The sequence below is a fragment of the Podarcis vaucheri genome (genome assembly GCF_965113315.1).
Source record: "Podarcis vaucheri genome assembly, chromosome: 3".
Classification (NCBI taxonomy): Eukaryota; Metazoa; Chordata; class Lepidosauria; order Squamata; family Lacertidae; genus Podarcis; species Podarcis vaucheri.
This window is the reverse complement of record NC_138761.1, coordinates 45,041,936-45,285,728: the sequence shown is the minus strand read 5'-3', so window position 1 is coordinate 45,285,728 and position 243,793 is coordinate 45,041,936. Positions and strand designations below refer to the sequence as shown.

At 42.1% G+C, this 243,793-nt stretch overlaps 8 protein-coding genes and 4 long non-coding RNA genes across 22 annotated transcripts in view; 8 read left to right on the top strand and 4 right to left on the bottom strand.

Moving 5' to 3' along the window:
* Window positions 1-8,313: 8,313 nt before the first annotated feature.
* SPMIP3 (sperm microtubule inner protein 3) lies at window positions 8,314-19,539 on the top strand. 3 transcript variants are annotated; one of them, XM_082215125.1, is made up of 6 exons: window positions 8,314-8,462; window positions 13,732-13,802; window positions 13,969-14,038; window positions 15,286-15,378; window positions 17,661-17,836; window positions 19,309-19,539. In XM_082215125.1, exons 3-6 carry the CDS (start codon window positions 13,977-13,979, stop codon window positions 19,416-19,418), a joined length of 441 nt encoding a protein of 146 aa, XP_082071251.1. In that variant the 5' UTR covers window positions 8,314-8,462; window positions 13,732-13,802; window positions 13,969-13,976; the 3' UTR covers window positions 19,419-19,539. The 3 variants fall into 3 exon arrangements, with proteins under 3 accessions (XP_082071251.1, XP_082071252.1, XP_082071250.1); XM_082215126.1 differs by lacking the exon at window positions 8,314-8,462 and adding an exon at window positions 9,538-9,613; XM_082215124.1 differs by lacking the exon at window positions 8,314-8,462 and adding an exon at window positions 9,620-9,715.
* A 3,563-nt stretch (window positions 19,540-23,102) lies between these two features.
* On the bottom strand, window positions 23,103-60,071 carry ADSS2 (adenylosuccinate synthase 2). Of its 2 annotated transcripts, XM_082215096.1 has the most exons (13): window positions 59,750-60,071; window positions 42,771-42,873; window positions 39,959-40,027; window positions 38,738-38,788; window positions 36,452-36,518; window positions 33,598-33,705; window positions 33,301-33,382; window positions 29,372-29,498; window positions 28,910-29,064; window positions 27,868-27,992; window positions 26,329-26,426; window positions 24,724-24,873; window positions 23,103-23,699 (listed from the first exon to the last, which is right to left on the bottom strand). In XM_082215096.1, the coding sequence occupies exons 1-13, from the start codon at window positions 59,921-59,923 to the stop codon at window positions 23,647-23,649; spliced, it is 1,362 nt and encodes a 453-aa protein (XP_082071222.1). In that variant the 5' UTR covers window positions 59,924-60,071; the 3' UTR covers window positions 23,103-23,646. The 2 variants fall into 2 exon arrangements, with proteins under 2 accessions (XP_082071222.1, XP_082071223.1); XM_082215097.1 differs by lacking the exon at window positions 33,598-33,705.
* CATSPERE (catsper channel auxiliary subunit epsilon) lies at window positions 58,913-113,896 on the top strand. Of its 6 annotated transcripts, XM_082215004.1 has the most exons (22): window positions 60,240-60,490; window positions 62,891-62,939; window positions 63,354-63,427; window positions 66,029-66,101; window positions 67,981-68,063; window positions 68,319-68,361; window positions 69,796-69,873; window positions 70,470-70,585; window positions 72,397-72,886; window positions 74,517-75,006; window positions 80,681-81,120; window positions 82,163-82,221; window positions 90,733-90,808; window positions 93,733-93,785; window positions 95,372-95,416; window positions 98,604-98,640; window positions 105,272-105,351; window positions 105,649-105,748; window positions 108,124-108,222; window positions 108,975-109,135; window positions 110,592-110,645; window positions 113,305-113,896. In XM_082215004.1, the coding sequence occupies exons 1-22, from the start codon at window positions 60,408-60,410 to the stop codon at window positions 113,489-113,491; spliced, it is 2,970 nt and encodes a 989-aa protein (XP_082071130.1). In that variant the 5' UTR covers window positions 60,240-60,407; the 3' UTR covers window positions 113,492-113,896. The 6 variants fall into 6 exon arrangements, 4 of the variants coding, with proteins under 4 accessions (XP_082071129.1, XP_082071127.1, XP_082071128.1 ...); XR_014217438.1 differs by lacking the exons at window positions 60,240-60,490; window positions 93,733-93,785; window positions 105,272-105,351; ... (2 more) ...; window positions 110,592-110,645; window positions 113,305-113,896 and adding an exon at window positions 58,914-59,581 and having other exon boundaries at window positions 105,649-105,734; XR_014217439.1 differs by lacking the exons at window positions 60,240-60,490; window positions 93,733-93,785; window positions 105,649-105,748; ... (2 more) ...; window positions 110,592-110,645; window positions 113,305-113,896 and adding an exon at window positions 58,914-59,581.
* A 2,900-nt stretch (window positions 113,897-116,796) lies between these two features.
* DESI2 (desumoylating isopeptidase 2) lies at window positions 116,797-131,061 on the top strand. The gene is made up of 5 exons (XM_082215121.1): window positions 116,797-117,569; window positions 124,947-125,019; window positions 125,506-125,599; window positions 126,256-126,397; window positions 127,543-131,061. The coding sequence occupies exons 1-5, from the start codon at window positions 117,531-117,533 to the stop codon at window positions 127,774-127,776; spliced, it is 582 nt and encodes a 193-aa protein (XP_082071247.1). The 5' UTR covers window positions 116,797-117,530; the 3' UTR covers window positions 127,777-131,061.
* Window positions 123,679-127,291, bottom strand: LOC309528005. Its single transcript, XR_014217456.1, has 3 exons — window positions 127,228-127,291; window positions 125,469-125,575; window positions 123,679-124,125 (listed from the first exon to the last, which is right to left on the bottom strand). It is a non-coding gene; the product is annotated as an uncharacterized lncRNA (long non-coding RNA).
* Window positions 129,133-138,351, bottom strand: LOC309528004. Its single transcript, XR_014217455.1, has 3 exons — window positions 138,245-138,351; window positions 133,296-133,378; window positions 129,133-129,233 (listed from the first exon to the last, which is right to left on the bottom strand). It is a non-coding gene; the product is annotated as an uncharacterized lncRNA (long non-coding RNA).
* On the top strand, window positions 133,378-134,939 carry LOC309528003. Its single transcript, XR_014217454.1, has 2 exons — window positions 133,378-134,079; window positions 134,156-134,939. It is a non-coding gene; the product is annotated as an uncharacterized lncRNA (long non-coding RNA).
* Window positions 138,352-138,358: 7 nt separating the features above from the next.
* Window positions 138,359-143,230, top strand: COX20 (cytochrome c oxidase assembly factor COX20). The gene is made up of 4 exons (XM_082215128.1): window positions 138,359-138,537; window positions 140,477-140,591; window positions 141,289-141,352; window positions 142,421-143,230. Exons 1-4 carry the CDS (start codon window positions 138,502-138,504, stop codon window positions 142,554-142,556), a joined length of 351 nt encoding a protein of 116 aa, XP_082071254.1. The 5' UTR covers window positions 138,359-138,501; the 3' UTR covers window positions 142,557-143,230.
* Window positions 143,231-146,819: 3,589 nt separating this feature from the next.
* On the bottom strand, window positions 146,820-159,139 carry HNRNPU (heterogeneous nuclear ribonucleoprotein U). The gene is made up of 14 exons (XM_082215015.1): window positions 158,293-159,139; window positions 157,432-157,543; window positions 157,265-157,338; window positions 155,371-155,510; window positions 154,004-154,103; window positions 153,155-153,267; window positions 152,665-152,928; window positions 152,390-152,509; window positions 151,625-151,753; window positions 151,124-151,292; window positions 150,427-150,672; window positions 149,655-149,860; window positions 148,160-148,231; window positions 146,820-147,646 (listed from the first exon to the last, which is right to left on the bottom strand). The coding sequence occupies exons 1-14, from the start codon at window positions 158,993-158,995 to the stop codon at window positions 147,593-147,595; spliced, it is 2,502 nt and encodes an 833-aa protein (XP_082071141.1). The 5' UTR covers window positions 158,996-159,139; the 3' UTR covers window positions 146,820-147,592.
* A 4,705-nt stretch (window positions 159,140-163,844) lies between these two features.
* LOC309528010 lies at window positions 163,845-165,307 on the top strand. The gene is made up of 3 exons (XR_014217464.1): window positions 163,845-164,186; window positions 164,451-164,672; window positions 164,755-165,307. It is a non-coding gene; the product is annotated as an uncharacterized lncRNA (long non-coding RNA).
* Window positions 165,308-170,049: 4,742 nt separating this feature from the next.
* On the top strand, window positions 170,050-188,844 carry DRC8 (dynein regulatory complex subunit 8). The gene is made up of 7 exons (XM_082218491.1): window positions 170,050-170,170; window positions 176,012-176,096; window positions 178,072-178,144; window positions 180,570-180,649; window positions 181,295-181,337; window positions 181,427-181,493; window positions 182,110-188,844. Exons 1-7 carry the CDS (start codon window positions 170,137-170,139, stop codon window positions 182,223-182,225), a joined length of 498 nt encoding a protein of 165 aa, XP_082074617.1. The 5' UTR covers window positions 170,050-170,136; the 3' UTR covers window positions 182,226-188,844.
* Window positions 188,845-200,469: 11,625 nt separating this feature from the next.
* The window catches only part of KIF26B (kinesin family member 26B), a 271,678-nt gene continuing 228,354 nt past the window's right edge, over window positions 200,470-243,793 (top strand). For 2 of the 3 annotated variants that reach the window (XM_082214955.1, XM_082214954.1), the window contains exons 1-2: window positions 200,470-200,865; window positions 201,796-202,197. In XM_082214955.1, coding sequence (XP_082071081.1) covers window positions 200,803-200,865; window positions 201,796-202,197 — 465 coding nt within the window. In that variant the 5' untranslated portion in view covers window positions 200,470-200,802. Of the gene's footprint in view, window positions 200,866-201,795; window positions 202,198-220,103; window positions 220,206-243,793 lie in introns of those variants that run through there. The other variant, XM_082214957.1, reaches the window with a different exon arrangement.

Here is a 243,793-nt window from a genome sequence, read left to right as displayed (position 1 = left end):
TCTTTAATTAGGAGACCTACCACACAGGGTTATTGGGGGGATAACATGGTAGAAGCCCCATGTGAGCAACCCCTGAAGGAAGCATGGGATGCAAATGTTATTAATTAAAAGCCCAACTTCACTCACAAATCTGCCTCTTGCCAATTTGCAATGTGTGAACACACTCCGATTCATGTCCATGCAAAAATTTGTCGCTCAGATTCAGAGGCAAGCTTGTCTCCCTTTTGCTTCTATTGTATGACACAGAAAAACAACCACTCATTTACATCTTTTGTCTTTGCCAAGCTTTACAGATTTATCTTAAGCTTCTCGATCATGACTCTCCATGACGGGAAGTAACACTTTGACAGTTGATGTGATCGGCTGTCAGATCAGAACTGAACACACTGTGCTGCCTCTTGGGCCAATGAGAACTGAATGAAATGCTTCTGTCTGCCTACGTTCAAATGCCAACATGGCTTAGATCTGGAAACCTACCAGAAAAAACATGGAACAAAAGTTCTCTATGACAGTAGTACTCCATGCTCCAAACTATGTTTTGATGTTTATTGGCAAACAGAGCCAAACCAAACAATAACTACACTGTTTTCAGTCTTCTGAAGCAACTTCATTTATTTGCATTTGCTCCAGCCAGGGTGGAGCTGGACAAATTAGACAGAGTTGGGTTTGATTCATTGAACTTAGCAATGTCAAGATTTGTGGGTTGTTGTTTTTTTAAGCAATGAAAAAGCATAAAAGCATCTACTTTAAAAAGTACTTTAAAAACAATTGACTACAGCCCTCTAGCGCTACCAAAACAAGACTGCGTTCCATCTTTGAAGCAACGACACCATCTGGTGGTCAAACAAATGCATATTTTCTTTTCGTTGGCATGTTAAAGTAGCCAAACATTTATTCTGTGCCCCTTCAGCACTGCTTTCCAAGTTATTTCCAGCAAACACGGAGGTTCCTCAGTCAATGTTATCAGGTCTCTTCACGGAGAAGATCCGTAATGGACGTGGACACGCTTCCCTGAAAGATAATGTGAAACAGGAAGTTTCCCCATACAGTTTTCACCCGTGGTGGAAACTTGGGTGTGGCTTGCAGTGGGACAAGGCCCAACAAGCCTGGAAAGAAACTCCTTTGAACCAACTGGACAATTTAGAATGCTTCCCAGAATCCTCTGCCATATACATAAGTTCCAGGACAGAGACAAAGACATTCCTTGAATGGCAAGCTGGCACAGAAAGGGTCCTCTTTTAAAGTATAAAAACATTACCTTTCCTCCACAACGACCCTGTTTTCCGATATAGAACCTTACTAGTCTCATTTCTATAACATTTATTTATGTGTAAAAATTTATGTCACCCAATGTAATAAAAAATATATCTAAGTGGCTTACGTAAAAACTAGTTCAAAACAGAACAAGATAAAACTGGGCAGTACACAGAAACAGAGAATTAAAAATTAAGAATCAGAGTCAGTGCTTTTTTTCCTGAAAAAATGTTTAGGGGTACTCTCATTTTGACTCAAGAAAATCACCATTTTATAGTTCAAATGAGGAAAAATAAATACAGTAAATAGACAAAAGTACAAAGATTCACAAAATGTTTAGGGGTTTGCGTACCCCTACGTCCCTACAGGGTGAAAAAGCACTGGTCAGAGTCCGGGAAAGGTTAGGTGAGCATGGAAGTCTTTAAGAGGTGCTTAAATGCTTTTATTGTTTGTGCCTCAGGAATTACCCAAGGGTGGACATTTCAGTGAGGAGTTGCTATCACTGAGAAGGTCCACTTCCATATGTCACCAAGTGACCACCTGCTGGCTTGGTCTGTACTGGTACAGGTAGCCTGCTCCCAAGTTGTTTGGGACTTTCAATGTCATCAACAAAACTGAACTAGCAGATCTATCAACACTGCAGCAATATAGGTATAAACCTGGATGTCCCACAAAGCACCCTAGCAACTGCTTTCTGCACTAGCTGCAGCTTCTGAACCAGGCGGAAGGGTAGGCCCACATATAGCACATTACAGTAGCCTAATTCTCAGGTCACCAGTTCATAGGCTACTGTAGGAAGGCTGTTCCTGTCCAGGAATGGTTCCCTCCCTAACAAAAATTGGTAATGGGCATTCCTAGCCACTAGTGACAGTGATGGATGTAAGAACACCACCAAAAGAAACTCCTTCAGAGGGAGCGCAACCACATCCTGGGCGGGTGCCCAAGCCAGTTCAGAAATCTTGGAGCCACGCATCCCTAGAGTCACCCTCTTGTCAGAATACAGTCAATTTATCAGGTCTCATCCAGCCCATGACTGCATCCTGACACCGCTTTAGGTTTAGGGCATTCATGGCCTCCCCTGGTTCAGCTGTTACAGAGAAATAGAGATGAACATGCTAAATGACTTGAGCCTGACATGCTCCAAAGCTCACTTCCTCCCTTACATTCTATCACAATCTCTGAGTTTAACCAAAGAAGGAGCAATTCACAGAATATATGCCATTGTGGTTGTGGGGAGCTCACTACGGAGCTTGCAGGCTGAGTGGGTGTTGACAAACGGCATTTCTTACTAACCTTCACTTGTGTTCAATCCCAGTTACCAGTACCTAAAACATTCAGCAATCACCAAACTGGATAGCAAGCACTACCACCACTCTAACTGGATACTTAATAAATCATTAAAAAACAACAGCAACCATCCTAGCTGTCCTCTGGCAAATCCCAAAAGCAATCAGGCTTCCAGAAGTAGATACACAAGCAAGTACCTAAGTATGGATGGATAGGCATAGACTATGGTATAAAACTCTGAGGCACAGTAAAACAGGAAAGCTTCAATTTTAGGAACTCAGCTTTCATGCCAATTTCTCCTAATAAAACACATTTTTGTATGCAGTTTTGCCTTAACATTTTGCAACCGATTTCCCCTGATTTGATGCATTTTTGTATTTTATTTTCACCAATATTTTCATTTTTATGCACACTATGACTTAACACGTGCAGTTTTGTAAACATTGTTTGGTTGGAGAGATCCACTTACCTTTAATGGTAAGGTGACATTGCAGCCTGACCATAGCCACATTCATGATCTGGCTGGGGAGCATTGCAGGCCAACCTGCAGATTGGCCAATAGCAGCCAGGCGTGGATGTGGGGATTTCCCAGGGGGCAGTCCTGGCCAGCCAATGGGCATGCTCAGGTCCACCTCGGGGGGAGGGGGATAAATTGTGGCCTGCCCAGGACACCTCTTCAGTTTTTCATCTTGGAGAGTTGCATTGCAAAATTCAGGTAAGTGCACATTTCAAAGGATGACTATGTTTTGATTCTCATATTGTTTTAAAAGAAGATGAAGAAGAACAAGAACAAGAAAAAGAAGAAGAAGAGGAAGAATTTAGTATTTATACCCCGCCCATCTGGCTGGGTTTCCCCAGCCACTCTGGGTGGCTCCCAAAAGAATATTAAAAACACACTAAAACATTAAACATTTAAAACTTCCCTAAACAGGGTTGCCTTCATATGTCTTCTAAAAGTCAGATAGTTTTTTATTTCCCTGACATCTGATGGGAGGGCGTTCCACAGGGCAGATGCCACTACCGAAAAGGCCCTCTGCCTGGTTCCCTGTAACCTCACTTCTCACAGTGAGGGAACTGCAAGAAGGCCCTCTGAGGAGGACCTCAGTGAACGATGGGGGTGGAGATGTTCCTTCAGGTATACTGGGCCGAGGCCATTTAGGGCTTTAAAGTAAGGTTACTAGACATCCCTGTTTCCCAGGGATAGTCCCCTGATTTACAAATCAGTCCCCTGACAAAATCCAGCTATTTAGTAGGAAGTTGAAAAGTGTCCCCGGATTCATTGAAAAAAATCTGGCAACCTTACTTTAAAGGTCAACACCAACACTTTAAATTGTGCTCGGAAACGTACTGGGAGCCAATGTAGGTCTTTCAGGACCAGTGTTATATGGTCCTGGCAGCCAACTCCAGTCACCAGTCTAGCTGCTGCATTCATGATTAGTTGTAGCTTCCAGGTCACCTTGAAAGGGAGCCCCACATAGAGTGCATTGCAGTAGTCCAAGCGGGAGATAGCCAGAGCATGCACCACTCTGGCGAAACAGTCTATGGGCAGGTAAGGTCTCACCCTGTGTACCAGATGGAGCTGGTAGACAGCTGTATAGATTTGATAGATTTGCCTTCAAATGTGTCAAAAAGTAAGCAGAGCACTCCTGTCAGCAGGTTTCATCTGGACAGTCCACCATTCAGCACCATGTTTCCTTACCAAATCAAGAAAAGCTTTGGGCATTATCGAATATTTGTTTCCTTCTGATTCTCTGTATTTTATTTTGTTTGTGGTAATAGGAAGGGATTACTCTAGAAGAAGAAGAGGAGGAGTTTGGATTTGATATCCTGCCTTTCACTCCCTTTAAGGAGTCTCAAAGTGGCTAACATTCTCCTTTCCCTTCCTCCCCTACAACAAACACTCTGTGAGGTGAGTGGGGCTGAGAGACTTCAGAGAAGTGTGACTAGCCCAAGGTCACCCAGCAGCTGCATGTGGAGGAGCAGAGACGCGAACCCGGTTCACCAGATTACGAGTCTACCGCTCCTAACCACTACACCACACTGGCTCTAGCATGGCCAGGGATTATGGGAGTTGTAATTCAACAACTCTTGGAGGTTGAGGCATTTAGAGCCACTTCTTTGTGTACTCTCCTATTTTGACTTCAGGTTTTGTTACATTTTGATCCAAGCCTTCATCTAAACAGCTCAAAATGGCATATCATGTTATTCTCCCTTGGCTGCTCACAAAAGCCCTGTGCAGTAAGGTGAAGCTGAAAGAGACTGACAGGCCCAAGGCCACCTAGTAGGTAGGGCTGGGCGATTTGACTCACTGTTCATTTAAAGGTGACCTGCCCTAATCCAGACTTTCTGAAACAATGCACAAACTGAAACACAGTCATCCTTTGACACCTGCACTTCTCTAAGTTTTGCAGTGCAGTTCTCCAGCCAACAGATGTGCACAAAAAGCTTACACTGGGGCAAAGTGTGTATAAAAATACATATATTATTGAAAACAGCATACAAAATTCATTATATTACAGGAAATGTCATGCCAAAATACTTATATCAGGCAAAATTGCATTAAAATGTGCAAAATTAGAGAAATTTGTGCTAAACACTAATGAATTTTGATGAGGACTTTTTAAAAAAAAGATCCTCAAACTGATGTGGAAATGAAGGCAAACTGAACTGAAGAGAAATGAGAAACTGAGAGAGAGAAACCAAAATCAATTTGCCCACCCTTACCCAGCAGTCCAATGTTTTATCCACTATGCTATACAATTTTTATTTCTATGCAGGCAGGTCTGGCTGCAATACTTAAATTTGACCAAAAGAGGCCACTGTCCTCTCTCCCACCATTCTGGTTTTTAGGCACTACTGCTCTGATTAAACATCTCTCTCTCTTGCTCTCTCTTTGTACAGTGGTACCTCAGTTTTCGAATGTCTCCATTGACGAACATTTTGATTTTCGAACGCCGTAAACTCAGAAGTAAATGCTTCGGTTTTCAAAAACGCCTCGGAAGTCGAACATGCCACACGGCTTCCACTGAGTGCAAGATCCTGAGGCCTAGCTGTTGGCAATTGAGTTTTCAGTTTTCAAACATTTCAGAACTCAGATGGTCTTCCGGAATGGATTACATTCGAAAACCGAAGTACCACTGTATCTTTAAAACTGTTTAAATGCCAACAAACCTTAATGAAGTAACTTATTTGTGTGATCTTTTGTACATGCCCTAGACATCCTGCCCCCGATCCTTGAAGTCTCACCTGGATCTTTCAGTCTCTGAAGGCTTCCAGATATCTTTGCATGCAATCCTTTTTATTTTCAGGTTCACTTAAGAGGGTGACCAAGGATAACCAAGTACCTGCTTATGGAACCAGGGGAGCAGATGTTCCAAAATAATTTTTGCAGTTTTGAAACCTGCTTTTTACAGAGTGTACTAACCCTTTGCCTCCTCCAGATTTGGGTATATCTAGCCTTTCAAATGAGGCATTTGGATGTTTTGTTATAAATCGTTCATTAAAGTCCCACACATTCCAACAAATTGTAACAGTTGCCCTGCCAGTTTCCCTTTCCAAAGCACCTCCCCGCACCCCAGCACACTAACCCATACCACAACTGCAATTCAGTAACAAATTCCAGTTTCATATAGAGAAAAGTCATTGCTAAATAAATAGCTAATTCATCTTTGTCACAAATGTGTAGGTCACCATGTGTACAGATTAGCCTATGAAGCTAATTCAAGTCAGCACCGGAATACCTAATTATCGCTACCAAAACATTATTGCCAGAACTGTGTAAACCCTAATTTCATGTTTAAGGAGTCTTTGTATAGAAAGATGCTAGTAAGAGTATTTTAAACTTGAGTGGGTGGTTTTAACTGATCTGAAAATAGATGAGATAGATGTAGGTGGAATTACTATTAAGAAGGTGACATAATAATGCATACAGTACAGTGGTACCTTGGGTTAAGAACTTAATTCGTTCTGGAGGTCCGTTCTTAACCTGAAACTGTTCTTAACCTGAGATACCACTTTAGCTAATGGGGCCTCCTGCTGCTGCCACGCGATTTCTGTTCTCATCCTGAAGCAAAGTTATTAACCTGAGGTACTATTTCTGGGTTAGCGGAGTCTGTAACCTGAAGCATCTGTAACCTGAAGCGTCTGTAACCCGAGGTACCACTGTACTAGAATTTCCTGTTATTAGTAATTTGATTATGTAATAATTCAGTATGTACACAATTCTGCTAAGACCCACTCTGTTGATATATTCAGTTCATAGTTTGTGAGCACTGCTCTTTGTGGATGGATTAAGAAAACCAATATTCAATACTTATCGAGGGGGGGAAACAGCCGTCCCATTCACACACTTACCCAGAGTGCAGCAGCCATATCCCAAGGCTATAATTGTATATTACTTATAAAATCATAGAATCATAAAATTGTAGAGTTGGAAGGGACTCTGAGGGTCATCTAGTCCAGCCCCCTGCAATGCAGGAATCTCAGCTAAAGCATCCATGACAGGTAGCCATCCAACCTCTGTTTAAAAACCTCCAAGGAAGGAGAGTCCACATGATGAGCATTTTACCAGGACAAGGGGTGACAGCTCAACCAAATCAAAAACAAAAAACACCCCACCATGTGATTTGAAATATTGCCACATATTCCTGAGCCAGTGTGGTGTAGTGGTTAGGGTGTTGGGTTGGGACCTAAGAGACCAGAGTTCAAATCCCCACTCAGCCATGAAGCTGGCTAGGTGACCTTGAGACAGTCACAATCTCTCAGCATGCCCTCCCTCACAGGGTTGTTGTGAGGATAAAATGTGGAGGGAGGAAAACCATGTATGCCACCTTGAGCTCCTTGAAGAAAAGGCAGGATACAAATGTAATAATAAATACAGCGGTACCTCGGGTTACATATGCTTCAGGTTACATACCCTTCAGGTTACAGACTCCGCTAAGCCAGAAATAGTACCTCAGGTTAAGAACTTTGCTTCAGGATGAGAACAGAAATCGTGCTCCGGCGGCCCGGCGGCAGCAGGAGGCCCCATTAGCTAAAGTGGTGCTTCAGGTTAAGAACAGTTTAAGGTTAAGAACAGACCTCCGGAACGAATTAAGTACTTAACCCGAGGTACCACTGTAAATACAAATAAACAGCAGTATAGGATGAGTTCAAAGGGAAGGCCAGGAAACTCCAAAAGCAAGCCTGACCAGCACAGTGTAACAGTTGTGTCTTCATAAAGCTGGTCAATTTTCATCACTACAAAAATGCAACATATTCAGGTCAAATGAAATAGACATGTATCTAGAACTCCCAGTACAGGATTTGTTTTCATCTTAATTCGTGTTCATAATCACGGCTAATGCACTGCTACTAGATTCTGATTTATGCTGTAAGCCGTTTAAAGTTCTGTCGCATCAATTTGGCAGCAAGCTATGTTATGTATAGGTGAAAGCAACTGTGAAAAATGGGCCTACAATGTTTTATCCTTGAAATCTAACCTTTAGGTTTTATCATTGTTGAGTGCCCCTAATGTACTGTGTAAGCTTCAGCGTGTAATTTAACGGGTGAATGGGATTTGCCCATCGCTGAAATTGGTGAAATTCCACCAATGCGTTTGAGACTGCATCACTGCTAGTCATCTGTGAATCGCTCTTTTACAGCTTTGCCCTAAAATTTGTTGTGCCAGCAAAAATGTGCTTAGAAGAACAAGGCAAACCAACTGTTGTGTCAGCACATCACTGGCCATAATATTGTGGTGCTATTGGCAGATGTTCAAGTATAATCGTTGGTGGATAGACACACACACACACAAACACAAATAGTTAGCATTGGCATCTAAATGTGAGCTGTTGCTTCACCATCCATCAAATGAAAACTTTTGATTCCATCTATTTTGGGCCCTCTCAATGAAACATGGCACTGAGGGAATCCTTTGACAGGTACAGTATGTGGGTGAGTCAAGCAAAAGTAGAGTACATCTGTCCTCACTTGGTTAAAATCCTGAAAGGCTTGCTAGCAGTAGGTGGGATAAAGAGGGCCAGAGAAAGCACTGCAAGGAGGGTTCTGAAGCCTTTTCCTGACTCTACATTTTGGTATTCGCCCAAGCCAGAAATGAGCTATGGCTCGCAAGCTTGCTTTGGAGAGCAAGTAGTTTTGATGGAATTGCAAAACAGCACTTGTGCTATTTCAATTAGAGTGAACTAAGGGGGAAAATGTGTGTGTACATAGCTCATTCATGCAGTAGCAAACCACGGTTTAGTTTATGCCTGAACTAAACCAGAGTAGGTAAATGGTGGCGGTGGTCTTTTCAAAGCTATGAAATCTCAATTTAATTGTTTTCATACGTGGCCTGCAGTTGGCACTTTCAGCCCCAGGCTACACATGAAAAAAAAAAAAGCTTCTCTACACACTGGTTTTTAAATTTTGCTGATTTTGCCTGTATTTTGCTGATTTTGCCTGTATATTATCGATACAGTGGTACCTCAGGTTAAGTACTTAATTTGTTCCAGAGGTCTGTACTTAACCTGAAACTGTTCTTAACCATTAGCTAAAGCACCACTTTAGCTAATGGGGCCTCCTGCTGCTGCCGCACCGCAGGAGCACGATTTCTGTTCTCATCCTGAAGCAAAGTTCTTAACCTGAAGCACTATTTCTGGGTTAGCGGAGTCTGTAACCTGAAGCGTATGTAACCTGAGGTACCACTGTAGTTTTTTTCTTTATTTTTGTGTGCATGAAACCGTTGACAATTATTCTCATTTAGTCCTAACCCTTTAAGCCAGTGGTGAGAAGCTCATGGCCCTCCAGATGGGCTCCATCTCCCATCAGCCCAAGCCTGCACGGCCAATGATGATGGGGATTTTCCTACCCTTACGATATACTATTCACTATGTCATACTGATCCCAGCTCTAGCTGTTCCTAACGTGAAGGTTTCAGAATAAATTGCTGCTGTGCGTGACTCTGGATTCTTCCCAGCACTTCCCAACTGATTGTATCTACTGCATCACAATAGCACTTGCATCACAATGCTACACAGACCTTGAGTTCATGGCCTCAGGCAAGGATGCAATTTTCTTTCATCACCCTGCAGAGGTGGGTGGCTTACACCAGCGTTTGGATTCGCATCTTTCCGCTTCAAGCGTGTTCTAGTGAGCCACAGTTAAAAATTCATTTCCAAAACTATAGGGCAGAGAGGTAAGAGAGTCTATCCATACACAACCTTGTAGAATGAGGAAACATCACTTGTGTCCTGCAACTAGACATATTATTAAATTGTATGAACTTTAGTGCTTAAGAAAATTAAAGCGATGCCAGGCTCTCAAGTCAGTCTGGAAACAGCATTTTCTGATCTGGAGATCCTTTAGTTGCTGATGTGCTGGATTCTGCACTTCCTCAGTGGTCATATAAATGTGCTCAGCTTATTCAAGGGCATTTTTTTCCCTTTTCATGCATCTCATGATTAAGCCCTGGCTTTGAAAACAAGGTGTCAGGGCTGAGCCCCAGTACAAATTTAATACAGATTGCCTTCATGAAAAATTTAATCCCCTCCCACAAACTAAGTTGGAGAAGCTACGTCTGTATTTGTTCTTTCCAGCGGTTGCACACTAGAAACGAATGCTGCATCAGCAAGGACTGTTATTCTGGGACAAATGGTTTTGTATCGCAGAGCCAACCTGAATTAGTTGGTTTCTGACATCCTCTTAAATTGCTTCTCTCCACACTGTAAACTCTGCCAAGAAGTGCACCAGTGGCGCAATTTCCTTCATCTTTCATAAGTGAAACGACACAACGTTCCTGTTCTTCTGCCACAAGAGACTTGTCCGAGTGGAACAAAATTCTACCCTGCACTCCCCCTCCTGTGAACCTTTAAAATCAGTGTGGGGAGAAGTGCAGCTGCACTAGAACTCTGCACTAGATACAACTTGATGTGATCAACTCCCCCCTCGCTGTATTTTATTCAAGTTGGCACCTGTGCTTGCACGTAAGCCAAGGTCTGTTTCTGCTCTGGAAAGGTAGGGATGGTCACATGGGGGTGCTTGTGGGGCTGCTCTGGCTATACATGATGTTAGATCCCCAGAATGCAGCCTCAATATCACCAGAGATATTTTGTCCCATGCATATTTTTTTTATTGCAACAGCTTGAAATTGGAACCTTCTTTTCAAGCCAAAACTTTTTAAAATTATAGTAACAAGATACAATGATTTCAAGGTATCATTGAAGACTATGGGCACACTGGTAGTCATTACTGATATCCCAAATCAGCACTGGAAAAGGAAGCAAAAGGAAATGCAGACCATTACAAATGGATTGTTTGGTGAGCAGAGCATTAATCCAAGGTTCTGCTGATGCACACGGCAAAATCCAGAGATCTATCAAATGCTGCTTTTGAATTCAAGCAAGCTGACTACTATGTGCAATATTTTGCCTGTGCCCTTACAAAATAGCTCACTCCAATGACCATGAGTCATAATTGAGTCTGGCAGATAAGTGTGGTAAAAATAACTTCATTATGGAACTAATCCAAAAAATTAAAAAAAAAATCCAAAGAAGCAGAAGACTCTGGCTGTGATAGTGAACAGAACTTTATTTAGATCAAAAGGTTAATTGGGGGGCTTATAAGAAAAGATGGCAAGCCAATGGCACAGTTCTGTGACCGCATATAATCCATTCCACCTCTATAGCAATATATCATGGGTTGAATATCTAGCGAGAGAAATGTGATTTCTGTGAAACCTGCCCTATTTTTTAAAAAATTGAAAGCAGTGCTGTCCTTACATGAGCAGAATAGACTACTGCTTCCACCTCCCAGAGGATTGGGAGACCTTCAGAGAAGGGTGCTTTCTTGGGGTTGGGGGGTTCGCAGAGGGTTGAAAGGGGAGGTGAACACTGGGTTACATTAATATAGACATAAACAAACATTTCCTTGTGGCTTACAAGAACATATTGAAAACAATGTAATAATTAAAAACCAACAATAAGGCAGCAAAAATCCCACTCATTACACTCACAAACACACAGAGAGAGAGAGAGGGAGGGAGGGATGGCACAAATTATTTCTCATAAGTTTGCAGACAATGCTCCTAAGAGTTATATATACTCCTAAATGATGGAATGCACTAGTTTTTAAAAAGGAGTATGTTGACCAAGCACGTGGACATCATTTCAAGATTTTATGAAGTGCACCAAGAGCTTTTGGGTAAAACCTGCAAAGGTTCCAACCCATCATTTGTGTATAAATACCCATATATGACTTTTATGCTCTCTTAATTTGTATAGCATGACATTTACACAATTGTTATCGGTGCATAGAGGTGTCACACTGAAAATGACACTTGAGTAGAGAGCATGTAAATCAACAAGTTCTTCTAGAATTTACAGGAAAGGGGTAAAAGCTAAATCAGAAAATGTTGACGTGTGGCATGAAGGGGAAATGAAAGCTCTCATGGCATCGCTGACAATTATGAAGGCAACTGTTGAGCATAACTGGCTGTCAGGAACATGAAAATGTTGGTAAATATAACAGCAGATCTCAACAGCTCACACTGTGTGTGTGTTTGATTGGAGTTGTCACTTTTAAACACCATCCTGCTACATGTTCCAAGGATGACTGAAATAACAAAACTTGAAAATATTTTGTAGACTATGGGTTGGATTCAGACCTGCTGTTCCACAAATGGAAGGGCTCCTTCTGTTCGTGGAAGTATGTTGGATCCAGTGGAGGTTTCTACTCCATGGGTGGGAAGAGAAGCCCATTTTTGCCAATACCGTACTATGCCGCTGCCCCATTGTCACTTCCCATTCTGTCTTAGGGCCACCAACCTTCCAATGCTGGTTTTTGGGAGGCATGGGGAGGGAGAACCAACAAAATAACTTCCTCCCTCTTCCATGCATCCAGTTTGGGATGTTCCACTCCGACCAATGACTGTACTCCACACAACAAAGTGCATATTAAGAACCAAAATGTCACATTATTTAGTTTTCAACTGGGACTGTGTTTGTGAAAGACGGAACAGCAATATTGTGTCATCTGTTATTTAGAGCCAACATAGGAAGAGCTTTTATTTACTTAGGACAGAGACCTAGAATTTTCTACAGCTTGGCCTCTGATTCATCCTAGACACAGAGGTTTAAACATTTGCCTGTCTGGAGGCTGCCGTGGTGTGGCCAGAACATAATTTGCTAGTGCAGTTGACAGACAGCATAATCTATAATATTTTCCAAATGCTAGTGAGTCAACATTTGTACAAGCCAGCCATGACTCATTCTTCCAAGTGAAAGCTTGTTACTGATACGTTAAGATATAAAGTAAATGGTTCTAGTAATTCATCCAATTCCAAGGTCTGTAAACTCCAGATCTTTTTAGAAACATATAAGGCAGCTGGTCATATCTTAAAATAATGGCTGGGATCCAAAAAATCTGTCCTTGAGACAGATCAGGAGATTTCCCCCTCTTGTACTAAGATACAGCACCTAGAATAGAATGACAGTGGCATGTTTCAAATGTTCCTACAGGAAGCGGTCAGGGCTTGGATACTGGCAGAAATGTCAAAACCAGCCAAATGCGTACCAATGAAACAGACGGCAATTTGAAACTTGGGCGAAACGTAGTCTCTTTCTACTTGTTTTATAAAGAATAGGTACAACTTAGAGATGAATGTTTATCAAAAATTATCTTCAGTCTTCACACGTGGGTACAAAACATGTGAAGGGGCTTCTGAGAAAATACCAGACTAGCTTCATCCTCTAAATAAGGAATAGTCAATGTGTTGCCTAGCAGATGCTGTTGGACTACAGCTCCCACCATTCCAGTTCATTGGCCATGTGAGCTGGGGATGATGGGAGTTGTAGACTTGTAACATATTGAAGTCACGTGCTGGCTATCCTTGCCCCACAGGCATGCAACAGCTGATATGTCATTGACACCAGACTGAAGGGACCCTATGGATTTTATGGGTACAGGCTCCCCTCATGTCAATCATGTGCCACTCAGAGGGCATGGACAAAATATGTGTTACTGTCTAGGGGGCAGAGCTAGTTGCACGAGTGTTATTCAAAGCCCCTTTATGAGGTCAGTGCCCCCCCCCCCAGTGCTAAGCAATTGAAATGGGTAAAGCTATTCTGTACTTTTTAAAACTGGTGGTGAACTGGTGAAGTGTGATGCCAATTGATCATATATTGCATTTATGCTTATTTATGCATTTATTTCTAGGTTTATGAAATAAGAACACCACCTAACCTACCTCCACAAAAGAACTTTCTGTAAAAGTACCGTTTTAGAAGGTGAGTTTCTGGAAAAGATGTTGATTTTCACTCAGAATATTAATTTACCTAACCCAAATAGTTCTTCCAACAGATTTCCAAGTATACTTGTAACTGTGACTTTACATTTTGAATAAATACTGAATTAGTAACAAGAGACCTTAACGTTCTCTACTCTTTTTTCCAGGGGTTGTAATGGCAGGTACAGCAATAAGACTGCGACAATTTGTAGATACATCACCACAAATGCCTCCAGGGTAAAGTATCAAAAACAAAGCCCAGTTCCTTCAGAAACAGGTGCAGGATTTCACAAAACATTGCACTAACCAAGCAAGTTCAAGCCTGTCTGACAAATCCTTATTATAAAGGCTCAAGAACAGTATTTGAGAACATCTAAACTTTAAAATTTGCATTTCATGTACTTTGATAATCTCTACTATCACCTGGCAATCTGGAGAAAGTTTTAATAAAAAAACCCCAGGCCTAATTAATTAATGTAAAAAAAATTGAAAGCTCCAGAAGACAACAAATGCAAATTGAGTGACACACTTAAACAGTTCACTAATCATTATTTGTAGAGAATCAGAATCAGAATCAGAACTTTATTAGCAAAGCCAACAGGCCACAGCTATACAAGAATTAGAAATAAAATAAAATAAACATAAAGAGGGGATAAAAACAAACAAAAGGAGGTCCGTCAGGTGAACACGTCTGTCACTCAGATGGTGGCCCTTAATTTCACAGCTCTCTCGATGTACCTTGCGACCTTCTCTGTTGTCTGACTGTCCGTATCAGATAAGAGAAAGAACAGTATAATGTCTTGTGGACGGCCGGGGTTGGGGAGAATGAGTGGAGTAATAATCTCATTCCTTAGGTCTTTATAAAGGGGGCAGGATAGAAGGACGTGGGACACTGTTTCCGTGTTACCATCTCTGCATGGGCAGAGTCGTTTTTCAAATGGAGTCTTTTGGTAACGACCTTCGAGTACGGCAGAGGGAAGAACATCCCATCTAGCCAATGTAAAGGCGCGTCTGTATTTTGGGATGGTTAATTTAGACATGAAGCTGGGAAGTCAAAGTGGGCAGGGGGAGAGTAAGTATACCATGGACACATTTTCTTTAGAATAGTCAGGTTGTTTTGCCGTTCAATGTCTTTCAGGCGCTGGCCTATTAGGCTCTTTGCTTTACTAAGGCCCATTGATAATAAGGATTGCGAATGCAGACCGCATGTAAGGAGTTTTTGATGCACAGTTTTAAACCACATGCTTTTATGAGGGTCTTGCATTACTAGAGACAGTAGACCGGGTGGATTTAGATTAAGGCGAAGCCAATAGTTGAGTGTTCTTTGCCAGCTCTGAGTTTCTACAGATGGGAGGCAGGCCTCGAGGCGTAAAGCTGCGTTTGGGACACTGCGTTTGTAGAGATTTATAGAAATTCGGGCAGCAAATCTCAGCACAGAATTTGAATACTGAATCCCAATAATGATTTTCCCTTGCTTTTTCTAGGTATATTCTACATCAGGGAAAGGATGTCGTTGGTTACTATCCAGGGCAAACAGCAAGGGTTCATTATGAATATCCTCCTGAAAGTGAGAGAAGGTATGAAATGTATTTTGAACAGCTGCTCACCCCTTAGGAGGTGTTCTAATTAATTAAGGTATGAGAAGTTGGCAGCAATTGCACACCGAGACAGTTCTGCATATGGCCCTTTACTGCCTTAACATTAGAAATTTATTGTGACAGGTAGGACACACAAAAGCTTTTTCCCGGGCCTGTCTTGCACTCTTCCCATTTATCAAACGCTGAAAAGGTCAACACTGATAGAGCCTTTGTTACTCCCACCATTCGGCTCTCAGGTGACTGGAACGCCTTATTAAAATACTCAGGAATCCCATTATTACCTGGGGGTGCCATGCATGCGCACACCATAGAATGGCGATGTGGATGGAAATAGCTTGCTAGCACAACCCCTAGATCAACATGATACAAGCAACAGTCCAACATTTAGAGGGACCATGTTGGCTGCCTGGTTATTATTTCAATGTCATTGTTCTGTATGGGACAATGACAATAAAGATATCATAGAATCATAGAGTTGGAAGAGACCACAAGGGCCATCGAGTCCAACCCCCTGCCAAGCAGGAAACACCATCAGAGCACTCCTGACATATGGTTGTCAAGCCTCTGCTTAAAGACCTCCAAAGTAGGAGACTCCACCACACTCCTTGGCAGCAAATTCCACTGTCAAACAGCTCTTACTGTCAGGAAGTTCTTCCTAATGTTTAGGTGGAATCTTCTTTCTTGTAGTTTGCATCCATTGCTCCGTGTCCGCTTCTCTGGAGCAGCAGAAAACAACCTTTCTCCCTCCTCTATGTGACATCCTTTTATATATTTGAACATGGCTATCATATCACCCCTTAACCTCCTCTTCTCCAGGCTAAACATGCCCAGCTCCCTTAGTCGTTCCTCATAAGGCATCGTTTCCAGGCCTTTGACCATTTTGGTTGCCCTCCTCTGGACACGTTCCAGTTTGTCAGTGTCCTTCTTGAACTGTGGTGCCCAGAACTGGACACAGTACTCCAGGTGAGGTCTGACCAGAGCAGAATACAGTGGCATATCGTATCGTACGTAGAATATCTTATTATTATTATTATTTATTGACCAGTGACAATCTTTTCAGCAGTGGTTTTCCCACTCGCTGAAAGCCCTCCCCAGTGAAGTGCACCTGCTTCCATCATCATACACTTTCAGGAAGAATTCGAAAACAGTCTCTCTTTATCCAGGCATTAGGTGGCTGAAGAATACCGTTCCTGGCAATTGCTGGATGGAATAATGTTTTCAACTATGGCTGCTTTTAGAATGTTTTCTAACCCGTACTAGAATGTTTTGTTTCTAAATTGTGTATCTGTTTGTGGCCCTGGACTCCTTTGGGAGGGAGGTTAGGTTATAAATTTAATAACATAATAATAATGCCTTTGCTTTTTACACAAAGAGAAAGTGTGTTTGAAATAAGTACTCGGAAATCCTAAACTGTTAATTTGGCATAAACAGAGTCACTTCACACATCTGAATGTAAATTCCTCAAAAGTGCTCACAGAAAACTTGGAATTAGTTAGCATCACCTGAATGTGGATTTGACACTTCTGGTGTTGAGGAACAGACACTGACCCACAAAAGAAATTTAATGCACACACATACAAACTACCAGAGTGCTAAAGAAGGGGAGGTGAAAGTTTGGGGATGTTTAAAATGGATTGTAAAGCTTGGTCTATTTGACTCATCTAGCCAATTTGTCACCCTATCTTAAAAAGAAAAATGAATCCCCGAAGAGAGGAAATGTGGACTAGTGGTTAAAGCATAGGGTTTCCCCCTCCCAACCAGATCAATCCTGGTTTGAATGTGCATTAGCCCTACATTACTCTCCATTACTGTTAATACTTTGAGTATAAATGCGGGCCTTTTGTACTCTCATGTAATTCTTGATACATAAGTAAAGGTTTCTCATGAGGATACTTAATTTAAAAAAAACAAACCTCCAGCTAGTATTGAAAGCTATTTATTATATGTTACAGTAAGCTTCCACAACAGAATAAAATCAATGCATTTTACTCTGCTGCAAGTGCAAAGTGCACAGCCTCATTTGCACTACCTCAAGAACCCGATATTCAGTTGGCACAAACAATAGCTTATTATGAGTCTGGCTGTAAGCTGCCATGCTGCTAATGCCTATTAGACTATAGCTGGATTATAACTGAATGGTCCATTTCAATAGGATATTAGAATAAGTATTTAGATATTTGGCTACTCTTACAGGCAGCTCATGTTTTACCAAGCCGGGTGTCAACACAAGATTACTGAATTGTTTTATCTTTTTCATAAAGCCTTTATAGAAAAATGCAGACAGTCCCAGTAAAACGTGAAACTGTACTTCAGCATGACTATGACTATTTAGTTCTGAAGCAATATATTCACTACCAGAGGACCAAGAAGAAAGTCAGTGACTGGTGTACAACAACAACATACAGAGAAGCATTCACATTACCATTTTACAAATCAGGTGGGTAAATTCTTAGCCAGATAACATACACAACCTACGTTTAGGTTAGGAAAGCTCTTCAATCTTATAAAAAAATAGCTTTATGTATTGATTTGCACATTCACTTTCATATACTTTTTTTTTTGCAAAAAAAAGGCCAACAGAAGCTTTTGACCTTACACAGAAGCAAAGCACAGTAGTATCTTCCTTTTTAAGAAATAAATGTGGAAGGTAGCCATTAGGCTGGCTTTTAAAAAAATCCTTCACTGTTAAACATGTTTATATAAATGTTGATGTGCATTACATGCCTTCATCACAGCTTGGAAGGGAGCTAATCGTACTGTTCCCCACCTAGAGCGGAAGAGAGTAAATGCAAGAATATAGCGAGAGGTTAGCCCAACAGTTTTCATGAAAATCAACAATTGCATTAAACATTAATAAGCATTTAACCAGCGATTTGCAGGGCTTGATTTCTTAAAATGAAAAAACAACAACAGTTTTGATATTTTAAAAATACATACGCAATTGAAATTAGTGCAAAAAAGAAGACGAACTTCAATCCTGCAAGCTCTGCGTATCAGGTAAAGCTATTAGCTCATGGATTAGCAGTCTACTATGAGATAATCCCAACGCTGGTATTTTGGCAGAAAGCCCTTCTGCCCAACAATTGCCTACAGATTAAAATATCCTTCTTCGCCCTTTCCAGAAGGTTAAACTTCTCTGAAGTATGTGATGTTTGTCATCCTCTGAGAATATAAAGGTCTGAATTCAAAGAACTGTAATGCTTCTGTGAACCCATGGGAGTTTTGGACTTGCTTCTCACAAGAAGCAGGGCCTTAAACTACAGGGTAAATCTCTTCAAACAAAGGACCAAGTCTAATATGGCACCAGGGCTGGGGGTGGGTGCCACACAAAGGGGGAAAGTCAAACCAAAGTTCTTTTTTAGCGGTCCGCATGAGCTCTGCAGAGGTGTTCCAAGAAATCATGTGGCTTTATAGTTGAACTGGTGGGCAACTAAATTCATTTTCTGCAACAGTGCTTGATACAACTGTTACTGTTTCAATGTCTCTAGGTGAAGATCAGCAATGGTTTAATAGTCCAAGCTTTGTAGTTCTTCTTCCACCATTGGGCTGAGATTAAATAATGATTTATCAGTTCAGAATAACCAATCAAGTGGATGTGGAGGAGGAAGAACTAACACACAGTTCAGATGGGTCAAAAGCTAGAATGAGAAATAAAAATGCAACAGCCATAGCAGGGCACCTGGTTTTTTGGTTTTTCTGTTTTTAACGTGATCTACAGAGCCTTCAGAAAAAGCCACATTGCTGAGGAATAGTTACATGAAGCGTCTGGTATATGCTTTTTTATGTGACTGGGGTGTGCGGGATGGAAGTGTTAGAAGCTGCCAGTCAATTATCCACAGGTTTTGAATTCATGAATTCCTTCTGAATTCAAGCAGCAAGGCCAATAATGATTTTATGTTTAAATTATAGACACTGCTGAGGATTATCATCCAAAATCTGATGCTGAATCACAGTCTGTTTGGAAAAGTTTTTCAGCAAAGAAGAAAGACAAAGCTAAACCTTCATTTATGGGAGTTTGATAAATCCTTTCAGCCAAGCTGTGTGTTTTTCTAAAACACATGCACACACCGAAAAACAAGATGGAATAACCTTTCAAGACTGCCGCCCACAAAAGTACTAAAGACGTCTTCTTATACTATATGGAGTGTTGCAATTTTAAATGTGTTCTGAACTGCTTTGAACACTTCTGAAACTTGATTTTAGAGATGGAAAAGCTTGGTGGTAATAGGTATCAAAAGGGGGGGACGACATATTTTTGGGGGGGCAGCCTTTCAGTGCTGCAACTGCAAAGCACAGGCAGAAGTTAATCAGTGTTACAAAAGGCCTCTTCTCTTCTCTCCTCCACCCACCCCCCGGCAAAAAAATTGACCATGGCTTCTTTGTCCCAGAAAGGCAGGAGTAAAAAGCAATGGGAGGTGCACTTAGATCTTACTTAGATCACTTCTGTCCCCTATGCATATTTCCAGAGAACTTACTAGGAATATATTCACTTCTGAGTGCCCCTGCCCCTGCCCCGCAATAGTGCACAATGCAGGGCAAAATAAATCATACTAGGACTTAAATGGGGGAAAGGAATAGGATTCCATCCCCTCTTCCACCCCATTAGAGCAATACCGCTCTTCTTTCACCTTGCTCTGGAGATGTGGAAGCAACCAGGATGGTCAAGCTAGAGAGACCAGAAGCTTGAATGAGATTACTGTTTTGTATAACTCTGCAAACTGCTTCCTCTTTACCCATACTAGAATGTTTAACACTGGAAATACATGAGATGCAGGGTATCATATATAGACCTATCCCAATTTTTGCAATACAGGAACACCCACAGGTCACTGGAAGAAGCAACTGTTCAAAGCTGTAAGGAAAAGTTGAGGGATTGATACGTTGTTTTAGGGCTGCTGCCTCCCTTCCTCCATGTGTAACTCGGGATAACACTTTAATGAATGATGGAGTGTTGTCTACGAAAGATCGTGCTATAATATGTCTTGTCGTTTAAGGTGTATAAGACTTTGCTGCTGCAAAAACACCAAACAATTCCTACCCCCTGGGAATTTTAAAAGATTAGTTCGCAGACATGACAGTTATTTGTGATTTCAAAGGGGTTCTATCAGAGCATGCTGAATATTTTTCCTGTGTGCACAAGCATGTGTGTTGCTAAGGGGTGTGTGGAAAGAATCACTTTATTTTTTAGTTAACACAGAACTATGCACCAGTGCATAGGTAGTTAGAAAAACATACCTAGCAAACTGGAAATAGCAAATTGAGCAGATTTATTATGTGTTATCCCTGCTACCAGAACAGGTAATTGTGAATAAAATGTTAAAAGGCAGAGACAAAAGAAAGCAGGCAAGAGAGGGGGGGGGATGTGTATTCTATGGGCTGGATCCTAAATTAGTTTTCTGTAAATAGGAGGCCTCCCATTGGTGGAAGGAGACTGTTTTTGCAGATTCCTTCCTTCCCCTCTTCTGGAGCGCCCCCTCCCAAACACTCCAGAGCAGACTTTCAAAGGAGCTGCAGGGGAAGGCAAAATCAGTGAAATTCACTTCTCATCCCTCACTTTTGCCAGCAGAATCAATGCCGTGTAAATTTTGAAAATTCAGAACATATCACTGCTAATCCAGTAAGAAGGCCAGTTTTAAAGATAGAGCCCAAAATTTGAGAGAAATATTTGGATAGGGAGAATTTTAAAAGTATCCATAGCCAAAGCCTTCTCCAGAATCTAAACACAATAATGCTATTCCTGGCTTCAATGACGGGTTCTTCTAAAAAGTTTCCGTACTCCAAAAATAATCTTGGCATTAACAAAAAATAGCTGTCTGCAAGAAAACAAAACAAAACAGAAAACAGCAGCATACTGTTCTGATAAAGGGAAGTCAATCCACACATCAAAAAGAGAGAAAGGCTAATGTTGTTTTATTCTGGTGGAAAAGCATCTTGCTAGATGTAGTTGGAGTCAAAAGGATTAAAGGGAAAGTGAACACTTACTATCTCTGGAGAAGCAATTTGAAAAAGAAGGTTGGGGGTCCAAGGAGCTGAAGTGAGGAGGGAAGACAAGAAGACCTGTTGTGTGAGTGGACTGCTACTTACGCAGCTCTCGATCCATCCCACTCTTTTTTCTTAACAGAAAATGCTTATTTTGGATTACCTACCCCTGGATTTCTGCATAAAGGTCTTCTTAACCAATTGTACACACCTGCAAAGTGGTGTATAGCACAATGTACCTCACAAGCAACAGTGGATGTGAAGACCATGCTTATGTACAAACATACTCAGCAAGTGCATCAAAAATATTCAGTTTTTTAAAAGCTATCATGGCACCATGGTTTGTTTACCTGCTATATGGAAGCCCAAGCTTCCAATCATATTTGTCCTGATTATGATTCAGCGTACACATTCAAACTCATTCAATAGTTAATGAGATTCTCCTTAGGCTATTTGACTTTTACTGTCCCACAAGCTTAGTGAAGCTACACTAAAGCCTGTCATCAGTTTCCTTTCCCTTTAGTGATCTGGTTGCATTGTATTTTTGTTGTCTGTATGATTTCAAAACAAAATTCCTTTAAAGGCGGGGGGCGGGTGTTGTAATTAGTGCTAGTGTGTCAGCACCAACTAGCAACTGTTATCTCATACAAAATGCCAGTTAATAAAAACGTAAATGCAGCTCACATATTTAGTAGAGTTATACACCAGATCTGGCTGAATTCTGAATTGGATTGGACCAATTCAGGCTGATTTGCGCCCTATCCAGATCAGGCTGAAGCAGCTACAAATCCCTACAGAGAGGGCTGGGTTGTCCCAAACAGATTTGTATTGATCTGTTGCTGAACTGTTGCTCGAAACAGTCTCAGAAAAACAGATAAGACTGTGAGAAAACACAGTTACAGCCATTTTGGTTTCACAATTCAAGTCAATGGGATTTCCAGAGATTTGTAATTTCCGCATTGCTATCTGGATTTCTAAATTTGCCCCCACAAATCAGATGAGGGGAGTCCCTAAAAATTTAGTTCTGTGTACTGTTTCGGCTTACCTCTCTTACAGTAACTCTTAAAATATCAATGAAAAGAAGAAAGCTATGGAAGAATTTCAGCATAAAAGTTAGAAAGCCACCATTGTTCACCTTATAAAGCTGATGAATGATGCTGAGAATGTTACGGCATATAATAGGGATTGAAAATACTTACGCATCTATAACACCGATAACTGTGGGATAAAATGACTGACATAGCAGGCATGCAATGGAATCAAAAGAAAAGGCTTCTGCAAAAACAAAACAAAAGCCACAAAACACAAAGCAACAAACATGATTTGTACATCTTGTTATCTTAGGGTATTTGCCAAGATGATTTTTAAAAAATCTATTTACAGTAAAGTATTGGCTTCAGTATTTATTTACCTAGGTAGCCCAATGTGTCCCTAACAGGACTGCCAGTAGCTCCTGTGTCTACATTCAAGGACCCGACTATGCATCCAGTTTCCGATAATCCTCTAAATATTTGAAATTTGATGGATTTGACACTAGGCTAATGAACTGATGGATCACTGGGCAGAAGGAAGAAAAGCTGAAACGCAGAAGTATCATAACAGCTAAAAATGTATTAATGAACTCCTTTCAGTAGTGAGTATAATAGACCTACAATATGTTTTCTGTATCTTACTTTATAATTTAAGTTGTTGCACTGTTTACATATTAAACATCCCTTCCAAACTATCATTTCATAATAGTTTTAATAAAAACCTGTAACAAAAAAGAGTTTTCTTCATCATTATAAAATCATCCCTCTCTTTAATCACACATTACTACAGCAGCCATACAGGTAACAACAGCTTTAGGAGTACAAATGAGGATGTAAAACTCTGTGCAAAACTGCATTAATTATTTTAAGCATCTAAAATTTCAGGAAGTAACACCACCAAAAGCAGAGACAATAAAGACATATGGTCATGAAAGTAATATACAACCTTTGATTTAGAAAGGTAGTGTTGGGACAAACATCTGAAGGAGAAAAAAATCTGGTGGCACCTTGACAAATGGTGGCAATAGTGACAAATGCCCTGGAATTTGTGAAGTGATACTGATAGTTGCCAAAGTCTTTTACAGCAGTAACAATTATTTGTCCAGACCATCTTTAGCTCTTAAATACAATGTCCAACTTCCAAAAATCATTGCTGCTTAGGTTAAGAATAATAGATATAAGAATTGACAGTCTCTTTGTGGAGTGTGCTTTCTTTTCTTCCATTTATCTAGTATCTTTAGAAGAGCTGAATCATCGACTCCCTGGATTTTCCTACTCCAATCCATTTAACTGCAGAAAGAAAAATATATTTTGCATGACACTCTGAAGGAACAGATGACTTAGGATACTAGTGCAAATCCTACACCTGTCTACTCAAAAGAGTCTTACTCCCAAGGTAAGTGCATACAGAACTGTATTCTACAGATACTTTCAAAGACTTACCAAAATAATTGTTTCTCAATAGTCATGCAGCTACTTAAAGCTAACTGTATGATATCTTGCTCTTTAATGTTATTTACCTGATGTCAGTAGTTCTGTTCCCCTAAGGCCAAAGCTTTTCAAGCAATTTTGAAAAGCATTACAGAATTGGTTACTGATTTCACTCAAATCAGTAATTGGCATTCCCCCCCCCAAGATATAATGCACAAAATCTCGGTATATTTCACTAAAACATTCCCTTTTTAATATTATTTCTATTTTTTCAGTTTTAACAATGACATCTAACCAGAATGCAGAATACAAAATATCAGAAATATCACAAGTAAAAACTTAGCAAAGCTAGGAGCGTAATCTAACACATACAACTAGAAAATACTACTTTGATTAGAGGAACAACAGCAATTACAGAATTTTATTCTCTAGTTCCTCAAGGTGATTCGAAAGGCTCTTCCAAATCTATTTAAATTAATGTCTCAAGTTAAAACAATTTCATTTTCAGGACACAAGACCATGAAGTGATCTGGAAACAAGTGAACAGGTTTACAATGAAACAGAAATGTTATCCATGCTAGTCCCTAGCTTGAAAGCCAAGACTTCAGATTCCTTGATTTATCTCTTTCACTGAGTGTGACTCTCAGGAATGACTAGTTCTAGAAATAGCTACCTACACAAATTATGAATTACTGTGAAGCAGTATACAGACCCTCAGAGCAACTTTACCAATTATGATGTTTCGCGTTACAGACCCAAGTCTACAAACCGGCAGTTACAAACATAGTGATGAGTAATACTCTCAATGACAAAGCATTTCCTTAGAAGTACTTCTGCTTCTAATAGATCCCTGAAAACATTTTTTTTAAACTGCTTTGCTTACCAGGAATTCCTAGTTCCATTTCTATAAATCGAACATAGTTTTGTGCATTTACAGGCAGTTCATCAAAAGTCCTTGCATTTGATATGTCTGTGTTCCATCCTGGGAGGGTCTCATACTGAACCTCTACTTTATTTAAGACTTCTTGGTTTGCTTTATTAAAAAAAAAAAAAAAGCAGCAGTGTAACAGATAGTCTTACTGTTGACAATAATATCAGACTTGCTTAATCATTCAGATAAGCAAATTTTACAACCTCAAGTCACCCAAAGGAATAAAAGATGAAGAAACAAAAGAATGGCTGTGCAAAACAGCTCAGTAACCAACTTAACAGCCATCCCAAAATCCTTTGCATAGGTGAAATATAGGGAAAGGAAGTTAACTACTGTGAGGGAAATGACAGATTCCCTATAAAGCAGGGATGACGAACCTTTTGGGTCCAGAGGCCAGATCTTAAATCTCCTCCACCACGCATGACAGGTTGGTGAACCTGTCAAAGTTGGTCCATGGGAAGGAAAAGTCCCATGGAGTTCAGTAGGGCTGAACTCCTCACGCAAAATTTCAATCCTGCTTTATCCAGGTATCAGCTGTACAAGTAGGCAATGCAGCTGTATCTCTGTCTTAACACCCGATACCACATAAGATGTCAGGTGTAGGTCCGGTGGGTTTGTGGGGTTTTTTTTGGTTTTTTTTGTTTTTTTGGAAAATAGCCTCAGGAGCCAAATAAAGAGGTTTGGCAGTCAAAATCTAAGCTTGGAGGTCAGATGTTCCCCACTCTGCTATGGGGGAATTAAGGGCAACTAACTATAGAGTGCTCTTCCCAAAGAGCCTCCCTTAGTACTTATATTAACATATTTTAGGAACTAGGCAAAGTATTCTCCTGGACATTTAATTGCTAATACCTCAGGTGCTCTTGTTAGAGCATTTCTTTCATTAGTTAATTTTATGGTTATCATGCTCATTTTGTTTGGGGTCAGTGGAGTTTTGGGGGTTCATCTAACAAGTTCCATCAGTGGAAGCCTTGCACCATGATTTCAGCTTGTCCAACATGGTTTCTCCTCCGCACTCCCCAAAATTGGCTCGGGGTGTGTGTGTCAGAACATCCCACAGAAGAGGGTAGGGGGAAGAGAGAAAGAGGATTATTCTATTTGGCAATTTGCCATGCTTGCACAGACAGAACGACTGAAAGAGTGCAATGTTGAATTCCACTCTGACTATTCTGAGGAGTAATGTATGATCAGTTGGTACAGCATGAGACACTTGATCTCAGTTTCATGGGTTCCAGCCCCACATTGGGCAAAGGACTCCTGCACTGCAGGGGTTTGGACTAGATAACCTTCAGGGTCCCTTCCAACTCTAGAATTTTATGATTCTGTTATTTTAAGTATTATTTACTGTGTTTTAATATTTCACGTAATTTGTACGAATCAAATTTTACATACTGCAATTTGCCTTGTGGCTTTTATATCAGCTGATGAATAAATTACAACAGAAGCAACAATAAAAAACAACAGTAGTGAACCTACACTATAGTGAGGGAATACATCTAGCATTAAATATACCACTGGAAAAGTTATAGTATGGACACGCACATGATCATACGCACTCACCTGGAAAATGAGGTATGATTTTATCATTTATTCTGTAAGCAACACCAACTTTAATTTCTGGAAATACATCCAAAATATCCAATTTGGTAAGAGCCAATCTGTTTTAAAATAAAATATTGATGTATTAGTTAGGTATAGACAAATATAAACTATAATCTTAGGAAGTAAATTTGTTTATTTTTAAAGAAAGATATAAATCACTAGGGCTTACATGGTTGCCTAGTCTTTGATGCCACGCTTACCCATGTATATGTGACAGCCTACCTTTACATCTTGCTTTAATCTGCAGCAAGTGCACTGTAATAGAGTATAATACTTTGTAGAAACAATACGAAGTAATGGGAATGAAACTAACACCCTTTAAGTAAAGAACAGTGTTTTGAAGACTCACTGTGGAAGACAAAATGGTTTTTAAAGTCACAGTACTGATGTAAGACTTGCCAGCTGCCATGCTAATAACTATGATACTCCTTCTGGAAGAAAGTTATCTGATGTTAAATGTTCGTAGTCTCTCTTTGGCTTTTATTCTGGAATTCCAGGGTTTTCCCAGGTTACTTTTTTTTACTCTATAATTTTAAAGCAAGATGTAAAGGTAGGCTGTCACATATACATATGCAGAATTCATCATGCAGAATTCATATGCAGAATTCATCATGCGAAAGGCTGGGCTGGATGAATCCCAAGCCGGAATTAAGATTGCCGGAAGAAATATCAACAACCTCAGATATGCAGATGACACAACCTTGATGGCAGAAAGTGAAGAGGAATTAAAGAACCTTTTATTGAGGGTGAAAGAGGAGAGCGCAAAATATGGTCTGAAGCTCAACATCAAAAAAACGAAGATCATGGCCACCGGGCCCATCACCTCCTGGCAAATAGAAGGGGAAGAAATGGAGGCAGTGAGAGATTTTACTTTCTTGGGCTCCATGATCAGTGCAGATGGTGACAGCAGTCACGAAATTAAAAGACGCCTGCTCCTTGGGAGAAAGGCGATGGCAAACCTAGACAACATCTTAAAAAGCAGAGACATCACCTTGCCAACAAAGGTCCGTATAGTAAAAGCCATGGTTTTCCCAGTAGTGATGTATGGAAGTGAGAGCTGGACCATAAAGAAGGCTGATCGCCGAAGAATTGATGCTATTGAATTATGGTGCTGGAGGAGACTCTTGAGAGTCCCATGGACTGCAAGAAGATCAAACCTCTCCATTCTGAAGGAAATCAGCCCTGAGTGCTCACTGGAAGGACAGATCGTGAAGCTGAGGCTCCAATACTTTGGCCACCTCATGAGAAGAGAAGACTCCCTGGAAAAGACCCTGATGTTGGGAAAGATGGAGGGCACAAGGAGAAGGGGACGACAGAGAATGAGATGGTTGGATGGTGTTCTTGAAGCTACTAGCATGAGTTTGATCAAACTGCGGGAGGCAGTGGAGGACAGAAGTGCCTGGCGTGCTCTGGTCCATGGGGTCACGAAGAGTCGGACACGACTAAACGACTAAACAACAACAACACAGTGCACTTGCTACACTACAAACTACTCACGCAGTAAATCCATTGATCATGTGAGCGTATCTAAGCAACACAAGATCTAGCCAGCCACATCTTCTTTTCCGACCTGTGGTCACACCAACCTCTTTCCCACGTGTCTGCAGTAATTCTCCAATTTTCTAAGAAACAGAATATAGTCATGTTATACACTGGAGTAATATTGTTCATTTCTATGTAAACACAATTTACTGACAACAGAAAACAAAATATACTTTACATTTCCAACCCCACATAGTGCACAAAACTTTTAACAAGGATGAAGATACAAGTACAGGAGCCACCTTTAATGCCAGGTATCACTGTGAAAATACCATTGAGCAGGCCATTTTCTCAACACTCCATGTTGATTCCATTGTATAATGCCTACCTGCTACCTCAAAGGAGTGTTGTAGCTCAGTTATTGTTTGTGAAGCTCTGAAATCCTTGGCAATCTTAAATTGCTAGTCCTGTTAATTCAGCTTGGAATCAAAAAGGCAAACTGGTTCACGTGCATCGTCACTAGTAATAAAGATTCTGCAACTGGAACTTAGTTAACAATTCTGCTGCTGATTCATGAGCAAGAACAGAATTCAGCTTGCTCTCCGACAGAAATATAGGCTCTGCAGGACTGAGGAATAAGCAGTAGTTAAAAACTTTTTAAAAGCACATATAAACACCCAGGCAGCAGATCTGTGGACTGAGAAACTTACATTTCAGACAGAAAGCAGCAGCACTTTAAAGTATGTGGTATACAGAATCTGATGCCTGGGAGAGTACAGCCATGCATACCTTAAATCATTGGTCTTCAACTGATGGGTCAGGAGCCACTACAGGGTCACAACCTGTTCTGAGGTGGGTTGTAACAAAAGCACTACCACCATACAAACATATGGTTAAAAAAAAAAGGATATGGGTCCCCAAATGCATATTGGATTAAAGGTGGGTCCCAGGTGTTGGGAAAGGGTTGGAAGACCACTGTGTTAAATAATATTTCTGAGAACTGTACATTCATTTACTTTGTTCCAATAACTCACATTAATGTTAATGCTATACTTACATTGTCTTGTTCTGTGGGAAAGGCACCAATTCCAACTCTAGTTGTGTATGCTTTCACAACTCCATATACTTCACCAACGTTCTGTGGTGGCATACCCAAGCCAGTGCAAACACCTCCCACGGTACAATTTGATGAGGTCACGAAAGGATAAGTTCCTGTTTCAGAAGGGCAAGGAAGAGAAGATAGGAATGAACTAACAGTAGCACAATTATATAAAATATTGCATCTTTCTACTGAAAGGTAACTGAATAGCAAGTAAGACTGGTTGTTATTTAAAATGACAACACATCCTTAAAAATAGTGGTATAGTTCCAATCCCAAGATGTACAGTGAACATTCAATGTATAAGAACGACTATAATGCAACCAGTCTTAAACAGCTATATTCTGCACAGTCCTTCAAATACACATGTAACAAGTACCTCACACATTGTGACTATGATAAAAAAGACTTTATACATACCAAAATCAATGTCCAGTAGTGCTGCATTTGCACCCTCTACTAAAATTTTCTTTGGTGGGCCGTGTAAAGCTTCATACATAAAGTATACACCATCTCTCACCATTGGTTTGAGCCTTTCAGTGTAACCCTAAGACAAACATGTCCTAGAGATTAGAATGTAGTAAACTACAATCTTCAAAACACACTGTAGACACTGTACCAAACAGGCAGGCAAATAATTATTCTAGTCTTGTAATAAAATAAAAGTGCCATTTGCTATTTGTTAGCCATGTCAACTATAGGCTATTCTTTGTGTCAAGGAGAATGTGCATAAGAACAAAGCATTTATATGTCATTCATTAGTTCTTTCTCAAGTTAAAATTATTAAGAGTCCTGCTGGATCAGACCAAGAGTCTAACAACTAATCCACTATGTTGTTTCTAACACTTGCCAAATATCTGCAGAAAGCTCACAAAGAGAGCAGGAAGAAAAAGTCTTCCCCTCTTTGTCCCCCCTGCAAGCACTATTTAGGGATACACTATTTGTGAATTTTGAGTGTCCATTTAGCTACCACAGCTAATAGCATTGGTAGACCTATGCTCCACAAAATTTGTCTACCACTGTCACTGCCACATCTTGCGACAGCATAATCCTCAATTGAGCTATGCACTGCATGAAGAACTACCTTTTCATGTTGTGTGTGAATGTGAGTCAGTAGAGCAAGGTGGATGCTCCAGAGGAAGACACCTGATAAAGGCAGAAGTTGCATGACCTTGGATAGTTCCAAGCAACACTGTTACAAATCCATTTCAGTCAGTGTACCTCTCATGCAGTAAGAGGAAGAGTAGAAATGAATGTGCTAGTCACTTCACTGTGTTGGTCACTACTATTACCCCCCACACGCTGGAGTGCAGACATCTGCAGTGGGGCACCTGCTGAACCTAGTAGGCCCCTTGCGAACTTGAGAGCCCTGCAGAAGCAGAATTCTAAATCTCACAGGGAGGCTGCATAAGTATGGCAGCCTCCCTACTGCAATGATTGGAGAATAGCAAAGGAAGGCGAAGGCATGATGGGGCAACAAAGGTAACAGGTAGCACACCTGCCCCGTTTTTGCTCATGTGATTCTACCTCTGTCAGGGAAACTAACAATTGAATATGATTACAGTATGCCTTTTGTCCATTTCCCTTGGGCCAGACTATCCCTCCTAAGTTCTGCCTACTTTTTGAAGAGCAGAAAGCTTTACAGGTCTAGTCCTCTGGCATGAAGTTTAGCACTCCATTACATCTCAATCAGCTTCTGCCTTATGAATTGTCTGCATTGCTGAACAGGCATAGGTTACTGTGACGTTCAGGGTTGGGGGTCATGTCAAGGTTCACTGGGTGACCCTGAGTTCCAATACTATAAGAGAGAGAAAATGTGTTTTGATCCATATATTTTCACAATACCAGGAATGACTGTATGCAAAAAAGGCTTTAACCAATGATTTTCTGATGTAGGGCACAAACCTTTACCAAGCTATACACTAGCTCTCAGAAGAATTGTCACATCAGTGTAGAATATGAGCTTCTAAAAGATAAAAAGACCACAGGATTCCTTTTCTACATGAAATGTAAGATTCAGCAAACAGGTTTAATTCAGTAAATAACTGACCACTGTGATAAAGCTACTGGGTCATTTGTTTCTGACTTATGATAACCCAAATGCAGGCAATTTGCTAGTTAAAGCATTAAGTTAACTGACTGCTGCTTGTGTGTCAGAAGCAGTGTTCCTTTATCTTTTTATCAGAAGAAACATACAAAGATAAATCCATCTGTGTGTGTGTGTGTGTGTGTGTGTGTGTGTATATATATATATATATATATATATATATGCAGGTTTTGGTGTCTTCGGGTGTCTTCCCGTGTAAGAGTCGGGGTGTCTGTGCGACGTTTCGACGAGGTCTCACTCGTCATCTTCAGGCTGGTGCTTTCGGCTTCTTGTTACTGGAACAGAGCAGAGTCTGGTGTTTGAGTTCCTATAAATACTGTTGAGGGGTGTGGTGTATAGCCTCCAACGTTCTGGGCAGAGAGGAAGTTCCTAGATTAGTGTGCCTTTTCTTCTTTTGTTCCTTAATTACTTGAGGGATATCTTGGGTGATTTCATGAGTGATATTCTGAATACCACTGGGTGGGTCATTAAGTGTAGATTAGTTGCTAAAGCTTTCGTGTCTTGACCTCTTGAGCTTGTGAAGAGTTTTTCTGAGAAGATGGCTGTGCTGCATTTAGTTGTGCTCTGGCTTGGCTTCGTGTATAGGGGCGAGCTATGGTTTTGTGCCTTGTGCCAGCCAGATCTGTGTAGGGATTGCAGGGGGGTGCAGCATCCGGAGGTGCCACTATAGTTTGGCTACTGGATGGAGTCTGTAATATGTCTGTGGAGAGGGTCTGGGTTTGGGTCTGGTGTGGTTGATTGGTGACGGCGTTCTGTGTGCCTCTGGTTCTGGTGTCGGTTTTTGTGGGGAGGGCTAATTTCCAGATGTCTGGCAGGCGGGACGTGTCGTCACGCTTGTTCATGTTGTGAGGGTGTTTCTCTATCTCGATGGCTTCCATGATTATTCTCTTGTGGTGATGTTCCATGTTAAAGAGCAATTTGGAATCTGCAAAATTAATTTCGTGTCCTGTTTCTTTCATGTGTTGGAAAAGAGAGGAAGTTTTTTCTTCTTTTTTGACGGCATTCTTGTGTTCTGCGATACGTGCATTTATTCGTCTGTTTGTTTGTCCAATGTACGTGGCTGGGCAGACTTTGCAGGGTATTTCATAGACCCCTTGGTTTTCCAGCTGGATTTTGTCTTTTGGGTTTCTGAGGATATTGGCTATTTTTTGGTTGGTGCAGAAGGCTGTTTTGATATTGTGTTTATGGAGGATTTTGCTGATTTTGTAACAGGGTTACGAAGCTAATCCAAAAAGAAACACCCCCCAAAAACCAAGACACAGAAGAAAACAATGGCATGGCCCTCCTTCCTTATATCAAGGGCACTACAGACAAAATCAGCAAAATCCTCCATAAACACAATATCAAAACAGCCTTCTGCACCAACCAAAAAATAGCCAATATCCTCAGAAACCCAAAAGACAAAATCCAGCTGGAAAACCAAGGGGTCTATGAAATACCCTGCAAAGTCTGCCCAGCCACGTACATTGGACAAACAAACAGACGAATAAATGCACGTATCGCAGAACACAAGAATGCCGTCAAAAAAGAAGAAAAAACTTCCTCTCTTTTCCAACACATGAAAGAAACAGGACACGAAATTAATTTTGCAGATTCCAAATTGCTCTTTAACATGGAACATCACCACAAGAGAATAATCATGGAAGCCATCGAGATAGAGAAACACCCTCACAACATGAACAAGCGTGACGACACGTCCCGCCTGCCAGACATCTGGAAATGCTCGCCCCTATACACGAAGCCAAGCCAGAGCACAACTAAATGCAGCACAGCCATCTTCTCAGAAAAACTCTTCACAAGCTCAAGAGGTCAAGACACGAAAGCTTTAGCAACTAATCTACACTTAATGACCCACCCAGTGATATTCAGAATATCACTCATGAAATCACCCAAGATATCCCTCAAGTAATTAAGGAACAAAAGAAGAAAAGGCACACTAATCTAGGAACTTCCTCTCTGCCCAGAACGTTGGAGGCTATACACCACACCCCTCAACAGTATTTATAGGAACTCAAACACCAGACTCTGCTCTGTTCCAGTAACAAGAAGCCGAAAGCACCAGCCTGAAGATGACGAGTGAGACCTCGTCGAAACGTCGCACAGACACCCCGACTCTTACACGGGAAGACACCCGAAGACACCAAAACCTGCATTCCTGTACCCGTGAAAATCTACGAAAGCAAATATATATATATATATATATATATATAGGCAAATAATTCACAACTCCTCTATAGTTTACCTTCAGTCTTTTCAATTCTCCTTCGATGTCTATCTCTAAGGTAGGGTAAACAGACTTGTACTGGTTGGCCAACACTTTGAATCTAAAAAGCAAAATAAGTACAAATAAATTATGCTTGCAACAGTTTTTTTTAAAAAAAACCTTGATAAAGATTTTAACTTAACACATGTGAAAACAAAAACAGACTCACAAATGAGAGATCCAGTAAGGGATTTTTTAGAATATGAAAATCAGAATATACAAGCCCTAGTAATAAATTTATTTGAAATATTTACATTACTCTAGAGAAGTGGTTACCTTTCTGAAAATTCATTGAAGTCAGAAACTAGATCACACATTCTGAGCCCACTTCGAGCTGCTTTAGAAGAATACACTGGACCAATTCCCTTTTTTGTAGTTCCCAAGCTTTAAAACACAAAAATAAAAAACATACACATACTACACAATCTGTGACTATCAATTCAACTAGGTTGTTGTTAAGTTTCTAAAAATAAAATTACTCTGGAAGTATGTTGTACATACTTGGTAGTTTAAAATTATCATTCACTGAGGTCAAACATTTCCCCCAGTGGGCACCCAGGAGAAGAGAAGATTAAGAAGAAACAGAATGCTGGCAGGTAGTGCAAAACATCCTCAGAAGTGTTACTTGTAATACTGATATACAAAATACTTAAAAAGCTACAGTCTAAACATTATTTAGTATTTACCTTAAAGGATGAACGAACATATTATCACTTTGTTTATATGTATTTCATATGCATTTCTTCTGTGCAAATCTCAATGAATTTTCTTAACAGAGACTGTAGTGGTGTGAATCTTAGCATGCTAAGAGTGAAGAGCTTACTTAAAAGTAAAGCAACATACAGGGTATATCTCAAACGTGGTGGAACACTGCTGAGAACTGAGACTAAACAAAAACAACACTATCATTCAATGTGGTCAGAATAGTTTATGCTTTTAGACCACAGTTATATGGAGTAAGGAGCTCATTATTTCCTGTTATATGACCTGCACTATACTTTTCTTCTCAGCATGGCTACTGCACATGATAAACCATTTGCCTATCTCCACCCAAAGGCTATAAAACTGCTCTGTGCCAATCTTCCATTAAAAACCCCATAGAATTGAGGAAACCTATTCCTGGTCAAATTATGAATCAAGGATTGTGGATGCCTAACTGTAAAGTCTGTCTTAGAACTGTGTTGCCTGAACCAAGGCTAATTAGTCCTTCTGTCATAGCAAGAGGTCTTAAGACAACTCCAACAATTGGTTTAACAAACTACAAGTTGTCCCACAGATGATCAAACAAACCATGGAATGTTTCCCAAATTTTTGTTTTGTTTTCCAGCTGCTTTTGCCACAAGCCTTTAGCAGTCTGGTGAAAATCTGGGGTGGAATGAGCAAATACACCATTGTTAAGAAGGATTCTGGGTTCATATGTAATAGCAAGCCATAATTTAAATCAAGGTTCATAAGCCATCAATAAACCATGATTACAGATCATGATTTGATGGCAGTGAACAAACCATAGCTAAGCTATTGGGGAGGTTCACACAACACTAAGTTAAGGTTTAATCAACAATGGTTAGGTATTGTTTGCAAAACAAGCCAATGGCATCAATCAAGATGTAGGACAGGTTGAGATTTGCAATGTTAAGAGTAAACAAATCACAGATGAAAAAGGGAGTGGAGAAGAATGTAAACACAGCCTGTTATGAGTCTCATACAATGACCCAGTCAGATTTTGTTTTGTCTATATCACATTCTGTGATACTAGCAAAACTTCAGATATGCAAATTTACAATACAGACAGGCCAAGTTCTGGAAAATGGAAAATGTTAACTGCACAACCAACTTTTTCACAAAAGGAGAAAAATTTCCTTAAAAGAGCCACTATCATTAATGCAGCAGATCCATTCCCTGTCAAAGTAGGGCAACAACCTAGACTTCTAGAGTTCATTCGTTATACTATTCCTAAGTATCAACAACCACAGAACTCTTGAGTCAGGTTTGTATTATTTTGATTTATTTTAAGAAGACATGATTAATAGTTCAGTACTTCCCCACTCCATGCATATTTGCAAAAGGAAATATGTCAAGTTTGATTCTTGCCTTTTTAAAAACAATCAGCTGTGCAATTTAAAAAATACTAACTGCATGGATGGAAATGAAATCAACATCTTTATGTTGTACTAGTGCCTAGGAATATATCAAGAAGAGAGGGGTACCCTTAGATCTACAGATTTAGCACCGTCACCATGATTGAGGAAGGATACATAATCCAACGAAATAACATGCAAATAAACAAGTCCCACCCCAGGACAGGCTGACAGGATCCTGACCAAGAATATTTCCTCTTTTGCCCATGACCAATCTAATTCTGAATGTACAAAGGAATTAAATGTGCTAAAACCCAGATATGACTTTTCAAATTTCACAGAGGGTGTGAAGGTTTCCCAATCATTCAATATCATACCACTATCATTTCAATGGATCAGTGTGGGGTAGAAAAATAAAAAGCACACACACTAGTATTTCCTAGTTCTGACCTTAATTCATTCATCATAACCTTATCACATGACATCACCATTACGCACATTAGGTAAGAGAGCTTAAGAGCCTTGAATCTCTGGAAGACACCCAAAATATTCTGTACTCATTATGCTGTAACATGATCCCAGAGATTCAGATACATTTCCCATTCCTGCTGAAGAACAAGATTCACATCAGTGATAAAGAGCAACAGTTTTACGGGTATGCTACTTGGAATTTAATATATGCTCTGCAAAAAATATATCCAAGTGAACTGCAAAGGTATTGAGGCTTACAATTTAAGAACAAAACTGTTGTGCAAAAACTTAAGTGTATTCTAAAGTTGAAGAGAATTTTGTTGCGCCCTTGAGGTTGAAAATAAACTAACTAATTTTGAATCCTTGAATCACATGTCTTAAAGTACATACAAATAAGTGGGAATGTACAGGTGTCCCAGATTTCCTTGCAAAAACATTAAGAAAGAATCTTATTGCAATGCACCCTTAACAGCACACTCTATTGAATAGATTCTGGAAGTGTACTGGCTGAAAGGCCCTCCCTGTCACTCAAAATTTCTTCCAGTATTTACAATTAAGACATTTGACAACACATCACATACTTCTTTCCTGCTTGCTCTTGTCTTTGTTGTTCCTGGATGCCATCAGCAGCTTGATGGAAGTCAAATACTAGGAATTTGAAGGGTACAAAATGAACTCTGTTGTATTAATACCTGCATTAAGTACCAAACTAAAGTAAGCTATTATTTCTCATTAATGTATGCCAAAGTATTTTGGAAATCATCATTTGCTCTAGATATATAAACTTTAAGTAACAAGCACCTGGAGAAAATACAGCTGTTTAGTAAAATAATATTTTAGAAAAAGCACTTGAATTTGTGAAGACAAAAGTCAAGGCAAACAAAAGTATGCAAACAAAGCACTACAGTATGCTACAACTCAAGAGATGCCAGTCAAACCTTTTCTGTTCAAAAACATTTGCATTTCTCCAGGGCTACTGACATTCCAAGCATCTTAAAATTCTCTTATATTGCAGAAGTTATAGAGGCTGAATAGAATACATAGAATGCATCTTGTTATCCCAATAACTGGGGGGTTTGCACTAATCATCAGGGACGTGGGTGGCGCTGTGGGTAGAACCTCAGTGCCTAGGACTTGCCGATCGTATGGTCGGCGGTTCGAATCCCCACGGCAGGGTGAGCTCCCGTCTTTCGGTCCCAGCTCCTGCCCACCTAGCAGTTCGAAAGCACCCCTAAGTCCAAGTAGATAAATAGGTACCGCTTTATAGCGGGAAGGTAAACGGCGTTTCCGTGTACTGCGCTGGTGCTGGCTTGCCAGAGCAGCTTCGCCACGCTGGCCACGTGACCCGGAAGTGTCTCCAGACAGCGCTGGCCCCCAGCCTCTTAAGTGAGATGGGCGCACAACCCTAGAGTCGGACACGACTGGCCCCTACGGGCAGGGGTACCTTTACCTTTACACTAATCAGCAACGATATTCTAAGACTGACAAAGGCAACAAAGAAATACAGGGTGGACTTGCTTTGTCAATGGTCGCATGTGTTGAAAGGGGCCATAAACACACAATTATCTGAAGTGGAAACACATTTTGGACATTAAAGTGAAAAGGCTGGTTTTAACATACCCTGCTTCTTATCAATATTAGGTAACTTTATTACACTGCTTAACAATCTTTGTTTAAATTGGTTAATCTCTGTGATACAACAGCAGTTGCTAGTGTTTTAAGGCAAGGAGGGGGGGAATTGTTCCTGAGAAACTACTTAAGAACCATGCTATTCATTGGTGTTTTGCAGCAAAGGAGGGGACAATCCAAGGGCAGCACAATGTTTTCTTGTCTCCTGATCAGCTTAGCTGGATAGATTGGGGAAATGTCCGCCATCTTCATCTGTTATGAGTTTGCTAGACCTTTGATGCTTGCAGTAGAAATCATTTTAATGGCAGAAGAGAAAGCCAAGGTACTTCCTCCCTTGCATTTCTTGTTTGATGGGACACCAAAAAGGTAGACGAATAAAGACACGCTTTAGGCTAGATGTTGCTCATGTTGCCATTTGGTCACCACTGGTATAAATTGCATTAGTATGCAGTATAGAAGACATAAAGGTAAAGGTAAAGGGACCCCTGACCATTAGGTCCAGTCGAGGACAACTCTGGGGTTGCGGCGCTCATCTTGCTTTATTGGCCGAGGGAGTCGGCGTACAGCTTCCGGGTCATGTGGCCAGCATGACTAAGCCGCTTTCTGGCGAACCAGAGCAGCACACGGAAACGCCGTTTACATTCCTGCTGGAGCGGTACCTATTTATCTACTTGCACTTTGGTGTGCTTTCAAACTGCACATTTATTTATACATAAGGCAATAAATAAGATGATCCTCCAACCATTCATCTTGACAAATTCTTGAAATAAACATTCATTTGTGGAAGAACACATTTACTATAAAACAATTACCAGTTTAGATAAAAAACACCTCTTGTTTAAGAGTTTGATTTCCACTTTGATAGCCAATGCAGTATTTGATACCAGAAAGCTAGCTTTAGAACCCTGTCTACTATGTTGGGAGGCTGTTCTCTTTCAATAGCTGCTGTTGAATAATGTAGGGGGGGTCTACATTTGAATTGGGCACAACAAAAGGCCTTCCTGCTCCTCTTCCTCAAACAAACCAACGGGCCCTTTCTGCAGCCTCTCGTTTTGCAAAGGATTCTGGGCTGCACCATACAACCTGTAGCTGCTCCACCGCTGCATGGAACATTCCCCCACAGCCCTTTGTATTCTAACCTATATTACTGCTAGATATTTACAAATGAAAAACAAATCAGAGCTAGAGATTAAAAAATACTTTGAATCATTTAATATATTTCAATATTTTTTACTTACCAATATGAGCTCTGTCAGATATAATTAATCTTTTTTCCCAACCTTTCAATCCTTTGAAAAGCAACAAAAGAAATATTATGGGGGGAAACACATTTAGAAATCAGTTACTTTTAATGGCCAACAACAAAATTCAATGCATTTTTAAAGAGAAGAAAATTCCACTGCCTTTGGTGGTACTTACTCCCAAGTAAGTGTGCAAAGGATTACAGCCTAATGTGATCAGTTGAATGAAGAGACAGTTTAGAAAATATCACAAAACTAACTCAATGTATCTTAGAAAAACCAAACAAATTTCAGTCATTGCTATTTGCCTCAAACATACAATATCTTGAAAATGGATCTATATAAAACACTGGCTTATGAACATTCTAACTCGCAATAGAAACACTAGATATTTATTTAATATTACTACTCCCATTTAAATTCTATTTCATCATGTGGCTTTAAAAAAAAGTGGTGCATTTAGATAATCTGAACACTAATCCAACATTCTTGGCCACTGAAAATTTTAAAATTATATACAGCGTGTATTTGTATTTTATTTTTTTATTTTTTAAATAGTATTTATTGCTTTTACAACAATTTAAACACTACCAAAAAAAACCAAAGAAAAAACAATACATTACAATACAAAGATACTACCTTACACTAAAACATTAAACTAACAAGACAAAACAAAAACAATTTTAAAACACATCAACAAAGAAAAGAAAAGAAAATTCAATGTTTTATCTTTCTTTCACATATTTCCATGACCTCCTCACACCTCCCTTTTTGTATGCCACTTCTATTAATTATTTCAGCAATTCCTTTCCATCTTCCCCTGTTTCCTATCCTATAATTATCTTAACACATTTCAACCTTATTTTTCTTTTAATACTCTATTAATCTATTTGTACTTAATTCCTTATAACCTTTCTACTAAAGCCATATATATCTCTTCATTCCAACATTCTTCTAGCATTCCTTAATTTGTATTTTAAAGTGTTGTATGTCATATACCACTTACTTTAAGTGCTAAATAGAAATAAATGGGGGGGGGGATTCTGAACAAAAGAAATAAATCTTTGAGAATTGGTTATTTTTCCCCTCAATGCACCAAGTGGATACCATCAGGCAACTCAGGAGCAGAAACACATTGGTAATTACCAAGTTCTGCTATATACCAATGCGAGAGAATCCTCGCCATCTCCTTACGATACCTTAGAAAGCTGTTCTTACCTTTTCCTTTTTTAACATTTTTCTCTGCTTCTTCAAACAATCCTGGTAAGTGAATTACCACACCATTTCCTGGGGAAAACACGACAAGGGAGTGATCAATGAGGAACACAAGAAGGTTAAAAGTCTCAAAAACCCCAGTTTTGACTTTGCAAAAAGGAAAAGCATTTACCGTATTTTTCACCCTATAGGACGCACCTAGTTTGGGGGGGGGAATAAAGGAAAAAAATTATCCCCCCCCAGCCGCGGGAACTCCCCCAGGGCTCCCTAGGCTGCAGATAGCTTCCCGAAGCGCGGGGCGCTCTGCTTCAGTGCACCCCGCGCTCCGGGCAAGCAGGCTGCTATCCGCAGCCTAGGGAGCCCTGCGGGAACTCCCGTGGGCTCCCCAGGCTTACGGATAGCTTCCTGAAGCCTGGAGAGAGAGAGGGGTCGGTGCGCACCGACCCCTCTCGCTCTCCAAGCTTCAGCGAAAGCCTGCATTCGCCCCATAGGACGCACACACATTTCCCATTCATTTTTGGAGGGGGGAAAGTGCATCCTATAGGGTGAAAAATACGGTAAATACTAAAATATATCTTATATTACTTACTTTTCAGTTAAAGTCTAGGGCATTGGTAGGCAAACTAAGTCCCGGGAGCTGGATCCGGCCCAATCGCCTTCTAAATCTGGCCCGCGCACGGTCCAGGAATCAGCGTGTTTTTACATGAGTAGAATTTGTCCTTTTATTTAAAATGCATCTCTGAGTTATTTGTGGGGCATAGGAATTCATTCATTTATTTTATTTTTACAAAATATAGTCCGGCCCCCCACAAGGTCTGAGGGACAGTGGACTGGCCCCCTGCTGAAAAAGTTTGCTGACCCCTGGTCTAGGGCTTCAATCCAATGGTGACTTTGTACAGTGGTACCTCAGGTTACAGACGTTTTGGGTTACAGATGCTTTGGGTTACAAACTCCGCTAACCAAGAAGTGGTTGCTCCAGGTTAAGAACTTTGCCCCAGGATAAGAGCGGAAATCACGTGCCAGCAGTGCAGCGGCAACAGGAGACCCCATTAGCAAAAGCACGCCTCAGGTTAAGAATCGTTTCAGGTTAAGAACAGACCTCTGGAATGAATTAAGTTCTTAACCCGAGGTAATCACATGTATAAGGCACTGAAAGCACCCAATATTTGGGTAGTAGGGCGGGGATGTGGGAAAAGGAGCACAGAGGGCTGGTGTAGATTAGAGTCATGTGCGCCACCCTATACAAGTATTAGTGCTTTCCACTAAAGGTAAAAAGGACCCCTGGATGGTTAAGTTCAGTCAAATGCAACTATGGGGTGCAGCGCTCATCTCACTTTTCAGGCCAAGGAAGCTGGTGTTTGTTCACAGACAGCTTTCCGGGTCATGTGACCAGCATGACTAAACTGCTTCTGGCACAATGGGACACCATGATGAGTGCCAGAGCACATGGAAACACCATTTACCTTCCCGCTGCAACGGTACCTATTTATCTACTTGCACTGATGTGCTTTCAGACTGTTAGGTTGGCAGAAGCTGTGACAGAGCAACGAGAGCTCACCACCATTGTGCAGATTCAAACCGTCGGTGTTATAGAGCCCCAAAGGCATTTCCTAAACTGGGAGTTTATCTTTTGGAAATATGATCCTGCTATAAAAACTGGAAGTCCTCTCAAAATATAAATTAATCTGGGAATAATATTCATTTTGAGAGCATTCACCCTCCCCAAAGAGTAAGGTTCAATGACTCCCATCTATTAATATCTGAATAAACCTCTTTTATTAATTTATTTACATTAAGTGTAACTAACTGTGTTATATCTTTTGGCATTAGGATGCCTAGATATTTAATAGTGTATGGTTCTTGATAATAGAGTGCACTGCAAAACAGCTACATTTAATGTTTCCATCTTTACCTAAGTAGACAGGCATATATTGTCATGACCTAATTTGGCTCAAAGCTCCCAGTAGAGGCAAGGCTGAAGACGTGGTACTTACTTGCATAGGAGCCAACTACTAGGGGACAAGGTTCCTTCGCCCCCCCCCCTAAAATATTTGAGAGGGCTGCCATCCAAAGTTGACAGCCTTGCCCTCCTCCCAGTATTTTATTCAAGTTGGCACCCCTGCTTACTTGGAAGGGCAGGGTCACATCCAGAAGAGTTTAGTCTGATAATCTAGTCCAGGGATAGTCAACCTTTTTATAGCATCTTTCTTGACGGCAAAATTTCCTTACTGCCCACCAGTGCTCAATGGAAGGAGGATTCAGCCTGTGCCGTAGAACCCCTACCGCCCACCTAGAATCCTGAAATGCCCACTATTGGGCGGTAGGGACCAGGTTGACAACCCCTGATATAGAGGTTAACAACTGGACAAAAAAAATGGATTTTACGCATTCTAATGGTAGCCAAGAGGCTGATATTGAAGAACTGGAAGAATAAAGACATGATCTCCTTTAATCAGTGGATTGATAATATGATAAGACTTGCAACCTATGAACGGACTGCTTACAGACTCTGCTTGGATAAATACCAGAATATTTGGAACAAATTTATACAAAATGTAGTAGGCTATTAATATTAATATTTACATTAGTATTAAGATAATAATATCAAATTTATAAAAGAATGTATGGGTTAGGGTATTTTTATATATATTCATATGTGTTTTTTCCCCTTTACACAGTTGTGTGTTTTGTTTTTTCCTCTTTATGTATCACTTACTGCTTTATATTTGAAAAAAATTCTATAAAATAACAATTACCAAAAAAAAAAAGACTTCAAACTGTAGAGGTACAGTATATTCTGAAAAATACTACTTACCAATAAAAGCCGTAACTTTTGGATTGATGATACCACTGGGTAAGAGGTGGAAATCATATTCCACAGAATCTACTACGACAGTATGCCCAGCATTGTTGCCTCCCTGCAGGTAAGATAGGATGTATTATTCTTCATTTTTTCTTAAAATAGTTACTAAAAGCTCACATTAGAACTAACAAACCTTTCATACATGTTGTGCCTGTCTGTTACTTGGAAGAAAAACAAATCAAGCTACTTTTTGCTTAACTTGGTAACATAAACAACAAATCTCAAACCTGTTACTAACAGTCTTGAATGTAACAGTCTTGAATGTATGACAGTTGATTGGTCACTGATTTAAACTTGCTTCTAATATGTATTTTCATTTACAAACACGCCCACAGCTTTTCAATCAAATTCACAATGCAAAAACTGTTTCTAAAGAAATAAATGCAAAAACTAAGATTCACTGTGTGTCATGTGAAGTCAGTTGTTTTGACCAATGAAAGACCTCATTACTCCTAAAGCATTCATATTTTAATAAACTGTCGTAGTTGAAACACTGGTTCAGAACCAGTGTGTTATGCTAACTATAATTTTAATATATTTATACCTCATAAAATTTATACACTGCTTGATTGTAAAAAAAAACCCCAAAAACTCAAAGCACCAAGAAAATTAAAATGAATCCACTTGAATTGACAAAACTGCCACAAAGAAAATTCACAACTTACTTTTGTAGTGTGATGTTTGATTTTGGAAGATATTCCTTGTAAAAAATATGAGAACCCACGCCTTGGATCCATGTTTTGTGGCACGGCAGCACTGGCAAATGCTAGGTTTCTTATTTTTTTGTTCAGTCAACCAAGAGACAAATGTCACATTTTCAGGAATATCCATTTTACTGGCTCCAACCTGTGTGTGCATGCATGTGCCAAAGAAAGTGCACGCTGGTTTTCATATTCTGCTTTCTCCTTTCCTCTCTCTTACTCCAGCCTCTCTTCCCCAACTCCTGTGTCACCCAACTTCCAGCCCCTCCTGCTTCCTGCCAGCATTTCTACTTTCCTTTTGCAGTCTCCCATCCGGATAGTTATCCTTTCTCCCACTTTTCTGTTCATTTGCTCAAGTGTTGTTCTGAGGTTTAAAAACCATACAGAGATGGAAGACGAAATGAAGAACAACACTTTCCCTACTTCCTCTTCCACTGTTTTGTTGATCTGAGGCACACTTGGTGCTTAAGTAGGAAAGTGTGTCACTCTTCACCACTTCTTTCAGCATTATGTATTTTTCAAAGAAAAAGCACACGCACTATCGCCACCTCATGAAGGAGGGGGCTGCAGAGATTTTACAGATGGTAGCTGAAGTCTTCAAAGGAGTCATTACTGAATTGGTAATTCCAGTAAAAAGCAACCAAGCGTTACCATTTTGTAACCTATTCTAATGCATAGGTAAACCAGTACAAGGATGATTATTTTAACACAGAAATACTAATAATTTGTAGCAAATAATTGGACAACCCTATGTGTGTTTCCTAAGTCCTGGTGCTTTCAATGGGGTTTATTCACAGGTAAGTGAGCACAGAACAATAGTCACAAGCATTCCTGTTTAGAAGGAAATAGTCACAAGCATTCTTGTTTAGAAGGAAATTCATTGTGTTCAATGGAATGCTAGAGCACATAGTCCTCTTTTGTTAATTAGATAATACAGTACAATCCTAAACTCACTCAGAGTTTAGGATTGTACTCTATTATCTAATTAACAAAAGAGGACAATGCTTTTTTAAAAAATTAGGCCAGTTTAACTGTGCTGTGTAAGAAACACACAGAATGTTCAGTGACTTTCGTGGTTGAATAGCTAGTAAAATATGCAAACACAGCATTCCAGTTATGTGAGCATACTGGGCATATTTTTTCTGACAAGATTTACCTTGCAGTAGTCCACAGTGCCAATATTTATAGAGGTCTAGCATGCCATTTCTGCCATGTCTTAAATGTTCAAGAGATTCATAAAGCATTTCATTGGCAGACTAAACCATTAATTCGTTTGCCTTGCCTATCTTATCTTTTTCATACATCTAGAAATTTAGAATCACCTTTTTAATCACCTCATGAGAATTAGAAATGGGTTCTATACATGAGTTCAGAAAAGAAGGATGGTGTTCTCTACAAACTTTTATAATCCCATCCTATGTTACTTCATATTCTTAAACAAAGTCAAAAGAATAGTACATAAATTTCAATGAGTTGTATCCATTGAAGTTGTCACACTCATGCAAGGGTTTCTGTTCGTGCAGTAATACTTCCACTGGCATATGGGGCATATGGATGAGGGGAGGGGGGAGCGCACCACACCAGGTACCATTTGGGGAAAGGGTGCCATCGCAACCGCACTCCCAGGGTGCGCACCACACGGAGGTCCGTTCTTAACCTGAAACTGTTCTTAACCTGAAGCACCACTTTAGCTAATGGGGCCTTCCGCTGCCACCGCATGATTTTTGTTCTCATCCTGAAGCAAAGTTCTTAACCCGAGGTACTATTTCTGGCTTAGCGGAGTCTGTAACCTGAAGTGTATGTAACCCGAGGTACCACTGTATAGTGAAATCTGACTTCTAATAAGTTCTGTTACCTTTAAAACAATTTAGGTTTTATTTGATCTGGAAGAACTCTGAAGTTTAAGAAATGTATACAGAGCAAAGCCTTCTGCAAAACATATGATTCAAAATTAGAAAACTGTATTTGGCCTGAGTGCGTTGGTATGTTATCTCTGCAACCATGTTATCTCTGCAACCATAAGGACTAAATGATAAGAACAGCATCCAAAGCTCATCATGCAGCTCTCTTGCCTATGCTGTTCTTGTAAGACATGATGCCGTCTTGTCCCAAAATGGCAACTAGACACTCCATTTTGGCAACTGTAACCTTGGTTTAAGGAGCTATTTGGTGCCCAGCTTATATATCTGAGTTTCTAATGCTGGACATAGAAATGATCTCAAATTTCAAACAGCAGAGTAAAGAGGTACATCTGCAGCATACAATGAAAACCATATTGTAAACAGCCCTGCGACCCTTGGCTGAAGGGCAGCATAGAAATCTAATTAATAATAATAATGATAACAACAACAACAACAACAACCGTAAATGAAAGTAACAACCAGACTTCTGTGGGGAGGGAATTCCACAAGCATCCCTTTCTTAAGGAAATTAGAGATCAGGAAACCCTTATATCAGTGCCTATAAATCAATATCAATGTTATTTTCAGGCATCTCAGAAAGACTAACTTTGGATTCCAAGTTTAAATAACATTGATCTGAAGAGGTAATGCTATCATTTGATCCCATAGTATCTTTTAAAATTGAAAACATTTTATACAAATAAGAAATGTTCTATTTGTTACATTCAAGAATAAGAAATGTTTCTCAAGTCTCTCTAGAGCTGCTCATCCAAAAGAGCTACAAAGCTCATGTCCTTACTTGAACTTCTTTCCTAGCAGTAACCTAATATGCCAGTTTCTCTTGCTGATGAATAGTTGCGAGCTACTTGAAACTGTGCAGGCATTTCATACATTCAACTTCTGGGGTAGAGGGGTGGGGAATCAGTCTCCAGTATTACTCTCCCTTTAGTAAAGTGGGTCTCCGGCATCGAACCACACTGGGCACATGCAGCAAGAAGAAAGCCAGAATGGGTTCCTGGGAAACAAGGATCTCTTAAAAAATCTTGCATTTGGGGAAGGGAATCTGCCTGCCTTCCCCACTCCAAATACTAGCTTAAATAAGAGTTGGCCTGTGTGCACTTGCTTCTGTCACAGCAGTGTTTCGCAGATACTGTGTTGTGCTGCCCCGAAAGTACTTGTTAGAAAAAGAGGTATAAATTACAGAAACAAATTCATTCAGAAATTACTTTCTCTGAGCAGTTGCATGGGGCCAAAATCCCTGCCTCAACTACCATGTGCGAGCAAATGGAAGCAGAACCTCTCTACTCCTCTAAAGTGGTTGTTTGGAATATGGATTTCCCTCAAGAATTTTGCAAGCCAACATGCTTGTACTTCCTATTAATAGTTATTTGTTTAATGAATTTTTATCCTGCCCTTCCTTCTTGGGGCTCAGAGTAGCATTAAAATAAGCTAGTGCATGCTGCTGAAATCATGGAATTTTTATTCCTTCTCCCAGAGGCGGATTTAGGGCAGTGTGACCAATTCCGCCACACTGGCCACCGAGCATAGTGGCCGCTGCAGAGCATTGCAACTACAACATAGTGAATTGAGCAGAACAGAAGGTGAGATGCATGGGGTGCCAAATTTTGGCCTTACAGAGGGCGCCACTAAAATTTGAAAGATCAAAGTTCGTCCCTGCTCCTCCGTTCCAACTGCTGCCATGTCAGGGAGGGAACAACTCTGAGTCTGTCTTGTTGTCACATGTGAATGTGGGTTTCCCCAAGCAAACAAGACTGTGGGTACTTTCCTCCCTGACACAGGTGCCTGAAATTTCAGCAATGGGCAGAAGCACACTGATTCTTCACATTAAATCATAGCTTATTTTAACTATGGTTTAATGTGGCATGCAAACTGGGCTAATGAGCTACACTTAGATAAAACACTACTTTCAGTTTTAATTTAACAATGCATTGTTAAATTAAAGAGAATGAAATCTCCACTTAGACTGCACAATTGACATCCACCTGTACAATGACACTTCTTTCTTCTTCTCCTCCATGCAGTTCCACATGTGCCCCCAAAATCCGCTAACACTCCAAGCAGATTTTGGGGGTGCACACAGTAGAGGAGAAGAAGGGGAAAGACAAGTCCGCCACCAATGTCACCCACCAACCGCTGCTCAAACTATGCTACCAGACAAATAATTATGATAGCCATATGGAAAACAATCACACAGCATCAAAACTAGCAGACTCTTAGGCAACATTCTAAAATCCTTTCAGTCCCCAGGTCTCTACATTCCCATATAAGCAGACTAATATAGTAAGTAGTTAGAAGAGGAGTAGAAATGACAGGCTGCATAACATGTATCAAATCTAGAGGAGCACTATAACTATTCTAGTATGAGCTGCACCGCAACTTCAACTATGCATATCTATAAATCACATTAGCTACGCTTACTATGGATATACTGTGTATCAAGTGTCCTGAGGGCTACAGCTGAAAGGACACATGTGAAATCTTAGCCAAGCCTGTGGATTGCAACTACACTCTTAGTAAATTTCTGCTGAAAAGGTTAACAGTATTTTCCATGAAATGGAACAGGATTAGACTTCAGAACAAGCTTGAAATCCAGATTTTCCCAAGCAGCCAAATTCTAAATCCTATCACAGAATGATTAGTAATTTATTTATTTATTTTACTTGTAGTGCTTATGCCATGACCTCTTAAGGCACCATAACATTAAAAAATAATTAAAACACTATGAAATAGATAAGAGTTACTAAGATTGGTCAAATATGTAAATATGTTTCCCCATCTCTTCCATGTTCCAACTTCCACTCACTTCTGAAACCTGCTGAGTCAACTAGATGTTACATCCCTCAAAGCTGCCGCTTCTTCACTGGGTTGCTGCTAACGCCCCTCATAGCCTCTGTTGGCAGATGAAGGAGGCACCAGAGGAAGCAAAAGTCTAGATAGGGTTCAATATATTCCCTATCACAAGTATCCCATCACACCATTTGCAGAAAACAGTGAAGTTTTATACACAAAATAGACTGCAGTTGTGGAATGAATAATATTTTTTAAAAAAGAATTGCCAATTGCTCAGATCATATGTCAGACATGAATGCAATCCCTGACCACAAGCTGATAATCCTAAAGTATCTTAACTGCTATGCATGTTGACTAGTTGAGTAAACATATGTCAAAGGAAAAATGAGATAATATTTTAACAAATTAACACTTTACAGCAAGAAAGCCTGTTGATTACTGGCATGGTACATTACAAAGATTAATTTACCACTACACTGTTGTTTGCAATTATATATGATCAAATAATCTGACAGCTAGAAAGACAGGCTTATTTTAAAACTGCAGATGTAATCACTGGGACTCTTAAAAGAAAAAATCTACACAATAGAAGCCCTTAGGATACCTAGAAGTAAGCTACCTAAGCAAATAAGTTTGTTTGTTTGTTTACACAAAAGTGTTTAGAATTAAAATCATTTCTATTTTTAAACAAAAGATAGTGATATCCTATCCAGCTGAGCAGTGGAAAGTCTGATCCCTCCAAATCTGTGATATTTGTATCAGTTTTGAAAGAACCCTGAGCCACATAGCTCATACTAGGAGAATATGATTAGCAAATGGATTAATGCAAGCTTTTGGTTCTGTTTCATGCCCAAAGAACTACATAATGCTACCAGTGATGACGGGTGGAAATAATTCCATTGAGCTTTTCCCTTTTCCTAAGTTCATTAGCAAAAATGAATGGATCTTAATTGCACATAAAAATTAGGCAAGCCTGGCAGTTGTGAAATTGTTACTTTTGTTTATTAGATACAAGGAAAATAAGCATGATAAATTAGATCACGCTAGGGCATCAGACCATTTCCCATTGAAAAATGAAAATTACTTTTCACAAGTTTGATAATTTTTCTATGCAAATTAAGGTAATTTCCCCAAAAAAGCAACACCAATGGAAACTATAGTTGAGGCTCACAATTTAACAATCTGAGAAAGTTAAAATGGTGCATGAAGATGGCAACTGATTCCACTTAAGAACATATAACCACATTGGCTCAGTGCAGCAGAAAACCATGCACCAGTTCTGCACACTGTTGGAGGTATGCTTCAAATCAAATTAACATCCTTTAATAAAAAAAAGAATTTATTTTAAAATAGAAACCTGTTTCCTATGCTCATTTGCTAATTTGAAAGCAACTGGACTTCAAAGCCAGTTCCTTTGATGATGTCACAGCTTAACAAAAGTTTCAAGGTATCACTTAATCACTCACTCATCATGGATCACTGCTGCTTATCAAACCAAGCCATTATCTAACAATGTGAACTCAGCAAAGAGATTGCTATCAGTTATACAGAGGTAATTGCTTAAAAAAACCAATCTATCATTACTCTTACAGCAGATTTATACCAAGGATGTCAATCTTTTTTGGAGATTTGTAAAATACTGTAGATTAAAAATTCTCTAAATAAAAAAATGAGGAAGTTATAAGCAAATGGTGCACTACTTTACCAATGAAAACTATGACCAGCATTCAGCATACTTTGAACTACCAAACCATCTATGCTATTGTTTTTGTGAGCAATAAAAGGCATTAAAAACATGCAAGATCCTTGGACTTCCGGGTTAGCGCCTCTGGTAATGGCTGAATTCCTCTGATCGGGAGGAATTTGCTTCGTGGAAATTAGGGTCTGGCTGCCACGGCGAAGGCGGAGACCCACAAAAAATCACAGGCGGGAGAAGCCTGTGAACGTGGGATTCGGCACCTTTTGCGCCTCCCCTACTCGCGGGGAAACCCGATTTCGGGGATCTGGAGCGACGTGGGGTGAGTGGTGCGGTGCTTTGAATTGACTGCCTCTTTCACGGAGTGAAGCCGCATTGCTGTTGCCGGAGAGTGCTGACTTTTTCCTGTGGACACTTTGATCTTAAAACAACTACCCGTGAGTAGAATGGAAAATTGGATTTTTAAATGTCTTAATTTGGCACCGAAACGTGGAGGTTTCAAACAGGAAGTCCGCCTTCCCCTTTTGTAAACAGACTGAAGCAAAGAGGCTGCAAGCTGAAGTCTTGGAAAGCTTTTCATAAAGGATTAAACTTCCATCGGCTAAAATCATCAAACCCCCCCCCCTTGGAAGCAGGAGAAGAGGGGGGAAATTTTAGACCGCGTAAGCCTGCAGGAGAGAGTGAAGAAAGTCAAATTACCACCGCTCTGAACCTGGAAACGGGCTGCTAGTAAGACTGAAGTTTTGGATATGCTCATTGACTGTGAATAGATCGTTTGTTGACAGTAAGTTAAAGAAGAGAAATACATTGTTTCCATTGTCTCCTTCTGCGTTTAAAAAGGAGTAAAAGTAATTGAAAATTGAAACTAACTTTATTGCTTGAACTGTGCTTAAAAGGATTGATACAAATAGAAATTGTTTCCCCCTAGAGGAAGCCTTTGAAATTGTTACATGAGCTGAGCTGGGGGAATTTCCAGCTGCAAGATAAAACTCTGAGAATCTGGGATTGACCTTGGACCGTTAAGAATGTTGACAGAAGAAGCCTTAGTGGTTGCATTATGTAAGATTAATGACTCACTGGAACAGCACCATAAGAAGACGGATGTGATGATTATAAAAATTGATGACTTGGAACAAAAAGTGCCTAATTTGGGACAAAAAGTGAATATTAATACAGAAACTATTCAGGAATCGATACAGGGATCTACTTTGACATGGCAAATTGAGAAGGCGGGGGAGAAAGTTGTTGTTGTGGAACCTAAAGTAGTACAAGTGGAGAGGGAGAGAGCCCCAGCCTCACAGATGCAATTTGAGGACTATAAGTTGATGCCTTTTATGACTGAATTTAGAGAAAGTCAGACTTTGAGGATTGGAGCCCCACTTGGACTGAAGAAGGAAAGTTGGATAGATCCCTTCACGCAGGGATTTATTGACCTTTGGAACCTGGACTTGAGTCAGGAGGAGACTGGAGTTGTGGGGTGAAGGGAGGCTTTGCTTCTGCACATGAATGTGGCATGATGGGAAGTTTTGCTTCTAAGCTTTGTTTCTGCACATGATGCTACACAAACCGTTCTAATACAAGACATTCCCTCATCATCCCAGAATGTTCAGTTCACATTGAGTTCATGAAAACATTATACTCTGACCTGTTCTTAATGCATAGTTGACCACATCTATCGGAATGTAATTGTTTAAGTCTTGCTATATCAATCACTAGTTATAATTTAATTAGGAGGTTTTCATGCCTGTCTAGTTCTGTGCTCCCTTTCCCAGCCTTTAATCTACTGGTGATTAATGTAATATGTAACCTTTGCTTTGTACTTGTGTTAACCAATCAGCAATAAGCACATACGTGGCAATTGCTGTAATATTCAATAAAGGGGACTCCCCGAGACTTGCTCGAGAAAGATGCCTCCCACATGACACTTGCTACTCGTCTGTCGGTTATTTCAACCCAACAGTGGGGACCGCCAGACTTGGAAGAACTTTGAAATACGACTGGATATATCTTTTTAATTTTAGTTTTAACTATGGAGATTTGGCTGACTTGTCAAGAAGGAATAAAACATTGCTAGGTGGGAATTTCCCCGAGATCTACTTTTTAGCATCAAAGGAAGGAAAATAAGAACAAGATCAGGAGAAGACAAAGTAAAGTGCATGAAGAAGACCTGCAGGAGGGATTAAGAGCCTCGGACAGAAGATCACCAGGTTGATGGACTATATGGAATTGATGGAAATGACTGGCAGAATCCGAGACCAGGGAGAAGAGACGGTGGAAGAATATTGGAAAAAGTTTAAAATCTATTGTCAGGGAACTGACATCGGAGCTAGATGCGGAGGGAAGGATCTCAAATGATGCTGGAGAAGGGCGCAGCAGGGAGAGAGGCAGCTCCGCAGACGGGGAAGCCAATCAGCGCAACACCAGGGATATAGAGGGCCTGATGGGGGAATCGGCGAGAGGGCTCCAGGACTCTTCACCGGACACCAGCGGGGAGAGCACGGGTCCTCCGCTACCCACGCCCACCCTGCGCAGAAGACTTCTGCGCAGAGAGAGTAGGAGGAGACAGGGTATCAAACAACTTTTATGTTGGAAAAGATTTAAGAAACGCCCACTGACGGATTCTGCTAGCGACTGAGGCAGCCACGAAGTGAAGGGCTGCCCAGACTGAAAGGTTTAGCAAGGCAACAAAGCCTGGAGAGGCAGCAACTTATGCACGAGCAACCCATACACATTACATCTATATATGGAAATAATGTAAAATTAATGAGTGTTAGAAAAATGTTGGAAGGGAATTATACGGCTTTAGTAGAAATGTTTTAAGGAATTAAGCATAAATAAGTATTATAGTATTAATGGAAAATAAGGTTAAAATATTTGGAGAAATAAATCTTTGGGTCCAGGCAGCGCTTCCTCGGCATAGGCTCTGCTCTCACCCTGACCTGGCCAAAGAAATTGCAGAGTAGCAGCGGTCCTGCTTCCGTGTGAGAAAAAGGGATAAATCAGTCCAGAGACAGTCCGTCCTTATCTCTAGTAGCTTTATTTACAGAGCAATAAATTTCATCAGACACCATCAGAGCATTCCGGCATCTTTGTGCTTTCCAAAAGCACTCTCACAGCAGCCTCTAAGTTGAGCTGCTTCTCTGTCCGTTGCAGAGACAGATCTGAAGAGCATCAGAACGACATCCTGTGACGCACTTCTCTGCATGGAGCTCCTCCCAGCTCCTCCCAGATCCAGATACAGGACACCAGTGAGTTTTAACCCTGTCAGTTCCAAACTCCACAAAATATGTTAAGATAATCATATGACAGAAAATAGAGAAAGATGGAAAGGATTTGCTGAAATAATTAATAGAAATGGAATACAAAAAGGGAGGTGAGAGGAGGTTGATGAAACAAGGGAATGAAAGAGAGGATATTGAGATGGTATGATGTGTGTTTTTTGAATTGTTTTTGCTTTCGTTTTGTTTAATGTGTTAATGTTGTGTTGTGTATTGTTTATATATTGTACTGTATTGTTTTTTCTTTTGCTTTTTCTTCTTTTTTCTTTTTCTTTTCTTTTTTGTAAGGTTTAAAAGTAATAAATATTATTTTTTTAAAAAAAAAATGCAAGATCCTTAACTAAAAGCACACAACCATTAAAAAGAATATTTAAACATGTAGATGAAGTGATAAGAAGCATTACACCTCTGCAGAATTATAAGAAATAAAGAATGCTTACTCATGATTCACTAAGTCTTTGGCACCTGATAATTTTTGTCCACTTCCCTCCCCTCTACATTATATGAACAACATAGGCAAGTGTTTGCATAAATTGTGTCCACCTGATTTTGGTAATTCCCTATCATAACGTAGCCCCCACTGTTTAGAATTTATTGGCCCTTTAGATATGTTTTTCAGGGGATAGGAAGGAAGGAAGGAAGGAAGGAAGGAAGGAAGGAAGGAAGGAAGGAAGGGGAAAGGTGTGTTGCCTCAGGAGGCTCCCACTTGCACAACTTTGGATCCTACACAATATATGGGCCCACTCTTGAAGCAGCAGCAGCAACAACAACACCACCATAGCCACCTAACCTTCACCAGAAGGTCCCAGGGCAGGGTGCAACTATGCAAAATACATTAAAAACAGTTTAACAGAAATTACAGTCACAACTAGAATGGGTCCAGATAGATAGATAGATAGATATACAGAGACAGACAGAAAGTCAAATATCAGGTTAAGCTCATGATGAAAGCTGCATAATGAAGGTGCCACAAACCCCTCTGTGGGTGTCTGCCACAGAGAATGCTTTCTCTCAGGGTACCCCGCAACCTCAGCTTTTGAGGGCAGAAGAACTACCAAGAGGGCCCCAGTGTTCTGAGCTTAACACCAGAGTGTGTCTGTTGAGAAGGTGGCAGCTGTTCAGATATTTGGGGCTTAAGTCATTTAAGGCTTTAGACACTAGTGTGAGCACCCTAAATGACATATAAAAATGAAGAGGCAACCAATGTAGCTGTTTTAAAATAGGAAATATATGTGTTATAAATGGAACCCCAACAAGTGATTTGGCCTTTGCATTTTGGACCAGTTGATGTTTCTTCAAGGGCATGGGGGACAAGATGAAACCCTGCAGGACACCACAGAACAACTCTTTTTGAAACTGTTCCTGGAGGTAAGAGCAGAGCTACTGAAGGACAATGCCCTCAACTCCCATCTGCCTGAGAAGCTCCAGAAGAATACCATGGTCAACAGTATCAAGGCCACTGAGATCAGGAAGAACAAGAAGGGTTGCACTTCCCACATCTCTACTGCAAATGTCATCAACCAGGGTGACCAAGGCAGTTTCAGTGCTATGACTGGGCCTGAAGCCAGACTGGAATGGATCCAAGCAATCACTTTCTCCCAAACATATCTGAAGCTGTGCCACAACACGCTCAAAGAGGGGATATTTGTTACTGGGCGGTAGTTGTCCAACACATCTGACTGCAGGGAGGTCTATTTAAAGACCACTTTTTAATGCACCACTTCAAGGCGGGTACTTTCTCTCCTCCAGGGAAGCATTAATCCTCAGACACACCCAATCAACCCCCTACAGCTAAGTCCAAGAAGCCAAGACAGGCAAAGGTGAAAGGGGCAGGTGGTTAGTTGCATATTTTACAATCAGCTTGCCACATCCTCAGACCACAGTAATTGAAACCAATCCAGTACAGAAGGATCAACCAGTGCTCCATTGGACTTGCTCTGTGGTATCCAACTCTGTCCAAATTACAATTTCCTTCCAATGATGGCTGCAAACAAGCAAAGCATAATATGAAGAGATGCTCAGGGTTAGAGATGTGATGGGGGGGGGGAGAGAGAGAGAGATTTTTTTTAAAACCTACCGCTTCCCTGCAATTTTTCCAGTACTTTCCCCAGGCCTTCACATCTCTACTCAGGGTGTATTATACTTGTTCCTAATGCTAATAAGCCATCATAGTCTAAGGTGCAGTGGTTCTGTAAAGATGAATAAGGGGAAAATATGCTTATGAAGTAATACTGCCGATGACTTGGTAGTATGTGATCTTTGTAAGAAAACGCAGAATGTTGCTCAATGAGAAACTGATGTGTGGTTCTTGTTCCCTACTTCAACAGTTAAGCAGACTTCAAGGTTTAGCCATTAATTGCACTTCAGTAGAAATCACTCACCACAATGATTTTTAGACACACTTTATGACCAGATTCTCAAAAGTACACAATATTTTTACAAGCTACATTTATACATTTTCCTTTAAATGCAAACAAGAAAACAGCGTGCAGCATATGCTGTACTGTATTGTAACACTGGCGATATGTTATCACCTCAGCAAATAATCTAATTTGCTTTCTCCTTATCTGAAAGTTGCTGCATCAAAAGCAGGCATTGGAAAGCACCATTTTAATAGAACAAACTGGGATGAGATTGTGTGTGTTAAAAATCTCACTTCTAAGAATTGTTAAGGTTTCAGATTTCTGTGAATAGGACTATTATTTAAGTCAGAGGTAGGGACTTGTGGCCTTCCAATGTTGTTGCAAAACAGAGTGCTGTGAGAACAGAATACTTGGACTAGATGGGCCTTTGCTCTGATTCAGGCTTTTCTTGTGTTCTTAACGTCCAACATGAAGAAGTGTTTGCCAACCATTTTGACACTTTTTGGTTGTCTTAACAAAAGTGTATTAGCCATTCAATCTTTTCCCTTCTTTCTCAAGTGATCAATTTACTTGAAAATTTTATTTTTCTGGTATTTTTCTTTGCAAAACCATAGGTTATTTCTCAAACCTTATTTATCTTGCAAGTTCACACCAGACAGATAAAAAGCCAGGATCTTAACTGTTTTTGTCCCATAGTAGCTAAAAGTGCAGCTTTTTATAAATGTTAAGACTTGCTGAAATTTTTCAGCTTCTGCCAGTCACCGACAGTTTGCAAAAGATATGTAGGACTATCTTTATGAGGGCTGCCCTTGAAGAAAACTCAGAAACTTCAACGGGTTCAAAATGCAGCAGGCAGATTAATGTCTGTGTTGCCTTCAGAACTCATATAATCCATGTTCTAGAACAGCTGTATTGGGCTACCAGTTTGTTTGTTTTCATGCTAGATTAACACTCCAAATGACTTATACTTCAAATATGTGAAGGACTGTCTCCTTTACAGGCCCCCTTCCCCTTGTGAAGATCTGCAGAGAGGGGCTTCTTGGTAGTTCTTCTTCCCTCAGAAGTTGCGGGTGAGAAAAGGCATGTTCTGTGGCAGCCCTTAAGTGATGGAATTCTCTCCCCCAGAGGTGCATCTGGTTTCTTATACAGCTTTCAGCAAATGTTGAAGATGTACCTCTTTATCCTGGCCTTTAACACCCAAGATGTGTGTTTTCAGTACTGGACCTATTCTGTAACTGGTTCCAAATGTTTATAATTCTGAATTTTAAATTGCTGTAACTCTGCTGGTGAAGGGTAAGTAATACATTTAATAATACTAATGATATTTAACTGAACTGTAGCTTATTAAGTGGACATTTATTCACATATATTTGGGACCCATTAATCCTACCAGCAACACTGGCTTTCACTGTCCTTGGGATCAATGTCAGAAATTATTATGGTGCTTTGTCTCTCCCACCAATCAACACACAAGGAACTCTAGGACTGGTAGTTCTCAAGAATCACACAGAAAGATTGGTGCTTCCCTGTCTCCCCAACTCTTAAGTCCTAGTTAAACTACACAAACATATTATCTTTTAGAGAGGAGCATGGGTCAGCAACTCACTTTTCAAAATGTTGCTTCATCTGCCTTAATGTAGCTTCTTATTGGCTTCAACAGATCTTGTAAGATCTGGTCCACAAGTACATAAACACAGGGAAATAAATATAGTCAGGCAATTTACTGTATATTTACTGTAGTAAATTTACAATTTACTGTAGTCCCATTTCCTCACTTGGAGAGTAAAGGGATTGCAGCCTAAGCTGTCACTCCTTCAGATTTTCAGGCTATAGTAAATTAGGGTGAATGTACATTACTTACATTAATAACCCAGGATAGTCAGGTGATATATTTCCACCTGAAAAGAAGGGACATAGTTCAGTGGTAGAGCCAGAGCTGGCCTCATGCTGGGTGCCCTGGCACCTCTACCAGCAACAGAGAAGCGCCCTTGGGTATAGCGTATGCATGCCAGATATCCTTGGTATCTTCAAAGCTAGGCTGAGGAAGGCTTCTGTCAGAAACCCTGAAAACACCTTACAGTACATGTATTAGCCAGTGTCAACAATACTAAGTTAGATAAATCAGTGGTCAGACTTGGTACAAAGTAGCTTTCTATCTCACCCATCTACCCACCCTACAGCTAGGGATAATGCAATCTAGGAGAATGCATATCTGGGAAAGGGAACAAAATGGACAGCTCTATAATTTTCAAGTAAGACACAGAACTGAGATTTGGGGATCTGTTAGTTCAGGCAGAGAAAGCATTCTTGAGAACTGCCTGTCTCTGGAGATTTTATATGACACTGTATATATGTAATTAAAAGTATAATAATTCAAAATTCTATAAATCTCTGCTGAAATGGAAGGAAATCCAGATAAACACTATGTCCCTGGAACTTCTCACAGCTCAGAAAAGTGAGACAGATCATAACAGTGTATTACTAATTTCAACACAACCAACTATGATATGAACAGGTGCTTACATTTGGAGCAGATAAAAAAGAAAAGTGTGTATAAACTTTTGTAGCTTCTAAATATGGGGTGGTATTCAAAGTGAGTCCTGCTCAGAGTAAACAGCCATGACTAATTTAGGTTCATTAACATCAAGTTGATCTACTTTTAAGCAGGACTTAACTGAATACAACCCATCAGTATTTGTGGCAAATATATGTACAAAGGATTATGCACATACTGTACTTTCTTTTTTACATCTGTATAAGAGAAGTGTCGTGTGCAAAACAGTTGGATCAGATTCTTAAAAACAACAACATGGCAGCCTTAGTTTTTTCTAAGTAGTCTAGGTATGGCAGGTCTTTTAATTTTTTCAACTCCTAAGCACAGAATTCCTACTTCATTGTTTAAGGCTGAGAAAGCACTTCCAACCTGAGCATGTTCTGAAATACACAGACTACAATTTAGAAACAAAGCACCCAAAGAATTGTGTATGAACTTCTATGGATTCAACAGGGCACTTTTCATCACCACCTCTTGAGCTTCCTGCTCTTTCTCCACCCCTCCCCTGCCCTTCTGAAGACTGGAGAATCCTAAGGCTGTGTAAGAGGCTGCATTAGTAAGATGAAAACAACCCATGTTTTGTGTATGCAAAGCAGAGTTTTAGGCATGCACATGGTGCACTTTGGATCCTAGGTTGTCCTGGTTGCAATTCTGATAAGAGACTGCAGGCCCATTACCTGTTCTTTGGATTATCCGTTTCCATCAAAATCACTTAATGAAAAATAATAGACGTTTTGATAAGGATTTTTCAATTGAATTTAGGATCTTAACATTACCTGTATTATTTAAACAGCATTATCTACGCACTTGGAAGAAATTAGCTATACCAGATTGGCCATAAGAAGAGGGAGAAAAAGAGAGAAGCCTGGGTCTAGGATCTCTTTCTTTAGACATCAGGTATCACACAGAGGGGAAGAAAACAGGAGGACGCTTGTTTCTTATTTTGGGCAGGCAACACAACAGGAGCGGAACACCTGAGATGAACCTCTCCTCCCGCCAGTGAACCCATGATGGAGCCTCAAGGAAGACAACAGCCTTCTGGCGAAGGGGGTGGCCAAGGCCTTGCCAGCAGCTCCTTCAGCCGCCTCTTTTCCGCCGCTGCATTTCGTTCGCCTGGGCGAAGAGCTGCCGCTGCTGCACTGCAGGGCTGCCCGAGGAGAAAAAGAAGCGGACGGCGGGAAATGGCCGTAACCGTCAGAGTAGAGAGAGATAAAAGAAACACCGGGGGAGGAGTGGCGGAAGGGAAGGAACAGGTCGCTGCCGTCCTTCTCCACCGCCGTCCGTCACAAAGCAGCGTAGTCGGCCGGGGTGGGGAGGCGGCTCCGCGGCTCCAGGCGCTCGCAAGGAAGCAGCAGCCCAGCTCAGTCGCAACAATGGAGGAAGCGGGAAGAGCCGGCTCTGCGGGAAACGAAGGGGAGAGGCTCGCCCTGACGGCCAGCTGGTTAGACCAGGGCGGCGGGTAAAAAGCGCGGCGCCCGGCCTGAGCGCGGCAGTTACCATAGAAACCGAGGCGGCGGCGGGAAGAGCCGCGGGGGGTCCCCTCTCTCTCTCTCTCTCCGAGGCCCGTCGCCTCCCCGCGCGCGCCTCCGGGAGAGTTCAAGGTGACTCGGCCCGCCCGGCTCCTCACCTGGCACCTGCAGACGATGTCCGCGTCCTGCGCCAGCAAGTCCACCACTTTCCCTTTGCCCTCGTCGCCCCATTGTGCCCCCAGCACCACGGCCACTTTATTGCCGGGGTGCCGAGAGGCGGCCCCACCGTTGGGGATGGTGGCGGCGGCGGGCGTGGAGCCGCTTTCAGACATGGCTCCCGCAGGCGAAGGTTTCCGTATTGCTCTTAAGGCACATGCGAGGAGCAGAGGAGGAAGCGGCGCGCCCGACTCCGCCGGCGACGGCTACCTCATCCCCGCCTTCCCTCACAGTTGCCGCATCCCGCTCCGGCTCCTGCTGCCGCCTACCGGCCTCCCTTTGGCATCCCGCTCCTGCGCGTGTCAGGAGGCCCGCCCCTTCATCTGCATAGTATGTTAAATGCCGGCGCTTCGTGCCCATATATAGAAGGAACTACGCTGCCCATAGTGTCGCGCGGCTAACTTCGCAGTCTCGCCGTGAAATGGCCGCGGGTCGTGCTGGGAAACGCAGTCGCCCCGGATCTCGCCTCAGCTGGCGGGACGGCGCGCTGCTCGCTCGCCCCACTGTGGCCGTCCGCGCTGTTATTTGAAGACGCAGCGCGAGCGCGAGGCGGCGTCGGTTGCTAACGGCGGTTTGGGGGCCGTTCTTTTGGCAGCGCTGATGGCGCGCTTTTTGTTCCCGCTTGTGTGGGCCAAGCCCCTGCTGCTCTGCCTCTGGTTGAAGGGATGCTGGGCAGTGTGGAGGTGCGGGAGAGAAGGATTTCCCGGGGGGCTGAACGGGTTGGGAAGGGGATGTCAGAGAGGCAGGTTTAAGGGTGCGAGAGGGGAAACGAGGAAGTGGGGGTGTCCATGGGTCAGGGTAGCGAGCGGCCCTCATGGTGAGTGCAGGTTGCATCTTGTGAAGAGAAAGGTAACAGATATGAGGCAGAGCACTCCCCTAGCCGGCCACCCAGGGGCCGTTACAGTGGTACTTCGGGTTAAGTACTTAATTCGTTCCGGAGGTCCGTTCTTAACCTGAAACTGTTCTTAACCTGAAGCACCACTTTACCCAATGGGGCCTCCCGCGCCACCGGAGCACGATTTCTGTTCTCATCCTGAAGCAAAGTTCTTAACCTGAGGTAATATTTATGGATTAGTGGAGTCTGTAACCTGAAGCATATGTAACCTGAAGCGTATGTAACCCAAGGTACCACTGTACTTCGGTTTGCTCACTCTTCTCAGTCCGAGAGCCCCATTTGGAATCCATTTGGTTGCATGCCAGTGGTGGGCATAGTGAAAGTGAGCACAGCCAATGCGCCCACTCTCCGACATGGAAGGCGGCTGACAAATTAGGTGAAGGGAAGGTCGTCTGGCAAACACACTCACACTGCAGGGGTCGGAGATCTTTGTTGCTAAGATATAGAATCATAGAATCATAGAGTTGGAAGAGACCACAAGGGCCATCGAGTCCAACCCCCTGCCAAGCAGGAAACACCATCAGAGCACTCCTGACATATGGTTGTCAAGCCTCTGCTTAAAGACCTCCAAAGTAGGAGACTCCACCACACTCCTTGGCAGCAAATTCCACTGTCAAACAGCTCTTACTGTCAGGAAGTTATTCCTAATGTTTAGGTGGAATCTTCTTTCTTGTAGTTTGGATCCATTGCTCCGTGTCCGCTTCTCTGGAGCAGCAGAAAACAACCTTTCTCCCTCCTCTATATGACATCCTTTTATATATTTGAACATGGCTATCATATCACGCCTTAACCTCCTCTTCTCCAGGCTAAACATGCCCAACTCCCTTAGCCGTTCCTCATAAGGCATCGTTTCCAGGCCTTTGACCATTTTGGTTGCCCTCCTCTGGACACGTGTCAGTGTCCTTCTTGAATTGTGGTGCCCAGAACTGGACACAGTACTCCAGGTGAGGTCTGACCAGAGCAGAATACAGTGGCACTATTACTTCCCTTGATCTAGATGCTATACTCCTATTGATGCAGCCCAGAATTGCATTGGCTTTTTTAGCTGCCGCGTCACACTGTTGGCTCATGTCAAGTTTGTGGTCAACCAAGACTCCTAGATCCTTTTCACATGTACTGCTCTCAAGCCAGGTGTCCCCCATCTTGTATTTGTGCCTCTCATTTTTTTTGCCCAAGTGCAATACTTTACATTTCTCCCTGTTAAAATTCATCTTGTTTGTCTTTGCCCAGTTCTCTAATTTGTCAAGGTCATTTTGAAGTGTGATCCTGTCCTCTGGGGTGTTAGCCACCCCTCCCAGTTTGGTGTCATATGCAAATTTGATCAGGATGCCCTTGATATGTTAGGACCTGACTCCTTACTAAGATACATTATTTGTCTATAGTGAATAGGTTTATTAACAGAACCATGTTACCATGTTGGCAGAGATGAACTGAAAGCAGGCAAACCATCTTATCCAGTTCTCTGCCATATTTGTGCTGGTATGGCAGAAGTGAGGACAGAGTGGAATTTTCCCTCCTCCGGCTATTTCTGGTTTTTATTTTTGCAGCCAATTTCCCTCTCGTTATTTCCAGTGGAAGAGAAACTGCATGTACACAGGGCTGGCATATATTTCCCCCATTTCAGATGCATTTCAGGGGACGGAGAATGCTATGGATCCATTCATTGGCAACATGCCATCACCAGACTACCCTCAGCATGCACCCTCTTTGCATCTACAAACACTGGAGCTTGTAGTGTTGGAAGGCAAGGACTAGAATTTTCCATGACAGCAGTGTGGGAACTCTCACAACAGACCTCTCACTTTACCCTCAGAGAAGGATCAGTGGTCTCTGGGATGTCCTCCCAGGACATCCCTGGGACTGCTTTATCCTGTGAGATCAGCAGAGAGACCTTCAAATATTTTCTGCTTCTCTTGGTTTATTCAATTCATACCTGAGCAGGGGAAAGAGGCCAAAAAATCCAACAGATACCAACAGATAAAGCAGACAGCTGGATACAGTAATTCTTTAAGGAAGCAATGAATATCTACCAGTAATTGATCAGACCAGGGTTCCTCAAAGAAGCCAAGATATTTAAATCACAAACTGCATGTATAGTATAGAGGTGTGCGTGTGCTCATTAACATCGAAAAACTATGAAGAGTTTTGCCTTTGTTAATGAGCACCTTGTTTTTTACTGTCTTTTCAGATATGAAACTTCAGTAGGGCATTATATTCTATTTACTGCAAGAACTGGTGTAAGTACTTCATGTTTAAGACTACTGTCCATACATAGGCTAAGATCTAATTTGGCAAGTAGAACTGGGTCAAACCTTGAACCACCTTATTACTGTAACTTTACTCATTCCCACCCCGAAAGTCAAGTGACTTTCGCCTGCCCCAATTTTCTCCCTTACGAGGGGCAGGGAGGTCTGGTGGGGGCAGTGGGAAACCATGACCCATCCCTAGTAACAAGGAACATCCCAGAATTTGGTCATTCCACTGTCATAGCTTTCAAAAATTTACAAAAGTAGGCTGGAGAATTCACTGCTGAATTCCAATTCATGCAGAAATCCAACACAATAATTTGTGCCAGGATTCCCAATATTTGATTAAAGTCATTTTGGCAGCTTTGGGCTTGAGTGATTCCAAGTTATCTTTTCTTTGTCTAGATACATTTAGTGTATGAAGGGCCTTCATTTGTTGAATGGGAATTTTCCGTATTATGTACTATTGATGATAAAAGGTAAGGAATGCAAAAATGTGTAACACAGATGTGGGGCTGTCCTGGGGGAGTGGAATAGTGAATGCCTTGTGTTCTATGTGCTCCATGGGGAGTATGCTCAAACATGAGCCCCAGTTGAAGACAATACATGCTATATTGTCTATATTGCGTCACAGCTGTGTGATAAAGGTTAGACTAGGTCTGTGATGAAGAAAAGTCCTTTTGCAGGAGGTTATTGGTGTTACGGTTCTTCCACAGTGACTTGCAGATGGAAAGAAGGCTTTTTCAGGAGGCTCCAATTAGGCTTTCTCCCAGTTGAGATCAAACACCCTGGGATCTCCATCTCCTGACTGCCAGTGGTGCCACTCAGGAGTGGCCAATGGAAGTCTCTTGGAGAGCCATTGAGGGTTGGAAAGGAACTGAACATAGGTAGTTGCTTCCATTCTCCTAGTGAAAATGGCAAAGATGTTTAGGAAAGAAAATAACAGATGCTGGAGATGTAAGGAAAAGGAAGGAACATTTTATCATATGTGGTGGAAATGCAAATGTATTAAAAAATACTGGGAAATGATATATAATGAATTGAAAAAAATGAACTTTATTAAGCACCCTGAAGCCTTTTTGTTGGGTATCTCAAACCAAGAACTGCCAAAAGAAAAATGGATACTATTTATGTATGCTACAACAGCGGCAAGAATCTTGATTGGACAATATTGGAAGAAATACCATCAAAGGAACAATGGCAAGAAAAATTGATGAACTGTGCAGAATTGGCTAAGCTAACACAAACTACAAGAGGACAAAAAGGACTTCAAAAGAGTCTGGGAACCATTTACAGTCTATTTGCAGAAACAACAAAATGGACTGGATTCACTGGCAGGGTTTGAATAAACGTTCACAACTTTATTTCAGTAACAGATATTTTAGAGAAATGATAAGGGAACTTTTATATAAGAAAAGCAGGATACAATAAATAAAGCTAAATAACTCAGCAGGGGGAGTTGAGGGAAATCCAGAGGAGGGAGGGAGAACAATGGTATATAACATGATGATTGAGATCTGTATCTTTATTTGTTATAAAATTCAATAAATATTCATAAATAAATGGCACCTTAAACCTAGGTTATGGGTCCAACAACGGATAGTTGCCTCCATTCTCGAATGACATACAAGGGCTTAGTTGTTCCCACTGTTTCTTTTCCTGATCCTAAAAAGAATGTGTGGAAAGGGCTCAACTCCCTGATGGTGAGGACATGGCAGGGCATGCAATAGCCACGCATCTTTCGATCCCAGCCAACCCTGCACCGCTTTGTGAAGCTGGGATCTGATCTGAATCATTCACTCTGTGACAGGATTTTGTGTCAGGCCTGCTAATAGGTCAGAGTTAGAAATCTGAGTGGAAAAAATGAGTCAAAAGTACTGGGAACGTCTCTTATAGAATCGGATTTGGCAGATGCAGGTGTTTCCTGTGGTAGGCAGACCAGGTTGATCATTACTGCTCCAGTACTGAGACATGACTGATTGGTGGAATAATCAATATCTTGGTCCCATTCTAAGTGTGGGGTTGTCAATTTTATTTTTAAAGGAAAATATGTCCAGGGTCTCATCGGAGTTATTATATTTATTATTGGTCAAATTAATATTGCCAGTTCCAAACCTTTTAAGGGGTGTTGCAATATCCATCAATTCCCTTTGGCAGTTTAACTGAGGTTCCATCTGCTGGACTTTGCTCTGATTTCCTGTATTGGTTATAGTCTGGGGGCTTCTTGAGTATCTTTTCTGTTTATTCCTCCCCCCCCCCCCGAGCTGCGGTGTGTCATCCATGTAGATAATGATTTTCTTCCTTCATCTAAGAGCATTCTAATTGGGCATATAGAAAGGGAAGCAATAAGCCTCTTCATTCTGAGCTGCATACTGGGTATGATGGAACTTTTGAAGGTTAGCAGCACTGTCCAAGTTTGCTTAGTACCAGGGAGTTTGTCATACTGTTCAGGGTCTACAGAATGTGGATCAATGCATGGTAGATATAGTTTAATGAATGAATAATCATGCTTTTATTTCCCCATCTTCCTTGGCTTAGAGGCAGTGGTGCCTCACTGGTCCCAGCCTCCTGGGGTGCTGGGCAGAGGCTGGGGGGCAGGAGGATGAACTTTGCCTTCGCTTGTCCCTGTCCAGGTCCAGCTCCTGGGCAGGGGCACACAGAGCATGTCAGCCCCCACAATATACAGGTGATGAGCACTCACCCGGTGGTGGGGGTGGCGCCCCCCTCAGTATTGAGGGGGGCTGATCCCCCTGCCCCAAAATATTGAGGGTCTGAAGCCCCTTCTGCCCCCTATACTCAGCACCCCTGTTTAGAGGGATATTTGCAATTTGCAGCATTACTCTGTTACTTTGTAATATTAAAATGCTAGGAATTATCTGAGTGGAGTTTTATCAATGCAAATATGGAAATATGATGCTAAAGCTGTTGATTATAAAATGCATAAAACATAAGAGGACCAAATTACAATTGAATGGATCAATATATTTTTCTATAACTAATGCATATATTTAGGGCTATAATATATTGTCAGTGCTAAGCAACTTCACACTAGACATGTTACTTATTTTTTATTATGCTAGTTCACGTACCCCAGAATTGAATTGTCCAGTTGCTGGAACTCATATGGTTAAACCAAAGATTGGGGGGTCTCTGGTAAGTTGTGAATAGTTTCTGTTTAGTTCCTGAATTACTACTGTGGTACAGTGGTACCTCGGGTTAAGAACTTAATTTGTTCTGGAGGTCCGTTCTTAACCTGAAACTGTTCTTAACCTGAGGTACCACTTTAGCTAATGGGGCCTCCTGCTGCTGCTGCTGCTGCTGCTGCACCGCCAGAGCACGATTTCTGTTCTCATCCTGAAGCAAAGTTCTTAACCCGAGGTACTATTCCTGGGTTAGTGGAGTCTGTAACCTGAAGCGTCTGTAACAGTGATTGAGTTAGCTAGTAGTAGCTCCCTATTCAAAATTAACCTACAGTTTTTCTTGCTCAAGTAGTAGGGTGAAATGAGTGGTGGCGTATATATATGTTATATAATCCACTTTTAATATGTATCTTCAAAAAGTAATTGTGACCGAGAACCAACAATTTACTTCCATCTTATTCAAACATAAGTTGGAACTTAACTTTTGAGCAAGCACGTAAAGAGAGTATATTCTGGATATTGAAAAGGTTTTTTAAAATGTATTTAAATGTTTTCTGCTCATCTTAAACATCTGAGATTTGAATTACAGTAAAAAAGTCAAAAATAAAATAATAGGACAACATAAGAAATGCTCAAGACCATCAAAGGAAACTATCAACTAAAGGGATAACAAGTTCTTAGTTGATGTCTTAGAGATGTACCTCTAGGACTTGATCAAATGTTCTTGGCATATAGCACTTACTTATACCACTCAAGTATTATACTCTTCCATTTGGAACTGACTCAGTCCATTAATTGCTTTGTTATTCAGATAGAAAGATAGATCACTGGTGGTTTTTCATCTTAGAGAGGGGGGAAATTTGATTAAGCTCATACAGCGACTTAATAGCCAGTGTTAGAACACATTATGAGATTTGATGGCAGAACAGATACCAGGCCACATGTTCTGTTATCTTAAGGATATACCATAGTCCTCAACGATCATTCACTGACCCTTCACCTTGCATCTTCTGATGTAGTACAAGCAACTCCCTGTTTGCACAGAGAGCTGTGTTTCAGGTCACTACGTGCATCAGCAGTCACACATAAGCCTGTTCCACCCCCTTCCAGGGCCGAAAATTGTCATTCTCTGTAAAGAGAAAAAGAAATGTAGACAACAAAATAGGACATAAGACAAAAGTAGTATTGGAGGACAGGCAGAAAAGGCAATCGTATCCTTCTTGGGATTGTGTACAAATTTAATTAATAATTGACCAAGTCATACTATAAGTTGACCCAGTGAAATGAGTTGGGAATGGGCCATAGCTCAGCGAATCAAGCATATACTTTGCTTTCAGGTTCAGTCCTCTATATTTCCAGGTCTGGAAAGATTCCTGCCTGAAACCCTGGAGAGCTGCTACCAGTTATAGTAGACGGTGAAGGTAAAAGACCCCTGGATGGTTAAGTCCAGTCAAAGATGACTATGAAGCTCATCTCGCTTCAGGCCAAGGGAGCCAGCATTTGTCTGCAGACAGCTTTCCGGGTCATGTGGCCAGCATGGCTAAACAGCTTCTGGTGCAATGGAGCACCGTGATGGAAGCTAGAGCACACGGAAACGCCATTTACATAAACACCATTTACGTAGACAGTTCTTAGCTACTTAGTTAGTGGTCTGACAAGCGGCTTTGTATGTTTCTATCTTAAGTCCATTGATTTCTGTGGGTCTACTCTGACTATGAGTGACTTAATTACGGTAGATAAAATTTGTAGACAAAACAGAATTGTAACATGCTACAGTATGTGAAATGCAAGATTACTGACACCAGTGGATTTCAAACTCCTTATACTGTAAAGCAAAATTATTTCATTTGCAATAGAATAAAATATCTAACTTCCTTTCCTTTCCCTTTTAGACATTTCAGGATAGGGAACGCTACTTGACTATAAATGCTGATTTAGATTGTTTTTTGTGGTATGTGTATACTTCCTTCACAAGGTAAGATGAAACATACTTTTCAACATGATATATTCAATTGCATACAGTTGCATTTTTTCTTTGAGAACATTTCCTCATTATACACACTAAACATGATAATGTATATGTGTATCAATAATGGAGATGTATTAAGCAGATGTATTAAGTTGAATTAACAACATTCATTTGCTATAAGCATTCCTAAGTTATCTTTGTTTTGACCATTTTTTGAGGTTTTTTTATGCTCACTAAATATTCAGTTTTTTTACTTTGTAGATCATCATTACATAGCGCGCATGTGGTAAGAACTCTGAGATATGTATGTGTCTTATTGCTTTATGTTGTGATTCTAAATACACGCCCCAATCTCAAATATGTTTGCAAAATTGCATAACCATCAGTTCTGTTGTATGCCCAGTACCAGTTAGTGGTTCTTTGCAACCATCAGCAGCACATCCCCACATCTAGCTAGGAGATACTACTACTTCTCAGAAATTTAGAATCAAACTCTTGGGAAACAAGACCCATTTGTTTTAATGCAGGGATGGCTACCCTGCGATTCTCCTGATATTGGTGAACTGCAGCTTTCACCATCTCTGTCCAACATGGTCAATGTTCAGCGATGATGGGAGTTGTAGTTTAGCAATATCTGGAGGGTGAAAGGTTAACCACCTCTGTTTTAAAGGAATTTGTTTTTTAGAAACACGCATTTAGGATTGAACTGGAGTTCAGAATATATGTATAGTGACAATTAATGGATTTATTTATAGATAAATTGGTGATATGAATGCATTAGAAAGATAATGCATTTATCCCAGTAATGTTGATCTAATGAATTATTATCTTTTGGCTCGGTGGCAATTCAGTGCATAATTGTTCAATAGATTCCTAGCACACTTCTGCCATGACTGAGTCATGTAACATTTTGAATCTTAAACTTTGAAGTCCCAATTTTAGGGACTTCCAGCACTGTTTGAAAAACTTTTGCTATTTGCAAAGAGCTTTCAGACAGTCCACTCTGGAGGCTCAAATGTGGCAGGGATGGTCTGTCTGAAAGCCCATTGAAAAGACAGCTGTTTATTCTTCCCACATCACCTGATCAGGGGGGGGGGATGTGTCTTTTTGAATGATTGGCTGCAGACATCCTGCATGCAACTGATCCTTCCAAAAGGGTCTGCTTTGTGTGGCTGTGCATGCCTTTTTCCTCCTGTTTGCAGACAGCCCTTTGCAAACTGCCCCATGCTGCTCCTTCCAGAAAAGGATGAGCCCTTCTTCCATACCCTCTCACCTTTCCACCTATGAAGATTAATTTCCTATCTTTATTAATTTTTTATGCTAAACCTAGCAAATCTATTGGTTAAATTATGGCTCCATACTCAAAATGGCAATATATTGTTTTAATAGAGATTTTCATCACTACATCCTGTTTTCTGTGACTTTACTAAACCATAGAATTACCTGATGTCTTTTTCTTAAAAACATAATGTTATCTCAGTTACTCTTTGCACCTGTTTTCAGCCATGAAATGCACTCTCAGTACTTTTGCACTTGGATATCTTTGTTATAGGAAAATCATATTTCCCTGAATGCTTATAAAACTTTAAAACAGGGACTATTAATTTGCTTTTAAATAGTCAGCTTACATACATGGTTAATATAGTTCTATAACACAAAATGGCTATAATTCACAGGAAGAAACAGTATCGTTCAAATTCATCAAAATTTGCAAAATTTTTCATTTTTTATTTGCCAGACTCTGGTTGTATGGATTTATGACCCAGAAAATGCTGATAGTAAAGAAATGAGCCATACTGCGAAAGGACCACCAGAAGTATGTTATCCTCCCTTCATAAACTAACTTGAAATGGGAAGTAATGAAATATCCATATTCCTATGGAAACAAAGGGCTATATATTCAACTAAATAATTGCACGAGTATATAATTGTATTAATTAAACTTTAAAATACATTGTTTATGTATTGGTTGTATTTTTTCATTTTTTCATAAACTGTCCTGGAAGCTCTGCCAAAGGATGGTATAGAAATATTTTAGATAAATAAATAATCATACCTTCTATTTAAAGCAACTTTTAGTTTAATTTGTTTGCCCAGTTTATTGAAGTATTAAGGTCACAAATTGCTTTCACTAGCAGGCCATTGATTTACATCACTGAAGCTAAAATTTCCTCTGGTCCAAGATAGCTATCCCAGTCACTTCCAACCCAATCAATTGATTGTTGACATGTAGAATTATTATCTGAAAGGAATGTCAATATCATATTTATTTAATATTAATACTTCAGGTTTGAGCCTGGTCCTGGGAAGTACCTATTTCAAAGATAGCATTTTACATATGAAAACAGATAAGACTTTAAATATATATAAGCAAATTTTGAAAATATGCAACTCATTCCATTTTCTAAACAGCATTCTAAGACACTTTCCAGACAGTTCTTGAATTTGGGACAATCACCTTCAATTAAGATGTTTCACCTCACTGAAGACAGTAGAGAATCGGAAGACTCAGAATATTCAGATGGCGGGTATTGCTCATTTACATTTTCCTGAATTTGTCTTTTTAAACAATCGTTTTAATTAAATATTTTCTTGAATTACAAAAGTACATACAGTGTCTCAGTTTTCCGTTCATAGCATTTTTTCAACAGATCAGTTATATTCGATGTGAGGCACTAACATTATAGTTACAGGTAGGCAGCCATGTTGGTCTGCTGTAGTCTAAACAAAATAACAAAATTCCTTCCAATAGCACCTTAGAGATCAACTAAGTTGTTATTGATATGAGCTTTCGTGTGCATGCTTCTCCTGAAAAAGTGTGCATGCACACGAAAGCTCATACCAATAACTAATGTTATAGGCAGTATAAGTTTGGGGAAGTTCACGCCTTCAGATCCCCACTGTGGGTTGCAGTGAGAGCATCATCCTTCCGGAGTTCCACTTTGGGGCGGGGTCAGTTTATGTCTCTTTCCTAGGCACCACCCTTTCTTTCTTTTTTTCTTTTTTTTCTTTTCTTTTCTTTTCTTTTCTTTTCAAATGGGTGGGGGTGAGACACAGAATGAGGGGGGTATATCCTACCCTTTTCACAGGGCTAGCTCTGATGATGGTCTTAATCTTATAAGCCCTTTCAAAAATCTTTTTTAAAGAGGTATATGTAAATATATATATAAATTGCAATTCAAACTCTGACTCCACCAGGCTGGAGGAAGGTAAGAATTTAGCACAACCCCCTAGTCCCCCAAAGAAGGGGAAGCCAAGGTGAGAGAAGTCCATCTTCCACCAGCAAGCAGCTTGGTAGGCAGAACTCACATGCACTGCTGATCCTCCTGGTGTAACAGTAAAAAGGGGTGTGCGCTATGGAGCGGTTTCCTAGGCACCATTTCCAACCCTATTCAGACAGCAGCCATGCCTTCACAGCCAGGTGGACTGCTCTTGAGATGAGCCCAATTAGCAATAAGCACAACACAGGCCAGATATAAACCCTGCATGAGCCACCCACGATTATATGACACCTCTTATGATGTGGGACAAAACAATATGTGAACTGAAACACAGCCACCCTTCAGAATTCACACTTACTGTACAGTTTTTGAAATTTGGTATGCAGATCTCCAATAAAACAGTGTTTACAAAATGCATATGTTAGGAGAAAGTGGACATAAAAATGAATATAGTTATGAAAATGAAATACAAAAATGCATTGTATTAGGATAAATTGCAACAATGTGTGTATTAGTCAAAACTGCACACAAAAATGTGTTTAGTAGGAGAAGTTAAAACTAAAATGCCATGAATTTTCATGATTATTTTGAAAAAGAAAATTCACAAATTGCTGCAGAAATATGGAGAACCTAAGACTGGAAAAATGAGAATCTGAAAGAACTAAAATTGACAATTCTTTCATTCCTAGTTTTGAGCTTGCTGAGACTGTTTTCAGCATTTCTAAAGAGCTCGTTGTTGCGTACAGAACTATTTATTATTATTTTATGAGTGGAGTTTCAGATTCTGCCTGCCATCTGCATTAGTTATGTCATTCGCTCAATACACAGATTTTTGAGCAAATGAGATAGCTCAAGAAATGGAGTCTCCTTCCAAACTCTAGTATAACATCTGTCAATGTTTGCAGCTTGGTGCATATGAATAGTTTCACAATAGCTGTATTCTACATGCATTGATAATACAAATTTTTGAACTGCTGCTTTTCTATCGGTGACATGCACTGCAATCCTATAAGATAACGTGGAATTATGTTACATAGATCCTAATAGAAATTTCCATTTAACATGCTTGGATTTAGGGTAATAAAGTGTAATCATATGATACTTTTTTCTAATTTTAGATACTGGGAGATTGACGTGCCTAGCATTTCAAATTACATCATTGGAGTAGTCATTGGAAAACCAGTTACTTTTCAGGGTTGTTTTGTTGCCCGGACTCCTTTTATCATGGCAAAATCAGAAATTCCTCCAGTCAACGTACATGATGTCTCTATCTCGACTCCAGCTGGTAGTCAGCTCATGATAACTTGGTCTGCATGTCATACAACTAAAGCAGTTGTGGTGACAAATTATGGAGCTTTCCTAACACATGATGAGTTCAGACATACAAAAAGAATCACATTTCCCTCCACTGTATTAGATCCAGCTGTAGCTCAGAAAGTAAATGATGTAGCCATAGTACAAGAACACATTGTATTTTTAATAGACAATTCTGCTTATTTTATAAACAATGACAAGATGTTCAGAGTTGGAAAACAACATAAACTTCCAGAAAGCGGAATTCTTGGGATAAAAGAAAGAATCTGGTGTCTAAGGAACTATCCTGTTCAAGTGAGTTATTCAAAATATTTTATATTTTAGAGGGTTCATGTGGACTTATTTTTTATTCATACCACCACAACTTAAAAAACATTGCAGCCTGTTGCTGCCCAGTGCTTCTGGGATGCGGTAGTTTAGCACTGTAAAGCATATCCTCTTGGTTGACAGGTAGCACACTCAGAAAGCACTGGCTGCAAGGGGAAGGGCTTTCCTTCAGTTCCCAGACTCAGTCTGTTTGGTTAGTAGGTTAGCAGCCACAAAATAGCATTCAACAGCAACTGAACTTAATGAATGTCAAGAAAAGGGGAATAATGTGACCAGGAGCCAAATGGCAGCAGTCCACTGAAGCCATTCAAGTATGACCTTCCTCCTCCTGACCAAGAGCTGAGGCACATAGCTGAGACAGGCCAAACAGCTTTAGGGAAATGACTTGGACAGTTTATGTGCAACGTTTTCCCTGCAGTTTCAAAAGGTTTCCTCTCCTTCAGGATTTTTGAGCAAACTCCTCATTATGGGATTTTTTATATGCCTACCACTTGCCAAGTTTGTACAGCATCACCCTACTACCCTACAAATGGCCATCCTCATCAAGCACACACACCATTCTCACGGTGATGCAAGAAGCATCCAAAATGCAACTTTTCTATAACGTAGAACCAGTTGTAGTCAGGTTCTGCCAAAAAAACAATATCCAGAAGAATTTTTAACAGGTGCAATGTTTAAGGCTAGTAGAATAAAGTGAAAGGAAGATTCTAAACCCCTACCTCAAAGGAGCAAACGGAGATCTGTGATCAGATCAGATTTCCTTACATTTTGGCAAATAGGAAAAATGTACGTGTATAGCCATACATTTCCTAATATGGCAAATAACAGTTGGGGGGGAGGAAATACTATTTATATTGGGACTGACTCTTATCTGCATGCAGCTCCATGCACTCAGTGTTTAAGTGCAAATCTGTTATATCTCAAACTGTTTTTACCGTATTTTTTCGTGTGTTAGAGGAGGTTTTTTGACTCAAAAATTGTGTCCAAAAACTGGGGTCATCCAATACACAGGTAGTGGCATGGTGAGGGAGAAGCAGCGTGCCCGCCAGCCAGCCAGTTGGAGGGACTGCAACTTCCCCCGATGCTGCAGCGAGCGGGAAATTATCTGGGGAGTGTTTCCTGCCCGCAGCTGCATGCAGGCTGTGTGCTGCCAGCCAGCTGGTTGGCGGGAGCGCAACTTCCCCCAATGCGGCTGCGTGCGGGAAACACTTCCTAGATCGTTTCCCGCGTGCAGCGACATCGGGGGAAGTTGTGCTCCCACCAACCGATTTGCCAACGGGAGCGCAACTTCCCCTGATGCCACTGCATGCGGGAAACGAACTAGGGAGTGTTTCCTGCCCGCAGCTGGGGGGGGGGAGAAGCTCAACAACTTTGGGCCATCTCCCCTCATTTGCTTAAAATTGAGTCCCCCAAAATAGGGAGGAGGATCTTGTACATGGGGGCATTTTATAGACGGAAAAATATGGTACTTTTCAGTGAATGTTTTGATATTGTTTATGATAAATTTAAGACGGAGCTTTAAGCAATACCTACAGTGTCTGAATTTTATTATTTATCTCTCCTACCACTTCTCTCTCTATCTCATCCGACACCCAAGGTGCTGGAATCAGATTTAAGTGAAGCAGTCCTATGGACAAAAACAGAAATATTCCTCATGTACCCATCAAGAAATATAACTGATATGTTTGCTCTAGTCATGGAAGTAGATGTCTTAAAGAGTCTGACAGGATTCAAAGACCACGTTACTTTAGCTGTAATAAGTGCTTGCTATGATTCAGTCCCTTCTGAAATTTCAGTCTTACTGGCTTGTACTGGATGCAAAACCTCCACACAATTATATGTGGTAGGATTTAATGAAGACGAGGGCCACTGGTTCTTGAGAGATCTTTCCCTGCCTGCACCTACAAGTGACCCTCTGCAAATGGAAGTTGTGTTTGGAGCATCATCATCTATGCTGCTGTGGTACAGTGACAAGATTATTTATTCTTACAAAGGAAGCAAATTCACCGGATATATTAAAGACGCTGAGACAGGCGCGGAATTATCAGCAACAGCATTAGGAACAGTTATTCATCAAGTTGTTATTGGTTAAGTATAGTATATTTTGATATAAATTACTAATGGAAATTGTTGTTATTTTAGTTGATTTTGGCAATTATAGTATGTAACCTAAGCCATAAATGCATAGTGTTTGAAAGTACAACAGGTGACTCCCCATTTACACAGGAGTTGTGTTCTGAACCCCTGCGCATGTCTGTGAAATTGCGAGTTGCCTGTCAACTCAACAAAGCCCCTCTGACTCGCAGGGAAGAAGTTTTCCCACGTCTGCTGAGCCTGTCGATGAAGACCTGCTGCCCCTCCAGCTCCCAGGAGCCAAAGAGACAGTGGGTCTTGCACAGCTGATGCACAAGGAAACTTCTTTCCCGCACATCAGTTTAGCTGGTCAACCAAGCCCTGCTGCCCTGAAGCACAGCTAGGCTTTCCAGCTAACAGCTGATGCGTGGGAACTGATGAGCTTCAGCAAAGCCCTGCTGCACCTCCAGCTCATGAGGAGACCCTCCCCAAAGCCCAAAGGGGGTGTCAGAGGCTCAGTGGGGCTTTGCTGAAGCTCATCAGTTCTCCCCCCCTCCAATATCTGGGTTTCCAGGTATTCCACGTATGCACAGTCATGTGTGAATTGAACATGTATAAATGGGGGGGGGGGAATCTGTATGTCCCTAGATATGCAGGTGTTTTTATAGTAAAAAACTTCCTAGGAGAATTGCACAGCTATGGCAGTTGAATACATCCTGTTCAATCCTTAGGGGCTAATACTTAGGGCCTTTTTGAGTCTATTGTAAACAAAGTTCTAATGTGTGAGTAGCTATATGAATTAAGCCAATAATGGCTTGGAAAAGCTTAATAAAATCCATTCAATTTACTATACGTATCAGTGGCAGACCACTGGGGCTCTTCCCGTAATGTATTCCTGTTATGTATCAGAGATTATGGCTATTAAAGCTATAAACAAGATTCTGAATACAGTGCAATTGGGGGGCCCTCAGAGGAGGGGAGCTTAAGGCAGTATACCTCCATCTGTTCACCAGTGGTTCACCTGGTGGGTGGAAGCCACAGCTGCCACTAATCTACCTGGCATAATAATAATAATAGTAGGAGTAGGAATAGGAGTAGTAAAATGCTGTGTTGGGGTGGATACTCAACTGCTGCATCCAAACCCTGCTCAAAGCACCCTTGCAACTTGGAGTTAGAGTTCTTCAGCAGATTTCCTGATCTTTATCTCATGTAGAACTGGATTTTCTCCACCACAAGAAGGAGTTTCAAAGCTTTACTGTAGAACAGTCTTAAATACTAGTTAAGGTAAAGGGACCCCTGACCATTAGGTCCAGTCGTGGCCGACTCTCGGGTTGTGGCGCTCATCTTGCTTTATTGACCGAGGGAGCCGGCGTACAGCTTCTGGGTCATGTGGCCAGCATGACTAAGCCGCTTCTGGCGAACCAGAGCAGCGCATGGAAACGCCGTTTACCTTCCCGCCGGAGCGGTATCTATCAGAATCTATCAGAAGAGAGCAACAGAAACAACAGGGAGGGACAGAATGTTCCCAGGAAAGGCAAGGGTTAAGTTCTAGCTCAGATTTGGAGGAGGGGAGATACAAGCCAGCTCTAGCAGGAGGTTGGAAAAAAGAGCAGGAAAGCTAAGGGAAGGGCGCCTTCGCCATTTTGAGGGTGGCTGGTCATGGAGAAGCAGAGCTCAGAAGGTATCTGAAATAAGTGACTCTGAGGAAGAATAGTTAAAGATAAGGACCGTTTAAAAGTTTGTTAATATATAATAAAAATTTATAAAAGAACAAGAAGCGCTTGTGTGGTGATCAGAAGAGGACAACAACCAGTCCTGACACCACCTAGCACTTTATACAGGAGGAGTGATCCTAGCTAACTTAACTTCATATACCAGCTTCTGGACTGTGTACCTCAATTCTTTCCAAAATTCTGCCAGGGTCACTAGTATGTTTTCAGGAGTTTGTATACCTGAAATAAATATAAGGTGTGGTGATGAGTGCCTTGCAAAATTTAGCTACCAGATGTATGTAATGACATTATCCTAAGTAAGGGAATAACAATACCCCAGGTTTCTCTGACAGAGGCTGCAATATAGCTCAGTTACAGGAGACTCACATTTACAGTGGTACCTCGCAAGACGAATGCCTCGCCAGACGAAAAACTCGCAAGACGAAAGGGTTTTTGGTTTTTTGAGTTGCTTCGCAAGACGATTTTCCCTATGGGCTTGCTTCGCAAGACGAAAACGTCTTGCAAGTTTGTTTCCTTTTTCTTAAAACCGTTAATACCCAGGGTGCATTGCTTGAAGAGGTGCAGTTGCGACTTGACTTCGAGGAGCAACTCATAGCACGCGGTGTGGTAGCCTTTTTTGAGGTTTTTGAAGACTTTGGTGATTTTTGAAGCTTTTCCAAAACTTCTTTTGCAGCCATTTGGCAAGTTAAACTTTTAAAACTTTTTTTGGGGGGGTTGGATTTTGGGTTGGGGTGTTTGGAATTCAAGGACTTGGTGTTGGGGAGGGGTTTGCAAGAATCTGGAAGCTTGTGTGTTTTTTTCTGCATTTTTATGATTTTTTGTGACCATTGGGGCACTCTGCTGTTGTTAAAAAAAAAAAGATTTCTGGATTTGGATTTCTGTGTGGTGGGTGGCTGGGGGGGTCAGGGAATTGTTGAGGAGGAGTTTGCAAGAACCTGGAAGCTTGTGTGTTTTCTGGGAGGTTTGGTGCTTTTGAATTTTTTGGATGTGAAGCACTGATTTTTTTTGGGGGGGGGTTGCGAAGGTAGGAGCTGTGCTGCCATGGGGCCCAAGAAGACTGCTGCTGCAGAGGCCGGCGAGAGGAAGAAGGAGAAGGTTACGCTGGAAATGAAGAAGGAGATCATCCGGAAGCACGACGGTGAAATGCGTGTGACAGACCTCGCCAGGGAGTACGGGAGGAATCCATCGATCATTGGGACCATCCTGAAGATGAGGGAGAAGATCCTTGCGACTGATGCAGCAAAGGGAGTCACCAGGATCGTGAAGAACCGCCCAGCTGTTCTGGAGGAGGTGGAGAAGTTGCTGCTCATCTGGTTAGAAGAGAAGCAGCGTGCAGGGGACACAGTGACTGAGGCCGTCATTTGTGAGAAGGCCAAGGCCTTGCACACAGACCTCGTCCAGCAACAGCCAGGAACCTCTGTCGAATTCTTAAGCCTTATCAGAGGGAAACTGGCCACTCTCCAGGCACTCGGCTTAAGATCCTTGTTGACCTCCCCGTCTGCGTCTCCCGGCAGGATACAGGCTAGGTCACTATCGGCGATCCTCCTCAAGCATGAGAAGAACACACCACTCTCCCCTCCTCCCTGCCTCCCCAGGGAGGGGAAAGAGTCAGACAGAAATGTATTTACATCGTTTTATTTCTGTCCTTGCAGCAGTACAGAAAAACACGTCTGCACTCATCAGACTCCAAACAGCAGAGAGAAAAACTCCACCCCTGTACTTCCAGTACAGGTCAGATGACACACTGAGCTAACATCCGGTGCTCAGTACAGTGAATAGACTGTCCCTTTGTTCCCATGGTACAGTCCCAAACATCAACATCCTGTTTTGCATTCCAGACAGCTGCAGCTCGCTCCCGCATTGCTGCTTTTCCGTAACAACCTCAGGCGAGCCAGAAGTCTTCAAGGCAAGCAGAGGCTGGTTTGACCGGTTCAAGATGAGATCTGGAATCCACAGCGTGGTCAGGCATGGAGAGGCTGCCAGTTCTGATGTTCCTGCGGCTGAAGACTTTGCAGCGGAGTTCCTGGAGGTTGTGACAACGGAGGGCTACGTTCCACAGCAGGTCTTCAACTGCGATGAGACCGGGCTGTTTTGGAAGAGGATGCCCAAAAGGACTTTCATCACTCAGGAGGAGGCCAAGTTGCCTGGCCACAAGCCCATGAAGGACCGTCTGACCCTGCTCTTCTGTGCCAACGCAAGCTGCGACCTGAAGATCAAGCCCCTGCTGGTGTACCACTCGGAGAACCCACGGGCCTTCAAGAAACACAAGGTCGACAAGGAGCAGCTGAGTGTCATGTGGCGATCCAACAGTAAGGCTTGGGTCACACGTGTGCTGTTTGTGGACTGGGTCAATCTTGCTTTTGGCCCTGCTGTCAAACAGTACCTGCTGGACAACGACCTGCCACTGAAGGCTTTGCTTCTGATGGACAATGCTCCTGCTCATCCTAAAGGCCTTGAGGAGGACTTGTTGGAGGAGTTCAGCTTCATCAACATCATGTTCCTGCCGCCTAACACCACGCCACTGCTCCAGCCGATGGATCAGCAGCTCATCGCCAATTTCAAAAAACTCTACACCAAGGAGCTTTTCAGGCGATGCTTTGAGGTGACTGATTGCACCAACATCACCCTGCGGGAATTCTGGAAGGACCACTTCGACATCGTCACCTGCTTGAAGATGATCACCAAGGCCTGGGACGGGATCAGCCAGAGAAATTTGAATTGCGCTTGGCGCAGCCTGTGGCCGGACTGTGTGGAACCAAGTGACTCTGATGCACCAGAGTCAACAGTGGTGCAGGACATTGTTTCCTTGGGGAGGACCATGGGCCTGGAGGTCACAGAGGAGGACATCAGCGAGCTGGTGGAGGAGCACGACCATGACCTGACCACCCAGGAGCTGGTCAAACTGCAGGCAGAGGTTGCGCAGGAGCAGGCCTCGCTGGAAGAGGAGGAAGCAACTGAGGAACGGCTGTCCTCCAAAGAACTGAGGGACATTTGCCATAAGTGGAAAGATGTGCAGGCTTTTGCACAGCGGCACCACCCTGACAAGAACCTGACACGTGACCTTGCGAACACTTTTGATACGAGGGTCATGTCGTCTTTCAGGGAGGTGCTGAAAAGGCGGATGAAGCAGCAGACCATGGACAGGTTCTTCAGCAAGAAGCAAAGAGTGGAAGAGGAACCTTCGAGTTGTCCCCCAGAGTCTTAGAAAATGTATGTACAGTACAGTACACTTTGTTGATTTTTAAATGCTTTTCTGTCATGTTTAGAAACTTAAATTATTGTTCCTTCAATTTTTGAAATGCTCTTTACAGTATGTGTGAATTTAAAGAGCACTTAATAAACTCTTTTTTTAACCAAATTTGGCTTTGTTTGGACTTTTTTTGACCATAGGAACGCATTAATTGATTTTCAATGCATTCCTATGGGAAACTGTGCTTAGCAAGATGAAAAAATCGCAAGATGAAAAAACTCGCCGAACGAATAAATTTCGTCTTGCGAGGCACCACTGTATCCCTGAACCCTAGTTTGGCTGCATGCTGGAAGGGTGGCTGCCAGGAAGTAGCATTAATTGGTCATCCTACAGTTGAACAGGATGTTTGCACATTGTTGTTGGATATGAGAGAAGAAAATGTGGCCTTCTGAAAGGAAGAATAATGTGTGTTCCCCATTTTAATTTAAAACAATGTGCCCCAGAAATCACCTTGGAAATGAAAGACACTATACAAATAATTTTAAGAAATAATGAATGTTCGGAATCACAAGCATATATTTTCTATAGATAATTTTTGCCACAATTCAAGGCAAATTTGTACTAAGGACAAATGTTTGTTAAAACAATCAACCATTGTTACTGAAAAGATAAGAATTGTACTTTTATTGATAATAGTAATATAATTAATATACATAAACCGATGTTATATTAAGCTCTATCTATTTTTCTCTCTCCTTTTTATAGGCAGTGCTGGAAACACTGTGATTAAAATGAAAAACAATGACATGTTTTTCTTAAAGTTTAATATGAAAGATGTTCTAAAGCTCAGTGCTTGGGAAACTGAAGCCAGAGACTTTGCCATATATGTGAATGGGCATGGTGACTTCTATTTGCTCATAAACAATGGTACTCATATATATTACAAGGCTTATCCACTGAAAACTGAAGTACTTAGTGCCACAAATCCTTTAGGAGAGGTCTGTCCATATATATCATTTCAGCACAATATGGAAGCAGATACTTACTATCTGGATATGGGAACAAATATGACCTTTTGGGCCCAGATTGTCTTTCTGGAAAATGTGGGATTGTCCACACAAGTTACAATCTACAGGTCACACTTGCTGAAGCAAAATAACTCTGTTCAATATGAAATAGCACGTGGAATTTGTACTAAGAATCAGGTAGGTGAATCTTGCATTTTTCTTCCTGTGTGTTTCTTTCTTGGGTCAGGCTGTCTGGTTCAGACATGTTACTGGCTACAGACACATGTAAGGCTACTAGCATGTTTCTAATTCAGTGGGAATTCCATGGATGAACCAGATTTATGAACTCACACTTCTATGTGAAGCCTATAGATATGGCTGCAATGATTTCCTCAGTTGTGATAGCTCAGAAAGGGGCTATTATAATTCAGTGGTACCTCAGTTTACGAACTTAATCCATTCCAGAAGTCTGTTCTTAAACCAAAACTCTTCTTAAACCGAGGCGTGCTTTTCCTAATGAGGCCTCCCGCCACCGGTAGCCTTCCACCATTCGTATTCCATTCTTAGACCGAGGTAAATTTCTCAAACCAAGATACTATTTCTGGTTTTGCTGAGTTTGTAAACCAAATCGTTCTTAAACTGGACTGTTCTTAAACCGAGGTACCACTGTAATATTTTAAATAACTAACTAAATAAGAACTAATATAATCAAGTTCTATGATTCACTAAATACATACAAAGTTGCACATGAATATTCTAAAAGATGTCATATTCCATATAACCTTCCTTACATTACAGGGATTCAAATGTCTAGGATAAAGTGGATTTTATATTTTATATAATTTGAAGTTTTTTTAACTTTTAGTATCCTGTTTTATCCTGCTCACCTAGCAGTTCGAAAGCACCCTTAAGTGCAAGTAGATAAATAGGTACCGCTTTATAGCGGGAAGGTAAACGGCGTTCCGTGTGCTGCGCTGGTGCAGGCTCACCAGAGCAGCGATGTCACACTGGCCACGTGACCCGGAGGTGTCTGCGGACGGCACCGGCTCCCGGCCTCTAGAGTGAGATGAGCGCACAACCCTAGAGTCTGACAAGACTGGCCCGTACCGGCAGGGGTACCTTTACATTTACCTATCCTGTTTTATTATGATATAATGAGTAATGTTACTTGCCTGCAGCCCTTAAATATATGGTATTTTAAGACTAACTATCCATTATTGTTGTTTATTATATCTTAAAGACTGTAACACTTTATCATACCCGTGATTATTCAACCGAGAGAGAGTATGAAGATGAAATGTAAGTATAATGATAGTTAAAATATGAAAATGCTTTACAATTTATTGGTTACATTTACATTTCAGAAGAGTCAATAGCATAAGCACACCTTATTGGAACTAGCTCAGGGCTGGGGAACTTCTTTTTTTCCAAAGACCACGTTCCATCTTGGGAAGCCTTCTGGGAGCTGTTAATTTGGGGATCCTATCTATTCTTGGTTTTACAAGTGAGGCCATGGGTTTGGTCCAAGTCCCCTTCTGAGATGGACCACCATTTTTCTTTAAGATCTCTCTTTTTTACTATGATGAGAGCTTTGGCATTGTTTAACTACACCTTGCATTTTCAAATCATCAGTCAATACTCTCAAATGAGGTAAATCAAGCGCAATATATTTTTTCATTGTATCTGTTTCAACAATGGATGGTTCAAAATTACACATATCAAAATATCAATATGGGTTACAGACCCAGCCTCCCAGTGAAATTTATTGTTGTGCCAGCCATATAAGTAACAGTTCCCACAAATTCATTTAAAGGTGTTTGGTTAACCACAGTAATATTCACAAGCTATTCTCTGAGTAAAGTACATTCAGCAGCTGAATCCTAAGGTGTCCTTTGCAGCTCAATTCCTAACTAACCCCCCTGTTGTCCACAAGGACTTTAAATATGATGTGGTTGTAATGCTACTATTATAGTCCAATTCTGACAGGGAGCTACTGGAGTTTAGGCCTCCCTTTCATCTGCTCAGAACATGACCATAAGAAGAACCTGCTGGATCAGGCCAACAGCCCATCTAATCCAGCATCCTGTTGTCACAATGGCCAGGCACGTGCCTATGGGAAACCAGTAAGCAGGATTCAAGCATAAGAGCACTCTACCTTCCTGTGGCTTTTCAGCAACTGGTGTTCTGCTGCCTCTGACTGTAGAGGCAAAGCATAGCCATCATGGCCAATAGCCATCAATAGCCCTCTCTTCCATGAGCTCGTTTAATCCTCTTGTAAAGCCATCCAAGCTGGTGGCCATGACTGCTTCCTATGAAAGCAAGTTCCATAAATTAACTATGTGGTGTGTGAAGAAGTACAGTGGTACCTCAGGTTAATTCATTCCGGAGGTCCGTACTTAACCTGAAACCGTTCTTAACCTGAAGCACCACTTTAGCTAATGGGGCCTCCTGCTGCTGCCGCACTGCCGGAGCACAATTTCTGTTCTCATCCTGAAGCAAAGTACTTAACCCAAGGTAATATTTCTGGGTTAGCGGAGTCTGTAACCTGAAGCGTATGTAACCTGAGGTACCACTGTACTTTATTTTATCCCTCCTGAATCTTCCAACATTCAGCTTCAGTGGATGCCCACAAGTTGTAGTGTAATGGAGAGGAAGAAAAACTTTTCCCTATCCACTTTACCGTGCCATGCATCATTTTAAAAACTTCCATCGTGTCACCTCTAACTTGCGTCTTCTCTAAACTAAGAAGTCCCAAACGTTGTAACCTTTCTTCAAAGGGGAGTTGCTCACCAAGAAGCAACCAGAACTGTACACAGTAACATAAATGCTTTCACAATATAGATTCATATAATGCCATTTTGATACTGGCAGCTTTATTTTTAATTCCTTTCCCAATGATCCCTAGCATAGAACCACAATGTTCCAATCCAAACCAAAGATCTTGTGCTGGGGGTTAATGCACAGACATTTTTCTATTCTGAGTTGCAGACTGAAACCAAGAGCCTTGCTGTGGCTCAGTACATAATAGAGGAAGAGCAACAGTTCTCTGAATGGAAAGAAGTAGAGTCCCCCAAGGATTAGTATTGGCACCTGTGCTTTTTAACTTGTTCATAAGTGAACTAAAGTTAGAACTAAGCAGTGAGGTGGTAGGGTGGCTAAGACTGATGATGATACAAAACTGTTCTGAGTCATGAAAACAAAAAGAGCTTGCAGAGAGCTCTGAAAGCATCTCTCCAAACTCAGTGAATTTCACATATATGCTCATGGGGTCTGGAACTGGAGGTGACTGATCAGGAAAGAGGCATTGAGATCATGATAAATAGCTCAATGAAGATGTCAACCCAGTGTGTGCTGGCTGTGAAAACAGCAGATTCTTTACGACAGTGAAGTACTCTAGAAACAATTTATCAGTCTTTTTTTATATAATGGAACTCCATCAAGATGTTTTATCTGACACCCAGCTTTCAATAACAGATGCCAGCCTTGACCTCTAATATCTAATCCACTTCCCCTTCTAGCAAATTTCCCCCACAGTACAGCATATCTATCTATTTATCTATATTCACCAGCAAGCCCATTACAATTTCTCTGTTGCTGTTTATTCTATCTCCCCTGTAATCTTTTATTGTTAACACATCCTGTACTGTTAAAATTGTTGGCTATTTGCAGTATGGTAGCGCTGCAGAGAGCTTGCTGGGGAGACCATGCATTAAAAAGGGACTCAAAAATAACTTAAACAAGGTTTTAATAACAAAAACAAAAACTCCTTATACACTAAATACATCAACAAACCAAACCAGACCCAACCACCAACCCATCCCCCAGGGTAATGGGAGAGCTAGGTGCTGCTCCTTATATACTCTACCCAATTGCTGACACAGTTTAATCAGTACAACTCAGCAGCACCTGCTATGTTTCACAGCTGTAAAGCTGGGTCTCGTTATTTTGCTCTGGCCCTTGCTCTGGCCCCTTAAAGACATACACATGGAGTGGAACAGTGATGAACCTTTACATTTAAAGAAACCATTCAACATTTCCCCTGCGGTTCATCATTGTGGAACAAAAACATAAAGCATATTTTGTACATGTCTTTCATGTGTAACCTTTGGAAGTGCTTTTGTAAAAATGTCTGCAATTTGATTGTCACCTGGAACATATTTAAATACAACCATTTCATCAGCAATTAGTTTCTTTACAAATTCTAAACGTAATCTTAAGACTCTAGTGCGCTGCGTATTGGTCTCTGAACACAGGATAGCAAGGCTGCTCTGGGAATCAAGGTAAACTTTTACTGGTAGTATTACTTGCATCTGTAGGTCTGCAAATACTTGCAGATACCATTCTACATCACAAGTGGCCTCAACGCATGCACATAATTCACTCTCTGTTGTGGAGAGACATATAATGGTTTGTGTCTGGGACTTCCATTCAAATGGACAACCGTTATAACAAAACACCATACCAGACACACCCCTGCAATTATTTTGTTCCACTGCATGAGATGCATCGCAGAAAATTTCAAAACCTTTGTCAATAATTGTTGTAAACTGCAGCCTATAATGTTTGGTATGTTTAAGGTACATTACCACTCTCTTAAGAGCAGAGAAACATTGCGTAGTGGGCTTTTCCACAAATTTTGCCAGAAAGTGAAAAGCATAAGTTATATCTGGTCTTGAGATTCTTTGAATGAAATTTAGCTTGCCTATAGCAGAACGATACAAAGTTTTGTTAGGAAATGGCTTATCTTCACCTGTAAAGGTGAAACCACACACCATAGGTGTTTACTTCCCATTTGCATTTTCTAAACGTAGCATTTCAACTAGATCATCAATTTTTGCAGTTTGATGAACCAGAAAAGATCCATTTTTGCCTTTCTCAATTTGCATGGATAAGTAATTTTTAGCTATGCCTAATTCCACCACATCAAATTTCTTCTGTAACTGTGAAACTACCTGTTCATATTCCTGTTTAGTTTTTGTAGAAATTAACACGTCATCTACATACACACATATTTTTGTTACAGAGTTTGCCCTTTCCTTTATAAACACACAATTGTCTGCCTTTCCTTGTGAAAAACCAATATCTAGCAATTCTTTTGCTAAAGTTTGGTGCCAATTCCTTCCACTTTGGTGCAGACCATAAAGGGATTTATTTAATTTGCATACCAAACCTTCAGCAGCGTCTATGCCTTCAGGGACATGCATAAAAATTTGTTCTTTTAAATCTGCAAACAAATATGCAGTTTTTATATCTAGGTGATAAACAGAATGTCCACGTTGTGATGCATCTTTTAACAAAAGCTTAACTGTTTCATATTTTACACTTGGTGAATAGCACAAATCATAATCTTCGCCTGGAATTTGTTGAAAGCCCCTAGCAACTAATCTAGCCTTGTACCTTACAACTTCATTTTTGTCATTCATTTTAACTCTATAAACCCATTTTGAATCAATAAGTCTCATATCTGGGGTTTGTGGTACAAGAGACCAAGTGTTATGCTCTTTTAAAGAAGCTATTGTTATTTTGCTCTGGCCCCTTAAAGACATACACATGGAGTGGAACAGTGATGAACCTTTACATTTAAAGAAACCATTCAACAAAAATATGTGAATGAATATCCTTACTATCACACTTTTGTTTCCACTCTTCTTCCCACATATCATCATCATTATCCAAATAAGCTCCAACAATTCAACAAATTGGCTTCTGAGCATGGAGCTGTTCCTTCAACACCCCTCCAAATTTCTATTAGCAACCTGTTGCTTTTTTAAGTTGCTGTTTCAGAACTTTCACAGGTCCTTGCAAATCTGCTTTTTCTATTTCATGTCCTCCAACTGGCATTGTAAATGTTCATTACAACTCTCCCTACTCCTCAGACAACCTCATATTTTCAGCAGCTGGTCCCAAATTCTGTGCAATTACTTGGTTTTCTTCTCTTTCAAAATTATCACCATGCATTCACATATTTTTATATTCCTGTTCCTTAGTGGCTAAAGCTAGTGCTGTCTTTGCAACAATCTACCCTTCAGTAAGCTAAGCCCATTAGATCTAGTCCTATCTTCTACAGCAACAGGGAAGTGTTTGTCATATTCTAGGTGACAGCTCTTCCGGTATTTGAAGGGTGCTATCAGGTCCTTCTCAGTTTTCTGTTCTGCATGCTAAATATACCCAGTTCCTTCAACCTTCTCTCATAGGACTTGTTTTCTATACTACCTAACATCTTCATCACCCCATTCTCATTTGTCTATATTATTGCATGCCACCCTAATCTCCAAGCAGTGTAAGATTCCAGGCTTACCCAGGATTCAGTTTCCTTTGCAATGAGGGACACTGGAGACTGTGGTATCTTTATGATATATGGTTTATTTACACATATATACAACATGAGCTCAAGAAGGTGTTGCTTCCCCCATAGCCACAGCCTTGGCAGAAATCAGGCATGGCTCCTTGTCCCAGCTGCCCAGCCTGCAGCCTTGCTTCTAGCTTCTAGCTCACATAACTCAGACCTTTGACTCTGGCTTTTGTCTTTCTAACTACCAGCGAGTTGAAGTAAGGGGGCTCATCTATTTGTCATCTGGCACAGAGCCACTTCCTTTGTTGCCTTAACGGTTCATACTTAAAGGGACACTACCCCACCAGGAAGCTAGCCTGGCTATTTCAGGAATTGAATCTGTGCTGGATCCAGGAATTAGGAAAGGGCTCAGGCATACAGCCTCCCATCTCACCTAGCAAACCATATCACTCTTAAAGTGTTGTGTGCAGAACTGGACACAATACTCTCATGTGAGGTCTAACTAGTATAGAATAAAGAGGAACTACCACTTCTCATTACTGGGACATTGTGATTTGATTGAAGCAGCCTAAAATCACATTAGCCCCCTCACAGCTGGATCACTTTGCTGACTCACATTCAGCTTATGGTTTATTACAATCCCAGGAACTTTGTACTACTGCCAAACCATGTTTCCTGACATCCTTCACCTGAAAATTTTAAAATGTATTGCAAAAATGCAGATATTTGCATATGTCTCTTGAGTTTCATTTTGCTATTTTTGACCCAGCTTTCCATTCTATCAAGGTCATTCTGAGATGTTAGGTAGCAATTCTGATTTTTATGCCATTGGCAAATTTCATGATTCACTCCTCCCTTTCATCTATATAACTACTAAAAATGTTGAAGAAAACCAGGCCCAGACTAGAGCCCTGCAGCAGCACATTCAAAGTCTCTCTCTGGGTTGAGGAGGAATAATTGATGAGCACTTGTCCACACTTAACCAGTTTAGTAAACAAAATAATATGTAGACCTTTGTCAAATTCTTTTCTGAAAGTAAGAGAAATAAAAATCACAGCATTTCCAAAATCCATAATCTAGTAACCTAATTTTTAAAAATGAGTTTATTAGTCTGGCAGGATTTATTCTTGACAGATTCATGTTGGCTTCTATTAATCACTGCAGTTGTTATCAAGATGCTTACAGATTGATTTCTTTATAGTCTTTTCTAGTATCTGCCCATAAATTTGAGTTTGACTATTCTCTTTCCTTTTTGTGAAGATTAGTACATTTGCCTGTATGCATGCACCCTAAAGCAAGAGGCTTGCACTAATGCAAGATTTATTTATTTTTAATAAAACTAAACCCTTTGAACAGCTTGCTTCTTCCGTGACACATCACAGCCTGTTTTTTAAAATTTGTCTCAGTTTGAAACACAATCTGCCACATGGCACGGAGAGCTGATATAAAGTCTGCCTAGTCTCCAAGAACTAGTTTCACATTCTTTGGATCCAAGCCATAGTTTACAATGTGAAAACTCTGGGGAAATTGCATACCAGAATTATGTAACTTATTAAGGCAGAATTTTGTTTTTCCTTGGCACCATACGTAATTTAAAAGTATTTCTCCAGGACACCAATTTAAAACCATTTCTATTTGGGCAAACTGGGCTCTAGCATAAGATCCAAAGCCTAAAACTATTTGCATTTCCAACTTTGGAAATCTAATATTTGAGGAAGCTGTGGGCAATCTTAGACACATCAGGTTACTGATCAGTTTCTCTGGTGTAAAAACAAGCAAAGGAAAAAGGTACTCAATGAATGGTGTTGTCCTCACCACATAAACATAGATTGTATTAAAAAAAAAAAACTTTTGTCCACTTACTTTTGTCTATAATGATTTACCCCAAACATATTGCTCAGACAACGTTCAAGAAATTCCAAATTAATTGTATCTCAGCTAGGGCACACATCTCTAAATAGTTAATGTCCAGATGATGCCACTACGTAAAGATTATAGGGTTCAGTGTCCAACCAAATCCCCCAAATTGTATGCTGCCACCATTCCTGTTAAGAGTCCTTTCCTTCAGGCCCAGGAGACGCCTGCAGCTCTGTGGGATCCCTGTGAGGTTCCAGGGAGCAAGAGCTAAGTCACCATGCTTTGCTGTCTGAAGCCTCCAGCAAAAACAACCATTTGTATGGTAGCTAAGTATGATCAAAGAGATCTAAGGCACTGGTTTACACCAAGGCAGTTTTCCAAATAACCACAGTAAAATGCAGAACATATATGTTTAAGAATAATAAAATAATACCGTGGTAAGAACCCTGTTACTAAATAGGAAGAAAATATTTTAGGAGGTCAATTAAGAAATTAGAAATATAATGGAAAAGACATTAAAAAAACAAAAAATCGGACAGCCTAAGCTAAGATACTTCATCATCACGCTCTGACTTTGCAAAGAGATGTGGCTTGACAAGTCAGTTCAACAACCAAAACTTAGAATACAAGATGGGCATAAACAGGAGGCTAGCAGAGGGGCTAGTTTGGGGCAAGGAATACTACAAGGTAGATTGCTTTTATATATTTTTGCCTGTTATCCCACTTCTCAGCCAATCACAAGGCTACTTAGCTGCAAATTTCCAGAACCTAGGTTGGATGATAGAGCCCTATGACAGCACAGTGGAAAAATGTAACTTTAATTAGTAAATGACAATTTATGTCCTTGGGATACTGGTACAAAATAAGCAGATGCAGTATATCTTGGGCCTGCTAGCTAAGGGTCAGAAACTGCTATCTCTTGCTTGAAGGCCTCACCCATAAGTCTGAAGTTCTTAAATGAACCAAGTTTTACCCACAAAGAGCCAAAATTTGACACACAGATTCCCAAGTTGGGCACAAACCTGGCATGGGATCTAAAAATCTTGATATCCCTCATCCTGTTGCTTAGCACTGGATCCCTTTTGGGATGTTACTATAAAAGCTTGAGGTCATTATTTCAGATAGGAAATCAATATGTAGAAACAACAATTCTCATGGGGTTTTTAGTTCAAAGGTCAAATGAATGATAAATACAAGTGGCTGCACTGACAGCAAACACCATCGCCAGATTTGTGGGGGCCCTTAGCATACCCCCAGCCGTGTCCGTGCACCATGTTGCAGTGGGTAGCCATGCTTCCACTCTCATTTTCATCATCTCTATCCTGTTTTGGCTGCTTTGCCAGTGTATCTTTGCTTGTGGAACAGTTCTACTGACAGAGGGCTCTGTTGGCAGATTGCGGGAGTTCCACTGGGACATCAGTCATGCCAGCAATATATGTTAAATTCTGAAAGTATTGAGGTGCTTCCACCAGACCCTGAATCCCCCAGCCAGAATCTCAAGTATAAGACGGAACTCTTAAAAACTTAAGTTTGTGGATTTGAATTTTGGGAACAGATAATGAAATAAATATCAGTTGTGAAAGCAACACATAAGTATTATATAAAGGATTAATTTTAAGTGTCTTAAATATACCTGTTTTATGGCTGATACTTCCTTGTAGAATTAGTTCAACGGGTATTATGACAATTGAAGTGGAACCTTCCCTCACTGGAAGAACATGTATGACTCCCAACAAGGTAAGTTTTTAGCATGAGATGCTAATCTTTCTTTTTAAAAAAGGATGAAAACAACTGAATACCATAGTACCTTAAGCACTAACAAATACACTGTTGCAAAAACTTTCATTTTTTTAAAAAAAACCTGATAGAGATCTTTAATGTCTGAAGATAAAGTTGGCTTGAAGGACCACGTGGTGTGCAGAAGTGTAAAAAACAACATTAGAGGGGAAATCCTAAGGGGAACCCCCCCAAAAAAAAACCCCCAATAAGGACAGAGCCGCATACTGCTGCTTGAAGTGTGTAGGAGGATTACAGACATTCCCAGTGAGAGGAGGGATGGAATAAAATATTGTGAGGTACAGGATGGCTGATTGAACAGAACACATGTTCATTCCACACAAATATTCTTGTTATTCCCCACCCCCTGGGCAGCCTATCCTGCTTTGCTGCCTAAGTTTAAATGGGAATTGCTGTTCCCCCCCCCACTACTTCTGCCGTCATGATGCCCCAGCTCTTGCCGAACTCGACAGGAGCCAGGGTGGTGTGGCCCCTCTTGAAGCGGCCCTTCCTGAATCCAGAGGTTTTAGAAAGCTACCACAATAATAGCTGATAGAGGTTGCTGACCGCCTGGTCCCCATTTTTCAGTATACAGTTTTGCCATTCATATTGGGCGGAAGGACAGAGGTTAGATTAGATAGAAAAAAACTCCTGGCCACAACCTGGATCGTCAGGAGCAGCTGTACTCTAAGCAGCATTTGGCTGCATACATACTCTATCAAGGGAAATGCCTCAGTCAGTGGCAAGGGCTCCAGCCTCCTTGGATCCTCTATCAACATCAGTTCCATTTTATCCAGGTTCAGTTTTAGTCTTATTCTCCTTATCCAACAGACTGTAGCCTTCAGACACCAACGAGTTCAGGACCAAGGATGCTCTGGTTAATGGATGATAAAGAGAAAGAATGAAGCAGAAAGTTAGGCAATGTCATGATATTAATCATATCAAACTCTTAAATTCCACATTCTCTCTCCCAACAGTTTTGCATAAATATTAAATGACAAACATTACCAAATAAAAAGAGCCTCACAAGACACAGTTCTGTCTCCACTATCTGAGTACATATTGAGAGGTAAAATTAAAACCATCTCAAGTGTTTGCCTTGGATAGTCACCAGCAGTATAATATCTGATAATATCTGATACTTCAACGATATCAGGGACAAAAGCCGCTGAGAAGTCCAATAAAATCAAGATGTTGCTGTGACTTTCAGAGATTGTCCAACAAAACAATCAAAATACTCACTGTTTTCAGGTAGCTGTTTATTGAGCTTATTGAGTTTATCCTGATTTGTTCACACTTTTTGTGGTTGTGACATTATATGACATTGCCATCTAGTGGTTGTTAGCATATACTCACCAGTGCAATTTTTGTTAACTTTCCCCTTTCTGACTTTTGATGGTAAAATAAGTGATGAAAAATTACGCAATATACCAACTACTAAATGGCAGTGTCATATAGCCTCTTCACAAATTATGTGCAAAAAAAATCAAGATGAATGCTCAATAAACTGCCCATCTGGAATTACTGTCAGTCTAAAAATATTGCCGTCATATGATAAAAGGGTTGAGGAGGACTCTCATCAACGAATGTGTTTGTTTGTTTGCTTGTTTGTTTGTTGAAACATTTTTATACAGCCTTTTGCCCAAAGGCTTCAGAATAACATACAGCATAACATACATACATTCATAACATAATGTAACAATCAAAAAATATAAAAGATAAGAAGCATAACTATCAACCGTCCCTTATTTGGTGGGAAAGTCCCTTATCCCAGTGCTGTGTCCTGCTGCTTATTGATGATGTCCCTTAAATTTCCTGGATTTCAAAGGAAGCAGCTTCTCTCCCTCCCTCCCTGCCGGCCAGGGAGGAGGGCGGTTCCAACTGTGTTGCTTGGCTGCGTTGCTCACCCAATAAGGAGTCTAAGAACGACTGGAGGGTGGAGCTTGCATGCCTTGTGCCGATCAAATCGGCCGCGTTGCCTAGGGACTCGCCTTTGCTCAGCGCTTCCCAGCGGAGAGGTGACGGTGGTTTTCCTTACTGCACCCCCTTTGCCGGGTTGCTGCGCTGTGGGAACCACCGCTTGAGGCTTCGTTATAGCCTGCTATTGTAGGTTTAAGATGTTTCAGTTTTCCAGGCTCAGTCTTATATTTAACTTTAACTCAGTGTAGACCCATTGAAATGAATAGCTATAACTAATTTAGGTCCATTAACTGCAATAAAAGTTAGAAAAATTAAAGACAAGCCTAACCCCATATACTTGGAAATGAAGTGATCAGTGAGACTTAATCCAAAGTAATTATACTAAGGGTTGCAGCCAGAGTACCATATTTTATGAATTTGCTTTCTACCAAGAGTTAGTAGTTTCTGGGAGAGTGAACTGCTTGACACCTCCAAATGAGGCACAATTTAGCCAAAGTTGTACATTGATTTCTTTAGGAGATAATAATAATAATAAGTAATAATAAAATTTTATTTATATCCCACCCTCCCCAGCTGAAGCTGGGCTCAGAGCGGCTAACAACATTAAAATGATACAACATTCCAAAATCATTTCATTATAAAATCAATTCAAATCAGATTAATGACAGTAGTTAAGTATGTGATCAGTGGGACTTCTCTAATGTGGAATGCACATTAAAAATGCATTATTTTATTTGTTACATATATTTTAATACTGTACTTCATGCATGTAAATCACAAAAATTGGCTTTCAAATGTCAGCTTTTAAACCTAGATCTGTGCTGTCTCTCTCCCCTCTCCCCCCCCCCCCAGAGTGCCATTACAGTGGTGTGAGTTTGAACAGAAACTATTTTTCCCCACTGATATTTTGGCCATTGTTTGTGATGGCAGAAACTGTCAGCTTACTAGAATGTGCTTCTTTTCAGGTAGCGCACATAAATGTTGGTTGTCCTGTATTTCGAGACCTGGTTATTGAAAAGCAAGTAACAATGCTATTTTTTCCTTCTTCCTCCATGTTCTACATTGCGCAAAAAATAATAATTGTAGATACTATAGTCAAATTGGGTTCTGTAGGGTTTTCTTTGACGTTGACTGTATTGTATAACTGTTCTTATCTTGTTTATTAATTGCGGTTCACTGTGAGTTTTAGCCACCTCAGAAACCCTGTTTGGGGGGCAGATGAGTGAGATAAATTAACCTGTCTGTGAACGCAAGGAACACTTATGTACCAGGACCAACAAGGTCTATCTAACCACAGCATCCTGCTCCCAGAAATCCAAAGTGAGGCATGAAAGCAATAGTATTCCCTCTGAGAAGGCTGTTCAGTGGCACCATGCTTCCAAACTTGGGGGTTCAAGTTAGCTCTCTCAGCAGATAGCTGTTGATTGACTTATCTTTCATAAACTTGTCTTGTCCCTTTAAGAGTCATCTAAGCCAGTCACTGTCACCTCACCACAGCTTGTAGCAGTGAGATCTATTAATTATGCCTGCTGTGAAGTAATACTAACTTTTAGCAAATTCAGATAACTTAAAGTTCCTTCATATTAATCCTAGGCCTTTTGAGCCGGGTTTTCCTGCTGCGGGGACAGTTTTTAAACCCTTCACCTTGCTTATTGGGGTCTGGGAAAGTCACGCAAGGCCTTTGGAAGGCAGTGGGAGGCTCCCAAGATTTTGGACAGCCCTCCAAGATTTCATTGGAGGCTCCCACAGCCTTCCAGAGGTCTCCCACATGCTTCCCAGAGCCCAGTAAGCAGTGCCTGGTGTGGGGGCGTGTCCTGCAGTCAGGGGCAGTGCGATCTGCACCCATGGGTGCGGGGTGAGCCTTTCCAACGCTTGGAGCCTCTCCTCCCCCTCCCCCTCAGCTGTAGGGTGGCTGAGGGGGAGGCAGTAGGCAGACGCAAGTCCCACGCTGCCGTTTGAGGCAGGCTGGAACCTGCAGGTGCCTAAGCCACCACGTCACTCCTAAAAAGTTTTGTGAGCCCAATTTTTTTTACAACAACTCATTTTGTCATACACACACCCTCAGTGATGAAACTTGGGGCGGACCACACACCCCGCACCCCTCTTCCTCCGCCACTGCCAGTAAGATAGGGATAGTCATGTGGTGGCAGTTTCAGGGGTCTTCCTGCCTTTGCATGCAAACCCTTGGAATGTTACCTCTGTGTAAGTTGCAAGCCAACTGTACACTCCTTACTGAAATGCAAGAAACTGCATTTGTACTGATATTCCTCCAGCTTTAGAAGATGCTTCTGTCTATGTAGGCATTCTCTTGAACTCTTGACCAGAGTCCTCTGTTTAAATTGCTGTGTTATTTTAATTTGATTGTTTTATTGTGTATTCTGATTATGGATGTTTATATTTTAATGTTTGTGTAATTTGTTTTATACCTCATAAACCTTTAGAATCCTATTTTGGCATTCAGCTATATATAAATGAAATAATAAGAATATTAATAATATAAAAAATGTAGAAAGACCATAATAAATTCTGTGCTATATTTTCAAACTTATCTTTTAATCATAAATATCTTTATATAATTGTATTTCTCTTTTTTTGTGTCCACAGACCCAAAAATTGTAGCAATCAAACTTTTACATTCAAAATACCCGCGTAAGAAACTTCATATAAAATATGGATGGAAATAAATTGTTTTCGACTGCTATTCCAGTTTATTTAAGTGTTCTGTAGGTGGTAGAGTACAGGCATCAATTTTTTGTTTTTTTAATGCTGTCATACATCAGAGCTGCCAACTCTGATAGTGCTGGTTATCTCTGAGACTGAGATAGTGAATCCAGATACAAAATTCCTCCCTCCAAAAGATCATCCAATCAGGCAGTATTTTAACTTTGCTGGCAAACCCATTTAGTCTGTCCCAAAACACAATAGAGAGCTTGCTACTAAGTCTTTTGCTAAATTTATACTCCACCATATCCTTTTGCTGTATGGAAAGTGTAAATAAGGTAAATATGTTTATTTTATTGGCCCTAAGGTAAAGGTAAAGGGACCCCTGACCATTAGGTCCAGTTGTGGCCGACTCTGGGGTTGCAGTGCTCATCTCGCTTTATTGGCCGAGGGAGCCGGCGTACAACTTCCGGGTCATGTGGCCAGCATGACTAAGCCGCTTCTGGCGAACCAGAGCAGCACATGGAAACACTGTTTACCTTCCTGCTGGAGCGGTACCTATTTATCTATTTGCACTTTGACATGCTTTCGAACTGCTAGGTTGGCAGGAGCAGGGACCAAGCAACGGGAGCTCACCCCATCGCGGGGATTCGAACCACCGACCTTCTGCTCGGCAAGTCCTAGGCTCTGTGGTTTAACCCTCAGTGCCCCACATCCCTTTGGGGGGGCATAAGCTGTAACAAAACTAACACATCAATAGAAAGCAAAACTTTAAATACAGTAACTGAATAGGTATATCATAGGCAGATATGACAAGAACCATGAATCAATATACCTGTATCTGTTGTCAAGACTTATATAATTATTCATTAAAACACTCCACTTTTACTGTACATGTTCCACTGCAAGGGCAAATAAAGCCATCTTTCCAGTTCTTTTCTTTTTACTGTTGAATGTTAAGATTTCAGTTTTGAATTGAGTTGTGTAAAACAAGTTTTGGGAAGAAGCTATTTTATGTGTGTCTTCACTGTAAATAGGACAACTCAAGAAACAGTGGGATAGATCTTCTTGTGAAATATAAAGTCTTGTGAAATATAGAAACATTTCTGCATCAGGCCAAAACCCATGCTGGCCATTTTCTGCCTTGCTAGTTGAAGTAGTCCAGACCCCCCCACGTGTCCCTATTTTCCAGGGACATCCCTGATTTAGAGAAGCCATCCCAGTTTCTGATTTGATCCCAGAATGTCCCATTTTTCCTTAGGATGTCCCTATTTTCATTGGATAAATTTTGGAGGGTATGGACTTATCCAACCCCCGAGCTGTCTGAAGGTAATCCTGTATAGGGAAGTTTTTTTATGTTTAATGTTTTATTATTCTTTTTATATGTTAGAAGCTTCCCAGAGTGTTGGGGCAACCCAAGAAGATGTGTGGGATATAAATAGTAAAATTGTCATTATGGAATGGGACATCCCTATTTTCAACAGAGAAATGTTGGGGGGTATGGTAGTCATTATCAGGGAAAACATTTTACAAGTTTAATGATAAACAATAGAGAAAAAGCACTTTAAAAAACGAATTCTATTTTATTTTATAGGATGCCTGTTCTCAGCCATGTTCCATAGCTTGCTTGCTTGTTTGTTTGTTTGTTTGTTGGATTTTTTATTATTATTCTCCAGTGAAAAAAGGCTCCCAGGGTGGTTTACAAAGAGCAGTCATAAAATACCCTGCTCTTGGGTTTATAATCTAAAGCCATGACACAAAAGGGAAAGGAATTGGGATAAAGGAGTCTGGGGAAGCAAAATCAGAAATAGTAGTCCTTAGTTACAAAGCACTTTATGATGAGCAGCTGAAATTGAGCGGGGGGAACAAGGAGAGAAGGAGCTGGAAGTTGCTGGTTTGTCAGGTAAGCGAAAGTGGCTCCATTTACCTTCTCATCCTCAATCTGCTAAATTTTTACTCCTGATTTTCTCGTTTCACTTCTTCCTTTTGAGGACTGAGCATTCAGGAATTGCAATGGAGTGCATAACTATTTAGTAGTGAAAAATGGGGAGGAAAATGGTGGAGCAGTTGTGACTCTAAAATTTAAAGTGTGAGACGTAATCACACACTATGGGCAATAACTTCTATATTAAGCTGCTGGGAAAGATTATCAGGGGGTTTGGGCTGGGTGTTCATCAGTATGCGGATGGTACCCAGCTTGACCTCTCCTTCAAATCTGAACCTGTGAAGGCAGTTAAGGTCCTGTGTGCGTGTCTGGAAGCGGTTGGAGGATATATGGCGGCTAACGGATTAAGGTTGAATCCTGACAAGATGGACGTACTGTTTTGGGGGACAGGAGGCGGGCAGGTGTGAAGGACTCCCTGGTCCTGAATGGGGTAACTGTACCCCTGAAGGACCAGGTGCGCAGCCTGGGAGTCATTTTGAACTCACAGCTGTCCATGGGGTTGCAGGTCAATTCTGTGTCCATGGCAGCTGTCTACCAGCTCCACCTGATACGCTGGCTGAGACTCTACCTGCCTGCACACTGTCTCACCAGAGAGGTACATGCTCTGCTTATCTTCCGCTTGGACTGCTGCTATGCTTTGAAGGTGACCCGGAAACGACAATCCAGAATGTGGCAGCTAGACTGGTGATTGGGAGTGGCCACCGGGACCATATAGCACCAGTCCTAAAGGATCTTCATTGGCTCCCAGCACTCTTCCGAGCACAATTCCAAGTGTTGGTGCTGATCTTTGAAGCCTTGGCCCAGTATACCTGAAGGAGCATTTCCTTCCCTCGTTGTTCAGCCCAGACACTGAGGTCCTCCTCCAAGGGTCTTCTGCTGGTTCCCTCACTGCAGGAAGCAAGGATACAGAGAACCAGGCAGAGGGCTTTCTCAGCAGTGGCACCCTCCCTGTGGAACACCCTCCCTTCAGATGTCAAGGAAATAAAACACTATCTGACTTTCTGAAGGCAGCCCTGTATCAGGAAGATTTTAATGTTTGATGTTTTATTATGTTCTAAAATATGCTATGGGCCACCCAGAGTGTCTGGGTAAACCCAGACAGATGGGTGGGGGTATAATAATAATAATAATAATAATAATAATAAATTAATTAATAAATAGATAGATAAATAAATAGATAAATAAACATTGTCCTTACCATTGAAAAACTTTATTTTTTCCTCACATTAGGAAATATCGATGGGTCAAAACACAGGGAGAAGACTGGGTAAGAACTACACACTTAATTTTCGGTTATAGCTCCCACTAGTGGAACACTTTCCCTAACCAGGTCCTGCTTTTGGCACGAGGTAAAAACATACCTACAAAGCATTTGAGAGATTATTATGGTTTTGCTATTACAGTCAGACCTTGGAAGTTGAATGGAATCTGTTCCGGAAGTCCGTTTGACTTCCAAAACATTTGGAAACCAAAGTGCAGCTTCTGATTGGCTGCAGGAAGCTCCTGCAGCCAATCAGAAGCCGCGGAAGCCCCGTCAGACATTCGGCTTCCAAAAATAGTTTGCGAACTGGAACAGTCACTTCCAGGTTTGCAGCGTTTGGGAGCCAAAACGTCCGAGTACAAAGGCATTTGAAAACCAAGGTACAGAATCAGAAGCAGACTTCCGGTTCGGCGCCAGCGCTAATGGCTGCTCCCTCTCCGAGCTCCGGAGAGAGGACGGCTCTGCGAGTTCGGGTCTGACCCGCTACGGCAAGCGGGGGACCCCTAAAATCACAGGAACGGAGCCTGTGAACAAGGAGATTCGGTGGGCACCTGAAGCGCCCCCCTTTACCGCAGAAAGAGCCTTTTTAAAGGCTCCGGAACGACAACGGGGCGCGCGGTGCTGAGAATCGCTACCCAGCCCGCAGGGTGAAGCCGCGTCGCCATTAGTGGAGAGCGCCGATTCCCTTCCTGAATAATCTGGACAAAAAAGACCCGTGAGTAAGATTGAACCTCTATTCGTGCCAAAACTACTTGAAATTAGGCTGAAAACGGGAAAGGCGAAAATTAAGGAAGTCTGCCTTCCCCCGACTGCATGACAATTAAAGCAACGAAAGTTACTGAGCTGCATCCGTATGGGATATTGTTTTTAACTGCTTGAATCCGACATTTGGACTTTGACTATCCCCTCTAGCTTGCAGGGCAGAGGGGAGGAATAAGTGACTTTATAAGCTGCATGACCAACCTAAAGGAAAGGGAACTCTCTGCAGCCTTCAACCTGGCACAAACTGCTATTAGAACAAAGGAACACTGAACTGACTTGAGACTCTTGTGAAAGTAACAAAGTGGAAGTCTCATTGCTTATTTGATACAAAGTTTTGGGACTTTGTGGACACAATATATCAGGGAAGGCTGGGACTTTATCTATTGGGAAAGTGTTGCAATATACATATAGAAGCCTCCCGATAAATTTGCTCTTTAAATAGTCTTTGCCTTTGTTTGCGGACATCTTGATTTGCTCCCTCTAGAGGGTAAATTAAAAGTTGCTACGCTTTGGGACAGTGGAATTTTCCTTGAGGAGAAGGCTCTCGTGGGAAACGACCTTGGGATATGAGTGGCCCAGCAGACGAGATAAGCACGAGAGCCAAGACAAGGCAATATCAACAACAGCTACAGCAACACAAGAAAAGAGGCTCGATCTCAGGCATAACTCCTACAGTGACAACAGGACAAGAAAAAGGTACAGCAGTCTCCATGGATGCAGTGTCGCAAGCCCTTCTTAAGATAAACCAGTCTCTGGAGAATCTAACAAAGCAGACGGCAGAAAATACCAAGAAATTGACAGAGAATTCACAGAAATTGACAGATTTAACAACAAGACTTGACCTGAATACAGAATCTATAAACAGGCTTACGCAAGAAAACTCTGCCACACGCCAAATTGCGGAGGAAGCCAGAACTATTGCTGGAGAGACCCAGGAAAAATTAGAACCGATTGCCAGGAAGGTTTATGACCACGACGCAACTCTGGCATTGTGGGAACTACAAAGAAAAGAAAGGAATTTGAAATTACGATCAATTCCAGAGGACGAAGGAGACAATCTTACGGACTTTTTAACGAAAGAGTTTGCTGATTCCTGGGAAGATCTAGAGGAAGACGAATTTAAAATCACAACAGCATTTAGACTGGGCAGAAGACAGAACAGAAAGGCGCCGAGAGACTGTCTGATTACCTTGAGATCGAAGGAGGAAAGAGACAAAATTCTAAGACTGCACTTTGAAAAGGCCTTACAAATTGGGAACTCACCGATACAGATCTTTAAAGACATTCCTAAACATATTTTGGACTTGAGAGCTTCTTATAAGGATTTGGTCTACCTGTTGAAGAAGAACACCATTCTCTTCAGGTGGGAATTTCCACAGGGACTGTCTTTTGACTATAGGGGGAAGAAGGTGAAAATAAAGACGATACAGGATAAAGACAGGTTCCTGCAAAGAAATCAAGAAGACTTACAGAAAGGAACTGTAGACCCAATTGCTGAGCAAAAGAGTGTAATAGACATCCTGAACCTTTCGTTTGGACAGAACCTTCCACCACCAACAGAGGAGGAACAACAACTGGGAGCTGTTGGAGGAATACCAGAAAAATAACAAGATGGCCCTGCAATTCCTTAGCTGGAATTGTAATGGGATGAACAGTCCTTTGAAGAGACGACAAATATTCCATATTTTGTACAGAGAACAACTGGACTTGATTTGCTTACAGGAAACTCATATAACTAGAGCACATAGGAGACTGCTTATGAATAAAAAATTGGGACAAGAATTTATTTCGTCGGACAAAGTGAAAAAAAGAGGAGTTGTGATTTATGTAAAAGAGAAGTGGGCTCCAAAAATGATGTTCAAAGATGAACAAGGAAGATATTTAGCGGTGGAGATTCAGGTACAAGGAGAAAAATTTTTGATAATTGGGATCTATGCGCCAAATGAAGGTAAAGCAGAATTCTTCAAAAAACTCCATGAAACTTTGACGGATTATTTGGAATACAATATGATAATCATGGGAGATATGAATGGTGTAGTTTCTACAAACATGGACAAGACACAAAGACTGACACTTACTAAAGAAGGGAGACTCCCGAAGACTTTCTTCGAAATGACTGAAAATATGGACTTAATAGACATTTGGAGAACAAGGAACCCTCTTGAAAGAGAGGGAACCTTTTTCTCCCATGTAAAGATGACCTGGACCAGAATCGACCAAATATGGGTTACTAGTGGAATGGCTCCGAAGATTAAGAAGGTAGAAATCTGCCCAAAAACCTGTTCCGACCATAACGCCGTGAAGATGGAAATGAAATTTACAACAACTGGTCAGTTTAGATGGAGAATGAATGACACCCTATTTCGAGATAGAGAGATCCACATGAAGGCCCAAAAAACTCTAAAGGACTATTTTGAAATCAATCTAAAGGGCGATGTGGAAAAAAGAGTGATCTGGGACGCAAGTAAAGCTGTGATGCGAGGATTTTTGATTCAACAAAATTCAATAAAGAAGAGAAAACAGAATGAGAAAAAGGAAAAAATTTTGGAAAAGATAAAAGAAGGAGAGAAAAAATTAAGATCAAAACCGAAGTCCCAGGAGATTTTGAGGGAGATTAAGTTGTACCAAACACAATATATGGAATTGATGAACCAAGAGATAGAATGGAAAATAAAGCAAATGAAACAAAAGACATTTGAGTCGGCAGACAAATGTGGTAAACTTCTGGCATGGCAACTTAAGAAAAGACAGAAATTAAATACAGTCACAAGTCTAGAAGTGGATGGAAAAAATATATCTAAACCCAACGAGATAAGAAATTGTTTTGTGAGTTATTTCAAAAAACTTTATTCCCAAGGATTACAAAATGAAGAGGACATAGATAAATTCCTTAATAAATATGGATTACAAAAGATCTCTCATCACAGCAAGGTGGAGCTAAATCAGAGAATAACAGAACAAGAGATAGAGGGTGCCATTCAGGACATGCAACTGGGCAAATCTCCAGGGCCAGACGGACTGACTTCCAGATATTACAAATCTTTAAAGGAATGGCTGATACAACCGTTAAAGGAAGTTTGTAACGAGATTTTAGAGGGAAAAAAGGCACCCGAATCGTGGAAAGAAGCATATATCTCACTCATACCAAAGATAGAGACTGAAAAGACTCAACTGAAGAACTACCGCCCAATTTCGTTATTGAATGTGGATTACAAAATTTTTGCAGACATTTTAGCAAAAAGATTTAAAAGAGTACTGATGGAGAAGATTCATAGAGACCAAGCAGGCTTTCTCCCAAAAAGACACCTCTCAGACAATGTTAGAAACATAATAGACATTCTGGAAAAGTTAGAGGTGAACATAAATACTAAAGCAGTTTTGATATTTGTGGATGCGGAGAAAGCCTTTGACAATATTTCGTGGAGTTTTATGAAAAAGAATCTTCATGGGATGGGGGTAGGACAAGGATTTGAGAATGGTATGGGTGCAATATATTCCGAACAAAAAGCTAAGTTGATTGTAAACAATGTAATAACTGAGGAACTTAAGATAGAAAAAGGAACACGACAGGGGTGCCCAATTTCCCCATTGCTTTTTATTTCGGTACTGGAGGTGTTGCTGAACATGATTAGAGATGACCAGCAAGTTAAAGGTGTAAAGGTCGGAACCAAACACTATAAGTTAAGAGCGTTTGCAGATGACCTTGTATTGACCTTGCAGGAGCCAAACACTAGTACAAAAAGAGTGTTGGAAATAATCCAACAATTTGGGCAGGTGGCCGGATTTAAATTGAATAAACAAAAAACTAAAGTCTTAGGGAAAAACCTAACAGATATGGAAAAGAATAAGTTTCAAGAAGAGACAGGTCTGACGGTGGTTAAGAAGGTGAAATATCTAGGGGTTAATTTAACATCTAAAAACTTGAATCTGTATAAGGACAATTATGAAAAATGTTGGTCAGAAATTAAAAAAGATCTAGAAATATGGTCAAATTTGAGATTGTCAATGTTAGGCCGAATTGCAGTGATTAAGATGAATGTATTGCCTAGAATGTTATTTTTATTTCAAACTTTGCAGATTATTGACAAGATGGACTGTTTCAAGAGGTGGCAGAAAGACATTGCGAAATTTGTCTGGCAGGGCAAAAAGCCCAGAATAAAATATAAAATATTAACAGATGCAAAAGAAAGAGGGGGATTTGCCCTGCCGGACTTAAAATTGTACTATGAAGCAGCAGCATTCTGCTGGCTGAAAGAGTGGATGCTCCTCGAGAATACAGATATCTTGGACTTAGAAGGTTTCAATAATGCATTTGGCTGGCATGCATATTTATGGTATGACAAAATCAAAGTGCATAGTGCCTTTAAAAATCATATTGTAAGGAAAGCGTTGTTTAATGTGTGGATGAGATATAAAGATCTGTTGGAAAACAAAACCCCTAGATGGTTGTCACCCTTAGAGGCTAAGGCCCACAAGAAAGTTAATATGGAGGTCGGATGGCCAAAGTATGGTGAGATCTTAGAACAGGATGGAGAGAAACTGAAATTAAAGAGCCATGAAAAACTAAAACCCAAAGTACAAGATTGGCTCCACTATTATCAAATAATGGAGGTTTTCAAACAAGACAGGAAAATTGGCTTCCAGGTGGAAAAATCAAAACTTGAGACAGAATTGTTAGAACCCAATACCAAGAATTTGTCAAGAATGTATAACTTGCTGTTGAAATGGAATACACAGGACGAAACAGTTAAATCAGTTATGATTAAGTGGGCACAGGACATTGGTCATAATATTATGTCTGCTGACTGGGAAAGGTTGTGGAACACTGGTATTAAATTTACGGCATGTAGTGCTTTAAAGGAAAATGTGATGAAAATGGTCTATAGGTGGTACATGACCCCAGTTAAGCTTGCAAAAATTTACCATTTGCCTGATAACAAATGTTGGAAATGTAAGGAAACTGAAGGTACTTTTTATCATCTTTGGTGGACATGCCCGAAGATTAAGGTTTTCTGGGAGATGATATATAATGAAATGAAAAAGGTATTTAAATATACCTTCCTTAAGAAACCAGAGGCCTTTCTCTTGGGCATTGTCGGCCAATTGGTGCCAAAAAAGGATAGAACCTTTTTCATGTATGCAACAACAGCAGCAAGAATACTGATCGCAAAGTATTGGAAGACACAAGATCTACCCACCTTGGAAGAATGGCAGATGAAAGTGATTGACTATATGACATTGGCGGAAATGACAAGCAGAATTCGTGACCAGGGAAAGGAGACTGCGGAAGAAGATTGGAAGAAATTTAAGATTTATCTTAAGAACTATTATAAACTTGATGAAGCTTAGAATGTCGAGATTTTACAGAGAGAAAGGGTTGCAGTAATATAAAATCAGATTAAGAAAGGACTATGATGAATTAGGATGGGAAAAAACATTTATAAGTTGCTATAAAAATTTGGACATGAGGATGCAGAAAGGGGAGGTATGGGGAAGTCCGAGGAAAGAAGTCTATGAAAGGATATTTTGAAATTATATTTGTTTGTTTGTTTGTCTTTCTTTTATGTTTGTTTGTTATAAAAACTTTTGTAAAACTAATAAAAATTTTATACAAAAAAAAATGAAAACCAAGGTACAACTGTAATGGCGTTTTTCTGTTGAAGGTTTTTCTGCTGTTTTGTGGCATTTGCATAGCTTTTATTGTAATACAATGTACTTCTTTCTGATTCTCTGCCATGCTTTATGCTTTTGTAAGTCACTTGGAGACTCCTTAAGTGCCAAGCAACTAATAAAGTAAATAAATAAATATGTTAAGTATATTATTGATGCAAACAGAAGGCAGGGAGAGATTTATGTTAACCTACCTTTCTCCTAGGTGCAAGAGTACAATTTGGCACTATTTGGTTGCCCAATAGAGGTCCATTACGCACGTCCATTTCGTCCTACTGTTCTCTTGTAAGCAGCTTTTAAACACTATAGACCCATGGAAAATATGTATTTATATATATTTATTCGTTAAGCCCTTTCTTTGAACATCCCAATCGGATGAAAGATAAAAGAGTGATAATGCAGCTATTATCTTCATTACCACAATTCCCCACCAGTTCCATATTTTTAAAAATTGCCTTATTGGCAAGAACTCTGGCCTACAGTAGTGTATACGCTTAGTATGGTTTTTGTTGTTGTTGTTTTTGGTTTGTTTGTTTTTTTGTCCTTTACAGAGACGTGACACTGTATTTCTGTTCTTTCTAGATATGAGCGTGAAAACATGATTGGGACTGTTGAGGCAAATTATATCTTGTGGGAGATGAATGGCAGGAATGACTACCATTATAACACAACAGTAAAACAGGTGAGCAGACATTTGTACACTAACCTTTCAGGTTAATCAAGAATAAGAGACCACCTGCCCAATTTTAGACCTTAAGATCATTTAGATCAATTGGGGGGGGGGATTCTCATGGCACCACACACCCCATAAAATGTCTTGGGGCAATGACTTCAAAATCAGCATTTTCTGCTGTTGCTCCTCAACTGTGAAATGCCCTTCCATCTGCCATTCATGAAACAGCAACCACCAGTTGCTTCAGATAGATGTATTGTGAAGACATATTTTTGCCCAGGCTTTCCCCGACATCTAAGATTGAACCTTTTTTACGTTTGAATCTTACAAATTTCTGCTTTATTCACTTTTGAATGCTTTTATATTGCCGTTTAACTGGTTTGAGGTTGTGTTTTTATTTTAGTAATATGCCATATTTTTTGCTCCATAGGGCGCACCGGACCATAGGGCGCACCTAGTTTTTAGGGGGGAAATAAAGAAAAAAAAATTCAGGTCCGGGAGCGGAGGCAAGGTTGCGCAGCCTAGCCGCCACTCCAGGAGCTTGCGGGCTGGGGGAACGCTCCGAAGGTTTGCGGATAGCTGCCTGAAGCCCGGGGAGCGAGAGGGCACCGGTGCACACCGACCCCTCCCGCTCTCCAGGCTTCATCGAAAGCCTGCATTCACTCCATAGGACGCACACACATTTCCCCTTCATTTTTGGAGGGGGGAAAGTATGTTCTATAGAGCGAAAAATACGGTAACCTCTTTGAAATAGTAAGTGGTATATAAATCCTTTTAATAAATATGAATTTTTGTTTACGATAGGGTTTTTTAATGGATGTTGTTTGAATCAGTCTTTTACACAGCTCTTGACAGTGCTAAAGTAAAGGTAAAGGGACCCCTGACCATTAAGTCCAGTCGTGGCTGACTCTGGGGTTTCAGCGCTTTATTGGCCGAGGGAGCCGGTGTACAGCTTCCGGGTCATGTGGCCAGCATGACTAAGCCACTACTGGCGAACCAGAGCAGCACACGGAAATGCCGTTTACCTTCCCGCCGGAGCGGTACCTATTTATCTACTTGCACTGGCGTGCTTTTGAACTGCTAGGTTGGCAGGAGCAGGGACCGAGCAACGGGAGCTCACCCCGTCGCAGGGATTCAAACAACCGACCTTCTGATCGGCAAGTCCTAGGCTCTGTGGTTTAACCCACAGCGCCACCCGCGTCCCTCTTGACAGTGCTAAATTGATTTAAAAGCAAATTCTTCAAAACTTTAGAAGCAACATGTTTAATAAACAAGGCACAAGTACTGAAATAACTGAATCATAGAATTGCAGAGTTGGAAGGGACCCTGAGGATCATCTAGTCCAACCCCCTGCAATGCAGGAATAGGCAGCTGTTCCATATGGGGATTGAACCTGCAACCTTGGCATTATCAGCACCATGCTCTAACCAACTGAACCTGCCAAATGTATTAAATTCCTTTTTGTGTAGCATGGTGAACTACACACAATTTGTTCAATACCTGGTTTTTAATAACAGAACAGCTGTGTACAGCCCAACAGATATAAACTATAAGCTGCCTGCCCAGAAATTGGTTTGTTCGTTCCAATTAGTATGTGAAAATAGCTGCCACTCACGAGTTATCCTCCTGCTTCCTGACTTCACTTCCCCCTAAAAGTTATCTGTAGTGAGTATAAATGCTAAACTGAGGGCCAAAACGTATGTGCTATTGCATTTAACGTATGTAATATTTACATCTGCTCTGTCCAAATTTGAGAAAACACCAAATATGAGAATTCTAAGGATCTATGAAGTCGGCACACTCTAACGGACCCTTCTAACCTCTAGACCAGACACCTTATCAACACTACATTTTTAAAATTACCATGGGAAGAAATATCAGAATCGTCAGAATTTTTAAAGGCCACAAAGTCCACCACAGATTCCTAGCCTGGGCCAGTGCCTTAATTGTTGCCCAAAGGTTTTGGAGGCAGTGTCCATTGGATCCGGCAGACATAGGTCCAAACAGGCAGTGGAATGCAAGGAATACATCTTTGTGTCCGCGCGCACACACTACCAGAGAAGCAAGTAGATGCAGTGGTGGCTGTCAAGCTCTTGTGAGAGCCTCCATGAGACCATATAAGGCTTCCGAATGCTGGACATGACCTTACCTGAGATCCCAGTAAGGTTGACAAGGTGTCAGGAGGCAAAACAGGATGGACTGAAATCTATGAAGGGTTGTATTTGTGTTACAATGCTTTAAACTTTTATATTTTCCAGTTTCATTAGTATCTATATCAGGCTTAAGAGATTGATAAAATTTAAATATGCTGTACAGCTGAGACTTTGGGTGAGACTGTGCATATGATTTCTGTTTTACTTTGTGCATTTATATTCTTTGAACAGGTACGCTGTTTGAGGAAAGCACAAAATATGTCTTCAATGGTTCCTCAGGATCTAGAAAGCATTACTGCATATACTATAGATCGCTATTGGGGGAGACATGTAAGAAAATGTATATAATAAGGAAATTAATAATATGAATTCTGAAGCTCTCATGGTATTTTGCCTATGAATATTGATCAGGACACACAAATTAATATTCAAGAGGCAATGCAATAATACTTAGGGCACAATCCTGTGGTCACTGGCAGTGCATCTCTAGAGCTATATGATGTTTTGGATCTCCTTCTCCAAAGGCAGCAGGTGGTGCCGTACCTTGAAACAGGAAATCTGACCTTGTAAGGCACCTATCAGCCCTGTAGAAACATATGTAGCCCTTATCTTACAGATATCAGTAGAGGTAAAAAGGGGGCATGAGTCCAGAGCCTTCCCCTTCTTCTTACACACGCCAAACAGAACAAAATATACCCCATGGAAACAATAGGTGGGAAATTGTAATGTTACCCCCACCCTCTCAAAAATGGCCAGAAAGGGAGTTCCACCCTTCTATCCACCCTGTTTGTGTGTCCCAAGCAGAGCTTTAGATATTTTGGATCTTCCATCTTTGGTCTGCCTCCTACCCACCAGCTTTGCTGATGTTCTGGATTGCATGATTTGCCAATACTTTGAAAACTATAGTAGTGTCTTAAGCTGTACCTAATTATTTTTTCCAACCCAACAACTATGGAATCAGCTACTTATTTATTATGGAAACACTTTAGGACATAAAGCAGGTATATTATTTGTACTTACCACATTCCTCACGTATTATGGATGTTTGTCTTATGATAAATTAATTACATTTCCCCACCCAGAATTACGTATCCTGTTTTATGAGTGGTGGTGCTGGACTTCTAGGAACACTAGATAATCAATATGAACTCATGAACCATTCTGGCATCAACTCTATCATTTGGCCTCAGGACTATGCTGGCATTTTCTTGTTCAGATTGAAGATAATGGATCCAAACTACAGGTTAGCTTTAACATAATTAGCAGCTGTATGGTTAAATATCTTCTTTGGTGATCACTCGTTGCCAAGTAAGATTGTCTTCCATAAACACGGTTTTAACAATGAGTCTGTGACTGTGGAGGCCAATTTTGGATCCACACGTCCTTCCACAGTGGGGTCATTGGTTTCTGGGCAGGAGTTGATCACGGTGTGGATTTGCCAAGCGTGCCTTCCTCTTAACACCTTTCCCCTTGCATCCTGAGTTCGAGTGTCTTCAAAGCCCATGACACATTTGGTAAAGGCTGTTCTCCAGTTGGAGCGCTCGCAGGCCAGTGTTTCCCATTTGTTGGTGTTTATACTACATTTTTTTAGATTTGCCTTGAGACAGTCTTTAAACCTCTTTTGTTGAATATAATTATACCTGAATGGAACATGTTTATAAATTTGTAATTAAGTTAATTCCTAAGTGTTTGGGACGATACTCAACTCGTATTCAAAGTAGATCCATTGAAATCAGTGGTCTTAAGTTACTTAAATAGTCCAATAGTTTCAATTAAATAGTTACATAGTTTCAATGGGTCTTCTCTGAGTATATAGAACTAATATTGAGTGTCATATATGGTGTACACTATATAACAGGTCAATAGCAGAGATGACATCTAACTGTTACTTAGGAACACAATAACATAGCAGATTTTCAGTTCAGTGTGCTGAATATCACCCAGAAAACTTTAGTTATTGGATGACAAATACAGTAAAACAATTTAAATAAAATAAGGTACACAGAACTCTGAATCTCACTCATTTTGTGTTATGGGAGGGTCCTGGCATATCGCCTCTGCACATGGGCTAAACTGATGGTATCCAAGGAGGAAGACAAAATCAGTCAATCTGCAAGTATAGTTTGTTATCAGTTCTGCTTTCTTTTACACACAATATTTTCTTAGAGTAAAATAACCTCACACACACCCATGCAGTGTGTGTGTTCATCTAATTTAATCTCTGTACAAACAACAGCAATTACAGCTTCTTATGTACATATGGAAAAGCAGTTACATAACCAATCTCACAAATGAGATTGTACATATGTACATATGGAAAAACAGTTACATAACCAATCTCACAAATGAGGGTGCTGGGGGGTGTGGGCTGTGGTAGCATGCCCTTTTTCTTATACTCATGCAGAGAACACATGCTGATATGGAAGGAGAATCGTCCTGTTCATGTTGGTTAAGGCTATCAAGGACTACTAGTATCAGTAGCCTCGTCTCTGAAGGGCCCAAATGTATCTGTCACCACTCCTCTCACAGTATCATCACTGTCATGAATCTTACACTTGATTTTTCTGAAGCAGTAATCGTCTAAAATTTGACCCTTTTGGGATTCCCCTCTACTTATAAGATGGTTTCCCTCTCATTATAAGACTGTTGTAGTTTACATTTATAAAAAATAATGTTTAGTCTCTCATTTTTTATTCCAGCTTTTGTCCTTATGAAGCTTATTTTGCAGTTCGGACACATGGCATCATTGAAAGGTAGGCATTAGTACCCTTGATTTGTTGGCATGAGATCAAGCATTAGTTCCTTTTCCTGCACAAAAGTTTGGTAAAAATCCTGATACAAAGATTAGTAAAAATCCGTTGAAAAAACTCCAAGTTTTGAAATCTGGGAAGATGTATTTACTTTCTACATTCTTAAAAAGCCTAGAGGCTTGCAGATTTTTTTCTAGTTCAATGGAAGATTGATAATATGAATGTTAACATTCTCTGTGTGTAAAAAATTGACTCAGAAAATTAGATCATAAGCTATGGGAGCTTTATGAAAATGTACAATTTCATCTTCAGGTCCAACCCTAGATGTTTGATGTGGAGATGCTCTCAAAAAGTGATCCCTTATGCATATAAAAGCCACACAGACCATGCTACATTCAATGTATTGATACTACGAAGTAGCTATTAATGACACACTTTTACTACAAATACACTGAAAATTCAAACAAGCAAGCAAATTATGTTCCTCAATATGCCAGCCATGTGTTAAAATACCCACCCTACTAAAAACAACAAAAAGTGACACCTTGAAGACTAAGACATATTGTGGTAAAAGCTTTTGTCAGTTACATAAAGATACATAAAGTGAATCCTCCAATGACAGATGTGTGTTTCTACATAGGGAATGTGGGATGGAGGTGGTGGAGTTGAAAGGCCACAAAATGCAAATGAATTATATTTCTATGCAAAGCTTAATGTAAGTAGGCAATCATTTAAAACAGCAGGAATTAGCAACAATGTCATCTTCTTAGCACTTATACCCAAATTTATCACCACTTACAGCTGTTTTGAATTTGCACTTTCACTTTGCATAGAATCATCACACACTTGCATTTTTGCTTTACTGATTATATATTTTTCTACTCTATCTGCAACCTAAAGATGTGCATCATTAGTTTGATTATGTGGGCTCTTGTGCACAAAAGCCTTCAACACTGTAAATCTAGTAAGTCTTTCAAAAGGTATCAAGAATTTATTTTTTTCCCTTCCCTAAAGCATTCTTTTTTCTCACACACATGCAACTAGAAATATGCTTACTACAGACTCATGAAAAAAATGTGATTTCTTACTTATTTTGCTTCTACGTCTATCTGATCTCTCTATTCCCCAGCTAACTTTCCTTATTTAGCTTACAAAAGAATCCAAAGTAAGTCTGTAACTTCTACCATCATCCTTGGCAAACTTTAATAATAGAGCATTAATTTGGATGGGAGAGGAATTATTTCTAACACCTGCGATAAGGGAATTTATTCCTGTATCCTTACCAGAATTCACCATTTTGAGTGCAAGGTTTTTCTTTTAAAAGAACACAGCAATACTTTGTACAGTATACAAAGCGTATTTGCCATTTTTATCTCTATGGACCTCAGACTGGTTGAAAGGCAGGATATACACATGAATTAACAACAATAGCAATCATTGAGCCAGTTTGTTTGAAAGCAGGGCAAATGTTTCTTGACACCTAGGGCTCCACGTAGCAGGTGCACATAGGTGCTTTGAGATCCCATTGGACATGCAGCCAGATGGTAGAGGCAGTTGTCTTGTTCAGCAGCAGAATGCAGCCTTTGGAGCATAATAAGAGTGACATGGGTTATTTTGAGGTGGAGCTAAACAGGAACACTCAGGTAGCAGAATCCCTGCTTCCATTACTGGCATTTCAATCTCTTCAGTTCCATTCTACGGAGTCTTGTGGGGAGAAGATTACATGTATGTCAATCCAACAGTTGCTGCTGCGGTTTTGATTGGAGTCACTGCTCTGACTTCTGCAGTGGTGGTTGTAGCTATGGTGGCCTTGGAGGGGATGCAGACAGCAGCTTACTCTTATGTCTTTGTGCCAGCTGCATATTTGAGCCAGTGTGGTGTAGTGGTTAAGAGCGGTAGTCACGTAATCTGGGAAACCGGGTTCGTGTCTCCGCTCCTCCACATGCAGCTGCTGGGTGACCTTGGGCCAGTCACACTTCTCTGAAGTCTCTCAGCCTCACTCACCTCACAGAGTGTTTGTTCTGGGGGAGGAAGGGAAAAGGAGAATGTTAGCCGCTTTGAGACTCCTTAAAGGGAGTGAAAGGCGGGATATCAAATCCAAACTCCTCTTCTTCTTCTTCTTCTTCTTCTTCTTCTTCTTCTTCTTCTTCTATTTCCCCCTGGAAGGAAAACGACTAGGAGATAAATTATTGGGATATTTAATAATGGGATATATACCCCTTCTTGCCTATCTCCCTAGTCCCACCCACCCACAGTTGCTAATCTGTGGGATAGATTAGCCATGCTGTGCCAAGTTGGTTTGGTTCACTGGAGCAGTGCCTGGAATGGGTTCCGATTTCCCCCTTGAAGAAGGGTTGAGTATGGCATGCATGGTGAGTGCCACAGCAGTTTAGGTGAGAGGGGCACAAGCTGCTATAACACCCCAGCTCTGTGTATGTGTTCCAATAACATTCTACATGTATTGGAAGCTAAACAAATAATTAGCTTCCATTCATTGGAGCTTGTGACAATAAAGCATTCTATTGTTTTTTTTAATATTTTGTTGGAAGCCACCCAGATGATGATGATGATGATGATGATTATTATTATTATCATCATCATCATCCAGCTGCTCATTGAATGAACACACAAACATTTATGTTCCATTTTGTTTGTATTTTAGCCTAAACATGCTTAAGATTGCCGGTTGGGCTTGTCTGATAGTTGTTTTCTTTTGGGGAGTCCTTGCCTTCAGCTACTATCGGTATGTGAAATTATTTCGGGCACTCCATTTTGTGGACCCAGTGTTGTCATTTAATTCAGAGATGATTTCAGCAGTTTCTTCAGATGAAGCAAAGAAATATGAGTAACCCAGTTACAAATTATTACTTGTACTTATTAAACTGTATATGAACATAAAATACTGTAATGTTTTAAACAAATGCTGTAATGTTTTAAACAAATGCTGTAATGTTTTAAACAAATGTTGTAATGTTTCAAACTAAGTATACTTTTAAACACAATTTTCTAACATTCTCTAAAACCCTCAAAAGCTGATCATCTTATATTTTTCAAAATCCCAATCCCAAATTGGTCCATTCCTTCTGTGCAATAATTTTTTAACAATAAAATATTTATTCAGGAATGGTTCTGAGATGTTAACAATGACCTCTGGATACTCAAGAACTGAATCATTAGCACTGGTTGTTTTTTTTAAATTTTGTTTTATTGAAGATTCTATTGTGCTACAAAATAAACAGACAATGGAAAGAACATATAGTGTCTCCACTTTCAATTTATAGAGTTTTTCACAGTAAGTGAATGCTCAGTAATCCTTAGCACTGTTCATAGTACTATTCATAATGGTGGTAGATAAGTGACAGGCTTGGGTGTTAGGACAAAAGTCTGTGAACAAATATTTATAGCAAGCAATAAACGTGTTCTCAAACTCTCTACCTTCCATTCCAATTTGATATAGCTTAAAATTACAGTGGTACCTCGGGTTAAGTACTTAATTCGTTCTGGAGATCCGTTCTTAACCTGAAACTGTTCTTAACCTGAAGCACCACTTTAGCTAATGGTGCTTCCTGCTGCTGTGCCGCCGGAGCACGATTTCTGTTCTCATCCTGAAGCAAAGTTCTTAACCCGAGGTAATATTTCTGGGTTGGCGGAGTTTGTAACCTGAAGGGTATGTAACCTGAAGTGTATGTAACCCGAGGTACCACTGTACTGAGACCCACCAGTCACAAAATTGTAGCAGAGGGAGGCAGACTTTGGCGTAATCAGCTAACAATTACTGGTATCATTTTCTACTGATACCTAATCCCTCTTTGAAATTTCTCATTTTTTTTGCTTCAGAGATTTTCTTGTGACAAGGAGTTCCATAGCTCAGTTTCATTCATGCTAAGAGCATACATTGGCTGTGAAGGCTGTTGAAATTCAGCCTCTCCATTTTAGCCAGAAATTTGCTAATTTGGAGTAGAGAAAGATTTTGCTTTATATTTCCTCCTCTCATGTTTCCCCAAGTATTTTTATCCCTTGTCATACTTGTGCCTTATTCTTCTCCAAACTGCCTGTTTGCTTCAACCCTCCTCCCTGTTCCTTTAGCATTGACTTCTTCCCTCTATAACAACTTTTCTATTACCACTTTATTGTTGTTATTCTTTAAAAAAAATTAACCCTGTATCTCTCTCTCTCATTTCTTTCAGCATCCTTCCCCTGCCCCCAGATGAGGGACACCACATTTCCCTCCCCCTCTAAACTTCTTTGTCTCCCAGCCACCTTTACCTAGCATATGGGGAGCTGTTGGTATGGGTTTCAGTCCAATCAGAAGTCAATGGCACAATAAGGGGCAGGGGGAAGGAAGAGTCACTGGGCAAGCTGTGACACTGAGGTTCCCCATTGGTCCTTGATACATCATTCAATAAACACTGGATACGGCAAAATGTGGTTTAACATGAGGAAGGACCATTTAGCGTTTGTGTCCCCCCAAGTGTTACTGAACTCCTGACAGCTCCATAGGAAGGTGCCTTATACCAAGTCAGATCATTGGTCCAACCAGCTTAGTACTGTCTACACTGACTGGCAGCTGTTCTGCAGCATTTCAAGCAGGGGCCTCTCCCAGCCATGCCTTGAAATGCTGTGGATTGAACCTGGGACAGCTCATTGGTCTTTCGAACTTGATTTTGAAACTGGACTGTCTTTTCTTTGGCTCCCAAATGCTATGTACAAAACAGGAAAGGAGATAGGGCACCAAAGGGCCGCTCCAAGGTTTACTTATGATTCTTATGGCCCCATCCCTTTATTTGCATATAATGAGCACATATATATAGAAGGAATTATGTTTTCCAAGGTGCTGTGAAATGGCTGTGGGTCATCCTGGGAAATATATTCTCACTTCAACCTGTGGGAGTGAGCAGCCCCACTCAAGTACGGTACAGCAATCAGGTGCTCTGTTTCTGCACCGCCATTGGTTGATACAGAGAGATCACGAGGCAGTGTTGGTTGCTAAATAGTAATTTGGGGACATTAATTGGGCAGCACTGACAAACTGCTGCTGGGCAGTGTGGGAGCAAAGGATGGTACTAGGGGACTAAGCAATTGGGAAGAGGATGTCAGGGGAGTGTTGTGCCAGGGGACAGCAGACCTTTCTCATGGTGATTACAGCTTGTGCCCAGATAAAGAATGAAAAAGTAACAGACAGGAAGCAGAACACGACCATAGCCATATTTCACACCTGAAATGTTAATTGCATCCTTATGCAGATAACACGGATGTGGTGATCACTATCTATTTGTTCATAGGTTTAAAACACTGCTACTGTAATGAATTTATAGTCCTGTTCAAATTATAATCTCATTATGGTGAAACTGACTATGAATTAGGCATAGCAACTGTCAGCCTCGTGTGCTTTCCCTACTTCTGTTCTTTGTAGATGAGAAGAAAGAGCTGCTGCTTTCACTTTGGAAGAAATCACAGTTCTCTCCAGCGTACAAACTTGGAACTGTCGTTTGATAGCCTCACATGTCGTTTGCCAATTCCTTTGCTTAAACCGAGTTTCCCCAGGTTGCACATAACAAGAGTCTGTGATTTGTTCTAAAAAGAACCTCCTTTTGCACATGAAGGAGAGGAGGCCAGCGATTGATGATGTTAAGCGCCGCTTGCGAGGCGAGGGGAAGAGGAATGACCAGAGTGCAAGTGGGTTTGCAGGGTGTGTCTGAAGGGGAGGAAGTGGGGCGGGCCACTTGAACCCCCGCTGACCCGGGAGTAAGACCCACCAGATTCAAGAGTAACTTAATTCTGAGTAAGCACGCTTGGGATTGTACCGTTGGGCTCTTTCGGGCAGTTCCTTCCCTTGTCGCCTTGCTGCTGCTGCTGCTGCCGCCAGCTAGTTGCCCTCCTCTTCTCCCGCTTGCCTCCCTTCCTAGCAGAAGCACTGCAAAGGGGCTTCCAGATAGGATCGGGCGCTGTACACGCCCGCTCCTGGGCCCCCTCTCCTCCTCCTCCTCCTCCTCCCTATTCCAGCGGGCGCACAAGGCCACAAAGAAGCAAAAAGGCTCGAATCCTGCGGGCGCCCTGCTCTGAGCTGGCTGGCTAGCCTCTCATCTTGGGGCAGCAGCTCCCCCGCCACAGAAGGGCTTCTGAGCCCCTCAGTCAGCGGAGGGCGGCGGCGGCGGAAGCGGGGGCTCCTTCACATACGCACCGGGCACCGCACCCGTCTCCCTAGCGGCAGCGAGGGCGCTCAGCCAGCGCTGCCCCCGCCTCGGGTCACACGAGGCGAACTTTCGCGCGGACATTCGGAAGGCCGTTGGTCGAGGAACCCTCGCGCATTCCAGCTGCCAGAAGAAGGCAGAACTGGGGAAAGGGCTCCCGCTTCTTCCCTTTGGCCTGCCGGGAAACATGCCTCCTCCCGCCGCGCTGCATGCTGGGGGTTGTAGTTTGGGCGCCTCACCTCCCCGGCGCTGAAGATGTGGGCAAGCTGGAAGGGCTCCTTCGCGAAAGCCGTAGGCCGAGGGGGGAGGAAGGGGCGCGCGGGCGGCGCAACAGCCGCTCCTCAGGGAAGGTCACTTTCGCGCGTCCCCCGTGGCCCTTAGGGACGGGCGGCGGCGGCAGCAGCAGCCCGGAGACAAACAAGAGAGGCGGAGCTGCGCTGGGCCCCACCCGGGTGCCGGTGGCGGCTCTCGGCTCGCGTCTGCCGAGCGCGGGGCGAGGAGGCTTCGTGGGGACGCGGCCCCGGCTCCCCTCTTTCCCTCAGCGGAGGCGGCCTCATGCTGCCGGCGGCTCCGTCGCGCCCCTCAGCCAGAGGCCGGACAAGGAGGCGGCGGCCGCCCGGGGGGCCTCCCGAGAGCGCCCCGAGGCCGCCGCCCGAGGCCTGAGAGGGACCCCCGCCTGGAGTGGCGCGAGGGGAGAATGGCGAACCAGCTGGTGATCCTCAACGTCTACGACATGGTGAGTGGGCGACGGAGCCGGCCGTCGGGGGCCTGCCTGCGTTTGTCCCCGAAACTCCCCGCCAGGTTCAACTCTCTCACATTTCCCGGGCTCTCTTTCTCATCTTTCGCCCTGGGCTGCTGCTGCTCAGCCTCCATAGCTCCTTCCTTTCCCAAACGCCACAGGAGTATCCTTCTGCGGCTCCGCGGCGCTCACATGTTTCTCTCCCCCCCCCCCCTTCCATACATTGCTGCAACAGCAGGATGGATGCTCCTTTCATTATCCCCTTCTTGCCCTGGAAAGGTACAATAACAATTTGGAAGCGAGGGAATTATTAAGGGCTCCAAAGTTATCGCAACAGGTGTGTGAATTTTCAGTTGCCTCTCCTTGGGTGTTGGATTCGTGCCCATCTCCATCTTTGGTACTTTGAGTTGATCTTTGTAATGCCATGAATACAAAGAAAGAACGATAGTGTTTTAATAAGGATCTATCAGAGTTGACCAGAACACAATCCTCAAGTTTCTTACACTCTTCTGAATTGCCTTGAGGACTAAAGCCTTACACCACCATTTTTGCATGTACAAACAACCTAAGCTGGTTGCGGGGGGGGGGGGCTACTTAAAAGATCAAATGACAAGACCTGGACACAAGTAGAAACATAATATCTTTTCAAACAGGTTAGCACTCGTGTAGTCAGGTGGCCTTAAAGTCTAAATTATAGTACTGTACTGTACTGTACTGGTTTATCATGTGGGGAAAACATTGGAGATATTTAATTCCCTGTTGCTTTTGGCTAAAGTGTTGCAATCTTTTACTTTGCCAGCTCATAAATGACACACACCATTCCTATCTAGTTATCTGAGTTCTTCAGCATTGCACAACAGCTTCTTAAGAATTGCAGAAAGCCAGTGTGAATTGAGTGAATTGACTGTCAGAACAGATGTGAGGAGACCTAGGTTCAAATGCTCACCCAGCCATGAAGGCAGTTGTTCACTATCTCTCTGCCTAAACTACCTCACGTGAGTGTTGTGGAGACAAAAGAGGGATTGCAGAGAAATATGTATACCCCCTTGAGCTTCTTGAAATAATGATGGGATATAAGTGTATTTTTAAAAATAACTTGAAAAAATACAGATAGGACAACTTTGATGTTGTTGTCAAAGTTTTTTTGAATGAGTGAATGTTTTTATTAGCTGCAAATTTCTACAGCTCAAAGAGTAAATTTTCCCTATTGTTTAAGTTCAAATAAATTAGTTTAGCCAGAATGGCATTGGATAATAGGTGCACGGTCTATTGACATGCTATTCACCTGGTCCTAATGTTTTATACTTGGCTAACAAGCAGCTGAAGCATGGGTTGCCCCATCAAGTAAAACAGTAGAAATACTTAACTAACTGACCAATCACATCAGTTCACCCCCCCAAAGTCCTGTTCCTCCCAAGCAAAGTCCTGTGACCCCTAACAAAAACCCTGGCTACACCCATGAGCTGAAGTAAAATAGCTAGAAAACAAGGTAGTTAGTTGAAAGTAGAAGAAAATTGTGGCATCAGAAACTTAAAGGGCTGGAACATTTAAAGTGAGCTGGAACACTGAGAAAGTGCTAAAGTGCACAGAAGGGCACTGCAGCAGAAGCCAGGAGGAGACCAAATGAGACTCAGAAGCTGAACTGAGGGTGCAAGTTGATAAGTAGTGGCTTGGATAGGGAAACAATCCAGAACACAAAGGGCTGGGAGCATTTGTCCCTGCTGTTTGTTTGTTAGCTCTGATATGTAGTTACTTATAAAGTTAGGGCTGGATTCAACTTGTGCTAGCAGGAGGCAGCACAACGAGTCCTGCTGTCACAATGGGGCTTGTACTGATGGAGCAATCTTAATAGCGTAACGTTGAATTCCACCCTTAGTTTTAATGAAAACTGTTCAACTTGTATTACTAAATCCTTAAGCATAGTTGCTGTAGGGGGAAAATCAGTTTGAGGTCTTGCTACTCACCACATGCTTAAGCTCCATGTCACTCCTACCAATATTAGGAAAATGTTGAGCTACTTAAAATTCATAAGGTTAAAGGTCTATTTAGTGGAGGCAACCAGAGAAAAATAAAATGGCCACTTGGTAGTAGTGGCAAAGAGAAGAAGCGGTGGGGTAGGGTGGTTTGTCTGGTTTGCTCTCCGCTTTTCCTTCTCCCAGTGCAGGCTATAACCCAGGCCATTCATGGAGATTAAGACTGCTAGTCATTATGGCTTTTTTTACCTCCAGGGTTGGAGGGAGTGCAACTCTAAATATCAGTTGCTGGGGATCACAAGCAAGGAGTGTCCTTGTGCTCATGTCCTTGCTTGTGGGCTTCCCAAGGACAAAACAAAACGCAGGATCAGATGGGCCTTGGGGTCTGATTTACGTCATGAAAGTTTGCTATCTCTCCAGCTATCCCAGGCGTCACCAACATTTTTGGGCCTAAGGGAACATATGCAAATCTAAGAAACTGTTATGGGCACAACACACACACACACACAAATTCACAGAATAAAAATAGCTAGAACACCTAAACACCCATGCCAAAACAAATAAAACAGACAGGTTTTATTTGCATATTATTTGCACTCATACAAGCAGCCCCTGCAACCAAAAAAGAAGCCCCAAACCTTGATTTTTTAAAAACAAAAAATTGGGACAGGGAGTCTTGGCAGCAGCTGGAGAAGTATCTCAGGGTGCCATGATGCCCATGGGCATCACATTGGTGACTATGGAACTAACATCCTCTTTTGAGGATGAAAGGAAGAAACCCCTGCATTCCTTTTAGAAGTGAAATGTAATTAATAAACAAATACAATTTCCCCTCCCTTTGCTTAATCTCATTTGTAGGAGGCTGAGAAGACTTTGCCCCCTCCTAAAATGTTTGAGGGGGCTGGGGCTACTCAAGTTGATGGGCATTGCCATTCAAATGGTGTGCATGCACTGCGACATATGATTGATTGTATAGAGCATGGCTTAACTGCCCACCCCCCAAATATTCAAGTTTTATTCAAGTTGGCACCCCTGATCCCATTGCTTTTTATCTCTCCCCGCCCCCACTATTTTAGGAGTTTTGTGTATTGCTACCAGAATATTTCCTCTTTACCTTCTTAAACTGCTGCCGAGTTCAGCTTCTCTCTCCTGTTCCATCCCTCTACCTGGTACTGTGTTGTCTTCTGCATGACACACATGGATATACAGTGGTGCCTCGCAAGACGAAATTAATTCGTTCCGCAAGTTTTTTCTTCTTGCGAGTTTTTCGTCTTGCGAAGCATGGTTTCCCATAGGAATGCATTGAAAATCAATCAATGCCTTCCTATGGAAACCGCCTTCAGACCAGGTCCATGGACAGTCTGTCCCCCGACCTCTTCTGAAGGCTGGGGGGGGGGACAAGGGCTTTTCTTCCCACCGCCAGCCTTCAGAAGGCTGTTCTGAAGGCTGGCGGTGGGAAGAAAAGCCCTTCTCCCCACCTCCCGCCCCGCAAGCTCTGGGGACAGGAGGGCTTTGCTGCTGACTGCCAGCATTTTAAAAGTCCCCGCTGCCCCGGGGGCTTTTAAAATGCTGGGGGTCGGCAGCGAAGGCTTCTCTGCCACCCGCCAGCATTTTAAGATCGCCCGGGACAGCGGAGAAGTCTCTGCTGTCCCGGGAAGGCAGGCGGGGGGGAGCAAAGACTTTTGCCCCCCACCGGCCTTCAGAAGAGGTCCAGGACCTCTTCTGAAGGCCGGTGGTGGGCGAAAGTCTTTGCTCCCGACCGCCAGCATTTTAAAAGAGGTCCCCGGAGATTTCCCTATGGGCTTTCTTCTTGCGAAGCAAGCCCATAAGGAAATTCGTCTTGCAGAACGACTCAAAAACGGAAAACTCTTTCGTCTTGCGAGTTTTTCGTTTTGCGAGGCGTTCGTCTTGCGAGGCACCACTGTACCCTTGTTGCACCAGACTTGAAATGCAAGAGGGTGGATAAAAAAAGCCATCTTCCTTCCTGTGGGAGCCTTGCAAATCTATTATATTTACATTCTTCAGAGTGATTGTGACCCAAATGTAGTAGTGGTGTATATATTGGATTCTTGTGCATTCTTCCGGAAGCTGTCTACTTCCCTGAGCATGCTATCAGAGTGAACAAATTCACTGCCATGGTTGCTTCCATGTTACGGAATGCACATTAATTTTTTGTTTGCATGTTCAAAAACAATGGGAATTATTTCCCAGAAGCAAGAAAACCTTGCTGCTCTTGTAATCCGTTTCCTGTTGTCTTTTGCTTAATTCCATCCATTTTTCTTCCTCCTTTCCTGGAGGGCTGTTTGTATGATTATAAAGTGATTTAATTGCCTTCTATAATGCAACTTTTGCCTAGTTCACAAGAAATTAGATGCAATGGACATCTAAGTTCTCTTCGTGTCCCAATCTTTCCAAAGTGGCTATTCTGACTAATTAGTAATCTTGACAATAATCTACAATTAGGTAATAGTGCAGCCTTGTGGGTTAGCCCCAGAAAGGAACTAGCCTAGCTAGATGGTGGACCAAGATGTGTTTTGTGAAATTCATTGTGTGAGGTATAACTTTCAGTGCATGACATTTGGGAGACAAAAGCCAGAAGTGCTCTGATCCCTTGTTGTTGGCAAATTACTATCCACTATTTTTTGTTAACCTGTAAGTAATTAAATGTATATGCAAGCTGAGAATCCTAAAGCTATTACATAAAGACTGCATGAAGAGAATGCTCTGTAAAAGTCCCAATATGTGAAAGTCCCCAGAGTGTAAACTAACACCTAATGTATTCCCTAACTTTGAACAGTGTATCCTGGATCAGCAGAACCTCCCAAGTAAATTACCTTTGGGTACAGCTGTGACATATTGACTGATTATGGGGAGACTTAGAAAGCTAGATTGAGGTTGTATTTCTTTGTAGCAAACAAAAAAAGGCACACGTCTACTAACTTGTTTATTTTTCAGTTTGTAGTATGACTGGTTTGGGAAGGTTTTCAAAGATCACCTAATGCAATCTCTAATATGCTCAAAACATATCAGTTTTTTTCTATCCCTAGTTCAACCTTTTTTAAAATTTATTTTCTATCCAACTCAACAGTGTACCTGGATTTAAACTAATACCACTGATAAAAATCACATATTTTTCAGAAATGAAGAGTAGCTAACCAAGAGGGCACATCCAAAAAACTATTTAAAAGGATATACCCAAGTTATTGAAGCAGGCACTCTGTACCTTTTCCAAGACAAGCAGTGAAGCTTCCTGATCTAGTGGTTGGGGGGACAGTTGCAGTGCAAACAGAACCCACCAAAAATGCAACTGAGAAAATTTCATCTGATTGCCTATTTAGACCTTTTTCAAACATAAAATTGTGGTTTAGCATTATAGGCAGTTTCATGTGAGTGTCAGGTTTGTGCACTTGCTTCTGGCATTGTTGTGAGAAGTTTAGAAGCATCCAGTCCCATATAAATTCTCTGTGGAAAAGAAAATCCTCGTTGGGTGAATTGCCTTGCCTATTTCAATTCCTGTATCCCCTTTCGCCACACATTATATGACTTCTCTTAATGTGGTCTTAATTTCAAGTCTTCCAAAAGAAGCAGTGGGGCCAGACATCTGCCATGATCCCACCCTGGTGACCATTTTTTCTGTAAGCACTTTATTACCACAAATACCGGTAGTTCCCTTTTACAAATTAAGTCCATGGCAGAGGACATAATTTTCTTTGTTTGTAGGATAGTCTGAGGGAACTACTAGACCTAACAGGACTAATGCAAAGGTGGTGGCATTTGCAGAAGGTCTGGACTCTGGGCAAGAGCTGTGGGGTACATTTCTATTCACAATTCCCTGCTGCCCCTGCATTTCCCATGCAGCTGAGTTTCTTCTAGTCTCAATTGTACTTTATATTTGCTGCATGATACTCAGTTTTGCAATCTTCATACATTTAAAGACATATTTTCAGGGACTGTTTTGGTCCATACCTTCAACATGGCTAAGCTTTCGATTCAGGTACAGAAGGTAATTATTTGTAATCACCGTGCCAGGGCAGTGGGGAACTAATCCCCTCTCAGTGAAGTTCTTGTAATTCTTCTAGTAGATTGGCTGCAGATTCAGTGGAACACAAATTCCATGGGTTTTTCAGAACAGATTACAGTTGTACTTATTATTGTTTTATTGTTCAGTATGTGCAGTTTCTGTAACCTTGCAAACAAACACATGCATTATGTCAGTGTTATTTATCAGTCACAGGTATTTTTAAGGAGAGGCTTCTTAACACAGTTTTGACACCTTGCACACCATACAGTACTGCCGAGACAGGATCCCCTCCCTGTTGTCTGTACAATCGCCTGCGTTTTGTGTAGCAGTGTTAATAAAGAGACAAACACTTGAAGACGTAAAGGTTTAATCAAATGACTAAGCATTGCTACTGAGCTGAACCAGAAATGAACTCAATATTTAATGGTCCAGCTCTGCTATTAGCTGATATTTCCAGTGGTACATGAAGCCATCACCTTGCTGAACCTAAGTAGGTCCAGGTCTTATCAGTGCCTTGATGGGAGGCTGCTTGGAAATCACATATTCAGTAACTTGGGTTCTGTGAAGGAAAATGGGATATAAATATACCGTATTTTTCGCCCTATAGGACACACCGTCCCATAAGGCGCACCTAGTTTTTTTGGGGGGAAATAAAGGGAAAAAAATATTTTCCCCCCCAGGCGCGGGGCTGGGGCGGGGGAGGCCCGAGCTTCCCCCGACCCCAGCCCCCAAACAGGCAGCTCTCTGCAAGCCGTGGGAGCCCAGCGCTGGCTCCCGCTGCTTGCGGAGAGGTCCGCGAAGCCTGGACGCGCTGATCCCAGCGCGCGCAGGCTTCGGCATGCAGACAACTCTCCGCAAGCAGCGGGAGCGCTCCCGCTGCTTGCGGAGAGGTCCGCGAAGCCTGGAGAGCGAGAGGGGTCGGTGCGCCCCGACCCCTCTCGCTCTCCAGGCTTCAGCGAAAGCCTGCATTCGCCCCATAAGACGCACACACATTTCCCCTTCATTTTTGGAGGGGAAAAAGTGCGTCCTATAGGGCGAAAAATACGGTAATAAAAATAATAAATAGTTTTCTCCCAAATGCAATCCAGTGCTGCCCTTTTGTACCCTGATGGTTCTTTCAGTTCAGAGCTGTGGTCCTGTTGAGGCTCCCACTCATTAAAGGGCCAGGGGAGGTATTTTTTGCCAATTCAGCCTCACCACTGTAGCCTCATGCAGCATCTTTAATTCTGCTCCAGCTCTCCAGAGGACATATTAAGCGAATAAAAGAGGCTGCAAGAGGAATCTGCAAAAATTCTCTCCCCTCTTTCCATGTACAGGGCTGACCTCGTGAATTAGAAAACCGTAATCACAATCAGTTAAGTTTCCCATTTTCCTTTTTAGTACTGGATGAATGAATACACTTCCTCTCTCGGAATTGGAGTATTCCATTCAGGAATAGAGATATATGGCAGAGGTATGTATCATGCTTTAATCTCACATTGGTGCAAAGAAGCAGCTATTGTACATAGGACATGTAGTTTGGAGGAAAATAGCAGTGTCTCCCTCCCTACATTTCACCATCTTATTTCTGCAACAAATATTCTGACTGTTTATTCATGGTGTAGATCAGTATTGGTGAACCTGTGGCTCTGCAGATGTTGTTGAACTTAAACTTCCATCAGCCTCAGGCAGCATGGCCAATGATCAGATCATGCCTCCCCATGGTTTCTGCATATACTGGCCTCAGCGTAATTGTTATGGGAATTTAAATCAGTGTTCTCCAAATGTAACGTAAACTATTATATAAATGTATAAAGCACTGACATTTGTACATATAAACTACTTTGTAGCAGTACTTCAGTTTTAACCTACAGCTGATCAAAGCATGTCTATAATATCACCAGAAGTGAAAGTCCTACTTACAATGAGTTGTGCATAAAATCCTGATTTTGTATTTCAGAATTTGCTTATGGTGGACATCCATACCCTTTTTCTGGAATATTTGAAATTTCTCCAGGAAATGCATCTGACTTGGGAGAAACATTTAAATTCAAGTAAGAAGTTCTTTCATTTATTGGTGTAACCCAAAATATGTTTGGGTGATTTAGATTCAGACGTCTGTTGACTACAACCTGCTGATTTTGAATAGTATTTTTTGAGCAACCAAATGTATCTACCCACTGCCTCTTAATATGAGATATGGAACTTAATGTAATGATTAGAGTGTTGGACTATGGCCTGGGAGACTGGGATTCAAATCCTCACTTTGGGCCAGTCACCATCTCTCAGCCTAATCTACCTCACAGGGTTGTAGAATGAGGAGCATGTACACCACCTTGAGCTCCATGGAGGGAAAGATGATATTTATAGTAATAAAAAAGTGATATACAGTATAAAGCACTAAATAATTTTAACAGGCCTGTGACTGCATAATAAATGATTAATTATACATTTGTATGTACACAAATCTGGATTTACAGAGAGATCTCTTGGATAAGAGCAAGGAAGTGGTAGTGTAAAAGTAGTGAGGCCTTGGGGCATGAAGTTCAAAAACAACCAGAGGACAAAAGCAGTGAAGTTCTATTTTTAACACGATAATTTTTGGAGGTGTGTGCATGCTGTCAAGAGCAAACAGGGAATAAAAACATATCCAGTCTGATTTGCAACAACTTTCTCTCTCTGCAACTGCCTCCACCCTCTTTTATTTTAGAGAAGCTGTTGTTCTTGGAAGTACTGACTTCATGGAGGAGGATATAGAAAAAATTATAGAAGAACTTGGAAAAGACTTTAAAGGAAATGCCTATCACTTAATGCACAAAAACTGCAATCACTTTTCTTCAGCTTTTTCAGAGGTAAGTATTATTTGTTCAGCCTGGGCCATTACTTTTATAAACACTTTAGTACTTGTAGGCTACATAGGTTACATATGTAATATTAATGTGTTTTCCATCAAGGACTTGCTGGAAATAAAATGGTAGCAGCAACACTTTTCACTGCCACCTCCAGAGACGAAGCTCTGTGGGTTTTTAACCCAGCTGGCCAAGTTATGAAAAAGAGTGACCTTGTAAGAGTAATCAGCCATTCTTTCTCAAAAGCAATTGGAAACCTTAACTTTCCCCCCAGTTGTTTACATTCATATAACTGGAAAGAATGTACAAAACTGCATTTTATAAAGCTATACCTTACATATAGGGACGCGAGTGGCGCTGTGGGTAAAAGCCTCAGCGCCTAGGGCTTGCCGATCGAAAGGTCGGCGGTTCGAATCCCCGCGGCGGGGTGCGCTCCCGCTGCTCGGTCCCAGCGCCTGCCCACCTAGCAGTTCGAAAGCACCCCCGGGGGCAAGTAGATAAATAGGTACCGCTTACCAGCGGGAAGGTAAACGGTGTTCCGTGTGCGGCTCTGGCTCGCCAGAGCAGCGTTGTCACGCTGGCCACGTGACCCGGAAGTGTCTGCGGACAGCGCTGGCCCCCGGCCAATAGATGTGAGATGGGCGCACAAACCCCAGAGTCTGTCAAGACTGGCCCGTTCGGGCAGGGGTACCTTTACCTTTACCTTTTTACCTTACATATAAATGACTCATGCAGAAAACTGATAATTGTAATTTTCATTTGATAATTTGAACTTTTGAAACAGCATTAATGAGTCACTAAATTATTTGTCATACACTTACTCTTTTTCTTACCTGGGAGTTAGCCCCATTGAACTGAAATAGAACTTCTGAAATGGCATGGCTAGGATTGCACGGTTGGGGTAAAAAAGGTCATTCAAAAATATGTTCAGTTTTTGATGCCCAGCATACTGTTATTTTCAGAATGGACTGCGTTGTCTCAGAATTAGATTTAGTATTCGTTTTGCCTGTCTCACAGGTAACATCAGGAAGGGTTCATATTCACTGTACTATAATTGACAGGCATTTCAATTCAGTGATCTGTATTTCAAGTATAGAAACTGACATGTACTTTAAAAAGCACTGGATAACTTGTGGCATTTCATATAGATTCTCTGTGGAAAAGAAATTCCTCGTTGGGTGAATCGCCTTGCCTATTTCAGTTCCTGTATCCCCTTTCTCCAAAGTTGCCTACCAAAAGAATGGCTTACACCTGCAGCTCTTCAGTCAAGTGTAAGCCAAGAGCTTCAGGAAGAACTGGAAGAAGCAGAAGATGCAGCAGCCTCAGCTTCCTTGCCAAAGTCAGCATCAGGGGCAAGAACTGGACATCATGCTAAAATATAGGTTTAGTCCAAAGTTCCATTACACTGAAGCCTTTGGAAGCCTTGTCAGTAACTGACATTATTACAGAACTTCAGAGAGTGGCCATTTTAATGTCTTTGGTATGCAATTGATTCTCCAGCTCAAGATGATGGTGTTCCACTCAGGATTTTATGTGTAGTGGGGAAAATGTTTATGGGGGAAATGGGAAGGACTTATGGTGGAGCTGCTGTCTTGATTTTCATCTAATCAGCAAGCCTGGACTAACTGAGCAGAAGTTAAACTGTTTACAGTATTGTGTGCTGCTGTTTACAAGTCCCACAGGGACACCTGCCATTGAAAGATAAATTTTAATCCGCTCAATTAGGCCTGCATGACTTCATCAGCCTCAGTGGATGAATGAGCAGCTTTGTTTGTTGCTACCTTGGAATTGGGCAGGACAAAATATTTCACTTCCAACTGTTGCTGATAATGAAGCAGGGAATGATGAATACTATGTGTAAACAGGGTACATAATTGTCAATACAAAGAAATCTGTCCTAGTAACCAAGGAGGTTACCTTAGTATGTATCTGAGAATATCTGTTCCTAAAACTGTGACTTCTCTGTCAGTTTTTATCCACTCATGCTGAGTGAATTAATATTTTACTACAAAGCTGAGTGTGTTCTCTCTGGTGTCAGATTTCAACCTCCTTTTTGCCTCATGTTTTTGTCTGACTTAGAGATGCAAAATATCATTCTGAACATCAACAGTTTCCCCCCATTAAGATCAAATAACAGTGCTGTTTCACATTACCTAGAACTATAGGAGGAATACAGATGAATCATGCAATTAGACATTAACATTAGATAACATAACATTTGGTTCATGACTGAACTCACTTTAGCAGTGTGAGTTTTGCAGCTAACTTAACCAAATGTAAGCTGCTACTTAAGAGAAGAGTCTCTTAATAGAAACATGAAGAGAAATGGAAAGTGCTTTGTTTAGTTTTCCATCAGCAACATTCAACAATTACAGGGAATGCAAAGGTTTTCTCCAGCTTCTGTGTTCACAACAGAACCAATGACAGCTATAGGTGAGTTACCCAGATGTTTCTTTTAGTGACATAGTTTTCTTAACTATGTTAGTCTAATAGCAACTATCAAAGACAAATTGCATTCATCAAGATAACAGAGGAATTCATTCTATTTGGTATCTTTCCCCAATGTTAGCATGTCTTCTTCAGGAAGAAGGATACAGTAGAATTAATAGCAAACTGGAATAGGTTTTAGATTTTTATTATACATGCTGCCTTAAGGATCTTGCATTTAACTGGGAAGAGGCCAACTGGAAATTATGTATAAACAAAGGTCTGGTGAAGAATATGTAAATAACTCTTACTTGTGGTATTACATTGCTGGGTTTGTTGAATAAACTCTTCAGAGTAGATGACACAGTCAGCTAAATTGGGAGGTATTTTGTTGCTGCACATATTGGACAACCTGAAGAAAAGAGGGCTAGTTAATTTGTTCATAAATTTACTTTATGTTCTGGCATATTATTTTACAAATACAATCCCACTGAAGGTATAAAAATGCTATTGTTTCCAATTAAAAGGGCATTAGATATTTTTCTAACCACTTCAAGTTTTTACATACACTCATTTGAGGGAGACTTTGTTGTAAACAATACTCAGGTATGCAACATTATCCTGTTAAAAGTCAAACAATAATAATTCTCAAAAATGTGAAATAATGAGCATGTTCCATATTTTAACCAACCTTTTTTAGTAAGAAACTAAATTATCTTTAACAGTGCCATTATGATTGCATTTTAACCATTCTTGTTTTGTCAGTAGCCAGCACAATCTGCTTAAGCTGCTAGATTTTTTTGATGCCACATGTTTAACCCTACACTCTTTGTTCTTTAATTTATACTTTTTGATTAGGATTCTGAGAATTGTACCCTTATGATTGACAATCTACTCACGATTGCCAAATTATATAAAGCATTTCTTAGTAGAATGACAATGGGATAGATGAGAGGATTTCTTTGAACTGCAGGTGAAGTGGAAATGGAATTTTCCATCTTGGATCTGAAGCTGTTAATGAAGCTCAAATGTTAACAAGATGAGCTCTGATCCAGAGCCGTCTGTGTGCTGAAATGCACATAGCATTCCTCTATTTGAAAACCTCCCAACTTATTTCAGTGAAAGGGGCAATTTGGTGAACATATTTATTGACACTTAAGGAATTATCACCTATGTCGAGGCCCTTGTGAGGACTTATGAAGCAGTTGTGCCTACATAGGATTGCTGGATTTTGGTAATTCTGTGGCTTGTCATAGTTGTTTGGACAAACATTAGGAACTAGATTAATCTCCATCAAATTTTTATCAAAAAAAATTGGCCTTGTTCTGCTCATATTCACAGCACTGTATATGATACACACATACTTTCATACACATTGATAGCATGCAAGCAATGCAAAGATATACATGACACAGTAAGTACAGTCATTTTTTAATAAATAATTTGGTGGTTCATTTTGAATACGAGTTCCCTGTTAAGCCATTTAGTAATGATCATAGCCCCATGAACAAACTTACCATTTGAACCTTGAATTTGGTACATCTTACGAAGTGGTGGTAGTCTTATATCTTACCACATGTGCTATGCTCGGTCTCCACTTGATTCTTTAAAACAAACAACCCTGCCAAAGGCTGTTCTCAAAGCAATAGTTCAAGTTACCTTTCACCAGCATTACTACTCAGCAGGGAGTACACTGTCTGCCAGTGGCCAAAGTGTGCATTTAAAAACTATAACACTATTCTCAGCTAAGAGAATACTGGATATCTGTGGGGGTTTTCCAACAAAAACAAACGGGTAGTAGAAATACATTCAGGGTTCTCTGATCTGTCAAATTCCTAATACTTGATTATTTTTCTTTAAGATAGATTACTGTTATTTGGTGTTCTGTCTTACTAAAGCCATTTTTATTAAAATGTCACCCTTTATTCAGGAAGCCAAAAATAAAATGCTACATTTTTTCAGTTTGCAACAGTAAACTGTATAATGGTTTGATTATAACAATGCAGTGGGTTTCCAACATGCAATAGAATTGTAATCACAATTGATAAGAAAAATTTCACTTTTAGACAGTTAGATACTGAATTTTCACTGACACTTTTTGTAACTTAAGATAAGTTTACTGTAATGCATAGTATTTGTATGAAATAGTCAGAGAATTTGACTTTTGTTACTTTGACATGTCAAACTATTATAAACTTGAATCCATCCATTTATTAAAGAGAAGTTTTTTATAGAACAAATCACATGTGTTCTGTTCTTGTCAATTTAAATATTAGATTTCAATTGGTCTTTATATACTATTGCATTATTAAATCTATTTTTATATTTTGGGTTAAAAGTATTAACATGCAAGAGTGAACAAAGTCTTTCCACATGACAATATTCTTTTTAACAGGTTTTTATTAAACAGAAGCAATACATAACTATATAAACTCTATAAGGTCTTTCAAAAACAATTCATATAATAATAATAATAATAAATTTTATTTATATCCCGCCCTCCCCAGCCGAAGCCGGGCTCAGGGCGGCTAACAACACTAAAATAGTGCAACATTATAAAAACATAAGAATTAATTAAAATCAGAATTGATGGCAACCATAAACTAAAGTATTGTAAGGATTGCCAAAGGAGGGAGTCAGGCTGTGCCCTAACCAAAGGCCTGGTGGAACAGCTCTGTCTTGCAGGCCCTGCGGAAAGATGTCAAGTCCTGCAGGGCCCTTGTCTCTTGTGACAGAGCGTTCCACCAGGTTGGAGCCGCAGCCGAAAAAGCCCTGGCTCTAGTTGAGGCCAGCCTAACCTCTCTGAGGCCTGGGACCTTCAAGATGTTTTTATTTGAGGACCGTAAGTTCCTCTGTGGGGCATACCAGGAGAGGCGGTCCCGTAGATACGAGGGTCCTAGGCCGTATAGGGCTTTGAAGGTTAAAACCAGCACCTTAAACCTGATCCTGTACTCCACCGGGAGCCAGTGCAGCTGGTATAGCACCGGATGAATGTGATCTCGCAGCGAGGACCCCGTAAGGAGTCTCGCTGCGGCATTCTGCAACCACTGGAGTTTCTGGGTCAGTCTCAAGGGCAGCCCCACGTAGAGCGAGTTACAATAATCCAGTCTGGAGGTGACCGTCGCATGGATCACAGTGGCTAGGTCAGGGCGAGAGAGGTAAGGGGCCAACTGCTTAGCTTGGCGGAGATGAAAAAATGCCGCCTTTGTTATAGCTGTAATCTGCGCCTCCATAGAGAGGGAGGTATCGAAGATTACACCCAAACTCTTGACGGACGGTGCTGGCACTAATTGCACCCCCGCAAGAGATGGGAGTTGCCCCCTCAATCCCATATCGTCCCGTCCCAGCCAGAGGACCTCTGTCTTTGAAGGAGACAACAGAGCAATGGGAACTGATGGTGGGGTACAAGGATGGCTAATGTACAAAAAAAGAGAAACATAAATGTCAGGGGCTCAGGGACAGAGGCACAGGGGAGAGAGGAGATGGAGAGCGAAGGGGAAGGATCTGAGGGCAGCATAGGGGAGTATGACAGTGACCCGAGAGATTCCATGAGCTTCTCCAGTGAATCAGAAGATTCCCAGAAGGAGGCGCCGATGGTCAGGGCGAGGGGGGTCCCAGGGGGGACACACCAGAAACGGGGGGCCAGCGGGGACTCCCAAAGCAGCAGCTGGAGATCAGGACCAGCTTCCCCACCAGAGCAGAGTGGGGGGGAAGAGTCCCAGGTGTCAGGTCCAGCTAGCCTCCCCGAAGGGGGAAGCAGTGACAGGAGCAGTGAAACGGTCAGGCGGAAGGTTGCCGGCTGGGCGCGCGCGCCAAGTTCAAATGTACAGGCGCGCGGGACAGCAGAAAGCCCGGATCGGGAACCAGGTCCTGAAGCCCGCCGGAGGCAGGGGGAAGACTCAGGGGATTCAGCGTCAGAAGAGTCTAGGAAGGGCGAAACCCCAGCTGACAGGAGGACCCAGAGGAGGAAAGAGCAGAGGAAGAGGTGGAGTAAGGCTAGGGTCTTAAACTGGTGTATCGGGGGAGGAGACTCAGACGGAGCTTCAGCGGTCTAGAGTTTCAGACGTAGAGCTGCACGCTGCTGATGTGAAAGACAAACTGAACTTCAATAAAGACTCTTGTATATAACAACGAAGTGGCGTTGGTCCTTTGTGAGCTGGGACCTAGGGCAGCTCTGACAATAACATTTATCAGAAGGTTCACAAAATTTATTCTTATCTAGATATTAAAGAAAAAAAGGAAAGAACAAGCACCACTTTAGCTAATGGGGCCTTCCGCTGCTGCCGCACTGTCACCGCCTGATTTCTGTTCTCATCCTGAAGCAAAGTTCTTAACCCGAGTCTGTAACCTGAAGCGTACGTAACCCGAGGTACCACTGTACTTTGAGATGGAGGGAGAGACACGACATATTCATGATGGTATTGGGCAACTATTGACTCCCAATTGAAACACAACAGACCCATATGCAACATACCAAAAGGAATCTAGTCCAACATACAACTCCAATATATAGTGGCAGGTCTCTGGCAAAAAGGATGGACCTTTCCCGCTCCTTTCCTGAAAGGTTAAAAGCAAAAAGCAAGTCAGAAGGAACCAAGAGGAAAATGAGAACAAGAGTAGAAATTTGGAGAACAGGATGCAGAATGCAAGAGAAACTGTAGGGGGGTGGGGAGTGAAAGTTATAAGTGACAGTTGGAGAGAGTGAAAGGGAGCGAGATGATTATAAAAGAGCAGAACATGGTAAAATAGAGGGCATAAAAAGATCCTCCAGTTCATACACAGAAAAGGAGGATGGGAATACAAATAAATCAACCCCTGCCTTTAAATAGAGAGGCAGCTATATGATGCATCAGATGCCAGGAAGATGTGATGGTGGGGGGGGGAGTGGCAGATGAAGCCAGATCATCTGAAATGGGTGAGGGTCCTTGCTTCTCAAGTGAACAAGGCCTTGCACATTCCAGTTGCCTTTTGTCATCCTAACGTCTGATCTCAACCACAGAATGGAACTACCAACTTTTGAACCAGATGAAACAGTTACTTGTCTCCTGCAGCAGAGGGTACATGCACAGCACATTTTAGCACCTCTGAACTGGCCTTTCATTTACTGTGAAGTCACTAAAGCAATAGTGATGTCATCAGCTTTCATAGAAACAGAATACAAATAATTCTTGGATAAATAGTTGCATTTCACTGCCAGATATATATTGTCCTGATCCATGGAAATCTATTCAGTTTACAAGACAAAACAGTGTTATGAGGTTAGTAAAAAACATAGATGCCTAATGATTAAAGTTTTGACTTAATCTACAATTAATAAGATTTTCCTGTCCGTAGACTTTGAAAGGAAAACACCAACTTCAAGCAGAAAGGCCTTCTGAAGAATAATGGAATTTATTAATATGAGTGTGCTAGAACTGTCAGAAAAACTACCTCAGCTAAGAGAAAATGTCAAGAAACTGAATGACAGATTCATGGCTTTGCTAAACATCAACCCAAAAATGCAAAAACCAAAAGCAGGGACTAAAGGGTACATCAGCAGTGATAACTACAGGTACTTTAAGCTATTTTTTAGAAAAAACCAACAACTTAAGCAGTACAAGGAATTGAAAAACAGGTTTGAAAATAAAAAAGACAAGAAAGATTGGAGCAAAGGGAAACTTGCTGCTTTGCGGAGACTGTTTAAGAGGCTAAGCACCTGGGGAACCCAACATAAAGAAGAAATAGATGAAGATCAGGAACTGATTCCACTAGATTTATTTGATGTTTCCTGTGACACAACATAGGTTATATGAATTTTCCTTACTCTTCTCCCTCCCCCCCCCACTTCTATGCCTAAAAAAATTAAAAACCCATTGAAAAGAACAAACTATCCAGCTTTTCAATGTTATTAATGTACAGGACCTATTTACTGGGAAAGTGATGATGATCTGGGCTGGCTTTAAAATAAGTTTGAGAGAAATGCTATGAAACACGTGATTAGTGCACAAAAGCGTGGGAGCTTATTTAGTTCAGCAAAGTAACAGGAAGCATGTCCTTTGAAAATACTCTCAAGACTGATCACGTAACAGGTATTTGCATAGAAGTCAGCTTTGCCACCAACACAAAAGGCTGTTTGTGGGGGGAAAGCTCTGCATCCAGCATCTATGCTGCCTGAAGTGTGACCAGTGCTGCTGGTTTGAGTAGCACAATCACTTGGGGGGCTCCATTCACATATTCCTGCCTTCCTGAGAAGCTGTCAGCTTGGATGGCACTGTCATCAGAAGAGGGAGATAGTTCAGAGACTGCAGGAGCAGTCACTCAGCCTCCTGTTACATTTACAGTTTCGTAGTACGTCATTCACCAGCTTCCATTATAGTTAAAACATTCCTACCACATGTAAACCTTCTATTTAGACTCAGTGTTGCCCTGAGGAAGGGCAGCTTTACAAGCATTAGTTGACACTGCCTGTCATTGGCTCTTTCCACCTCCTGTTGGCGTCTCTGACATCCACCCCACCTGTCCCAATGGGTACCAGCCACCACTGACAACGTGTATGCTTGCCACCCAGAATGGCTGGGGCAACCCAGTCAGATGGACGGGGTACAAATATAACAACAACAACAAATGCACATTTTTACCTTTTTAAACTTTAAGTCATTATGTGTCCAAATATTATCCAATGATTACATAATTGTTTGGAACTTTGAAATTATTTAAAACAGAGATTTGAAACATTACAGGTGTCAAAGAATAACTAAGCAGTATTCCTGCAAACAGGAAAAACAAGCTTCCTCTCAGTTCAGTGTAGATAAAAAGACAAGACTTCCACCCAAAGTAGATGAATGTGGGTCCACAGCAGGCTCACCTCTAAAATTATGTCATCAGGATGCACCCTGAGTAAAATGAAGAGACGATCTACATTTTTTTTAAAGCTACAGCATCTTCACAGACAACCACCAGATGGCATATGGAACTAACTTTTCATTCATTGCGGATACAGTATGTACTTGAAATCTGTAAGAAGGAATGTCAGAAATCTTTTCAGTCAAATAACTTAGGCAGTCCCCTGTAAATATGTGCTTGCCCCCTAAATCTCTGGGCAGTGCTGTACCAGCAAAGTGAGGAAGTCACTGTAAACTCCTCTCCTCATTCCCTTGATTTTCTGTCAGCTGTCAGTCACGCTCACGTAAACAAATTTACCTTGCTTTTCCAAATTATTCAAAATAGGAAGTATGATACAATAAAATAACCTCTTTACATTTTCTTGTAAAAAGCCTAATAGTCTGTTTAATATATCTTATATAACTGCTAAGAAAAAAATCATCAATGTATGATGATCAAAGGAAAAATGTATTTATTTTTTGGTTACACTTCTGTGTCTAACATAACTTGTATTTTGATTACTGAAATGAGCCTTAGGATTTGTTTCCTGTGGCGAAAGGCGGGGGGGGGGGGGAATGTAAGCCTAGGGGGAAAAATCCATCGTAATTCTTAAGTAGAACTATTTCCATTCGCAAATACAAAGAATTAAAACTATTTTAACTATTGGGATAATTTTTGTGCATATTGGATTTTGACACTGTAGATTCCTTTTCATCAGTCACTAACCTATGCAGTTTTTAAATACAAAACGCAGCAAGAATCAATTATATCCCTTTGCAGTACGCCCAAGTGACCACAAAGTGCAGGGAAAGAGGCTTTGTGCTGGCCAACAGGCAACGGCTTTTTCCATCTGCCTTCAGCCCTAGGAGCCTTCCTAAATTGAAGGGTAGCTTCTCTCTAGCCAATAGATAACGCTACTCAGCTTATATCCTCTTGGCTTTTTTTACCTCGTACTCCATAGAATTACAACATGGTAGAGTTGGAAGGGATCCTCAAGAGTCATCCAGTCCAACCTTTGCTAGTAAAAAAACAACAACCACCGCCTGCTGTGTTTCTCTGTAGTTGTGGTCTCACAAGGATTCTGTGTGTTTTTCACTTATGTCTGGAGGCAGATGTGGGTAACTGATGTGTTTTATAGAGGCCAGGACAGTGACGGATTTATATAAGCTAAACAAGCTGTAGCTTAGGGCCCCACTCTCTTGGAGGCCCCCAAAAAATTTAAAGGGGAAAAAACTTTGATCAAATACATATTTTGTTATGTACAAATGGCTTTAGATACCTATTAGGTCCATAATACCTAGTAGGTCCATCACCTTACCAACAAAGGTCCGAATAGTTAAAGCTATAGTTTTCCCAGTAGTGATGTATGGAAGTGAGAGCTGGACCATAAAGAAGGCTGATCGCCGAAGAATTGATGCTTTTGAATTATGGTGTTGGAGGAGACGCTTGAGAGTCTGCAAGAAGATCAAACCTCTCCATTCTTAAGGAAATGAGCCCTGAGGACAGATCCTGAAGCTGAGGCTCCAATACTTTGGCCACCTCATAAGAGAAGACTCCCTGGAAAAGACCTTGAAGTTGGGAAAGATGGAGGGCACAAGGAGAAGGGGACGGCAGAGGACGAGATGGTTGGACAGTGTTCTCGAAGCTACCAACATGAGTTTGACCAAACTGCGGGAGGCAGTGGAAGACAGGAGTGCCTGGCGTGCTCTGGTCCATGGGGTCATGAAGAGTCGGACACGACTAAACGACAAAGGTCCAGAATTTACCACATAGCATATATTCAACACAAAAAAGCGACAATTTGCTGTTGACAGCTGGACATATAAAGGGTCCCATTACCTTCAGTAGCTTAGGGCCTCATCAAACCTAAATCCGGCCCTGAGCCTGGACGTATGTCATACTAAGTGTTACTGTGCTATAGGAGATCAGAGGCGCTTTGCTCTGACCTTGGTGGTGGTTCTGCTGCTGCTAAGCCATGGTTTGCTTTAGGGAGTCATCCAAACTTGGGCTCTTCGGGGGTTGTCATTTACAACTGCGAGGGAGGGGAGGCTGAGAGAAATCCCTACGAGGCCTTTACAGCTGGGTCATCCTAGTCCACCCCTCGTCACCACACCACGCCCATGTTTCGCGCTTTCGTTTCGCAACTTTTCGAATTCACATGCCCGCCTTTCCGCAGACGATAATAAAAGTCCATATACCATGAAGATTTCTTCCAGAAGAAGAAGCAGCCGTCGCGGCTTACTTGCGAGAACGCCCTTATTATGAAACACTTGCGGCAGCCTTGCCACCATGAACGTGGCTGGCCCGCCAACCGCCCTCGTTAGTCTTTAATTGCTGCTGGTTTATCCTGAGGCGCTCCCCCCCGCCCCGCCCCGCCCGCCATTAGGCGCCATCAAACACCCTGACGCGACGACGTTCGTGGCGGGAGCAGGACGCGGGAGCGCGCGCGCGAGGCTGCTGGTTGGGAGGTGGGGGAGGCTGAGAGCGAAGGGAAGCGGCGCGCTCCCGCGCAGGCGCGCGCGCTGCTCCGTGACCCATCTCACTGAACAAAGGATTCCTTACTTGAAATCTCCTCTCCAGACCTAAAATGGCGCCGGCCCTCTCTCTCTCTCTCCGAGCACCATAGAGATAGAGGAGGGGCCATACAGGGGAAAGGAGGGGGGGGGAGGAAAAAAACCCGGGCGGAAGGCAGAGACGGATGGGTAGAGCGGCCGCCTTCGTCTGCGCGAGAGGCCTCTCTGCGCAACTCAGGCTTTAGGGCTCTGTGGTTTAGCTGCGGCGGTTGGTCGGCCGGGAGGAGCTTGGCAAGCGGGGTTGTTATGGCGGGCGAGGAAAAGGTCGGGGACGCGGAGAAGGTAAATGAGCTGGGAGCGGAGGCAAGGCGCCGCCGGCGAGCTCCGCGGTGGCTGCTTATGGCCTCCCTAGTGTTCGTTGGCTGTGTGGACGGAGGAAGGGGCTGCGGCTTCTCTAACGGGAGCGGCTTCTGTGCCGTCAGAGCAGCGCGCGAACCGCCCCGACGTGACGAGGCTCGCAGTGTTGCCTCCCCAGCAGCGGACTCCCGGTAGCCGGGTAGCCTTTTTTCTGTTGGCCCTCCCCTTCCAGCAGGTACACGGCCTCTGAGCGTGGAAGCTCTATTCAACCGTCGCGCCTTATCGCCCAGATAGACCGCTCCTTCCCTAGGAAACCGAGCCTCGCTTCAAACCACTTAATGCCCGATATATTTCTGAGTCCACACGGACATAAGTGGACCATAATACTCGTTTTGTTTCCTCAGGTTCCTTTGTCGCAATCCCTGGCATTTCTTTTCTTTTCAAAAATACTAATCATTTAAAATGGTTTATAATCCTGCCTTCATCTTCGAGGAAACCAGAGGGGTATACTGAAGACATGACAACCGTAGCTCCAAAGAAATTTTGATCCATTGTTTTATGCCCTGACCCTGAATGTTTGGGCAGACAAGTGGAGGCTTTTCTAGCTGCAATCCAATGCACACTTACATGGAAGGAAGCCTCATTGCGCTCAGTGGGTTTACTTCTGTGTAGACGTGTATAGGATTGTGCTATAAATGGAACCTTTGCTATTGGAAGAAAATGTTTTCCTTTAGAGCAGATGCATCTATAGACCTGCCAGCTTGCTGCAGCCAGAGTAGAGGAAGGTGGGGGAAAGAATTTTTCCTCCCATTGTAATGGTTCAGACCAATTTTGTGAGGATGTTGGGTGGAGGTGGGCAAAGCAGTCTTTATGGAAGCTTCAGATCCACGACTCTCCCAATACAACCCCAAAATGCCTTGTTTAGACCTGCACTGCTTGTGAGACATCTGCGCTTTCTATTTTCCAGGGGGCCTCAACAGCTTATTGTTGTTTCGCCTGGAAACTTCTCTCCAGCTGTACAACAGCGCTCACAGTTTCCTATTGCCGCCGCCCCCCCAGCGGGCCTTCAACTGGTTGTAGGATTGCAGCATTAACTTCTTCCCCCGCCCCCCCCCCAATGCAGTGGTACCTCTACTTTTGTTCGCCTCCGGTTACATATCCCTTACTAAATGCAGGTAAAATAAAAATGCCAAATTTAGAGCACTCTTGTATTTTTAAAAAAATGGTGATGCAAAGTGGAAATTTGTATAGGATTTTCTTCCACTGCATCATATGGTGCTGAGAATTCAATAGAATCAGCATGCGCTCACTCCTGTCAAAACTCCAGGAAAGATAGGAACCACTGCAATGTGGAGCCTTCCAACTCAGAAGGATGGCTCAGTGTCACTGATCAGTGCGTCAAATCCTGAGAAATTCAGCAGGAACAATATGGTCATGCTGCACTATCCAAACTCAAGTATCCCAAGTTATGGTCTGAAGGTATATGAGGCCACCATGAAGAGAGAGAGGCGGGATATCAATGTAAAAATATATATACAAAAATCAAGCATAGCCGTTTATATACCACTTTGGGAATGATTTTGCCTTCAGGTGGATGGTAGCTCCAAAAGATCAAGGTGATTTGATGCATGCTTTGTCCATTGGTATGAGAATGACAATGAGAATAACAGAATAACTTTTCAACAACTTCACCCCACCCCTTTAAAAAGCTACTGGAGAATAATGTAGCAAGATAAATTAGTTTCAATGGTTGTGTCCTTTTCTTGTCCTTTTGGCCCAGTGGGAAAACTACATGTTTTTTTCTTTTTGCTCTACATCACTATTAAAGGGACAGGAATCATCTACTGTACTAAATGCAGCACTTCAGAAGGTTCTGTACATAACCAATGCATTGTTTAATGTGATATATTTCATTTCTTTCAAGTCTTTTAAGCTACTGGGAATACTTGACGTCAGAAATGTCCCTTGTGCTCGAGAATCAGTGCTCTATGGCTCATTGGGTGGTCTAACTTTGGGTCTTGGACACTTTTTGGCAACTAGTAAGTAAAAGTAAATCTGCAGATATTTCTTTTTATATGTAATTTTTTCTTTGTTTCCATTCTCTCTTTGTTTCCATTCTCTCTTCTGGTAATACTTTGCTCCATGCAGCAATTAATACAGCGCAACAGCTGACATAAAGTGTTGCTTGCTTCCTCTCTAAAAACCCTTCCCAGCAAAGGTGTACATACAGCACAATCAGTCTCCAAAACATTGCATACCAATTGTTCTTTAAAGTTCTTGGGGTATTCATAAGCATACCTCAGCAGCTGAGAATAATTAAGAGGGTTCCTTTCTCTTTTTTTAATAATAGTTTTTATTAGTTTCAATTAAAGGTAAAGGTAAACAATAATAGCCTCATTATAACAATACCGATTTATAAGAGGGTTCCTTTCTTTTGCAGCCAGTAGTTCTAGAATCTAGTCTTTGTCTTGTTCAACAGGCTGCACTTCCTCCTTTATTCACCTTTTGTCAAATTTTATGAGGTTAGTACATATGTCAAATTACCCCAAATTTTCTGTAGTTCATTCTGTTTTATGTGTTGTCTCATTGGTTTGTGCAACCATGGTATCAGAAATAGTGGCTAAATACTTCTAAAATATATTTCCTACGTTGTTTTTCTGTTAGTTCCTTTTCTTCTTGTCCAATTGTTATGTTGTCTACATAACTTACAAACGAACAAACTTCTTTTCTGCCTAGGCAGAGTGAGACGATCCTGTGACTTTGGAGTGGGAGGTTTTATCCTGACAACATTAGGATGTTGGTATGTATGTTTCTGAAATTCTCAGACTTGTGTTGAAGATGTGTGCGGATAGGCTTTCGGTGGATTTTTCCTACAACCCTAGGAGCCAACTCCTAGGAACCTATGTCCCTTTGCGCACCCCCTAAAATAGTTGAGGGAACCAGGTCCCCTAAAGTTGATAGGCATTGCAATTCAAATGATGTGTGCCATGCCTTATGAATAATTATGCAGCATGGGGCTTACCTGAGCCCACCCAATATTTTACTCAAGTTGGCACCCCTGCCTACAACTCAGCACGTAATCACACTAGTGTACCAGGATATTCCTGGAAATATGACTTATTTGCACCTTCTGCACCCTACTCCAGCTGTCCATTGCTTGGGAGGGGTCTTTAAATAATATGGTGGTACAGTATAACAATCCAAATTCACATTCAGTATCTTCACTGATGCAGCTGAGAGATGGCAGACTCCAGTGTTGCATGAGTGGACTTGTTTCTGCAATGGAACATTGCCTTCATCTACTTTCTGCAGACTCTACATATCTCCCCCAAGTGCCTTCTCTCCCAAGCAGATTTTGTGGGCATTGTTATTTTATTAAATTTGTATACTGCCCTTCATCCACAGATCTCAGGGTGGTTCACAACATAAAAAGTTTTTTAAAACCCCCAAATATTAATGAGCAAAAAGACCACCAATAAATCTCCCTCCCATCAGCACTTTTAAAAGGGTATAAGATGTTCATCAGCCAAAGGCCTGGTTGAAGAGGAATTTGTTCGCCTGTTGTCTAAATGTGCATAATGAAGGTGCATATAGTGGATTGAGAGGACATGAGGAAAGTGAAGTCCTATTGTGCAGGCAGAAGCCTGTTCCCTTTGTACAAAGCTTTTCTTAACTTTTCCCTATGTGCACATCTATTCCATATTTTTGTTTGCAGAATACAGTTACTTAAGAAAAAGTTGTGTAAAGCATTTCTCTCTTCTTCAAACTACAGGCTGGTTCAATACTATACCATCTGAATAAATACTGGGAATTCTTATTTAAAATAGGATGGGGATCATTCATTATTTGTTGCCTTTTCTTTATTGAGGGTCTATTGTAGATACAGTAATGCAAAACTAAAGATTCAGCAACGAATGGTTCAAGAAGGGATGAGAAAGAAAATTTTGTATGAAAGCACCCAGTTTGATCCAGAAAAAAAGAAAAGTGAAGAAAGCCGTTCTTGAAACTGCACTTGGTTGTGAACATTTCTAAGCACAATACAAGCCATGGCTCATTTGCCGAGCATTTGGAAACAGTTCGTTGACTGCCCTGAAGCTCCAAATTGTATTTTTCATTTATTCTCACTTTCAAATCAAGGGTGAAGCATATGTAATCTGATTTACTTTCCTTAGGGAAGGGGCACTTGATGTTTAACCCAGGATTCTAGAGCAGCACAAGGCAACCGTGATGCTTGTAACTTCTTCAGAATGTCTTAAACTAGTGTTGAGCTGGAAGCAATTTGAGTTTGCAAGGTTGCTCAATAATGTTACAACTAATCTAAAGTTGCATACAAGCATCTTTTTCCTCAATAAAATATATCACTTGCATCATGTTCTTTCATTAGAATACTGTTTGCGTTAAATTAAGCTAAAGAAGGGAATCATTCTAGGAAAGTACTCATTACCCTCTTTCTACTCCAGAGAAAAAGTTATGCACTGTGTTCTGCACTGAAATCATGTAAAAAAAACAACCTTGTCCTTTTACAAAGCCTTTACCCAATTGTATATATGGTAATTATAATAGCAAGCAATTCTGTTCGGTCTACTGTTTGAGAATAGTGGGTACTGTTTTCCATACCTTTGACCGCTTACCAGTTTTGTATGCTGCTTGTACAATAAAAAAAGCATCCTTAATTACATTTGGCCCCTGTATTTCTGTTTAGCATTGCAAGTGCTCTTTGCAATATTGTGTAGAATTAATCAAAATAAATTTAAGAGCTAGGTGGGCGAGTAGGAATATACTTAAGAGCATTGTTCGATGTTTTTACTGTTAACCATTCTTTGTGCTGTAGAGGTCTACTCTTCGGGGGGGGGGGGGTTGTAAAAAGTTGTTTGCCTCTGTTGCTTTTGAGAATCCCTGCAGCAAAATTATTTGTATGGATTGTCATCTAGGCCTAGCTTCCAAAGCCCATTATGCTTTAAGAGTTTGTAAATGTATCCTGTTTTAGCAGTTCAACAAGTGATCTAGGTAATTACTTGTATAGGTTGAGTTTCATATTCATTAAGTGAACTTTTAAAAAAGAATAAGGTTCAGTAGAAATGATTGTAAATAAATCCAAGCGATCATTTTATATCCCTTGCTACTGTAATGGTGATGTAGTAAGATGTTGTGGTACTTTGCTCCTGAATGAAAATGCAGAACCAGAAAGATATTTGTTCTGATGGGCTTTCCTAGCTGGATGAATGAGTATCTAGTGCTAACTTACTGCCTAAAGTCAGGTTTACAGAACCCTGTGCCATTGCTAATAAGGCTTTCACAAAACAGTTATACAGATAACAGCATGCATAACAACTGAAAGTGAACTTGATATGCTTACAAGTCTAACCAGAGGCGCTGCGTAGACCTAATGCAGAAGAGCGATCTCTACATTAACATAGGATGTTTTAATGCAAGCAAAAAGCACACACTCTTTTCCATGGCACATTTTTGTTTTGTATTTTTATGCTGTGAACTGCCCTGTGATTTTTGGGTGAAGGGTGGTATACAAATTTTATTACCCAATACAATATTCCTGCAAGTGGGAATTATGTTTGGCCCATGGAACCATGAACTAGTCATACTTTGGTTCTCTAACGTAATCCATTCCAGAAATCCGTTCGACTTCTGAAACATTTGAAAACCAAGGGGCAGCTTCAGATTGGCTGCAGGAGCCTCCTGTGCTCAAGCAGAAGCCATGTTGGAAGTTTGGCTTCCGGAAAATGTTCGAAAACCATCAACACTAGCAGGCTTTCAGTGTTTGGGAGCCAAAATGTACGAGTACCAACATGTTCAAGAACCAATGTACAACACTATTATTTTTTATTAATTGCCTTTAAAAAAATTTAGTTACTACAGTGACATAATATTGCTGGACTCTTCAGTCATGGCATATTGGCTTAGTGAGCCTTGGGGGGGGTGGACTTCTAACCGAAGTTACAACTAAGTCATGACTCTAGGAGTGTGGATTTGAAAGCATGGAGGCATTCATTCTGCACATGGTTTGCTTTTACACTATTTTTCCTAGAATTAGACTCATCTGTGCAAGTTACAATCTTTCCATGTTGGTTAACAGTATTATCTGTATAGAGCCGTGCACTAGTTTCTTCTAGCCAGACACTAAAATCTTAGCATCTTAGGAATGGTGAAAGTAAAAATATTACATGGCAAGAGCCATTTAGACCAGCAGAACCCAAGTACAGATGCAAGTCCAAGTCATTACACTGGCTTAGCTGTATTTTAATGAGGCAGAAGACATGCAATACCTTACCTTAGTGACACTTCTACAAAACTAACTTCTGAAACTTTCTGAAAGCCTTAAAGGTTACCACTGCACATTTTATATTCCCTGAAAGCACATTAGTGGCGCACTATATGGATGAAACTAGCAAGGGTTCAGAAACATTAGTCTGGCAATAAGCTACCAATTCTATGACTGTTCCAAAATGCATACTCTAGACTGGTGATTTTACTTCCAGGTAAATGAGATTCGGATTCCACACTTACTCCCAAACAGATCTAGCTGAAAACCCCAATAAATCTTCCCACATAAACTCAAACCCTATATGCACTCCTGAAGTGGGGGGAAACAGAAAGACACTCAAGGCACACACTCCCCACCAGTTTACTCATCAAATTCAACTGGGATTCCAACCCCTTTCCTAGCCAACATTTCTATTCAAGTAAACTGAAACTAGTCTAGTGAGCAAACACATTTCAAGTCTTGGTCTCTAAATGAAGACCTAATCCATTCCTGTTGTGAATGAGCAAGCACCACCAACTCCACCCCTTAGACCTCCTATCACAACCCGTTTCTATGTTAGGTAGCATGTTCCCAAGAGGGGGGTGGCAAGCTGCAGCAAAGATGGGAGAAAGCAGGGAGAAACTCAGAAGAAAAAGCTAGAAACGCCAGGCATCACAGCAGCTTGAAGACTATGATCTAGATAATCCTTCCTAGCAAATTACATTTAGCATCAGTTTACTAAACACTTAACATTTTAAACCTGTTCCTTTCATAAGCTTAGTAAAAGTACTCTAAAAAGTAGAATCCAGTGATAAACCTTGAAAAACAACTACACACTCCTGCAGATGCACCTTTAGCTCACTTGAAGTGGCATATTCACTAGGAACTCCAAATATAATATATACTAAATATAATATACACCAAACTAATCCTGCCAAGTGTAGCTGTAAAAGTAGCTATCTAGCCATGACATAGATAACCACCTATATTCCCTCTAGAAGACGCCCACTAATTTGCCATTTTACATCAAATAGTCATTAGCTCTGGCTATGAGCGGGTGGCACTGTCATCTAAACCAGAGAGCCTAGGGCTTGCCGATCAAAAGATTGGTGGTTCAAAGCCCCCCACAACGGGGTGAGCTCCCGTTGCTCGGTCCCTGCTCCTGCCAACCTAGCAGTTTGAAAGCACGTCATCAAAGTGCAAGTAGATAAATAGGTACCCCTCCAGCGGGAAGGTAAACGGGGGTTCCGTGCGCTGCTCTGGTTTGCCAGAAGCGGCTTAGTCATGCTGGCCACATGACCCAGAAGTTGTACGCCGGCTGCCTCAACCAGTAAAGTGAGATGAGCGCCACAACCCCCAAGTCGTCCGCGACTGGACCTAGCGGTCAGGGGTCCCTTTACCTTTATGGGCTTCAATTGCCACCACCGCTGAGAGTTCTGTTAGCCTAAGCACCAACCCCGCAATATACAAATACTACTGGCTATTCTTTGCAAAACTAAAACATTTGTGTGCTGGTATATTGCCATCCATTTCATGAAATTCAAAAATTCCTTCCAACAAGGGACTACCGGATTCCGGATTCCAGAAGTCTTGTCAAGTGTTTTAAGTTGCTTAAGCAACTGGTTTTCTTTATTATGTGAAAGCATGCATGTGGTGCATATACATCTCACTATAATTGTGTATCCTACCCCTCAAAGTCATTAAAGGGATTTTAGACCAATGTGGTGAGAATCCCAGAACAAGAGTAAAATGATTTTATTTTATTGCAAACAAACGGCTAAAGTTAATTTCTCCACCCACTTTCTTTAGATAAGTAAATCAGCAGGCTAAGGAGACACACCCATCTGAGAACTAACATGATTAAAAATTAGATATAAAATGGGTGAATCACAATTTCATTTACAAAATGGTGGAGTTACTACTACAAGCACACTAAATACACAGTATTTGTGGGGAAAAGGTTACAGACACACAGCTAACTTCATATAGATCCCATTAGACAACTGGATTTACAACAAGTTTGTTTAATAAGAAATGGGCAGAGCCAGCTTTTTTCAGAATCAAAATGCATAACAAATGGAAAAAGTTGATGGTGTGTACCTTCACAAGTTGAGCCTCCACAGACAAAAGCAACCAGGTTTTACATGCACTCCACCTTCACTATTTAATCTTTAGGTTTTGCTTTGCAACCCCACCCTCAACCCTTTGCCAAATTAAAAAACAAAAATACAACCTAGCTTATTGCCAAAAGACCATTCTTATTTCTCTTCCCCCTCTTCCATACCTAGAAACTGCATAGAGAGGATGGAGTGGAAGATGGAGTGTAATGAGCATTATTTACATAGTATTAGTATTCATGGGGCCACAACAAGCCTGGTTGCTAACTTTTCTGTTTTGATGACTCTCGACTGTTTCTTAGAATTTTTTTTAAGGGGGGGGAGAGAAGAGAAAAGAAAATCTTTAATAAGAGGACACCAGATACAAAGCAACATTTTACTTTTGTTGTGGTAAAAAAAAAGTCACATTTTACAGATAAAATGCAGAACCCTGAAATACTGACACATTCTCTTATCGTGCACAATGCTGAGGTTCTCTTAAGATTCACTTTAAAACTGCAATTAAAAATGTACAAAAAAAAATCAAACCCACAAAGCTTCTAAAAAAGGAACCTGCAGGCACTTCCTCTTGTGGAATGTTTAAAAAGTTAGCCTACTAAAGAAAACAGTCGACTTCTTGTGAAGGTTTTGAAGAAATATGGATCAGTTCATTTTATTTGGGAATTCAATAGTATCCTTGGTGATAATGCTGACTCCATGGCTTCTGACCCCAGAATTGCTGCAAAAACAAAGATAAACAGTTAACCATTGTCAAATATCAGCAAATTTTATTTCTACATTCTGTAGGTGTGTATGAAAAACACCTGAAGCATGCAATTGGGAGTGAAGTGTGGACACTTCCTAATACTTTAATCCCACTCCTATTATTGTTTACACATACAGTGGTACCTCGGGTTACAAACGCTTCGGGTTACGTGTTTTCAGGCTGCGGACCGTGATAAACCCGGAAGTACCGGAAAGGGTTACACTTCCAGGTTTTGCCACTCACGCATGATGCGCCATATCGCATCACATGTTTGCGCAGATGCTGTGTTGCAGGTTGTGGGCGTGCCTCCGTCACAGATTATGTCCGCAACCCGAGGTTCCGCTGCATGAAGTACAAATTACAAACAAACTACATCTTGTACTAACGTTACTCTTAAGCTATATATATGCTCATAAAGGTTTACTTGTTAAAACATACACTTAACGTTACTTCATATTTTGCTGCAGATTGAGAAAGTTTACTTACACCCTGCTGCCACTGGTTGTAGCCCTGAGATTGATTTTTGTAGCCACGATTGTTTCCCCTTCCTCTGAAGTTCTGTAACAAAAGTCCAATAAATTGATTTGTAGTTACTTATTAAACATTTTACCATTCAATGGCGAAAAACACATCCAGGCGGCTATCTGCAGTAAACTTCAAAAATGTTTCAGTTAATAAACTTTCAGATAAAACGACTTCAGTTGCTGTTGATCAAATATTCCTAACTATCAAGGCTACATTCTGACAAGAGACATTCATTCCAAATTCTTCTTGCTAGTCAGTATTAACCCATATGCCAGTAAAGTACTGCTCCTGAACACATGCAAGTTGGGGAATAAATGTGATGCTGATTTTGCTATACAGTACGTATGAATTACATGGTCAGTGATCTTATGATCATCATCTGGATGATACGCTACCTAGCAGAGGGGTGGTGCAGAGGCTTGTGAGATTGCTTGTGTGTTTTTTTACTAAAATCTTGAGGTTTAGAGTAATTTTAAACCCAGGAATTTCACACAGGTACAGGCTCAATCCTTTCAAACAAACAAATCATGGTAATGCCACTCAAATATTTTAAATGCTAGTGTTTATGGGGTGGGGTAATTCTGCTTCAACTACTATGCGCCAGAGATTTTTACAGATCAGAGTGGATCAACCAAGAGATTCTAATCTACCTTCTGTCCATTCTGTTATCCAATCACACAGAGGAATATGCTTGATAAGAAAACAGGACTTCATACAAAAAGCACAGCAACACTGTTGCATAAATTATATATGGGATCTCTGCTAAAACCCTATGTTTCCAATACAGTGGTACCTCAAGGTTATGAACAGCCTAGCCAACGAACAGCCTAGTTACGAACACTTCAAAACCGGAAATGAGTGTTCTTATTTGCGTTTTTTTTTGGAGTGTGAACATACTCCATTCGGGGTGCACTTCCGTTTTAAGTGCCACACTTCCGTTGTCCGGCAGCAGAGAAGGGGGTCATCACGGCATTTCCCGCAGCCACAAGGGAGGGAAGCTGCGCCCACTAGCCATATGGTTGGCGGACTCGCAACTCTCCCCCATGTCTGTGGAAATGGATAAAAGCCCCACATCCAAACAATGACTATTATCAGTGCACATAATTTTTTAATTTTAATCATCTACAATACTGGGTTTTTTTAATAGTACAGTACATTGATTATTGCTTTCATTTTATGGATCAATGGTCTTGTTAAGATAGTAAAATTCATGTTAAATTGCTGATTTAGGGGTTTGTTTTCAGAAGTCTGGAAGTACAAATTAAAAACCTAAGTTTCAGTACTACAGGATTGCACGTGTCATATAACTTTGAAAAAACATTGTACATCATATACTTCAGGAACAGTATCATTATATATTAGGATCACACTTTTAAACATGCTTTCTATACTGGTTGCTAAGAGAGCACCAAAAGATTCAGCCAAAAATGCCATCTTCCTGACTACAGCAAATTACCTGGTTATAGTTCCCTCTGTTGGGCATTCCACCTCTGTTATAGTTTCCTCTGTTTGAGTAACCACCTCCTCCGCCACCTCTGGTCGGAAAGACAGGACCACGGGGGTATGGGTAGCCTATTGCTCCACCACTGCCACCACCTCCTCCACCTCCACGTTGGGGCATGTTACCACCTCTCCTGTTGTATCCTCCACGATTTCCAGGGACTGTGGAAAATGTTAGAATATTAATATTGACCCAATGACATACTTTAATTTGACCCAGGGGGCTGGTGAAGAGAAGTACGAGACTATTTAGTAATAGACATTAATTTCAGCCTGTGCACAAGTTAGTTTTTTCTAGTAAAGGAGCTTTGAACTTGGAAGACAAAATTCAAATTCCATGGGGCAAGGCATCTGAAAACTGTTAAGAGAGTCCAAACTGAGGTTGCTTTAAGAACAGTTATGGGGAAAGATAGTGACAGCCCTCTCCCAAACCACCGAAAACTTATTCAGCCCAAGCACTGGTGATTTCATGAGGTTCTGTCCATAAACATACACCTAGCTGCTTCTTTTAAAAAATTAAGCTTCAGGATGCTTAATTACATTGTTTTTTTCCTACTAAATCAAAGCCATGCCTGGGCCCCTCCAGCTGTATTTTTTTCAGAAATGAAGACATTGTCTCAATCCACACTGATCTATTCTCAAAGCTCTGCTCTACTTTGGGGCAAGCAACTAAGACCTCGGGTATAAAATTAAAATATTTAAGAGGCAGTTTTAGGAGCACAGGATACCTCCGCCTCTGAAGTTGCCACGCATGTTAAATCCACCACGTCCTCTCTGTCCACCTCTGTTAAACTGGTTTTTACCACTCTTTTTGTTACTTTTCTTTGAACCAGTGTTCTGTTTTTTCTCTGGAGGAAGGGCCTTCTTGCTTTCTTCTTTGTACTGTTCCAGAAGCTTCTGGGCTTCTTCTTTTTGCAACTCTACGTAGATTATTTCATCAAAACATTCTGACACCTCTGGCAGAGTAAAATTTCCTACAAGATAGAGAGTCCTGAATATTCAGTATTTATTTCTGAAGCCATTAGAAAAAGCCAAAGTTCCCCTCCTATATAAAAGGAATACAAGACAAGTAATCATCACTTCAAGCTAGGAGCAGGATTCCTGAAAACTTGACACATTCTCCCTATTAAGTTGAACTGGGAACACACGTCTGCTATAACACGTTTAGCTTTGTTTTCTAGGGCACTTTATGCCAAGACAGCTTTGTGCATCTGCATGAAGCATATCATGACTTAAGTAGTATTAAGGGCTGCAGCAGAGGGAACACAATATAGTGTTGTCTTACAAAGTTACAGAAGTCTTCCAGTTTTTTTTAAAGAGGCATAACTGTTTTAAGGCAAGAAATTTTGAATCTTTAGGTTTTTACATTATTCCTTTAAACAGATACTCAACATCCTAGAACACAGTATAGATTATGTTCCATGCCTTTCATTTTGAGCACTGCATGCTCTGGAAGATCTTTTCCCTCCACCTCTGCCTTCTTTTGTGTTCTTTGCTTGTAGTCTTCATCTTTTGGGCAAACAACAACTGCTTTGCGCTGGAAGCCTGCAAACAGGCACATTTTTCTCCTCTGCGCAGCTGCAGACACATTTGTCTGAAAAAAATGCAGTAACTTACTACACGTAGCTGTCATTGTTAGAGCTAAGTTAAATTAGTGTGCTTAGATTTCACCTCCACATGTATAAATGCAAAGAAGTTTACAAGTAGAAGGAAGTTATGTACATGTTAGGCCGTAGAGGCTAGGATAACCATTCTCCCCCTGATTTCATGTATATTACAAACCTAAGTACAACTGCTAATATTCTAACTTTATTGCCTCAATATATATATATTGTATCTCCCACTGAAGTTTAGAATCTACACCCCCCCTTAAACAAATGGCAGCTTAACTGAATTTTGTAAAACAATGAACTTTTGCCCCCATACCTGATCCAGAATAAAGTTCCGTTTCTTACGCGCAGCAATCTCAATAAACTTGCCAAGACACTGTGGTGCTCTCTGCAACAGTGTGTTGAGTTTTCCAGTATCAGCCATTTGCCGCTTAAAACCTGCAACCTATGAAAACAGAAGTTGCCCAGCATTCACTGCCATTAATGTTCTTTTCATTGGGTATTTTTAATAGCAAGAAATTGTCTGTAATTGCTAATACCAGAAACATTTTAGGCAATGGTTTTGCAATACATTGACTTGTTCAAAATGCTCATGAGATCAATCCTAAGAATTAAACAGGCCAACCCAATTTATCCCATCATTCAGTGCCTTGCAATGTTTAATTCTGACACTTTACTATTAATATACCATGCAAATCTCAAAACAAATGTGTCACGTAACAGCCTACTGCTAAACAAAGTTGGACTTATTTTTATCTGGAGTTCCAATATTTCAAGCAGGATGTGTATACTTTTAGGGGAATAACAGCTTCTTCTAAGTTTCCAAATGAACAATCTAGAAAATACCCGCTCCATAGAAATAAAGCTTTTCAGTGGGCCATCAACTGCTAAAGCAGTACCCTTAAATGAGTTAAAGACATCTAAGCTTTATTACAATAGATGCATGATGGCTACAAGTTTCCAAATGAGTTACCTTAAAGTTGCAATCCTAAAAATTAAGGTAGGGAGTAAGTCCCACTGAACATAGTGGGATGAACTACCCATAGAATTATGCTAAATTTGTGCAGGAGTTGGAACTTACCATCATTTTGTCCATAATAGTATTTGTTCCAAGGATATTGTACTTCCCAGGGTTCTCTGCTGCATGTTTGGTAACCCATGTAGTCTTCCCAGCACCAGGCAAGCCAATCATCATTACCACCTAATGAGTTTAGGCATAAAAAAATGAAAGCTCTTATTTTATACCCCAATTGCCCTACAGACAAGGCTTGTCATTTGTGGTACCCACATCAACTGCCTCAAGACAAATACTCAAGCTGGCATGCTTCAATGATTTCAAAATGGACCGTTACTTACTTCACATTCTTTCTTGTGCTCTGGTCCCTTGGGTCCTCTAACTCTATCTTCCAAGGGAACATTCTGGATGAAGGTGTACCCCTCTGGTATGGGGAAGTACGGCTCATCCTTCTGGCCAAAGTTAAATTCAACAGCACAGTTATGGCAGAGAACATGGGGGAAAATGGGCTTTTCAGAAAGAACTTCCTTGCTGATTTTGAAAGCAACGCCAAGTTCCTGTCCATTCTTTGAGTAAGAAAGTTCCACTTCATCACCATCAAAATTCTGTTGTACAAAAAAAAGTGTTAGCATAAATGAACTTAGGCAGGGTCATTAATTAGAAATAAATCTAGTAAGGCTTGAGTGGATATTCAAAGGAAAATCTAAACACTTGAAAATTAAGCAAAGGTGCAATACCTAATTAAGGAAATGAAGTTGTGCATTTTGTTATAAAGCAGGTAACTGCACAGCAGCAAATAGAAACTGACGTTCCAAGTAAGGAAATACTTACAGCAAAACATCCGATCACATCATTTTCATCAAATTTCTCACCAAAGTCTTCAATCTCACAATTACATGTCTTTATTCCTTTCAAGGAGTATCCATAAGAAAACTCTTCCTCGCCTGATAAATTTGAACAGTTGCAATTGAGGCTTTCAAGTTCTGAATTACTGTATTTGTAACCCAACATTCAACCTAAAGATTTTCTAAAAAAGCTGTACCATACAGATAACCCCCATCCACTGCAGAATCCTAGCACTGCAGTACACTGCAAAGTGAGAATGGCTTATGTGAGAGCTCAGAAAGTAACTTTAGTTTAGAGCACAGGTCTGGTGGGAAAGTCCCATTATTTTCTTTCCAATCCAAGGAAATTAGCTGCGTAGGAGTTCAGCTTCGCACCCAACTACTCACTTCTGGCAAGCACACAATGAATTAGCCCAGATTCCTACATGTGCTGGAGCCATTTCCTTCTGTACCAGGCTCCTCAGGCGGACAGAGACATATAATAGGTACAAAGGTGAAGAGTGCTGTTGCTAAAGGGATTTGATTCAAAGCACTATTCTTTACCCAAATATAGAGGATGTCAGGTATGCTGACACTTCCCTATATTCCTTTTGACGAAGTACTGAGAGGGAGCTTTCTGGAACAGATTCCATAGATCACAAGTAACTTGTAACTACCATTACTAACAAAAATAGTGGTTGTAGTTGCTCTGTTTTCAAAATTAAGTTTTACCACGCATTTTCTGTCTACAGTGATTCATCATCTCCCTCTTTTAAGCACCCAGAAAAGTACTACACTCGTTCCTACAAAAAAGACGAATCACCATGGCAATCTACATTTTAAGGGAAAAGCTTACCAAGCAGCATCCCACTTGTGTTCAGTGACCAGCCAACTCTCACTTCATGTATGTCAATGTCTTTTGTATACAGGTGCTTGACAGGGATCTTTTCAGTTACCTATTTTTGTAATAAAAAAACTGCTATTAATTACAGTTATAATAAAAGCATAGCTTAGCTAGCCTTGTCAATCAGGCTCCAAAATTACCAGTCTTTCATACACTTTTTTTTTTAAAAAAAAGTTTTCAGCTCCTCTTATGAGCAAATTGCAGGCAGGTAAAATACAGTGGTACCTCAGGCTAAGTACTTAATTTGTTCCGGAGGTCCATTCTTAACCTGAAACTGTTCTTAACATGAAGCACCACTTTAGCTAATGGGCCTCCCACTGCCACCATGCCGCCGGAGCAAGATTTCTGTTCTCATCCTGAAGCAAAGTTCTTAACCCGAGGTAATATTTCTGGGTTAGTGGAGTATGTAACCTGAAGCGTATGTAACCCGAGGTACCACTGTATATTGCAAGCCAGTAACAAGTGCTCTTTGCCTCCTCAACCAACTTGCTTCACCTTGTGCACAGAGCATAAAAGTGCAGCTTGCCATGTTTCTATGCTAAACACTATGTAGTCTACCAGCTGGGAATCTAGAATTGCAACAGCAGGCTAATAATCAAGGAACAGCGTGGTCCTTTCCCATGTGACCATGTTGGACAAAAAGGAAACACATACCCAGCACAGACTGTTTCAAGAGGGATCAATCATTCCATCCCTCTAGTGGCGATTCACTCCCTTACTTGGGTGAACTCCCTAGATGCCGGTGGTGACCAGGTAAGCACATTATGTTGAATGATGGTAATAAGCATACTATGTGTAGGATCTGCTGCAAAATGCTATTATTATTGAAGAAACCATTCTGGTTTTTGTATGTAGGTTAATTGGATAATTGCTTGAGTGTGTTAAATAGCACTTTACTGCTAAATTTTCCAGGTATTCATAAAATACCTGTTATGGTTTTAGCTATTTTTATTCTGAGTTGTGTAATGATCATACTTAAATGATTCTGAGTGTGCATGCCTGTGCAGCGAAGAAAACACTTTTCATGCTAATGAGGGGCAGTATTGATGGGTGGGGAATTGGCACACCCCCCAAAAAAATACCCCCAGCTCTTTTAAAGGCTGAACTTGCCCACAAAATGCTGACTCTGTTAGGGAGCATATAGGTGGGAATAGACTGGGAGTATCTTGGAAATGGGCATGACTGCCCAGTTGAAATCAAGAATACGTATTTTCCATAATAAAATGTAGTTTCTCCTCTCCTCATTTAGCTTGACTTCAGCTGAAACTATAAGCATTCAGAAGCAATGTTGAACTGTCTTCAATACTGCTCTGGCTTACCTTCATCTCAAAACAGACTTTTCCTTTAGAAACTCCATAGGATGCTCTCCCGCCAGCCCAAAGAAAGGCAAAACTTTCCATTGTCAATGAGGAAGCACTAAAACGATCTCTTGAAATTTTGAAGTGTAGATCACAGTTATCTGTCAATAAAAGAAAATCAAACGGTTGAAATCTGTTCAACTACAGTCAAACAAAAAAGTGGAGAACACTTGTAAGAATCAAGTTACATCAGTTTAGTGCTATTCTTTGTCACAACAGGTAACTCTTGAATTAGTCAAAATTTAACTCAGTCCCCCTTTTACTTGAGGGTACTTAAGGGTTCTCAAGCAAAGTGATGAAATTTGCTCAAGACCTAAGCTTATCGTCTTATTTCACTCTGGAATCAGGATTATCTATGTTTAACTTGGCTATGATGTGTTTTCACACATACCCTATGAAGTAATCATCATTTGTCTTGGGCTACTTTTGTGTGCAGACGCTTAAAATGTGCTCTTATCTGGTGCTCTGCCAAATCTAAATGTTTTCTAGTATATAAAACCTAAGAACCATGGGATGGTATGCAACTAAGTTTTACCCAAAGTAAACCCACTGAAATTAATTGACCTGACTTCGTAATGTTCATTAATTTCAATGGGTCTAATCAGAGTAAAACTTATTTTGATACCACTTTCCATGAATAAGCTGTAGACTGGGAAAGGATTTCAAGATGACAATGTTCAGCAAAACACAAGTTGTCTTATAATACAAATGTCTCAACACCTCAAGAGATTATTGCTTTTTATAGAGCCATTGAGTCAGACACTATTCAAACAGAGATAAAAACATTGCTATAAATACTCTCAAGTGTTCTATCAAACAATACTTTCATATTATGTAAGTGAAATAGAAAGTGTAAGTCTCACTTCCAAGGGTGCAGAAGACTGCAGTTTAAGACGCAATTCTGGACATATCCAATACAGTACTAAGCTTGAACTGGACTCTGTAGAATTTACTTAAGTAAACATGCACATGATAAAGTTGTTTACTCTTACTATTCTTTATCTTATGCTGCAGCATATGAAAATTATTTTCTAAAACATCAACAATCAGCAGCTTCACTGCCCAGTACTATCACTTTTCAAACCGAGGATTAGTATCGCATAGCCACTTTGTCTTCTGGAAATACCTCCATAATCCCTCTATAAACCTGTCTGTGCAACAGTTCACTACTTTTCCATGAGCAATGCAAATGTGCCAAAATAACTGTAGATTGTCCCAGAATAACTTCTCAGAGCTTTTTAAAGTTTCATTGTTCTTAATAAAGTCACTTTGAATGTGCATGAAGCTCTAAAGTGAAAGCTTACTAAAGTACCTACAACCTCAAACAATGGCTTATCATCTTGTTAGAATACACATGCCCTTAAATTATCATTTGGTAACAATTTTCAAACATATTCCTTATCAGTTTCCATTATTTTACCAATAAAACTCAAGATTGACTTGGCACTCCAAATATACCCTGCCCCCAGTCCAGACGGGAGGCAGCAAGATTGCAGCTGCCAACCAACATCTGCAGACATACTAAGCAATACAAGGTGGAAAATTCCACCACTTTCCAAAAGTAGTGTTACACAATTAGCATATCTCATATCTCCCTGTTTTTCAAATAATGGTTCCCCTTTGAAAGCATCAGTTTCTCCCTTTGTGCCTCACTTTTTGCACAGAACAACACTTTACACTTTTGTGTTCTCCTGATTAAATTCAAAGCTAATGCATTGAAAACTAAAATTTCAGAGAAGAGCAGGAATTGTACCTCAGGAACACAAATGGCTCCCCCCCCCCAAATTTTTTTTTTTAAGAATCAAAGACTGTCTTAGAAGTTTGTTTTAAACGACAAGCGTGTTTTTATACTTACAAGTATCAAGACAAACCATTGTGTCATCAAAGTGTTCATCCTCCTCTTCAACAGGTGGCTGAGGAGACTTTGCCCTGGCCAACAAAAAAAGGTCAGTCACTTGAGTTCAACAAATCGAAATTATTAAAATCTTTCATGAAAAACTTTAACACGCCAAAGTGATTTACCTGCTGTATTTGTTTTCTTCAATATACTCAAAATACCCTCGCCCATGGTCTTCACGTGGCCGCTTAACTCCCCTTTTTTTCTCACCAGGTTTTTGCTCAGTTTTAGCTTCTCCTTCGTTTTTTTGAAGAGGGAAATAAGACACGTTAGTAACGATAAAATCCAGCAGACTTTTTTACTCTTATTAGGAAAACATCTACTCTCGCGGCGCATTTGTAACAACGCTTCCCGTAAATCTTGGAACTTCAAGTGCGCAGAAAACTAAAGGTCTGCCCCCCGCCTGACGTTTGCCGCTGTCGATTTGACCTTCCAGTTAGCAGGGAAAGTCTTCGCTCGGATCTACGATCGCGCCTAAGCAGCGGCTCTCAAAAGGCCCACCTCTTCCTCATCCTTCCCCTCCCCCCGCCACGGCCTGATTTTGGCAGGCGCGCGCGGCCTAGGCTTTGCGAAAGGGATTCCTCCGCCTCCATTGTACTCAGCGTTTGAACTCGAGCCCACAGCGCCCCACGGACGGATGTGACGCAGAACAGCACAAAACGTTCCCTCGCACGTTCCACAGCGCGCCCCAGCGGCTCCTGCGAGTCGCCCCTCCCCCCGCCTCGCGCGCCCCTTCCTCACCACGCTCGCGAAATGGCGCAAAGCTCTCCCCCCCCCCCGCAGAGACACGCGGCGGGCCTGGCCTGGAAATCCCCAAAGGCAGGCGCGCGGGGAGGGCCTTCCCCACTTCCACCGACAGCGGTGGGGGGAAAGGCGCGGTGGCCGTGGAGATGGGGGGGGAGAGGGAAAGAGAAAGATGGCGGCGGACCCTGACCTCGCTGCTGAGCTCTCAACCGCCGCCCATCCGGGTCCCACGCACTACTCACCCCCAGGACGAGCAGGCCCGCCGGGCTTCTGCTGCTGGGCGGGTGACAGCTGCTTCGCGCCGGGCTGGGCCGAGGAGGCCGGAGTCGAGGCCGAGGCCTCCGAGGCAGCAGCGCCTTTCCCGGCAGCCTCCTTGGCCGTGGCGCCGTGCTGCTGCTGCTGGGCGCCGTGGCCGTTGGCGTTGCCGCCGCTGCTGCTAGTGGTGGCTGCGGTGGCGGCGCCGGCGCCGGCCTCTTCCTCCTCGTCCTCCCCTTCCTGGAAGCCCTGGTCGTCGCCGTTCTCGTCGTCCTCCAGGTCTTCTTCGGCCGCCTCCTCGTCTCCGGCCGTCACCCCTTCGCCGTTCTCCTCGCCCAGCTCCATGCTCTCCTCCTCCTCCTCCTCTTCTCCGGGGCCGACGCCGAACTCGGCCTCCTCATCGTCGTCGCAGGCCGCGGCCTGGTCGGGGCCTCCTCCTCCTCCTCGGGCCAGGTCCTCCTCCTGGGCTCCGCCGCTGCCCGGAGCGGCCTCGCCCATCTCCTCCGCGTTGCCGTTGCCGGGTTCTCCGCCGGCCAGGCCTCCCCCGCCGGCCTCCTCCTGGTCGAGCGCGGTCTGGAGCCGCTCCATGAGCTCGGCCTTGAGGCCCCTGTCGGAGAGGCGCCGCTTCTTCAGCTCCTCCTTCAGCTCCGACACCTTCAGCTTCTTCACGTTCACCGGGGAGCAGCTCATGGCGGCGGCTGCAAGGACTCGATGCGGTCTGGGCGGAGGCGGCTGGCTCGGGTGGCTGCGGCAGCTGCAGAAGAGAGGAGACCCGCCTGGCGCCAAATCCTTTCACCGAGGCTCGCGAGGCAGGGACGGTGAGCGCGCCTCGCGGGCTCGAGCACGCAGGCGCTGTCCTCACCCCGCCCCCGCCGCGCGCCAAATATATCCTCGCCCCTCCCTCGCTACCGTAACTATCAAATTTCGCGCAGCTCTTACCGTGAGCGACCACGCGCAAGTAGCGCGAGGACAAAGTGGTAATATAGTTCAGTAATATTCGCGCGGCAGAACCAGTGGCGCCCCAAAGGCTGCGAAACTGCACACTTAAACATTCAAATGCAGTGCTAGATTGTATTTATATTTCAAGAATGTAGTTTTAGTATTGGGCTGCAGGTTGGATATCAAAATGTTAACGTTCTGTGCTCTGCTCCAGGCGCATTTAAAAGTATTTTGTATTGGGCAATAGCCTCCTCTGCCCTCTGCAGAGCTAAGCCCAAGGCGGCTTCCTCCCAGGTAAGTTTCCACAGGCATACAGCTCTGAATATGCTTTTAACTGAAATTGGAAATAAAAATCATCATCATAAACTTTCTTGCACTAGCCAAAGGCCATTGAATCATCCAAAAACATGAACAATCGCTACATATACAATAAAGCCTCTGTTAAATCTGCTTAAATTCTTTGTTACATAGGATAAGAGGTAATTCTCATACAAAATACAGTGGTACCTCGGGTTAATGACTTAATTCGTTCTGGAGGTCTTTTCTTAACCTGAAACTGTTCTTAACCTGAAGCACCAGTTTATCTAATGGGGCCTTCTGCTGCTGCACCGCTGCTGCACAATTTCTGTTTTCACCCTGAAGCAAAGTTCTTAACCCAAGGTACTATTTCTGGGTTAGTGAGGTCTGTAACCCGAGGTACCACTGTATACAAATTAAATCTCCAGGTCCCCTTTGCTAGTTTATCAAATTATTTTGCCATAATCTTCCTAGCTGCCAAGTTCCACGGCATAGGGAGCTACTTTCTAAATTAGAGAGTTATCGGCATCACTCAGCAGCCATTTCACCCTCTCTGCCCTGGTTAAATTAATGTCCTTCGCAAACACAGGTTTTATAAATCAGTCCCTTGGGTCCATGGGCATAACCAAGGGGGGGGGGCAGCTGTCACCCCCAAGCAAGTAAGTCAATAAAAATACTTAACTAACTAAGGTTCTGTACACACCCATAAATCCTGCCTATGCCCATGCTTGGGTTTGTGTGGGCATCGCAATAAGTAATGGCATAATGGCATAATTATATGTCCTCCATGTGTGGTTGCCCCCAAGGAGTCTTTCCTCGCAGCATATTTTACTGTACTGTCCGTCCAGAAGCACTGAAGGCATCGACTGGAAGCGCAGCTCTGTAAGGGTGATTCTTTACAGGGCAGACAAAAGATTTTTCAAATAACTAGCTCGAAAGTTCACAGATTTAGTAAGTGGAAACCATGGTGAGCACCTAGAGAAAGTAATAAAAGTCAGGCCTCTTTCTGCCTCAGACCCAAAGAGCCAATCCCTCAAATGTCTCCCATCCATGTTCTCCTGTAGATGGTATTGGGTCAGGCAGTGTTGGAGACCCATTTGGGAATAAAAATAGGCCCCTGAAAATTAGAAATCCATGGGAAGTTTATCAACATCAAAATAGATAGGCCTAAGTATCATTTAAGTGCAAAGAGTTATGTGCATAACAGCATAATACGTAAACCGTGAGAACCTTTCATTACTTAATCTAAACTTGATATGCCCACATTATGCAGATCAGTGGCAGTTTACCTGGTGCCCTCTAGAAGTTGCTGGCCTACAACTCCCATGATCTCTGATCATTGAGTATGCTGTCTGGGGCTGATGGGAATTGTAATCCTGCAACATCTGGAGGCAGTCACATTGGCTACTGTGATACAGGTTAACTAAGCTTTCTTTTTACTCATAAAAATATACTATAAGAAAGAGTGAAAGAGCAAGAGATTTAACTTTTGGATATTCCAGATATAAACTTATTATGGAGGCCCTAGGGCTCTAGAACCTGCTTTCTTAAAATTAATGGAATGCTTAATACAAATGATAGAAACAGGTTTCATGAGATTATTTTGAAAAGACTATTCTCAGTTCAATTCATTGATGAATGCAAATATAGAAATATAAATAAGTTTCCTAATAGAGATGCATTAAGTTAAGAGAATCACTTTCATCGTGAGAACGTGGTTTAATTCTCATTGAAATCTTTCATGCAACTTCAGCAGACCATAGTGCCATTATATATAATAAAACAATACAGAATCATAGAATTAGAGTTGGAAGGGACCCCAATGGCCATCTAGTCCAACCCCTTGCAATGAAGGAATCCAGCCCACAGCTGTCCCTGAGTGAGCTCAAACCACCAACCTTCTGGTTAACAGCCAGACACAATGACCCACTGTCTTCTGAAGACTCTCTTATTTACTTTTTTGTCTTTGTACCCAATAAAAGGAGCACATATAAATTGAAAATCTGGTAGGAACCTTTTCAGAAATGGCATAAAAACTTTTTAAGACAGACACATACACACTTTTCATTGCATAACTAGCATTTTATAGAGCACGCTTGGCAAACTCGCCCCTCCAATGTTTGGGACTACAACTCCCATCATCCCTAGCTAACAGGACCAGTGGTCAGGGATGATGGGAGTTGTAGTCCCAGAACATCTGGAGGGCCGAGTTTGCCTATCTATGCCTGCTATAGAGGCGGAACAGGTAACTTTTTCAGCTGTATGAAAGAACAATTGTAGATAAACCACTTCTGTCATTGTACACATGCTTATGTATGTGTCAGGTACCATCTTTGGTCAAACCAGTTTTGCAAGCTTAAAAAGCAACATGTGCTCTCGGAAAGGCAAAACTACAAAGAATATAGTGCCTGCTTTTTTGTTATACAGAAAATGTCATGTAACCCTGCACCCTTATTACTGGAAGTCCTATCTACCTACCTACCTTCCTTCCTTCCTTCCTTCCTTCCTTCCTACCTACCTATCTACCTACCTATCTACCTGCCTATTGATATAAAATTAATATAAATTGTATATAACTGGGGAGTTTGTTTTAGGGTAACATTTGACCAAGGTATGTGGCTGTCTCATTGCCCCTGATCTGTAAAAGAAGATTTTGAGTTTCCCCCAATCTAAGATGTAGTCTGGGCTAGAGTTTGAAATTCTGCAGTATATCTAGTCGTTTTGAGGTGGCTCACCCCTTGCCCTACCAATAAGAATAAAGGATGTGACTGACTCACTACCCACACCCAATAAGAGCAGGCCCTTGTCATGGCATGACGGGTTCATTCTGCTCACATGTCCATGATGTACTTTTCTCCACCTACTAGCCCCATGTGACAGCTTGACCAATAGCAGCACATATTTTAATTTAGTTTGTAGAAGTACACTTATGGGACAACGCTATACATGTCATGGATAAGAACCCAAATAATAAGAAGTGCATGCTTCCACTTTAAACTGCCATGTGTACACAGCCCGATTTAGGAATGTGGCTTGCCTGGGTTTTTCAGATACGTAGATGGAAACTCTCCACAGCAGTATGAAAACAGTATGCTGTGAAGACTATAGTTATGTCCAATATTATGCAGGAGTGGCAGGTGATGAAAACAGAGGAAAAGCAAGTTATTTTCTTTCTAGTTTCCAATCCTTACTTAACAGTAAGCCATCACCATGACTACCACAGAGACCCTGGGGTCACAGTAAAAACACTGCATGCCACTCAATTCTATCCATACTTACTCAAATCTCATTGATCTCAACAGGGCCTAAAGGTAAAGGTAAAGGGACCCCTGACCGTTAGGTCCAGTCGTGGATGACTCTGGGGTTGCGGCACTCATCTCGCTTTATTGGCCGAGGGAACCGGCGTACAGCTTCTGGGTCATGTGGCCAGCACGACTAAGCTGCTTCTGGCTAACCAGAACAGCGCACGGAAATGCCATTTCCCGCCGGAGTGGTACCTATTTATCTATTTGCACTTTGACGTGCATTCAAACTGCTAGGTGGTCAGGAGCAGGGACCAAGCAATGGGAGCTCACCCCATTGCGGGGATTCAAACCGCTGACCTGCTGATCAACAAGCCTTAGGCTCTGTGGTTTAGACCACAGCACCACCAGCTCCCTAGTAAATCTGCATAGGACCGCAGTGCTGGGTAGTAAATTATGGGAAGGACTGAAAGTTTAAAAGGTACTAGAATTCAGGGATGTCCACTTGAATTGAATAGTGATAGGTTGATGTGAACCAAAATAAGTTTTTATCTTCAAACAATGCATGATTATTAAAAAAAATAACATTGACTTTTGAGTAAACATGCATGGGAATGGAGTGCACATCAAAACCATTAGCCATGATGCCTAAATGGAATTTCCATCTTTATAGGAATATGTGTCTAAAAATTATTGATTGAGATCAACAATTGATTTTCAGCATCAACCAATCATATGTCTGTGTAGTTTGCATGCAGAACATGAAGAGGATGCCATTCCTAGCATTTGGTAACTAAACTGCATTCTGTTAAATTCTGGTGTTCCTTGAAAACTGATCAAGTGTTCCTTTATTCTTGCATTCCAGGGGGTTGGACTAGATGACCCTCAGGATTCCTCTCAACTCTACAGTTCTATGCTTCTATGAGAAGATCTGTAGTGGACAGTTTGTTTACACACCACTGCTGATCTAAAATCTGGATTTGTAGGGAGTGTGGAGTGTGTTTTAGGGTAAGATTACCAGATTTTTTTTCAATGAATCTGGGGACACTTTTCAACTTCAATGGGAAATGGGGACATCTGGTAACCTTATTTTAGGGTGCACTTTCAATGAAAAATTGGGAGATTTTGTAAGGCACATGATTCATTGGTAGACAAGAAAATCAGTCAAAGTCTGCTGTGTTTAGATCATAAAGTATTGTAGTTAGTTGCCAACTTGTTTTGCATATCCAGGAGTCCATCAGCTGGAGGAAAAAAGAGCCAGGCATGGGAAAGATGCTGGAAAAAGACTGCAACAGTTGAAGGCTGCAGCCATAGATGAAGAAGCACTCCTTTTAGCAGAAATACAGAAACAGTAGTCCTCCAGAGGTTGGAGTCAGCATAGCAAACAGACAAGGATGATGCATGTTATGTATTGAAGTTCTCACCCTGGCCACCAGGGGTATTGTGTATATAGTTTTCACTCAGGTCCACGTCAGTTACTTTAGGCAGGAAACCCTGGGTTGTTGTTGCTACAATGTTGACAGCCGGCTGCCTGTAAAAGCAGGCCGGCTGAGCTGTTTGCTGTTCAGTTCTGTTCTGGCCTGTGAATAAACAAGAGCTGTTTGAAGAATCGCTGTGTCGTCTGATATGTTCATCCACAACTTAACACCCACAACTTAACAATGCAGTAAAGTGATATGTAGAGGGTCACAGGTTCCCAAATCACATTTTATATACTAGCCTATGTGTACCCACGAAAGATAAAGTACAGGTGAAATACAAATGTGGAAGCCCATGCTGGAAGGAAATGATCTGAAAGGGAACCATCCACAAGCAGGAGCAATGTTTGCAGAGAAATCCTTTGTAGGCTTCTTGGTCTCATTTGAACCAACACAGCCCAATGTTAGAATGTTGGACCACGCATTCCTCCTCACCACTATGAGCTAAATAAAGACCATGAAATTTAAAAAAAAAAAAATGAAGAAGAAGAAGGTTGGACCACGACAAAGGGGACTAAAAGTTCAAATCCCAACTCAGCCATGAAACTTAGTGAGTTGTCCTGGGCCATTTACATAAAATGGGGGAGGGGGGCATGTGCATCACCTTGAAGAAAAAGCAGGGTGTGAATGTAATTAGAGCAACAGAGAGGGAGAGGTCTTCCAGTGGCAGCAAACAGGAAGTCCACAGCTTACAGGAGAAAAATAGACAGAGGAATCCAACTCTTAGTATTTGAAGTCTTTACCAGTATAAGTACCTAGGATGATGGACAGAAATGAGGGTTATACGGAAAAGCTTTGCTAATCTAATAGGATATAGCCTCAGATGTGACCAGCCTTACAACCACAGTTTGGACCATAGTGCTAAGCACATACTGTTCCAATAAGTGAGCAGCAAAAGAAATAAAAAGAAAGAAAGAATAAGAATTTGATCAGAATGTCCATTTGATATTCATGGGAAATGTTTCTCCAGACCCTTTGCTAAGCAGCAGGAATCTCTACAGACCTGGGATTTTACTCAGCTTTAGAACAAAGAGAAGCATAGCTCAAGAGGGATTAAATTTTATGATTATTTAGGAAAGATAATATCTTCTAAAAGGTTCTATCTGCTATAGTCTTCTATTTATTTAGGTGTGCTACTGGAAGAGATGAATGGTACAAAGCAGAATTGTCTCAAGCATGCCAAATCATCTAAAATGTGGAAGAGGGAGCTGGATGGGAGCGGTGGCAGCTTGGTGAAGAAAAACTTTATACAGTGGTGCCCCGCAAGACGAACGCCTTGCGAGACGAAAAACTCGCAAGACGAAAGGTTTTTCCGTTTTCGAGTTGCTTCGCAAGACGAATTTCCCTATGGGCTTGCTTCGCAAGACGAAAACGTCTTGCAAGTTTGTTTCCTTTTTCGTAAAACCGTTAATACCCAGGGTGCATTGCTGGAAGAGGTGCAGTTGCGACTTGACTTTGAGGAGCAACACATTGCACGTGGTGTGGTGGCCTTTTTGAGGATTTTGAGGACTTTGCTGAATTTTTGAAGCTTTTCCAAAACTTCTTTTGCAGCTGTTTGGTAAGTTAAACTTTTAAAACTTTTTTGGGGGGTTTCTGGATTTTGGGTTGGGGTGTTTAGAATTCAAGGACTTGGTGTTGGGGAGAGGTTTGCAAGAATCTGGGAGCTTGTGTGGTTTTTTCTGCATTTTTATGATTTTCTGTGACCATTGGGCCATGTTTATTTTATTTTATTTTTTAAAAAATCTGGGTTTTGAATTTCTGCATGCTGGGTGGCTGGGGGAACAGCTGAGGAGGGGTTTGCAAGAATCTGGGAGCTTGTGTGGGTTTTTTTGAATTTTTATGGTTTTCTGTGACCATTGGGCCATGTTGTTGTTTTTTTAAAAAAAGTTCTGGGTTTTGAATTTCTGTGTGCTGGGTGGCTGGGGGAACAGCTGAGGAGGGGTTTGCAACAGTTGGGGAGGGGCTGGGGGAACAGTTGAAGTTTTTGAAGACTTTGGTGATTTTTAAAGCTTTCCCAAAACTTCTTTTGCAGCCATTTGAGGATTTTGAAGACTTTGGTGATTTGCAGCTGTTTGGTAAGTTAAACTTTTAAAACTTTTTTGGGGCTTTCTGGATTTGGGGTTGGGTGTTTGGAATTCAAGGACTTGGTTCTGGGTTTGAATTGCTGATTTTTTTTCTTTTTCTAAGTTTACGAAGGTAAGAGCTGTGCTGCCATGGGACCCAAGAAGACTGCTGCTGCTGCGTAGGCCGGCGAGAGGAAGAAGGAGAAGGTGACGCTGGAAATGAAGAAGGAGATCATCTGGAAGCACAACGGTGGAATGCGTGTGACGGACATCGCCAGGGAGTACGGCAGGAACCCATCGACCATCGGGACCATCCTGAAGATGAGGGAGAAGATCCTTGCGACCGATGCAGCCAAGGGAGTCACCAGGATCGTGAAGAACCGCCCAGCTGTTCTGGAGGAGGTCGAGAAGTTGCTCCTCATCTGGATAGAAGAGAAGCAGCGTGCAGGGGACACAGTGACTGAGGCCGTGATTTGTGAGAAGGCCAAGGCCTTGCACGCAGACCTCATCCAGGAACAGCCAGGAACCTCAGGCGAGCCAGAGGCTGGTTTGACCGGTTCAAGACGAGATCTGGAATCCACAGCGTGGTCAGGCAGAGAAATTTGAATTGCGCTTGGCGCAGCCTGTGGCTGGACTGTGTGGCACCAAGTGACTCTGATGCACCAGAGTCAACAGTGGTGCAGGACATTGTTTCCTTGGGGAGGACCATAGGCCTGGAGGTCACAGAGGAGGACGTCAGCGAGCTGGTGGAGGAGCACGACCATGACCTGACCACCCAGGAGCTGGTCAAACTGCAGGCAGAGGTTGCGCAGGAGCAGGCCTCGCTGGAAGAGGAGGAAGCAACTGAGGAACGGCCGTCCTCCAAAGAACTGAGGGACATTTGCCAGAAGTGGAAGGAGGTGCAGGCTTTTGCAGAGCGGCACCACCCTGACAAGCATGTGGCACATGACCAAGCAAACACTTTTGATATGACGGTTATGTTGCCTCTCAGGGAGCTGCTGAAAAGGCAGATGAAGCAGCAGACCATGGACAGGTTCCTCAGCAAGAAGCAAAGAGTGGAAGAGGAACCTTCTTCGAGTGGTCCCCCAGAGTCTTAGAAAATGTAATGTACCCTTTTTTGATTTTTAAATGTTTTTCCTGTCATGTTTAGAAACTTAATTTATTGTTCCTTCAATTTTTGAAATGCTCTTTACAGTATGCGTGACTTTAAAGAGCAGTTAATAAACTCTTGTTGTACCAAATTTGGCTTTGATTGGACTTTTTTTTACCATAAAGGTAAAGGTACCCCTGCCCGAGCGGGCCAGTCTTGACAGACTCTGGGGTTTGTGCACCCATCTCACATCTATAGGCCGGGGGCCAGCGCTGTCCGGAGACACTTCCGGGTCACGTGGCCAGCGTGACAAAGCTGCATCTGGCGAGCCAGCGCAGCACACGGAACGCCGTTTACCTTCCCGCTGGTAAGTGGTACCTATTTATCTACTTGCACCCGGGGGTGCTTTCGAACTGCTAGGTTGGCAGGCGCTGGGACCGAGCAGCGGGATTCGAACCGCCGACCTTTCGATCGGCAAGCCCTAGGCGCTGAGGCTTTTACCCACAGCGCCACATAGGAGCGCATTAATTGGATTTCAATGCATTCCTATGGGATTTCGTGCTTCGCAAGACGAAAAATTCACTAGATGAAAAACTTGCGGAACGAATTAATTTCGTCTTGCGAGGCACCACTGTAACTTGTTTGTGAGGACTATGAAGCTGCAAGCCTGAAAGGAATGTTATCTTCATGAAAAACAGCATGTACCTGGAAGGGGGACAATGCCTCTGGATAAAGAGGCAAGCATCACCTTTTGTCCTGCTAATATAGAAAGTCTGACTGAAGGGAAACCATTTATTGGTGATGGGGAAATACCTTTGTAATACGTGGATTACTTACCCAGTGAATGCTCTTGTGTGCTTCATTCTTAAATCTTTAAATTTAATTGTAAATCTTTTTAGGAGTCTTTTCCTTAGGAAAATTGGAGCCAGTCATTTTGGCTATCATAGCAGCTTATTTCAGCATAGTTGCAAATGTTTTCTGTGAGGGCAAACTGCTGTGAATTTGACTGGCCTAATCACTGAATAGCCAGCATCTTTGACAAAAGAGTCCTAATGTTTCTTAAGGACTGTGGATATTTCCTGAATGGGCAATTCATCTGAATGAATGAGGCACAGACCTGTGCCCTGGAGAGAAGGGTATGAGAAACAGCAGTTTTGCATTTGAAATAGGCAAAGAAAGAAAGTGAGCTGAGATCTAGATGAAAAATAAGCTCTCTAGTAACACAAGGGGTGCAGCATTCCCCATCACTGTTTTGAGTCTGGGCATAATCTTACAACCTGTTTACAATGGAAGATCTTAATAATAATTATCTATTTACAGTGTGCATGTTCCTCAATCTGAAGAACCATAGCAGACTCCATATATATATGAGATTAGACAGTATGGCATCCAAAGTATGTAGCTTCCAGACTGATTTGAGCAGCATCAACACTCAGGATTCTGCCATGGACATCAGAGTTCAGCCTTCCAGGATCTACTTTTTTATTTTTATTTTTACTAAAACCATGAGAGGCACCATCCAGAACTTGGTACAAAAGTCATATACTAACAGTGCCATTCTAGCCATGTCTACTCACAAGTAACTCCTACTGAATTCAGTGTGGCTTAATCCCAGGTTAAGTGGGGCTAGGACTGTAGCAATAGAATTAAAAAACTGAGCACAGGAATTTTAGTACCAGAACTGAATAGAGCTCACAACTCTTTCACATAAAAATCCACCCCTGCTTACCCCAAGCTTCCTTCATTTCAGCAGTAAAAAGGCAGAAGGGGGAGTCATTCATTTGCTACTGTTGCTAAATAACTGGGAGTCAGAAATCCTCAGGGATCAACTGCAAATCACCCAGAAATCTGTCAGTAAATACAAATCTACTTTCTCACCATCCCTGCTATATACACTTGCCTGGTGGTAAGTCCCATTGACCTTAACAACACTTACTTCTGAGTAGATATGTCTAGGAGTGCAACCAAGATTGAATTTCTGCGTGTTCATCAGCCATAAAAGACCCAGAGCTTTTGACTGAGAAAAAGATAGTATGCCTAATTAGGGATTGGGGAGAAAATTTATATTATTGTTATTTGCACATACTTCTGAATCAAATCATACTTCAAACAGCTTGTCGATGCTGCCAAGGAGGTTTCCGCCAGCAAAGAACCAGATCATCCCTCCTCTGCAGCTGTCTAGTCAGTGTGCATGGGGCTCAGTGTTGGTGGGGTTTTTTTGACAACTTACTGAACGTGGGCTTTTGTTTTGTTTCTTCTTACAGCACACTTATGTTAAGGTGATTAGAAACAGTCTCTAAAAACGCCCTTCTCCCCCTTCTGCTAGACCTTCCTGCCCTCCCTTTTAGCAAAACCGTCCCTTGGGCCTGGGAGCATGAAGTGTGCGTGTGAGAAAGTGCGCGCATATTGCTTTGGAACTGGAGTGCACTTCACGCAAGCAATGCAATGCAGCCGCTGTGTGTACGATATATATAGGAACAAGAAACACAGCGCATTTCAAACTGCTCCCCGTGCATTTGTTTCCTGATGTTTCCCCATGCCCGCTTTCTTAAGCACCCTCTCCTACGAGGACACCGCAATGCAAGAACACGTAGGAACGGATCGACACAGAGAAATCCGCCTGTGCGCGTTGCCGCCAAATCCGGCAGCGCGACGGAGGCGCTGGAGAGGGAGAAGGCCTGTGAAGCTCCAGCGTCTCCATGGCAACCGCTAAGGAAACAGCATGGCGACTGAGGACAAGGAAGCCGCTGCAGCGGGTAAGGGCAAAGCCTCCGGGAGGCTGAGGAAAAGCAGCTGGCTGATTCTCTCGGCCTTTATCCCCGGTGGTACCCTTAGGCTGCGTCTTGTGGAGTAGTAGTGAAGCCCAGAGAACACAGCTTGGGCGGGCGGGTCGGAGCCCCGCTGGGTCCACGCGCACGCCTCCCTCCCTGCAAGATGGCACGTTCATCTCCAACATGGCAGAAGAATTCAGCAGGATGCCTTTTGAGAGCGGCCCCAAAATGTGGGTGTTGCAGAACTGCCTGAATGCGAAACTTGCTCCACATCCTGCGCTGGAAATATGGGCCAGCCGACTTCACACTGTCAGACGTAATTTCTTCAGCTTTAACTGCTTGACGCACATATTTCCCATATTTCACAGAATCATGAAAGTTTGAGGGGACCTCGCCACAAGGTCATCTTATCCAACCCACGGCAACCCAGGAATCTTTTCCCCAACACGGGCACCACTGTGAGAGTAAGAGTCTCATGCCTTCCCAACTGAGCTATCCCATATAGTTTTATTTTGCATAACGAAATCATCAGTATTAAAAATATAGTGCCATTTTTATAAGCAGGGCACAATTCAGTTTGCTGGGGAAACCCAGTCAGATGGGGTGGGGCATAAATAATAAATATTATTACTTATGTCAGCGGCGTTACATATTAATTCACATTTATCTGTGCAGTCATACTTCGGGATAAATGTGCTTCAAGTTAAGTATTTTCGGGTTGCGCTCCGCGGCAACTCAGAAGTAACGGAGCGCGTTACTTCCAGGTTTCACCGTGCACACATGCACAGACGGTCAAAATGACATTACACGCTTGCGCGGAAGCGGCGAGACGCGACGCACGGACGCAGGTTGCGCTCGCTTCATGATGCGAATGGGGCTCCAAAACGGATCCCGTTCGCATCCCGAGGTACCACTGTATGCAATAAATAGATGCCCTTTTTGGACAGTCGTGTCACATATTACATTTCTCCAGGGCTGAAAGTAGCTACATGTTTTGCCCAGCATAACAACAGTGTATTCCTATCCGCCCCAGCTGCAACAAAACATGTCTCTCCCATATCAGTCTCTACAGCCACAGGAGGTGCTGTAACTCTCCAGTGGTTTGACTTTACCCTCAAAGGTGCACTCTTCCATTTTCTCCTGAGACGGATACCTACTGAAATCTACATTAGCATGTGTGACTTGGTGGGCTATAAATTCTTTTTTGTCGGTTAGTAGGTTTAGTGGGCATATTTGTATAGTAAAAATAAAATACACTGGGTTAGGCTATGGGCATAGCCAGGCTGAATGTTGCGGAGGGGAGTGCAGGACCTCAGTTAAGTATGGTACTTTTATTGATTTACTTGATGGGGGGGGGGGGAGCTGCCCCCTGCCCCCCCCTTGGCCAAACCTAACTTGGGTTAGGCTCAAGTTGTAAATCCCATTGATTTATATAAGATTTAAATTTAAGTGCTTAATTGCCATTTATTTAAAAGGTGTATAAACATGCATACATAATCTTCTCTAAATTCCCTATCTGAAATAGGTGCCCTATACAGCTGATTAACAGAGTGTGTGCATGGTAGTGATTCACCTTGTATGGTGTTATAACTTCTTAGCTGAAAACTTTAAATATTAGGAGGCTGGGAAATTTCCACACTTCTCCCCAGCAATTATTTAATATTTCTGAAGACTTCAGGAATGATCTAGTCTTCTGTTGGATATTGCCAGTAAAAAGGCTGAACACAAGAAAGATAAAAGCTTTTTTTCCTCAAAGAGGAAGAGTTTATATAAATTGGTTTGATGACTGGTTCTCAGAAATGTGGTAAACAGCATTTCCCTAAAAGCTCACTTTCAGAATTATATGATACACAAGTCTTGGTCCTACTTTTTATTCTGTGAACTGATGCTCCTGTATAAATTAGAAATTTCAGTAGATGTTCTTTGTCTCTCTCTGAGCAATAACAGTCACAGTATTGACTAATAATTAATCTTCAGGGTATTGTCATGCACAGTTTCCAAGAGCTTTCAAGGTTAAAGCATCTCTTGAGTCTTATTACATTGAACTATTCTTTGTATGTCATTTGATCAAGGTTTTGATATACAAAACATTTCGTCTACAATAATCTCCTTGAACTCAGTGAGACTGCTGATAAGTTAGTACTCTTTTAATTGTGGAAATATTCTCATAGACATATGATGAATGGGCCCAACCATGAGCCATTTCATCAGTTGTCATGTTTATTATGCTCTCAGTTGCAATGTTTAAGGCAATGACTATTATTAGGCATATAACATACTTTTTTTTTTTACTTCAGAAAGGTAAAATGGCTTTTGTGACATGTAAAGTAAGGTTTCTCTAACTAGGGTTGCCATATTTTGAAGAGCAAAAAAGAGGACACATTTGCGGACTTCTACTTTTAACAATGGGGACACGGGTGGCGCTGTGGGTTAAACCACAGAGCCTAGGACTTGCTGATCAGAAGGTTGGTGGTTCGAATCCCTGCGATGGGGTGAGCTCCCATTGCTTGGTCCCTGCTCCTGCCAACCCAGCAGTTCGAAAGCACATCAAAGTGCAAGTAGATAAATAGGTACCGCTTCGGCGGGAAGATAAACAGCGTTTCCGTGCGCTGCTCTGGTTCGCCAGAAGCGGCTTAGTCATGCTGGCCACATGACCCGGAAGCTGTGCGCCGGCTCCCTCGGCCAATAAAGCGAGATGAGCACCGCAACCCCCAGAGTCGGCCACGACTGGACCTAATGGTCAGGGGTCCCTTTACCTTTACCTTACTTTTAACAAAGGATCGCTATGACGACTCTCATTTTACATACCCATGAAAAAGAGGATGTGTCCTGGAAAAAGAGGACATATGGTGACTTGCCCCTGTTGATAGTGCACAAGCAGTATCAGTCCATGGTGTAGAATCTTGAATTGGGTCACAAAGTTGTCTTATGAACATTGCCAGGCATGGCTATATCCTTGCATCCAATACTGCATTTATTTGTCTTGTTGGTTACTGGCAGAAATACCCAAAAGTACATATATTTGCTTCCATAGGTGGTCCATTTTGATCAAATGAAATTGCATTTGCAAGTAAAAGTAGTGCAAGTTTTTTGCAGTTCATACATTCTTGTTAGTTCGGACCAAAATCACGTATTCCTAACTATTCTCATGTTAGCTCTGCTGAGTTTAGTAGCAGTTCCTTCACTGTAAGTGTGCTTATGAATGCTTTAGGATCATTTCTTTGCCTCAAGAGCCCAGTGCACCATGGAAACAGGAGTTGCTCCACCTCAAGAGGTTGCTGTGCTGTGAAGACAGGAGTAAACTAAGAAATCTGAGTCCTGAGCTGTTGGGAATGCTGTTCCACAGAACAGAGGCAACCACACTAAAAGCCCTACTCTGAGTTACAGTACTGCAGAGCGGTTTCTGAGATGTATGAAACTTGCAGGAGAAACTCTCCCAAGGATTGCAGTGATCTCCTGAGGGTATAAGGCCATCTCTCAAGTAACCTGATCCTGAGCTGTATAGGGCCTTATAGGCTAGTGCCAACACCTTGAACTTGGCCCAGTAGCAAATCGGCAGCCAATGCAAATCCTACAAGCAGAGTGTAGTTTGTGCCCGAATGAACCTACTGTAGCCACCGTTGCAGCCTCTGGACCAACACCAAGAGTTGGCCCACATAGAGTGAATTTACTATGCTATGAGCACCCTGTGATCCCCGAAAGCATATGCTACAATGCATTTGCTAAATTTGAAAGCTGCCACAAGATTCTTTGTTGGTTTTGCTGCAACAGATGGACATGGCTACCATTCTGGAAGTCCTTATTCTGCAAATTAACATGGAAGAAGAAAGCAACATGGTCTGTCACATTTCAGAGTTAAGTTAGATTCCCCGCCCCCCTCATCAGCTGTCTGGTTTCTTCTCTTTACCAGTTGGGGTACTGTCATTATTATTATCCAAGCTAAACAATGTTTCCATGCACTCTGGCACTCGTCATGGTGTCCCATTGTGCCAGAAGTGGTTTAGTCATGCTGGCCACATGACCTGGAAAACTGTGGACAAACACTGGCACCCTCAGTCTGAAGCATCCAGGGGTCCTTTACCTTTTTACCTTATGCAAGGAAATAGCATCAAAACTTCTAGGTACTGTTAAGAGCAGTCAGAAAAGCCGATCTGAAAATTCCTGCCTTCCCTATCCTCAAAGAGATGGAACCTGTATAACTTACTAAGAGTCACCTAAAATTTCCCAAATATCTCGGAGCATTGCTGATAATTCACATAGGTGGCAACCCCAATAAAATATTAATGCAATTTGCATAGTTTATACCATGACAAATAATCACGTTAAATTAAAACTCATTATAAAGCTACCATTTAATTATCAAGTTTAAAATGCTGTGGATAAAAGGTCTATAGTTCTGGAAGTAAGTATGAATAATTTCACCGCTTACTATCAAGCTAAAAAAACCACACACATCGTAGCCAAAAAATAAATAAATTAAGAAAAAATGTATATAGAATATACAATGTTCTTTATTGCAAGGAAATGAACAAATAATAAATGTATAAACGCTACTATTAAATTCTTAGGCCAGTTCTAACATGCTGTGTTACAGTATTAGCCAAATGCAATATTAGCCAAATGCATCTTAATCAGTATTCCAGTGTATTCTCAAAAGCACAACTGTTCAACAGGCTTTGACTTCTAGCATATAACCACTTAAAGAAAATGGACAAAACACTCCAAACCTTCCTTGTACAAAGATGTACTCAATCAGCAGTAAGGGTGCAATCCTAACCCCACTTACCTGAATTCAAGTTCCACTGAATTCAACAAGACCTGCTTCTGAGTAGACATCATTAGCATGGTGCTGTAAATTATCCTTCACTGCAACTTGCAATAGAGTAGCTAGTGCTAGTACTACTCAGAACAGATCCATTAACATTAATAGACATGGCTAACTTAGGTTAATTAATTTCACCAGGTCTCTTCTGAGTAGAACTTAGTTGGGTACAATCCAGTGTCAACCTATCCTGGTTAATTAGTATATTCAGCACCCTCGTCATGAAAATTTATTTATATCAAAATCTTCAGTAAGTATGCATGCATATCTTTTATGCCTTTAGACCTAAAATGCATTTTAATAAATGAATAAATAGCTGGTGCATAGGTAACTGGATGTGGTTTGTGGTGTGACAGACACCAGTTGCCATGGTTTGATCTGAATCAGCTATGGGGATGTGCTATTTTCCACTGTGAGGAAGGCTCCCATTACTACTAATGGGAGCTTGCCTTCCACTGCAAATAGCTGATGGAGCGGGGGACGGACTCTGGTTCTGCTTGGGACTGTGGCGGGGCAAATGTTTAAAACCCCCAAACATCAATGCCCAGATTTTTTATTTTTAAAAAATCATGCTTGCCAGGGTTAGAGGTGTGAAAAATGCATTTAGTTTAGCTCTAAGATGACAAGGATGGGGGAGGCAACATCTCTCCGAAATGTCATTACCAATTGGAGTTTTTCAGAAATAATTAAAGGGACAGATTCAAAGAAAGCGGATTGAGAAATTTCAATTACATTTCACCGACTTTCTGTTTTACTTGATATACTGCCTTCACACAAAGGAAATTGTTTTCAGAGCAGCTCACAACACACAAAGTAAACAAACAAAACTTATAAATAATATGTTTTGCTAAATGCCTTATCTGATAAAGAATTACAGAGAACTCAGAAGATTCCTCACTGTTTTATGACACTTTGGTTGGTTATAAGAAAGATCTTGTCATACTGAGGACAAGAGAAATTATATATACTGTATATAACACATTCATTATTGTTTCATTTTGCAGAATCTGCAATAACTGAAATCCATAAGAAGATCACTGAGGCTTTTGAGGTGTTTGACCATGAGTGTAATAAAACTGTGGATGTCAGGTCTGGAAGATCTTCTTTCAGAACTATTACAATGTAACAGTGTTTTAGAGTGTAAGAAGCCAGAGTTGGTGTATATTGCTATACAGTGGGACCTCTGGTTAACAACTTAATTCGTTCTGGAGGTCCGTTCTTAAGCTGAAACTGTTCTTAACCTGAGGTACCACTTTAGCTAATGGGGCCTCCCGCTGTCTCTGCGCTGCCGCTGCACGATTTCTGTTCTTATCCTGAAGCAAAGTTCTTAATCCGAGGTACTATTTTTGGGTTAGCGGAGTCTGTAACCTGAAGCGTCTGTAACCTGAAGCGCCTGAGGTACCACTGTACATTTGCCCCAGGGCTTGTGAATTAGCCTCACTCCTTTTGAGGCAGCAGCCTTGCCAGCACTCTGGGGAAGCTCCCGAACTATACAGTGGCTTTTAGGGGGCAATGAGTGGATGGAGGTGGGGACTAGGCAGCTGGTAGTTTCCCTTTGCCTTATCTGAAGGACTCTTGGAATACTTCTGGCACCAGCACAAACTTAAAGGCATTTGTAAGGTGTTTCGGAGGCAAGGATGACAAAACTGTATAGGATGCCTTTTTAGCTATTTCAGTTTCTAGAAAGGTTAGCCACAGCAAAAGCTACAGCATTAGAGTCTTGTGGTACCTTAAAGATGAAAATAATATTTATTATGGCATTATAATAAATAGTTCATAAATTGCCAAAAGACTCTTAGACTATTTTTTAGCAGTTGTCTCCTACAACAGCAACTTAATTGGGTTATAGCATCATCCTGTAGAATTGTTTTGTTTCTATACAGACATGCAAAGGGAAAAAAGATTACTGTATCTTCTTTAAATTTTCTTTCAAGGATACGCATGCCCAAAATCTTGCAACACTTTCTCAATAAGCACAGTTCAACTTTATTTATTTTTTTTATTAAAGAGAGCTGCTGATACATGTTTAATTTGCCACTAGGCTTGTATCTCTGGTCTCAAGAGCACCGACTAAATTTGAAGTAATTTTAGGTATCTAGTCACTGTAGGATGGGAGGTATTTGTTTGTTACTATGTTATGTATTTTTGTGTTTTTATATTGTAAACCACCCTGGGATCATTGGATGAAGGGTGGTATAGAAATTTAATAAACAAACAATAAACAAACAAACAAACAGACAGACAGACAGACAGACAAACAAAATATGTTAATGTGAGGGAAGTTTCCTGTTCTCTTCTTCTCCCTGCAGCTGTATGTGCCTCCTAAAAATCCTCTCTGGAGGATCAGGAGTCAGAACCTGTCATGAACTGGTTGGACACAGAAGAATGGTGGGAGGAACCAGCTGGGAAACCACCAAGGGAAGAAGGCTCAGAGCCCAGGGAGTGGTAGTGGGACAACAATGAGTTATTAGAGGGAAAAGAGAAGGTGTCAGAAGCTGAAGAGGTAACAGGACTTAGTGAGCTGGGAGAGACTGTGGCAGAGAGAAGTCCAGAATCAGAGGCAGAAGCTAAAGCAGGTTAGTGGGAGGAGGGAAGTCAAGAAACAGAGATGAGTCAGGCTGGTGATGAGTCACTGGTGTCTCTTCTGTTGAGACAAGCTCCCCTCCCCACTGACTCCTAGAGCCAGAAAAGGCATGAAGCAGGAGGAGCAGATGCAGACAAGGAGGTGCAGTCTCTGATTGCCTGGAGAAAAGGGGACATAGATGGCTGAGGGGAGGCAGGGACCTTTAGACAACTGATTTCATGGGGTAAGGCCTACTGAACTACTGCACTCATTAGGCCTGACACAAATCCAAGTCTGTAAAGATCATGTTTTTGATAATAAAGCGTTCACTCCAATGTCGAATGGTGTGATATTCTGGCCAGCTTCTAAGCAATGTAAGTAGGGTATGTTTAGGTAGGGTATGGGGAGCTGCTGGGTAAAAGAGGAATTGGCCCACAACTGTAGCTGCTAAAGATTTGTATTGCACTGCAGATTTATTAACAAATCTATTCTTTCTTTCAGGGAGATTGGTACAATCATTAGGTCATTAGGATGCTGCCCAAGTGAAGGGGATCTACATGATATGATTGCAGAGGTACTGTGTTTTTTAAGTTCTATCATTTTATACAGGAAATCTGATCTCTCTTCCTTAACAAAAGTTTAAAATACCATATGGAGGAACTGCCTTTATACCCATACCTAAAGTGCATCATTTGTGCACAGTTCAGAGTCCTCCATGAGTGTGAGAGCTAAAAGACTGAAGCAGGGAACCTTACCTGTGGTGGAAACCCTTGCATGAATTAAAATTCTGCAGGGACAGGACTTAGCTGTGCACCCTCACTCTCCTTGCACCTTTGTTTATACCTGACAAGACCAAATGCCCAGATAGGGCTAATGACTTTAACCTCAGGACTGTCTAATCAATTCCCCCCTTTGTAATAAATACCAGTTTTCAGGAAATACTCAACTGTAAAATTGATGAAGTAAAATAATGGCTCAGTAATGCTACAGGCTACTGTATCAAAAATGAATGCAGTCAATAGGACTTAGAAGTATAACTTTACTTTTGTGGATAAAGCATTTCTGTAACAATTCCTTAACTAGAGGTCTATTCTACACATTGTCACTAGACTGCCTCTGTTCTTTTCTGATCTTGACTATGAAAGGTATCCTGTTCTTCATGGATGGTTTCGTTCTTCCAAGAGAAATAACTGCTCCAGTGTAAACAATTTCATATAATAACATTTTATTCTTTCAAAAATTATGTTTTGAAGGAGCAGTGTTTTGCACAAATGTACTGTTACCACTAGAGGACAATGTTGAGTTACTGAAAATGCCCACTGTTGCTTGTCTCGTGTAGTCTTGGGAGTATTATGATAATGAACAAATTGGATGTCAACAAACAATATGTTTAAAACGACAAGCTTTAACCTATATAATTGTTAGAATCATCTTAGTATCCTTGTTAGAATCTTAATTTTCATCATCATCATCATCACTTTTAATTTGTATACTGTATTTCTATTTTACAATACCCAAAGTGGTTTACAAGCTGAAGAAACAAAGAATCTACACCTTATAACAATCTAATCCAATACAAAAATGTGATAATAAGCTGAAGAAACAAAGAATGTACACCTTATAACAATCTAATCCAATACAAAAATGTGATAATAAAAAATAACTTTAAAATAAGCAACTTATATCAAATAAAGTAATATTCAACAATCCATTAGAATAGTATAGAATAATATTAAATATCAGCATATAAAAATTAAACAGAAATCCGCTCTTAACAATTGTAATAAAAAGATTCTAAACTATAATCAATAAAACAATGGCAAGTCACAGTGCATAAAATAATACAATACAAATTGAGAAGCAGAGACTGGAGGGTGGGGCAAGGCAGGTGGAAGAAGGCAAGGCAGAATTAAGAACGCATCCTATTAATGTTCAGTGATTCTCCCAGCATGTTTTCAAACTGAGATAGGATAGCCTGCCAATACAAAGTGTATTTAGCGTATTTTATTTAGTGTATTTTATTGAGTCGTTATATTTTGCTATATAAAATTTCTATTTAAGAGTCTGTTCTGGTATAATGTGGAGACCAATCTCCCATGACTTTCCTAAGATAGAAAAGCAAAGTGGCATCAGATAGCTTTCTGCACTGTAACATATCACTGGTGTCAGCTGACCCAGGTATTAGGTAAGTGAAATCTATCTATAACTGGCCTCTCATAGTATACCGTAATTTGTGCTAACGTGTAGGCTGCCTGCTAATGGTTGCAAATCTAGCAGGAGTTGAAATACCGTATCAAGGAACTACAAGCACTATTCCGAAGTTATTTGGGGACCAGGTTGTAATTCAATTGCAGAGTGCATGCTTTGCATACAAAAGATTCAGAGTTCAAGACCTGCCAGGTATAGCTAAGAAAGACCTCATTCTGAAACTCTGGGGAGTTGCTTCTAATCAGCGTAGATAAACCTACGGTCTGACTCTGTATAAATCGGCTTCCTTTGTTCCTATGCTGACATCAGAGAAACCCCAAACTCCTTTTTTTAATATTGGTGCAAGGTAGTTTAAAGGGGACGTGTTCCTGGTACATTCTGCAGGCATTCTGCTCCTCCTGTTTTCAACATCCACTGATTCAGAATTTCACCATACACTCCCACTCTGATTATGCCCATGCAATGCATACTCTGGGCTCCGTGTCTGAGCACGCTGCTTTGTGTGAAGGCCAGGCCATCTGTATGTGGCCAGTGTTACAGATCAGAGAGGAAGGAGAGGAATGGGGACTGGTCTGATGTATCCTCTCTGCTCTCCACATCTGACTGCCCTCTGCTACAGATGTCCTATTCTCAACATCAGTCCATGGATTCAATGTATCCATGTGAAGGATAAGATATTTGCCTTTATTTTATTATTATGTTTGCAAATATCTGCTAGCTTAAACTTGAGAAAACTCATTTTCTTTTCAGTTTGTCTATATTTCATCTTGCTTATGTATTTTTATTTTTAGGTAGAAGAAGAAGAACCAACTGGGTTTATTCGTTTGGAAAAATTCCTTCCCATGATGACTAGGGTATTGACGGAAAGAAGGTGATTTAAAAAAGGACCTGTTTATATAACTTGAGTCATGCATATATTTATATAGTGTGGGCTATTGGGTTGTTGTTTTTATTTTTATTATGTATTTTGTGGTTTTATATCTTGATTTTATTCTGTGAACCACCCTGAGGCCCCCGGGTGTAGGGCGGTATATAAATTCAATTAATAATAATAATAATCACACACACATCTAATTTTATTCAAGGTTCTTTTATAAGCTGTACAGACAAAATCTGTTTTAAAGTATAAGCTTCACTGTGAAAAAAATATAATAGATTTGTTTTTAAAACTGGGCATGTCAGTTCTACTATTCTTCCACTGTATTGACTTCATTGTGTATGTCTTTCTAGAGACTTTCTCTTAAATAAAATGGTAACAAATTCCATGGGAAGATATGTTGAGAACAAAAATTGGCATGGATAATGACTTTACCTAATTAGCAGTACAAAGTAAGCATCATCATAAGTAATTCATAGACCTCTGCTTAGAGGTCTTTCTCAGAGCCCAGATTGCAACAACAAATGATACTCTTCTTAAAAGAGAAGAGCAAGGCAATGGTGCTGCTACAGCAAAGAGACTGGGGCACAACTGAGATACATAACACCACTAAGTATTTTTTTAATTGAATCATTTCAGGTACCGCCCAATTCCAGAAGATATTCTTTTACGTGCATTTGAGGTCTGTATCAATTAAATTCTACTTATGGAGGAGAATACTACTTAAATCAAGAGAAGGAAGAGTAATATTTTATATTCTATTCTTTTTAGGTTTTAGACCAGAATAAATGTGGACATCTTACTAAAGATGAGCTGGTCAAGTACATGACTGAAGAAGGTATATTGACAAGATGCTTTTGCTGTTCTTAAGTGCAGACTCCACAGCTATATGTGGTCAGCTCCTACCTCGGCCTCTGATAGTGCAGGAACCTGGAAAAGGGCCTCTGAGAAGGGCCCAGGTTTGGAGGGGACCCCAATTTTGGGGGTTCATAGTTAATTTTACTTTCTGAGAATGATCTTAATAATCAGGCAGGTTCATGTGGGAGAAGGTGGCCCTAAAGACACTTGAATCACAAGCCATTAAAAGTGAAAACCAGCACTTTGAATCAGTGGCGTAGCGTGGGTTGTCAGCACCCGGGGCAAGGCAAGTAATTTGCGCCCCCTAACCAGTGGATTTGCGCCCCCTAACCCCCAGATGTTGCGCCCGGTGCAGCCAGCCCCCCCTGCACCCCCCACGCTACGCCACTGCTTTGAATTGTGCTAAGAAGTTACCAAGTTCATCTGTTATATGATTATGTGTGTATGCAATGAAAGCAAAAGTACCCAGGTCTGTGCTTTTTTCTTGGTGTGATTGAAAAAACGTACGGTAAGTAGCAAGAATGCTTGAGAAGGCTGAGCAGTAAAAAACAAATAAAAACGATAGCCATTTGCAAATATTCCTGTTTTTGCTGCAGGTGAGCCTTTCACTCAAGAAGAAATGGAGGAAATGCTGTCTGCTGCTGTGGATCCAGAAACAAATAATGTTCGCTACAAAGACTACATCTCAATGATGGTTGTGGATGAAAACTAAGGACTTCTTGTGTAACTCATATAGGTCTGAACCTTTTGCTTGGTGCTTGTTGATTAACATCATTGGAGTTGTTCTGTATTTGCCATGAGATTGCAGCAGAGGCTTATGTTGAAATAATTCATCTATGAAAATATTATCCTTTTATATACTTAGTAAAATGCAGAAGTTCTAAAAAGATAGTTTTCAAATGTTGATCAGTTTGGATAAGAAAATAAGAAAACTTCAGATTATGCAGAGGAAGCACGAACCACTGGGTCCAGCAGGATTTATTCCCAGGTAACTAAGTATAGGATCCCAGCCAAAAACTACAGTATGAAATATTATCATTATTATTTATTGAATTTATATACCGTCCTATACCCAGAGGTGTCAGGGCGGTTCATAGAAAACACGTACGTACTAGGGAGGAAGTCCCATGAAACATAGCAAAACTCACTTCCAAGTAAACATGCATAGGTTACAGAACAAAACAATGAGGGGCAACATATTATTATTATTGTTAATTGCATTATTAGTCTTTTAAAAATGAAAAATAGAAATAATTTCATGAATTAATTCAGATGTAGACAGAACTAGGAAGAGTTGTACTTCAAGTAAATAAGTTATGATATAACTAACATTTTGAAGGCAAAACTATTAGAGATCAGTTCATATTTAACATTGATCCTTATATTTTGGTCTGCATAGATGCGAACTTACCAAATGTTTTGATTTATAGCAAAACTCTCTAAAACTATATGACTTTGATCTGACTTCATTAAGGAAGTTATGCAAACTAGTCAAACAGTCTAGTTGTTTGTTGAGACTTGAAAAATCTGTGGAGAAAATCTGTGGAGGAGCTGTTATTGAAAGGATTTTCTGTAACTAAAAGCAGAGCACTGGTGAAGGCTCTTGACTTGGGAACACTCTTTCCCCATTGTTCCTAGAAAATAAGTTTGTTGACTTCCAGGTATGCTGTAATGCTTCTCTGTTTATTCAAGGTATTACTTCCTCCTCCTTCCACTGGTCTAGTTTGCATTTAAGAAGATTCTGCTGACTAAATTGTGTTTGTGGTGGTGAAACTCTCTTCAGAGGTTTGCAGCATCACAATTTCCTGTTGATTCTCCTTAATAGCTATCTTGGACTAGGCCAGAGAGGCCTGGTTAAGGGTAAGGCGGCAGTGTGCTTAAACCTTTTTACAAACACACTTGGAGATATAGCCCTGCCCCAGAGAGAGCAAATAAAAGACAAAGCAGGGGATAAGATGGGCATGATCACAAGGCCGCTCTGTAGGATGGATTTACAGGAAGTAGATGTGAAAAACTTAAGAGCAAGTGAGACCTTGGGCCAACCCATGTGAAAAACACTGGAATCGTGAAATTATGAGTTACTTAGAAAGTTCCTACCATGAAAGCAAATGCAGATTTTGAATATTTTTAGAAGAAATATTGTCTGTTAATTCACATTTACTTGCATTATCATGGTAAAAGTAACTTGGAGGCAAGATGGAACTCCTTCCCTCTGCTAGGAGGAGCTCAGAGAGAAGAACGTCATGGTGCACCTGTAGCAATGAAAACCAGATGCCTTCACCTGCCCCACCTACAACAAAACATGTCTCTCCTGCGTTGGTCTCTACAGCCACAGCGGGTGCTGTGACTCTCCAGAGTCTTGACTTTACCCCCAAAGGCACACTCTTCCACTGTCTCCCGAGTTAGAAAGATGCCAACAACAACCAGATGGAACCCTTTTGGAATGGCACAGCTGCCAGTTGTCCAAGATACAATAGCCCAATAATATTTTATGGAACCATCCCCTTATGTAGGAGCCAAACCACTGCAACCTAGTGACTCCTACTCCTACAGAACTTATCCTCAGGATACTACCAGTCAATGGTATCCAAAGTCACAGGTCAAGAATAAGCAACAGGGCCGCACTCTCCCTGCCTTCTCCCAATAAAAGCCATCCATCAAGGTGACCAAGGGCAATATGGTCCCACAGCCAGGCCTGAACCCAGACTAGAATGTGTTTGGATAATCCAGTTTCCTCTAAAAGTACTTGCAAATGAACAGCTACCATTCCCCCACCCTGGGGATATTTTGCAGCAAGCCTCCAGAGCTGACTTTTAAAGGCACAGTTGCACTACTGCTTCTTTATGGGAAATAAGTAGAACCTCTTCATGTAAAGATGCGTTTATTACGTCAGTCTCCTCCAGCTCACTTGAATTAACCGACAAGCAAGCACTAAGCAGGGAGGCAATTGCCCAGGCCGCCACAAGCACCTTGAGTCCTCAGGACTCAAAAGCTGAAACAGATCCCATAACACCAGACATGCTGGACATTTCAGCTGCATCTGTCTCAACTACGGTGTTTAAATTTACACAGAAGCAAGCAACTTTATCCTCAAAATGCCTGACAATTTTTTCTTAGCAGGCACCCAAGAAGAAGAAGAAGAAGAAGAAGAGGAGGAGGAGGAGGAGGAGGAGGAGTAGTTTGGATTTGATATCCCGCTTTATCACTACCCTAAGGAGTCTCAAAGTGGCTAACAATCTTCTTTCCCTTCCTCCCCCACAACAAATACTCTGTGAGGTGAGTGAGGCTGAGAGACTTCAGAGAAGTGTGACTGGCCCAAGGTCACCCAGCAGCTGCATGTGGAGAAGTGGGGAAGCGAACCTGGTTCACCAGATTACGAGTCCACCACTCTTAACCACTACACCATGCTGGCTCCGGACTCCCCATTCAGAGGGGCAGATATTAATAAACCCCACACTACTTGGAAAAGCACTGTTGGGCAGTTAATTGCGGATGTAATGGAGGTGAAAAAGAACAATTTATTTGCTGCCCTCAACACCATACAGTAGGCACAGTCATGCACTCTAAAGTCAGCTTGGTCACCTTCCCAACAAATTTTGTGCCATATTGCTGCCGTTGTCATCTAGCCTGTTTCATCATCTAGAGTACCGCAGGGAAGCCAAGGAGCAGCATGGGCATCACCATTGCTGAGGACTCTTAGGGGGAACCATGTTGATTGCCCTCTGCATCTCACCATTGCATAGTGAGCCTGGGGCCTCAACTGAATTGCCAGTTCTGTTCACCAGAATTTTGCCAGCTATGTCTTAGAATGTCTCTGCAGTGTTGTGACCTGGCGACAATTGCCAAGAAGCAGCGAGGGTCCTGAATTTTACAAATTGACTTTAACTAACCAGCTAATTCTTTGCAAACTGGGTTCTAGTTCCGCATGTATTCACATATTTAACTAATTTGTTTCTAATTACACATATTTTACCCACGGGTCTAGCATGGGATAATATGATTAGCCTTTTAAAAAATCATTATAATAACTACATTTCATTCTTAGGCTGTAGTGGCTGACTATAGAAAGAAGTCCCAAGTTAATTATTTACATTTTTTGTAGAGCCTGGGTGAATAATACTTCCTAATCCTGGTATCTGTTACTGCTTAAACTACTCTGAAATCTCTTCTAGGGACTCTTATCTCAAGACAGTAAATCAGATTTCTCACACTATGCAAATAATTCAGTTGCAATACAGGGCAATCCAATATATTGTGGAGCCTTCATAACCTCTGTTTGTTCTCATAGAGTGGAATCAAGGTTGTGTAATAGCCAAGACAGGTGTATGGTGCCCAAATTTTGAACAGTGGCCTCTTAATTTTAGTTACAAAATGCTGTTCCTTTACACAGATCTTGAGAACATTAACTTGCCATTTGCATCTAAGACTATGAATGAACCATTATCAGAGACTAGTTTTATAGACTTGTTTCTTCTAGAACCTCTAATTAAGGCATGTGATATAATTAAGATTGTTGCCTTCTGTATCAGTAATTTCTTCTACAATTAAATTTTCACTTATGTTTTTAATAACTTCCTTCCCTGCTTTCAATGCTAATGACTAATTAGCCCCAGATTCGTTTCGTTTCAGTGCAATAAACAAGTAATGCCACAGTTTATTATTTTTTTCTAATAAAGAGCAGAAGTGGAGCACCCCTAAATGCAATAAATGCAAATAAAGTCTGAATAGCCTAAAACGTAATGAGAAAAACTGATTTGGACTTGTTTTTGATTTGCAAACGCTCTGCTTCTGAGAGTGGGTTTAGCTTAGCAGTTAGAGGACCATGTAGGAGCCACGAAGTACATGGTTAAAATCTCAGTTCAGCCTGAGCAAACTAGGTGGCCTTAGGCCAGCAAGTTTGCCATCCCAAGCCCTGTCCCCATGTTCACTCTCTAATCAGGGGATAATACAGACCAATTTTACAGGGAGGACACTGGGCCCAACTAGATGATCTGATGGTGGCAGCCTCATCTCTTACACAATTGGGTTGGCACTAATTCCCTATTAAGTAAAACACAGAAGATTTAAAAGGCCACATAGGCTGAAACCTCCTCCCACTGTACTCTCACATTCAGAAGCATTTCCTCCCAGCCATTTTTCTCCCTGTGAGGCAACATAACAACTGCTGGGAGTTGGGTAGATGGGAAGCATGTGCAAAGGAAGGGTTCGGTTCTTTGCTTCATCTGGTCACGCTAGGTAAATGTAAAGGTACCCCTGACCATTAGGCCAGTCGTGGACGACTCTGGGGTTGCGCGCTCATCTCGCTCTATAGGTCAAGGGAGCCGGCGTTTGTCTACAGACAGCTTCCAGGTCATGTGGTCAGCATGACAGCCACTTCTGGCGAAACCAGAGCAGTGCACGGAATGCCATTTACCTTTCCGCCGGAGCGGTACCTATTTATCTACTTGTGCTTGATGTGCTTTCAAACTGCTAGGTGAGCAGGAGCTGGGACTGAACAATGGGAGCTCACCGCATTGCGGGGATTCGAACTGCCAACCTTCCGATCAGCAAGCCCTATGCTCTGTGGTTTAGACCACAATTTCTTTCCCCTTAGAATCATAGAACTCCTCTTAGTCTCCTCTTTAACAGGCTAAACAGACTCAATTCCCCAAAAGGCTTGGTTTCCAAACCCTTTATCGCCTTGGTCACCCTCCTCTGCACACATTTCAGATTGTCAATATCCTTAAATTGTGGCTCCCAGAACTGTGACACAGTACTCCAGGTGCAGTCTGACCAAGGCAGAATAGGGTGGTACTATTACTTCTCTTGACCTAGACATTATCCTTCTGTGGATGCAGCCTAGTATGGCATAAGCTTTTTTTTTTTTTTTGCTGCTGCTGCATCACACTGTTGACTCATGTTAAGCTTGTGGTCTACTAAGACCCCTAGATCCTTTTCACATATACTACTGACAACCCAGGTACACTCCATCTTCCTGCCTAAATGTAGCACCTTACAGTATATTTGTTCCTATTGAAATTCATTTTGTTAGTTTGTAATTTAATTCTGTATGCATTTTAATTTAAGGTTAAAAAGAGCAATTATTATTATTATTTCAGTATTTGAATTTATAAACAGAAGGAAATGGTAGACCTGTCAATATAGTGCATCCAAATGCATGAAATTATTGTAGACTGTAAAATCTATGCTGCGTGCCTTCATAGTTAAATGAATGTGTAAAACATTACTTTTTATTGCTCAGAAAACATGTATCAATATGATATTAATAAGTATGCATTGATTTTTGCTGAGGAGAGCACAAGATTTATGAAAGCAAGTACTATTGCATGGCAAAAAATTAGAAGAGGGCTTTGCGTCCAATCAATAAAATAGTATTCCTTCGAGATCCAGAGACAACTTCCCCTAACCAATGAAATACTCCCACCTGGAAAAACAAATTGGCCTGTGTATGAATTGAAATACTGTACGCATTTATTAGGGCATTGGAATAGTTGCTTTGCAGTGAAATTAGAATCATTGGCATGTCAGATATCCTTTTTAGGAGGAAAAATCTCAAACACGAGAGCTTGGGTACTTAAGACTTTCCCCACCTGCCATTTTCCCACTGGAACTCCTTGCCCCACCTTCTTTCCCCCTTTCCAGCCACCTCTCTGAATTTCCAGGGTTAGGCTTGCATGGATGAACCCATGATTTGAACGGGGGAGGGGGAGAAATGGGAATGGGAAGAGTCGAATATTACCTGCAACATTCAATTTCCTTGAATGAAACATGCACCATCTTGAAACAGCTTTATGGGTCAAAAAAGCCACTGGAGTTTTAGGATGTATTAGAAGCTGCCTTATACCAACACAGAACTTTGGTCCATCTAATTCAGTATCCAGTGCTATGATTCTAGGACCCTGGCTGGCGGAGGTTGTACATAGAATTGCAGGCAGAACACTTTCTCACCCCTAGCTGGAGACACCAGGGATTGTACCTGGGACATTTTGTGCGCAGAGCATGTGCTCTGCCATTGAGTTGTATGTTGGGATTTTGACTACATGCAATCTGATGCAGCTTCCCACAGAAGCAATTAAGGAGTTGGCCCAAGACGAAGAAGACTGAGCAGAGGGAGTGATTTTTCCTAGACATATGGGACCTTGGATACAACTCTGCTATTGTCCGGGGTCTCCACATAGGCATGATGACTCATGACCTTCCTGGTTGGTTGGTCAGTATGTGGTTTGAGAGTTCATTGGAGTTTGTTCTGTGAGAGAGTTAAGATCCGTGTCTGTATCCTGTATATAGTAACTTGTGAGTCTGCTGTAAATAATAAACCTATAAGTAACCAATTTACTGGTAGCAGCATCTTGTTCCTGCTTCATCCTGCCTGCAACTGACTGCTTCTGGGCAGTCTGTGTATGCTCTGCTATATTCAAAAGGTTCTGGTTAAGATCCTGCAACATTGTAGACCTTCCCCTAAAGCAGGGGTGGAAAACTTCAGGCGAGGGGGACAAATATGGCCTTTCAGCCTTTTCCAGCTTAGCTATGCTATCCTCTTCCTCTTCCTCTTCTCTTCCTCCTAGCCACACCCCTCACCAGACCTGCTCTCCTGAAGTGCTTGTGTCCTTGAACAATGCAACGTACTATACACAGCAAAGAGTCACATCTGTTTCTCTGAATATCTTTGCCTCTGGCCACAGCAAGCGCTGGCATGCAGCCTTCGGAAGGATGTCCACAAGGAAAGCAGCCCTCAAGTTGAACAAGATTCCCCATTGCTGCCCTAAAGTGCTGAGTCTCCTTACATTCATTTGCATATCGATGTTATTTAGACCTGTAGTGGGGAGAGAAAGTGAGATAGGATACCACATCCCGAGTTGGAGATAGTTCATCCAAACTGATTGTACTGCAGATTTAATGCCATTATGTTTGCTTGACATACCATTAGATATGATTCTTTTTTGTTGTTGCAAGGATATTCTCCTAGCTGCCACGTATGTGGTTTTGGAACCAAGCCCCTCTAATTAGCGGAGACCATGAGAATGTATTTCTGGTGGCTGCTGACTAGCTCCTCATATATTTTACAATTAGTTCTCATTAAACATTCATTGGATTTTTCTTGTTAGTTCTCTTTCTTCTTGTTTGTATGCAGCCTTCCTCAACACAACGGAGCTGTCTTTTCTCTTGGGTCTCCCAAAAAGGGCTTTTAGCATTTTTATGAGACTAACTGCTAAGGTTTATTAGTTCCCAGACTGCATCCTTCGATGTGAAGTGTTGTTGCCTCTTCAAAATAAAGCTGCTGCCATCTTATTTAGCTCGAAAGATTTGTTTGAAATGTTCATCCCACGCAGCATGTACCTGATGTGGCCAACATTTTTTTTTTTTAGTACTAAACACTATTTAGAGACTCGAGCCAAAATAAGGAATTACAGAATGGAAAGACTTAAGTGACGGAACAAAGTGAAGAGCTGGTCCAAAACATTTAGGAATCCCTGCTGCCGCCCCTAACTCCTAATGGGTGAAGTGTGGACACATGATTGCCACCACCCCTATAAGAAATTCAGGACCAACCAAAGTACTTCCTCACAGGATGAAGCAATGGAATTTGTTCCCACAAAATATAGTAATAGCCGGAGTGTCTTAAAAGGGGGATTAGACAGGGGGACAATGCTACCCATAGCCACCAGCGATTATGACTATGTTCTGTCTCCATTGCTGGAGGAAGTATGTCTCTCTACTAGTTGTGGGGGTGGAGCTATTGTGGTCAAATCCTGCTTGCAGGCTTCCCATAGGCATCTGGTTGGCCACTGTGAAAACAGACTGCTGGATTAGATGGGACCACTAAAGAGCAAGCTCTTCTTATGCTGTAATCCACATTATCCTGTTCGCCAGTCATCTATCCATACACATTCTTGCAGCATGTTGAGTTGAAACATGGCTTGCCATTTCTCCCCATACCTGTGAAATTTCTAAATCATGAAGACAACAGTAGGTCAGATGGATTTTATTTGCGTCAAATCAACACTTACCTAAAACATACACTGCTTATCTAGGTCCAGGATATTGATTTGGCCTTCAACCTTTCTTTGTTTATCTTTTTTTTATGAAGAGGCCAATTCCTTCACCTCTAGTCATGCTGTGTCATAAACCCTATTCTGTTGAACCTGGGTTTAAATGACCCCTTTAGCAGCTCCCTTGTACAGCAATCAAGTACAATAGAAACTGCCCTTCTGGACTAACCAAAGAAGAAATGGTCACAAAAACATTCAGTCCTGCTAGGGCTCTCTTTTTGCAACTATCTGCTTAGTAAATTCTTTTGTATTTTCCTTTGCATTGCATTTCCAGGCAGTAAAGTGAGCTCTTATAAAAACTGTTAATTTTTATTAAATTTTTAAAATTTCAAATGCAAGTATGGGGTAATGGGTTGGGGGTGTATAAAATGATGCACAGTGTGAAGAAAGTGAAGAGAAATGCTCCCCCCCCAATGCTAGAACCTGAGATCATCCAAAGAAGCTGAATGACACGAGATTTAGGATGTGCCACGCTCAGGTCTGGACTAAATCAAATACCTGAGAAAGTTCTTGATGTTGCAGAATACAATGTAAGCTTCATAGCCAAAGCCAAAGAGTCCTGCAGCTACGCCTTGCTCAGTAACTAAGCACTTTAAAAGTTGCTTGGCAAGTCTCCAGAAGGTCATATCTTCAGCAGGACTCCGGTAGATCTTATATATGCACTGCATGCATAGCTATTTAGACCCCCACATGGACAGCGGAGGCTGCTTTAATTATCTTTCTGGAAGAGCACAGCACCCCCTGGCACAGGCCCACTCTTCGCTCCACATGCATACCGTTGCTAAAATTATCATGGAAATTAGATTGGAACCTACATAACCATCTGAGCAAAATACGAATTAACATTACTGTGGCGAGAGGTGCTATCCATTCAATTTTCATCACATTGCAATCTTCTCATATACGCAGTCATTGTGCTCGTTTAGCAATTGCATTCTAAGCCCAGTTGCATATAAAATTTCATCTTCTCCATTTCCACTTTTCCAGCCAAAGTACACATGTTTTGTGAGATAGGAATCAAGAAATGCAAACAAGCTAGACAACTAAACCCAACTCATTTGTTCACGAAGTTACAGCCGAGAATGTGATATAGCGGTAAGAGGAAGGCACGCTTGGCAAATCCACACCGTGATCAACTCCCACCTGGAAAGCTATGCCTCCACTGTGGAAGGATGTGTGAATCCAGAATTGGCCTCCACAGTCACTTACGGACTCACTGTTAAAACTGTGTTTATGGAAGACAATCTTACTCGGCTACAAGTGATCGCCAAAGAAGGAGAAGGAGAAGGAGGAAGAGGAGGAGGTGGAGGAGAAGAAGAAGAAGAAGAAGAAGAAGAAGAAGAAGAAGAAGAAGAAGAAGAAGAAGAAGTAACCACCAAAGCCAGAGACTCATTGTCTTATCTGAGGAAGGCTTTAGAGAAAATACTGTTTAGAAGTGCTGCATCTTGTGGGATGGTAGGATGTGGGTGGTTCTTCTGGAAAATTCCAGGTTTTGTGAATAAGTTAGACAGGAATGTAATGGGAATATAATAACAGCCTTGCTGGATCTTGTCAAACGCCCATCTCATATCTAGTTGGCCACTGTGATAACCGGATGCCAGACTAGATGGGATTTGGCCTGATCCCACAGGGCTCTTATCAGTAAGGTTTTTGAGAGAAATGGTGGAACTGTTTTGGTACGCAGCTTAGGGATCTATCAAAAGAGAATGCCCAATGTTGTCCTTCTTCTGAAGTGTTCATACAAATGCCAAGTTTGCTTTTAAAAACTGGAGCATGAATTCTCTGACATGTTAGTGCAAAATTTCCCTAGGCAATGCAATGCAAATAAGCAAAGCTTTTAGGTGTCAATCCACCTGGCACTGTGGGTTAAACCACAGAGCCTAGGGCTTGCCGATCAGAAGGTCGGTGGTTCGAATCCCCATGGTGGGGTGAGCTCCCATTGCTCGGTCCTAGCTCCTGCCAACCTAGCAGTTCGAAAGCACATCAAAGTGCAAGTAGATAAATAGTTACCGCTCCGGCGTGAAGGTAAACGGCATTTTCATGCACTTATCTGGTTTGCCAGAAGCGGCTTAGTCATGCTGGCCACATGACCCGGAAGCTGTACGCCGGCTCCCTCGGCCAATAAAGCGAGATGAGCGCCGCAACCCCAGAGTCGGTCATGACTGGGCCTAATGGTCCGGGGTCCCTTTACCTTACCACCTGATGCTATGCATGGTTGCTTTGAAGTGAGAACCACCATGTCCCAGGAAAATGTGCATAGGATTGTAGCTGAAATTCTATTATCATTTCCATATATCTTTTCTGCTGATAAATTCACTGGGCTGGTGTGATAGTGTCTTAGATATTCTACCTAGGCAGATAAGAGCGTCCCTCTCTGTCAAGGGAGGTGCATAGCAATATGCGATTTGCATTATGCATTCCACTAAAAATTAATGCTATGATTCTGCAAAGAGAAACTCAGAGGCTGCAAAGAAAGGGTTGTTTTTGGCTTGCTTAAAGTGGCTTCTCCCTATGAAGGTTCTGTACAAAGTAAATCAAAGTAGAGACGGTTTGCATTGATCTTACAAGTGGCTGCCTCCCCCCCCCTTGCAGTATTTGCACACTTGAAATGTCTGCTGCAAGTTCTATACAGTGGGCCTAAACAGCTACAAGGTAGGATGGTCTGCATTTCTCAAAGCAACCTGTCCTTGCTATACCAACTTGAATATACATGAACGAAATTAATTGTTTTAGTTGTTCATTTGAATGAAGAACTTCATCTGTCTTTCACTAAGAACTGGTGTGAGGTCTGACACATTGCTAAAATGTTAATGCAGTTATTTTAATTAAATAATTCCTTTTATTAAAAAAATTTATTACACACACACATTAGCAGACCATTAACAACTGCATTAATTGGACCACGATTGTAAGTTGCTTTAGTGTGTCTACACTATTTATAACACGACTAATTTCCAAAGCTAGTAGATCTATTCAATCATTACTTAGTGCTAGTCTCTCTTTTAAAATGTTGCTGAGAGTGCAACATTTTACAGGCCTGTCTCCTGCTGTATCCTTTCTATATTGGGGAAATAATGTATCGATAATGAATTGCCATATTTCTAGATGTACTGCATACCGTTACCAGTAGAGGGCGCTCATACCCCACAAAACCTCTCCATGGATTTATTTATTTTTAATCATTCCCATCGCAATTTGACAAATGGGCAACATTTTTTTTTAGATTTGCCACGCCACTTTTTAGGTTCACTCATGCTGCAACGAGGCAAATAGCACCATGTGGCCGATAACAGCGCCATGTCACCAGCTAGTGCTGGTTAATTCAGAAATACCTTTGGAAGGGGAGCCAAAGACTTTGGAAAAGGTGCTAACAGTATCCATATGCTTCTGCCGTTCCTCCGGGATTAGCTCTGAGCCAGCCTAGAGAACAGACGGGAGCTTGGCATTTTAACCACCTTCAGATGGAGATAATAATCACTTATTGCATGATATTAGCATATATGCACCAAGTGCCACACTTTTCCATTCCAGTGCAAATCTCCTTCTCAGACGCTTTCCTATGGTGTGATGCCAGGGCCCCAGGCAGCATGTGAATGTAGCAACTGCTCTGTGACTGAGTGGGAAAAGCCCATTTGCTTAGCCCTGTCCACCTGCTCGCTGCATTCACACACGCCACAGTGCAGTGTTCAAGGGCAAACTGGAGAAGCAGCACTGTGAGTGCACGTGAAGGTATCTCAGGGAGATCATGAGAAAATAAGGCCCACCTAACCGGGTAAATCGGTAAGTTATCTCCCTTAATTCTGAGTGGGGGGACCATAGAATTGTATACCCGTGCAAATAATTTGGGCATTTCTGCACAGATCCTTTATTGACACCATTCTGTTTTAGAGAGTATGGATTAACAAGATGGGCCCTCTGAAAACAGTCGGCCGTGGGGTGCTTCCTGCCTTCCAGTTGCTGCCCTCTGAATTCAACAAACCTAAATAATGAATCAAGGTGTTGAATTCCGATCCTTAATGACAGAGTCTTGGTCATTGCTTTAATGATTCTCGGCGCTCGCCTTCATTTTATGAATTATTCATTGCTCCTTACATTAAACTGCCTTGAAACTGATTTTTATAGGAACGATGAGATAAATGTTTATTAAATAACTGGGCTTGCACATTCTTACTGGCAGAAAGCCGTAGCTGAATTATCCCCAGATTAGAATGTCTGAGCTACTGCTACCGCTTCCACTACTAGTAGGGCTACTCTGCACCTTGAATTTATCACGAAATGGCCTCTTGAAACAGCTCCAGGTGGCGCCTTCTGTGCATTGCTGCCAAAATGTGTTATAATGTGTCATCGGGTGGACCGTTTTCATTTTGTGGCTGGTGCTGCCACAACGGCATTCTACCCAGTGAGCTGTGTGACAGGTTACAACTGTAGTGGGGAGAAGACACCACCCACAGGAAGTGTTGGGGGCACTGGCATGCAGTGGTTCCGCTCCTTCCTCCTGGGCCACGTCCAGAAAGTGGTGTTGGTGGATGAGTGTTCAGACCCCTGGGCTCTCACCTGTGGGCTCCCTCAGGGTTCTGTCCTTTCCACTGTGATTTTTAATATCTATATGAAACCGCTGGGAGAGATCATCAGGGGGTTTGGGCTGAGTGTCCATCAATATGCGGATGATACCCAGCTCTACCTCTCTTTCAAATCAGAACCAGTGAAGGCGGTGAAGGTCCTGTGTGAGTGTCTGGAGGCGGTTGGAGGATGGATGGCGACAAACAGATTGAGGCTGAATCCTGACAAAAGAGAAGTACTGTCTTGGGGGACAGGGGGTGGGTAGCTCACCAGTCCTGAATGGGGTAACTGTGCCCCTGAAGGACCTTGTGCGCGTGGGAGTCATTTTGGACTCACAGCTGTCCATGGAGGCACAGGTCAATTCTGTGTTCAGGGCAGCTCCATCTGGTATGCAGGCTGAGACCCTATCTGCCTGCGGACTGTCTCGCCAGAGTGGTACATGCTCTAGTTATCTCCTGCTTGGGCTACTGCAATATGCTCTACCTGGGGCTACCTTTGAAGGTGACTTGGAAACTGCAACTAATCCAGAACGCAGCAGGTAGACTGGTGACTGGGTGTGGCTGCTGGGACCATATAACACCAGTCCTAAAGGATCTTCACTGGTTCTTGGTACGTTTCTGAGCACAATTCAAAGTGTTGGTGCTGACCTTTAAAGCCCTAAATGGCCCAGTAAACCTGAAGGAGTGTCTCCACCCCCATTGCTCAGCCCGGACACTGAGGTCCTCCTCTGAGGGTCTTTTGCTGGTTCCCTCACTGCGATAAGCAAAGTTACAAGGAAACAGGCAGAGGGCCTTCTCGGTAGTGGCACTCGCCCTGTGGAACGCACTCCCTTCAGATGTCAATAAACATCTACATTCGAAGACATCTGAAGGCAGCCCTGTTTAGGGAAGTTTTTAAGGATTGATGTTTTTATTATCTTTTTAGATATGTTGTAAGCCGCCCAGATGGGCAGGGTATAAATAAAATAATGGTGATAATAATAATTTAGCAGCTGCTGTATTATGATATGGAACTGGCTTGCCCTAAATGAAGACACTAGCAGAATACATGGAAGCTCTGGAGTTGACGGCACTGCCTTGGGGCCTCCCCTGGTAAGCTGCAGATGATCCTGGTGCCCCCCTCCCCGTCAAACTCCTGCGCACCATGTCCTGTAACCTCCCTCCATGATTCCTGGTGATACCTAATAGGTGTAGGTGGCTATTAATACACATATTTGAAGGACAGTCTTTCCTCTTTTCTTTTTTGTAGATGCTGCCATTTCCCTGAAGCATTCCCCCCCCCCATGGTGGAAACCACCTGATGTTTAAATAGTCTTTTGCGCTTCCTGCTCCGCCAGTCAGCTGTAAAACATTGCCTCATTGACCATGTTTGAATGGGTGTCATGCATACTTACTGTTCCTTGTCGGCAAACTTTCGAGGGTAACAGCCACCAAGATGTTGCCGTTCCTGTGCTTCCTGGTGTGTGACAAGGTGGTAGCCTGCAAATTGGAATTTACAAGCAAGCTGCCCAATCTGCTGCCCCCAGCCCCAGGCCGCTTTGAGCCTCATATGCCTGCAATCTCCCATGGTAGGCATACCGTTGCACACAATCTGATGATCCTCAACGCAGCAGATGCAGTTCGGCAGGGACATCTAACAGTGTGTTAATTAAAGGGCTGATGAAGAACAAAGCAAACCTGCCTGCTCATCATGAGAAGTGCTGATTCTAGCAAATTGAAAGTTATATTCCGTGGCCTATGAAGCAAACGCTCACAGTGGCCATGCTGGAACACAAGCCAGACAACACAGCATTAATAGTGCTTCGTCTTTCATGCCTTAATATCCCAACGGTCCTCTTTGCAAGAGGGAAAATACAGCGTTTGCAGATCGAAATACGCTTGGAAACTAAACAAAGGAGCCTGAAAAGAAGTATGGTAGATAGATCAGAAAAAAGGTCCATCTATTGCAGCTTCCTGAATGCCATGATCAACCAGGTGCCTCTTTGAAACCAAGGAGATTTGAAACCTGCTGTTGCTCCACAGCAACTGGTTCCCTGCCTCTGACCATGGAAGTTCTATGTAGCCTCCATGACTTTTCGTCTAACAGTGCAGCATACCTGCACAAATGCTAAATATTTGCCAATTTAAATAGGTAATGTTTTTAATATCAGGCCCTCTGATCTAGAGAGGGTCAAAGAACTGTCAGCCAACTGTACCTTCATCACAACCAGGTATATACACAAGATCAGAGGATAATTTCGCACAGCTGTTGTGCAACATCCATGGTTTTCCAAGTGAGCAAGCAACAGCCATGTACATATGCAACTCATCAAGCCAGCTTCCTCCTGGTGGTATGCAATGAATAGATGTGTGCTGCGAGTCGGCTTTAAACTGATCACTTCCGGATCATGGCACAATCGACCAGCGCCATCTGCATTGTCGACTGGTGCAGTCACTGCTCCAGTGTGTTGGCTGTCAGAAGCAACCGTGAGACACTCCTGCTTTCTACTCCTGTTGAAGAAACACCATCATCTGCACCTGTGTTGCGATACTAAGAATTGCCTTGCTGGGTGAGAGCAGCGAGCACACTTGGTCCAGCTTCCTGTTCCAAGCAGGCAAGCCAGAGGTCTCAGGGAAGCTCACAAGGAAGGTGTGGGAATTACGACCATCTCATCATTTATTTGTCTCCAGAAGACAAGACAGTATGCTGCCACTGAACAAGGAGGCGATTGATAAGGCATGTCCTCTGTATTCTAATCTTACCTTTAAAAAAAAAATTACCTTCTGGTAATGAGTGTCGTAAGTTCATTCAGTGTTATGCGAGCACATCAAGTGTTATTATTTTTATTTTATTTTATTGCATTTATTTTATTTTATGTTATTTTATTGCATTTATATCCCACCTTTTCCCACAAGGTAGCATACATAGTTTTTCCCTTCTGTAATTAAATCTCCACAACCACCTTGTGAGGTCGGTTAGGTTGAGAGGTAGTAACTGGCTCAAGGTCACTCAAGGAGCTTCCTGTCCGAGGAGGGATTTGAACCCTGGTCCCCAAGTTTTCGTCTTGACACTCTAACCATTACACTACGCTGTCTCTTTCTAAAAGCCTCTCTTTGTAAGGAAGCTGCTCCAACCTCTTCATCGTGCAGCTGTCCCTTTTGCATACTTTGCCCAGCTCTAGGATATTCTCTTTGGGATCAGGCAACCAAAACATTACATATGTTGGAATTAACACCGGGGACCGTTTTGTGCATCACGTTGAAGTCTCTGCAGAAAGCTCAGTGTGGTATCTGCCACCCTGTGGGGAGCCATATGTGTGTGAACTGGCTCATTGTGTAGCAGCAAGGATCATTTCGGCGCCGGTTCAAAAGCACAAAAAAGAAAAGTTCTTTTTTAACTAGCATGGAGAAAACCAGCCCATGTGATGGAGCATTCCACACAAATGACTAACCACCAAAATGGCCCAGTGGCTAAGAGACGGAGCTGTGAATCAGGAACTTATCAGTTCAGAGTTAATCTCTGCTGGGAAACTTACTGGGTAGCCAGCCACTCTCTCTCACCTTCAACCCCCCCATTCTCAAGGCGGGGATAATCATCCTGGCCTGTCCTAAAGGGTTGCTGCAACAATTGCTAAGCTAATGAGTATGAAGTGTTTTGAACACTAAAGTGGTATAAACGCTAAGTATTAATATGATAACAGGTGCCAGATGGAGTGATTTTAAATCGTTTCCATGTGGTAACTGCAATGTGCAGACAGGCCCGAAGGCTTTGATTATGTAGAGGAAATAAATGCACCATGCATTACATAGCACTGACATGAGAGGGGTTGGGCTGGAAGCCAAGATCCCATTATAGCCAGGGCTATTAGTATGGCATACAGATTTGGTGTGCGACAGGACTTCAGTTTCTTGAGAATCTCAGCCTCTGCGTTGCTGCAGGAAACCACACACAGGTATATAAATATAATTGTATGCATGCATGCACGTGCACCCACACAACATCGCTCTCTCTCCCCATTGTGCAGAATGTTTACCATTCACCTCACTGGGGTGTGGGTCTCAATCCAGGTCTACAAAAGGCTACCTAGGGTTGAGAAGGCAGAAAGGCTGGGTGCTGCAGAGCCACCGATTCTTCCCCCAACACACCAATGATCTTGCAACATATACTGATTTCAAACATTTTAAAATCTCCTGGTAGGCAATGCAGATTTGGGGTACAGGTGTCATGAGCGTAGCTGGGGTGTGTGCAGCTCTCCCCTTAAAATCAATAAAAATACTTAACTAACTGACCAATTGCATTGGAGATAACTAGGTTCTTGGGCCCCCGAAATAAATTCTAGCTACACCCACGACAGGTGTCATGGATGAGGAGCTTGAAAGAAGCCCCTCTGCACATCTTCAAAGGGATGGATCTTGTCCTAAGTTTAGCAGCTGATCTATGTCCCGCCAGCTGTTTGGGGATAAACCTTGTAGAAATATTAGGGTTGTCTTTTACCCTTTGGGATAACCTGTGCGCACATTCCTTCCTGAAACAGAAGTGTTTATAATACAAAAACAAAACCCTGGTGTTGAGATCTTATGTTTGCTATTCTTAACCACTTGGTATCCAGAGATCCTTTTGTCTATGCATATAGGCATGAGGTCCTGTATGGAGGAAGGTAGGTTGCTTGGGGTGTCAGGCATGGCTTCCTACTCCTTCTCCCCAGCACCCATCCGAACACTTGCAGAACCCAAACTGACTAGTGCCTTTGAATGCCAACCCATGAGCAACCAGCTACTATAGTGCAGGCAAGCCCATTCCTCCCCTTTCTCTTAGGCGGGAGGGATTTGAGAGAGAGAGAGAAAAAATCACAAATGTCAGTCAAGAAATACTGCAACGAAAATGGACCCTCCACAGTCAGTCAACAGCCGGCCGCCTGTAGTTAAGCCCCGGCAGCGTTTTTGCAGCTTTCAGAGGTGGCTGTTGGCAGTGTCGCTTCTGCAGCAGCAGCAGCAGCAGCAGCGGCGGCGGCAGCAGCTCCAGGAGCGCTGAGCTTTTCCTCTTTGCAAGAAACTGCTTGGCCAAAATGGGGAGAAAGATATTGGCTGCAAGCCTCGCGGAGGCTCCTCCCCGAGCCAGGATCCTGAGGTTTTTGGAGGATTTCTTTTAACTCCGTGGCGAACCTTGGCGAAGGAAACAAGTTGCCACACACCACCACCAAGTAGCAACGGGGAGAAAACGCTGCCTCTCCAGCAACACCCAGCCAGTCCTCCGCTTCTCTCCCTCTCTCTCCTTCTGCTAAAAATCTACTTGGATGCGATTGTTCCTTTTTAGTTGTGCAGGGAAACTGGCGCTGTCTGCTTAGACTGGGGAACGCCGATCCCTTGGATTTCTGCACACACACAAACGCACAGAGTGGGAATAAACGAGAGAGAGAAGACAATGAGGGCAAACATGATCTGACGGGGGGGCGGGAAGATACAATCTCACCCTCTCTTGGGGCTCCGGCAGCGTTTTTTTCTTTTCTTTCTGGGATCGGGGATTTATTTTTATTGGTGGTATTTTCCTTGGAAAGGCAGAGGGAGGGGGAAACCGACTTCAAGTGCGGAGCTGCTTCCAGCTGGTGCGTGAACCTTGCCGGATTTGGGGAAAAAAAAATCCCCCCTTGGATACAAATTTGCAGGAAATCTTGCCGCGGGCGCCGAGATCATCACCCTCACCATGAATTCCGTGGCTGGGAATAAGGAGAGGATCGCGGTCGGCACCCGAAACAGGAAATATGGGGTAAGTAAAGGGGGGGGAGGGATGCTTGCAATAATAATAATCGACAGCGCTGGGCTTTCACACAAAAGGGCTGCGAGCGGACACGGATCCCCCCCCCCGCAACAAGCCGGTCGCCTTCTGAAGAAGCGGCACGGTGCCCCAAGCCAAAGGGGCAGCCGGGGGTGCCTTCACCAGTTCCGCCCCTGGGACGCGAAAGAGAGACGGGGCGCCTCTCTCGCTTCCTCCGCGGCTGCAGACGCCGAGCGCTTGGGCAGCAGCAGCAGAAGCCCATGGACTCTGCACTCCTTTAACTTTTGCAGCCTGGGGTTCCGCCTAGACAGGCGGCTCTGCGGGGCGAAACGTGCTTCGCGGATCTCTCCTCTCCTCCGCTGTATATAGAATACAGCAACCTGACTTGCGAGGGGCTTTTGCACACGCACGAGAGGGGCGCGCGGGGGGGGGGTCGCCAGGGAGGGAGAGAGCGAGCGCTCCTTGGAGGAGGGGGCTTGGATTGGAAAAACGTGCGCGCACACCCCCACCAATTCTGCAGGGAAAATCGATTTCAGGTGGTGACTTTTTTTTTTTAACCCAGCTTCTTGGAGATCAGAGGGGGCGGGTGTGCCTGGAGGTCAAAGGTGCCAACTTGAATAAAATATTGGGGGGGGGCAGGTGAGCCCCGCCCTGCCCTGCATAATTGATCACACGATGTGGGGCATGCACATCGTTTGAATGGCACTGCACATCAACTTGGGGGCTCAGATATTTTATGGAGGGGGAGGGCGAAGGGACCTCGGCCCCTAGGAGTGGGCTCCTATGCGCGGAGGGGTGTTTTAGCTGACTTGGGGTGATTGTTAATATCTAACATCTCCACGAGCCGCTTGGTTCCTATCAATGCAACTTCGCTGCCCTCCTTCCACGCCCCCCACTGATCTGCTTCCCTTCTCCACTCAGGTGAACGACCCCTGCTCCCCGACCAAACCCGCGGCTCCCTTCTCGCCCGAAAGCTGGTACCGGAAAGCTTACGAGGAATCTCGGGCCGGCAGCCGCCCAGCCCCGGAAGGAGCCGGCTCCATCCTGGGCTCGTCCGGCACCCCTTCCCCGGGATCGGGCACGTCGTCGCCGGGCTCCTTCACCGGGTCGCCGGGCCCCGCTTCCCCGGGGATCGGCAACAGCTCTCCCGGGTCGCTGGGGGGCTCGCCGGGCTTCGGCACGGGGTCTCCGGGCTCCGGCAGCGGAGGGGGCTCCTCGCCGGGCTCCGACCGCGGCGTCTGGTGCGAGAACTGCAACGCCCGCTTGGTGGAGCTGAAGAGGCAAGCGCTCAAGCTGCTCCTGCCGGGGCCCTTCGGCAGCAAGGTGAGCCATGGAGCGAGTCGGTGGCCCGACGGCCAGCAGGGCTTGAGTCTCCCACACACACGCACACGCGCGCGCGCGAACACGAGTGGGGAAAGCGTGAATTAACAAAGGAAGGAATCTCAGAGCAAGGAGACAGGACATTCGGGGAAAGGAAAGTGAGGGAGCAAGGAAAACAGATGGGGTCTTGAAAAGAATCAGGGGATCAAACTCCACCCCCATTATTTGGGAGAAAGAGGGGATCTCCTTTAACCTGTGGCTGGGTAGTGAGACTCCCTTCCCGCATCCAGCGCAGCTCTGTAGCTGAGCCCCCCCTCCCCATCTCCAGACAAAAGACGTTTTTGACACGCTCAGCACAAAGTGAGAGGAAGCACCAACGGTGTAATCTTCTGTTTGTGTTGTACTGGTTTGTAATGACGGCATGCCTGCCTATGCGGCTTAAGGAGAGTTCGGTCTGAGTCAATAAATGCCTCTGACTAGTCAAATAATTAGTCCTGCAATACACCATTAATATGGTTCCCAAGGTTTGAAAGGAACCAGTGTTTGGGTCAAACTTCTGTTTCCTTTTCCTCTTGTCCATTTCCTTTTAAAGAAAATACCCAGCGCTTTATTAAATCTCATATGTGCAGCTGCAAAAAAACATATTTCACATTTTGTTGTTGTTTTGATTGCACAAAAATGTGTCAAGCCGCATGTAAGGGTAAACCCTGGCCATCTCTCATGGGTGCACATCTTGTGATGCGATGGGCAATCCTCTGGAGGGAAATGGGTGGCCATCTCCAAGGAGACCTGGCAGTGAAAAATAAAATGATCTAAAGCATAGGCATGCAAGGTTGCTCTTTCTGTCCTCAGTGTTGAGAGGAGAGCCTCAGGCTACAATCTTCTAGGTGTGTGCAGTTTCCTTGGAGGATACCTTGGTTAATGGTGCCTCCTCCCAGGTTACATAAGAGTAGCCAATGGCCCATCTAGTCCATCATTCTGTTCTCCAGGGGCCAACCAGATAGATGCCTGTGGGAAACCCTCAAGCACAATGCTCTCCACCTGAGGTTTCCAGCAGCTGGTGTTCTGATCATGGAGGCAATGCATAGCAATGCATCATGCCTACCAGTCATTGATAGGATTATCCTCCATGAATTAGGTTAGCTTGCCTCAGATTGCAGCCTGACTTGGGGAAGAAGTCCCATAGAACTCAGTGGGGCTGAACAAACATGGATAGTAACTTCAGTGATGTCCAGTGGATAAAGAACTGGTCTGAGCTCGCAGTGGTCAACTCAGATTCTCATAATCTCCTCTGTATACGGTAGCTGTGTTTCTGCTGACTCCCAGCCTGTCACTGCTGTGGTGGTGCCAGTGTCATGGCAGCTTACCTGGGCAGATCAAGGCTCTGCAGACTCACCAGTAGAAGTACTGGATTGGTGCCACAAGTGCACCTCTGCATCCCTGACTTGGCTGCCACCTTGCCCAGCACCATTCAGGTACCTTGTAGGGAAGTTGGAGGAAGAACATGAGAATATCAGGAGCGTCTGTGGAATCAGATGGTCTGTGTGGTCCAGCATCACGATGGCCAACTAGATGCCTGTGGGAAGCCTGCAGGCAGTATATGAATGCAACAGCACTCTGTCCACCTGTGATTCTCAGCGAATGGTATTTGGAGGCACACGGCTTCTGACAGTAGAGATTGAACTAAGCCATTGTGGCTAGTAGCCATGGCTAGTCTAGAGGGCATTCCCACAGTTCTGTCCCACCAATACTGGCTGCTACTGCTTTCCAGCCACAGCTGCTGCACACTAAAGCCACCACATCAGCACTGGCCCTACCATTGGGCAATGTGAGACAGTACTCTTAGATGACAGCTGCTGAGGCGCGAGGAGCAAGCAGAGAGCTGTGTGTGCCACATGATGTGCTCTGCACCCTCTAAGTTAGCCTGCTGCCCTCAAGGCCTGTGTTCAGGCAAGATTCAGGAACCTGTCAGTTTGGCATTTGTCTGTGGAATGTGGAGGGCACTATACCTTGCCCTTTGCTCAGGCAGCAAAATATTTTGGGATGGCACTGCATCATGAGGAACACTGGCCCCAGACTCTGCAGTGGATTCTGAGATGCAAATGAAACACCAAGAGTTGCACCTAAAATTGCTATTTCAAACAAATGTTTTGGGTTCTTTGGTGTGTGGTGTGGACATTCACCATGGGTGAGCTAAGGGATCACGGCTGAGCTAAGGGGAATAAACATAGACATTTCCATTGAGATTGGCAGTGGGAGCTCCTCCCATTATTGAATGCTGATCTAGTTTAAAAAAGAATTCTTCCATTCCAAATGAAAGAAGGGTTCTTACATAGCCTTCTGCCTGACATGCTAGTTTTCTAAATGTAGTACAGTGTTTTATTGTATGAACGTTCTATTGTATGAAGGAATAGCCATTTCTGTAAGCTCACCCCTCCAGTCATAGTGGTAGAGTCTAAACACAGGTTTACCATCTGCATGAGAACTGAGCCTTAGTTTGCCACCTATTAGATCACAGATGGGAATTCCAATCTTCTTGTCTTCATGGTATAATTGCGTAAGAACAATAGAGAGTGTGGAACACTTCATAAATTAAATGTGAAATAAGTGTCAAAAAGCCATTTAATTTGATACCATTTTTGAGGTTTTGAAATTGCTGGATAAAATCATGCATTGAAAGGATATAATGTATTCTGTGCACACACTCCATTTTCATGCAGTTGAATTAAAATGCCTTATTCTCTCATTTTGTGTATTTTACACATCTGTGAGGTGTCCTCTGGTTTCATTTTACTACCTGCATCTGGTAGTTGAAAAGGCTACTGTGCTCACTACTCAGAGCAGAATTTGCTCAGTCTGGCATTTTCTTGAGTTTTTGCCTTTTAAATTACCCTACATTTACTTGGTACTCCCATCCCCTCCCTCATCTAAATCAAAGATTGGCTCCATAGCTCCTTCCTATTAGTGCGCCTCCTCCATAATTTTGCTTCTGTGTCCATGGGTATATGACATCATCTCTCCCCACTATTTCCATTGCAGTCGCACAGCAGACCGCTGGCAGGTCTCTGTAGTTCTACTGAGAAGCATGCACATTAAAGTGCCACTGGATGATCAAAGTTGCTCACATGCTATTTCATGTTTGTAGGAAGGGAAATGTGCCAGAAGAAAGCCTTGCCTTCCATTGTCAGCTCTGCAATATAGTGGCAGGAATTTCTGCAAAAAGTATGATTGGTGATCTGGGATGTGGAAGAGGAATGGAAGTGTACAAAAAGTGTGAAACTAACCAAAGGGTCAAGGCACATCCATGGTTTATGGTGTAACCTGCAATATCTTATGCCGAGGGCATCACTGTTGTGAACAAATCTGCATTTATAACTTGCTTGAAGGGTGTAACTCTATACTACGTAGTCTTTATCTGAAGAAGTGCCACAAATAATGATGTCATCTAGGAGTGACAGCTTCCATGACACACTTGGGTTTGTTCACAAGTTACGTTTCTGTTCTAATTTCTTTCCTACAGTGCTTCCACATTGCCACATCTGTGGTTCTCCTCCCTGAATGGTTATGACCATGGAAATTCCTTGGCATTAAAGGTCGCTGAGCTATAGTGAATACTTCACTGACTTGGCTTGCACTCTTAAGCTAAACCATGGCTTAGCATGAGCATGTGTGCTGCTTTTTGCCAGTACCCTAGCTATGGGGGAGGAGAGTGGGGCTAGCTGGATTTTTTTGCCCTGGGTGAAGCCTCCAGAGGGGCTCCACTGAGGCTCCCAGCCTGTGTCTGTGTGTACACAAACGCGCATGGGTGTGTGTGTGTGTCAAACTGGGTTTTTAACCTGGGTGAAATAAAGCCTAGTTTTGTCCCTGTTTTTGCTTATGCATCCTGTGTCATCCAAACCTGGTCTCTTGGTTAAAATCTCTCCAGACTCTGCATGAGCTGTAACCCAGAACAAAATTTGGTCACAATTTATGGAGAAAGCTTAACCATGAGCCTGGGTGTAGATTACATTTAAAGCCAAACCTTGGCTTTACTGCACTCTTAACAAGCTACAGTTCCAGGATTCTTTGGGGAAAGGTTACGAGCACTAATAGTGCTTTAAATGTGTGGTACGAATGTGGCCTAAGGCAGAAAATGCCATTCATTATATAAAAGACGACCTTCCTCTCTTCACTGAATAGCCACTGCCAGGCCTCCTCTTCAGTGGCTGTGAGGCATACATTCCAGATCCGAGGTCATGATTTTAAGTGGGGAATGAGTCCTGGCATCTCTCTTCTTAGAAATTAAACACAGTGGAAAACGGTTTCTGCAGCTTGGCCATATCGTCAGAATGACTTTGCATGATTTATGTCACCTTTTGAACGCTGAGTTCTTTATTTGGATTGGATATCAAGATGTTTTGAGGTGAAATCTGGCAAAATCCTACAGCGGTTGAGCTACTCTTTGAAAGCAGTGTGGCAATATTACCACATATATTGCATAAAAAGTTAACAGTCCCGAAAGCTCTGTCAGAGGCTTTTGAGCTGACGAAGTGTTAAAAGAATTGTAAGCGTCTCTCTCTTCCATGGTAACCCTGTGGATGTTGGAGAGCCAGTGGGTTGCATGAATGTGACACAATGCCATTCAATTTGCACTGTCAGGCCCAAGTGTTATCAAATGGTAATATTTACTCTTCTACTTCAAACAGAGGTTGGTTTTCTTCTTCTGTGGTTTGGATCAAGAGGTATCAAGTGAAAACACTGATTGCTGTTGAAGGGTCTCTAGCACCCGGTTTGCTGAATTGCATTTATCACTATTTATTTATGGTGCTCTTTGAATTAAAATATGGATGGTCCTAAAGGACTGACTGAGTTGAATCCTCCGTTTGCATAGCATATGTGATTATATGAATTGCTCACTGCTAAAGCAGTTATTCCAAGTGCGCAAAAATTAAATTAAAAGGCTGAATAATAAATAAATGGTTCCACAAATCACGTGTTTTTGATAGCAGTAGTAAGTTTGTGGTGGTTTACAATCATTGGTAACTTTTAAAAAATTCTGTCCCAGAAATGGTGACATATCCCACTGAATGTTGCCAGTGGAGTGCCAGAGTTAAGTTGAATGGTGGAAGATTCGGGACAGATAAACAGATGTACTTCTTCATGCAGCAGTTAAACTATAGAACTTGCTCCCACAGGAAGCAGTGATAGCTAATGGCTGGGATGACGTTAAAAAAGGACTGGACAAATTCATGGAGGAGAGAGGACAATGGCTACTAGCCATGATATATATCCTCTGTCTCCATTAGAGAAGGCAGTATTGCTTGCTGGAAACCACAGAGGAGGAGAGTGTTTGTGCACTCAGGTCCTGTTTGCTAATTTCTCCACAGGTATCTGGTTGGCCACTGTGAGGACAGGATGATGATTCCAGAGCCTATAGCAATGGGTCTCCAGCTTTGGTTCATGAGGAACTGTGTCTTTTTTCTTTGCTGCTCTCCTTTTGCGCTGAACTTAGGCCAGGCATAAGCAAACTCAGCCCTCCAGATGTTCTGGGACTACAACTCCTATCATCCCTAGCTAGCAGGACCAGTGGTCAGGGATGATGGGAGTTGTAGTCCTGAAACATCTGTAGGGCTGAGTTTGCTTATGCCTAACTTAGGCCTTGACTAATGTTGCTGTCAGTGCCCACCCAACTCCATATTTCCTGCAAAATGGAGATGCCTCTCTGTTAGGGATGCCCACAGGATCCCATATAAACACTCCTTTTTCCAGACCAAGAAAATGGCTGGACTGGTGCTTCAGTAGCAGAAATTCAGAGAGGAGGGTTGATTTTGGGTGTGTGTGTGCACAATAGGTATACAGAATATAGCCGTAGACCTTATTTTTAAATGCAGTAACTGAAACTCATGTCTTACTAAAAGGTAAAGGTACCCCTGACCATTAGGTCCAGTCTTGAACGACTCTGGGGTTGCGACGCTCATCTTGCTCTATAGGCCGAGGAAGCTGGCGTTTGTCAGCAGACAGCTTCCGGGTCATGTGGCCAGCATGACTAAGCCACTTCTGGCGAACCAGAGCAGTGCATGGAAATGCTGTTTACCTTCCCGCCTGAGCGGTACCTATTTATCTACTTGCACTTGACGTGCTTTTGAACTGCTGGGACTGAACAACGGGAGCTCACCCTGTCACGGGAATTCGAACCACCGACCTTCTGATTGGCAAGCCCTAGGCTCTGTGGTTTAGACCACAGCACCACCCGCGTCCCCTTATGCCTTACTACTGAATTCCAAATTGATAAGATCAGCCTGATTTGTATAAACCAAGGATGAGGAACCTTTTTCTCCTCAAGGGACCATATTCCCTTAGGGAAAAGTGCGCATACCAGCAGCAAGCAGGGCCAGATACCAAAGTGGGTAGCTCCATCCTACACCCTGTTCTCACACACCCCATTAACACAATCACACATGCCTAGTACACAAACACAGTCTTATGCATGTGTGCACACACAACCCCTCTTGATTCAGGCACACATTTAAAATACACAGCACACAGTCTTCCCTGTTCAGCCCCGCTCCCTCAATTGATATTTTTACTGTAAACCTCTATGGCAGAAGTTGCTGGTAGTACACAACTGTAAGTGTAGCCTATAGGAAGAATAATCAAACGTGTGTTCTAATTCTTGCCCATTTATCATTTATGAATCCAGCTGACTTGCAAGGTGTTTTTTTTTTTGGGGGGGGGGAGGAACTCCTGCTGATAACATCCTGGAAATTTCATTAGCTCTCATAACCGTTGTCAGCAAAAGAGCTTTATAATCAGTCAGCAATATATATTTTACATTTTTGCACTTATTCCTTCCTTAAAATGCATAAACCTTGGCTAGTTAAGGCATGGCAACTCTTAATATAACAATCCATGATATGTTTTCACAGAAATAGTAGGTTATTGATACTGATTGAATGAGAACCTTTTAAAAATCGAATCATGTACTTCAAAATGTTTGAATGTATATATAAAAAACCCCTATTGGGTTGTAGCTGACTCAAGTCATATTCAGAGTAGACTCACTGAAAAAAATGGATTTAAATTAGTCCGGGTTCTATTCGGAGTATGATTTAGTCAGATACATCCCGTAATAGTTTGCTGCTGTCATTGCGTGACCTGACAGATCTTTATGTATGAAACCATTTGCAGCCATACATTGGATTTGCTGCAGCAAAATGAATGCTTAACCTAGAACAAGGGTACCTTTGACTACCCCATAGCTATCACGGAAGTGTGGAACTTTAACTTTAACAAGAAAAATTCACTCACAATATGTCAGCAGGAGGAAAGCTGAGGGACTTTGGTTTTGGTTATGTTGACAAAGCTTAGCTTTTAATTACAGAAGCACAAACCTTAATTTAACCATTTCGGTGCTTGCTTTAGAAGAAGGGAACATACACCCCCCTCCACTATTAAACATACAGTATATGAAAAAATCTTTTAAAATGACAGTCATATTGTCATTTGTTAAGCGAATAAATGTGTCCTCAATGAAAAGCTATGGCATAATTCATCATTTCACCGTTTACCTGATGAATCTTTTCATGTCCTGGGGCACAGAACACATATAACCTGCTACCACCGAGCTATGGGCTCTCCCCACAGAGTCCCATGGGTGGATACTGGAGGACATATGGGCATGGCTTTATTATATTTCCCTTTCTGTTAGAACCTGTGCTTGATCCACTTTCTGTACCTTTCTAGCATTTCTGCCCACATGCTCTTGATTTAGCCTTTCCACTTCAGAGATGTTTGGTGGCCGAAGACTAATAATATTAATAATGAAAGAATCCCTGCAGCGGATATAATGGGAAATGGGTTCCTGTTAGCTCGTGCCTACTTTAGGGAGACATTTCTAGCAGAGACAGGACAGTAATGAACCCTTCCTGAAAGCTTAGCAAGTAGCAGAATAATGGAATTTCATTTCTGTTCAGACCTTTAATATATGAATAAGCACAGCCGGACTGTATGGGGGACTTAATTTTGTAGTGCAAAAATCTCAGTCACCTAATCATTTCATCCCAAGTCAGCGTAATGCAAATAGGATTATTGCATTAGAAATGTGATTTTAAATGGCCCGGAGCAGTAATTTGTCAACATTTGGGAGGATTAAGTCCATTAAAGTTTAGGCAGCAACAGCCAGTCTTTTGTATTTCATCACAGGTCACAATACCAAACACTGAGCATAACCTGTCGAAAGCACATTTTGCAATTGCGGGTCTCCTAGCAGGGAGAGCACCTACCATTTGCCTGTGCCCTTACATTACAGCACCTAGAATTACTCCAATTGTGGAAGCAAACCAGAGAAATAAAGAATAGTTCTTAGACTTGTTGATGCTTCTCATTTTTATTATTATGAAAATCAGAGGTTTAGGCCTTGCTTTAAAAACAGAGTGATTCAAATAATGAATCTTGATTTTTTCTTTTTTTCCAGGGAGATACGTAACCTGTGATTTTTCACATTTGCTGTGAGAAATAATACACACAGGTCTTGCTATCTGAACACAATGCGTTCTCGGGAAATTGTTAGGTGAGCATTCACACAATGAGTGGATCATTTCCATTGATTCCTATGGGGAAATTTCTAATGCATTCCCGGCAACAAAATTTTGATCCCAGAATGGAAAAACCCAGGAAAAACCTCTGAAACCTTGCAAAAGTCAAACAAGGAAGGAAAAAATGTTCTTATTTAGCCAACCTCCCCATGCTTCCCACTATGGTTTCTGAAGAAACGGCTGTCATGGACCAGCAAAATCTTGTTTAAGGCTACTTATTTGTTTACAATACTACATGCAGGTCTGTTTGTTTGGATATCTCAACCTGCACTGTTTATAACAAGGATCCTAATTCATCATGTTTGGATAAGTGAATTTTTGTGTAACGAGTGTTCAGATAGCAGGACTTGTGCGTTCTATTAAATTATACTCATTTATGTGCTTGTCCCTCTATTATAAAAATGATTGGGGTAAAAAAGCACTCATTATAACTTTGGCTGGGTCATACCCTAGATTTGTTACCTAGGTTCGTATCAGTTGCTGAAGTATACCAAATACAGTGGTACCTTGGTTTACAAACTTAATCCGTTCCGGAAGTCCGTTCTTAAACCAAAGCGTTCTTAAACTAAGGTGTGCTTTCCCACAGCAGCGCGGGACTCAATTTACAAATGGAACACACTCAACAGAAAGCAAAACATGTTCTGCTTCCAAGGCAAAGTTCACAAACAAAAATACCTACTTCCGGGTTTGTCACGTTCTTAATCCAAGTTGTTCATAAACTAAGTTGTTCTTAAACCAAGGTACCACTGTATCTTACAAATGTAATAGGACCATTTCCCCTAAATGTACCTTTTTGCTGGTAGAATATTTGCTTTCTGCTTTTGATACATATTCCAATAACTTTGCTAGTATATATTGAATTCTGAAGTATTAGAAATTGTATCATTTGGGCACCAGATTTGTGTAAATAGGATGCTTGCTTTCCGGATGGCAGGGTAATGAACCTTTTGAAACTGAGATGGCTCAGCTTTGTAGTTCATTTGGTTTGATTGTTCAGTTTTTAAAGTATCTTTTTACTCTGATAGAAGTTAGAAAGAACGTAATCATAGCATCATAGAATTGTGGAGTTGGAAGGGAGCACAAGTGTCATTCAGTCCAACCCCCTGCAAGGCAGGAATCTTTTGCCCAACATGGGGCTTGAACCCAGGACCCTGAGATTAAGAGTCTCACACGATTCTATGCTCTGCTGACTGAGCTATCATTTATTGTATATGACTACTTTTGTCATGTTTGTAGTTATGTAAGCTGTGTAATATGCTGTAAGCTGCCCTGAGCATGGTTTTAACTTTGGAAAGGTGGCATACAAATGACTGACTGACCACAATGCAGACACACAGCCTGCATATCACATAACTTAATAGATACAGAAATCCAGCACAAGCCAAATTACTTGCAAGCAGCTTTTAAGAATGTCTTGCAGATTGGTCCTGGACAACGTATGTATTTTCCATTTCCTTTCCTTTCAGTAACGCCCAACAATTATAATGAAGTATTTATCCACTGTCAAGAAGTTCCAAAAGTGAAGAATACGTCAGTTATTTTTAATAGCCAGTAGGAGACTGTGCAATGAACAGTTTCAAAGGCCTCTATTGCAATATTTTTCTGATGACTCTTTATAGGTGTCCATTATGGATGTTATTCACCAGCTTTTGTACATCAGGCTGGTTTGCACAACCCAGGAAGCCAAATTATGGCTTGCTGGGATTGTGCAAACATGCCTCCCCACCCCCCAGAGCGCAAAATCAGTTTGCTGCTTCCTGGTCTTGTGCTAATCCAAGGTTTGGTTGGGCATGCCATCTGAACCTGAGCTTGTGGTTAAACTTTCTCTTTGCTAAATAATCAGCCTGTAGCTAAGGTTTTTCCTCATGCCGGAGTGAAAATCCCTGGCAAAGAGTAATGCAGCTGTAAGCTCCTCTCCTGGAGCCCACATGTCCACACAGTCCCAGTATGCCACAACTTAGTGTGTCAAGCAATAGCAGCCGTTGTGTTTGGGGGCGGCTGGAGGAAGACGTCTTTGGGAGATGAGGCTGATACTAATCTGTATTCAATATTCTCACTATGCTAAGAGCTAAGGTGCATTTTTAACTTCTTCTAAAGAACCATTCTTGAAAATGTATTGGTGGAAGTATATTACACCCATTTACCTCAGGGAGGAGATTTGTGCAGGGCAAGACTCTGGAGTGGGCTGTAGGGTTCATGTATCCTACTTGGGAAAGGAGACTCCTTCATTACAGTTCTTTAATCACATTCTTTCCCTCCACAAACATTATGTTGTGGATCTGGTTGGCTGCAGGTGTTGTGTGCATGTTTTTCAAAATGCCTAGCCCATGATCAGTTATGAGGTTCTCTTTGGGAATGTTTGAGAATTCTGGGTGCTTAGTCCAGATCTCAAAGAACCTAATATTGCTTCTTCATATTGTGTTACTGTTTTAGGGTACAACTTTCAGGTCTCCTTAGGGAGAAAAAGTGGGATAAAACTGGTTTTATTTCTTAAATAACCACATTTTGCTTCACAAGAAAGAGAATTTGTGGTGTTTGCCTTGTGGGTTAAGGAGAGAGTTTTATATGTGTGTTGAAGAACTATTCCATAACGATTTCTCCTCTATTAAAAAAAATAAAAGATCATCCATCCTAAATATGGGTCAGCACATTGTACAGGGCAGGCTGCCCAAATCAGCGGATTGTTAGAGCCAGAGTAGCTTTGTGTACAGAGGAAAGAAAACCGTTCACACAGACTCAGCCGCATCAGCAGTCTAATACCCTGGATTATTTTTGGAACATCAGCTAATTGGGATAGTTCCAAACACAAAACTGATCAGCTTGTTGTGGTTTTCTGTGCAGAGCCCTAGACTACTGTACGTCCTGCATTTTTATTCAGGCCTGGTTTCAGCAATTTGTTATGTGTGACTGTCACAAATGTCAGAAGTGTATGACCTGTCATATATAATGTGCTGGTATGAAATCTGTTAGCTTTTAGAACTAGGAATCTTCCCCACCTCTGTATTACAGAGCTATGCACTGACATATTCTGTGATCAGATGCCACAGGATAAACAGAAATGGATTGTTTATTCTTTGTACAGAACTCCACCACATGTATCTCCCCCTTCTTCCTTATTAGAAAGCACATTTCTTTGGGTGAAGGTTTGCAATATGCTGCTCATCTAACGTTGGCTCTGATAGACTCATCAACACCAATCTATATATTTAGAAATAGCATACTGTACTTGGGACCACACCACCTTTAAATGTAAGCAAGGAGTTCATGTTTGAATGCTTTTCCATGTCAATCCACCCCCCTTGTACACAGAGAAATAAACATGTCAGAGTAGGATTGGTTGGACGGATATGTTTGCTTATTTATGTTAGAGCATCTAATTATGAGATTCCCCCCATTCTGAAGTAGCAGTCCGAGGAGAAATGTCTGTTTTTTAACACCTGAATCAGTCCCATACTATTTGCTTGTACTATGTTTGACAATATTAAAGATACAGTGGTACCTCAGGTTACGGACGCTTCAGGTTACAGACTCCACTAACCCAGAAATAGTACCTCGGGTTAAGAACTTTGCTTCAGGATCAGAGCAGATATCGCGCAGTGGTGGCGCAGTGGGAGGCCCCATTAGCTAAAGTGGTACCTCAGGTTAAGAACAGTTTCAGGTTAAGAATGGACCTCCAGAAGGAATTAAGTTCTTAACCTGAGTACCACTGTACTCAGTTTCCCCTTTTCAGTGCTTTGTTACCTTAAAGTGACAGCAGCTAATAGAGGTTGACTCAAAATCCCATTTCTCTACCATCCATCACAGAGCATGCCTCACCCCTGCAGCCCCAATATATACTGGTGCTGTGGAGCCATCCCACCTCTTAGATGCTATATTGCCAGAACAAAAGCTATTGCTCTTCATTTGTCTGCTCATCTCTCTGCTTGCTTAACAGTGGCTGGCAAGAAGAAACAATAAAAGCCCACTCTGCAGCAAATTGGAAGTCATGACTCATGCGTTTCTCATTCTCTAATGAATGTTATTAACAGTTAACAAGTTCTCTAAATCAGGTTAATATTGGTGGTATCGCTCACACTTGTCCCACTGGAAGAATTAGCACTCTCTTTCAACATTGCAGAGTGAACATTAGAGTCTTAAGAGGGGAGGTGGTGGGGTTATCCAAACTTTGGCACTGTTTAAGGCAAAATGTACCAAAAAAACTAGGGGTAATTTTAGTTTACTTCTCTGCCCCCGCTTCCCTTTTTCAAGCTTTTTCATTCTGTGCTTTCAAAAAGGAACCCCTTCCATCAGTCAAAGGCTGTTTCTGAAGACTACTTGGAAACTGCCGCTAGTTCAGTTTATAGATGTTAGGTTACTAACTGGGAAAGCAGCTTTCTCCTGATTGAAGCACAGAGTGTCTGAGGACTGGGACATTTACAGGGAAGCCAAAATGCTTATTTACAAAGCTATTGTACTATCAATTTTACTGTATGCTTGTGAAACATGGACCACTTATAAACGCTATCTCCTATTCCTCGAAAGATTCCATCAATGGTATCTCCAAAAAATGTTACACATCACTTGGGATGAGAGGCGAACTAATGTCAGTGTACTGGAAGAAGCAAAGATCACCAGTGTTAAAGCAATGATTCTTCAACATCAACTTAGTTGGACTGGTCATGTTGTTTGGATGCCTTATTATCATCTTCCAAAGCAACTACTCTTATTCCCAACTCAAGAATGGAAAGCGAAATACTGGTGTACAACAAAAGAGATTTAAAGACTCTCTCAAGGCAAATCTTAAAAAAATGTAGCATAAGTACTGATAACTGGGAAACAGTGGTCTGTGAGTGCTGCAACTGGAGAACAGTCTTTACCAAAGGTGTCATGGACTTTGAAGAAGCACGAACTCAGGGTGAAAAGGAGAAACGTGCTAAGAGTAAGGCACGTTTGACAAACCCTCACCATGATCACTTCCCGCTCGGAAACCTATGTCTCCACTGTGGAAGGACATGTGGATCCCGAACTGGCCTCCACAGTCACTTACAGACTCACTGTTAATACCATTTTTATTTTGACTATGGCAGACCAACACGGCTACCTATCTGTAACTGTTAATACCATGTTTATGGAAGACAATCTTACTTGGCTACGAGTGATTGCCAAAGAAGAAGAAAAGAGCAAGGCTAATTGGGATTGGCTGTCGGAAACATATTTTTAGGCTGTGAAATGCCCTGAGATCTTACAGATATTGCGTGGTATACAAATTATTACCATTATTATTATTATTAGTGCCTGTGTGGTAGGAGATGGGTCACAGAAGTCTGATATTGCCACGGGTCACCAAGCCCTGGGCCCATCCCTCCCTCACTGAACCATCTCACCCCCCCAACCCTTTGGCTGGGTGATGGCTACGCCTAGGGTTTGGACTGGTTAGAGCAAACTAGGCCTATTACCCCACCAAAAAGTTCTGTGGGAAGGGGATGGTTCAGGACTGGGTAAGGTAAAGGGACCCCTGACCATTAGGTCCGGTCGTGACTGACTCTGGGGTTGTGGCGCTCATCTCACTTTATTGGCCAAGGGAGTCGACGTACAGCTTCCGGGTCATGTGGCCAGCATGACTAAGCCGCTTCTGGCAAACCAGAGCAGTGCACGGAAATGCTGTTTACCTTCCCGCCGGAGCGGTACCTATTTATCTACTTGCACTTTGTCGTGCTTTCAAACTGCTAGGTTGGCAGGAGCAGGGACCGAGCAATGGGAGCTCACCCCATTGGGGGGATTCGAACCACCAACCTTCTCATCAGCAAGCCCTAGGCTCTGTGGTTTAACCCACAGCGCCACCCACGTCCCTTCAGGACTGGGTAGTGTTTGCTAAAGGAAAGGCTTCTTTCCTCTGCTCTGTTCCTGGGCCATAAAAGAGGACCTATGGCTGGGGTCGAACTTGTTTTTGCTGCCTTGCTTCAGTAAAAAGTTCAGGAATACTTCACAGGATAGGGTGATCGGAAGATGTCTGTGCTGGGTGGAATGGCAGTGGCTTTTCAATAAACACTAAAAAGCTGAGTCCTGCCTTCAGACATGGCAACCTTGTGGAGCTGAGTTCCAGTGCTTCCAGATGAGGATTCGTCAATTGTTTGGGTTGCGCCAAGATGGGAGCTGGATTAAATGTGGGTAGGAACAACTGTCAGCAAAATTTCAGCTTTTAGGACTTTTTAGTTTAGAAAAATGGTGAGTAAGACGTGACATGTTTAGAAGTTTGTAAACTTACCCCTCTCTCATAACATTAGAACTCATGAACATACAATGAAGTTGAATGCTGGAAGATTCAGGACAGGCAAAAGAAAGCACATCTTCATGGAGCTAAACAGTGAAACTCGTTCCCACAGGAAACAGGGATGGCCACCAACTTGAATGGCTTTAAAAGAGGACTGGATGAAGGCTATCTGCGGTGACCAGCCATGATGGCGGTGTTCCACCTCCACTGACAGAGGCAGCTTGCCTGTTCCTGGAAATTGCCGGCGGGCAGAATGCTGTTGTGTTCATGCCCAGCTTACAGGCCTCCCACAGGCATCTAGCTGGCCATCTTGTGAGAATAAGATGCTGGACTAGATGCAGGAGGACCGTCTCACGCTCCTATGTCTTGGTGGGAGGAGTCCTGGGATCCTGGCAGTGGGGGAGCCATGTGCTCTTTGCCTGGGGCAATGCAGACCACCACCTTCAAATGCAACCTAAAATGGCAGTAACCTGTTATGCCTCACCTTATTGACTCATGTTCCATTTCCTGCCCTTATAATTGCCCAAGTCCTCTTGTGTTCTGAATACTTAAACAAAACTGAGTGATGAATTGGAGGGAGTGGCTGGACTGAGGGAAAGACAGTCCCTGAAGCATCTTGCAAGGTAGCAGTATTGTTTTTCTTTTTAAAGACTGTGTGCCTATATGCAAGCAGTTTCTGTCGGTGAGTAAACACATTAAGCCAGCTAATGCATATTTGTGATTGTAATATATTTAAGGTTCTTAACCATAATACACTTATTAAAATATGGCTATAAGTTTCCTAATAGAAAGCAGCAACGTGATTTATGAGTAATGACAAAATTCATTCCCATCCTCCAACATATTTAATTTTTATATGAAAATTTCTGTAGTCAATTACATCTAAATTTCTAGCATTTTAACAGTGGCCTATTCCATGGAAGGTATGCACAATACATTTTTGTACAGAGTAACGTTCAAAAATAAGCTTTATGGAAAGGGTTTTACAGTGTGACACTATGGATTTAGGAGGAAGAAATACACACCATACTAAATGGGGCTTACATCCTGGTAGATCACAGTAATTTTTTCTGAATTTGCATCTGTACGTGGCAGATGCAAATCTTACCCCACTTTTGCACTTTTGGGGGGTGATGCATTTCTTCTCCATCTTTTTTCTTCTTTTTTGGCAATTTGTAAGTGGCCAGGATTTAAGTGGATCTTAAAATTTGACTTACCCTGTTTGTACCACTGCCGTGGGTAAAGGGTTTCCTGTAGCCTGCATGTAGGTGTCTAATCCAGCCCTAACATAGAATGTACTGGGAAAAACCTAGGGTGTATTGTATTTCATAATGTCTGTGAATGCATCAGCATTTGTGGTCATTATAACTAAGTTTTATCTACTTATTTTGATAGTTCTACCCCACCTTTTGACCCCTTTCCCATGTTGAAATGCAGATTTTTCTATTCAGTTGTCTGACAAGCTGCTTCTGAAGGTCAAAGACGGTGCTTAGAGAGTATGAGGGTTGCCGTATTTCAAAAAGTAAAATTCCTGATACGTGCAAAGTTGCTGAGCTTTTTGGAGGAAACCTAACCCCAAAATTGTGATTTTAAGCTTCTTGAGCTGCTTCCGCTGCATCTGGCTTTCCCCTGACATTTTGCTAATTGGGCAAAATTCCCCCAAAGCCTTTTTTACACCTGAAAACCAGGACACGTCAGGAATTTTCCTGACGTATGGCAAGTCTAGGGAATGTCATCTGATGTAGTGCAAGGAAATGTCCCATTGTACATGCAGAAAAGGATGAAAGAGCACAAACCAATATTTGGATTTCAGCCCTATTGTCATGGATTTAGACTGGTGCTGGTGCACCTTTTCCAAACACCTTACCCTTTATATTCCTTGAATCTTTGCAAAATTATTGGGGTTAGTAATTGACAGCACGTATCATTTAGAAAGGAACAAACTGGTGTAAGCGGAGAGCAACTTCACTGGGAGACATTACAGCACATGGCAATATCACGTAGGTGATTGCGTTATTATACCAGACATTAGAACTTATGCGCGGCTTGGCTGTTTTTGTTGATGAAATTATTCAGAGCTTTTTTTAGCTGGAACTCGTCGGAACTCAGTTCTGGCACCTCTCAGGTGGACGCCATTATCATTCTAAGAGAACGAGGGAGGCATTCATGGTGCATTCCGGCCCCTCTTTTTCTAGAAAAAGAGCACTGAATTTATTATTGTTTTTTGCTTTTGGAATATGGAGGCTGAGAGAGCCAGCCCTGATGTGTTTTATGTACGGATAGAGAGGGGGCCTTGAAAACCTTGTAGTTCAAGGAGATAAGAAAGATGAAGCAAGAGAATAATAGTGGGCAGAAAATGACATGCCCAAGTTCAGATATCAGGTCACACCAGGTGGGATTGGTTCCTTATGCGTCCAACTCCCTGATACATGACCCAACCACTGGGCTGGATTGTCTGATATTAACAGCTTTGTCTGCTGCTGATGCAGCAGTTAAATAATGGATGTTGGTGCTTGAGTGCTCCCCTGTAGCTCTGTGTCTCTGTGTATTGCCTGTTTAATATTCCATTCCAGTTTAACCAAAGATGAAGCATCTAAAATGCCTATATCTTTCAGGAGTCATTTGCACTGAGCTGAATTCTTGTGATGGTTCTTTTTAAAACAGTGAATTGTACATCAATACAAAGGGAATATAAAGAAGAAGGGACAAGGATGTGTGCATATGAGAGAGAGAGGGAGAGGGTTGGTGTGGGAGTCTGAGGGTGGGGGAAAAAGATTTAAAAAAACCCATAGTCTGTATTTTTAGGGGTCCCTTTTTATCAGCACAACAACGAAGTGTCTACTCTTCCTTCTACCCTGCACTGAATCACAGTAGTTTGGATCACTGCAATAGGCATGTAGCAGGAAAGCCAAGATAAGGGCTCTTTTTTGTGGCTGAATTTCAAGGGCTGGAGAGGATTGTGTGGGAAGCCAGGGCAGAAGCAGTGCTGTTGAGGAACTAGTGTATAGTAATGCAAGTGGATGACACTGATAAATTGCTCCCCTAAGCCAGCATCTGCAGCAAATTGTCAGACTGAGACGAGTTCCCGGCATACCCTATTCCTCTGTGTGAATGAAATCTCAGTTGAACCATTATTTACCCATCTACCTGTGAAATGTGGGAGGATAGGATTCATTGCCCTATTGCAGGTTTGATTTGATTTTGCTTTAATACGCTCTGTGTGTGTGTGTTGTGTATCTGCTCCTATCTATATCTATATATCTTTGTGTGTTTGTGTGTGTGTATGTTGCCTTCTCCAGTGATGGATAGTGACTAGCCTGTTTCTGATTAGCAACATAGCTCTTTGGGAAAAGAAAAAAGGCTAAGTGGTTTTCTGAGTAAAGTACTGACTTTCCAAGGTCTGGAATCCTGTTTCTACTAAATGAAGTGAATTTAATAGTCTTGACTTTGTTCTTTGTAGCTGAAGGAATGCACAGTTAAGCAACTACTTAGTATACTTTCAAGGCTCCCCCTTCCCCACCTCCCCAGCATACCAAGAACTGAAAAAAGATATATATATATATATATATATATATAGAGAGAGAGAGAGAGAGAGAGAAAAGAGAGTGAGAGTGTTCACTGTCAGGGCTCATCCAAACTTCTGCTTGTCTCATGCCTAGGGCAGTCTGAGCAATTTCCCCCTTGTCCTGCTCTTTTCCCAAGGAAAACCCACTCTTTAGTCCAAAATGGAGCAAATGTCAATCCAGTGTGCTGTTTGCTCCAATTCAGTGCTAAAGAGCAGGTTTTCCCCGGGGCTGCGGAAAGCAGTGGGACAAGAGGAAGCATAGATAAGCCCCCCCAGTATCCTTCATTTACTGGAAATGAGTAAAAAAAATACAATTTTTTTCCTGAAAAGCTGCATTTTCTTTCTTCTCATTGATTAACAGTGAGCATTTGCACAGGAAAAATCCCTACAATCACAAGACTGATCACTCACCCTCGGTTAAAAAAAAGTACAGCTGGAGTCTTAAAGTCTTCCTATATCCTAGTGTGCCATAGCCACTTTGAAATAGATTTAAATCCATTTCTTCTACAAAGGAACCAAAACATCAAACCCAAACTCCATGCAATTGCTGCAGCATATATTTTTTTAAAATCTGCTAAAAATAACTAATGGATGATGACTTAACCAGTATCAAAAATTAGATCTTGTAAAATGTCTGGAAGATGCTTAGGCTCAGACTTTGTTGGATACACATGAGAAGAGAGTTCTCCAACACTTCTGTAAATCCTCTGATGGGTTATTTTTGTGATATATTTTCTACACAAATAGTTCCAGCTGATCCAACAAGCAATCTATATAAGGAATAATGCTGCCACTCAGGAGTGGAGGTTCTCAAGCTTTCTACCCTAAGGGCTCACTTGAAATGGCTGGAAATTTACTGAGGCTCAACAGTCAGAAAATGATGGTGCCAGGGGCACAGCCAGTCACAAAATGGTGGCAGAGCCAGGGATAAGCAATTGCTGACATCATTTACTATTGATATCTAATCCATCTTTGGAAATTGGCAAATTCTTTGCCATAGCATTTTCATGGTGGCAAGGAGTTCCACAGCTCTGCTTCCTGAAGCTAAATCCAAACATTTGCTCTGATTCAGCCTCTCCATTTTAGGCAGAATTTGCTGATTTGGAAGCTCTAAAGGGAGAAGATTTTTTTTCTTGTACAGTTTCCCTTCCCACCTTCACATGCCTATCCAAGTATTTTTCTTTTCTTTTACCCATCTCCTGTGATTTCTTCTTTTCTCCTTTCACATTCTGCTTGTGCCATATTAGCCCCCACAAACTGCTGTTTTCTTCTATCCCTTCTACTTGTTGCGTTCACATTCGCTTCTTGCGTATATAACAGCTTTCTTACCCTTTCCATCCTATTTCCACTGCATTTATTTATTTGTTCATAAATATTAATTTTGCCTCACTTTCTAATTTCCCTCAGCGACTCATTTGGCGCTTTCCCCTGAGAGGACAAAGACCTTCCCTCTCCCCTGAACTCCTCTGTCTCCTGGACACCTTTCCTCAGCATGTAAGGAGTTACTGCTGTCAGCGCTGGTCCAGCCAAACGACACTGGCATGGCTAAGGGGGCAAGGCCGACCAGTGGGGAGGCAGTGGGCGGTCTGTGGCACTGAGTGCCACCTGAAAGTGCCTGTTGCTAGCTTTCTCCTGGCCAGGACACCTGGGTGGAGAAACGCTGTTGGAGAGCAAAGCCCAGCAGCAAATGAGAAGTAGCCTGAGGAGAAGAAAGCCATCAGCTGACAAATATTACTGCTTGGGGAAGGAATGGAATGAGGAAAGAGAGTGGAAGTTAATTTGATAGGAGGAAATGGCCATTTTACCAATGCAGTCTAGCATTGATCTCTTGATAGGTCTCCTCTGACTTGCATCATAGTGCTCCGTCCTGAGTCAGTTGTGGCCTGGATGAATCCTTGCTTGTTAAATGCACCTTAATATTTCCTGTTGTGCTAAATAATACAGTGGTGAGTATTCTGAGCTCCTACTCTCGTCGTTACTTATTCTTTTACAGCCAGCCTGTATCTCATCTAAGATCAAAGGGCTAAGGCATCATATAAATGCTAATAATCTGTATTGCGAAGAGTAGTAAGGGGAGCTTTGTCCCTTTCTGATGAATAGTTTCTTCAAGTATTATCTAGTTATCTATCATGGTTGTTCACACTGTAGCTTCTTTTGTAAAAGATGGATTAAAATTATTCATAGTTTTACTGAGTGCTGTATATGACAACTGGTGTCTAATGTATGTTGTTTAGCTGATCAATTCTTCTTTTATCCCCTTTGCTTCATAGTTTGGCTCCCGATTTTTTTAATGAATTTTTAAAATCAGGGAGGAGGATGTTGGTGATGTGGCAACTACAGTGAGAACTTCCCATTTTGTTTTCTTATGCTTATATGGCCTTGAACAAAATATTGGGGACAGAGAGTATGTGTACTTCAAAGCGAAAGGGGCGGAAATCAAACTCCATGCAAGTCCAGTCCTCATTTATCCAACTAAAGGGGAAAAAAGGGCAGCGGCAGTGAATGTTGAGAGTGCAGTCATATGTGAAGGACATCTGTATATTGGCTGAAGTCATGAGGAAGCCCAGGCATCCCTTTATCACAGCATGGTGATGGGTCCTGTCAGGATGGCTCAGGCATGTTAGAGCAATCAAAACATGAGAGGCCCTAATTTGCTACAACCCTCCTACTTTCTGTACATACTGCAGTTTCTTTTCCTCAAAACATGTGCACTAAAAACTTTAAACCTCTTTTCTTTTGTCTGCTAACTAATAGCTCACCTGGATAGGATTGCCCCTGGCTCTGTGAATGTAGCAATTAAGTCTAACCCCTAAGACAGCAGCCTGCTGTGTTGCCTGGCAGCCTGCATTTATAGGAGCTGATAAAACAGAACAGCCCAGGATTGTCTTGCTTTTGAGCTTGCCATACAGATGTGAAGGACAGATGCTCACCTGCTCTTTAGGTGACGAAACAACTCTGAGATGTAGGAATCAAATTTCTAGTTTTGCTGTGAGTGGTGAAAACTCGAATGGATGTTCAGCCTGTTCAGGTGCTTTGTGTGGCTGTTCCTGTAGTTCTACTTTTTTGTTTTTTTAAAAAAGGGTGAATGGTAATTTGTTACGGTCTTTTCTGTGTTGTCTGTTATTTAAAAAACCTGAACGGTGCATATTTTATCTGTACAGTGAAGGACTTCCAGAGCATTTAGATAACCAGATGTTCCAGCAAACAAAAGGAATCTCCACAGAGGGTACATTTGAGAGCATGCATGCATATATAAGCCCCACTGATTTAATCATCAAACAGTTAATTGACATGGGGCATGCACTGAATTCAGAAAAGCAGAGTGCTCAGATAACTGAAATAGTTCCGTACTATGATGTATCACCAAGTTTGCACCCAGCACCCGAAAATAAGTGGTGTACTTGCCACAATTTACTCTGAGTTAGATGTAATTAGCTCCATTGATTTCAATAACATCTTAATTAAGGATATCTGACCATGTACAGGTAACTCACATCTTTTTATTATTACACTTACTATCTTGACTGTGAGTCCTGGAAGTCCTGCTCCCTGCCTTGCAGGCCTTTCCCACCTGGCCTGGGATGGTGGGGCCTTGACTGACTTCAACTACAAAAGCTGAGGCTGCTGAACAGACTCTTGGGTTGGGGTCCTGCTTGGAGGTTTTGTTGTGTGTGTGTGTGTGTTGTTTTATTGATATTTTTTTGGTATCTTTTAGCTCATACTATGATTTGTGTGGAAATTGCAGTTTGGTTGTGTACTTCTTGATGTTTTATGTATTGTTTATGAGGACTTTTGTTATGTTTGTAATTACGGGCCACTCATGTGACCCATGCAAAATTGTGGCCCCAGAAAAAGCACTTTTTTCAGGGTGAAATTGCGGGGCCCAAAACGAACATCATTCTCTCATGTGAAAAAATGGGATGTCGCAATTTTCCCAGGACAGTTGAGAGCTATGGTCTTAGCCACCACAATTTAAAAGCTCACGCACTAAGAATTTTTTTTGGGGGGGGATACTCTTTATTCATGTTTGTTTGCTTTGCGTGTTTTCTGTCCCAATAATTTGTGATTAGAAGTCAATATATGTGAAGGTATGTACTTTTAAAAAAGATAACTTATAGAATCATAGAATTGTAGAGTTGGAAGGGACCCAAGGATCATGTAGTCCAAGCCTTCAATGCAGGAATCTCAGCTAAAGCATCCATAACGGATGGCCATCCAGCTTGTGTTGCTCATATTGAATAGGCTTGTGCAGCACATTCCAAAACCAAAATCTCTCAGCACTTTAGAACTCCCAGCTGGAACCAGCAGGAAGGATCAAAGGTGTGAAATAAGGGCTTCCGTGTTTCATCCTGAACACATTGCACTGGCGAAGATGAGGCAGGTTTTTTTCTTAGTCAATCTCTGTGGAGAACAAAAATGGGTCTTGGGCCTTTATTGGATTGCGCATACTCTTATTAACTCAGGATAATGATAGTTTCTCTGAAAACTGAATAATCATGAGAGGTGATGCATTGCTAGTACATATGTAGTTCCCAGGAGAAATGGGCAGAAACTTTGGGGTTGTGTAATGTCCTTACACAGGCCTCTTTAATGCCTTTGTTTATGGCTGCGTATCTCTAGTAACAAATTTAAGGGAAATAAGAGCAGCATCTCAGGGCTGTCCTTAGACACTTTACTGCCTGAGGCAAAGGACAAGAGGGTGCCCCATTCCATGTACAGTTCCATGAAGCTGAATTTTACTTCAGCACAGTGGCGTAGCGTGGGTTGTCAGCACCCGGGGCAAGGCAAGTAATTTGCGCCCCCTAACCCGGTAGGGGCAGAGAGCTGCGAGCGCCCCCCCCCCGATGTTGCGCCCGGTGCGGCTGGCCCCCCCTGCACCCCCCACGCTACGCCACTGCTTCAGCACTGATGATAGGACAGCATTGCAGGCTGGCTCGGGGGGCACAGGGCAGGTTGTGTTGCACAGGCATCTCTAACTGAGGAGAATGGTTGGGGCTCAGAAGGAACAAGCAAGGGGCTGCCATTGCTGTGCTGTCAGCATCTGCTGCCAAAGGCAGTTACCTCACTCTTGTCTCATTGTAGGGCTGGCCATGCATATTATTTAAAGATGAAGAGCCCGTGGAAGAAATGTGTGTGATATCTCTGAATGCAAAAGCACTCTGATGTGCCATGAGAGCCAGTGTGGTGTAGTGCCTAGAGTCTGACTCAGACTGAAGGATCACTGCAGTTATACCCTAAGTTGTAGCTGGGGGACAGAGAAGAAGGGCTTTTGTTTTTTTGCTTTTGTTTTTAGAAAGTAATGTTAGGTTGCGAGTCTTTTTACCCGTGAAGATAGAAAGAAAACTGTAGAGGCAGCATTCTAAATGCGACTCTGCTCAGTAAAAAGCAAATCTCTTCCTGTCCTACAGTTTTTTGGCCAGTGACTACAAAGACACTGGGATGTATTGGACTGCATTTCTGGCTTGTAGATAAATTCCTTTGGTTTTGTTGCTTTTCTTCCCAGCAGGCCATACATATGGGTTCCAGTATACCCTTAGGCCTCCTCACCACAAAATTTCCAACAGAATGTTCGACCAGCATGTTGGAAGATTCAGCTGCCAGTCATCCAATATGCCATTTTTTTAAAAATGGAAACTTTGCCTTTCATGTAGTGTGTGATTAAGTCCTGATTGTGCATTTGTCTGTAAGAGAGCAATGCTCCTTTCCGTGGCTATTGTAACAAATACTTACAATGATTGTGATTAGTATAAAGAAAAGGAATCTACTTGGACATTTACTGTACCCTAATAGTACCTATTATTCAGGACCTATGTAGGGACATATAGCACTATATATGGGGTGCTGTAAAATTTGCATGACTCTGATTGGACTTTGCATTTACACTCTTTCATGGAATCTAATAAGATGCACAGATTTTTCAGGTTTCCACTTTTATTTTTTAAGTGCCAGTTTTTAGCCCTTATCCACCAACTTGAATGCAGCTAAAAGAGGATTAGGCAAATTCCTGGAGGATAAGGCTCTCCAAGGTTACCAGCTATGACAGCCATGATTTGTCTCCATGATCAGAGACAGCGGTGCTTCTGAATTCCAGTTTGCGGGAAACTGCAAGAGGGAAGAGTGCAGCTGGGTGGCCACTGAGCGGAGGATACTGGACTAGATGGGCCATTGGCCTCATCCAGCATGCTCTTCTTATCTTCTTGGAGGGGGGGGGGACCTGTGCAGAAAATTCCAGTTGAGACTCTGGGCCTGAGTTGGATCTAATTGTAAGGATTAATGGTTTTACTCAAAGTAACATCCAGACTTTCTCCATCCCTCCATTTCCTGCTCCCTTTTCCTAATACTGTATGCCTAAAATCCCCCTACCCACTCCTGTCCATTTACACTACATAATAAAGGATGCAAATTAAGTAAACCCATGATAGTCTTCCTAATTTGTGTCATTTAGTCTGGTTTTTTTTTAAGAGAGTGCTGATTCCTAGACCCTGGCAGTGTTATGTCCAAGAGACAGAAATACGGCAAGACATCATTTAGCTAAGACCAATTGAATTTGTATTTTGCTTGAGTGGTGGATGAGCAATATTGCTGCGATTGCGGTACATTCTTGGGCTTGCGAGGAAAGTTGCCCAGTTTTCTTCCTTTGCTCTCAGTGGGGCATACTCATGGTCTTCCTGCTTTACAACAGCATGACGGAACATGGTTACTAGTATTAGCAGAACGTTTACTTTTAAGCACAAAGAGGTGCCAACCATTTTGTTGCAAATACCAGAACACATAATCATATTTGTAGCAACAGACAGACTATACCCTGACACCATGACGCTAAAATGGGGTAGAAACACCCTTATCTAGAATGGGAGATTTTGCATATGGAAGCAGAAATGTTCATGTGGTCTCCACTGAACTGTCTAGAATATGAATCTTTTGATATGGATGGGCTTCTGTGTCCCCATCTGGGGGCAGGGATATATTTACCATCACTGTAATAATTCCAGTGTAGATTTTTACTGTCGCAAGCTATGCGACATTAAACAGGCGTTCTTAGGGCCACCTCACCCATGATGCCTTGCTCTGAGGAAAGACCCTCAGAGCATGGCAAGCTCTGGGCATGGGAAAATGGTGTAGCAAATCCTGTTTAAAGCAGGGGTGGCTAACCTTCTTTGTCCTGACAGCCTTATTGGGCTGACCAGCCTCCAACGGCCACATGCCAGTTTCATGTCCACACACACGTAGCACATACACTCAGCAGGGAGTGGCACAGACAAGTAACTTACACTGCTTGTATATATACAAACATGCTTGCTGGGGAGGACAGCGAGGAGACACTCAGTAACTGTGAACCACCCATAATCCTTTGGGGGAAGGCATGTCTCTTTAAAGTGGCATCATAGTGTATTGTGTGACTAGCCTTAGCCACTCAGCAGCCAGCTCCAGTTGAGAAATTCCCAAGTGCAGCAGATCCCAGGGGGTTTTCTGCCTGGGAGGTCTCAAGTAAGCCATTCCCATTAGGACTTGCATTTGGTGCCAAAATAAAAATGCTGAATGGAAGCTGTGCTGGCATAGGAATAACCAGCAGCACATTGTAATGCTCCCAGTTGTGCTTTTGCAACTGCAGCTGGATGCGTTTGCACAACATACCGGGCGCTGTACGATACCAGGCGTGGGGCAGGTTGCCTTGGAGAAAATGACCTCTTGGGCCAAATGGTGTCCCTTGGTGTGCCTAATTAGACTTGTGGGCTGGAGGTTCCCTCTCTTACTTAACATACCTTTAACTTTTGTGTTAAAGCTTTTGTTGCTATCGGTTGCATTTGCTTCATTCTTTTATGCAGAGTTTGGATTCAGGGTTGAATCGATTGTAGTTCTGTGCTTCAGCCTTGTTTTATATTTAATGTAGTCCACATTGCTTAAGAAAATTATTTTATGAGGTGCCTAATAAATGTAACAGATAAACAAATCCATTTAGGCTATGAACTTTAGATTTCCCAGCAACATATCTTAAACATAGTTTTCTTTCAGAACCACTGAACTTTGCATAACATTTAAACCTTGTCTGCATAATAATAGCATTATTACAAAATAATGCTATTTTCGTAGCCAATGGGTTGCGTCTGACTAATGTCATTCTTGTCCTAGACTAGCGGGTCCCAAACTCTTCTCCCCCTAGCAATTGAATGTGCTGTGCTAGATGTTGTATAATTTTTTTATATTTTTTTTAAGACAAGTTGTGGATCACTAGTGGTCTGCAAACCATGGTTTGGAAACCTATGGACTAGACCCATGGAAATGAATGGGTTTAAAGTAGTCATGACTAACTTGTCCATTGATTTCCATGGGGCTACTGAGTATGGCTTAGGCAGGTATAGCACAAGAATTTCTATATTTCTAAGATTACTTTAAACACATGGGTAGCATTCCTTGCTAGTCCTATACAGAGTAGACCCATTGAAGCTAATGACTACGATTAACGTAGCTTCATTGATTTCAGTGGGTCTACTCTGAATAGGACTTAGTTGAATTCAATCAATCTACTATTAACGTCATCGTATACAGACTTTTAAAAATCACCTCTTTAATAAAGCAAGGCTGACTTACTTTAATGGTGAGGGTGGAGGGTGAATTCTTTGACTCCTCTCTCTCTCTCTCTCTCTCCTTGTCTTCCTTTTAACAGCTGCTGTTATGAACACTGGTAAACTTTAGCCTTAAAGGGCTATTTGCCACCTGGATAATTATAACTTTATAGCTGTTTTAGGACATTTTCCCCAAAGGCAAAGAGAGATAACTTAGGTAAATGACCTATAATTTTCGGCCTTAGATCTTTCACCTTGGCACATGTTCAGGATATTCCTCCAGAAACCCAGAGTGCGAGGGAGAGCATTGCTCTGAAAAATGAAAGCAGCTATTTCCACAGGTAGTTTTGCAATTTTCCAAGTACTGTTTGAATGGCGACATTCCAGTGCTACCTTTGAGCAGTAGTAATGGGCAGTTTTCTGTAGCTTACCCTTTCCCCTGGAAATAGTTATATATTTGTATGCGTCTACGTGATTGGAAGCACAAATGGCCACAACTTGAATGCACTTTCATCCTACGGTAAAAACCAATTTGCTTCCCTAAGCCCTTTGGAGGTTAAATCACATTGTGCCTGCTTGGATCTCTTCTTGTATGGCTGATAAATGGAATGAAACCGCTATTATTTGTTAAGAATATTCCAATAGTGTCTTATGATGTTTTATTGATTTTGCTATTATTGATTACTTTTTTTAGAGAAATCACTTGGAGGTTATGTTTGACAAAAAGTGGTATTTAAAAAACTTTAAAGAACATTTGTTTATAAATACATGTATCCTATCTTGGGTTGTCAGCTTTTATTCTTTAATTTCATTAATGTTACTATGTCTGCTCTAAGTATGACTAAGCCTGGCTTTAACCCACTGATATTTTACCTTTCAGTGTGTTGCATCTTTTCCGCTTTTTATTTTATGCTACAAGTATATAATATGTAAGTGTATTTTCAGCTATCTGCTCTATAATTGTGATCTTTCTACCCATTCAGGAGTCTAGACACTCATGAAAGGGTCTGTTTGTACAGGAGAATTCCCTTCTGGCCCCTGGTGGACCCATTTTCTTGCTGGCCCCAAGGATACAGAAATGGCTATCTCTGACCCGGTTTTTAATAATGGCAGTGAGATACAGTGGTGCCTCGGTTTAAGTACTTAATTCATTCCGGAGGTCTGTTCTTAATCTGAAACTGTTCTTAACCTGAGGTACCACTTTAGCTAATGGGGCCTCCTGCTGCCGCCGCGCCACCAGAGCACGATTTCTGTTCTCATCCTGAAGCAAAGTTCTTAACCCGAGGTACTATTTCTGGGTTAGTGGAGTCTGTAACCTGAAGCGTATGTAACCTGAGGTACCACTGTATTATCCTGCGTCTGAAATTGTGAATTTGTGTCTGGACTGGCAAGACACTGACAAGTGTGTGGCAGAGGCAAGGGGGCTGGAGACTGACCCAGAAGAGGGGGCCAGCAATTTATAGGGTTTGGTGCCACCTCCAAAGCAGGGGAGGGGGAAGAGCAGTCAGAGATGAAGATGGGGGTACAGGATGTTTTGGAAGAGGAGGAAGAGGCTGTTCAGACGACAGGTGGGCCAGTCACATTCATGCCATCCCCTGCCCCATTGTCTCCTAGAACCAGGAGGGGCTTGAAAAGGGAAGAGCAGTGGCAACTTTCATGCGGGAGAAGTCTCAGGTTGCATGCATGCACTCCATCAGACAAGGGTACATAAGCCCAAGGATGCGTGGTCCCACTGTTGCATCAGCTGCTCTGCAAGACACAAACCTGGAAAAGTTAAGGCCAGCTAAGTGGGTGCTTGAAGCGTGTGCGTTTGATACTTCAGTTATTATTGTAATAATTGGTTTGTGAAGCATGAGTAATTCAGGCACCCCCCGTTTCTCAACCAAGCCTTCCCATGTCTGAAGAGGCAGTGTTTGGGTACGCCAGCTCAGGATCTCTGTGGAGCCCTCCTCTAAAGATCTCCCACCACCAGCAACATACAAGAGGTTGACATCCAGCTCTGAAGCAATGTGGACGACTGAATGATTCAGAGCTCTGAAAACGTGCTCCAGTCCTGTAGCTCAAATTCTACTTCAGGTCAGCACAGGTCCGCAGTGATAAAAACTAATTACATTCTAATGGATGTTTAATGACTTGTGTGAAATGAGCTGATGGTTATCAGCAAGCTCCCTTTGACTGGGATTAGGCTTGCCACCTGGCTGGTTTAAAACTTGTCCAACCTTTGTTTTTTATTTATTTTGCTTCCCAGATGCTAGTTTTTTATATCTTGGCCACGATGCTAATTAATAGTATAACATATTAAAGCCATGTACATGCTCCAGGTTACTTGCCCCTCATTCATAGGATGGAGAGAGCGGTTAGTAAAGCTATCTAGCTTTTGGCAGCTCAACTAGTAGCTTGCATTGCTACCAGCAACATTCTGCACCTGGCGAGTGAGGTGAAGTCGTCCACCTATCTTTCTCCCCAACCTTTCTGGCAAGCTTTCACCTGACAGAAATCCCAGACCCTATTTATCACACACCTGTTGGCAATCTCTTTCAATCTGCTTTCCCACAGAATACTTCAACGATATAAATTATTATTTTTTTGGAGCAATATATTGCTTTAGCTTTCCAGTGAAGATTGCATTTGTCAGGGCCGAAGAGGTGAGCTTTTCAGATGCTTCCCATATATGGGATCCAAACTACAAGAAAGAAGATTCCACCTAAACATTAGGAAGAACTTCCTGACAGTAAGAGCTGTTTGACAGTGGAATTTGCTGCCAAGGAGTGTGGTGGAGTCTCCTACTTTGGAGGTCTTTAAGCAGAGGCTTGACAACCATATGTCAGGAGTGCTCTGATGGTGTTTCCTGCTTGGCAGGGGGTTGGACTCGATGGCCCTTGTGGTCTCTTCCAACTCTATGATTCTATGTACAGCGAACTAATTCCCTGAGTGCTAGTCCCCCTGTGCCAAAACACAAGAAGAAGGTACTGGCAGGCCCAGAGATGGCAAAACCCCCATATTTCCAAAAGCACACCAAAACCTTAGACCCACCAAACAGCCCAAACTACACATGCTCCATGGCCTCAAAATGCTCTGTCTGTTGGGGAAGGGGAATGACAGAAAACTGGGAAAGGAGTGCCAGTTTAAATCATATGAAGGCCTCTAAGGCAGTTGAAATCTTGGAGGGCCCCTCACAAAGGATCTCCCAATGCATTTTTTATTTTACCAACAAGATCAAGATCAACTCTGTTGTTGCAGGGCTCCTAAAAGGTGTGGGGCCCACAGGCCGGTGCCTCCTCTGCCTATTTGGTAATCTGGCACTGAATGGAAAGAAGTACAGTGGTGCCCCGCAAGACGAATGCCTCGCAAGACGGAAAACTCGCAAGACGAAAGAGTTTTCCGTTTTGGAGGTGCTTCGCAAAACGAATTTCCTATGGGCTTGCTTCGCAAGACGACAATGTCTTGCGAGTTCCTGCTGATTTTTTCCCTTCCCCCCCTTTTTCTAAGCCGCTAAGCCGCTTATCAGCTGATCCGATCAGCAGATAAGCCGCTAAAAGCCGCTAATAGCGCTAATCCGCTAATCCGTCAATGGGCTTGCTTCGCAAGACAAAAAAACCGCTAGACGAAGAGAATCACAGAACGGATTCTTTTCGTCTTGCGAGGCACCACTGTATTCTAGAAAAGAGTTTGGCTGGCTGGCTGGCTGGCATCCACATAATAACATTTGGTTGGGTTCAGCTTACTAAACTGCTGAGGAACAGAAAGCAGATAATTGCAAGTTTTGTTTGAAGCTCCTTGTTTAGCAATTACCTAGAGGACAGGGACGAGGTCCTTTCCAAAGGCAAAGCTGTGTAAGGCTGTCCTTAATCCTTTTTTTTTATTTATTTGCAGAAGAAAACAATCATTTCTCCCCTTATGTCCTAACTTCTCCTTTAACCTTTTCTAACCTTGTCTAACCTATTTTCTCACATCTCAATTTAAAAGTCAATTATTTTATAGCAATGGCTTAGCGAAACTCCCCTTTAATTGCTTTATTAGTTTTTCTGGGAATAGGAAAAGGCAGTTTCCGTCACGTTTCTAAGCCTCCTTATTGATTGGCAATCAAAAGGCTTGCTTGGACTGTCCTGCGTACGGGAATTTTCAGCCTTCTCTCAACATGATTTAGATCTTTGCTTTATTCTTTGTGCATTGATCTCATTTTGAGATTGCTGTTTCTCACCTTTCGCTTAGCTCTTTGGTTGTGCCTCCTTTTCTTACTGGGAAAAGCCTTCAGATGTATCCATGATACTTAGGTCTCGCATTAGGGGAGGATCTTGTGGCTATTTTAACAATTACAATATATATATTGTTGACTGGGACCCAGGTAGACTGGCCAGAACTATCCTCCTATTACGTTATCACCCTTAGGTTTTTGCTCCTGCTATATTTATGCCAAGTCTGATGATTTTATTTGTTAGTTTGTAAACCGCTCTGGAGTTCTTTGATTCATAGCTCTGTATAACTATTTAAAAATAAATAAAGAATACAGACTCCATCTACAGTGGTACCTTGGTTCCCAAATTTAATCTGTTCTGGGAGTCCGTTCGACTCCCGAAACAGTGTGAAAACCAAGGTAAAGGGACCCCTGACCATTAGGTCCAGTCATGGGTGACTCTGGGGTTGCGGCGCTCACCTCGCTTTATTGGCCGAGGGAGCCGGTGTACAGCTTCCGGGTCACGTGGCCAGCAGGACTAAGCCGCTTCTGGCGAACCACAGCAGTGCACGGAAACGCTGTTTGCCTTCCCGCCAGAGCGGTACCTATTTATCTACTTGCACTTTGACGTGCTTTCGAACTGCTAGGTGGGCAGGAGCAGGGACTGAGCAACGGGAGCTCACCCCGTCACGGAGATTTGAACCGCCAATCTTCTGATCGGCAAGTCCTAGGCTCTGGGGTTTAACCCACAGCGCCACCTGTGTCCCTGTGAAAACCAAGGCCCTCCCATAAATAAATAAATAAATAAATAACACCTCCCCGCAAAACCCCCAGACATTTAATTTAAAATATAAACTTCCCCCTGGTTGAGCATGTTGGCCCCACGAAATAGGACATGTCCTGGATTTCCCAGACACATGGAAACCCTTTAATAGGCAGGAAACAGCCTTCCTCTGTACGACAACTGAAAGCCACTATGGCTGAAGGCTGGACTTGTCTTGGAAACCCAAGGTTCAAATAATACCTTTGTCACAGGTGCTCACAAAACCCATGAGATGCAGAAGGGGGGGGGCAGGAACAGGAATCAGACAAGCTGGTTTCCTATGTGTAGAAAGGCACTTGGCAAAGCAGAAGAGGTTCTTTGGATCCTGTTAACATCCAAGAACCCCTTTTGTCAGTCCCTTGGCCCACAGGTGATGGAAACAAGCCCAACGCCTTAAGTGTGCTGAGGAGGAAAAGCTTCAGGAAATTTGTTTGGCTCAACAAATGCTATGGATCAGCAATTACTGTAACTGTTTGCCTACCTGTAAAAAATACACACAATTCACAGATTTGCTATTCCATGACTGAACAATACACTGCAGATATAAAGTGCCACAGGTTGTATTTTTATTATGAAAGTGGTAAGATTAAAATAGAATACTTACAGTGCAGTGGATTGTCATTAATTATTCTTTAAATCCTCTTAAGTCACATTTCATTTTTGATCAGTAATGTTGGGTTTACGCATTAAAATGTATGAAATGTTTTTTTGGGAAGCTAATAAAGTAGTTAACTTTTTGAAGCAACTAAATTTCCCTGGGGATAGTCAAAAGCCTGAAGCAAGATGTTTAATACCTGATAGGATAACTACTTTGCAAAGAGATAATAATGACGTTTGACAAGTGAACGAATGATTATATTAACATTTAACACAGAACTCATGTAATGGAGCAAAGTGTTTAAAAAAGCCAAAGTTGTGAGGCAACAACAAGAGGGGGGAGGGGGCAACGCCCTAACAGGACAAGTAGCAACAAACTCCTGTAAGTGAACAAAGATTTAGTGAAGCTGCTGTAGAACTTCCAAGTTCTCTAGGAGAGTAGCTTAAAATGAGCAAACATTGCAGTAAAAATATTGACGTTTGGAATATATATATATATATATATATATATATATATATATATATATATGCTTTCGTAGATTTTCACGGGTATAGGAATGCAGGTTTTGGTGTCTTCGGGTGTCTTCCCGTGTAAGAGTCGGGGTGTCTGTGCGACGTTTCGACGAGGTCTCACTCGTCATCTTCAGGCTGGTGCTTTCGGCTTCTTGTTACTGGAACAGAGCAGAGTCTGGTGTTTGAGTTCCTATAAATACTGTTGAGGGGTGTGGTGTATAGCCTCCAACGTTCTGGGTAGAGAGGAAGTTCCTAGATTAGTGTGCCTTTTCTTCTTTTGTTCCTTAATTACTTGAGGGATATCTTGGGTGATTTCATGAGTGATATTCTGAATATCACTGGGTGGGTCATTAATTACTTGAGGGATATCTTGGGTGATTTCATGAGTGATATTCTGAATATCACTGGGTGGGTCATTAAGTGTAGATTAGATTGCTAAAGCTCTCGTGTCTTGACCTCTTGAGCTTGTGAAGAGTTTTTCTGAGAAGATGGCTGTGCTGCATTTAGTTGTGCTCTGGCTTGGCTTCGTGTATAGGGGCGAGCTATGGTTTTGTGCCTTGTGCCAGCCAGATCTGTGTAGGGATTGCAGGGGGGTGCAGCATCCGGAGGTGCCACTATAGTTTGGTTGCTGGATGGAGTCTGTAATATGTCTGTGGAGAGGGTCTGGGTTTGGGTCTGGTGTGGTTGATTGGTGACGGCGTTCTGTGTGCCTCTGGTTCTGGTGTCGGTTTTTGTGGGGAGGGCTAATTTCCAGATGTCTGGCAGGCGGGACGTGTCGTCACGCTTGTTCATGTTGTGAGGGTGTTTCTCTATCTCGATGGCTTCCATGATTATTCTCTTGTGGTGATGTTCCATGTTAAAGAGCAATTTGGAATCTGCAAAATTAATTTCGTGTCCTGTTTCTTTCATGTGTTGGAAAAGAGAGGAAGTTTTTTCTTCTTTTTTGACGGCATTCTTGTGTTCTGCGATACGTGCATTTATTCGTCTGTTTGTTTGTCCAATGTACGTGGCTGGGCAGACTTTGCAGGGTATTTCATAGACCCCTTGGTTTTCCAGCTGGATTTTGTCTTTTGGGTTTCTGAGGATATTGGCTATTTTTTGGTTGGTGCAGAAGGCTGTTTTGATATTGTGTTTATGGAGGATTTTGCTGATTTTGTCTGTAGTGCCCTTGATATAAGGAAGGAGGGCCATGCCATTGTTTTCTTCTGTGTCTTGGTTTTTGGGGGGTGTTTCTTTTTGGATTAGCTTCGTAACCCTGTTTTTCTGGTATCCATTGGCGATTAACACATTTGAGAGATTCTGTAACTCAGTTGTCAAGTGGTCTTTGTCAGCCAGGCGTTTGGTTCTGGAGATGAGAGTCTTGGCTACGGAGTTTATTTGTGCAGGGTGGTGGTGTGATTGTGCATGTAAGTAACGGTTGGTGTGTGTTTTTTTCCGGTAGATAGTGACGACACGTCCCGCCTGCCAGACATCTGGAAATTAGCCCTCCCCACAAAAACCGACACCAGAACCAGAGGCACACAGAACGCCGTCACCAATCAACCACACCAGACCCAAACCCAGACCCTCTCCACAGACATATTACAGACTCCATCCAGCAACCAAACTACAGTGGCACCTCCGGATGCTGCACCCCCCTGCAATCCCTACACAGATCTGGCTGGCACAAGGCACAAAACCATAGCTCGCCCCTATACACGAAGCCAAGCCAGAGCACAACTAAATGCAGCACAGCCATCTTCTCAGAAAAACTCTTCACAAGCTCAAGAGGTCAAGACACGAGAGCTTTAGCAATCTAATCTACACTTAATGACCCACCCAGTGATATTCAGAATATCACTCATGAAATCACCCAAGATATCCCTCAAGTAATTAATGACCCACCCAGTGATATTCAGAATATCACTCATGAAATCACCCAAGATATCCCTCAAGTAATTAAGGAACAAAAGAAGAAAAGGCACACTAATCTAGGAACTTCCTCTCTACCCAGAACGTTGGAGGCTATACACCACACCCCTCAACAGTATTTATAGGAACTCAAACACCAGACTCTGCTCTGTTCCAGTAACAAGAAGCCGAAAGCACCAGCCTGAAGATGACGAGTGAGACCTCGTCGAAACGTCGCACAGACACCCCGACTCTTACACGGGAAGACACCCGAAGACACCAAAACCTGCATATATATATATATATATATATATATATATCTGACTGTATATTTTAAAGAATTAGTTTTACTGAATACACCCTGTAAAAAATGTGAAAAAAACCATAATGATCAAACCATGCGTTTTATGCTAAATTTCCTCTAAAAGGCCCTACCTCAGTCCAGTTCTTTTAAGCAATTGTGAATTATCTCAGGTTGTGATGCATAAACTAATTAAGCTGGAGTGTTTGGCAGTCAAATCCAATACCCAGTTTAGTTAAAGTATGTGGAATCAAGCCAGCTTGTGGCACTGAGCCTTCACTGCTTTTACAGACAATTAAAAAGCCCACTTTTATTTTAGTGCGGTACTTGTGCTAGTGCTGATCAAGCACCCGTAATTTAATATCCTGCTGTCAAATACGCCTATCTCTTAGAAGTGATTTGCGCATTGTTTCATTCTGTTGTAGGGTGAGTTGCCAGGCTCCTGACCTGGGCTCACTGCATTTGTGGTAAAAGTGGTCATCAGAATGCAGTGGCTTGGACACTTGTTTCTGAGTGAGTTTTCGAGGGTTTTTTTTTTATCAGTCTGTGTTAGCTGTTAAATGCCATCCTGGTTCAGACATTGGGATCTGTAACCAACAACTCATAGTTTGTTGGGCTGAGAACCATGCTCCCTTCTTGTCTCTCCTTTTCCTTCCTTCTCCTCTCACAGATTAGATCCTGGTGCCATGCCTTCAAATACAAGCAGCGATTAAACCATGGTTTCCCGATTTAGAGGTTACAAGAAACTGTTTTACTAAGCCATGATACGAGCACCAAGTGAAGGATGTTGCCCCATCTTCCACTGTTGGTTCCATCAGTATTATTTATGTGCACAAGAAAAAACCATAATAGAAGCAGTTCAGGTTCTATAGCCATGGGCAAACTTCTTAAAGAGGTGATACAGGGGATAGGAAAAACTCTGGTGGGAAAACTGTAGTGTGCTTATACTTGTACATCAATCATTGAGAATTGGTTGCTGCTGGAAAATTTGCCCCAAATTTATTTGTCTCATAAGAGGCAAGCCAATTCTCTCTCTCCCAGGGCTTTTGTACCAACAAATCAGTTAACCAATACGAGGGCTCAGGTCATTTGATGATGAATTAAATATAAACATTAAAGTTGATTTAATTTTCTTTCTTTGCTGGGTCAAACCCAAGTACTGAAATTTAGCATATAGATTAGAAAGACAGCTGTTGTTTATTTACTGTGTTCTTTGTATTTGAACTGAGGGGTTATATATTTAAAAAAGAGAGATGAGAGAGGCAGGAAGACTGGAAAATGCAATTTGCAAAGGACCTGCCTAGAAATAGTTCTGAGAAAACACGCTTTCCTCTCAGCAGCACTTTACTAATGTCAATATCCTCTTGGTCTTCAAACCAAAGTGAATTTCATGGAAGGCTGGAACAGCGGAAATGGCCTTCGTAGCGCACAGTAGGGATGGACAGGCAGTTATGGGAAGTAGAAGTGGGTCACTGCTATCTGGGTGGGCCATATGCTTAGCAGAGGGTGTGGCGGTGCTTGTTGATTCAGAAGTTGGCGCTGGGAAGTAGTATCTCAATCTCTGAACAAAGGTTAGGAAAAATAATGTAGAGACTCACTCTTGCAGCAGGTTCTTCGCATGATGAAATTTATTTCTGTCTCTCTCTCTTTAGCTGATGTGTTTTTCTGTGTCAGTGGGATACTTCTCCATGTCTTCCGTTCAGACAGGGTGATTTTCTTGGCAATCTGAGATTATAATTATGTGTTTGAGAGCCAGTGTGGTGTAGTGGTTAAGAGCGGTAGTCACGTAAACTGGGAAACTGGGTTCGTGTCTCCGCTCCTCCACATGCAGCTGCTGGGTGACCTTGGGCCAGTCACACTTCTGTGAAGTCTCTCAGCCCCACTCACCTCACAGAGTGTTTGTTGTGGGGGAGGAAGGGAAAAGGAGAATGTTAGCCGCTTTGAGACTCCTGAAGGGGAGTGAAAGGCGGGATATCAAATCCAAACTCTTCTTCTTCTTCTTCTTCTTACAGTGAGGGATGATTCTTGGCCAGTGATAACATGACAATGATTGCACATAATTGCTGAAAACAACTTGTGAGTTTTATTAATGAGATGCTGCAAACATTGTATTGTCGATTATTGTGTCATTTAACAGCTAATTCAGAAAAGTTTAGTGTCCCGTAATTTACATTTATTCTTTCCAGTTTATACCACAGAGGCAGTTACTGTCCACAACTGCCAATGTTTCAGATACAAAATTGCCATTTTAATGAGTGTTTGGTTTGGGTTTTTTTAAGCAAGAAAGCAAGCAAGAAAGAAAAAGATAAAACATGTGAGTCTCTCATTATTGATTAATGTTGTCCAGGATATGAGAGGGTTGCTTTAAGGAGCAAACTGTTATATATGGTTAAATCATACCCCTTTGGCCAGCCTAGCCCAGCCTAGCATACCCCCAGACAGGGCAGTTTTCTCAGCCGGAACTCACCGGAACTCAGTTCTGGCACTTCTCAGATGACTGCCATTGCCATTATAAGAGAACAAGGGAGTTCATGGTGACTTCCAGCACCGCTTTTTCTAGAAAAACAGCACTGCAATGTTTTAGGCTTCAATTCCCATCATCCCAGATCATCATAGCTGTCAAGTGTCCCTTATTTGAAGGGACAGTCCCTTATTCCAGCGCCATGTCCCGCTGCTGTCCCTTATTGATGGATGTCCCTTAAATGATGCCCCTTAAATTTCAAAGGAAGCAGCTCCTCTCCCTCCCTCCCTGCCGGCCAGGGAGGAGGGAGGCTCCAACTGTGTTGCTTGGCTGTGTTGTTCACCGAATAAGAAGTCTATAAGAACGACTGGGGGGTGGAGCTTGCATGCCTTGTGTGTGGCTAGTTAATGCAAGCTGAGGGGTTTTTTGAATGCTGGACGCCATTTTGTTGCACGTGCTGCTGCAAAGCCAGGCCGGGGAGCCATCTTAAGCTGAGGCTGCATAGGCCTTGTGGTGCATGTGATTCAGATTCTATTCAGTTGAACCTCTGATTGCAAAGTTGGTTGGACAGTGTTCTTGAAGCTACTCAGCATGAGTTTGACCAGACTGCAGGAGGACAGGAAGACTGGAGTGCCTGGGACAGGTGAGGCTGCAGGTCCCTTATTTTGGTTGCTGGCAGTGGCGTAGCGTGGGTTCTCAGCACCCGGGGCAAGGCAAGTAATTTGCGGCCCCTAACCTGTGGATTTTAGCACTCGAGTCTCTTCCGCGCCCCCCCCATGTTGCGCCAGGTGTGGCAGGCCCCCCCTGCACCCCCACGCTACGCCACTGCTCCCACCACAAGTCTTCAGGACAGCCATCCGAAGGCTGGCGTTGGGAGAAGGTCTCTCCGCCCCACCGCCAGGCTTCGGAGCAGCCTTCCGAAGGCTGGCGGCGGGAGGAGGTCTCTCCCGCCTTGGAGAGGTTCCCGCTTCCTCGAGGGGGGCCGGCCAAACGCGCCCCCCAAATGTTGTGCCCGGTGTGGCCGGCACCCCTGGCACCCCCCACGCTACGCCACTGGTTGCTGGTCCCTTATTTTCAAGGCTGCTGGTCCCTTATTTTCAAATCTGTAAGTTGACAGCTATGCCAGATCATACTGGTAAGGGCTGATGGGAGCTGGAGTTCAAAGATCCCCAGACTGGGGGAAGACTAGGCTGTGATGAATAAAATATTTTAAAACTACAGCCGAAGCTTAGCAGGCCTGAAAGCAGCCTGAACAGGAGATTGCTACACCTTTTGCATTAAGAGTTGGTCTTTAAATGTTGAGTGTTTCACCCCAGAGGCCTTATTTGTTATCCATAAAACTGAGTTCAAAATCCAGGTAGGACCAGAATGGCTGGGTTGTTGTTTCCTTAATAAACAGCGGGGCATGGCTGCAACCCAAACTAAAAACATGCGATCTATTTAAGATTTTCATATATTTTCAAGGTTTGATTTTGCTCTGCTTTGAAAGCTGGCACCTTTGTTTTCAGTCTCTGCATGCCCTGCGCAGATGTTACCATTGAAGTGGGTATGAATGTGTGTGGGTGGTATTGGACATGTCCCTGCTTCCCTGTTCCATACCAAGGGTAAGGAACATTTTCCAGCCCAAGGACTGCGTTTCTTCTAGGGAATTTTCTGCAGGCAACATGCTTATGGTGGGTGGGGCTAGGAGGAAAAAGTGGGCGGAGGACCGAATGCAAATTTTGCCCTTGTACCAGTAGGCTGGTCTCTACACACAATCACCCATCCCCTTGTATCCTTCATCCAAACAAGCAAGAGGCATTCAAGGACACATTCCAGCCAGGCAAAAATATTTAAGGTGCAAAACAGGGCCAGTCAGGAGTATGGCCTGGTGAGAGTTACAGGGGCCAGGCAGAGAGACCCGGAGGGCTGCATTTGGCCCATAGCTGTCAACTTTCAGCAGCCTCAGTTTGCACAATGGACCATAACAACAGTGATCAGTTGAGGTGGGGCATAGGCCATAGCTGTCAACCGTCCCTTATTTGGTGGGAAACTCCCTTATCCCAGTGTCGTGTCCCCCTGCTGTCCCTTATTGGTGATGTCCCTTAAATTTCCTTGGTTTCAAAGGAAGCAGCTCCTCTCCCTCCCTCCCTGCCGGCCAGGGAGGAGGGAGGCTCCAACTGTGTTGCTTGGCTCACCCAATAAGGAGTCTATGAATGACTGGGGGGTGGAGCTTGCATGCCTTGTGCCGATCAAATCGTTGCCTGGGGACTCGCCTTTGCTCAGCGCTTCCCAGCAGAGAGGTGATGGTGGTTTTACTTGCTGCATCCCCTTTGCCGGGTTGCTGTGCTGTGGGAACCACCGCTTGAGGCTTCGTTTGGCTGCTGGCTGGGCTTTCTGCCTTTGGCTCGGAGGGGCTCAGAAGTTGAACATACCTGTGCTTGGAAAATCCCTTATTTTGGCTGCTGATCCCTTATTTTCGAGGCTGCTGGTCCCTTATTTTCAAATCTGTAAGTTGACAGCTATGGCATAGGCATGCTAACATGTGGACCTTCATCAACATACTGCTCAAATCTATGGACTTGCAGGGACACAAGGGACCACTATGCAAATGCGTATACCTGCTTGCTCTTGCTGCTTCTCTTTGGCCAGGCAGTTCTTTGGTGAGCCAGAGATGGACCAACTTGAATATTTTCCTGACCTTTGCAAGTGGAGCATTTCTGGCCCTGAACTACAGAATATACTACCGAGATGCTGCCTAGTGTGATTAAATATGAGAGATAAAGTTTCTCTTTGTTTCCTTTGCTTTCAAGGTGCAAGGCTTACTTTTGTGCTGCCTTCTACAAGACTTAATACGAATTTCAAATTCGGGAACCGTTCTCCCAAAGGCTTCTGTGTGACAGTTGCATCTTTGAAGCATGAGATAAAAAGCTTTGGCATTTTTAGCCTGTGCCAGAATACATGATTTGCTAATGAATGTCTTAACTTTATCTTCCAACAACAGCGTAAAAGGAGACTGAAAGGACAATCCTTGATTAACTACAGAAAGGGCAAGAGGAATGTTAAAACAGAACCAAACGCACCCTAGGCTGAAAACAAGAATGGGGAACTTGCGGCCCTTTAGATGTTGCTGGAATACAGCTTCTATCAGCTATGAACAGCATGGCCAATGGTCAGGGCTGGAGATGAGAATTATAGTCCCACAACACCTGGAGGGCTTCATCTCTGGCTTAAAAGCCTATGGGACAGTAATGGTTTAGAACGGGAAAAGTAGCTTCCACTATTTGTAGGACTTTATTGAAGTATTCACACTTTTTGAATATCATTACACAACCCTTGATTTCTGCTACAGCCAATGCACATGGTAATAAGGTTTCCTGGTATGTTGACCCTGACTCCTTATAACAATAGCATTTATTTAGTGTCTGATTGGATTTTTTTTATAAAAATAAAATAAAGAGACTGTATAATTAAAGACAGGCTATATTCAATCAGACTTGTAATTAGCAATCATGGATTAAGAGAAAACAGCCATTGCAGGTTCCATGGAACCTAAAGGAGTGACCTCCGTTTGTAGTCTTGAGAAACATAAATGGTTTAATGAATGGTGCTGATTTGAAAGAAGGCCTCTTATAACCTTGAGCCCTTCATTTTGAGTATGCACCTCCAAAACATTTCCACCGTGTTTAGTGTTTTAGACTATGAAGTATCCCCATTGTCTGCAAAACAAAACATCTTCTTGTAAATTCATTTTCAGCGGTACTGAAATTCTTCAGTGTAAATTTTTGTGAAACTAATTTAAAAAGTAACCATTATCCTGGTTTTTGGAAATCAACCTTTCTCCTTTATTTCTCCTTATCATAGTGAAAGAACTCAAGGTTTTTAGACTTTGCCCATTTTTGCACCTGC

What these genes read in the sequence shown, in the direction of transcription:
- CATSPERE (XM_082215004.1), top strand. Translation starts at nt 60,408, where the DNA reads ATGGCGCGCTTTTTGTTCCCGCTTGTGTGGGCCAAGCCCCTGCTGCTC. An exon ending in TAAGGAACTATCCTGTTCAA is followed by an intron (nt 72,887 to 74,516) that starts GTGAGTTATTCA and finishes CCGACACCCAAG; the next exon opens with GTGCTGGAATCAGATTTAAG. An exon ending in AGAGAGTATGAAGATGAAAT is followed by an intron (nt 82,222 to 90,732) that starts GTAAGTATAATG and finishes ACTTCCTTGTAG; the next exon opens with AATTAGTTCAACGGGTATTA.
- DRC8 (XM_082218491.1), top strand. Translation starts at nt 170,137, where the DNA reads ATGGCGACTGAGGACAAGGAAGCCGCTGCAGCGG. An exon ending in AATAAAACTGTGGATGTCAG is followed by an intron (nt 176,097 to 178,071) that starts GTCTGGAAGATC and finishes TCTTTCTTTCAG; the next exon opens with GGAGATTGGTACAATCATTA. An exon ending in AGGGTATTGACGGAAAGAAG is followed by an intron (nt 180,650 to 181,294) that starts GTGATTTAAAAA and finishes GAATCATTTCAG; the next exon opens with GTACCGCCCAATTCCAGAAG.
- SPMIP3 (XM_082215125.1), top strand. Translation starts at nt 13,977, where the DNA reads ATGGCAGGTACAGCAATAAGACTGCGACAATTTGTAGATACATCACCA. An exon ending in TCACCACAAATGCCTCCAGG is followed by an intron (nt 14,039 to 15,285) that starts GTAAAGTATCAA and finishes TGCTTTTTCTAG; the next exon opens with GTATATTCTACATCAGGGAA. An exon ending in ATTACCATTTTACAAATCAG is followed by an intron (nt 17,837 to 19,308) that starts GTGGGTAAATTC and finishes TTTAAATTATAG; the next exon opens with ACACTGCTGAGGATTATCAT.
- ADSS2 (XM_082215096.1), bottom strand. Translation starts at nt 59,923, where the DNA reads ATGTCTGAAAGCGGCTCCACGCCCGCCGCCGCCACCATCCCCAACGGT. An exon ending in CAAGAGCAAGCAGGAAAGAA is followed by an intron (nt 33,706 to 36,451) that starts GTATGTGATGTG and finishes TGTGTTTTAAAG; the next exon opens with CTTGGGAACTACAAAAAAGG. An exon ending in TTCCCACAGAACAAGACAAT is followed by an intron (nt 27,993 to 28,909) that starts GTAAGTATAGCA and finishes TCTGTTTCTTAG; the next exon opens with AAAATTGGAGAATTACTGCA.
- COX20 (XM_082215128.1), top strand. Translation starts at nt 138,502, where the DNA reads ATGGCGGGCGAGGAAAAGGTCGGGGACGCGGAGAAG. An exon ending in TGGACACTTTTTGGCAACTA is followed by an intron (nt 140,592 to 141,288) that starts GTAAGTAAAAGT and finishes TTTTCTGCCTAG; the next exon opens with GCAGAGTGAGACGATCCTGT. An exon ending in CTGACAACATTAGGATGTTG is followed by an intron (nt 141,353 to 142,420) that starts GTATGTATGTTT and finishes TTCTTTATTGAG; the next exon opens with GGTCTATTGTAGATACAGTA.
- DESI2 (XM_082215121.1), top strand. Translation starts at nt 117,531, where the DNA reads ATGGCGAACCAGCTGGTGATCCTCAACGTCTACGACATG. An exon ending in AATAGAGATATATGGCAGAG is followed by an intron (nt 125,020 to 125,505) that starts GTATGTATCATG and finishes TTTGTATTTCAG; the next exon opens with AATTTGCTTATGGTGGACAT. An exon ending in GGAGAAACATTTAAATTCAA is followed by an intron (nt 125,600 to 126,255) that starts GTAAGAAGTTCT and finishes CTTTTATTTTAG; the next exon opens with AGAAGCTGTTGTTCTTGGAA.
- HNRNPU (XM_082215015.1), bottom strand. Translation starts at nt 158,995, where the DNA reads ATGAGCTGCTCCCCGGTGAACGTGAAGAAGCTGAAGGTGTCGGAGCTG. An exon ending in ACAGAGGGAACTATAACCAG is followed by an intron (nt 148,232 to 149,654) that starts GTAATTTGCTGT and finishes CTTTTGTTACAG; the next exon opens with AACTTCAGAGGAAGGGGAAA. An exon ending in ACAACCAGTGGCAGCAGGGT is followed by an intron (nt 147,647 to 148,159) that starts GTAAGTAAACTT and finishes TTGTTTTTGCAG; the next exon opens with CAATTCTGGGGTCAGAAGCC.